Source organism: Struthio camelus, chromosome 3, assembly GCF_040807025.1.
Source record: "Struthio camelus isolate bStrCam1 chromosome 3, bStrCam1.hap1, whole genome shotgun sequence".
Lineage (NCBI taxonomy): Eukaryota > Metazoa > Chordata > Aves > Struthioniformes > Struthionidae > Struthio > Struthio camelus.
In genome coordinates, this window is record NC_090944.1 from 147,476,819 (window position 1) to 147,720,611 (window position 243,793).

The 243,793-nt window shown below is 46.5% G+C and overlaps 5 protein-coding genes and 1 long non-coding RNA gene across 11 annotated transcripts; 4 read left to right on the forward strand and 2 right to left on the reverse strand.

Annotated features, from left to right (window-relative positions):
* Window positions 1-6,278: 6,278 nt before the first annotated feature.
* On the forward strand, window positions 6,279-12,013 carry CST7 (cystatin F). The gene is made up of 4 exons (XM_009673135.2): window positions 6,279-6,493; window positions 10,412-10,584; window positions 10,910-11,026; window positions 11,528-12,013. Exons 1-4 carry the CDS (start codon window positions 6,418-6,420, stop codon window positions 11,603-11,605), a joined length of 444 nt encoding a protein of 147 aa, XP_009671430.1. The 5' UTR covers window positions 6,279-6,417; the 3' UTR covers window positions 11,606-12,013.
* Window positions 12,014-20,008: 7,995 nt separating this feature from the next.
* On the reverse strand, window positions 20,009-35,597 carry APMAP (adipocyte plasma membrane associated protein). 3 transcript variants are annotated; one of them, XM_068940831.1, is made up of 10 exons: window positions 35,484-35,542; window positions 34,125-34,187; window positions 32,242-32,358; window positions 28,708-28,823; window positions 26,373-26,465; window positions 24,380-24,496; window positions 22,845-23,019; window positions 22,308-22,442; window positions 21,923-22,115; window positions 20,009-20,849 (listed from the first exon to the last, which is right to left on the reverse strand). In XM_068940831.1, the coding sequence occupies exons 1-10, from the start codon at window positions 35,525-35,527 to the stop codon at window positions 20,640-20,642; spliced, it is 1,263 nt and encodes a 420-aa protein (XP_068796932.1). In that variant the 5' UTR covers window positions 35,528-35,542; the 3' UTR covers window positions 20,009-20,639. The 3 variants fall into 3 exon arrangements, with proteins under 3 accessions (XP_068796932.1, XP_068796934.1, XP_068796933.1); XM_068940833.1 differs by lacking the exon at window positions 34,125-34,187 and having other exon boundaries at window positions 35,484-35,597; XM_068940832.1 differs by lacking the exon at window positions 34,125-34,187 and having other exon boundaries at window positions 35,440-35,595.
* Window positions 35,598-43,810: 8,213 nt separating this feature from the next.
* On the reverse strand, window positions 43,811-86,614 carry ACSS1 (acyl-CoA synthetase short chain family member 1). The gene is made up of 14 exons (XM_068940837.1): window positions 86,317-86,614; window positions 82,041-82,137; window positions 70,927-71,126; window positions 69,273-69,448; window positions 65,628-65,780; window positions 63,706-63,853; window positions 63,267-63,404; window positions 62,592-62,684; window positions 57,931-58,043; window positions 56,877-57,003; window positions 54,621-54,748; window positions 53,036-53,099; window positions 52,413-52,531; window positions 43,811-45,504 (listed from the first exon to the last, which is right to left on the reverse strand). Exons 1-14 carry the CDS (start codon window positions 86,612-86,614, stop codon window positions 45,328-45,330), a joined length of 2,031 nt encoding a protein of 676 aa, XP_068796938.1. The 3' UTR covers window positions 43,811-45,327.
* LOC138066918 (uncharacterized) lies at window positions 82,672-86,158 on the forward strand. The gene is made up of 3 exons (XR_011140621.1): window positions 82,672-85,075; window positions 85,239-85,390; window positions 85,562-86,158. It is a non-coding gene; the product is annotated as an uncharacterized lncRNA (long non-coding RNA).
* A 16,271-nt stretch (window positions 86,615-102,885) lies between the features above and the next one.
* TTBK1 (tau tubulin kinase 1) lies at window positions 102,886-214,682 on the forward strand. 4 transcript variants are annotated; one of them, XR_011140622.1, is made up of 21 exons: window positions 102,886-103,050; window positions 104,545-104,640; window positions 106,458-106,597; window positions 116,679-116,750; window positions 116,883-117,041; window positions 123,927-124,074; window positions 134,914-134,987; window positions 138,188-138,328; window positions 140,110-140,214; window positions 157,729-157,794; window positions 159,453-159,545; window positions 160,287-160,412; window positions 164,623-164,703; window positions 170,149-170,303; window positions 171,275-171,494; window positions 175,117-175,292; window positions 177,128-177,686; window positions 185,352-185,606; window positions 203,687-205,272; window positions 206,575-207,996; window positions 209,206-209,320. XR_011140622.1 is itself a non-coding variant. In XM_068940838.1 (20 exons), the coding sequence occupies exons 4-20, from the start codon at window positions 116,700-116,702 to the stop codon at window positions 209,391-209,393; spliced, it is 4,509 nt and encodes a 1,502-aa protein (XP_068796939.1). In that variant the 5' UTR covers window positions 102,886-103,050; window positions 104,545-104,640; window positions 106,458-106,597; window positions 116,679-116,699; the 3' UTR covers window positions 209,394-214,682. The 4 variants fall into 4 exon arrangements, 3 of the variants coding, with proteins under 3 accessions (XP_068796939.1, XP_068796940.1, XP_068796941.1); XM_068940838.1 differs by lacking the exon at window positions 164,623-164,703 and having other exon boundaries at window positions 206,575-206,981; window positions 209,206-214,682; XM_068940839.1 differs by lacking the exons at window positions 164,623-164,703; window positions 185,352-185,606 and having other exon boundaries at window positions 206,575-206,981; window positions 209,206-214,682.
* An 8,728-nt stretch (window positions 214,683-223,410) lies between these two features.
* On the forward strand, window positions 223,411-241,033 carry SLC22A7 (solute carrier family 22 member 7). Its single transcript, XM_009673139.2, has 10 exons — window positions 223,411-223,893; window positions 226,529-226,632; window positions 232,151-232,305; window positions 233,765-233,933; window positions 237,030-237,147; window positions 238,209-238,318; window positions 238,406-238,620; window positions 239,124-239,232; window positions 240,541-240,747; window positions 240,925-241,033. The coding sequence occupies exons 1-10, from the start codon at window positions 223,513-223,515 to the stop codon at window positions 240,986-240,988; spliced, it is 1,632 nt and encodes a 543-aa protein (XP_009671434.2). The 5' UTR covers window positions 223,411-223,512; the 3' UTR covers window positions 240,989-241,033.
* The last annotated feature ends 2,760 nt before the right edge of the window (window positions 241,034-243,793 follow it).

The window sequence follows — 243,793 nt, forward strand, 5'->3', positions numbered from 1 at the left end:
TGAAACTCAGCTCCCCAAATGGGACTGAGAACAAGGTGCTTCCCTGCGTTTGAAATATTTTTGGGGTGGCTTAGGGGAGCAGTAATTCTCCCCTCAGGGCTGCTCGCAGAAAGGAGGTTCAGGGCTAGAGGGACCTCTGCTCTAGGCATCTGTATATCACGTTCCTGTTAGAAACGGAGCGTTTGTTCTTATTGAGGCAATCAGACTCCAGCTGATTTAAAATTCAAGTAGCAAACCCAGGATGCTGCAGCGGGAACAGTGCTAGAGCACCTAGAACCAGTGAAACGTACTTCTCCTTCCTTGTTGCCCTGGCTGCATGGAGGGGCCGGCTTGCGTTCAAGGTGTAGCACTTGAACTCTTTAGATGGTGAGGGAGGGGGTGGGAAGTACGCTTATCTCAAAATGAGTAAAACTGCAGCCCCAAGGTAAAATATGGAGAAGCCTTTACATGCACCGATTCCTTATAAACACCCCACTGCACAATCTGTAGGGCGTCTCTGTACGCTGGCTAACATTGCCATTGGAGATAGACTGGATAATTGCAGAGCTGTGCTCCCCTTCCCCTCATCCTGGGCGCTCATTTGGGTCTCTCCCTTCCGCAGATCACTGCTTCTCTAGTTACACATAGCAACCAGATTATCCTCAAGACTTCCAGCCTGCTTTTGTGTTTCGTTGAAAGTCAGTCCAAAAGTTATTGCTTGGAGGAAAACGGATGCAATCACATGAGTCTTGATCCCTTTGCAAAAATCACAGCTACTTCGGCAGTGGAGACACAGGCAGGGTGTTGGTGAGGTGCGGAGCATCTGCTGGAAGAAACAAGGATGCTGCTCTGAAGGGAATCTATCCTCTGGCTTGCTCATGTGGCTCCTGCTATGTGAGCCGCACGTCTTTTCACTTACGAAAGAAGGGCCAGCGGGATGTTCCTGTTATGGGAAGGAAGAGGAGCAGTTGGGTCCTGACCCAAGTTCTTCACCCTGGTCCTTATTCCTTGGGCTGTCCTGTCTCTGCAGCATGACACATTTCAGCATCTGCACCAAAGAGTAGGTCTCCAGTGTGGAAGAAGACATCATGCTCACCTCATTCTCTTCTAAGGCCTGCAGTCTGTTGTTGGCACTCTGCCAAAGTAACACATTTTCTCATGAAGTAGTCTCCCAAAAACTGAAATGTGGTGATTTCTATGTTCCAGCTGACAGCCAAAAAAGCATCTTCCTGCTCAGATCCTTCATTAAAGCAAATTCAACTAAATTAGCTGCCTTGGGGATCAGATGAAGGCCTGGAAAATGTAAGAAAAATTAAAGGAAAAAGAAAACAACTATTGACACTGGTAAATCTGTCTTAATTAAAACTTTTGAAAGTGCAGTTCAAGCACATTCTACCTCCAGTCATTCTCCAAACCCCTGCAAAAGTTTATGACATGATTTTCTTACAGTCCCGCATTGATCCATGAAGTGCAAAGAGGGAGTCAGAATTGCAAATGAAAAAAAAAGTGGGTGCAGGGCCAGATGCTGATTGCATTTACAGAAGCGTAACTCAGGAGTGACTCCATGCAGCCCCCCGCCGGTGTTATTCCAGGAAGCCGTGCAGGCTATCATCAGGCTGTGTTGTACAGCCAAAGGTCTGCCTTGAATGAAGGAAACAAAGTGATGCTGAAAAATCCACTGAGTGCACCGAACGTCATGAAAGTGAGACTTCATGTACTGTGGTTTTGCTTCTTCAACAGAAAAGGAAACGATAACTGCATCTTTGATGAAGTCTGCATGGGTAATAAAAGTAGGGGGTGTTATTTAATTAAAAAATCCCAATGGTTGCAAAGTTTCCAAGCCTCTACTAACCCAGTCCAACAGTGAGAGAATGAACAGGCTTTGCAAACTTGCAGAAAAGAGAGCAGACTCGGTCTCCCATGACTTGCATTAAACATCCCCTCTTCGCACAAAAACAAACAAGAGTATTCTTCAGGAGTGCAAGTCTTTTAAGATCTGTTTAACCCAGCTTAACACAGAAGGGTCACGAGTTTGATTTAGACCGGGTCGGGGCTAGCTGCTGGATTAAAGCAGATGTGCTGCTTACCCTGGGATAATCAGCTAGCCTTCCTCTGCCCACTCACTCTCATCTTCTCCCTGCTCAGGATTTCTGCTTACACAGAAACAACCACATTATGGGAAATTTAGGGAGTGGAAACCACCACACAGACTGCAGCACATGCCCTGTGCTGATCTGGAGGAGAGGTTTGGACCCGTATGCCAGGCAAAGCAAGTCAAATTCACATCAGTGTTGCCGAGGGAGCTGAAACAAGAAGAGGGTCTGCCTCATTTTCCTGGGGTGGATGCCAGAGTGGACACCACATTGCTGCGCTCCTCCTGGGGAAAGATTTGGGGCACACAGCAGTAGCCTTCTGCGTCCCGAGACATGGCACCTGGCTGGGAGGAGACAATGCAAAGTTGGAGACAGCAAGACACCATTCCCATGTACTTCCTTTGCCTAAGAGTGGGGCAATCTTAGGGAAAAAGCCAACGGAGACACCTAATTCCCAGTTGAACGCAAACACTTTTCAAGAGCCGGGCCCTCCAAGGTTAACCCAGGGCAGTTTATGGGCCATTCTCCAGTCACAGCTTCCTCCTCTCTCCATTGCACAGAAATTGCCTTGTCAAAGAGAAATAACTAGTATTTATATATTGTGGGCTTAGAGGAGGAGTTTCCTCTCATTTGTGGTTATTTAGGGGGTTGGGTTTTTGGTTTTTCTGGGGTTTTTTCAGGCTTTTTTGCATAGTAGTACTGACCACATTTAAAACTACTGCTTATTAGTGAGAGGTCTGTTACTTCCTAGGAGAAAAGAACTGGAGAAATTTGATCAGCAGAGTAATAGAGGGATCCTTAGGGAAAGGAAAGGTTGATTTGGAAGCATTGTAAATGAGTATTTTTTAACGGAAAGAAGGGGAGAGGGCAGAAAGCAGGAAAAAAAAATCTGTTCTCTGCAGACACACGCTGCTTTCTTTAAGTCTGATTGGCTTTATAAACCCTGCTAACAGTGAAAGAGTGCTCTTCAGGAAAGGGCAGGTCCTGAGTTTCCCAGGACAAAGTTAGGTACTGCAGCAGAGATGCCACGGCAGGACAGCAGAAGGGAGCACAAGTGAGGTTTGCCTCAGACCATCAGCAGAGGTGGCCCGACAGCCAGAGCATGCTCCCTTCTGCCACAGGGCACTAACCATTAGCCGTCCAAGAGCTGGTCCATCAAAGCCACAGGCAATCTCCCAGCAAGGAGAGAGCCCAAGGGCTGAAGAGTAAGGGGTTGCTAGTTCTGGACAAGGTTGAAACAGAGGGCCACTGCCCCTGGGGTCTGTCCCTGCTCCGTTGGGGACAGCTCTGCTCTGCATGAGGTTTGTGCTCAACTTTGACCTCTGTGCAGAGGAAAGAGCTCTGAACAAGAGCGGCCCCATCTCCCCAGCACTGAGGTCAGAGGTAATGCAGCATCAGCTGCCCAGGATGCTTTGCATGTGCCAGGACTAGGCAAGTTTGGGCTCTGGCACAGTGAATTACATTCTGGTGCCCTCTGGTGCCAACAGCTAAGAAAGGTGGCCTTGCAGCTCTGGCACCCACCTTGCTCTGCTTATCTCTCCACCCTCTCTGCCTTCCCTTAGTCATCACTCCCACTCAGGCCCACACCAAACCTGGTCAATGGGCTCCTGGTGGCATCCCAAGGCACTTGTTTTAAGCAAGGAAAGAATCTATGCTCTAGAAAAGCCACCTCATCCCTGAGCAGAACCATCTCTGGGTCCCTCACACTGGCTCAAATCAAAAGACCACAAGCTCAATAGGAAGCAAAGAGGGAAGGAAAGGGACAGGGGTCTTTGCAGATAGCCTGAACTAGGCGTCATGCAGCAGGGCGGCAAAGGGGATCTCACGCCAGTACAGCTACACACAGGAGATGTCTTGCAATCTCATGACCAGGGCCCCAAGGACCCCTCTCTCTAGCACATCACTGAAGGACTCCACTACAGGCTTATAAAGACACTCCCCCAGAGTCTCTCTGTGAGACAGAAACTGTGGAGCACAGTTTTTGAAGAGAAAGGGAGGTCCTGAAGATACTCAATTCAGCCACGTAAAGGAGGGTCTTTACCTGTGCCCCAGTTGAGGGATAGCCTAGTAGATAAGCTCTGCCTTTGCTAGACACCAGATAACCCATTGGAGAAGGTGTTCTCAGTCATATGTGTCTGTGTTCCAGACTCAGCTCCTACTTTCTGAGACAACATCAGCAAACATAGAGGTTTGTAGCCAGAGGAATGAAAGCTGGATGGGATTTGGGGCCCAGGGAAACCACTTCTTTTCTTGCGATGGCATGCCTGCCTGCTTAGTACCTGAAACACATACTTTCATTAGGAGATTCAACATACCTGGTATCTTATTGCAGTGTGCAGTCTGGGGATTTTTCCTGGACAGCTCACCCTGCCTTCCCAAAAATCAGGTTAAAAAAAAAAAAAGTCTCAGGAATCATTGGGAAACAGTGGAAACACCGAGGGAATGGATTTTACTCATGTGTCGTCTTCTTGCGTACTCCCTACAGAGTTATTTTTGCTTCCAGAACTGACCTGAACCCTATCAGAAGGCAAAAGGCAAATCCTCATGGTGTTCATCCAGCATTTTGCAGGAGCTACATGATCCAGGAGAAACACTGTGCTTTGGAAAGGCAAACACTATCTTTCCCAAACTGAACACTTGCCTGCACTTGAAGCAGGATGTGCATTAGTGACATCCAATGAGTCTGCCACTGCAGGCAGGCTCAGTCCCAGTTGTTATCCGCTCTCCAGCCCAGACTGGAGTCAGTCCTGCCATAAAACTTTAGTTTTCCGCCTAAGTGTATCCTTTACTCTGATCCTCTGCCTGTCCCCCAGACTCATCTTTCAGGACTTCTGCTGTAGGTAGAGTGAGCTCTTCCAGGAGCCAGAGAGGCTTTAGAGGTGGAAGAACAAGCTCCCTGTGTCTTGGCAACTCTATTGCACACGGGGCTACAGCAGAGAATTAGCATGCTGGATCATAACGCATAACCACAGTTGTGGGACAAAAAGAGATTCAAAAAAAAGGAAAACAATATAGCCCCTCTCATTTTCTCTCACCATTTTCCATGGACTTTGGGGCCTGATTCAGAAGTTCTGTACAAGTAGGACTGATGATAAGCATGACTCACCATGCTTGTCCCATTCATTTTTAGTAGGACATTTCAACAGGGCGTTGACTTAATCTCTTCCTACAGGGAAATACTAAGATGATTCTTCACTAGCTGCTTTTGTGCCACCCACACTGGCCTGCATTAGGGCTTTCCTTCAGGCAGTAAGATGATTTTGCTCAGATCGGAGCTCAGCTCGTTTGCTGGGGCAAGTGAAAGGCGACCACCTTCCAGCTCACCTGAAACAAATACACACACAGACTGAGGTTCGCCATGCCCAGCCTTTCAGTGAGGTCTTAGTTCATCTGCCAGTCTCCTAAATCTGGCAGCTAGCGATTCCAGCTACATGATGAAAACTACAAGGCCTGGCAACCAAGCCCTTTTCCCAGACTTGCAAGCTCCTCAGCATGGGTCATCGCTGTCTGGAGACCATCTCTCTGGAAATCAAACATTGACCACTGGGAGCTCTACATGCCACAGTCAAACTACTCCTTTCCCTAGCTTTTACTCTCTTCCACATGTGGAGAAAACGTTCCCTCCTTTGAGCATAACACAGCCCATTCCTTTTCTCAAAACACCTTTTGTAAACATGGGGCAGCCTTCTCCCCAGCCAGTGAAGCCAAAATGCTCTTCCTCCTTACTTGATGGAGCCCCTCACAACGGTACACCTGGCACTTTCTTGTCTCCCTCCACCCCCAACTGATGTTCCCCCTTGCTCCAACTCCACATCCTCATGTCAGAGGAAGCAGGATTGTGAGCCCATCTTTGCTGTTGGGCTTCCCCACACACCCTGCATAGACACCCACCCACAAGTCAGGAGCTACATTCCCCCCTGGGTTCACAGCTCATTTCTTCAGGAAATTTCCCCATGAACCTTGAAGCTCATGACTGTTACTCTCCTCACCCTCACCGCACTTCTCAGAACAAGGGAAGGGTATCACATTGCACGTACCACCCATATTTCTTCACAAACCTTGAGGATCACGAAGCAAAGGTCCCTTTCCTCTGCAGAACAGGAACCGTTACCACCATTTCCGAGCAACAGCTTTGTGGCAGAGTTTAGAGGTGTGTAGTCATCAGCAGGAGACAAAGTCGGTGTCAGAGCTGTGACCGTGGCAGGGAGAGGCTGGGGTTTTTTTGCCCCTCTTCCTTCCCTCCTCAGCCAATAAGAACATTTCAAAGAGGCACATCTTCACCTACAGGAAGCAAGCAAGGCAGGCACTTTTCTATCTCAAAGGCTCCTCTTCTGGAGTGGTGGAGATGGCAGCAAACTTTGCCTACAGCTTTGCTACACTTTGCTGTTTTGCACTCTGGGGCTTCACCAAGACTTCAGATGGTAAGACGGGAAAATAACTTCTGTTTTCCTTGCGCTTCAGGTCCTGAGAGTGCAGCGCTTTCACACTTTGGTAAATAACAACTCTTTTCTGACCCATGCCTATGCTGGCTCAGCACCGTGGGTTCAAATTGCAGCTGAAACTTGAACTGCTTAAAAGATTTTCTCCCTCTGTAGCAAATCCTGATATCCAGGGACATCTAAGGATTTAAAGGAAACTTATGGTTTTAATTTATTTATATGTTTAAACTCTGCATGACCTTGATTATTAAATCTAAAGATAGTGTGTAACAATTTGACTGCTAAGTACAGATGGGCACTTGAGGGCCGATTAGCTGACTTTAATGAAACATTACTCCATATCATCTCTTACTTTGCTGAGGAAGGAAACTCTCTTAATTGCAGCTGGTCTTAAATCATTAGAATGGAGGCTTCAGACAGTTTTCTTTCTGAAGGCTTTAATTTCACTTTAGTTTTACTTTGGCTCCCACGCACAGAAAGTGCTAATGGGCTCCAGGATGTCGTTTGATTAGCCAATAGCTTTTTGTTTCGGCCGTGGTTTCCTTTGGGGGTTGCAGAGGCATGCCGGAACTGTGCTGCTTCTTAAGTGTAAAGATAAAACCTAGCCTTACTCCTAGTAGTAACAGAGAGGAGGTTTCTAAAGCACCCCGGAAAAGAAGAAAGCAGCCTGTTGCACAAATATTCCTATTTGCTTCCCTGCAGGCTAGGACAGCAAGGAGCCAATGTCTAGTCAGAGCATCCACAGGATGCTCTCTCACGCTGCAGGAACAGGGAGGAAAATCATAACTATAGGTGCTTCACACCATAGCATTTCTGGGCTTTGGAAGTACAGCAGGGCAAAGTAATCCAAACAGCTAACATGACATTATTTCAGACCAGTCGGTGCACCATGTGGTGAACACCTTGAACCAGAATCAAACTGCATCTAGGAGGAAGGAAGGGGAAAAAAACAAACAAAAAATTAAAAAAAAAAAAGGAGTCATAGTAACAAGGGCACTTTGGACATCGACTCCTGCTTTAAACACCCATTCGTGAAATTTTAAACACATTCATTACATTTCATTGGCTCCTTGCCATATATCCAGTGTAACTTCAGCTAGCCTCACCCTGCCATCCCGTGCCTCATAGGGACATCACCACGACTCAAGAGGTGATGAGGGCTATTAAGCCACAGAGGGGTCTTGTGCTAAGACTGGGGTTATCTCCTCCTACTACAATATCTGCTTTAACAGCCCCAACGCTGTCACATTTGACTTTCCAGCAGGCACAGGAGCAAAGATGCAAGCAGAGCTCTGACCAGCAGCCAGAAGAGCCCAAGCTGGTGAGCTACTCTCAGCCTGGCAGACTTGCAGTTGCTGGGCCACTTGGGCCAAGCCACTGGGAAGGAATACATGGGTTAAGGCCCACTCAGATTTGTCACATGCCTTTGAACACTTTGAGGCAACTTTTGATCTTCAAATATCCAAACGTCGGGCTGAGCCACATATACACTTCCTGGTTGGGTCCATTAATTAGCCAGCGCTCACAGACCTAATACTTTTCCACTCACAGAACAAATTGTTTTGATAAAACACTTCCAAAGTTGCCAACATGCACAAAGGATCAGTTTATTTTGCAGATATTGGGCTGGGTAGGGCAGGGGGCCTCAGCTCTCCACTGCTACTAAAATGAACCAGTTTTGTGACCTTGCACGTAACTACTGTTTTTTAAAAGTACAATTTGAAAGTTGTACTCTTGAATTTTCTGCAATTCAAATATTGAATTGAAAAGTTGAGCTGGAAAAAATTAATTTTCAATAGTACAACAAGAACACAACTCCCTTCTTCACACGAGCTCAGAGTGTGAGGGGTCATTGAGGTCTTGTGAACAAGGCCCAAACTAAGGCCCTGCTCTACTCCAAACTTCCTCTGCGACCTCAGGCAAGCCCCATACAGTCTGACCCATAATTTCCTATAGGTCCCACAACTTTAACCTCTGGGCAGAGTCCTTACTTAGTACAAAGTGACAAACATATTTTGGAAAGTCTTATCCCATGAGCTCGGTGCTGCCTGAGGAAAACACTCAGTACCAGTCTCTGCAACTCTTTAATCCCACTTTTGCTGCAGTGGAGGAGGAATATCTTCTAGAGAATAGTCTCAGGACCTACAAGTGGATTCTGAGTTGGTAGGAAAGCCAACAGTGCCAGGTCCTATCCCAGAACAGAGGTGTGAGACAGGAAAGTTTGTCACCCCATGCCACTTGCCAAACATCCACTCAGACATATGGCCTGTATTTCACAGATCCCAATTGCATGAAAACATAGGCCTCATTAAGTTGAGGAGCTTGGCCATTCATGGCAGCTGGGGATTAGCCAGGAAGAAGAAGGGATGTGCCTTTAAACCTCCTTCAGTTGAAGAGGGAAGGGGAGCTCGTCAAGATGTCAAGTGCTGTAATCATCAAGCAGTGTTACAAGGGGATGTAGCCAACACAATCTGCAGGGGAGGACATGATGATGTAAACTAGGATGTACATAACCAACTTGAAAGCTGAATGTTTTCAACTTTGTATGTTCATGGTGGCATGCATGCTCTTTTTTTTTTTTTTAAATATAGACTCTGGGTCACCAGGTAAACTCTTCTACTGTGGAGCAAGATGAGCTAAATATTTTTCTCAGTAGGAAGTGGCTTAAAGACAGAGGTTATGCTCTGCTGTTGGCTGTTAGTGAGAGATCTGGGTGTGAAAAAGAGCTGGAGGTGACAAAGAGCTTGACTTTCAGCGAGTGAATTAATATAAGCCCTGTATGCAAGCATGTGTGCAAATGCCCATATGCATTTCCAGCATACATAGTGAACTCCAAGGGCCATCTCCTGAGCTGGTAGATCCTGCCATAAGAAGTGGTTCTGTGACAACTTGCACAGGTTGAGGATTTCTCCCTCTTGTTTCTATTACAAAAGTGGGTATGGCAGAGCGTAAAGGGGAAGGAATACCTGCATCAACTGTTAACTTCAGGCATCTTTCAAATTATTGAAAAGACAAGTGGGGGCAGGGGGTAAGGAGAGAAGAAAATTAGCTACCCAGCTAAGTCTAAAGACACTAAGTGCTGAGTGGAGAGAAGTGCTCATGAATTGTCATGAATTGTTTTTTTCCCCCTCCATCTCTATTTCCTTTGCATCTTGTCCCTCTGCTTCATGGCTGTGATAAGGTGATGGTCCTTGGCACTTGCTCAGTGCAACAGCTGCCCAAAACTGTCCACCGCCAGGGCAGTGAAGAGCTAGAACCAGCTATGCCCCAGGGCCTTCCCTGCCCAGCTGCAGGACAAAAGCACCCTCTCCATCGTTGGCATGTTGAGGGAGAGTGTCTTCCCCCCACCCTCAACTCTGTCACCACACGATCCCTCCGAGATAAGAGTCTCGAGATGCTACCAAAGCATCGCATGGAGGAGGGAAGCACACGCCTGGCAAGTTCATCTTGGTGTGCCAAATAAGAGCAGTAGGGCTCTGCCAGCCAGTGTTTGACAAGCTATCAAAATTATACTATACCCTGAGCAACAGGATCTAGCTTTATAACTAGCTTCAAAGTTGGTCCTGCTTTGAGCAGGTAGCTGGACCAGAAATATCCTAAATAATATTTATTACATCCTGGTTTCTCTAAGCCAACCTGAGCCCTGTTACCACTTCCAGCAGAGGCAATGGTCTTTTTCCTGTCACGTTATCCCACAGGTTTGTTTCCCCGTTTCAAGCATTACAAAAAATAATAGTAAAATTACTTTCTAACGGAGGGGAGCAGAGCTTTCCTGAAGCACAGGTGCACAGGACAAGTATGAAGGCTTAGCTTCAGTTCAGAGGCCTGAACAAACCCCAACCTTCCACCATTTTAGGCACCAGGAGACCCATTCTGTGCTCATGTTCTGTGTTGTTCCAGCTGTGCTCATACCACCACCTCATTCAACCACAAAACCTGGCTTCCCCGTCTCCATGAACACCAACAATCCCGGCGTTCGCAAGGCAGCTCGCTTTGGGGTTTACCAATACAACAACAGTTCCAACGACCTCTTTCTGTTTAAAGAACTGCAAATAAACAAAGCCATGGTGCAGGTAAGAAAAGCCCACAATGTTATTGCTCCTCCAAACCCTTTAGCAACTGACCCTGCCACAGAACACCCCAAACGTGGGAAGGCTGATCGCCCTCAGGACTGCTAAGCATGCCTACCAAAAATAAACAGCACATGTCCCTCCATCTCATTCAATTGTTCTGCAGGAGAGTTTTATTTCCCACGACAACTCAACGCAAGACACCTCTAACCATGACATCACACACAATTCACAGACGTAGCGCTTGATCCTTAGCCAAAATTCTATTTTAGCATCCCTTTCTCCACTTCTTCCCACTGCCATTAGAGTAAGAAACTACTTTCTCTAGATCGTCAGAGGACTGAAATACATGCTGCAGGTGGAAATTGGACGCACAGTGTGTGAGAAGAGGGAGCACTCCAGCCTGGACAGCTGCAAATTCCAGAGGAAGAAAAAGCTCCAACAAGTATGTGCCTGCTTCCTTTGGGGTACCCAGTAACCGCATGTGATTCTTGGTGATCCCTAGCTGCGTAGTCACCATATAGACTAGCTCTGCCGCGTCCCCATAGATATATAAGCCTCCTCTATGCAGAGCCAGGTGGGGCTAGCCAGGTTTACCAGTATAAGCAGCATAGCACCTCTCCTGCATCCAGGGTCAGGTCCTGGCCAAAAGGAGCTGAGTGAGTCTGGCACAGCTATTTGGCCCAGGCTCCCTGTTCCTGGAGAGCAGGGTGAAATTGCATAGAAATAGCAGCTGCAAAATCTTGAGACTTCCTGGGCAGCAGGGCAGTGGAAATCCTTATTGGGCCCTCCCCAGTAAGATACGGTTACTTGGCAAATAGTACTTTTCCTGGGAGAAAAGGAGTGGAAAAAAGGATGCAGTTCTCTCCTGCCCCAACACGGCCCCCAAGGCTGAGAACTGGCACAGTCAGTTGAACCTAGTCACCAATTCCCCTTCTATTTGCAGGTGCTGAGGTGCTATTTTGAGGTCTGGATGATGCCTTGGTTACATCAAGTACAAGTTCCCATTGCTCTCTGCCACTGACCCACCTTTCACCTGTAAGAATGTGACTCACAGGGAGAATTTTCACCGAGAGCTTTTCCTTGCCTGGATTGCCAAGGTCAAAACTGAGCTAGACAACAGCTGTACAGAATTGCCACAGAGCTTTTGTTTCAAAGCACGTGACTCTTTTCCTGAGGGAGATGCTCAAGATCTGGGTGGCCAGAGAGACCTGCCTTGACTGAATTCACCGCTATCTAGTTGTATTTTTTTTTTCCTAAAACTAAACTGCAGATGAGAACTTGTTGTCACTCGTTCACTAGAAAACTATCTGCCCTCTTTGGCTGAATCATCTCCAAGCAGCATGAACAGACTCAGGAAGCTTTGCTGGACTTAACTTTGTTCTGTGATAGATATTCATGCAGCCATGAAGTAAATAAGCCTAAACCACAGCACACATGACTTCAACACTGAGGAGAGCTTTATAACAGTGGGATAATTTGTTTGGGGATATACATACACACAAAATTAAAATAAAGTCTGAAGAGTCTTCAGTGTTAGAGAAAAGATCAGATACATCTGTCAGGAACGAGTGAGGTAGAGTTGATCTTGCCTCAAGAGAAGAGAATGGAAGAAGCTGTTCTGAGACCCACCCACAGCCCAGAAATGACTGGCAAGTACTTCTACTTTAATCAAAGGCTAATCTGTTCTGTGGAAGGGCATCATGACAAACACTGTGAGGAATAAACCCAATCGTATTCCCAAAGCACATTTTTGCTGATGTTAAGCAACATGGTTTCATTCAGGTTAAGAGAAGATGCTCAATTTCTGGCTGCCCACAGCTTATATTAGCATTTAGGTGAACGATGGCCTGGTCTCAGCAGGTATCTATTGTTGCTTCAGCCATCACTCTTCATGCATGGACAGATTACTGCTTACACATCACTAGGTACTAGTAACACAGGTAACTGCTCCCTTAAAGCAGCAACAAAGCCTGGACCTGTGATCAGTAATACACAGACCAGCACTTATAAGTGGATTGGGCCCTGACAAGCTATAAAGAACACCTCCTTTCCACAAACATGCCCTTTCTCCTGACAATTGTTGCCTTGCTGGAGCTGTCTTGCACCTCTTATTAGCAGCAGCATCTCCACTTTCAACGTTTAGAACTACCTTTCCATCCAAAAAGGCCAGTGAGGGCTCCAGGCGAGGTTCAGGACCCTTCAGACAGGTAGATCTATTCACAGCACAGCTGAAGTCTCTACTCCAAGCAATCCCACAGCATGCCTTTGCAGGCTGGGCAAGTCTCAAGCTCTGCTTGAGAAACCTCACTTGTGAGGCATGGGTGGCACAGGTGATGCACAGCAGTGGCTCAAATTTAGCCTCCAGTTCTGGAAAGGCAGCTGTGCTATATCATATCTTTGTGGGAGGGACAGTCTCAGCTAGAGAAAAGTAGTGCCCAGAAGAAACCTCCAAAAGGGCCATGGATGGACGTAGTGTGGCACTACGTTCATCCATCACATAAGCCACCGTTGACTGCCTGAAAGAAGACAAGGAAGAACAGAGCCAGCTTTGGTAAGGTGGCCACAGACACGGGAGCTGCTCTGTGCATCTCAAAGGGGTTACAATGGTCTCATCCCTCTTCCATTTCAGCTGAGTGCTTCACATAGCAGCAACGCCAAAGGCTTGCTACCAAGCTGTCAGCTCTAGCCAGCACTGGCCCAGGACAGACCAGACAGATTCCCCGTTTCTTCCTTCAGCCAACACAATAGCATGGTACACAGTAACAGATGAAGTCAGCCTTTCCACGTGCCACAGTGGGGGAAGAGGAATGCACACAACCAGCTTTGGGCAGTGCAGAGATTCAAACAAGTAGATAAGCACAACCCAGAACAGTCTCACTTTACAAGCCCCTTGCACAAGGGGCTTCATCTCTTAATCCCCTCACTGAGTCAATTCCCCATGCGTTAAAGAAGCAAAAGTTATAGCCAGACACACCTGGCCTCAGGCAGGCTGACAAACCCAACATGCTCTTGCAGTTCTTTTGAGGAAAATGCAGTACTGTTTGGATCTCTCTATCTAAACAGGCTTCTTTGGAAGCCAAGGACAGCTACACGTTTTACATAAAACTACTGCACAGTATGAACTGCAACACAGTTGAGCTCATTGTAATTAACCCGGGAGCAGGCAAGCACCTTCTGAGAAAGAAAGACAGGTCAGCCTCATGTTTACAGCTGCAGCAAAGTGTTTACTGTAACACTGTGATAAACAAGGAACACTGAAAGAGCAGCGTCCATCATATGTCTTTGCCAAGAGCTTGGCCAGCCTGGTAAGGAGGGCTTTAAACTAGGAAAGATGGGGGAAAGGGAATGTTATAGAGACAGGGTAGTCAGCAAAACGCATCTCAAGTCGGGATGCCTCCAGCGGGTGCATGCAGCTGGGGACATGGCTATGGAGGATCTTCCTGCACCCCTCCTGAGAAGCCTGCATGCTCGATTGGCTCTCCGAAATGCCTGTACACCAATGCATGCAGCATGGGGAATAAGCAGGAAGAATTAAAGATCTGTGTGCAGTTGCAGGGCCATGATCTCATTGCAGTTACAGAGACACAGTGGGATTCCCATCACTGGAAAGCTGTCATGGGGGGCTATGTGCTTTTTGGGAAAGACAGGCCACAAACAGTCAAAGAGGTTCCTGCAGAGGATTGAGGATAACTTCTTGACCCAGGTGGTGGAGAAGCCAACAAGGAGAGGTGTGCTGCTAGACCTTGTGCTAACAAACAAAGAAGGTCTAGTTGGAGATGTGAAGGTTGGGGGCAGCCTTGGCTGCAGTGACCACGAGATGGAGGAGTCCAGGATCCTGTGAGGAAGAAGCAGGGCAATGAGTAGGATTGCAACCCTGGACTTCAGGAGAGCTAACTTTGGCCTCTTCAGGGACCTACTTGGAGGAATCCCATGTGTTAGGGCCCTGGAAGGAAGGGAGGTCCAAGAGAGGTTGTGGAGTCTCCATCCTTGGAGATCTTCAAAAGTCATCTGGACACGATCCTGGGCAACATGCTCTAGAGGCCCCTGCTTGAGTAGGGGGGTTGGACTAGATGATCTCCAGAGGTCCCCTCCAACCTCAGCCATTCTGGGATTCTGTGATGCAGGTAGATAACAGAGTTACCATAAGCACAAAAGAAAGGAGCAGAGCTAAAAGGTGACTAAGCTCTCAGCACCACTCCAGAGCACTTTAATTGCCCAAATCCTTCTCTAGCAAAGTATCACATCAGAAGGATGGCTCTAGCACTGACCTAAAGAGCTGCAGCTAAAAAACATTTAGTCAATGACATGCAGCATTCAAGCCCATGTCTCTGCACAGGAGACATCTTTATTAGAATTTACACCAAGGTTAACTGTTCACCAATTGACTCCAGGGAGCTGGAGAGCTCCCTTGCAGAGCTTGCTGAGGATCTGACATCTATTCCAAGGTACCAGGACACACACTTTTCTCCAGGTTTAATCAACTACCTGAAAACAAACACATCTAGTGAACATTCATGGCCTCAGGAGAGAAGGGAAAGCTGCTTCTACCAGTTCCAGAAGCTGGATAAAAAAAAAGAACAGCCTCAGCAGTGGCATTAAGAGCTTCTAGGACAACCAAAGGTGGTACTTCACAGGGATCAGGTGGTGCAGGAATATTAAGAACAAGTTGAAGGAGCAGCTTTCTTTGGCTTCAGATCTCTCTCCAGCATACTAGAAGCACCACATGCTCAGTGCCTACAGTACTTCTTGGCTTATCTACTCAAGAGGATTCTTGGCCTTGTATAGACAAGCATTCTGCTGCTGGAAGGGACTGACTGCACGCTGAGGAGCCCTACGCACACAAAAAAGCGAGCTAGGCTGAATTTCACCGGAGCTTCAGAGTTCCGAGTGATCTCCAGACCCTTAGACTGGGATCTGTATTTGCTCACAAGCTTTGCTGAGCAGCAGCTTCCCCAGGGACAGGCTGGACACCAGAGCAGCTGCTCACACCCCTATTTTTCAGTTGCATAGGAAACAACCTGCCTGCCATCAAAATAAAGCATCTCTGACCAACAGACTCACCACTTGGCAGTCTTCAAATCAACATCTTCACATTAGGGACTTGGAAGGCCTTCATACACCAGTTGTACCTGACTTCACAATCTGACCGTCTTCCAGGACCTTAGACAGCTGGAGGAGTCATGCATACAGCTGCACAGAAGCAAGGCAAGGTTTAACTTTGGGGCAACTAGATGAAGAGGCATGACTTCTGCTGACCAGAGGGAAGTAACTGTTGCATTTAGGTCACTACAGCCACTTACTGCTAAATTTTTCAGTCTCTGCCCTAAAAGGGCTCGCATATGAATTGCGCTCAGTGTAGTTTTTCTTTTACAGCACTTGCTTCATTTATATAAGTTTCATGAGGAGGTCAAAGGGTGAGGCCCGTAAGATCTCCATTGTGACCACTGAGCAAACAGATCCAGAAGTTTACACAGAATGGTTGAGGTTGGAAGGGACCTCTGGAGATCATCTAGTACAACCCCCTCCTCCCCCCCCCCCCCCCCCAAGCAGGGTCACCTAGAGCCCATTGCACAGGATCATGTCCTTTTGAAGATCTTTGAAGATCTCCAAGGATCGAGACTCCACAACCTCTCGGGGCAATTTGTTCCGGTGCTCAGTCATCTTCAAAGGGTGGAGGTCACCACCTCATCTCTGCAAGGGTAATTGACCCAAAGCACGCTCATATTTAAAGGAGTTGATTGTAAAGCCTTAGCACAAGTCCACTTTCATCAGCCATTTACACTGCGATATCAACTTTTGCACAGGAGTGTTGGGTGCACTTGAGTCATCTTCCAGTGGCTCTGCTATAGGTAGGGGCAGGGCAGTCAGCTGGGGAACTGTTTTAAACAGTTCCAGCAAAATCTTCTAGATACTTACACCCCGCAGAAACATCTGTTCCACAACAAAACATCATTCTTCCCCTTCCCTCCCAGCACAGTTACAAAACATACCTTTAAAATGCACAGCCATTTTGTATTCCAGCTCAGTCCCTTTTCCATAGGCTGTTTTACTGCAGGGTTGTGTGCTGATGCACAGATTTCTTCAAACTCTTCAGCAGACTGGGCACTGCTCTTGAATCCCACACCCCATTTGTTCTGCACAGGCTGTCCCAAGAGAAGCTTGGGAAAAGCATAGGAAGCATCCTCAGTCTCCTTTGGGAGTTGTGCAGAGAGGCTTTCCTCCCTTCTTAGGGAGCTACAGCTCCCTTCTCCTGCCACCCAAAACCATCTTGCCCTGGCAAGCTCTTTAGACACTACTGTAACTGATCTTCCAGAATGGTCAATGCGTCCACACTAGAGAACAGCCTCCAAGCTGAAAAGGTGTTATGTTCCTGCACTGCTACTATCAAGCAAAAGAAGATGGAGCTGGCTTTCTCCCAGCCTTCTCTATTGCTAAAAGTAAATGCATCAACAACTATTTGAAACTATAACATATCACTGCCTCATGCTGCTGTGAAAGCAGAATGAGCCCATAAAAGCAGTCCTCATGCTAGTGCCAAGAGGAGCTTGTGCTGGTGTTTGTTCTACAGGCATTTTAACACTGCTGCTATTCCTCTGTGAGGATTGTATTTGAGGAAATATCAGGGATTAAAAGTACCTGAGCCTCCATGAAAATACTGGTGATCCTGCCCCTCTACTCAGCCCTGGCGAGGCCAATCCTGGAGTACTGTGTCCAATTCTGGGCTCCCCAATGTAAGAGAGACATGGCACTACTGGAGAGAGTCCAGCGGAGGGCTACAAAGATGATGAGGGGACTGGAGCATCTCTCCTCTGAAGAAAGGCTGAGAGAGCTGGGCCTGTTTAGCCTGGAGAAGACTGAGAGGCGATCTCATCAATGTGTAGAAGTATCTGAAGGGAAGGTGTCAATAAACATCTGAAGGGGCCAGACTCTTCTCACTGGTGCCCTGCAATAGGACAAGAGGCAATAGGCACAAACTGAAACACAGAAAGTTCCATCTGAACATGAGAAAAGACTTCTCTAGCGTGAGGATCCAGATTGAGCACTGGCACAGGTTGCCCAGAGAGGTTGTGGAGTCTCCTTCACTGGAGATATTCAAAACTTGTCTGGACACAATCCTGGGCAATGTGCTCTAGGTGACCCTGCTTGAGCAGGGGGGTTGGACTAGATGATCTCCAGAGGTCCCTTCCAACCTTAACCAGTCTGTGATTCTGTGTTGCTGTTCCACTCTGCTTCAGGTTGAGCTCTAACTTCCAGGGCCAAGTATAACACTGGAAAATCTTGTAAACAGTTTCAGGACGCTGCCAAAACACAGGAGACGGCCAGATCTCTCCGCTCTTTATGATCATTTTAGCTGGAGCCCTAAGGCACTTGGGAGAAACAAAATACCAATGGCCTGGTTAAAGCAGCCTGTCACCATGCAAAATCTGTTGCTTAGAATGACATTAAGATGTGTCACCAACCACAGTTTACATTCAGTGCTTTACAGAGTTCAATGGTCTTTCTATTTTTATAAGGGAACTGCAGAGTGGACCCGTAACCTATGAACTCTCTCTATTTGCAGAGCCTGGGCAGACAGTCTTTATTCGTTCTGAGAAATTAAATTGAGAAAAATTGCACTCTCATGCACTTTGTCGAAAGGCTGACCCTCTAGACAAGCTACGTTTAGACTGAAAGCTACTCAGCTACTTTACAACTAAGTACAGATTGGATCAATTTAAAAAAAAAAAAAAATTCCTCACCCTGCCACCCCCATCTTATCAGGTACTCTATGCAGGATCTTTTATGTGCATGAATTCCTGCTTACCTCTGAGCCCTGATCCCAGACATTTACCTCCTGCCCAACGGTCAATGCAGAGCCTCCTCTTCATGAGTCCACAGTTGCTTAAGTGACAACAAGGGTCCAGAAGAGCCCAAAACAGAGAGGAAAGCTCTGTGTGACAACAAGCAAAGCTGTCTTTGCATCAATGCTACTAGACCACTAACATGCAAACAAGCCCAGGACAGACTAGCGTTCACACCCTTGATTTAAGATCACTTCAAGTTCACCTCTGCTTAATACCTTAGATAAGGAGCCTGCCCCATTTGCAGCTGTGAGAGTTAAAGCAGAACATAAACACCTGGCCAATGAGAACAGGACAAAAAGCAGTAATTGTTGGGAAGGGACAAGCTGCTGCTTTAATAGCCTGTTCTGTGCAATAGTGTCCCATCCTGGGCCTTCCTCCTAGCTTTTGTAGTCTGTCCCCTCCAGGGGAATCACACTTCTTTAGCCTTTTGGGCGACGCAAAAGAAAAAAAATAATAATAATAAAATATCACTCAGTCCCTGTCCACAAACTATTAAGATAGGGCTCAGCTGCATCCAAGGTCAGAGCTTGCAGCAACCTTTCCACTAGGCTTCCTCCTCCTCTCAGATAGCTTCCTTCTAAGTCCAGGAACTGCTAGATGAAGCAAGCGGGCTTGAGAGCAAGTGACCAGCCCCTAGCCTGTTACAGGGCAAGACAGCCTGATAAAGCAAGCATCACTTATGCACCACAGGGCTGCTGCAGTGCTGGTAGTAGTACAAACTTTACAGCACAAGGAGACAGGAGCATCAGCAGAAAATAATCACTTTCATTTGCATATCCCTCCCATTAAGAAAGACAAACACAGAAAGCCAGTAAAAGCACTGGTGCTTTTCATTGTGTATCAAAAATAAGTCTTGATTATTTCCTTCTTACAGGAGAGGAAGTTGAGGAATAGAGCACATCTATCTTTGACTATCACCCAGTGGCAGAAAAAGGGAGAGCAGTGAAGTCTTCAGTCCTAGAGCAGGACTCAATTCACTAAGTCAACCAGCTTTCAAACAACCGCACATCATAACCCCTTTCATCTTCATTATCTTCAGCTCTTATACAAGATGAAAATACACTTATTCAAGATGTGAACAAAAAAAAGTCTTTTCTTTGTGACAGTAGAGAGAAAAGCATCTCTGGATTTATTTCACTTACAGAACATATCTGTAACTTTCTATTAGTCAATATAGGAAGTAAACTATTTCCTCTGGAGATGACAGGAAGCATCCACCAGCTATTTTTGCACACCAAGATTTTTACCAAGGCCGTCCTCATCCACTATCACACTAGAATTTGCAGGAGCTCTTTCACTTCACACCCGTCCTGAGACACCATCCTTCCCCAAAAACTCTGCCATTTCTCCATAAAGAGCATACTGAAGAGGATTCCTAGGGCTGACCCTCTTCCCTCCCCTGCCTCTGTGGACAGGCCACCCACATAACCAATAGGAGACTTACAGGACCTGGGAACCATGGAAGAAACAGTTATGCAAGTGAACCATTTTAAACTCACTGGTCTTTGATACCATATAAAAAAAATCAACTTCAACACACCATCTGTCTATAATGCTATAAAGAAACACAGGACTCCACAGACAATGATCAAATTAGATTTTGCACATTGATTAACAGTCAAGTGTAGTTTCAGATGTTGATTACACAGGCTGGGATTGAAGAAACTCAGGTGGTACAACTAGATTTCTAGCCATGTTCTGGATGTTGCTGCCTCTACCACAGCACCACAGTATGACATTAGAACATGCACTGTAATCACTCCTACAGAGTAGGTTCTAAAACAGAAAGAAACAAATGCAAAACATCTCCTCAATCCAAATGATACATCATTAATCCAATGATCTTTCCAGTGTAAGAAGATACACAGTTGCATTAAAGGTGACTTATGATGTCTGTTTAAGATAGCTCCAAACAGGACTGGGGGAGGCTTTAAATTAAGGAGCATTTAACCATATGAAGATCCTCAACATACTTCTCAGGCATTAATATTAGGCATGCCAATTCCAAAGCAGGAGCAGCCAAACCAAACCAAGGAAGATTACAGATAACAGCGAGCTGTTCATGTTTTGCCATGGCAACAGAACAGTCCTACTGCATATATTAACTGATCGTCTTCTTTTTCCTCCTTGGCCATACATTGTCTCAAGCACAAGCTTCCTTCATACCTCTGCAGTATTAAAGGACTGTGGCACTTCGTCATAGCTGGACAATTAAACATGCTGAAGATTAAGTCTACAAATAAACGGAGACCAGAAGGAGCCCAGGTAGAGATATCCCTTGTGTTCATGTGCCTCGCTAACGTAAGGTACCGTCACTCCGTTGGGATCATGGAAGCTTCTTCTGTAGGATCCTGTCTCACTAAGTTCAACAACAAGGCTATACTTGGGCACAAACTTAGTCACAGTTTCCTGACTCAGCAGCTAAAAAAAAAGGAAAAGAAAAAAGAAAAAGAAAAAGAAAAGGAAGTTAACAGATTGTTCTATACAATTGTTCTATTGGATCTTGGACACTTACAAAGTCAAAGATCATTCCACATTCCCTGGAGGAAGTGGATAAGAAGACATGCCTGTGTAATAGTGTGACTCAAAATGTGTACTTAAACATCTAAAAAGCCAACTTTAAAGGAATCATCAATAGACGTGTACTCTAGGACTAGGCTGAAAGGATGTCCACACTGATGCAGGAGACATCAACTTTTTCTGGCACAGCTGGTGCCAAACTGCAGACATTATGCTCAGCTCTCCATAGCATCACTCTTAAGGCTCCCTTGCTGCACCAGGGGAAACAACAGGTTTTAAAGAGACATCACAGAACAGCTGAGATTTCATTGAGCTGAACTGGGACTTTGATTCTAAATGCTTCTTTTGACTTTTTGAGAACAAATCTATCAGATTAAAGTATTTTCAAGTCTTTGCATTGCTTAAAAAGCGCCATCCAATTTCTTGAGGATCAGATAACCCTTACAAAATTATTCGTGCTCCTCCTTATCTTAAAGGGGCTGTGATATAAGAACAGGCACACTGGATCAGAAGACAAGTTTCACCTAGCACTATATATAACATACACATCGTCTCCAACATTGGCTAAAAAGGATGCCTAGGGTGGCCATATGAACAGGTCAGACTTCCCAAACACCTAGCAATAAGTAGCTTAGGCATTTCACATACAAAGGTGGAGTCTTCATACATTCAAAAGACGACCCTCTGTTGCAGCACAACTAGGGCAAAAATAACCCCTCTTTCTTTTTTAAGACCATGATGGAAAGCAGCTTAAGAGATGGCTACCTGCTAAACAGAGAAATTAGTGTTATTTGTACTATCTTTGAACATATGGAGATTGTTCGAACTGGAGACAATAGAAGTTTTAATCATAGCATACAAAAAAAACCCACCTTCCTGTGAAGAGGAGAAAAAAGGATAAAGATTTATGATTTCTACTCCTAAACTAAACGTGAAGGTTTTTTGTTTGGAGGAGAGACAGGGAGAGGGGTTACCTTAAATATTATCCTTTTAATCCATGGTTTTTCAGACAAGAAATCCAACACAGAAAATCCAGGATTGGGTCGGATAGCTGACATAGCTACCCAATATCCTCCAGAGCTGCTTAATCTGATATTATCTGGAAAACCAGGCATGTTCTCAACAAACATGTCTGCTCCGCCTTTCATCAGCCCAGATACATAATACCTGAAAGTTATAAATAGCAGTATTAAGACATCTTCACTCAAACAGTCTAAGTGACAAACACAAGTCCCAAAAGGGATTCATTGGGGAAAAACAAAGAATAGTAGTAATAGGAGGAAAAAAATTTTTTTTAAGTAGAAAAAGCAAGGGGAAGCAGCAGGGAGAGAGGAGTAATAGTTTCAAAGTCACACTCACCTCCTGATTCTAGCCATGGTTGTTTCCTGCACCAGGACAAAATCTTCCGCTGGAGAGAGCTGGACTCCGTTGGGAAACTGCAGCCCCACCATTAAAACTTTCACTTCTTTCGTTACTGTGTCATATTCGAGCAGGCTAACAAAAGAACATTATACACGTTTGTGAGTGAAGAAAAATATTTACTCATCTTGGTTTCATTCTCCAGGTATTTTCCCTCCTCTCACACCAGCTTGACCTAAGTTAAAAAGGCAGAATAGCCATGAAACATTTATGAACACAGGAAAAAAAATATTGGGCAAGTTAAGATAGGCAGCATTCATGAGGGATTCAGGCCAATTATAATGCCAACACCTTTACTTTTAAAAAGAGATTCCATGAAAGTCCTCTTAAAGGAAAAAGAGGAATCTCAGTTATTTCATGGGCAGTACAGTGTTTGCACAAGTGGTTTTTAAAAAGAAGAACTTGGAGACCAAGCAAGTGGCCAAGTCATTCCTATTGCTGAGCTTACAATAAGCGTCTTTAGGAAGAGATACTTGCCGTCCATCATCTGTGCCTTCCATAATCAAGAATAAGTAGTCCCGCCTCTGCCATTTACTGCTGGAGTCAGTAAAGTAGATTTTCCTCCCGTCCTGGGTCACTGTAAGGTCATTCACAAAAGACAACTTCTGACCTTCAATTAGTGTTTTGGTTGAGACAAGCATTTTTGTTTCACCTGGTTACAAAGAGAAGAAAAAAAAAAAAGGAAAGAAAAAAAATCCACCAGACAAGCTTTCGTGCTCTGCTTTGGAAGTTAAATACTTTAAAGTTAAATACTAACACAAAATTAGCAAGCACTTCACAATTTTTCCATTTTTGTATCTGTTATGTAATAAGGATTTGGGTTGTGGGGGAAGTACTCAACACTGGTAGAAAACGACCATGAGAAAATATTCTACAGAAGAACTGAAACAGTAGAAGTTGTCTCCTATTGAGAAGTGCCACGCTAAGTTTCCATAGCTCATTTTAAACCAAGTACAAACTCAGGCCCCAACCTTATAGAAGAAATCAGGCAAGCCAATCACTACTCAATCCTTTCCCATCAGTTTACAGGAGCAAAGAAGAATACTTTCTAAATATTAAACCATTGGCAAGAACTCAACACCAGCAAGTTCACTGAACTGCACTATCACATTCTGCATACCACCAGATATTTAATTGTCAGAGCCAGGGGCCTTCGAAGATAACTTAAAAACTATTAAAGTCATTCTTGTGCACAAGGTTTGTTTTTTTTCTTGACATGACTGAGCTGATCTGATAGCAGCTTACTGTTAAAAGGGGAGACCTTGATCACATCCTTCCAAAGCTGCAGAGTCTAAGCCTTTCCATTAAATGCAAACTGGAATTCTGGCCAGCTTCTCCCTCCCCACATGGAGCAATTTGGAGATCAAAACTTTTAGGAAAGTTAACTCTACAAGGAAGAGGAGAAAAAAAATAAAAAGGAGAGAGAGTGAGAGGAAAAAAAGCAATAGTTTTCTAACGCCACAGCTCCTGAAGCTGATAGCTGGCTCAGAAACAATGAAAGGCAGGAAGCAACAGTGCCTTTCTCATCAGGAGAAAACCATTTGATCACTTTAGCCACATCAAAATACACCCTCAATTTCCCTGCAACCTCAATCCATAGGTGAATAAAAGCTCTTTACTACCACATAGCAAGATCAAGGCAGAAACAGAAGTACAGCAAACTTTGCAAAAAGCTTATGTATTAGCAATATTATTTTTCCCCCCTTTAAGAGAACTAAAACAGCTACACAGAGCTTAATTTATGGATCCTGAGGTACCAACTTCAAAAATCGAAAGCATACGCCACCAGAAGATAAGCAACAGGTAATTCTGATCCAGATAAACAGATACAGGGAGGAAGTGATTGCTACAAGAAAATAAATATAAAGTTCCTGCATGGCATATTTCATCTTGACAGCTCCAAACCACTTTAAGGAGAAGGCAAGCTTTCTTATGCCTGCAGCATCTGGCAGAACTCCAAACGGAGCACAGATTGGTCAGTGGACGACAACTGCTGAACAGTAAAGTCATACCTGTGTCAGGATTAATTTCATACAGTCCATAATAAGCATCTGCCACAAAAAGGGTGTTATTTGGCCCCACTCTGATGCCAAGTGGTCTTCCACAAGTTGGCTCATTTTCCCGGGTTCCTTAGAAAACAATTTTAAAATTATTTTCCAAATATGAATAAATACAAGGCATTCAGGCCATCCACAAACGTTAAACTTTAGCTTAACAAGAGTACAGCCAGCAGTGCACACACACACATATTAAAGACACCATTCTTATTTTCCTAGGCATAAACGAAATAGATGTCTCTAGACTGGTCAAAAGATGGAGACTATTCTACCGTTTGTCAGGCTGATAAACAGCTAACAACTGCCCTAAACAGGGCTGAATAAAAGATAATTCGATTTGTGATACTTCTTCACAGAAAGAAGTTTTTCTTTAAAAGTCTGGATTTTTTTTTTTTTTTTTAAAAACACACACTTTCCCTTCTCAGAAAGGTCTAATGCTCTGATGAAACAGTCTTCAAGACAGGCACTGAACACTTCTGCATGAGATTACAACAAGGAAGTGGATTACTGCAAAATCTGCAATATTTATGTCCTATTGAATCTTGGAAAAAAAAATCAAGAACTTCAGAACACCTGTAGACTGCAACACTAGCAAGAGACAGAGCCTTCTGGGGAAGGTGGTCAGGTACAGCCTTTCTGCTTCTCCCCCAAGAGAGGGGGGCAAGATTGAAGCTGGGGCTCTCCACTATCTCTCTGGCCCTAGAGAAGCACTACAGCATGATCTCCCCATCTCTCTCAGGAACAAGCTATACAAGTCCAGTGGAAATGAGCTCTTTAAAGGTGATACACTGCCTTCACCCCACCCACACGGGTGCCCAAGCAGCCCCTGGAAGTTCAGCTTTTTAATCAGGTGGCAGCAGACTTGATTTGCAGTCAGGGCCAAGGCTCTCCTACCTGTTAGGCAGCCAAGAGGCTTTAGGCTTCCAAATCAATTTAAGCTGAAATCATGTGAACAGCCACATAAAGTTACGTAGCTAAAATGCTAAACATGTTAATACAAGCTAAATAAAGACAGCAACAGCCCCAACTTACAGTCTGTTTAACATGCCACCAGCACAGGGCTACAGTTCTGTCACCAAAACACAGGCTTCTACATCTCACACACACAAAAACACACACACCTACACACACACAGTCACAACAAACACCAGCCAGACATCTCAGACTGAGGTTGCCAACCTTAAGCTTCTCCATGTAAACTGTTCCATTAATAAACATGCCACTAGCAGTTGTTCTCACTCACTTCCACAAAGCGTATTAAATGAAGCAATAAGTTGCTCGTGAAGAGGTGTGGACTTTAGCAGGAAACAACTGCAATTTAGCAGTAAAAATATGGAAATGCCACGACCAGTGGAAGGTCTCTGCAAAAGCAAGTGCAGCCACCACAAGACCTCACAGTACTTACAGGTAGAGGTAAAGTGAAACTAGCATAACAAAATTCAATGTAAATTTTTTTTTTTTTTTTTTTATAGAAGGGGAGGATGATATTTATTTACAAAAAAAAATCTCTAAATAGGTTGATTTTACCCACTCACTGCCCATTTTTCCTTACTCAGAATATGTGTTTGCTCTGGATAGGCTAACAGGAAAAGGAACGTTACTTGCGATATACTGCAACTTTGTCCTCATCCTGGTGTTAGGATTGCATCCTGTTTCCTATCAGGACATGCAGTCGTGACAGACACATCCCTCAATTTCATTTCTGGGAATAGTGTCCCTCATTATCAATGCCAGCCATTCTTTTAACCCTTTGTTCAGCTGTTCTTGCTGGTGCTTACACACATTTCTATTCACACCCAATTCATATAAATCTTTATATTTCTGTTACAAATCTCTACAGAGTAATACATGGACTTGCATAAGCAATCCAGACAGAACAATAACTTTATCAATACAAGTCCTGATCCAAACATTTTCAGGTATGACATGTTCAGGAGATGTCACTTACCACAGGGACCGTGGCCAATTCTGGCTATGGTCTGTATTTCCCCATCTTCAATTTTTAAAATCTTTCCATCAGCTGTCCCAGTAAATAGCACATCTGCAAAGAAAATTAGCGAGATCAGCTTGATCACAAAACTGCAATGGAAAACATCCTTTTACATGATACAAACATTAGCATGAAGTAGAATTCTTGTTTAAGATACAGTAGAGTAACAAAGTCTTCCTCTTCAGTTATACCAGAAGAATAAGTACAGGGGAAGAGAATCAAGGCAAAAAAAACATTTAGTTAGATTTCCACCAACACAAAAAAAGGAATGATTCAAACCTTAAGAGTTAGCAGAGGAACACAAAGCTTTTTACCCATATATAAGTGGCGCCGATCTACAGATGATGATAACTATTTAATGGCTAGTAATTGGATTGAACCTTGCAGGCACACAAAGTGTGATCAGGCCCTGTGTCCATCTTATCACTTTTGGAGAGAACAGCTGCAGAAGATCTGATGAGGAGTCAGGTGATTGGCAGAGCGTGCAATAGCAGCCTGGAGTGCACTCACTACACACTGACTGAAACCAGTCAGGGCCAGATAGGCTTATTCAGTTTTCTCAGCAGCGTCTAACTGCTTCGCAGCCAGTAACTACTCAAGCTTAGCATAGTCGAGATAAGGAAATGGCTACAGTAGATAAAAGGGGCCCTTAGGATACACCAAGGGAGTCCTGCCTGGGCAACCAACCTGTCCATCCAGCAGCCTCCCATCAGCGACCCCTCCGCAGAGTTTCCAGGACTCCCTGCGCAGTTTGGAGTGCAAGCCCTTCATTAAACCTACTTTATTCAACCCCTCACATACCTTGAGTGTCTCTCTATGCTGGTATCCGACCCTCCCTTCCCCACCTGGTAGCCACACCATTCTTCAGAGAGACTCACTAAATAAAACTTCATTCTTGTCCAGGTTCCCAAAGGTTGCTGAATACTACTGAGGAGATTTAAACTGCTGCTGTCCGTACTGTATCTGTTCTGCAGAAGAGTTACATAAACCAAAGCAATCTAAAAGTCATCCAAACCAAAAGCATTGCTCAATTAACGTATTTATGTCAACTCATATAATAGCATGGGACAGATTCCCGGAATACAAACAGCACCTGGAAACTTCCACACATCCAAATTGAATGGCAAATGAAGGGCTATTGGATTAGCAGAGCTTGTTGCCTGGACTTTCCCATCTCCAATGTAACTGTTTAAAATTTCAAGTCTGCTAATAACACTTTTAAAAGAGGATGAGAAGACTTCAACATTCAAAAAGGTTTCTACCTCCTACAAAAGTATTTCCAATCACATTGACTATTTCACCCAGAGGGGAGCTGAGCCTCATAGGAAGGTTTCCTTAAAGAGTTTCTGACAAGACTGACAACATTAGAGAACAGCAAAGAACCAGTGGTTCCAAGTAATCACTTTAGCACAATGTTAGCAGAGAGAGGCAGCAAAAAAAACGTAATCTGAGGAAGGAAGGAATTTACAGAGCATTTCCTTGCTGGGGTAATATAAAATCAGGGTTTTAAACATTTTACTGGTCCATTAAGAGATACAGCAGAAGGAAATTAAAGGGTACGGCTACTGTGCAACTCTTGTACTGAAAGATGTTACAATGAGGGCCTCTCTTGCAACTCCCACACTCTTTCCTTTCCCCTTTAAAACAATACAGGACTCGCATCAAGGGTAGTTCCTAACCATTTCCCTTCAGGGGCACAGGGAACCACACCTGCACAAAGCTGGTTTCCTACTGAGTGGGTGTCATGCCATTACAAGTCTATCCACCTCATCAGGATATGGCTCCAAGGACGCATGGGTTTGTGATTTGGTGAGAAAACATGTGTGCCCTAAGAGAGCTGTATACAATGCCATTCGTAATGCACAAACGAGAATTTTTGCTATCACATAAATAAAAGTGAACACCATAAAAACTCAGCTCCTTCAGTGGCAGGAGGCATTAGAAGAGCAGGTAATCATTAATTCCCAGTTAAGAGCTAGCCAAATGAAAAAAAGGGATATATTCTTCCACATGCAAAACTCTGACTCCACTATTAGTGCCCTCCCTCCCCGCCTTCTCCCTGAAAGATATAGATTTTTAATCTTGAAGAATCTTCACGAAAAATTTACACTTGGGAAAGGGGAGGAAAAACAGTATATAGCAGCAAGTATGCACAATCCAATTATTTTTCTATGTACATATTGAAAAAAAGCTTCCAGAGTTTGTTATCCAAGGAATATACTGCTGATCAAACCCTTATCAACATAGCAACATTTAAAGACCCTTTCTAAAAGCTTATTTTGTCAGTACTTACCATCAATATTGACAATGGATTCTGGTCCAACAAGCTGACCTTCCCATAATCGCTCGGCTTTTCGTAACTCGATATTGGGCTCTAGCACACCCGTCAGAATGGGAGGTTCTTTCAAACTGCAGAGCAGAACACAGATCTCATGACTTTTCACAAATTCGCCAACACTATTGAGAAACAAGTTGGACAATCACTTTTTCCTAGTTTGCCAACTCCTGCAAGCCTGATCTATGCTTTCCACACAGCATACTTAAAAGAGAAACCACAGGTGACAAACCGAAAATTTGACTTTCTTCATCAAGGATCATAAATTCCTGGGTCTGCTGCTCAGAAAAGAAAAGTTGCAATCACATATTCCTGCGACATGTCTGGAAGCCTATACCTTTAAGTCCAACAACACATTCTCAGTTCTTTGCCCTTACACAAAGGCAGAGGATTTCAGCATTGTCATTACACAAAAATAACTGCTTTTAACTCAGTGGAATGAGCTGTTTGTATTGGAATGTTTTTCCTAGATATATATTTACAAGTTTCTAAACAAATAGTTTTGAAATTTAAAAGTCCGTAATTTTACAATACGGCAAAATCTGACACCATATACACTTTCATCAAGGAAAATGTTATTTTTAAGTACTAGATAACGTACAATTACACAATTAGTGAAAAAAGTGTTACAATAGTGTTTGAGCACTGGGACACACACGCTTTCATACCATCTCAAAATATGTATTCTTGTGGCTTAAATGCATTCCCATAGAGAAAAACCAACTCAAAGAAATAAGTTGTACATAACCATAAAGAGACTTGAAATGAAATCTAAAAATGACAAAATAACGCTCAGTCTCGCAAGCCCTTATTCACATAAATAGCCAGGTTCTAGTCAACTGGATTTCTAACCGACTACAGACTTAAAAAGCAGGGAAGATGATGCCTACAGAGCTTCTACATTTGGAAGTACTGTGAGTACTGGAGTACTCTGTCCAGTTCCGGGCTCCCCAGGACAAGAGAGAGATAGAGCTACTGGAGCGAGTCCAGTGAAGGGCTACGAAGATGATTAAGGGACTGGAGCATTTCTCCTATGAAAAAAGGCTGAGAGAGCTGCACTTGTTTAGCCTCGAGAAGAGAAGACTGAAAAGAGAGGATCTTATCAACGTGTACAGGTATGTGAAGGGAGGGTGTCAAGAGGATGGGGCCAGACTATTCTCACTAGTGCTCAGCAATAGGATGAGAGGCAACAGGCACAAACTGAAACACAGGAGGTTCCATCTGAACATGAGGACAAACTTCTTTCCTTTGAGGGTGACTGAGCACTGGAACAGGTTGCCTAGAGAGGCTGTGGAGTCTCCGTCCTTGGAGATATTCAAAACCCCTCTGGACACAATCCTGGGCAACGTTCTCTAGGTGACCCTGTCTGAGCAGGCTGGTTGGACTAGACAATCTCCAGAGGCCCCTTCCAACCTCAACCGTTCTGGGATTCTGTAAAGACGGGCTTCTACAGAAGAAGTCTGGAATAAATCAGAGCTTCAGGAATTTCATGTGGAGTTTCACAGTCTTATTCTTCATTTCCTTTATTTTAGTAGGACATCAATATTTCCGGAGGTGCAGAGGATCAGCAATAGCTAATAGGTGTAGATATAGCTAGTAGGGGTATAGGATTAGCAATTGGTGAATGAAATCTCTGTATGTTCTTAAACAGCATCTATCTCCTTGAATTGTTTCAAAACACTTTCTAAACATCATGTAGATTTATCCTATCTATCATACAGATTGGAAGCATTTCTGGCAGTGAAGCTAACAAACTGCTTACGAACATACAGCAAGAAAAGGCAGTGATTTGGACAGGAAGAATAATTCTCCTGACCTTGTAAAAGGGACTTAAACTAAGAAACGTAGGCATGCAGAATACCGTTACTCTGGATCATATATTAGGAAAAGCTTTTTGAAAATATCTTGTTTGCTTTCAGAATTTCTATTCAGGCTGCAATATATTCCAGGGAATGTCTTTTTAAACAAAATCACAGTAGAAAGCATTTCATTAAGACTTGCAGCCAGGCAGCTTATGTCTAATAGCCTGCTGGCAAGACTTCTAACTACCACTCTACCACATTAAGAGTTTCTTTCAATTCTAGAGATATTTACTGTGCTCTTCCTTTTCATTAAAGAATTATTGAACTGGTCATAAACATTAGGAGACTGAGCATTTTCACTTTCCCCAAAATGCCTGATGCCTTAGGCAGCCTGACTACACCCTAGGCTAGCAGAGAATGCTTCACACACAGCTTCTCCCAACGCAGGTCACTTCTCGTCAAGTAGCTGATTCACTGTTATATTCCACATATGATTGTTAGAGAAGGAAATCATAACTGATTTAGCACTGTTAGAGAAGGAAATTGTAGCTGACTTAGCTTCAGCTTAGCATAAGTCTGATTCTTACTTAGCATAAGTGCCTAAAGTAGATGAAGCCCGCAGGCCTCAAGGCCAAACTGTCAGTGAACTCGAGAAACATTGCTGACGATGTGACATTGTCGATGATGTAACTGCAAAACCAATTAAAATCAGCTAAGAAAGATACAAAACTAGCTAATGAGGATACAAAGTAGAATGCAGGAGAGAAGATGGGATGCACCTGGGTTGCGGTTGACCTTTGAGAAGATAAGGGACTGTGGGAAACAAGGACATGGTAATCAGCCTGGGATGTAGACCAGGACCTGTCAGAAGGAGAGAGACCCCAATCAGAAGGGGAGAGACCACTGACTCAGTAAAAAAGATTGGATTGCTACCTTCACTGGCAGGCAGGGAAATAAAACTGTAAAGGGTATCATTACCCCAGAATTTCTTTGTTCCGGGTCCCTCCCCAGAGGCACCAACTCAAGCTGTTACTTTGTTGTAGTAAATAAGTTATTTAAATAATTAATTTCACTGCTAGGCATATGTGAGACTCTGTTGCTCGGAAACCTGGGGTTAAACTGTTTCCATAACAATGATACAGACCTTGATTCGGATGTTTAAGAACTAAGACAGGGCAGAAATTACCTGGTTGCATTTGCTTGAAGAGATCTGCATTTAAATATAACATCTCCATAAGGTTCTGCTAGTCAAATCAACCTAGTCAGGTTATTTTTTTCAATTTCAAGCTTCAAATGAAGTCTCTCTTGGACAGAAATATAACAGCAAGGGTACAGCTGGGTCCCTAGTGCAAAGGCAGTTCTTGTCTCACAGAAAGCAAGAGCATATGCAAGTAAACCGCAAACTCCACTGACAGCTTGGACATCAGAAAATCATTTTCTAAATTAACGATCAAAGAAAGTAATTCAGCCCCTTCATTGATCAACACAAACAACTGCACAAGAAACTCAGACACTGTGTATGCAAAGCAAACCACAGTGATGGCTAATATTACAATCACTCCCTGATTTCCTCAATACAATTAGAATCACTGTACACAGTTGACTTAAGTCTTGTTTGCTGGAAAAAGCAGAAAACATTCAAGAAGTTACACTTCAATAACATTTACTTCAAAATAAATTAACGCTTTACCTTATAGGCTGAGGGTCTATAGGACAATCCAGCAGAACAATTGCTCCAAGCAGGGGAATAATTAGGGACACAGCCAAAGTCAAGAAGGTCACGCGAAACACCTTGCCACTGTAAGTACTGCCAAACAAAAAAATAAATAGAATTATATCTTAAAACAGCCTAACATGTTAATATTTTTTTAAATCCTTTATATCCTGTTCTCTTTACAAAAGAAACCAGAAACACTTTTGCCCAGTCACCATCTCATATGACTTTCAAGATCTAGTCTAACGTATAGTTAGCATAAGAGAAAGGGATATTTATTCAGTCTCAGCATAACAGTATCATATGAGGCAGCACACTGTGTAAGTGCTGGTTTCATGCAGATTACAAGTAACAGCTAACTGAAAAACAAGAATTTGGGGTTTTTTACTTCAACTTAAGTTTTGACAGTGGTTTCCAGGTCAGCACAAAATTAAACCGAGATCTTTCAGAATTTCTCAAAAAGCAAAAATAAACTAGGCATGGATTTTGGATCAAGAACAAAGACGTTCAAGCAACTAAAACAAACACTACAGTAAATTTAACAAATACAAATACTTCCTTAATTTAATGAACATCGGCTTGAAACTCAAGGCCCAGCATGCAAAAGAAGTGAAGAATATTTTTTAACCCATCAAAGCACACAACAAAAAAGTAAAAATTGCTCTTTCATAGGAGATAAACAGATTTTGTTCTCAGCAAGTTTGGAGGTATCAGTCAGGCTTCTATAGAAGAGAGTACGGTGCCAAGCTCAACAACTCCTGGTCTTGAACTGGAAAAGCAGCTCCCACAATTTCAGCTACTCTGAAACATCCATTAGCACAACCAGCCAGTCTCCTTGTAGTATCAGTCAAATCAAGGCAAACAGTGCCTGATGATTCTGCATTAATCCTTGCTTCATTTCCACTGTGCTGTCCTTGAACAGCCACTCATCCAGATAGTGGGAAACATGTACTACATTTGTGCTCTGTGCCCAGAGCACAAATATCACAACAACTGATTACACTGATTACCCACCTCAGGGTAACCTTTGGGATTAGCAACTGGAACAGGAAGGATGGACCTAGGCTTGGATTTGATCTCTATTTCCATGTAGAGCATAAGAGTTGGAGTATTCCTAAACCATCACAGCTCTTTCCCAATGGCATAACTGCTGTCAGCCCCTACGTTCTGGTAACAGGTGGAGACTCTTAGGGGTGGAGGGCATTAGGGCAGGGGCCTGCTCCAGTTTCCCCAAGTCAGCTCTGCATGGCGTCCTGTGGGCGATCACAAGCTGCAGCGCAGAGCTCCAAGCCGTGGCAAGGTGACTGCTAGGATGCCGACTGTAAACTGCAAGACCTATTTAGGATACTGCTGAAACCAAGGTGGGGGCGGAGAGCACCGCTCAGAAATCTGATAACAAGCAAACAAACAAGACATATCCAAAACACAATACAGACAACTATAGGTTACTGACTCTGGTCAGTAGAAGGAATCACCAGAGTTATAGTTTACCAACACTGATAAACAAAACAGAAATCCTTAGGTAATTGTGTCTCTGACTTCCAGGCCCAAATGGACTCCAGCCACAAATCTCAGGATACAATTTACCAGCTATTAGAACCTTAACTTAGCTGTCACTAAGAACTAAAAAGAGGTTTTTGCACCAGCTCTTGCAGACAGATAGTATGCTGGGAAAACACGCTATGGCTCACCACAGCAAGTAGTCAACACCCTCTTTCCCTCCAAAATGCCTATTTGGAAATGAATATGGGTGGCAAAAGGGAGGGGCTGGTTCCTCCCTCAGCACCTAGCCAGAAAAGGGGCAGCCTCCAGAACCACCGCCCCTGGTCTCATGCAGAACAATCTTAAGAGAACAGGACCTGTGGATACTCTGGATCATTGCTGGAGTCCAAGCAATAGAACTGATTCTTGTTGCCACACCCCTGGTCAGGAAGCGTTAAGGAAGGACAAGGGAGATTATCAAAGTAAAAAAAAAAAAAAAAATCTTTTTTTAGCAGGGTCGCATTGAGCGGTCACCAAGGGAAGGGGAAGCACTTCACACGGACAAAAGGGAGAGGAAACAGAGGTGCTGGTGCCCTCCTCCAAAAGGAGAGCTATGCATGCAAAAGCAGATTACCGTACAGGGCACCATACACAGTCAAAAGCAGCTCTCTCCTTCTGATGACCCTGAAGGGCAGGGAGGAGAATCTGCAGGGTACTCACATACAAACAGATGCACTTCTTTGGTTCACCATCTATTGCAAGTCATCAACCACTTTATGCAGTGGAAAGCAAAGCAAACAACAACAACACATCACAGTTATTGCCTGAAGTTCTAGCGAAGCCAATTTTTCATGAAACTCCTAGACAGAGAACTGGAAATGCAATCTTCTTTGGCCTAGCTACATATTAAGTTAATTTTGTTTTAGACAGGTGCCAACTGCTCTTTGAACCACAGCCAAATATAAACAGACTACCCAGAGTTATACAGCACTTCATCACATCCACAGTGTGTCTGTGCAGGCCACAATAAGATAACTGATTTTTTTTGACTAGCAGCAGATAAACTGCATTTAAACAGACCAACTACAAAAACCCCAGACACAGGTTAAACCATTGCTCAGTTATAAGCTCTTCCTGCAGAAAGGCAGAACCAGCTGTGCAGGCCATGCAGCAGGTTTAAAGCAAAATGCCATGCCCCGTTAACCACCCTGCCCCAAGACAAGGACACTGTGGAGAGAAACACCCAGTGAGGAGCCAGGCAGTCACAAAACACGAGACAAACGACCAGCCTCGCTCTCACCAGGCCCGGCAAAAGCCAGCTCAGCCCCGGGACAGCCAACTAGCCACTTCCACCCTCACTAACCCAGAACATTTCCCCCCCCCCCCCCCCAGCACACTGGTGCCAGACCAAAGCCTCCCTCAGGCAAGGCCAGGCCAAACGAGCCGCTTCCAAGCCCAAAACACAGTTCACAGCCAGATTTCCCTCAGGGCCAGGCCAAGTCATCACCTCACAGCGCCGGGCCAGGCCCTCTCCACTAACCCCCACCAACCACTACTGCGTGGGTTCCCAAGCAGGTCGGTCTCCTCCCTCAGGCCTCTCCCCCCCCCCAGCTCAGCCCCACAACCCACCCCATCTCTCAGGCCAGCCCTCTCCTTCCCCCCCCCCCCCCGAGCAGCCTGGCCGGGGCCCACCTGCCCTCTTTAGCCTCCTGCGCCGGACTGTCCTCAGTGATCACCTGCGGCCGGAGCGGCCGGCGCTGCCGCAGGCCCTCGGCCTCATTCATGCTGCTCCAACCGGCCGCCGCCGCCGCGCACCCGCCCCGCCCCAACCGCCGCCACCGCCCCCTCGCGCCCGGCCACGCCCCAACCGCCCAACCGCCGCCACCGCCCCCTCGCGCCCGGCCCCGCCCCAACCGCCGGCCCCGCCCCCTCGCGCCCGGCCACGCCCCAACCGCCCAACCGCCGCCACCGCCCCCTCGCGCCCGGCCCCGCCCCAACCGCCGGCCCCGCCCCCTCGCGCCCGGCCACGCCCCAACCGCCCAACCGCCGCCACCGCCCCCTCGCGCCCGGCCCCGCCCCAACCTCCGGCCCCGCCCCCTCGCGCCCGGCCCCGCCCCAACCGCCGGCCCCGCCCCCTCGCGCCCGGCCCCGCCCCAGCCGCCGGCCCCGCCCCCTCGCGCCCGGCCCCGCCCCAACCGCCGCGCGCCCCCCGCGTCGCCGCCGCCGCCGCCATTTCGTGCTGCGGCGGCCGCCTCCCTCCCGCCGTGGCCTGGCCCCGCGGCTGTCACTGACGCCCGCGGCAAGGCCCGTGCGGTGGCCGCGCTCACGCGGGCCCGTGGTCGCCCTTGCCCTGAGGTGACGGGCCGACGGCCGCCCTCAGATGAGGCGTGCCGGGTGGCTGCCTCCGAAGCGCTTGGGTTGGTGCTTAGCCAACCCCCGTGGCAGGGGTCGTAAAGCCGGTGGTGACCCTGGATGTCTTCTGCCCTTCCCACCCAGGGTATGTCCTAGATTTAACCGGTGGGGTCAAGCCGCTGCCTTAGCATGCGCTGCTCATACCCTACCATCACGTCATCGTCACGGCAAGGGCACACGGCTGGGCAGAGGCTGCACAGCAGCCTGGGCCCGTGCCTGCTGCGCTGAAGTCGGCGAGGGGAACGGCGGCTGTGAACCCAAGGTGTGCTAAGGGGCCCTTCCACAAACACCAGCACGGATCGCCCCAGACCCAGCCCTGAGGGCAAGCCTGCAGGCAAGAAGCCTGGGCTGATCTCATAGCTGACGCCGTCTTGAGCAGGAGGCTGGACTAGAGGCTTCCGGAAGGTCCTTCCGATCGGAATTAACCAGTGATCCGGAACAGCCTTGGGTCTGCCCTTTGGGTCAGGCCCATGTAGCTGCGCAGACACAATAGCAGGCCAGCAAGAAACTCGCGACAACATTCGTCCTACTGACCTTTTCCCTTCGCAGGATGGCCTTAAAACTGGGGAAGGCAGGTCACTAAAGCCTCATCCAGCTACGTCCCCAGAGCACTGTCCTGTTTCTGGAAGCACCTTCTACCTTATTAAAATCCTCTGGGAAATCAGTCCTCAATGGTCTGGAGCCATAGGACACACCTGGTTCCTTCATCAGCAATGAGCAGCAGTAACACGACATGGAGGCTCTTGCAGTGCCCCATCAGACAAACAATGCGTATTAGTAGTTATCATCCTGACACAGAGAGCTCTGTGAACTTCACCGCTGCCTCCTTGAGGGCTTCGGTACCTACTCCTGATCCTAGGTCAGCTCTGCTGCACTTGGTAACCGTGATGGCAATGTCTGTGCTCCCATGGACAGCTCCATTGCTGCACTCGTATCTTTGTGGTGTATTGATCTGCTGTCTTTAGTAAGTAGCTTTAGCATAATGATCCTATTCTTGGGACCAAATGATCGGCATATCACTGCCAGTTTTTCAGTAACAATCCCCAGGGCTCTTGAAAGGGCTGTTTTATCCACAAGATGGCACTAGGAAACTGCACAGAAGGGATTAAATGATTTTTCTCAGATATGCCTCAGTAATTGCCTGTGATGGAACAGGAAGGCAGCGTGAAGTATAAAGAGCTCTGGGATCTTAATAGCAAAACCCCACAGGCTCCAAGGAGGCTGGAGTTAAAGGCATGGAAGTTGGCAAAGCTCAATGTTTCTCTCTTACATTTTGACTGTAACGTCAAAGCTTTTGAAAGCCTTTGTAAGGGCTGCAGGAAGAGAGCACTGGCTGCCAAAAGCAGGGCACAGGCTGGCTTCTTGTTTGGAAACCAAAGTTATGCCAGGCCCCTTTCTGTGTGTGCCTACCACCCTCAGCAACTACCAAACTCACAGGATTATTTAATCCAGATGTGAGAGGGGGATCCAGCTCTCCAAAGACACCCAAGCCTCCCATCACTAAGGGGCTTTGTTAGCCTTGGAGCACCCAAAACAGCACCTTTGTCCCTCTCCTTTTCCCTTCTCTTTGTCTTTTAAAAATGCCTGGGTGATAGGAAGTGCTGATACTTTCCAGCTTCTTTGCCTTGCTCAAAAGCAGCCTCATCACTGCAGGAAGGACCCTGTGTGCCAGAGTCAGTATCAGGGCCACAGCTTTAGCATCACAAACACAGCGTTTAACAAGTGCAGATCAACAGGCAAGGGCTGGAAAAGGGGGCTGCCCCTAGCTGCATGTTCCCAGGGAATGCAGAAGGCCATTTGGCAACATGGTTAGTAGCCAAACATGCAGGTATTGCACATAAAGGGGATGTGGCTGGAAAAAGTGTGTTGTTGGGGGAGCGCTTCCCTCTGTTTGGGTTGAATTCAGGCTACGGGCCCAGTAGCTGCAAGAGAGCTAGCTCAGTGGCACTGTTCCCCAGAGGCATCCGCCTGCTTGAACAAATGTCTCACCTCAGGATCCTGCTAATGGTATTCCACAACCTGTGAAACTTTTCTCTCCCCAACTGCTCTGTCAGGCTGTTGCCATTCCCCGGCGTGGGGAGGGACTGAGGCCCAGAAGAGTCAAGTAGCAGCCCCAATGTCACGCAGACAGAAAAAGAAATTGATTTCAGTCTTCCACATCCCCGGTGGGCTCTAAAAGCCCTGGGCTCTCCACTCTCTCTTAGCCTCAGCAGAGACCAAAACGCCATAGTAAGCTCGTCACTGCACAGAAAGGGAGTCCAGGCAGAAACACACCAGGTGCAGAGGAACAGAAGCAAGCATGAAAAAGCTACTGCTGCAGATCATTCATTACCAGTGCTCTCAGGCTGGTAATTTTGTGTGTCTGTGATCAGTTCCACCCCAGAAAATGCTTACATCCCCAAATCCATCCATCCAGGACAGATCAGGGCTAGGGTCACTGCCATGAGAGACATGCACCTCTAGACTCAGTCGAAAGACAATTCCCTGTCCAGAATTATCAGTTTTCAAGCTGAAAAATAATGATCTGTTCAGGCTTAGCTTAAAACCAGAAACTTGTTACTGAAATTAGTTATTGTGGCTGAAACTAGTAACAGAGAGGCCCTGAATGTACTTGGGTTAGGTGGGAAAACCGAGTCTCCATTTTACCAAGAAATTCTGTTAGTAAATACATCATTAGGGCAGCTGCAGCAGCAAAATGCAGAGTGAGGAGATGGGGAACTGCCTTTCTAGCCCTTTCATGGCTTGTAGTTCCAGGCGACCCTTGCCAGAAGGTTGCAGGAGCTGAGTGGCGTTGGAAGCTTCCCAGAAGCAGCCGCTGAACGTAACTGGAGTAGCAGCTAATGAGGATGCTCAATATCCGTCCCTGAATTACAGCCATAGTGTTATCCATATGGGATATGCAGGGGGTAAAACACAATCTTCCTCACTCCTTAATGGACAAGGCCCCTGCAGATGTTACTGGCATTTACAAATAACGCCCGGCACTTGGAAACGAATTCCTTCTCACTCTAATCTGCTAAGCTCTGGGACAGCTACATGCTCGCTTGCTGCATAACACCGTGTCTCATCTTCCCCCTGGACATCCCGTTTGCACCCCTCTTCCATTAGGGCTGGATGTGCACCCAAATGGGACAAAATAGAGAGCTTAGTAGCTGTACAAATCAATTAGTGATAATTAATTGTTCCCATTAATTGTTCTCTGTCTTTATCACACAGGTCAATGAGAGTAGAGCCCTGGGACCTCAGGATTCAAACTAGACTTGCAGCTGCAGCAGAAGTTTTCTGGCAGCAACTCGTTCCCTCTGAGTTACTGTTTAGAGAAAAGTAGCAAAGTAACACTGAGCAATTTTAGCACAGGCATTTGGACCACCAGCCGGCTCATCTTATTCTCATAAACTTGTTTGGTCTGTATTGACAAACCAAAATAATCAGGAAAGGCAGAAGCAAGTCTGAGAAACTGAAAAAAAACCAAACCTTTAAGGGATGGAGGATGAGGTACCTATGATGCAAAGCCAACCCATCATACAGAGATTTCTTTTAATAAAAATCTAAATACATAAATCATTGAAGAAACTGATTTTGGTAAAGGACAATAAATGTGTTTAAAGCATGGTTACAAGAAAGCACAATGAAATTAAGCACTTAGCATTAATATGTACAGCACAACCCTTATCTCTACAAAGAGGGACTTTCCTTTCCTAAAATTAAGAAAAGGCAGAGGAAGAAAAGGCACCGTGGCCGGGTCTCACTAGCATAACCAAGTGGGAGAACAAAACAAGCCCCGGTTGCAGAGGGATGTTAAGGTTTTATAACAACTAGCCTCTGCCACAACAGATAGACACACCATTATTCCTGGCAGGGATTACTTCCTTTACTAAGTATTTCTGTTTGCCCTTTATAACAAATTGCAGCATGTAAAACCAACTCTGGATCTCTTCTGATGAAGCTACAAATGCAATCTGGCAAATTATCCACACATGAATCTTGGACACAGAAAGGTTTAGCAGAGACCAGCAGTTCTGCTTTTCAAATTGAAGCAGCCATCCCCAAATTCATTCCACAGTGCCAGTGTAAACTCTTCCACATTACTTCCTCGCTGATTAGTGAAGATCAGCTCAAAAGGCAGCAGGCCCAGGGTCTTTTACAAACTACCTCCTTCCGAACCTTTCAAGAACTAAGGACAATCAGTCCCAGTCCTGCAGTCTGAACCACTCTCTGAGTGACCCTTTCACAACCCCCAAACCTGGGGGGACATGAGACAGCTGCACGCAAAGCAGAAAGCGCTGTCACATGCAGCAGTGCTGGCGGTCATGACGCCCAGGAGAAAACTCACCTCAGGCTCACACTGAAGATGCAATCACTGCAGTTAGCAGAGGTCACAGGGGAAAAGAAGAAAGGGGGAGTTCTCAGGCAAATTTTCTCCGGGAAATTTCATGTTTGGCAAAGTCGTCTACGAGCACCCTACGCAGTAAAGCGCAATCCTCTTCCTTTTGCGAGAAGTACCTGTTCCAAGCCTCTGCCTAGCTCTGTTTTCACCAGCAGCAGGGTGCTATTAGAGGAACCGAGCGGTGCGGGTACACTCACAAAAGTGCTGTTTTATGAGGCGAGCTGGGGGGCTGAGTCTGCCCAGCAGGAGCTGTGCACTGCAGACCACCACGTGCCAGAGGCAACGTGCTCTCCCTGAGCACCCCGGGAGGACTCTGAGCAGGCAGGCACCCCCAGGACCACATCTCAGCCTGGGAAACTCACAAGGAAGAACCAGAGAGCGACGCGTGGTGTTTGGATGGCACATGGCACTCTTGCACATGCTGGTGACAGGCAATTTTAGCAGAGGTGCTTGTGAGGCTTCACAAGTTCAGTTTGAGGCTTGTTCGTAGCTGCAGTCTGTCCACACCATAGCCGGCACAGCTGTGAGTTTGGCTGGGAGGCTGCAGTAAAACGGCCGGTCTGTAACCTCCTGGGCAGCTGCGGTCCCTAAGGCCGTGCAAGATGAGACAACACAGGTGCAGACATGGGAGCGCAGCAATCTCCCTTGTTCCCTGAGCAGATGAATTATATGGTGAACGTCTCAGTACAACAAACAACAAAGCTGCACGTTATTCCTCCCATGGGAGTCTCCAGGCAGTTCAGGGGAATTTGACCACGGGTCCGTGACAGCGTTTACAGGGTCATGACTTAGCATGGGAAACTTGAGGTTAACGGGAGAGTGAAATTCTATAAACGTAATACAGCAAATGCTTTCTTGACTAAAAGGAAACTGTGTAGTCTTGTTCAAAGGTCATCTTTTCTTTTCCACACTGTATTTCCAACCGTGTAGAGACAACTTGTTTAAACAAAGGAGTCTATTTTTTCTGTCAAAAGCATAAGCTCTTGGCTGCTTCCCTCTTGAAAAATCACTTAAGGGAGAGGGCCTTTTCTTTTGTAATGGCAATAGAGGATATATGTCGTGGCTGTCTCCTGAAATATTAACTTCCTGTCAACTCTATCAAATCTTGATCTGGGACTTCCCACAAAGGTCCACAGGGTCTCTACTCTTAAGCAGAACGGGCTACAATCAGAAGGATGGGAATGTTAAGGAAACATGATCTTCCCTACTGCATTACCCGGTCCCTAGAGAAAATGTAAATAAATAAATGCATTAAAAACCCCAACAAAAGCAGCTAGCGTACGCATAGGAATTCTGGGGTCTGAGACAACATACCTGTCTTTGAGAGCACACTGTACCACGAGCAGCTCGCTTCCCCGTTCAGCACCAGGATCTCTGCTGGCCAAAAAGCTCACCACTCCCCTCCCAGTCCTGCAGGGTCAATTAGCCAGCTCCTTCCCCTGTCTCCAGTTAGGGATATAGATCGTCCTTCCAGTACAGAGTCTCACTGGAAAAGCAGTGCTGCTCCACTTGAATTTAGCAGTAAGCCACCCCTCTAAAAGTACAGCAGAAGTTGGCTGTTCTGCCAATTACTCGGGTTTTGTGGGCCAAGTCACGCAGCTCCATGGAACTAAGCTGAGATAATAGTAAGACAGAGGCAGAACTGCAGAGCGGGACTCAGTGATTCCAGTCACAGTGCTGGAGCAGCGGTTAGCAGTCACCTGGCTTAGGCAGGTCAAGATGAAGTTCTGTCTTAGCCCTTGCAGCACGCATGCCCAGGATCAGTACCACACCCATGCTGGTGTATACCTTGAGCTTTTACATCCCCAAAGAGGAGAGGAATCCTCTACCTGTTAGGTTACGTGATAAAAAAACTCATCTGCGCACACACAAAGGAGCGTGGAAGAATACTGGCAAGTGGAAGGGATTACAGTAATACCCTGAGCCCCACGGGCTACGGTGGCACCCGTCACAGTGAGTCACCAGGAGCGTCTCCCCATCGCCTCCCAGACTGAGGGGGCGTCACTGCCTGGGGGTATGGGATACACTATAGGGTGGAGGGGAAGAGCATTTCAGGATTGCACAGAACTTACTATGGGATGTTTAGGAGAGAAATCAAAAGTAGGGGAAAGAGAGGGATCAACACAGCTTGGGGAGGAATAAGCACAGAAAAATTGAGGGATAAGGGGATAAAAGAGACCCACTGGCCATAAAACAGGTTGCTGGTGAGTATCTTGGTCTGGCCCATGCTCTGCATTTGATCAGTGCAGTTTGTCCTATTTTCTCATTAAACTCCACTTATATGTATTTTCCTGGGCGAGGGCGTCTCTCTTCTGTGTGCATGTGTGTGTGTGGAGGTCTAAGTGCCAGCAGCTGGAGTGGGACCACAAGTCACAGGGCACCTGCGTCTGTGATGCCAGTAACTGGAGTGCGTGAGGGTAAGTCAGCATGTGATTGCTACTAAATGCCCAGCCACAGGAGTTGGTTACGGGAGGGACCTGGGGAGTCAAGTAGGATCCATTTGCATGTGTGTTTGTCTGTCTGTCTCTAGGGGTGAAGCATCCGGGAAGAGCGAGGCTCAAAGCCCAGCTACTGGGGTATCCCAACATATGTGTGTATCTCTGCATGCACCTGTGGGCAAGGAGGTCTGTAGCAGCAGCTGGAGTGGGGCTGAGAGCCTCAGGGGCTCATATGTCCAGGTGCCAGCAACTGCGGAGAGAGGGGACCCAGAGGCCAGCTATAACTAGCCTGAATGTCTACGCCCAGCTATTCAAGAGATCCACATTGTACATACGTATATATTTCTTACTAACGGACCTTCATCCTGATCAGCCAGAGGGGGGGACATTGGCACCACAGCCATTGGTGCTGTGTGTGCCTGTCTGTGTTGATCAGTGTGGCCAACCGTGTTTATATGTATATATGTGTTGTATACATGTGTTTGTGTGTATGCCTACTGGGAATTCATACTCAGCCTCGTTACTGGCTGGCCCTAGGGGCATCGAGCTGCTGCAGCCTTGCCCGTATCAGACTGCTGGACTCAGCCGCCTCCTAACACTACCCTGCCTTCCTGGCATGCTCTTTGTGGCCTCTTCAACTGCTCAACCAACTTTAACCCAATTTGACAGAGGTGCAAAAGTCTGAAAGGCACTTAGTAACTACAGGTCTTCTCATGACCATCAGTGACCTAACAGAGGAGATCTACTAGTGAACTCTTAACAGCCCAACAATAAATAGTGCTTCAATCGAAATTTGTCCATGATAAAACACAAAAGAGTCCGGAAGTGAAACATTGAATATATTTGTTGCAATTCTGAAAGCAGCTGAAAGATGAGGACTATTTTGTTACAACAGTTCCTTGTTATCCTGAGGTTGCTGGTCAGAAATACTACCATCACCTTCCAGAAGGCACCTAAAAGGATTTGCTTTCTCCTTTTTTTCTGTGAATTGTGGGATTTGCACGTATCCCCGACAGTTAGCTCTTTAGAACATCAGCATGGTGGCATATGAAAGGGGCAGACATGGTAGGGCACAACTTGAAATAACAGCATTAGGACAGAACTTCTGACAGAAGAACCAACCTGTCTCCACACCAGGGTGCCTATCTCTGTTGGGGCAAACAAGACTACAAGTCATTTGGAAGTAGGCTAAAATAACCATTGCTTTAACCATTGTTTGGTCACAAATAACACAGTTCAGACAGTCACCGTGAACCCTCCAGCACTGCAGCAAGAGGGAGACAGATCCCCCCCCTGCTCCAAATCTCTCTCTCAGCTTTAAAACCCTCTTGAGCACTTCAGGATTCTGCTCCCCAAAGCTCCTCTGAGAGACAGCAAAGCAAACATCGTCCCCTTTCACAGGGGCTCCGAGAAACAAAGGCACCCATGTAAACCATCAACCAATAACAGAGATCTACTAGTTGTAGGTCACCTCGCCTGATCTGCGAAAGTGAACCACAATGGGACAGCAGTGACCCAAATGGCACCACCAGTGGGGAAGAGGAAGGTCACTTTAAAAACCCAGCTGATGATCTGTTTCTCAAGGCGGAATAAAAGCACTTAGGACCAAACCGCTCCTACACTACTGGCAATGCGCTGGGGACATGGAGGACTCTAGGGAAAGGCTCAGTCTTGTAGCACCAACTGCTAGTACCGCGTTGGCCCAGGAGGGACATGAAGGGACACAGACTCACCATCTTGGGCAAACAAGTCCTTGCAAGAAAAGCCCAAGGAGGTATCAGAACAAATGGGTAACAAAAAGAGAAAATTATCAAATCAGATTAGCCATGCCCTTCTCATTCCCCTATTAACACATGGGAAATATCTACTAGAATGCCCACCGTTGCTGAAAAGGCACCAGAGTTGCAGGTAAGTACAACTACTTGAACTTGGATATCCAAGCTGATGTAAACATTGAAGAAGTGAATTCCAGGGCTACTTTTAAAACAGCAAAAGTATGGTATAAAACCTTTCCCTATACAAGAACGTTAAAATGAGAAATATTAATATCTTCACTTTGCTTCAGCTACTCTTAATTTCATCATAGCCAATAGAAACCCCAACAGCTGTTCTAGATCAGGCCTAAAAGCAACGAAAGGGAGCTCAGGTACAGCAAATTGATTAGGCAAGACTGCAGATTGCTCCTAGCTCAGGACATCTCGAGTGATGTTGTGCAGGAGGAAATCTTGTTCTTCTAGAAGGAAACAGAGTTTTGCAAAAAACAGCAAGAAAAAAACCATGCTGTTTGCCCGGTTATTTGAGACCCTCTGCATTGCCAGAGGACAGAAACTCCAAAGCTGCCTGCTAGGAAGAACTCTTCTCCTTTTTGTATTTCTGGTAAGCATCCAGTATCTCTGTGATGACGCTTGGATCATCGAGCGTGGTGGTATCTCCCATGTCGCTTGACTGTTCGACTACCACTTTCCTGAGCAGCCTTCTCATGATCTTCCCTGATCGAGTTTTGGGAAGGCGTTTCACCACCTGCAGAAAGAGGAAGGAAACACCTGTATTAGAACCAGGATCCTGCTGGATATCAGGGCCCAGGGCACATCCTCCTTTTAGGCTTTACCACTGGCCCCCTGCCTGTGCCTCATGGCAGCCGTGCAGCAGCTAGGTCTGCGCCAAGCCTTCTGCCTCCACAAGTCTGACCCAGACCCGAATCCGCCAGCTCGGCTTCCTGGCCTGACCTTGGACCTACCCCATCACTACGGACTTGCCAGGTGATCACTGGCATGTGTCTGATCCTGACCCAACCTGCCACTCTGCATCCTGGCTCCTCGCTGGTGAGGCCACCGCTCACATCTGCCTTGTTATCACGCTCTGCTCACACCTCACCTTCCCTCGCGGAGCAGCCAGCCCTCGCTGTTTCCGGACAGGTAGCTCAGGCCATCTTGAGCCCCGAGCTGAGCGCTATGGGGCCAGGCCCTCGGGCTACGCGGGGGGCTGCCCCGCGGCTCCCCCTGAGCCAAGCACCAGGCCTCAGGCTGTGTCAGGGGCTGCCCCGGAGCCTCCCCACAGCTTCAAAATAACTTCCAAATTCTGCAGGAAGCTGCTGTTAACACGCAGGCGCAGGTCGCAGCCCTGCAGGCATCTGGAATGTTCCCTGTCACCAGAGCGACCACTGCCCCCCTGCTTCCTGAGCCGTCTGATGATGGAGATCGAGCGAGGTTATGAGGATTTAGTAGTCAGATGCAGCTAACGTGCACTGCCTACCCAGGGGCCTGCCCAAGATACCAGCCGCTCAGAAGTAGTAATATCGCAACTCTCATGGCCGACCCTAGATTGGGTCAGTCCCTATATGAAGCACAATGACCCTGCTGGCCAGGACCTGATGCTATCCTCTGCTGTGGAGCTTTGTTTGGGGGACCTCAACCATACCGTTGCAGCTGAGACAGCCTTGCTGCAGCTTCAGCTACACAGCTCACGTTCATGACATTGGCCGCAGACTGACTCGGGCGGGGGGGAAATAAGTCCTTATGGCCACTACAGGTTAGGGCTGACTGAGGCTTTCAGAGATGGGATGGCCAGGGCGGACTCTCCTAGAGCCTGGGGCAGCTCTCCGACCTGGCTCGCGTTCTGGAAAGGTGCCCAGCAGTGTGCCAGTGAGAGCGAACCTGCACCCTCAGCGGTGCTGGGCCATGCTCTGCACCCCGTCCCTTGCTATCCCAAGCAGAGGAGCCCATGGAGGTGGGGGCCACTGGCCTGCGCTCCTTGCCCCAAAAGCAAGGAGAGAGAGAAAGGAGGCGTGTTTTTATCGTGGCAAGAAAGGTCATCACACTGCCACCTGCCCAAGCAAACCTCTTGCTTCCTCAGTGCTGGACACTCATTTACCCCAACTGCAGCCAAGTGGGCATAGAGAGGGGCTGTGCTTATTCAAGTTTCACCTCACAATATCCCTTATCCTTACCCTGCAAGGTGGGCATACCTTCCCAGTGGATCTCTGGCGGACTCTGGGGCCTTCTACAGTTTTGTGGTCTCTGAATTTGCCTGGGGCACCCCATTCTGCACCCAACCCCAGCCCACTCAGCCACTGTCACTGTTACAGACAGGAGGAAAAGCCAGGGAGTCCATCACCCATGAGACTGTTGCCCTCAGGGTAACTGCAGCATCCAGGCACTCAGAGAGTCTGTCCTTCCCCACTCTGCTCATCTCCCTCTTTCCCACCATCCTTGGGCTGCTCTGGTTACAGAAGCACAACCCTGTCACTGACCAGCAGCTGGGATCTTTGGCTTCCCTGCGGGAAGGGAAAACCAGGGTCCGAGGGCAGCAGCCTGTCCCAAGCGCTGCCGAGGGACTGCTCCCTCTGTGACAGGGCTCTGCATGGGCTAGTCCCGAGATTCCTGCGTTTCTGGCTACACACCGTTTGAGCAGTTGTCTGGCCAAATGACTGCCACAGCCTTGTCCGCTGCTGAGAGCCCTACCCCAGCCTCTGGGAGGACTGCAGTGGAGGATCATGCTCATGCCATAGCCATGCTCCGTATGACAACCCAGATCATGACTGTGCCTCTGCTGTGGCCACTGGACCACTGCAAACACCACTGGCAGACGAATACAGTGACTCTGCTGACGACTTTGAGAAAATGAACACTGCTGCCCCATTGCTTCTATGGCTGCTCCACTGAATTGATCCCAGGAAAAAAGGTGCCTTTTGGGCGCATCTATACCTTGTCACGCCTTGAATTAGCAGCCCTCGGGAAGTATATTAAGGATAACTTGGCATGTGGATTCATCCACCCCTCCACACACCCCTATATTTTTCATCAAAAATAAGGATGAGGATCTCCAGACCTGCAGAGTTTATATAAGACAAAGCAACATCATGGGTGAAGAACTGGCACCCCCTGCTTCTCATGCCAGAAGTCTTTAAACGACCGCAGGAGGCTCACTGGCTCAACAAAGCTGGACCTGTGGGGGGCATACAGTTTGCTCCAAATCTAGCAGTGGGATGAGTGGAAAACTTTTTTCTGCACCAGATACAGCCACTATGAGCATCTGATGATGTCTTCTGATGTCCGCAATGCACCTGCCACCTTGCAACATTTTGTGAATGATGTCCTAAGGTACTTGCCTGATAACTATGTTGTGGCACACCTGGATGACATCTTGATATTTTCCGCCACTCAAGACATGCATTCAGACCATGTCTGGGAGGTCTTGAGCTGACTGCAATGGCATCAGCTCTATACTAAATGAGAGAAGTGCTCCTTCCACCAGTAGAGGATGCAGTTCTCTGGTTACCTGGTGGGCACCAATGGCTGGCATATGGATCCTAAGAAGATCGAAGATGTCGTAAGCTGACAATCCCCTTCTACCGTGCGGCGAGGTGTAGAGGTTCATAGGACTTGCCAGTTTCTATTGATGGCTTATAAAAGGCTTTCCAGTATTGTAGCTCCTGTAACAGTGCTCACCAGGAAGGGTGGTTCATTTCCAGCGGACACCCAAAGCACAAGTGGGTTTTGAGAAACTGAATTGGGCATTCACCTCACCCGCATCAAGTCCATCTAGACTCCAGATGGCCTTTCATTGTGGAAGCAGATGGCTCAGACAGAGCCACAGGGGCCATCCTCTCCCAGAAGGCTGGCCCTAAGCAGGAGCAAGACCCCTGTGCCTTTTTCTCTCATCAGCTCGGTCCCACTGAGAAGAATTACAGTATCTGAGACAAGCAGTCAAGGCTGCATTTAAAGAGTAGTGGCACCTCCTTGAAGGAGCAGAAGTGACAGTGGTGGGGTGCTGACTCACCCCCATAGCCTGGAACACTATTGAGGGACAAAGTGCCTCTCTCCCCAACTCACCCACTGGGCCTCCTCCTTTTCACGCTTCCCCTTCACATACCAGCCAGAGAAGCAGAATGGAAAGGCAGGTACCTTTTCATGGAAGGACAGCCCCAACTTAGATGCAGACCTCGGGCATGAACCCCCTGCTGTTATCTGTTGTTTGTTCAAGACTTTATTGCGGCCACAGCAGAGAATGAGCTCATTAGTGAAGTCTGTCAGGCCACTGCAAATGACCCACTCTTGGCATGGCACCCCTCAGCATGCAGGAACAGGACGGCTGCCGATACCCAGGGAAGGCTGCTGTACATCCTGCGGGGTCCATTGTGAACACAGGTTCTTCATCAATGCCATACTACACCTGCACGAAAACTGGGGGCCACTGGAAGACACGGTACCTAGCGGTGGCCCACAGGATGAACAGATGTGACCAGCTATTGCCGGGTCTGTGAAACATGCGCTTACACCGAAAGACCTTGACAGAGATCACAGGGTCTCTTGCAGCCCCTCCCCACCCCTAACTGGCCATGGCAGTTCATGTCCATCAGTTTCATAGCAGAACTGTCCCCACCTTGCAGGGGAACACAGCCATGCTGGTGCCTTTGGACCTGTTCACTAAAATAGCTCACAAACCTGCCTCTTCTTTCACCAACTCCAGACCAACAGTGAATGAGTCAGATCCTGGAACAGGATTGCATTGCAGCAACTTCCTCCAAGAGGACTGGGTTGCCCTTCTCCCATTGGCAGTTTGCTTAAAGCAGTAACACGGATGTATTCACACTGCATATGCCATTCTTCACTAACTTTGGTATCCACCCCATAATCATCCAGCCACACTGGCTGCCTCGCGTGTACCTGCAGCTGGTGATCTCTTTGCATAGCTCCAACAAGTCCACACCCACCTTATAACACAGTTGGACAAGGCCAAAAGAGCCTATAAGAGGCAAGCGGACCAAGGGCATCACCTAATTACAGTCTCTTCTATTGGTGACCAGGTTGGGCTATCAAGTGAGCAAATCCAGACCATCTGCCAGTCTGGACCACAGTTACGTGGGGCCTTTCACCACTGTGGAGCAAGTCAATGCAGTTACCTATCATCTGGAGCTTCCAGGATCCATGAAGCTCCAATCCATCCAGTCTTTCACATATCCCTCTTAAAGCCTCCTCATCAGGACCCTTTCCATCGCCAGCCCATCCCCGCCCACAGTCATGGTGAGAGGGCGGCCAGAGTATCACCTAAAGCAGATTTTGGACTTTAAACCCATTTAGGGAAAGCTTCACTATATCTCATTGATTGGCAGGGACACAAACCTGAGGAGCTCTCCTGAAAACTGGCAGACAATATGCATGTGCCATTTCACAACAAGTACCCCTCCAAACAAAGACCTTTGTAAGATGGGGGGGACACACTTTCTTGAGAGGTGGGGCTGCTGTCAGGGCCTGAAGCACTTCCTCTTTCTATAAGTTTAGTTGGCTAAGTTAAAGACCTTGGCTGAGTCCAAGGTCAGCTTCTTTGCTGATAAGAGCTGTTATGAAGAAAGCTAGAAGCAAGGGCCTGCCCCTCCTTTCCCTTAGGAACTGCTTTTAAGCTGAGGCTGTAATGCTGGCCCCTACAGACTTGCCAGGTGATCACTGGCATGTGTCTGACCCTCACCTCTGTCTCTGGCCCTGATCCTGACCCAACTTGCCACTCTGCATCCTGGCTCCTTGCTGGTGAGGCTACTGCTTGCACCCGCCTTATTATCACACTCTGTTCACACCTCACCTTCCTTTGCAAAGCAGCTGGAAACCACACTGCAATTTAGCTGAACTATCCTAAACCTGGTGCTATCTCATGGCCAGAGCTCCTTTAAGGGTCCTGGGAACTACTAGACCACTGAGCACATTAGCTTATGTCCAAGAGATGGAGTATTGCTAGCATTCCTTCTGTTATAAAGTTTATTCTTATTTAAGTAGATTTTTTTTCCCTCCTTTACTCATTGCTGTGTATCTCCAGGTTGGGTGCTGCAGGATGAGTAGCCCTCTGGAAAATCAGGCCATGATTATGCTGTTAACTACTGAACTGGAAACCTAGTTATAGCCCACCTATGCTTGAAAATTCAGGCACTGATGATGACACAGTTCTCAGCATACTTTACCAATACTAACATTCACATCCCCATTTATAGGGCAGGAATATAAAGCACACAATACTGCAGGCCAGCTACGAGGTCCCCTGCTCAAGGGATAACTCAAGTTTGCAGATGTCTCTCTGCCTGATCACATCTGTCATCCTACACTGTTTCCCTCATAGCCAGGTGAGCATTAAGTGTCTTTGATATGCTCCCTACAAAGGGCTTAGCAGCAGATTCAAAGGCATTAGTACACACTTGAGCCTGGCACTCCAAGGCATGGAGCAGAGGCACTACCAGGTCTCACGTCTTGCTGTACAACCAGGCCAACAAGCTAGAAAACTCCAAAGCATTAACTGCCAACATGCAGGGAAAGAGCTGTAGGACTTCTCCGTACGACCATCCCCCCAAATCCAGGGAAACAGGGTTGCTACTGCAGCGAACACCTGCAAGTTCTAGGAGCTGCCCCACTGCACCAAGGAGGTCCTAGGCTGTTCCAATTCAAATAAGCCACCCGTGCCCGCTACTCTTGTATTTCATAACCTGTATCTCAGGGTCCACTTTCCAGCACATGGGTAAAGCAGAGCCCCTCTAGTAAGTGGTCATGCCACTACTTCCAGGCAGGTAGTAGAGAGGGGGATGGATGCAGAAGGGCCTCAGTGGGATGGCTGAGGGGTAACTTTCTGCACTCACTCCAAACTGCTTGAAAAGGGAGGTGCTTGGAGGTGATCAGGCTGAATCAGAGCCCTGATTTCATCAGTGCTCTCACAATCAGGCTGAACAGCTCTCAGAGCTGTGCAACAGAAACAGCCAGTGCTCATCGACTTTGTATTGATGCTAAATATTGATGCAAAATAGGTAGGGGGTAGAAAGCATCACTCTGCCCTTCAGTGGCATCGGAGGTTGTGGTCTTTCTCTACAATTTGCAGGGTTTTATCTGATCCCTTGCCCAGGGCCATAGAGATCAGTGCTATGTTGCTTCAGCATGGGGTTAGCTGAGGGCAAGATCTGCATGGAGTAGCAATGCTGCAACGCCGTGAACAGGAACGGCAAGCACACCTTAAAGCACAGGGTGGGCCTGGGGCTCCCCTTTGCCAGAGCTCTTCCCAAGAAAGGTGCTCTCAAGCCCTCTCTGTGCAACCCATTTAAATGGTTGTTCAATATTTGGCTCAGACAGGCAGCCTCGGGGTTGCTCTAAAACACAGTCTGCCGCAGCCACATGGAGAAGCTACTCTGCAAGCTGGAGCAGCTGTAATATCCTAGCCACCCCTCCGGGTCCCTGCTGATCCCCAGGCACACAGGGGAAGCATAGTAAAACAACTGCATGTGGCTGTGCAGAGGGCAAAACGTGCCCTCTGCTACCCAAGGATCCCTCTAGTTAGTTCAGTTTTACTGTTCCTTTGCCCTCCCAGAGAGGGAAAAAAAGCAGCTCTGCAGACAAGAGGGCAAGACAAGAGTTAAATGTGGCTATTCCTGCTCCTGGTCCCAGTTACAGTCTCCTACTTACCAGAATGTGGTCAGGCACAGCATACTTTGCTATCTTGGAAGCCACTATGGTTTTGAGCTCTTCTTTGACACGATCTTTATGAGGTGTCTCTTCCTTTACCACTATGAAAGCAAAGGCACCTGGAGGAAAAACGAGCAAAAGCCATATACCTCATATTAGAACCTGACTGACCAAAGTCCCAAGAGCAGGGATGTTCACTTGAATGCGGAGGTATTCCTACGTTCCCAAGAGAACCAGAGATCCTGTCCACAAAGGAAGGGAGTAAGGTGCCAGCCCGCAAACGATGGCCTGGCCTTGTCCCAGCATCTGTGGACCAGACAGTAATCTCAGTGACAATGACAATTCAACGGAAAACACCAAAGTGTAATTGGGATTAAAACCTGGCCAGCAAAGATCAATTCAACAGCCATGAAAGTCACTGTGTGTCCCTAAGCTGGGTGCAGGTATTGCTCCCTAAACTCTTTTGGCACATTCTATTTACATACAGGGTCGAGCCATACCAGTCAACCTAACGAGATGGATAGTTGCCCTCCTGTTCCCTAGGCCACACCCAACAGACAGCCCAGGTGACAAATTAAGTAAAGCATACATATGTGTCGCATCAGATGCTGATTTTCACTTACCTTCTCCTTTGATCTCATGTGGATAGCCAATCACAGCTGTCTCAGGGACTTCTGGGTGATCAGCCTTCACAAAAAGGAAAACAAAAATATATGGAGCGTAAAAACTGGTTCAAGCCCTGCAAAATTTGTGCCAGCCGCTGTAGGAACAAAACACCTTGCCACATCTCTGAGGAGCTTGTCAATCTCCCCTTGGCCAGATCCTGCCCTAAACACAATAGGAACACTAGATCCCACCTTCATTCTGCATGGTCAGCTGATGTGACCACGGCCACGTCCCAAGAGTAGCATTTACTCACTGGAGTAGCCCTGTTTTTAAACACAGAAATACACACTCTTACGTACATAAGAGTGCTAACCCCAGTGCACACCAAGCTGAATTTGCAGCAGCTCCAAAACTGCTTTGTTTTTCTTTGTCTCTGCTCTTGTGTGTGCTTGGCTACAGTCTCATCAAGTGGTGGTTGGCCATGGCCAAATCCCAAGTAAAACCAGTCCTGCATTGCTCTGTGCCACAGGGAACTATCTCCAGCAGAGCAAGTGTGAAGCTGCCAGCAGTGCAGTCCACAGTTGACTGGCGTATCAGTGTCCAAAGCACAGAAGAAGGCAGGAAGAATCAGGCCTCTTTGTCTTCCTGCAAGAGGAGGAAAGGGTGTTCTGCTGAATGCTCCACAACAGTGATTTACTCTGCTACTCCTCAGAATTTAATTTGACACTCTTCTGCAGTAAGATGATGGTGTGGCTGTACAGACTGGGAGAAACAGCAGATCTGAATCAAACACCAAGACTGGATTATGCTGTTTTACATTAGATTAAAATATGAAAGAAAACATTGCAGAGCAACATAAATACATAAACACATATGTGCATACACACACATACGTATAGTGGGAGAGGAAGCGGATCCTATAGCCATGAATGGAACACAACACAGCCAAGAAATTCATTCACAGAGGAGACCATAGAATCCTATCTGCCATGTAAACACAGCTCAGGTTTATCAACCATGTGCCATTTGCAAGCAAGGCACATAATACAGAAATAAAAATTCAGGTCAAGCTTTGAAGGACTTTTTGTTTTCAGTTCCCTGAGCTAATATCATTTTCTCTCTAAATGATAGGCTAGTTCCGCAGCTGACGTAAATCAAGGCTGCTTCAGATTTAACACTGCTGAATTCTCAGGCATACTCAGCTACTACAGACGAGCACGAACCACAGATTTGGGAAAGAAAGGTTAGTTGTTAGCTCAGGGGATGGAACAAACAGGACAGGCTGTCCCATACAGAGACTCCACCAGCATCCACAATTACAACTGCAACAGTACAAAACCACTGAGGAGAAACACAGCTCTGATGGTTCGACTGCAGGGACTGCCCATGGTGTGACTCCTTTCTCCCTTGCTTATTTGTGATCTGCTTACTAAGAGGACCGTTTCTTTCTGCACATTCGCTATTCATTATTCATCAAGCTGTATGTGTGGAGGGGGAGGGGTTCAAAGGCAATGCTGTTACCCCAAACTACAGTTTCTTTCAAAGGGTCTACCCTGTCCTGCTGATCTGCCCTGTCATAGGACCTCTCTGCCTGCAACTTACCATAGCATCTTCTATCTCTGCCGTCCCAAGCCTGTGTCCACTGATGTTAATGACATCATCCATGCGCCCCGTTATCTGGTAATAGCCTTTCTCAGTCCTGTAAGCACCATCGCCAGTGAAGTAGTAACCTACAGCAAAGACACGTGGGTGATCAGCAGTGAGAAGCGAGCAACCTACTGCTTCAGGCTTGGATGCAGGACAGATCATGCTCCAGGACAGCTAGGAGGGCAGGTGAATCAGGCAGAGCGCTGGGTCTCCCAAGTTTGGGGTCCATATCCTGTCACATGTCATTACCCACTTCTCTCTGCCACCCCCAACTTTCATCTGCGCTGCCTCAGCAGTGGCTGGCTCCTAGTAAGTGCCTGGGCAGCACCGAGATAGCGGAGTTCAGATCCCGGCCAAGATGGGCAAGATCACTTTATGCAATCAGCAGCAATCACTAGCTGATGTCACTGTGGTAGATTCGAGCCCAGCAACGCAACTGTCATTACACAGTGACACAGTTGAATTTATACAACCAAGGAGAGCTCGCTCAGCTCCCTACGCTGTGCATGCCCGCAGCTGCACAGCAACTGTGTGCCCTGGCTTAGCGCATATAGCTCAAAGGTAAAACCATTCCAAATGCCATCTGCCATAGGCAGGTATTCAAACTCAGGTCTGCTAACTACACCTCGGTGCTCATGGCACACTGCAGCCGTTCAGCTGAAAAGACACGGTTCTACTAGATTTTATACATGGCAATATTTCCAACTTCTTTAATCATTTCTATTGGGACTGATGAAAAGTCATTTCCTCTTCTGGCTCTGAAGACACAGATCCCAGACAAAGGTCCCTTTCTAGCATACTAGCATGGCAGAACCACTGCTATCAGATTAGCTGAATTAAGATAGGGATAGGCATGGGGTTTGGAGAGTTTAAAAGTCTGATGAAAAATCTCAATTTGATGAGAGACTGCTGAATTCTGGATCATGGGGATTTGCTTCTAACACTGTAACTTGTAAACACTGGGTACTCGAGGAATCACGACTGGTTGTCTTACAGAGAGGCAGAGAGACAGGGAGACAGTGACAGATCTGGGAACAGAAACCGACTGCCTGACCTCCCTCTCCACGCTTTCTCTTCCGGGACACAGTCGCTTCTTATTACCGCTTATTAAGAGCACATTTACACTTCTGTACTAAGCTCTGCAATCTCTGTGGAAGCCTGACCACACAGCAGTATACACAAAGCTAGCTTACTGTCAACAGCCCAGCTGCCACAAGCTCGGGGGGACAGCTAGGAGAATCTCTTCCAAAAGACGCTCTGAAAAAATCTCTGTGGACCCAGAAAACTTGCAATCCCTCCACAAGAGAATGAAAAGGACCCAACCCAGTGGTTCCAACACACTGCAGAGTCACTGAGGGCATGCCTGGTGACACAGACTGCGGGCTCTTCACCAGAGCCATGTCCACCTCTGAACTGCTCCTGTGACACTTCTCAGCTGCAGATAGTAACAGTGCAAGCAACAGGCAGCTAGCGCTGTGACATCTGAAGGCAGCTCTTGCCAGGACCTATTACTGGTTAGTTCATGGACCTTCAGTCACGTTCCCCACCCTTCCAAATCAATTGAGGAACTATCAGCCCATCTTAAATTTATCACCAGCAATTCAGATGCAAACACGTAGTGAGTAATAAGGAAATAAGGGCTCATTCGATGTCTTCCATATTAGTTTCCCATTCTTACTCTCTGCCTCATTTTGTACAACTTGGAGGATTGTCTCTCTGATTCTTTCCTATCTTCAATGTTTCCCAAGCCCTTTCAGCTGCTCCTCTGAGGGAAGGCAGTGGTCTTGTCCAATCTCCCACAAGGATTTTCCCCTGCCACTTCTAATTACTTGCCAGATACAATTTGACCATGTTTAAAAAGGAAGGACAGAATACAAGCTGTGACAGCAAGCAGGAGATCCAATGACACAGGAGGTACTTTGCCACCCTATGATCCTATCTCCCAGTGAGACACTGAACGGCCCTAGAGAAAGGGTATCTGGGCTGGTATTCTAGACATTACAATTTTCCAAATAATACATTCCTTTTTGACAGCTAAAAGGGTCAACGCCATCTAGGATCATAGAGTGAATATTTGTAACATGTGACACACTAAATTTTAGCAACCCCCAAGAACTGGCTCCAGCACAGGAAAAATCACAAAGCACTGCTGAAAATACTTAGTCCACTTATACTGCAGGGCAAACTGTCTTCTCTTGACACACTCCTTACCTGGGTAGACTTTGAAATAGGCATCAACAAATTGCTGGTGATCTCCATAGATGGTTCTCGCCATGCCAGGCCACGGCTGGGCAATGCAGAGCGCACCAGACACATCATTGCCCTCTATAACCTTTCCCTGCAGGTTCAAGCACAAGAAGGATGATCAAGTGTACAAAGTAGAAAAAGCAAGTGCTTCTGAGTCATTAGCCTGGCAAGAATCACCCCACTGCTCAGTGCAGACTGCAAGTGGAGGGCCACGTGTGGATAAAGCAAATCCACTAGTGGAACTACTACACACCAGCTGCACCAAGCCTTCCCTCGCCCCCTGAGGCCAGTAGCACAGCAGATAGGACAGTTATCAGACTGAAAGAAAAGTGTGTCCTGCAAGTCTCCTGAGGGGAAGACCAGAAGAGATGACAGCAAATACGTGCCCACCAGCAAGAGGACGCCTGCGATGAGGCTAGCAGGAAAGTGCTTAGACCACTGTCTTCTCCTTTAGCTTTTGTGAACTGCCACATCCCCTTATTAAACAGTTTACTAAGGGGATTCCACATTATACTCTTTAACAGGGCACTGGAGTGCAGATGGGAATCGCTTAGCACAGCTTCACAGACCATCATCAGTTCTCCCACAGACATCCACAGCTGCAGGGACTTATGCCTAACATTTCCCTTGGAAAACTCCATCAGCCTTGTTGGCTGCTCTAGCCTTGCCACGTCACGGGACATCACATCTACAGCTCCCTGGTTTCCAAGGAGCTGTGTGACTTCTGACTGCTCTCACAAATGGAAGCAGCAGCTATCAGAAGCAGTGAAAGAAGATAAAAGTGGGGCCTAAAATCTAAACACACCTCCACAGTTTTACAGGCAGCTTGCAACACCCAGTTGGCAGTCTCTCTGGGGATTTGAGATATGCAGGCATATATAAATTTCTCATCTGTTGTACCATTTTAATGGAGAAACAAACATCCTCCTAGACCCTTTTCCTCTACCAACAGATAGGTGATTAAGACAGCAACATGCAGCAGCTTCTGTTCTGGGCACCAGGTAGAGGCCGAACTCACATTCTCATCCACGAGCACGGGCACAATCCCAAAGAAGGGTCTCATAGCCATAGCCGGAATGATCTCAGCTTTCTCCTCTGACGGCCGTGGGGCAATGCAGATGCCACCAGTTTCTGGAAGAGTAATGAAAAATAAAATGTCTGGTGCCCATCAGATGCTGGATGAAAGCAAGCACCAGCTTTAAAGAGGAAAGGGAAGTCCCTTGCAAGAAAAAGCTACTGGAAAGAAACTGTGCCACACCATTCAGCACAGCTATCTGAGAGCAGCACAGACTTGAGAAACTAAGAGCTCTCTGTGAAAAGGCTCCCGCATAGAAAAAAGCCTGGCAAGCCAGGCTGACCACCACCCAGGCCTATCCTGCCTACAAGACACATTTCAGCAGGTAAGGAGCAGGGAACTGCAGGCAGACTTTCGGTGAGTTTGACTGAAAGCTCTTCTTACTCCCTGCTTGGGTGGTGCCTCATTCAGTGCTGGCTGCACGGATCAGCTACCCTCTGTGCACCATGCTGACAAACCACAGAGCAGGGCTAAGCAGCTGTCTCAAGGGAAGCAGCTCCCCATGCCACAGAGCATCAAGACCACTGGCTTCCAGCTCAGCTCTTCAAGGGCTCGGAGAGGAACACTGCACAGGCTACAGCAGATGGCTTTGCACCAGGGGGGCTGTGGACCCTGCAGCAGCAGACACCATGTGGGTGTTCAACAGCCTTCCCGTGGTCTCGTTCATGGCAAATCAAACAGGCACAATGAAGAGCCCATTGATTCAGCCCACATGCTCTGTTCCCAAAATCTGTTCCTAAGTCACGCTCACAGATAAATCCATTCCTCCAGCTACCAACTGGCAATGAATACAGGGACCTCTAATGCATACTTACCCCCTTGTAGGTTCTTCTCAGGTCAGCAGGGCTGGGGGGGGGGGAGGGTGGTCCCTATCACCCCCATTTCCTATCCCCCTACCCCTATTCCTAGCACATCAAGGGGATTTATCTCCTTGGGCTGTTTTTACAGCACCCTGTGGGACAGTATGAAAAGCACTTCAGGAGTCTGAATTACTGTTATTACAGAGTATGAGAATAACCCATCCTTTACAGGCAGGCTGAGATTATCTTCTATTCAAAACTGAACCTTTTAATCATTCTTCGTCACTCTTGCTGCGATGTGCATTAAACCAGTTTCCAACCTTAATCAGATCTTTTCTATTCTAAAACGAATTCAGAGACACAGGAGAGAAACAAAAACACAGGAACATTAGGATTAAAAAATATATATCTCTATAAATAAAGATATGTTCTGCCACTGTTGAAGTGCATCGCTGCACTGGCTTTGCTGAGGTGGTGGAAACTGAAACCAGGAGCTGGAAGGGCTGAATTTGCCTCTCAGCTGCCCTGACGTGGCTGTGAGAAAGGGTCTCTGAGAAAACGTGCGTTTCAGACGTGCAGAAAACAGTTTCAGATGTGGCTTTCAGATCGCATGTAAAATACACGTTCCACTGATGGACAAGCATCTATATCACATGTTGCTATTCACTGTGAAAAGGTCATCTTGAATTTTTTCAGCCCAAACCCACTGTTCTGTGTTTGCACAGACAAAATGTGCGTCAGAGCAGGGAAACTGCTTAAAGTGATGGTTGTTCTTCCTAAGCAAGTACTCATTCTGAACACAGAAAGTACGCTATGCTTTGACAGGGGTTTTGTCACATCCTACACAACCCACAGCTGACTGCATATCAGCAAAGTCACATTCCAGAGGCAGCTACGTGGTGGCAGGGGTGCTTTAAAAACAATTTGAATATTAAGACCTATACAAACGTTGTGCGGATGCTGCTCAGCTGGCTTAAAAGTACCAATTTTAGCCACTGACAGATGACAGCCAGCAAGTCTTACAGTAGTAGGCTCTGTCCTGCCCTGCCAAAGACTGTCTCCTCAGAGGCAGAGCTGGCAGAAGGAAAGCTGTGCTTACCCTTTATTTGCTCCCACACTACCACCTTGGTGCAAATCCACCTCAAGTTTAAGCAAGGACAGCAGAGGCCGGGTAGGGCAGGTGATGCACCGAAACGGGTTCCCTTCTGTTGCAGGTAAGGTTGGAGTGTGAGCTTTCCACTACCGTTTTCTTAAACCACCACAGCTAGACTGGCTTGCCTGCCTTTGCCTACTTCAGGAGGGAATCCAGCAAAGCCGCACTGGCCCAGTTTAAAACACTGTAAGACAGGGTCCATGTAAGAACCCAACAACGAAATTTCCAGGGCCTATTCAGAGATGCCTCTCAAGAACAGCTCGTGTTCTTGATACATACTGTTGCTTGATACATACTACATACACACTGGTCTGCAAACAACAGCTGTATTTTTGTTATAAAAACAACAACAAAAGCAAAAGCACCTAGTGTCTCTTTTGCGTTGTGTAGAACTAGACTTGAAACTCAAACACAGCTTTGACCCTATTACTGTCAATCACAGAACAGATACTTGCTACCCAATATTTTAGCACTGAGAGTCACAGAAATTTTGTCTCTCTCGTCAGCACATACCACACCACTTAAATTGCTTTTCATAATCTCTGTCTCTCTCATCTGCTCATCCAGACTTTCAAATGGATTCTTAAATCATCATTTGCTGATCCTTATGCCTGCTGGGCTTTATTACCAGGCAACATGTTGCTGCTTTGGAGAACAACATACCGTAGAGGACACTGCCTACAACAGTACAATTAACATGCTGTACTGAAATTCTCTGAGAGAGGTGACACTGCAACACTATAAGCAGCATCCATCAAACTGTTTCTATGATCTCTTTCCAGGCTCTCTTTATGCCCAAATGGCATATATAATCTTTCCATGATTAATCTGGCTTCCTTTTTATTGGAAGCATCAGCTGTGGAGGAAGACTGATTCCACTTTCTAGTAAAATCAATTTCATAAATATTTATCTTTATATCATGCTTCCAGGAGCTGGTGACTGTTCGCCTGCAAATCTATGCCCAGTTCAAGGTAAACATCAAGCACTCTGCATTTACAGGCTGTCCAGTAAATGTTCTTCAATCTCTCCCCTAACAGTTGTTGCTCCCAAAAAACAGGAGAATTACAGTTTACTTTAAGATCTTAAAGGGAAAGGTCTTAGAGGGAAAATAAGTTTAGGAGACCTACCCCACTGCACACATCAGTAACTTCAGCTAAACCCAAAAATGTTGAGGGCAAAAGAGATCATGTCTCATCTCCATCACTGTACAGTAATCAACTGTTTTTCGACTGTCTTCTATCTCAGATCAGTGAGAGGAGGAAAGCATGCAGCTCATAGCCAGTCAGGTTTTCTTCTGTTCAGCACGTGCAAACCCAGATGGCTTAAGGGATTACTAACTGAAGTAGGTAGTATGTAGAATTGCTGCCCTGAATTCTGAGGCTGTTTTATTTTAAATCTGAAAATAAAAAGTCTGCACATCTGATCTGGATTAAACGGGACTTGGCTCTGTGCCAGAAACTAGCTCCTCACACTGAGTGCTGGGACTGGCCACAGGGATCCTGAAGAGAGAGTCTGGTAGCAGGAGCGGACTGTGTGGCTCGGCACTTGACAAGGACATATTTCCATCCAGATTTTGGGAAAGAGCGTTCAAGACGCCTTTAGCAACTCTCGATATCAGGGCCCAGAACAGCGGACTTGCTGCTGATGTGGCTGGGAAGGGGCTCCTCCAAGGGTAGGGCCCCACTAGGCAGCACGGTGACCTCTCTCTCAGACGAGAGCGAGCAGCTTTGTCTGATAGCCAAGTGAGTACGGAGCCAGAGGTCTGCACTCTGAGCAAGTCCAATATGTTGCTGGCTGGGAGATGAGGAAGCAGGAACCAGCTGTGAGTGATTTTCCTGCTCCAGCTTGACAGGGATCTGAGACCATGGCCAGTTACTCCAGTCACTCTGCCAAGCAGGCTGTAAATGGAAATCTGGCCTTAACTGACACTAAGTTCACTGAACGCGCAGAACCAGGCCGAGCGTGTTGCCAAAACAGAGGTGTACTCCTCCTTTTTGCGCCATCAAAGGCCCAGGACCAAAGCAATATGCTAACTCCCCTTTCCTCCTGAGCAAGGGTGAGCCCCATCATCCCTGCTGGATAACAGCCCTTGACTCCATGTCCGCTTGATGCACAGACAACAAGCTTTAACTGATTCCTTTTCAGTCAGCATAGTTAAAATAGTACTTTTGACTATACAGCTCAATTTTCAATGCCACTCTGATCTTTCTCAGCGAAAGCAAACAAAGTACATGTAAGTACAATTTATAGCACTATGGTACTATAAAAGCCTTTTCATGATAAGACCATATCAAGGTGAGGCCAGTTGTAGAAATAAATTCCATGAGGTTTCCAGTTCAAGCTGCCTTCTCCCAGCTCTGCTGAGGAATTCCATTTCTGCCTTCTGTTTCTAGAACCGCTTGAGATTTTCCATCATTCAAAATATCAAAGAAGGTTTCCGGGGGGGGGGGGGGAAAAAACCCACAAACATTGCTGTTGCTATTATATGTTATTATAGTGCTGTTACATGCTGAAACTTCCCAGTGGTTTTCAAAATCTGATCAAAATACCAGAAGGGGTTTATTTTGGTAGACTCTTCAGGTCAAGTTGAAATGCCACCAGCAACAAGACCTCTCTGTCAACAGTCACACTCCCCGAGGATGCCCTTTACCTGTCTGCCACCACGTGTCGACAAGGGTGCAGCGCCCATCTCCCACCACATGGTAGAACCACTGCCAAGCTTCATTGTTGATGGGCTCTCCCACTAGATCCAAAACAAGAAAGGAAAGAGATGGAGACACAAGGGGTTGCAGGCTCTTCATTCTCCCTTGCTGTGCACAACGTGCTGATTGCACGATCTCTAATCAGAATGCTCACAGCATTTTTGCTGAGAAGTGCAAAGACTGCAGTGCACTCATGTAACTGAGAACTTGGCTTTTCCAGAAAGGTCAAAAGGCAAGCAAGAACTCTCACTGAAAGCAATTAATCAATGCAGATCATGTACGAGAACCTCCAGAATCCAAAATAATACAGGAAAACGCTGCGAGGGCCACCTAGACCGGTAAAGTTCAAAACGATGCCATTTACTAGTAGGTACATCTTTTTAGCCGAGAACACAATCCTGCAAAAAGCTAGGAAACGGACAATCACACTGAAGTACAATGGGACCAACTTCAGTTTGTTTCTCTTTCTGCTGAAACTATGTCTGGTTCCCCTTAGATGGGGAACTTGCTTTATCATCTATTTTCAACCATATTCCATCTGGTCAGCCGAGCTCCTCTGGAATCTCTATTCTCATCTGCTAGAACCCTCTGTCTTTTTCAGAGGAAGACGTCCTGCCTCTCACCTGATCCCAGGGTCTTTAGGGAAGATCTGTCATATTTCTTCACCCACTCATCTCCATACTTCAGCAGCAAGCGTATAGCCGTAGGTGCTCCATAAAATTGATTAATTTTCAACCTTTGTACCATTTCCCAGTAACGACCTGCAACATCCCAAACAGCCCATTTATTTGTCTAGCAGTGGAACACATACTGCTACAAATGCTCAATGCAAAGGTTAACAGCTAAAGCGAAAGCTGTGACTACTGTGAGTACAGAGCAGAATCAATGGCACCTATTTTTACCCTGGATGCACAGATGTTCCTGAACGTTACAGTCACATGTTCCAAAGAAACAGAGCTTACATCCCCTGAGTAGGCAGCTGACACTGGACAGGTTTCCCAGACTCCTTTTCCCATGTCATACTGCCATGCCTAGCAAAACCTTTGCTCACCATTCCCTCACCTGGGTCAGGGTACACTGGAGTGCTTTCAAACAGGACAGAGGTGGCTCCGTTGCAGAGTGGTCCATATACAACATAGCTGTGTCCCGTGATCCAGCCAATGTCAGCCACACAGCCGAAAACATCACCTTGCTGGTAGTCAAATACATACTGCAAAGATAAACGTAAGGCCAGCTGACTTCCTGTCAGCAGGCACAAAGAGCTCAAAGGCGAGGTGCTCGTTTGGATATGGCCATTTGGGAGCAAGAGAGCTTGCGGGGTGAGTGGAGCCAGGCACACAGGACACAACAGCACAGATAAAGGCCAGCCCAAGGTGAGGAAGCAAGTCAGAGGGAGCAGGGCTTCCAGTCTCCTGACCGCTTTTGCAAACATACTGGCAGCAGGGAGGCTGGTTGTACCAGAAGCTGCCAAGACAGGAGCCTACAACCAGAGCCCAAAGCTCTGGATACCTGAGGTTGCCCACACAGGGCAGGCCTCACTGGTGAGTTGACCCTGAACTGTAGGGGAGCTGCAGGCCTTGGAGGCTCAGACACGTCATGAATCCAAGCAGGTTTCCAATCAGAAAGCTGGAGAAACTGACATGTTCCTGTGAAACGTTTTCTGAGAAACGTTCTCAGCTGCTGCTCAGCTCCTCTATCACTCCTCCTCTGTATTCTTTTCCAGATGCTCCCCTGTCCCCGTTCATCAAATTGAAAGTAAAAATATTCAGGGACTCATTATCTCGTCTCAGTTAGGGAAAATGCCCCCCACTGTAAATCTAATTCTTCTACCAGATGGGGAAAAGGTCCTGACTCATAAGGCAGAATTATTTTTATGCATGAAATCAAAGAAAGCAGATCGGAACTCAAAAAAACCCATGAGCGTATGACATACCCTCTCCCCTAAAATCTAAGTTAGAATATCAAAGACTACAGAGGCAGGAAGGCCACACAGGTCAGCTGATTCCTCTATCTAAAAGAGGTAATTCTCAGCTTACCTTTGCAAATATCTCTCCCTGCCAGGCAAGAGTACCTCTAAAGGGAATGCAGCTGCATACAATGCCTCCCTCAGTGTCTGCACCAGAATGCAAGATTTTCCTTCTGGACTGAGAAACAAATAGACACCTTGGCAATTACACTATCATTTGGAAAAGCTGACATATAACAATACTCTCAATGCAGAGAAGTCTGAAACTTGCAGGGATCACGTTCAAATCTTCTAAAAATTCAACTGTGCCAGCCTAAAGAAATAAAATGTCTGAAGGAATTGCGTGTGATTATAAACAGGGCAATACCAACGTGGTCAGATGGAGATCCCTCACAACAATCCTGTCTGCATTTCAGTACTAGCTTTTAACATGCAGAGCACAGACCAGAAGTCTCAGGAAGCAGAGACGTGATCATTTTTTACAAGAGAAAGGAAGGTAAAGCGTTTAGCAAGCTCACAAAGAAAATCAGTACAAATGTACAACCACTAAGCACAATATAATTTTTAATCTTCAGAAAACAAGTGTTATGCAACATGGTTGTTTCTAAGAGTCCAGATCCTCTCTGCAATAAAAGTGAAAAGGCCAGCACCCCACTGCAAAACTAATACGCTCATATCCACATTACCAATGCCAGTGACGTTACCTACCTGGATTTCCTCAGCTGCATCACTTTATTGTCTTTGCAAATTTTGGCCTACAAGGCTAACACACTTTAAATGCAAAAGTAGCAGCACAGCACAGTTTGTTTCTATTCATACCCCTAGGCTCTGTTTTTATAGGATTATATTCTCCAGCAACAAATCCTGAAGATTAATTATATGTTCTCAGGCATTCTTCTGCCTTATTACACCCACTAAGCCACTTAGGCAGTGAACACAGAATACAGCAGTCGGAGTTTCTCCCATTAATACTGACAGAAGGTAAGTGAACCTTTTCCAGAGGCTATATCTGAATTACCTTGTGCGTGAGAGCAGCATACAGCAGGTATCCAGCCTGGGTGTGAACAATTCCTTTGGGTTTCCCAGTGCTGCCTGAAGTATACAGCATGAAGAGCATGTCTTCACTGTCCATACACTCTGGAGTGCACACAGAAGCTGCCTTGGCCATCTCCTACGGGAAAAAAAAAAATTGGTAACGGGAGGAAGACTTTGGCTGCCTGGAGTCGATCAATACTCCATCTGTAAGCACTTCAGCAGTGTCCGAGGAGAAAAACTACCACAGAACTACCCCTCTCACAAACGCGCATGGATGTATCATAGGTTACATACCTGTCGGGAACTTCCTGAGGACACATAACATCTAGTCCCTCCACCAATACCTCTGCCACGCTCAGAAGTCAAGGGGAAGGAGCCAGACAAAATAACACTTAGGAAAAAAAGGGTAGGCACTAGCTTACATTTCAAGCCCTTGCAAGCTGCTGTTAGAAAACCAAAGTGCAGCTGCAAACATGAGCCAACCTTGACAGTAGCAGCAAGGCTGACTGGATCCTGTTGCGGATCTTTCTTTTTCTTTTAAAACTGCACTGCTACAGTTAAACTGCGCGGTCACCTCCCTTCTCTGGCCCCAGCAGCGGCTGACTGTCCTGTCCCATTAGCCTCTGCGCTTTACTCTCCTGCCTTTGCTGTTCTCCCTATACTCCATCTTTTGACCAGGTGGCTAAGAAGCCAAACTTGAATTCTTCTCCTCAACCCTCGGGTCAGAGCCACTGGAAGAGCAGAGGTAATTTCCTGCTAGTTCAGAGCAAATTTTTGGCCCAGCTTTTGCTCAGTCCAGCAGCAGAAAGTGCTTTAAGAGAGATGTGTGGGGTCACTGCATCTTGCAGCAGTGGTGCTTCCAGAGGGCCAACATCCAAAAAACGCTCACAAAAGCAGTAAGTGCCGCAGTCGCAAAGAACTGAGAAAGGATGTTGCCTCTCATGAGCACTTAGACCCTGCATGAAAGTGCATGAGAACCAGCCCCCGGTCCTGCCTCGTATGCTTGATCCAGACAGAGCAGAAGGCGGAGGTAAGATGTGGCAAAGAACTGCACTGCGAAAAACAACAGACCTAGCGATTTCAAGGAAAATCTTCAGATCAAAACAGACAGTGAAACTTTGGACATCACTATCAGAATGCCTACCACGTGCTTGCTCGCCGCTGCTTCTGAGCCTTTTACTTACCCTCTACATCTGAACAACCTGGGGGTGGCAAAGTGATAATGGCATTTACATTTTCCATCAGTGAAGCAAAGTGCTAGAATTAAGATATGCTGTGAACTGGAAGTATAACTCTAGCGCTAAAAAGTTTCCCTGTATGACACTTGGACCTGGAGAAAGCCTTCCTTCCAGGGCAAGATGAACAGCACAAAGGCGCTCTGCTCCCGGTGGAAGAGCACCCTTTCTATAGCCTGTCTGCCCAGACTGTAAATTTTTCAGGAAGATGTTGAACATTTCTCTTAGCTGCATGAAAACACACAGTAATCACTGTGTGTTCCACAGGCTCAACATATGGCTGCAAAAAGGCACAGTTGGCTTGCTTCTCTCAAACCCCATACTGTCCCAGATGAATAATGCATCCTGCAAGGGTTATTAGGTGGCTCTTTGAAGAGATTTCTAGCTACTGCCTTTTTTAAAAGTATACACTGTGAACATTCTGTATCTACAACTGAACACTACTAACAGCAGGTCTAATTGCTTAAAAGTTTCTGACAAATGAAGCGTAATAGTACAAGAGCAGCTGGCAGGGTCAGATGAAATTCTTATCCTGTGAGTTACAGCACTCCTGCTCATCTCAGGTATTTACTGTGACCCTTTAACATTGCCAGTTCAGGCTGACTTACCAGTTTTTGATACTGACATCAAGTTCTCATGTGCTTCAGCACAACACAAGCTTAAATTTTACTGTAAGCTTTTGCACAGTAGTTGCAGTTCAGCTAAGAAAGGGGATATGTGAGCGAATTAGAAAAAGTCAGCTAGCCAGTACAACATCACTGTCATTTTCCACCCTGCCCCACATTCTCATTGCTTCTCAGAAATTTGTATGAAGGACACAAAATTGCATACAGAGGGACAAACTGGAAGCCAGTGGTGAGTAGGGGATTGAAGAGATGGAACACGTAGGTCAAGACAGAAAGCACCCATGAGCTGGGAGGCAAGCACAACAGCTGGATGTTTCGGCTGTAAAGATCAGTGATGAAAGAGTTAATGGCACTAACAGTTGAATTCTTGTTACGTTTCAGAGTTAACTCTGCAATAGACAATGGTGTGAGCTCAGTTCTCTCAGAACAATAAATAGCCTCAGGCTGACTCCGGAAAAGAACTTACTGTGTGCTTAGCAGAGTAGGAAGGACTAAAACCTACCTTGTCCTGCTTAAGGTATCCTACTAATTGCCTGCCCTTCCTCCTATCTCATGTGACCAGCACAGGGACTCCCGAATAATTATCTTGTCTGCAGAGAGGTGATTTCCAGGAATTACTGTGATGGGTTCTTTCTGCTTATTGCTGCTGGCAAACTGATAAAACTACTTTCGCGTTAGGCTGCAGAGTCCCAGGCGTGACAGCTAAACACATTAAAATGACCACTGCTTTCTTCTCCAGGCAGTGTAGGCTGCAAATATTCCCAAGCCATCACTGTCCCCTCCACCATGGGGGAACCATTATACTGTCCTTTGACTGTATTAAGTCTCTCCTGGAACTTGACCATTTGGCAGTGACAGCATATATGGCAGCTCACAAACCGTAACAGCATGTCTGAACACAGTATAAAGTAATGGCAACAATATCAGTGCACTCCTGGTCTGAGGTAGCACTTCTTCCTTAAATCTCAGCTCTGTTTGCAAGACTACTAAAATGGAGCAACATAGCCCCTGCCCATCCTGGAATTAACCCGATGTAGACTAAGCTGCTTCAACTTACTGACCCAGCAGACCGTAAATAAAGGCAATGCATCTGAGGAGGAAAAGCCAGATACTATAAAGCATCTCCTTTTCATCTGCATCTCCAAAAGCCACAGATGGAGGGAAAGATGATCTGGCCAACACTTGGACCTACAGGAAGGAGTTAACCAGAGTGCCAATGGAAGTCTGCAGAGCTAGGTGACTGCAGAGAGGTACACATGCTGTCACTGTAACACAGCCATATCCATCAGCCCACTGGGATACTGTGGCAGCACAGGAAGAGCAGCCTGGTGCTCAGCACACACTGAAAACCTGCTACAGAAGCAGGGTAAAGACCAGTCATTGCTACCAGAAGCGAAGCTGGCAAGTCTTGGATGGCTACACTACCCAGCCAAGTTTGCAGTGCAGTAACTGCTTCATAGGCTTTTAACCCAGCACACGTGTAAAAGGAAAGTGCAGAGACCACCTGATCTTCCTTGGCTGCAGATTCTCAGTGTAGCCCACAGCAGACCAAAGACCAATGCCAAATATCAAGGTGTGCATGATCTACACATTCAGCTAGTCTCTCATGCGCTTGTTCTAAACAACCCTGCCTCAGTTCTTCCCAAGCTGTGCGAGCTGAGCCCTACAGTTCTCACAGTACCATGATCCTCTCCCCAAACACTATAAACACCACATATTTTGAGAAATGTCAGGGGAAACGGGCAAGGTTTACCAACATCAACGTACTTCTTCAAGAGGAACGTCGCAGTCACCCATCTGGACTTTGTTCTCTGTCCTCTGAGCCACAAAGACATGTTTGATGCTCGGACAGTTCTTTACAGCTTTATCCACAGTTGTCTTCAGCTCTATGATTCGGCCGCCCCTGACTCCCTGGTTGTAGGTGACGACTGCTTTGCATCCAGCTAAAAAAAAGAGGGAATTAGTGGACATACCAGCCTGTTTTCTGATGCACGCACCTTGCTTTCATTACACTGGGCAATAACGTATAGCACATCATGCATGATAAATACGCAGAACTTGCATCAATCGAAAATAGTCAGTGCCACTGGCAAAACCATTTTAAATCCTGGGAATTACAGAAATTAGAGGTGGCAGAGACCTCCAGAGGTTGTCCAGTCCATCCCTTCCACCCCCAGGCAGGGTCAGTTCCAGCTAAACCACTACTGACAGCTGTCAGTCCAATCTTCCTACAACACTCCAGCGTTAGCTATTCCAACGCTTCCCCACCAGTCTGCTCCAGTGTCTGACTACTATGAACATCAGAAAGTCTTTCACAACATCTAACATAAGCACTCCTCACTGCAATTTAAGTGCATCAGTTTCTGCCCTGTCAAAATCGACATGCAGAACCGTTTATTCCTAGCTGCATTTGTAATTGTGCGTATTGCTTCTCTAGGCTAACAGCTCATTTGCTGAAACCAGTAAAAGTCTTCCTACAACTTCAGCAGGCCTTGCTGAACAAGCATCTTCTTTACCTCCCTCTCATCCTCTCTTCGTGAGTGCATATAACTGTCCTTTCTGAACTTAACTGAACAGCACCAAACTCAGCACCCTCTTAGAGGCGCAGGGTTGTCTCATGTTCTGAGATGCCTGCAGCCTTCTAAACTCACAAGGACCTTGTGAGGAAACTTCCGGGAAGCCACAGCACATAACAGCGCTCTAGAGCTATGGCTGCAGAAAAGGGACTTTTTAGCCCATCATTTCCACACCAGTGGCCAGAAGCAAAAGAGAAACCAAAACATGCACTTGCTCTCTGTAGATTAACTCTACTAAAAAAAAGATTAAAACTGTTGTAAGATTCATTCTCTTGCACTAGCCCTACAAAAATGGATGCAACTGGTAAAGATGTGGGCCACTTGCTGTTTGTTTTGTTCCTCTGCTGTATTTTAGCACTACTTTTTATTTAATCACATTACAAGTGCTTTGGGTTAAAAAACAATTCTATACGTGGGTACAGTGGCTAGCAGAGTGGGGCCAGGCTACCAACACTTCACTGCTGTAGATATAGTATCAAAATATAGGCTGCAGAACTAGCATTGTGCATGAATATCAGAGAAACATTGCAACTATACTGCAAAAGAATAAATCGGGCTCCATTCCTAATCTCTTGTCTTCCCTCTAGCTTTACTGTTGTCTGGCAGGAACCCAGAGCAGACTGAACGTTAAGCAATTCATAAAGTATTTTAAGGCGAGAGGATACTGTGCCTGCCACTAAGGAAAAGGCTCTTCACAGTACTTTTCGTAAGTACTGAACTGTCCAACCAGCTGGGAATGTATCTTTTCTTTTCCATCAAGAAAACGTGGAATTTGGATAATGATACAACTTGGAGGGTGCTGAGCACTGTCTGAAGGGGTTTGTTCCCCAGTTGCGTCTACTTACAGTCCATGATTCTCGCAGCTAAGGACTCTGCGCTGAATCCAGCGAAGACCACAGTGTGAACGGCACCAATCCTGGCGCAAGCCAGCATGGCTGCCACAGACAAGGGAGACACAGACATATAGATTGCAACCTTGTCCCCTTTCTGTATCCCATATTTCTTCAGGGTGTTGGCGAGACGGCAAGTCATGTCCAGAAGTTCCCTGCAGCACAGAAGCAACGTTGTCATGTGACCGCACAACCTGTTTCACGTGGGGGAGCAAAAAAGGATGAACTCGGACCGAGTGAGGCATCGTGACTGCCTCTGGACGTTGTTGCCTCAGCAGCATAAGGCGCGCAGACTTTTGTGTCTTAAAGGACAGCGGGCCTACTCAGAGCATAAGAACGCTCCTGTCCTTGGGGAAGGAAGGAGGGGGGACAGAGAGCCACGCTAGCTGCAGAAGGACGAACAGGGGAGAGGAGCAGCCACTGCCCATGGGATGAACCTCTCATTCCCTCGCTCTGCAGGGCTGTGGCATGGGTAGAGCAGCCAGCGAGCTCGTGGCTGCCCTGCTGTCTCCGGAAGTTCGCGTCCACTCGTTTGACCTACGAGCTTATGAGGCTCAGTCAGAAGTTACTGGGAACACTTGTGAGACAAACATAAATGGAAGCCGTCATCAGAAAATGGCCAGTGCTGTTTCCTTTATGTCAGGCAACTGCTGGAAGTACTTCACGGCTAGTAGTTTTAAATTACAAGGGTAAGCAAAGTATTTGCATACATAGGGAAGAAAAGCCCTGAGACACTTGTGTGAATCATATGTTTACAAGATTCTCATCAACAGCTGGATCATGCACAGTTTGAATTCGTCAGTTTGGCCTTCCCTCTGTCATGCAACTAAGTGGTACAGTCCAGCAGAACTTAAGATACTGCTGCCACAAGAATAAAACCACAAGTACTTCCTCACAAAAAGAAACCAGAGAACACTTGAGAACAGGAACAAAGGTTCAATTCACAGTGGTAAACACTGTGACGTGCTGACTTAACAGCAGAAACGTTCCTCTAAGGAACAAAAATGCACTTCGTGGACAGGGACTCGTATGTGTATGTTTTCTGATGCCTGCACCAAGGACAACATGACTGCAGCCATGCCCGGGACGAAGATGCTGTCATATCTCCTGAACTGAACAACTCTGTGTTGGCAGCGGAAGGACCCCGAGAAGAAGACGGATAAGTCCAGGATGCAGCGTCAGGTGAGGAGTGGTCTCATAGCAAGGAAAGAGCTGATTCTCACCGAAGGCAGCAGAGCCTTCCACTTACTGATGCCAACTATCAGCTCAGACAAGAAGAGTCTCCGAGTCCTCTAGGAAAAAAAACTGTCATCTGGGTTCAGGAGCTCACTGAGTAGTGGGGCCTAGAGGAGAGAAATATCTTCTATTCCCTAGCACAGCCATCTTCAATCTGTGACCTGCGGATGCTTGGGGGTCTGCAAACTACTCCAGCGCAAAAACTAAGAAAAACAAACGCATTTTGGGGGTCTGCATATCAAAATAAGCTGTAAAGCACAAATCTACCAGTGTATCCTTATCTCCAGGGACTGGCCACAGCTCTGAAAAACAAAAAACCACCAACTTTTCATCTAGTGGCTAGGCCAAAAATAAAACGTTTCTGGTCAAACAAAACTTGTTTTGCTTGCTTTTTTTCAAGCGTGCGTTGGTTTAGAAAAAGAAAGCCCAAGTGTTCCACTTTGGAAATATCAGAACAAAACCGTGGGCTGAGAGTAACTTCACATCTAACTGGTTGAGGATAAAACCCCATCTGCACTGTGAGAGCAATGAAGCAACACAGACTCTCTTATAAAGAAAGATACAGTGATGACTCGAGGGATACTATCTCCCTTCCATTTTTTGAAGATAAGGAAAATCAGCCTCAAATCCCAGCCACACCGCTCTGTGTTATCTATTTTAAGAGTACTTCTGTAGCATTAACTAAATAGATCATTCTTGATGCACAGTAACTTAAGAGAGGTGGCCAGACATGCTCAGTGCCAAGGTTCACATGGCCCAGTGCCCAGTTTCTGGCAGTAGCCAGTAATAACTGCCATAATAGAGAGATTGCAACCTTGCAGGAGGTAGATATCGAGTGTCTTTCCCCTGCACTGAATTTCAGTCTTATCTCATGTAATTAGAGGTCAGCTTAAGCTCTAAAGCACAACATTTAATACCTCTTTCCAAGTGTTTCATAAACACAGTACTGCATATTCTTACTATCTACATAAATATGCAGTCTTTTAACCGTATTTTTGCTTACTTTTATGAAGTTCATTAACTGAACAACTCCCTACAATAATGAATTCCCACATTTGTTTTTGCTTCTTGTCCTAAAGGGTCGTATTCTCTTGTCCAGAATTCATTTGATGCTGCAAAAAGAAAAATCTCAGCCTGGATAAATATAAAAGAGAGAGAACAAAATCAAACTTTGCTGCTGCTCAACTGTAGAGAGCAGAAAGTGAATTAAGTCCCAGGTAGGCAGTTGTGAGAAAGCAAAATAAAAACTACTTATCTGCAAGGGAAAAACACGTGAATGCTTTTAAATCTGCAGTCACTTCTCTTGAACAGAAATGCCACGAGACCTCTGGCTAGTGTGTCCTTTCCGAACAACTCAGTGGTTCACTTGCTTAGTTAGGACTCAGTGATAGTGAGAGCAGAAGCCTCCATCAGTTTTTATGATTAACCCTGATTTAATACTTGCTTAATGAGAATGTGTGAGCATGCTGATAAACAATAAGGATTAGTTACATGTGCCCAAGTATTTGTCCCCAGATCTATTTGCTTTGCCTTCTCCCTTGTGCTCTGAAGGCCTTTCAGGCCTTCCCATCTGGGAAGGCCATGCTCTGCTCTGCTCCCTTGGAGGTGGAGCACAGGAGGGAACGGACACAAAGGTGACGGGGCCATAGGAAAGGTGAAGCCAAGATCTCTGTCAAAGAAATCCACAAATCCCTGAGCACCAGGCATGCATTCTGGCTCCCATTGCAGCAACACGCATTTCCTCTCCAGTTCCAGAAAGGGAGTTAGTAGAAATGCTGTGTCAGGAGTCCTATCCTTGACTCACTCACTTCTTTCCATACTGTTTGCTACCTAACAGACAGGTGATTAGTACACGCTAGCAGTTCAGCATTTCCAGGACTTCACCTAGATGCCTGTCTTCGGATGGCATAAGCATCCTGCAGGCATGCTGCCTCAGCCCGCAGGTTTGACCAAACACCTCACCATTACACAGAATTGGGTGAGACAGGCCCAACCTGCTCCTTGCTTGCTCCATAGAACTGCACCTTCCCCGTTCGCAACAGATGCTAAACCTGGCATTGCCATCGCTCCATCATGCAAGGTTAAAAGAGCAATGAGCAATTGGGATGGCCTGAAACCCTGTGCTGCCTGGCCCTTTGCCGAAAAGCTGTGGCAATACCATCTAACACAGGCAGCCTTTGCACAAGAAGGTATCTCCCTCCCACCCACACCCAAAAGCACGCTGCATCAGAACCAAGGCTCATCTACTGCAAACATACACCAAACACTGAACAGAGCTGGACGCCGTCCCCCTGGAGCCTGCAGGACAGTGATAACCAAAGCACCTTCATTTGGGTTCTGCCTGCGCTGAAGCACGGGGTACAAAGGAAGGTTAGAAGAAGCATTTTTAGAGTAAAAACCTCTACCCTGAAAGGCCTTAGCCTTTCCAGTAAAGGAGCGAGCTTGGCTGGCTAGAGGCTTGGAGCAGACATATACCGCTTCTTCAAACCACAAGAAGAGAGAGAAAGGCAAAATGCAAAGCAAGCCTCGAAGTCTTGCCACCTGCCTGCATTTGCAAACAATTTCAGTTCACTCACCGAAGCAGACTGTGCCGACCAGGGCATTATGTTCTGCAGAGATGGAGAAGAGAACCACCTGGGGCTGACGGAGGAACTGGGCATTCCCTCCGGGGACACCCAGGGACGGCTGGTTCCCTGAGTGCAAGCCTGACGGGAAACGGGAGGATCTCAGTGGAGCAGCTTCTGGAGAAAGAAACGTGCTGCAATAAAAGGAAGTGCCCAGCCTTTCTGATCACAGAAAGCTGAGAAACTGCAAAGCCAGTTAATGGCACAACAGATCACAGCTCCTCTGCCAAACAGTTTTTAAAGGGCAAGGGCAAACAGAATGAGCCGGCCAGTGGGACTGCATACAGGGACCACGTTCACGGATAAAGTATCAGGGTAGAACTGAGAAATGGGGAACCAGCAACCAACTGGACCCAAGAGGCACTTAATGCTTGCCTTACTACAAGCAAAGCGAAGCATAGCTATGGGACGTAGCAGCAAAGCCAGGGACATGGTAGATGCATTAATGCACAAAGGCAGGGAACGTAAAAATAACGACAAGTGGAAGAGACTCTGGACTTGCTTTCAGAAAAAAAGTATCTTTCAACTAAAAATATGGACAAGAAGTTTGACCCGTTCGTTGTACTGCAGGTGTGAAGGGAAATGGCTGCTGAATATGGATTTCATAGGAACGCAATGAAGCAAACAAAAAGCAAATAGCCAAAACGAACTAGGAAATGGCAGTACGTCAAACAGACGTACGTCTCTACCTCTGCAGAGATGCGCCTAATTTACCCGTTCCAACCAAGCACCTCCAGACTTGGAGGGAAACACTGTCTTAATCCAGCAACACACCTGCTACAGGTGTGGGAGACACGATGATAGGCCTTAAATGCCATGCACAAGAGCACTACAAATAGAGCCAGCCCTCCACAAGCACCATCAGGAACATGAGCAGGAAGAAGCTGGATTGCACATAACTCTCCCCCTTCACGCTTGTAATGACTACCCTGATGCAGAGCTAGTCTTGAGTTTGCTCTCTTGGGCCACTCCTGATCCACCGTGCACTCATTTCCACAAGCTTTGGAACAAGCCCGTAACATAGCCATTTCGTGTTACAAGCTGCGGAATAACAATCTTCTTCCATGAAAAGTACAGTCTGCTCCTGTTGTTACCCTGTAGCCCTATAATAGAGTATTGCCTTTCTTAGGAACAGGTCATCGGCTTTGTACTGAGTTTCCAAGGCCTCGGGAATGAATCTTGTTAGGCTTGCTCTATCTGAACTTTTCTTGACCTAACTACAGCTTTGTTTCAATTCCTTTAGCTGTAATAGCAATTTTTCTAATCAACCAGGTGGCTATGACTAATCTGTTTTATCTTTCTACAGTGCCATCACGGTTTTATGACTCTAATATAATAATGATGTAGTACAGAAAAACATAAGCCTGGTATGGCAACAGAGGCCCTGAGAACTGGAGATACAGGCATGGGGATGACAAGAGATGGGGCACAGCCTTAACACTGGAAGCCTCATGCTATAATCAGCTCACCTGAGGTCAGTGTAAGGAAATGAAGACCTGGAGCTAGACAAAATTGGTCTCAGGGGTAACAAAGAGAAAAAAGAAATAGGATCGAACACATGTAAAAGCTACCATATATAGTAAATTTGGGTGTAACATGGATCTGCAGACCAATGAAGAAAGAATAAGGTATAAAAGCATGGTAGCAAACACACAAAAATTACCCCAAGTGGGTCCTAGAGTGATGGAGAAGAAACCATCAGCATGAACATCATACTCCTACTGGCAAAGGACTCCAAATGCTGATGATGCAGCATAAAGCCCCACCAACATCAGAATGAAACAATCAGCCCTAGAACCCACAGGAGCAGCGGAAGGGTGAGCATAACTCCAGGAAAAGAGGTAGTAACCAAAAAGTGTGTGCATAACAATTTTCACTATTTATTATTCTTTCTTTTTCTGTAATAAGTAGATCTGGACTAATAACGATTAGACTGTTAGAGATTTAAACTGTACTAAGAATAAATTCTTGCTTTTATATATCTAAGTTGTGCTTTCTTTTTGCCCATAAACAAGAGTCGAAGTGTTAACACTGTTCCTTTCTAAGGACTGATCACATTTTATACAGGCTTTTCCTCAGCTACCACAGCATCACTTATAAGCACAAGGGCTGCAAGGCTGGCCCTTCAGCAAAACCAGTAAATCACTGTTCAGGTCAATATTTCTGCTTAAACCATAATCTAATGGATACAGTGCTTCTCTCCCTATCTTTATGACATGTCCATTCAGAAACTACCAGATCATATTTCTCCCAGCTCCCTCCCCAGATACAGTGGTGTCTGTGTTTCCAAAGCCCATCATTCAGTGTCTGGAACAAAGACTCCTGTAAAACCAACAAATGGCAGTTCTCTGATGCATTTTAGGGATGCCTGACAGAAACATTTCTTCTAAGAACTCTGATGTTATCTTTCACTACAAGATGACAGCTTGCAGTTTTCTAAACAAAGGAAGCCAGTTCTTTTCATATGACAAAAATGTATCACAACCTTCTTCAGCAAACAGCCTTTCGCATAGCGTTTCTAGATATAATTCTAATTCATCTAATGCCTTACATGGGCTTTAACAGTATGTTTTTAATTAAATAGCTTCAGCACAAACCATGTTTTCTGCTGTCTCAGCACTAAGACTGGTTGAGTATTTCTTGTAGTGAATGATGTATTTCCTGGAAATAAAGTCTGCATCAGGCTGAAACTATTTGACATTTCAGATCAAGTGCACCAACTAGTTTATTTAAAAAAAAAAAAAAAAAGATAAAGATCTGGGCATCTCTCAGCCTAGCACCTTCATCCCATTTCCTAGCTGTTGCTCTCTACATGAGTCACTATGGAACAGCTGAGATCAAAGCCTGTCTCCATACCTCATGACAACAGAGCCAAGGGCATCGTCACTCAGAACACGTGTTCATGTCCTCTGGAAGGCAGTAGGTATTCAGACCCCAACTCTCCTTCCTGCATCAGTGCTCCAGCCGCAAGGATAATGCGCAAATCTAGTCACCCCTCACTGCAGCTTCAATGAATAGTGCCTCAGTTTAACTCTCCATTGTCCTCACTTCTTGCTAAACGGAGAAAACATGCATTTCTTTTTCACCTCAACATTTTTCCATTTTAGTGAGAATAATTGAAAAATATAGGGTTCAGTATGATTTTTTTAACTATAGGTTCAATTGCTAAAACAAGAAATCCATTCCCACAATCCTCCAGCCTTTTTTCAGACATCCTGAACACAAGGTGAGGACAAGCCCTTGCAAACGCTTTCAGGTGAGGAAGTGAAAAGTCCCCAGGGCTGCCTTGGATGGGGTAAGCCTATAAGCCCTGGCAAGATTTACTTGTGAGTTTACCTTAGGAAGTCAACACTAGAACGGTTTGCTGTCACTGAGAAACGCTTTTCACATTACATAACCCACAAGTACCCACGTGGCTCCTAAACTGCCATCTCTGCTGCAATCTCCTACACAATCTCAACTGTTTCAGCTCTAGCTGAGAAACCATCACACTGGGGTTTCTCTGGAGGCAGCTGTGACACGGCTAACAAAGGTGCTCAACCATTACCCCTCTGCATATCTCACCCTCACATGCCGAAAAGCTACTCTGGACCCCAGTTCCTGGCCCCTTAGCTTCTGCTTTCCTTAACTTGTATTTCACGTTCTGAACGTTCCCTCTCCCCACAACCTTTCCTGCACCAGAAAACTCTTCTGCTGATACCCATCCTGAAACTTCTCAAAACCAGCTTAGCTCACGCCTACTGCTGCCCACTTCTTTGCGTGGCTCCCTCCGGCAATATCCCTTTCCATAAAACCGCATCTTGTTCAGACAACTAGTTCAGTCTGTATTCCCAGCCCAACTGTCCCTCTGAGAGGGACTCTCGCCCTCTTTCCATGCTGGGGCAATTCCTTTGCAACCTGATGTGCCGCACGCTCTTGAACAGTCTGACAAAGTTGTGACCCATCCTGACGGCTGACAGAGGGATTCAGCCAATTAGCAAGAGATTTACCACGCATGCACCATGCACCATTAGTTTGCTCCTCTGGGCTTGTGCACACAGGATTTTGCAGTGCTAGGTAACACGTGTTCACAGGTGGCCAAGTCATGCAGACTGTGGTAAACACGGGAATGCTGAAGAGAATAAATAACCCCACTGCAGTCGGGGGAGGTCTGCTGTAACTTCACCTGCTGTCTTTAACCTTCCCTACTGTTGGGTTTATGGAGCTTGCAACCCAACAGCTCCAGCCATGAACTGTCTGCTTATATACCCAACTGATAATAGATCACACTAAAACCTAGGCTCAGTAACGTCTCAGGAAATTCCCCTGCCAAGGTTTCAAGGCTTTTGGGCCCTGACAACATCCACAGAATGGGACAAAACACTCCCAGCTGGACACTTCCACCAACAAATTCAGCTAGCCACTGACAGCAGCACACTCCTTCAGGTTATCTGCTCTCCCACCCGTGCCCCGCCAATGATGATGATTTTACTGTGTTTTGGCCTCCAGAGAGCCAAAGGTTGGCATGATCTCTCCCCTCTTTGCAGATTGCAGCCAGCAAAGCTCAGGACAGTGGCATGACCTGTTGCTGCAGAGCACTAAAAACCAGTTCTCCCCCCTTCTCATTCAAAATTGGAGACAACTGGAAATTTAGCTGAATTTCTACTCGATGGAAAATGAAATTCTTAGGGGGAAAGAAAAGCACAAGAGGGGCCAGGCAACTTTTTTACATAAAAGGCTCAGTTGCATTGACTGGAGAGTCAGGACAAACCTCTGTAGTAAAAGAGATCTTTTGAGATAAGGGTGCGAACCAGTGACTTGAGCAGCCTGATGCTCTTGTGCCATTTAACCATGGCTCCAGCACCCGGGCTACATCAAACACAGGTGGTGAAAGCTGTTTACCCATCCTCCCTGCTGCAGGAGAGAGGTCCTGAGGCTGCTTTAGGAGCCAGGTGCCCTCCAGCAGGTTAGTGCCTCTCTCTTGGGCAACCCTGGGCTGCAGGAGCGGGCAGGACTTTCCAAATAGGCAATTCAGTTTTATAGCAGAGGCTTTTATAAAAAGATATGCACTCATTACAAGTGAGCTGCTAAGGGCAGCGATAACCATTCAAGCAAAGCTGAAAGATTCTGACCGTTGTTTTTTGTATCTTCGCCAATCAGGTGATGTTAGAATTCCCATCCTGGGAAGGAGCACTTAAACCCCGTCGTATGAACACAGCCTGCCTGGCTGACAGCCATGCATGACTGCAGCAGGACTCACAGCACGGCCCCAGCAGCTCTTTGCCCACTGCAAGCTGGGCAGTTAGTGGCACAGCAGAGGCAAACAAAGGCTCTTACTTCTCCCGAGAACGGGCAAGCTGGGGCAGCACTTTCCAACGCCGCTGCATTTCCAGCCAGTGCATGGAGGAGACTTTTCTGCCCAACTGATCAAGCACATATCCCTGAGGAAGAAGCCATTCCAGCCCTTTTCCTGCACAGCAGCTTGCTTCCTTTGCAGGCTGCGATGGGAACAGGGCCAACGCTCTGCTGTTTTCTTGCTGCTGACAGCTCCCCAAAGGAGTAGGGAGAGCGTCCACACCAGCAGCTTTATCTTTCCTCCTGCCTCACAAGGTTTATCAATAAGAAGAAAATGCTCTCGCTAGCCAGCTTTGCAAAGCAGATAACAGAGCAAATGGGTGCATTGTACTCCCTAGCGCTTAAGCCCTAGACACCTCCCAGCTGAGCTTCCAGGACCTTCCTCAAGGCTGGTCAGTGACAACAACAACCGAATTAAAGTGTTTACCTTCCTAGTGCACGAGCTTAAGGCTCTTGTCACACTATCAATGCACCCAAATCCTAAAGATAGGATCATGTTTTCTCTGCCACAGAAGCAGAGATCAGACACCAGAGTTTGGGTCCTCCTGATACCCAGCATCCCTTTCATCACTCCAGCCTTCACTCAGGGCCTGTCCTGCACTGAAGCTAACCTTCAGAGATTACCCTACTGCAGAAGGCTCGCTGAGGATTACTGAACTGTCACTACAGTTTCTGTGCCACTTCTTTTTCTAATATGCCTCCCCCAACAAAACTTCTAGACAAAACAAGATGTTACTGGAAAAAGTTTTCAGCTAAGCTCAGCTTCAAAGGGAGGTCAGTACAAACATGCCTTGGAAAACCCTGCTGCCCAGTTTAAAACCTTTAAAAATGCAGCCCAAAGCCCATCGAAGAGGCTGTATTTCAAGACAAAACACGGGATTCTCTCCTTGCATACACCCATATAATACCACTGCTTTCAGCACAGCTATTCCTGATTTAACCGTGAGATGTGGAGAGTTAGGCAATCTGTTTTTCCACCTTATAGGACCAAATTCTCTTGATAAAACGTGTCACCAGAATGCAGCCACATCTCACCACGGGTACCACTAGTATCAGGCAGAAACAGGAACATGGCTCTCAACATTTGAAAACCGAGGTTTCTAACTAGTCCTTCACCTAGATATTCTTCTTGGTTGCTATGTCTCATATCTTTGTGCAGCTGCACAAAGATGGGCTCAGTTTTCAGGGCGGACAAGTTGTCTTCAAGTCACTGCAATCCCAAGTCCACAGGCTGAAATATACTTTCCTTCGAACACATTTTTGGCACGCCGTGGGCCAAGAAAAAGCAGTTCTGCTGCTATTCAGAAAAGGCTTGTCATTTTTCCTGAGATCCCAAGAAGAGAGTCTGAGGGCTTATTTCAGCGTATCTCAGCATAGTTCAAGTAGCACAGCCTGAGGGGGAGGCTAGAGTTGCCCTGGGGGAGGCTGTGCTATCTGATGGGCTGCTCCTCCTCTCAGGTTAACCAGGCGCAAAGCACGCCAGCAAGCAACTACAGGCAGCCGTGATTAAAGCCATAACCAGAAGAAGCCGCCAGATCAGTACCTGCAATTTTCAGCTACTGTTGCTTATTTACATCCATTGTACCTCTTGCCCTGTAATATATTTATCACATAGGTGTCTAAGATCAGGAAGACCTCCCCATGAAGAACCCAAGGGAAGAGTACCATTTCTAGATGGGAACATGACTCCATTTTTCAGAAGCTACCTCATCATGATACAACAACCCAGCAGCAACGCTGTGGCTGCGTGTCCTCAGTGCTGGGGTACCTTGGAAGAAAGCAGAGTTTCACAGACGTCAGATTTGAGAGAGCAGCTCTCTTCCCAGTTCCACAATGTTGCCAGGCATTGTAAAGCTTCGTGAGAAGCTGGCATACCTGTACGTAATATGCACTGCAGATCCAGGCTCATCTCTCTCCCAAATCAAAGCCACTCTGTCCGGAGACTTCTGGACGTGTTGATCCAAGCAATTTACTGCAAGAAAACAGAGGTTTAAACAAAGCCTGATCATATGCAAGGTGTTCTCTAAAATTAGCTTGGTCAAGGCAAGTAAGCATAAGATGAAACATCAGCTGCCAGCTAGCTAGCCACACACTCACTTCTGACACTATGAGGACGTCGTAACATACTACATTAAATCAGTACAGCTGCCTTAGAGATGGCAACCCCACAAGAGGCCTTGGCCAGTTCAAGCCAGCTCAGCTCCACTGGCACCCAAAGGAGCTGTGTGTAAACCAGAAGAAAATCTCTTCCCGGCTCCCACCAGCACAAAGACAAGAAGAACTGTCTGTGATGCTCTTCCAGTGTTCCTCCTTCCCAGAAGAGCATTTCACTCTATAAATCTGACAGACTGTCTTTCCCAAGTTGTGTTCTTAGCACTGCAGCATTTGAATTTTCTAGTTAGAGCTCATGCAAAACCTTTTTTTCTGCTTTTTTTTTTCCCTTGAGCTGAATCTCTCCCCTAAATGAAAATGTCTAAAACGTTGGGATCGAGCATAAACTCACAGATTGCAGCGGAGGCCTAAGAAGTCAGAAGTGTACGCGGATAGCAACACAGGGTGTCAGTTTGGCTCATCTAGACATCTGAGAAGGGTCTCAAACTGTGTGCTTCACCTCCTAAAAAGCGAAGGCTGCATTACCTCCTGGAGGTACACCCTCCCTCCCACAGCTGTAGAGGAACCTCGGACAACTGTGTGAGATGGGATGGTCCAAATGAACCGAGAGAGCACCCACCTTAAAGGAACTTTTAAAGAATGCACTCAAACTTGCCTGCATGTTCAGCATTGCCCAACGGTTAGAGATTAACCGTGTAAGATATTAATTCCAAACCTAAGCCTACATTACACAGTGACGTATACACGAATGTGATGTATTTCATCACATTCTTCTAAAGGCAGTTACTTTATTTTAATAGGCTGTTATTAAAAAAGCAGTCAGGCATAATGCTGCATAACTCATAGAGAACCCTAAAAAAAAAATGCAGTGTTTCAGATCATATTTCCTAGAAATGCAAATACTGGTGAGGACGGATTTTATTTTTCCAGATAAATTAAGTGCAATGAAAGCTGCCTATCGGGCTGTCAGAATTTGTGATGTTTAAATAAGCTACAGCCTGCTGTAGTCTGCTTCTGCTATTCCACGATCAAATCTGAATTACAATACTACACATAAGGTGGGAATGAGTCCCTAAAAGTGGACAGGGGGTAGAATCCCCTCAGGTTTCAGTGTATTTCATTAGAGAACAACCACTGATCTCAAAAATATAATCTCACAAGAGAAAAAAAAAAAAAAAAGCTCTTTCATGGTTTAAAGTCTTTTACTTTTTAATTATAATTCCTGCAGAAATACTATAAAGGAGATAAAACAATTCCTCATGTCATCTTAGTATGACACAGGAGGTCAAATGCTCTCGTCAGGAATGCTTTAGACATTTATTATACAGTTTCCTGCAAGAACTCTTTCATCTATCCACAGGTAATTAGCTGCATTGCAATTTGGTCTGGGACCCCTAGCAATACCCTTATGTATTGCACCACACTACCAGTAGCTCACATTAACGTGGATTCGTTTCCCCAGCAACATTTCTTCCTCGTGAGCAGAAATACTAGCTTTCAGTGAGAACCTGTATTGCAGTAAGCCTCAGCTGAGCCAAGTGTGAGCTTTAGGTCCTTGCTCAGTAAGAACTGACAGGTGACTCAAGGCCAAAGGCTATTAATTCCTTCCTGCTCTTACAAGTGCCTTTTGCTCACTTTACAGAAGAGAAGGTAGTGACCTTCCCCTCATGGCTACACTGTAATGGGTTCTCCCTAAGCTTTCTTGCCTCCTGGACAGTGCCCGGAAAAGCACACAGAAATAGTTTATTTTGGCGAGACATGCTCCCGAGAACTTGGTGCCTTGGAAGTGCAGTAGGTTGTTGGGGTCTTACCCGGTAAGAAGCTATATTGCAATAAACCCCACAAGGCCCGAATCTCACGCTTCCTGCAAATGCTACTGCAAGGTCTCTCCAAGCAAAAAGCAGTAGTTTTTTTCAGTTGCCTACAATCCAGCTATGTCTGGAGAGGGGAATATAGGATGCTCTGGGACAGGGACCTGAAGAGTTTCCATGTTTTCATAGTCAGTGTTCAAATCAAGGTATCAAGGGACAAAATCAGAGCCTCTTGGGAGAAAACCAGCCATTCAGCTTTGGCCAAGTATCAAGCTCCTCATCTCTTGGTTGCTTTATAAGAAAAAAAAAAAAAAAAGGCAACAGGAAAACCTTTTAATTCTGTGCATCTGTCTTTCAGCAGTCTCTGTATTTTTTAACTATGCAAAGAAAACTGAGTGGCATTTAGCACCTGCAGAAGAAGAACCAGATATAAGAAACGAACTGAAAGTCAGTTCCAGCGATACCTAGATTTTAGACACTTGGTCCATGTGAGATCCAGAACAAGGCACTGGCCCCACTATCCGGAGGAAAGAAACAGATCCAAAAGTCTCTGTACTCAGCCAGGATCTTCCTCTCAGCAGGAATAACTGAAGTCTTGTTACAGAAGCCTAGCTAAAATCTCACTTCTCTCTGGATCCTGGAACAGGACTGGGCATACCCCTTCCTTCATTTGGGTTCCACAGCCGGGAACCCTCCCTTGAGGGCAGATGCTCAGCTGTGTTCCCTGGAAGACCTGAGGAGGGTTTGCTCTTTTGTTTTGAAACAAGGTGGTCAGAGATGTTAACAGGTTCTGCACTCCTGAACAACAGCCTAGCAAGCTCTCAAGCACTCTCCCAGGAAATGAGAGATGAAGTTTAAAACCATACCTCCCTGTTAAAGACTTCACCACCGAGTTACGCCCTGGACAGGCGCTGGGGCTTCATCCCACTGGATGAAGCTGGGCCACAGCGCAGAAAAGACTTTGCGGAAGACAGGGCCAGAAACAAGGTAAGAGGTATTTACTACTCTCAGAGGGAACTGCCTGGGCTCCCGTTCCCTTCGTGTTGAGCCTTTGTTTGAAATAGGTCTCGAGTCTTGCAGAAACTGAACTGTTTCTGCCTGGCAACTTCAGTTCTTTGTGTCACCTCATCTGCCTGTCCCTTGTCTACAGGAACTGCAACGTAGGCCGTGGTAACGGCATTACTGCGAATGCAGCAAAAGTCAGCCCGAACACCTAACGAAACGCTGCCTTTCCTAGATGCCCCCCGACGCAGGCTGAGCGGCACATTACACGACAGGCTCGGCTCACGCGCCCTCACGAAGGTAAGCGAGCAGGAGCAAGGCCTCTGAACGGGATGCTGGCACTTCACGCTCTAGGTGCGCGTAGCCGGTCCCAGCACACACAGGACATTTCTCCCTTATCTGCATTGCTCTTGTTTTGTTTACAAGGCAGCGCAAGGCAATCATAGCATATCTTCTGTTTCTTCCCATTAGTGATGAAGTTGGAAGATGCAACTCAAACCAGCTTCTCGTTTAAGAGAGAAAACAAAGACTGCGGCTGCCTCCGTAAAAGACGATCAGCGGGCTCTGCACCGCTCTCCCCCGGTTCACCTTTGCACGGGCGCTGCAGAGTCCTCGTCCTCGAGAGGCTGCAGCCGCATCTGGGGCGGGCAGTGACCGAGCAGCACCCCGCACCCCCCCGCGCCGGGTGGCCCGAGAGGCCCCCCAGGGCGAAGCCTGGCACAGGCGACTCAAGGGAGGGCGTGCGGCGTCTCGGCCCGCCGCCACCCCGCGCCTCAGAAGGGCCTCGCCAAGTCTTCACGCGGCGGTTTCCACGCGCGGGGCAAGCGCCCGCCGGGGACGGCACCGGAGCAGAGGGGGCGGCGCGGGCCGCCGGCCTGGGGCTCAGCAGGGTCTCTGGGGGCTTTGCCCGCAGCTTCGCGTTTCTTGCCCGTTTTGCAGCGTTTCACGGGGCGGCTGCGACCTGCCCCGGGGTGGGGGGGGCGCCCGGTTCCTCCTCCCTCGCCGGCGGAGGGGCCCGAGCAGAAAAAACACCGCGGGGCAGACCTGCCGGCGAGCCCCAAGGCCGACACCTGCCGCCAACGGCCGCCGCCAACGGCCCCAACGGCCGCCGCCAACGGCCGCCGCCAACGGCCGCCGCCAACGGCCGCCGCCAACGGCCCCAACGGCCGCCGCCAACGGCCGCCGCGCGGCGGGGCTGAGGGGATGCCCGGCGGCGCCGGCCTTACCGGAGACGTTGAGGCGGCCGCCGAGGAACCAGCGGGCGGCGCCGCCGCCGGCCGGGCCGGCCTCGCACGCCGTGTGGAAGGGGCTGTCCCAGCGCAGCGCCCCCCGCGCCACCTCCGACCAGAAGCCGCCGGGGTCGCGGGCCGCCCGCTCCCGCCAGGCCCCGTAGCCGCCGGGCGGGCTCACACCGGCCCCGCCGCCGCAGCAGCGGGCGGTCAGGGCGCCCCGGCCCCTCGGCAGCGGCAGCGGGCGGCCGAGGGCGCGCAGCCCCCGCGCGCGGGCCGCCGCCGCCAGCGCCATGGGGCACAGCCCTGCTCCGCCGCCCCCGGCCCCGGCCCCGCCCGCGGCGGCGGCGACACCCCTCGGCCGCGGAGCCGCAGGAACCTCCCGCGCGGGGAGGGACCGCGGGGGGGGGGGGGGGGGGAGCCGCTGCTGCCGCCGCCCGCCCGGCCCTGCGCTCAGCGCCGCCCGCCCGGCCCGCCGCACCCGGCGCCTGCGCGGGGGCTCCCCTGCACCCCCGGGCACCCCCGCACCCCCGGGCACCCCTGCACCCTCGGACAGGCACCCCTGCACCCCCGGGCACCCTTGCACCCCCTGACAGGCACCCTTGCACCCCCCAGACACCCCTGCACCCCCGGGCACCCTTGCACCCCCTGACAGGCACCCTTGCACCCCCCAGACACCCCTGCACCCCCGGGCACCCCTGCACCCCCGGGCACCCCTGCACCCTCGGACAGGCACCCCTGCACCCCCGGGCACCCTTGCACCCCCTGACAGGCACCCTTGCACCCCCCAGACACCCCTGCACCCCCGGACAGGCACCCCTGCACCCCCGGGCACCCCTGCACCCCCTGACAGGCACCCTTGCACCCCCCAGACACCCCTGCACCCCCGGACAGGCACCCCTGCACCCCCGGGCACCCCTGCACTCACAGACAGGCACCCTTGCACCCCCCAGACACCCCTGCACTCCCAGACAGGCACCCTTGCACCCCCGGACACCCCTGCACCCCCGGACAGGCACCCCTGCACCCCCGGGCTCCCCTGCACCCTCGGACAGGCACCCCTGCACCCCCGGGCACCCCTGCACCCTCGGACACCTCTGCACCCCCGGACAGGCTCCCCTGCACCCCCGGACACCCCTGCACCCTCGGACAGGCACCCCTGCACCCCCGGCCACCCCTGCACCCCCGGGCACCCCTGTACCCTCGGACAGACACCCCTGCACCCCTGGACAGGCACCCTTGCACCCCACAGACACCCCTGCAACCACAGACAGGCACCTCTGCACCTGCGGACAGACACCCCTGCACCCCCAAACACCCCTGCACCGCGGACAGACACCCCTGCACCCGCAGACGGACACTCCTGCACCTGCGGACCCACGGCACGCCACCTCCTGCCCGGGGGCGTCCCTGTGCCCACAGAGACATCCTGCCACCCACGCGGCGCCAGGAGCGGCCCGGGCACCCAGAGGGACCCCCCGCCACCCACGCAGCACCAGGAGCGCCCCGGGCACCCAGAGGGACCCCCCGCCACCCACGCGGCACCAGGAGCGCCCCGGGCACCCAGAGGGACCCCCCGCCACCCGCGCGGCGCCAGGAGCGCCCCGGGCACCCAGAGGGACCCCCCGCCACCCGCATGGTGCCAGGAGCGCCCCGGGCACCCAGAGGGACCCCCCTGCACCCGCGCGGCGCCAGGAGCGCCCCGGGCACCCAGAGGGACCCCCCTGCACCCGCGCGGCGCCAGGAGCGCCCCGGGCACCCAGAGGGACCCCCCTGCACCCGCGCGGCGCCAGGAGCGCCCCGGGTGCCCAGAGGGACCCCCCGCCACCCGCATGGCGCCAGGAGCGCCCCGGGCGCCCAGAGGGACCCCCCGCCACCCGCACGGCGCCAGGAGCGCCCCGGGCGCCCAGAGGGACCCCCCGCCACCCGCATGGTGCCAGGAGCGCCCCGGGCACCCAGAGGGACCCCCCGCCACCCGCGCGGCGCCAGGAGCGCCCCGGGCACCCAGAGGGACCCCCCGCCACCTGCATGGTGCCAGGAGCGCCCCGGGCACCCAGAGGGACCCCCCGCCACCCGCGCGGCGCCAGGAGCGCCCCGGGCACCCAGAGGGACCCCCCGCCACCCACATGGTGCCAGGAGCACCCCGGGCACCCAGAGGGACCCCCCGCCACCCACGCAGCACCAGGAGCGCCCCGGGCACCCAGAGGGACCCCCCGCCACCCGCGCGGCGCCAGGAGCACCCCGGGCACCCAGAGGGACCCCCCGCCACCCGCGCGGCGCCAGGAGCGCCCCGGGCACCCAGAGGGACCCCCCGCCACCCGCGCGGCGCCAGGAGCACCCCGGGCACCCAGAGGGACCCCCCGCCACCCACGCAGCACCAGGAGCGCCCCGGGCACCCAGAGGGACCCCCCGCCACCCACGCGGCACCAGGAGCGCCCCGGGCACCCAGAGGGACCCCCCTGCACCCGCGCGGCGCCAGGAGCACCCTGGGCACCCAGAGGGACCCCCCTGCACCCGCGCGGCGCCAGGAGCGCCCCTGGCACCCAGAGGGACCCCCCGCCACCCGCATGGTGCCAGGAGCGCCCCGGGCGCCCAGAGGGACCCCCCTGCACCCACGCGGCGCCAGGAGCGCCCCGGGCACCCAGAGGGACCCCCCTGCACCCGCACGGCGCCAGGAGCGCCCCGGGCACCCAGAGGGACCCCCCTGCACCCGCGCGGCGCCAGGAGCGCCCCGGGCACCCAGAGGGACCCCCCTGCACCCGCGCGGCGCCAGGAGCGCCCCGGGCGCCCAGAGGGACCCCCCTGCACCCGCGCGGCGCCAGGAGCGCCCCGGGCGCCCAGAGGGACCCCCCTGCACCCGCGCGGCGCCAGGAGCGCCCCGGGCGCCCAGAGGGACCCCCCGCCACCCGCGCGGCGCCAGGAGCGCCCCGGGCGCCCAGAGGGACCCCCCGCCACCCGCGCGGCGCCAGGAGCGCCCCGGGCGCCCAGAGGGACCCCCCTGCACCCGCGCGGCGCCAGGAGCGCCCCGGGCGCCCAGAGGGACCCCCCTGCACCCGCGCGGCGCCAGGAGCGCCCCGGGCGCCCAGAGGGACCCCCCGCCACCCGCGCGGCGCCAGGAGCGCCCCGGGCGCCCAGAGGGACCCCCCGCCACCCGCGCGGCGCCAGGAGTGCCCCAGGCACCCAGAGGGACCCCCTGCCACCCGCATGGTGCCAGGAGCGCCCCGGGCACCCAGAGGGACCCCCCGCCACCCGCGCGGCGCCAGGAGCGCCCCGGGCACCCAGAGGGACCCCCCTGCACCCGCGCGGCACCAGGAGCGCCCCGGGCACCCAGAGGGACCCCCCGCCACCCGCATGGTGCCAGGAGCGCCCCGGGCACCCAGAGGGACCCCCCGCCACCCGCATGGTGCCAGGAGCGCCCCGGACACCCAGAGGGACCCCCCGCCACCCGCATGGTGCCAGGAGCGCCCCGGGCACCCAGAGGGACCCCCCGCCACCCGCGCGGCGCCAGGAGCGCCCCGGGCACCCAGAGGGACCCCCCTGCACCCGCGCAGCACCAGGAGCGCCCCGGGCACCCAGAGGGACCCCCCGCCACCCACATGGTGCCAGGAGCGCCCCGGGCACCCAGAGGGACCCCCCGCCACCCGCGCGGCACCAGGAGCGCCCCGGGCACCCAGAGGGACCCCCCGCCACCCGCATGGTGCCAGGAGCGCCCCGGGCACCCAGAGGGACCCCCCGCCATCCGCCCGGTGCCAGGAGCACCCAGGGCACCCAGAGGGACCCCCCGCCACCCGCGCGGCCTTGGGGACGCCCACGGGGCCAGGGCGCAGCTCTTGCAGCCGGGCGGAGGCCTCCTGGGCCCGCGCGGCCCTGGGAAGGCCCCCGGGCCGGGGCAAAGGCGGCAGCACCCACCCAGGGCAGACCCCCCGCACGCGGCACCACCGTCGCGGCCACGGACAGCCGCGCGCGCTGGCCCGTTAACAACGCTCCCGTCACCCCGGGCCCCGCGCGGGCCCCTCCGAGAGGCACCCCCCTTGCCAGGGGCAGGGGGGCAGCTTGCCAGCGACGCCCCCGTCCCCGCGCGAGGCCGGCCCAGCAGCCACGCCGGTCCCCGACTTCGTCCGGCGACCTCCCCAGGGGGCGGCTGCTGCCCCCCGCCCAGGGCGGGCTCCTCCGCGGTCATCCAGCGCCCAGCCGCGAAGCCCTCGTTCCCGTAGCAAGTCTGGGGTGTCTTTAAGAAACGCCCAACTACCTGGGCTAACTCCACTCGCTCCGGAGCGCTCGTGCTCAAAGCACGTTTCACACACCAGCGTTAACGACTTGAACTTACCCTTTCGGGCAAGCTCAAGCCTTTTCCGGCAGTGGCAGCGTTTTATGTAAAATTTCCTGTCCTAGAAATATCAACAGACGTTTTATCTAGGTAAATAACAGGTTCTATCAGGATGTCTGGCACTTCTGATGTTTTCAGCTGTGTTTCATAGGTAGCGTATGGGGATAAACGTGCTCTAACCGCCTTGTAAAGTCAAAGATGTTGCTGCACTGCTAATACGGTTCTTTATTCCTTCCCCGGCTTGTGAATGCCAGTATTTCTTCTGGGGTATGTGCTGAGTTATAACCAAGAGCACGTGTGCCACCTCGTGCCAGACAGCAGTATGGAAAGGTGTTCTTCGTTCAGTTGATTTGCTTAAGAATTCCTCAACGTTCTTCCATCAAGATATTTTTATTTAAAAAAAAAAAAGTTTTCAGATGAATGCTTTCCATGAAAGAAACAAAAGCAGGTGTGTGGGGGGGGGGGGGTCAGTGTCCAAAAACTGAGCATGAAATTAAATTCTTTGGGTTGAAAACCTAGCTATTTAATTTGCCTAGATTGCTGCAGACCTTGAAATCTGGGAATGCTGCCATTCTCCGGTTTCTTTCTGTTTAAGACTGATTTTCCTTTCCTGCCACTGAGTTTTATTTCTCTCGGGCTTCCCCAAACCACCCACCACCCCCAAATTTTGACTTTTCCCTCAAAAACAAGCTATGACCATCCTCAACACAACTGTCACGATCCAGTCTCAGAGGTCACCTGGTCTCAGGTGAGAGATGGGGATTCAGCTGGGCTGCTTGGCAGGAAAGAACCACCCTCAATTTTCTTTCTGGCCTCTAAGAAAGTTGGGGAGAGGGGAGATGAGACTCTGACCTGGGACTCTGTGATACATACTTCTCCCAGGTATGACTTTCTGGTGATGAAGGCCAGCATCAGATCGTTGACTTTTGAGGAAAAATGGGAGTTAGAGCAATTCTCATAATAGTAAGTACAGCCTTTGAGATGGGTTCTCCCAGATCAGCTTATAAATTAGCCCTCTCTTCAGCACCAAAAAAGACCCAACGACACACCTCCTGTCCAGGTACGTCCTGGTCTCCATTATGCTCTTCATTGCCAGACGTGCGGGACGTCTGAAGGACTTTCATGCCCAAGGACTCCAAAAACAACAGGATCAAGGTAGTTCAAACAGCCTTGAGCTTCTCCCTGGGGTGTCCCTGTCTCAGCAGCTGGATTCACAGAGGATTTATAGGAGTGGGTGAGGAACAGGGATGTGGCAGATGAAAGGTCCTGGTAACTTCTGAAGGACAGACCTCATCTGCAGTTCTAGCGCCTTGCAGCCAGCGTCCTCCTCAATCCCTAGGCTGGTTTTGACAACCAACATCACCTCTCCGCTGCTTTCCTCCATCTCTGTACAAAGCGGGTCTTTCAAAGCCTTCACATTCACTGTATGAACTCCCAATCTAACAGTCTGACAAGCAGCTCAGGAGGAGAACACAAAATAAATTGCAAAGTAAAAACGTATGTTATCAAGCCATTCAGAAACGGCAGAATGCAGATCCTTCTACAAACACAAGAGCCTCCCCATTGGAAAGTCTGCCTTAGGCCAATTACTAGAAAACCCTGCAGTGCCTCCTCGTGCGCACCTGTGCGGCCTGCTCCACAGGCAGTCTCCCATACCAAAGGAAACAAAAAATGGAAGCAAAATGACCTGATTTTGCTCACTTTTACCTTTTCTCATCCTTTTCTTCTGTGACTGGTTTAGCAGATACTTCTAATCTGGGTTTACACAATACATATGGCACTGCAAAGAGATGCAAGTATGCCAGGAAAGGCTGTAGCTAGATAAAAGCTGTGGAAAAAAAGATGTGGACTTGCTTTCTGCATTCACTGTGTTTCCATTCAGAAGACTCTCTTTGGATTATGGAGACTCCCAAAGAGTCTGAACACAGGCAGAGATATTTGCAGTATCAGGACCTGAATATAAAAAGACTAGGAAACCTCTCTGATATCGTGCTCACTGGCACCACTGAGCCCTGTGCTTGGCACCAAGTCAGCTTCCTTCTCCTCTGAAGGCTCCTTGCCACCACCGGCATGGTATTGCACTGTGGCAGTCAGTGACAGAAGAGAAATCACTGTTTCCTCTGGGTTTCCTGTCTTGCCAGCACCTGTGCTCTCCCTCCCACTGTTGCTATTAGCCTGCCCAGGCAATCTGTTGTGCTGTCCCCAGGGTTTCCCTGCTCAAGGCTGGGTTTCAAACCAAGGGGATTTCTGAGCTTTTCTTGCTATTTGCCTCCTCTCCTGCACCAGCAGAGTCTGCATCAACTTTGCTATGCACTTTGTACTGGCAAGTTCTTGCTGATGAACCTGTCCATCATGCTAGCTTCCTCAAGGGCAGTGCTCAGGACTGGAGGACTGAAGGCTTCAGCACCAAGCCCTTCTGTCTCCTCCAGCTCAGTAGTTGTGCTCTGGGCTTGGACTCCACCTGCCTCGGGGTCACACACATGGGCAGAGAGTTGCCTAGCAGAAACTCAGCTGAGAAAGGTAGGAAGGCTCCAGCCTTTCACTTGACTTCCACTTTAGCTTGCAAAGTGATATTGTTGTCTTCTTTGGAAGAAGGTCAGAGAGACTAGTTGCAACATAATGGTGATTGCACATGGAAAGATTTTTTCCCCAGGAGAGTAACTAAGCATGGGGAGAGAGGCCCAGAGAAGGTGTGATCTCTCCATCCTTGAAGATCTTCCAGACTGACCTGAACAAGTCCCTGACCTAATTCTGAAGTTAGCCCTGCTTTGAGTGGGAGGCTGGATCGGAGGCATCCTCATCCAGCGATCATGGAAAGGGAGCCAGTGACCCAGTCATCAGGCCAAGGGCTCCACCAGCCAGGGCTCAGTACCCAAGCAAGACAGACACAGAGATGGTAGCCAGGTCCAACCAAGGGTCTACATCATCAGTCAAGGTCACGGTGATGAGGCAGGTAGAACGTCAAGCCAGGAAGTCAATCCACAGGTCAGGATCAGGTCCTGTGATAGTAACCAGGCTCAGATACAGACAAGTTATTGCTGGATAGGCCCATAGTGACAAGACAGGTCCAAGATCAAGCTTGTTCACAGGTCAGCATCCAGATCAGCAGGATCAAGAGCCAGGTATAGCTTTGGCTGAGCTAGAGCCCAACTCCGGCATGGGCTGTAACACCCAGTACTGAGCTGAAATAGAGCTCCTTGGCCCATGGGCAGAGGGTATGGTTGGAAGCCCCAGGTGAGGCTCCTCAGTGCACTCAGGGCCCTAGCAGTCCTTTTCCAACCCAACCATCCCACTGGGTCTGTTCTTGGTGTTCCATCAGCCCTCTTCTGCTGGATTGTGAGGACCCTGCTCTCCACCATGTGGGCTCCTTTTCCCCAGCAGGTGCCCACGTGGATGCTGGCAGCAGTATATGGCATGATGGGGCTGAAGAGGTCCTCTGGCTAGGTTGCACTCTGAGGTGCACCCCTCCATGAGGAAAGCTCTGCCAAGCCCTTGGACACATCTGGGAGGCAGCCTAGGAGAGCTGTGTGCCAGAGATGATGTTCCCCTTTTCAGGGGAAGACAGCTGCCCTGCCTTCTCCCTTCCTTTTGCCTGCTTCTCCCTGAGCCCCCTCAAACAGGGCCACGGAATCAGCACTTGAGGACCCTACTGATAGGGGCTTGACTTCCTGCATGGGGAGCTCAGGTAGCAACTGTCAATCATCTGTCAATCATAGGCCAAGAATGACACAGCCCTGGGCACAAGGATGCAACCTCCCTATGATGAGCTTTGTTACACCCTGGGAGCTGGGGGATAAGCTGCTGCAGGAATGGAGACACACTGGAGCCTCTACAGGATGTTTCCACTAAGCAAGTCCTCAATGCTGGGGGAGCATGGCCTCTTCGAACAAACGAAGGAGCATCATGGGAGTGTAGTAGCCCTGTTCTCTGTGGCCTGAGTGGCTGGAAGTGGCAACAGTTGTAGTGGGTCTCACTTTGCATAGTCATGTCTGCAGGAATGTCAGTCTTTGTAATACCTAGCCCTTGTTGCCACCCTGGCCTCAAAGGGACTGCTCTAGGAGGAGAGGAGTCCTGGCTAAGAGATATGTCACAGAATCACAGAATGGCCAAGGTTGGAAGGGACCTCTGGAGATCATCTAGTCCAACCCCCCTGCTCAAGCAGGGGCCTTTAGAGCACATTGCCCAGGCATCCAGGTGGCTTTTGAATATCTCAAAGGACAGAGACCTCTCTGGGCAACCTGTTCCAGTGCTCTGTCACCTTCACACTAACGAAGTTTGTCCTCATGTTCAGATGGAACCTCCTGTGTTTCCGTTTGTGCCCATTGCCTCTTGTCCTGTTGCTGGGCACCACTGAGAAGAGTCTGGCCCCATCCTCTTGACACCCTCCCTTCACATACTTGTACACGTTGATGAGATCGCCTCTGTCTTCTCTTCTCCAGACTGAACAGGCCCAGCTCTCGCAGCCTTTCCTCATAGGAGAGATGCTCCAGTCCCCTCATCATCTTCGTAGCCCTCTGCTGGACTCTCTCCAGTAGGGCCATGTCTCTTGTACTGGGGAGCCCAGAACTGGGCATAGAATTCCAGGATTGGCCTCACCAGGGCTGAGCAGCGGGGGAGGATCACCTCCCTCGACCTGCTGGCAACACCCTTCCTAACGCACCCCAGGATACTATTGACCCTCCTGGCCCTAAGGGCACATTGCTGCCTCATGCTTCACTTGCTGTCCACCAGCACGCCCAGGTCCTTCTCTGCAGAGCTGCTTTCCAGCAGGTCAACCCCCAGCCTGGACTGGTGTGCATAGGGTTATTCCTCCCTAGGGGCAGGACTCTGCATGTGCCTTTGTTGAACTCCAGGAGGTGGTTCTTGGCCCAACTCTCCAGCCTGCTCAGGTCCCTCGGAACGGCAGCACAGCCCTCTGGTGTGTCAGCCACTCCCCCCAGTTTAGTGTCATCAGCAAACTTGCTGAGGGTGCACTCTGTGCCTTCCTCCAGGTCATCGATGAATACTTTGAACAAGACTGGACCCTGGACTGACCCCTGGGGGACACCACTAGCTACAGGCCTCCAACTAGACTCTGCGTCACTGACCACAACCCTCGGAGCTCTGCCATCCAGCCAGTTCTCCATCCACCTCACTCTCCACTCACCCAGCCTGCGCTTCCTGAGTTTCCCTGTGAGGATGTGATGGGAGACAGTGTCCAAAGCCAAAGCCTTGCTCAAGTCCAGGGAGACAACATCCACTGCTCTGCCCTCATCTACCCAGCCACTCATTCCATCACAAAAGGCTATCACATTGCTCAAGCATGATTTCCCGCTGACTACTCCTGATCACCTTCTTGTCCTCCAGATGCTTAGTGATGACCTCCAGGAGGAGCTGTGCCATCACCTTTCCAGGGATGGAGGTGAGGCTGACAGGCCTGTAGATTCCTTGGTCCTCCTCCTTGCCCTTTTGGAAGACCGGGGTGACACTGGCTTTCTTCCAGTCCTCAGGCACCTCTCCTGTTTTCCAGGACCTTGCCAAGATGATGGAGAGTGGCCTAGCAATAACATCTGCCAGCTCCCTCAGCACTTGTGGGTGTCATTAGTGCCCACATGGAAGAGCAGCAGAGGGTAATAGTCCCCCGGCAGTCTTCCCGTGACATCTCTTCTTCCAGCCCCTGGCAGGCAGCAAACCTCTCTAGACAAGAGGTCAGGTCAGCAGATAGATGCCTCTGTCCCCCGCAGCAGGGAGTCACCCACAACAGTTACTCGCCACTTCTTCCAGGTGTTCCTGCATGGCACAGGGTCTATCAGGCCAGCAGCTTCCCTTGGAGCCATGCCCAGCTCCTCCTCAGCCTGCAGGGCACTAAACTTGTTCCTCAACGGCAAGCCTTGAGGAGGAGCAAGAGCCTTTCTCCTTCTACAACGAGCGACCAGTTTCCAGCCTTCTTCAACAGTGTTATGATGGACCACTTCACACAGCGCAGAGCCCTCCAGCAACTCCACTGCAGTGCAGGTGACTCCTTTACCTGGTGATACAACTCACCAGCCACAGCACACCTTCTGCAGGAGAGCTGACTGTCAGCCCAGGCCTCACAGAGAGGCCCTGGGCACCCCCTGCAGCCTGACCCCTCTACAGCTGCATCTGCTGTCAGAAGGTTTTGTCTGGGTCCAAGCTTCAGACACAGCTGATGCAGCAACTCCAGCAGCCACTGGCGAGTGTGCTCTGCAGCATGTCACGACCATACCTGAGGAAGCACACACTACCTCAAGAAATGAAGGTGCCTTCTGGCACCCTTCTGCACCAACTGCTGCCTCCTCTCACTGCACTCTGGGAGCTGCACTCTAGGCCTGGCTCTTACAGAGGCCTCTGCCTAGCAGTGACTCACAGGGTGCCTGACCCACCCTAATCAAGGGCCACCTGGATCAAAGGCCCCAACTCCCTCTCCTCAGGGGCAACCCAGAGAGCTCGCTAGCAGCAGCCGCACCTAGCTACAACTTCCCAGGAGAAGTCAAGGCCTCCTGCAGTTGTCCCTGCCTAGCTCTGCTTTCCTGCTAGCAGCAAGCACCGTCTAGTTCCTCGAGGGTCCCCAGAAAGCCTCCACAACTTCCAGTAAGTCCCCCAAGGGACTGTCAGGATATGTGGTCTTGCAGAAGCTGGTGGGACATGCTTCACATGAGAGCAGCTGGGAACCTCCAGCTAGGGCAAGGACAACAGGTTGGGTCACTCCAGTGTGGACAAGGAGAAGGCATGGGTATGTTGCATGTCTGCGGTGAAGGTCCAGGAGCAGTGCTGTGCTGCTTGCAATGCGTCACACGGAGGAGTGTGCAGCTACAGTATGGGCATGGGAGAATGCACATGCACGCTTTGGGGCACAGGTACAATGCACATCTGCAGATGTGGGAGATTTGCAGTGCACGTCTGGGATGGAAGGGAATGAGAAAGAGCACCACCACAGTGCACTGCACAGGAACGGGCAGGTCTGCAGCGTGGGAACACAGGAGAACATACATCTGGGATGCTGACTGCAGGAGTGGCATGTTTATCTGTGGTCTGAAGTGCAGGGTCACAAGTACAGCGCGAGCATCTGTGGGTTGGAGCACGCAGGATGGCACATCTCTGGTGCGGAGGCAGAGCTGCGCATGCCTGGGCGGCAACGGGGACCGCCGGGCTCTGTGGGATGGGCAGAAGCAGTGCCCCACCTGTTACACAGCACGCAGCTGCCGTGTCCCACTGCAGGTGCGCAGCGGAAGCTGCAGTGCACACCCCTGCGGTTCGAGGCGCGGGGGCAGTAGCCAGCTGCGCGCAGACATGGGAGTGCCCAGATGCGGGCAGGCAGGCGTGTGCTGGGCACACATCTGCAAAGACCGCAGTGTGTTTTACAGCTGCGTGCAAGGCAGAGGCGAGGCGTTCAGCTGCACACAGGAATACAGTCTGTTGTTCCTGTGCAGCACAATGCCCATTTCTTTGTGTGCAGTGCCAGTTTCAGCAGCACCGGTCCTAATGTGGTGCTGCACCCAGCCCTAGGCTGCTGGGCCCGTTTCCAGCCCTGGCAGTGCAAGATCCAGCCTGGGCAGACGAGACCAGCGCTAGCTGTGGAGGTGCAGTGTCCAACGCCATGCCGGCGGCGCTGATTCTGGCACCGGTGCGGCGCCCGGCCTAAGCAATGCTGGTGCTGAGGCTCACGGTGCAGTGTCTGGCCCCAGGCTGGTCCCGGAGCCAGAGCAACGGCGCAAAAAGGCCAGCAGAGCTGGCGTTGCTGGAGCCGGTTCCCCTGCCAAGCTCAGAGCAGCGCCCAGCCCCGCGCTGGGGACGCCGCCAGGCCCCGTGCCGTGTCCCAGGGCCAGGCGGGCCCAGTCCCGCTGCTGGTGCCAGTAGCGCAGCGCACCGTCCCCACGCCGCAGGCGCAGCACGCGAGCTCCAGTCAGAGCGCAGCGCCCACGGGCCTGCGAGGACGGGGCCGGCGCCGTGCGCCGCCCGCGGGCCCCGAGGCGGCGCGCTGCCCAGCCCGGGGCCGCCGGGACCGTCGCCGTGGCGGCGGGGCGGACCCGGCCCGGCCCGGCCCGGCCCGCAGGTGATGTCAGGCCCGATGCGCGGCGCGGTGCATTGTGGGCGGATCCCGCCGCGGCTCCGACGGGGAGGATGCGCCCGAGGCCGGCCCTCCCCCGCCCCGCAGCCGCAGCCGCAGCGCGCCGGGCCGGCGACACCGAGCCCGGCCAGCGGCCCTGAGGGCGCGGGGCATGCGCTGCCCACGCCGGCCTCAGCGGGAGGCGGCAGCGGCCGGGCAAGGTGAGCCGGGCCGGGCCGGGCCGGGCCGCACCGGCCGTTGGCGGCCGTTGGCGGGGGGAGGGGCGTCCCGCGGGCGGGCGCGGAGCTGGGGTGGGGGGGGCGGGTGTTGCGGGCCGCGCCGCGGCTGCGCGCGGGGCATTTCGGGAACTGTAGTTCGCCCCCGCCCGAAGCGCAGCGGCAAAAGGGGGATGGAGCGGACGCCCAGCGACTCGTGTTCCCAGGGTGCCCCGGGGGTTGGGCGGGCTGAAAGCGGAGCGACGGGTCGGCGGCGCCAATGAGAAGGCGGGCCGGGGTGGGGCCGAACCATCTGCCGAGAGGGGCGGGGGATGGCGTGCCGGCAGCTGCAGTGCAGGGGCGGACGCGGCCACCTCCTCGGCGGGGGAGGCGTGGGCGGCCCGAGGTGAGGGGCAGGGCCGCGGAGCCCGGCGGCGGCGGGGGCTGCCGGCGGCTCGGCGCCCCGTGGCCGGGCTGGCCGCGGGCGAGCAGGTGCCGGGCTGCAGGCGAGGCCCCGTGGAGGCGGCGGGGTGGGTGGGTGGGGAGGCGGCGGCCGCCGCCCCACTAGCGGCCGGGGCGGTGGGAGCGTGGCGAGGGGCCGGGCCCGCGGGGTCGGGGCCCGCGGGGTGACGCTGGCCCGGCGGCGGCCGCCGCCGCCTCAGGCGGGGTCCGGGTGGGCCGGCTCGGCGGGGCGCGGCGGGCAGCGTCGCCTCAGCCGGCCCCGACGGCGGGCGGCGGCTGGGCCGCGAGGCCGGGGCGCCTTGGCGAGGCCGGGGCGCCTTGGCGAGGCCCCGCGCCGCCCGGCGGGGCCGCGGGCCGCCGCGGAGCGTTACGCGGGTGAGCGTACAGGATGCCCCGGTTCTTGCAGCGGGGCCAGGCCCTCCGTGAGGTAGCGGGCGTCCGTCGGTGTATCCGCAGGTGCCCCCTTTATGCGTAGCTGAACGCTAGGGAAAGAGACCGTATTGCGGGGCCTCTGGGGGAGGGAGTTTTTTTCCTTGTGGTGTCTTGGGATGACTTTCTGATGCTTGGGTTTGAGAGAGTTTCTCACCCTTAGCATCCTTAGGGTAGGAGTTGTTACTGCTCCAAGCGTAGCGGTGTTTTCTGCAGGTTTTTAGGCTGAAGTCTCTTGCCGTTGTATCTTAATTGCCCAAATTTGTGTTGGCAGATGTGACTCCAGTTGTTATGCTTTCCCTACGTACAGGGAGAGAAGGTATCCAGTAATCTGGATCTAACTCACTGAGAACTGTCAAGATGAACACCATGACCTTGAAGTGGATCTGGTATTTAACAAGGAACTGGACTGCTACGTGAGGCCCTGGAGTGACAGTGTCAAACATCAGTGTTGCTGATTCAATTGGCTGCTGAGCTCGGGATCCCTGTTGTTTCCTGGGGTGATTTGCGTACTTGTTTGCTGGTGCGGTGTTTCTGAGCGGTCCAGACTAGCTGTATAGTAAATTGTTTGCTCCGTGGCTTTGAATTTCCTTAGACTTCCTAGGAGCAAGTGTAGGTAATTTGATTGACAGAAGAGAAGGTTTCTTACTTTTACTGTACACTGGAGTTTCTTTATATTTTACTTATTGTCACTGAAAATGCTGCCTTTTAACAATGAACTTCCTTAGCAAATCACAGTGGAGATTTTGAGCATAAGATAACTTTTATCTTTTTCTTTGTGTGACTGAAATTTAATCTCTTGTTGTACGTGAGATGAGGTATGCTACTTGCTATCTTCGCGCTAATGCTTAGGGGTGCTGTGCCCATATAGGTGCTGTGACTAAAGAGTAGGGTGCATCAGTACTGTTTCAGTGGTCACTAGCGCATTTCAGTCTACTAGCTTCTTTTGAGACTATTTCTCAGTATTATAGGGGATTTCTTTTAGGACTCTTATGTACCTGTGGTCATCCAGCTCGTAACAAGCGCTCTCATGCTGATGCATCTGAGATTCGAGATCAGAAACTTTTGAGATGTGATGTTTACTGGTTTATGTCATGTTCACCCAAGTTACTTTTGCGTTCTGCATGCTTTTGCATGCTTTGTGATAGATCGTATTCGTTCGGGGAAGGGTAGAGTTCATCTTCTCTGTCTGAAGAAAAAAATCCTGGGAGATTATCATCCCCTTGCAGGTCAGTTTTTATCAAGATCAGTCTCCGGCATACCTGCCTCATCTATTTTCTTGGGATAGTTAGCACGAGGAAAGTCAGATCTCTATCAGTGTTCTGGGGCCTCTCAAATAAAGTGTATTTGGTGTAAGAAATCTATTTCAACAGCTCCCAGGACTGATATCAGTGAAGTGTCCCCTTCCCCCCCCAGGCCATGTACTTATTCCCCTGTGCCATAACCCCAGCGTTTTTTTGGTGCCAGTGAAAGTCCAGTGGTGCAGCCAAGTGTATCTCTGCACTGCAACAGCTCTCCTCTAAAGGAGGCTCTTGGTACTCAAATGTTTTCCAGAGCAGGAGCGATCAAACGTATTCAGGAAGAGCTGTTCCCCTCTCTCTTATTTATCTTTGGCCTTGGAATCCCTTCATGCTGTTTCTTGCCTTCTCCTATAGAAAGATTGCCACATCACTTTGTAGCCCACTAGGTAGCCCGCTGCTCTCTGACAGGTCTTGCAGTGGGCTCTCCTTTCCAGTTGTCCTCTCAGTTTTCTACCTTGGTCTTGTGTATGTGTGTGTGAGGTCCAGATAAATTCTGCAGGAATGGCTGTCCTTCCTGGGAAGGACCTAGGTAAGGTTTATCTGCCAGAGCTCCGTGCTGACCTTCCAGTAACATTGGTTCACTTTTAAAACAGTCAATGGAGCAGAAGACAGAAAATAGGGCCTCACAGGGGAATATGTTTCTCCAGAATCTGCATGGGCTTTGTAAATTATTCCTTCATTTTTTAGGCTTTATTGTGTTTGTTGGCATCTCCTCCTCTGAATGTTGCAAGCCATAGCCCAAGATTTGCTGGTGTGATTGCAGAAGCATTAGCTGTTGAGCTGTCCATTGTACAAAACGAAGTTTAAGCTCGGCTGATTTACTGAAGAAAATAGAGAATAGGCACAGCTAGTGCTTCCCTCCTCTCCTCCTTCCAAAAAAAAAAACAAAAACAAAGAGTAGTTATTTACTTCCCCTGAAACCTCCTGAAACATCTTTTTGAGACACGATCCTATTGGAATAAATGTTAAGATTGCTTGGGGGAGGGAGAACTGAGAAAGGCCAGCTATGAGGCTTTCCTCCCTAGAGCTGAGGAAAAATATGAGAATCTATTGCATATTTATTGAGGCCTTATTTATTGAGGCCTTAGGAAAGAGAGGTGGGAGGTCAGAGAGACTGTGATTTGTGTTATGCCCTTGATCCCTCATTGAGACCCCCGTGACTGTAAGTCTCACCAGCTGCAACCTGGGCCATGGCAGTCCTCGTCCAGGTCATGCAAGACTAACTCTTGATGTTTTCCGCAACAGGGGCTGCAAATAGCCTATGTACCACCACACTGTTGAGACCCATGACTGTTAATCCAGAAAATGTGGGAAATCATCTAACATTAACAGTCCAATCTGGAACTCAATGTGTATTGAGTGTTGTTTGACAGATGAGCTATTCAGCTTCTTGGAGAACAGCAGATAAGTCAGTATATTGGGCTTAAAGGAAAAAAATCACTAGAGCAGCTTTTTTGATCAGACTTGCAATTCCTTTTTGCATTACCCAATTTCATATTGTTTTCCATTCAGTCGTCTTCACTCCTCAAGAACCATTTATGTGGGAAGGGGTCTTTTTTGTAGTTGAGAAAGGAGATGTTGGCAATCTGATGGGCTGTGGATGTGGTCAAGTAAGATGTGCTTGGAAACCCTTTCCTTTTTGTGTCAAGCTTGGTCATCTTTCATTTGCTGAATGATATGAAAGGAACAAACTGCAGATCATGGGCTGGCACATGACACTCCAGGCATATGGGTACAACAATGAGCAGAGATAATGCTTGTGATTGCAGATTTTTTTTCCTGCAGAGGAATTGGGCAGTCCAGCCATGAAAAGTGGTTCAGTTTCAGCCATGAGAGATGGAAGTACGGTGGGCTAGATTTCTTACCATCCATGGGACTAGAAGTGTTACCAGACTCACCATCAGTCCAGAAGCTATACGATCAGATATAGAAAGATAGTTAGCGAAACAGGTAAGTTGATCTCTAGTGAAAAGAGCTCGATTATAGGGCTGTAAACCTAACTGGTCAAGCCAAACGTCCATATTGCTCCAGTCCTTTTTCTAACAGTGACCAAGCAATGATGCTTAAGGAAAGATTAAGAGGACATACATAGCATAATTTCTTTAGTCATGCCCCTCTTGTTTTTGTAGTCTGAATCTTTTCAATCTTTTTATTTGTTGGCCTGAATAACTTTCTATGTATACGCAAGGTTTATCATTCCGTTGGCAATAGCACTCTTGCAAAACTTAACTATGTGTTCCTGTTCGTCTTCCCCTCTTTTAACTGGTTATTTGTCTGAGAGAAAGTTTGATTTTTATCTTGTGACCTATTAATATTTAAGGGCCTTTGCTCTGGTACGACACCAGAAGATTTTGGCTATCTAGATGCACTGTTTATTAGTGGGATGACCCTTATCTGCCTGCTTATTGAATCTTCCTAAAAACACTCAGTCCTTCCTAATAGGTCTATGAAGCATGACTTCTCCCATCTGTCTGCCGGTTTTATTTTTAATTTTCATATCTCTGCAAAAGTCTGGTGCAAAAGTAAGACTTTCCGATTTTTCCAGTTCATCTGCAGAGCTCTTTAAAATAGCAATAAGGAGAAAATCCTTTGCATCTTCCCTTATCTTTTCTCCGTGCAGTTGTTCTATTCCTTGTTCATCTGCCATCTAGTAGACTCTCTGACTGATCTAGTAATCTGGTATGTGTGAAAAAACATGTAGTTTTTCATCTTGAGCGATTTGCTCCATCTCTTTATTTTTTCTTGATGATTTTATATGTAAGTTGGAAGAACTTGTGCTGTTTTCTGTTTTCTTCTTTTGCGTGCATCTTCTATTTTAAAAATACTTTTGTTTGTACAAGAACTCAATTAGAATTAAAATCAAGCAATCTAAAAGGACCAAAGAGAAGTTGACCCGGCTAAAGATAGGTCTTTTTGATAGGTGGTGTACTTGTGCTCTGACTCGATGAAGTAGAGAGTCTAAGCAATAGCTTTGCCCCTGGCAAGCAGCTTGTTCTCGTGGCTGCTCTTTTTAATGTCTTTTATATAGTACTTAACTATCAGTGCTGTAGCAGATTTTTCTTGTCCCAAAAAAGATTCTGAGTTTGAGGATATTGTTGTTAATATTACAGAGTGCTTCTCAGTAATATTTTGAACCCGGTCCCGTGCACTCCTAAAGAAGTCAGGTATTGCTTTTTCTTTCAAAACTTTATGACTAGCTGCTTCTAGTTACTGTTTAAAATATCATCTTGGTCATGTGTCCTGATCTCCATGAGAAAACTGAAGTTACCCCCTGTTGCCCATTTTGTAACCTCACAGCCTCTCTGTTCTCTCTCAGTAAATCACGGTTGCTGTACTGTTCTGGTCAGATGGTCGATGGTGTAGCTCTGTTACTACGTTTTTCCACTTAGGTTGATACAATTCATTTATCTATCTTATTTGAGTCTTTTTTTTTTTTTTCTTCAGTATGTAGTGCTATTCCTCCACTTGTTTGAACTGGTCTTCTATGTACCTTGTACGCTGGAGTGCCAAAGAATGCAATCCTTCTATCAAGTTCCTGAGGTACCTATTGCTTAAATATTCTTATTGAATCTGTGTATTCTAGTTCACTCATCTTACTTCTGAGACTTATTTCTGTACAAACATGCAGGCATGTCTGCATTTTTTTTCATTTTGGGGGGTCCCATTTAAATACCACATACCACTGAAAGTGCTTTTGGCTTTTTTTTTTCCTTCTAAAATTCTGTCCAAATTTTTTTTTCCTATCCTGCATCAGAAATTACAGAATTTGGGATTTCATCCAGGTTATCATTCTTGGCCTTTAGATCACTGGAAACCATATGGAGCATGCTTACCAGCTGCTCCTTAGTTCAGTATAAAAATGGTTGGGCTGGATTAGACCACAAAGCGCGTTATCCCGTCTATGACTGTGACCACTGTTGGATGCCTGGGGGAAGCGTGAGATCAGAGCCAGTGGGGCGGTACCATTTTCCAGGAGTCCTTTCTCAGCTCCCAGCCATTTTCAGTTCAGTGATTGAATTGCCAGAGATTTTTGCCTTTGTAGTCAGTTGTCCTCCTTTGGTTGCTCCGGGGGGCGGGGGGATGTTTGGTTGTTTGTTTTTCTCCTATGAACTTGTGCAGTTGCTTTTTAACCCATTGTAAACCTCCATAGTGTCGAGGAGCAGGGCATTGCACAGCTGTACTGTGGTTTGCATTTGTTTCAAACCTGCCACCCACTAGAGTTCCCGGGTGCCATTTGTTTAATGCATTGGAAGAAGCAATGAGCAGTCATTTCTTGTTCGTCTTCTGCATGCTGAACTTAGTTGAGGTCTATGCAACCAGTTCTTCTTGAGAATCTGTCTTCCAGTATCCTCCATGCCACTTTCGTACCTGATTAGCAGGTCTCCATGCTGTCCTCTCACCTCACAAACTCGGCTTTCTAAATGTCTGTTTACTAAGCCGTCTCTGCAGCCTTCCTCTTCCTCCCTTCTCCCAAGTTGGTATTCTTGGTGCTAGAGTATGGCTTCCCACCCTCTGGTGAGATGGTTTCACCAACAGGACTATCGCTAGTCAGCTTAAAGGCCTATTGCCACATGATGTTTTCCCCTCCCTGGCATCACTGCTAGTAGGAATATAACTGAAATTCCTCTTCCTGACTCTCCAACCCCCTGAACTGTTGCAATCCACCCATCCCTAACCTGAAAAAGCAATGCTTTGTTTCTGAGGACTGAGGCGCATGTGTGCATGGATGTCTGTTCAGAGGTACGTAGCTGTACGTGCAGCATTTGAAGTAGACTGTAACTGTCTCACCTTTCTGCTGGACTGCTGCCTGCTTTTCAGCTTCACTCTAGACCTTTTTAGAGGTAATGGGGCCTGGAAGGGAAAAATAACGGGTAGTTAATTCTATTGTTTCCCTCTTTTCTTAGCATAACTTTTTTTTTTTTTATAGTTCACTTCTGGAGTTAGGGACTGGAAACTCCATAGTCTTGTTGACCTATAGGCAAACCATCCTTTAAATTCTTGGCGCTTGCTCTGCTCACTCAAATAAGGGGATTGTATAGCTGTATAGTTTTTAGCTTCATGTAGGTGTCAGGCCAATGTTCCTTCTACCTGGATGCTTCATTAAATTGCATGTTTTACTTCCCTCGTTTTATGAAGGGGAGAGAGTTGTTTGTCACTGTGTGAAATAACTCATTCAGAAAATAGGAGTCACCTGTGGGACAGCATTGTGTTATGAGATTTAGAACTCTCTAATTACATGTCTTTAATTATTTAAATAGCATCTAGGTGCTTTAGGTTCTAAAATTTACTAGTTTAGGGTTTATGAAGTAAGTTATCAAAACTAACTGATTCCTTTAAATTTTGCTTTCCTTGAAAAGAAAAGTTGGCTTCAGGCAGAGTTACTCCACTGCTTTGAAACAGAAGCGGCTGCATCCTGTGATCTCGTGGAAGGCTGAGGGCTTCCTGCTATCAAGAGAGACGTGGAGTGCAGCTTGACAGAAGCTGAAATGGATCTGAGGTACTGCTCCTTCATTATGCCGGCAGTTGCATTTAACTAATCCTACAATGGATCAGTTAAAGGAGCTTTAAGCCGAGGAGATAACCATAATGATAAGGAAGAGGAATAGACTTTCTACTGGGACAGGCCACTGAACTTGTTCATGGTGCAGTCGTGGGTGCAGGAGCTCATAAGTGGCAGGAGAGAGGCAAACCGTTTCTCTTCATTGCAAGTAGTTTTTAGATTGGCTAACCAGGAACCTGAAGGTGTGGATCCAGGATCAACATATGTTTGTAGACCTCATGGATGAGGGACTGTAGGTAATGCAGTGTACTGCTGTGCCACCGATTCTCAGCTGTCTTTCATTAGTATCTAAGAACCATCCTCCCCCTGCAAAAAAGTAGAATTTATAGCAGCTAAAGCACGTCTTTTGAAAGGTGTCCAGCCTTGATCTGGAAAGAACAAGAGATCTAGAATGCAGCCGTCTCCCTTGTTCTAGGTGTTTTCTGTAAGGAAAAGAAAACTGCTGTGAAAAACAAACTGGAATCGTCTAGCTTCAACTTCCAGCAGAAGATGAGCCAGACAGGGGGAGCCCTTTAGTTTCTTAAATTTTCGCCATAGGGAGCTACACTAAATTAATTTGCCTCCCATTTGCCTTTCAGATGAGATACATACACTTTAAAGAGTTAAGCTTTTTAAATGGCTAGAAAGTCATTTTTCAGCCTTTCAGTGACCATTAGATAGATGTGTATAATGCTGGCATTGTTCAGTATTTCCACTCTCTGTCTCACCAGCGGTAGGCAAGGGGCAAGGACAGAATCACCTTCCTTTTCTCTGCTTGAATCTGTAGCAATGCTGTGCCTGTAGGCATGACCTATATGCCTTGTTCCTAGATGTCTGAGCTTGAGTTTGGTTGTATTGAGAGGCGTTTTGGGTAAGATGCGCTTTTTGTTTTTTGCTTGACTCTTGTTTTTTCTTGACTCTGCTTCTTGTATCTAGAGAGACTGAGGATAGTGTACTTGTATTAAGCAAAGATGAAGCTTAAGGGCCTTTGTCTTTTGAGCTAACAGGAAAAAAGGGGTAAAAGGTGCAAATTCAAAGTGCAAGTAGTCAAGTGTTTTCTCACTCTTACGGTAGCTGGTACAAGGGAAATAACAGGAGGGATTTGGGTTCTAAGCCTCAGGGCTATCTGATTGCTTTGGTCTTTGCAGCCTATTTTCAAGTTTTCTGCCAACACAGAAGCTGCTATTTTTAGTGCAGTTGCTGTTTTTTGCCAAACTTTTTTTTTTTTTTTTTTTTGCTATTGCTCTGTGTTTCTCACTGTGATGAAATGATTTCTCTTCCCCCAGACCCCGACCTCCCCACCCTGACCAGCTGAGGCTGGATTTGAAGTAGCACTTGTTCTGTCTGTAGAGTGTCATTAAAAATGTTCTCTGGTAGCCAGCTTACTCTACACACTCTATGCTCAACATGCCAATTACCCTTTTCAGGTTGAGATCAGTGTGAAAAATTGTGAGCCCTTGCCAACTCAGGTACCTAATGTAGTTTTCCATAAGTTTAATACAGTTATGAACAGTATTGAAACTTTATGTCATATTTTCATGTAAAAAAAAAAAATCTCACTTTAGATAGCAATAGCATTTGATTTATGCTGCTTTTTTAATAGAAACAAATTCGGACCATCTGTGTTCTGTAATAGGAAATTCTCAGTAAAAGTTGTCTAGTACAGCTCTACAGCTCTAGCAAATTAAAGATCACAATAAATATATGCATTATAACAATGAGTTTGTCCTGAGAAAGACATTTTGGAGTGTTTTTTGCTAAGAATAATATTCAAGGGACTTTTCAGTCAAGAGCAGTGATCCAGTGTAATCTTTTGAAAGATTTAATGGCAGACTTAGAAGATGCATAAGTCATAGAACTTATGACTTATGTCAAACTCAGCAGATAGAAAGAACCTATTCCCATAGAGTATGGATAGGAAATATAATTATTTGTATGGGCTAGGAAAATGCAAACAGGTGCTGACAGTTGTGGACTAGATGGCATCATTGACACACGTGGAAATGGCTTATTTAGAGGCAACCAAGACAAGTTTGTAACACTCTTCCGTAGCCTTGTAGTGGCAGGACCACCATTTCTCTTCTGGAAACTGACTTACAAAGCAGTGCAGAAAGAATAAAACAAACCGTGCTTGCATATAAAAGAGTTTCATACGTCTCTTTAAGATGTTTGGGCGTAGAGAGAAACGGTTGTGGGCAGCAGCCATTACCTTTCTTGATGTTATTGTTTTTTGTTAATACTATCTTTAGATCAACTACAAAGGAAACAAATTCCTCTCAGATTGTAGACCCTTCAAATAAACATGAAATCTGAACTTCGAATCTCAAAACAAGTTTTACACCTCTGGGGAATTGAGTTTTGTCTTTGAGGAAAAAGCTCTGAGAACCACTGAGGTGGTTGAGAATGTGCAGGGAGTTCGGAAGGACAGAAGAAAAAGTGGGTCAGCTGTGAGGACATCACCTTGGGGCAAGTCAGCAGCTGTCAGCAAACTAAAAAATTGTAAGACTGCAGATCAAAGAAAGTAACTGTAGATTTGCCAAAAACAGGGGGCAGAGGAAAGTTGAGCGTTCTCAGCAGAGCATGCTTCAAGTATGTAAGAGTTTCTCAGAAAAACAGAAAAAAAGCTATAGAAGTGCTGGTGAGAGATGATTTTAAGTGACTAAGAGATGGCACGACAAAACATTTCTGTCAGTCCCAGGAAACTTCTTCTGTGTAATTATAAACAGAATCCCTACTGTGATCAGCAGTGGGCTTGAAAACTAGAAGAATTTTCATGTCCCATTTAGTCTTACTTAGTTTGATATGACATGTCAGTGCAACAAGTGGCAGTTGCCAGTTATCCTAATTTTTATTAAATTTCAGAAAGCTCTTGGCAGCAAAGTCTATGTAGCTGATCTATAAAAACATGGATTTCCCTGCAAAATAGTCCAACTCCCAGAATTTTACTCGAAATATCGAATACAAATGTCATCTCTGAGCAGGAACTAGCTGTTACGTTCCTATCCTCTGGATAGCTTTTTGATGAGTTTATTTAATCTTTTATAATTGCGGTGACATGCCTCTGTGATATAATGACTTGAATGGATAAGACAAGGACTGTTTTCCCTGGTATGGATGTTTAAATTGATTAGCCTCAAGTTGTGAACCTTTTAAGAACCCCCACGCTTGTTTACATACAAGAACATTAAGTAACAGATGTTATCAGCTTACCAAATGGCTATTTGAGTAGGTTATTCAAGGCAAAATAGTATTCTCCAAGAATAAGGTCTTAAGGAAGGTACTGTTGACCACAGCCCTAAAGAGAAGAGGGACTCAGAGTGGCCACCGTTGAAGGAAGATGAATAACAGGCTCCTGACAGAAGCCCTCTCCAGGCAGAAGGGAAAGGAGTTGCCTTAAAGGATTATACTAAGGATCAGTTAAACAGACTGATCCAGGATCAGATGTGCTGGTGAAAACATGCCTCTATGAGATGTTTGTGATGATGTCAGAAGCACTTTGGGATCAGTATTGGGTTTGACACTGTAAATATAACCACTACTTAGTTCTTGCTTTTATTCAGCTGTACTTATTTCAGCTGACTAACCAGCTGACTGCTCAAGCTTTGCAAAAAGGAATTATACTTAATTTGCAGGTAGATATGTTTAAATTGCAGGAAAATGTTTATTGTAAGCAGACCGCAATGCTTCTGTTCTACTAGTAGAAGTTATGCTGGTTGTGTTATGAGAGGGATTTCTTGGTGTTAGATTTTAATTTCCTGCTTGGATCAAAAAATGGAGCAGCTCTGTCAGGGAGACTGGAAGGTAGCAGACTTTTCTCTCAAATTCTGCTTCTCCCTTTTTTCCTAGCTTTACTACTGAGACAGATAATAGAGGCTTAGGTTCAGATAAACTGCCAAAAGTGCAGATATTCTTACCTGTTGTGCATGCCTAATGATTTGTTGTCATAAATTAACTATGTTGATTCTCCCTGCAGATAGGTGGTTTTGGCACAGAAATCACTCACTGCTTTGTAATGTTTGCTAATACAACCTCTGGCAATATGAAATTATGGGTTGGGATGGTTTTGGTTTTGTTTTGCTTAGGTCATACACTGATACTCTGCAGTCATTGTGGAGGCCAAGCTAAGTCCAACTGGCCGTGCAACCAGGTTGCGTAGTAGTGCTGTCAAGCAGCTTCTGCTATCATATTTAGTATATTTTTGTACGTTCTGTGTAGTGCAGCCTGGCGTTAGCAGAGAATCTGGATCTCTCTCTCTTGATTGCAGCATGCATGCTTTTTTTCCTTCAGTCACAGGCATATCACTCATTAACGGTAATGAAATAGAGACCTTTTAAGGGTGAAAAATAGTCCCGGTATCGTACAACCCCAGCTTTAGATTTTTTGTTTCATCTAGAAATGAGATGCTGTAAATGACAAATCCAGATTTTCTGAGATTGATGTGCTTGCATGCCTGTGAGAAGAATATGTTGTAGAGAAGGGACTTTAAGCCACACTTGCTAGGATTTGAGCCTGCTATCTAAGCAGGATTTGCTACAGTAGAAGCAGGCAATGAAGAAATATATGTGACTACAAGGAACAATTGAATACCTTTTGAGCTCCTGCTGTCAGAGCTACCCTAACGGTGTATGACTTACTGTGTGTAATTGCTGTTCCAAGTTCAGCAAGAGGTATGATGTATTCCAGGGCTGAAGCATGGTTAGCCCAGTGCACTGTATTTCTTAATCAACTTGTTTCCTGTATTGTCATGTGCATATCTACCATATTAATAGAATGCTGGTGCATGGTACAACTTATTTATGCAAAGACTTTTTTTTTTTTTAATGTGAGGGATATATTATAATTTTTATAATTGGAATTGTTCCTTGGAAGCAGGTGAGATTTGTAAAACCATGAGGGACACCGAGTGCCTGCAGTCAGTGCAGGCGTCAATGCTGGCATTGACTGAGCCCCACTTCTGCTACTCAGTTGCCCTTGGAAACCCCACTGTTTTTTCTCTCTTACTTTTAAGCACTCCCAGTCCTACTTGCTATATTCTCCTCTTATTCCCTGCCCTATCAGTTTCATTTCAGTTTAATGCTAGTAAACTTACTTCTTGATGGGCTATTTCAAACTGACGTTCATGGTGCCAGGTCATGCTTAAATTCTATTGACAGTTTTTTTGGTTTTTTTTTTTTTTTTTGTTCCTCCCATTCAAGTATCAGAAAGGGAGATTTAACTAGACTGCAGCTTGCTGGGGTTACTTCCTATATTTTTGCAGATATCCAGTTTTGTCTCACCTGATGAAAAGCTGTAGTTTGCATCAGCTTTCTAAAAACACTGTTGGGATCTGCTGTTAAGTGGATCTCTTGTTCATGGTGGGGGCAGCACTTGATCTGATCAAGTCAAGAGGGTCCTGGGCTTCAGCAGTCTAAATAAACTTCACTTGTTCTAATTGTTCTAATTTGTAGGCTTCCAGAGGTGAGAATGTGCCCTGAAATAAAGTGGGATATTGCAGTTCTTCAGCAGTGAGATTAAGACACTTAAGAATATCCAGGACCTTTAGTAAGATGGTGAGAGACAGACCTCCGTAGCTTTGATCTGCTGTTTAACCACCACCACCTTGCGTCTGAGTTGTCAAACTGATGTTTGCTTGGGTTTGGCTGCATTTTGAGCAATGCTACCACAGTATATTGGGATTGAAATATGTCTAACGTAGGGAACATCTCATATATGCATTAGAGATTTTCACAAGAAAAGCTCCAAATAAGTTTTATTTTAAGGATGCTAGGCTCCTGTAAAATTGTGTAAATATTTTTATTGGAAAAATATTTAAAATACTGCTTACATGAGAGAGAACCTTATAAGATAGGTAATTAGGTTGTAGATATGAGACTTTTTAATTGATTCTTTACTGCTTGATCTCTGGCCTTCTTGGAAGGATCAGCAAGGTTTATCAATTACTTTCAGAAGAGGGTTTTTAATTTTAAAATCACAAGTCTGGCCATATTGAGTCATATCACGGGCCTCTCTAGCCCAGTATCCTGTCCCGAACTGGCCAAGAGTGAATGTGCAGGGTAGAGGATGAGGGAAAGCATATAGCAATGACTCCTCAGAATACTCTTACCACCTTCAGAGATCTGTTAATTGGAGGCTTAGCTAAAGATGGGATCTTTGTGTGTGAGAGAGCTTGATGGATGGATTTTTTTTTTTATGAATTTGTCAAGACTCTTTTTGAATCCATTTAAGCTTTTAGCGTCTACAGCTCCTCAACAAGGAGCAGCTTAACAACTTGTATGAGTTACCACTTAATTTTGTTTGCTCTGAGTTTACCTCCTGATAAATATGTGAACAAGACAGAGACATTTGATATAAGAAAACTGTGCCAGATTAATAGGTTGCAAGATCAGGCCCTGCACTGAAATAATTCTCTTACAGACTTTCCTCCTAAGCTTATTTCAGTGCCTATTGCAGTCACGCTCCTCAGCTGGATTTTCATGTTAGCTGAATAATTACTACTACATTGCATCAGTTTTCTTGCTGGCTGCCTTAAAAACGAAGAAACCACGTAGCCATGTGTGTTATTGACTGGAGCTGCCTTGATGCCAAGTAGAAGGCGAAACTATCAGAGCAGTGTGTCAGAATGTTTAGTGTGGCATGTTAGCCTGCTTGAGCATGGTGTTTTTGTTGGTTTTTGTTTGTTTTTTTTTTTAAAAGGCCAAGACCAGATTTATAAAACTTCTAAGACTCTCCAGGATGCGCTGGAAGAGACAGCAGTGGGCAAGAGCTGATTTCACACTTCCTCACGCTGAGATTGGCCAAGGGACAGGGTTTGGTCCTGTTGTTGTCATTATTGTTTCTTTCTCACAGCTGCTTTCATCATGCTTCACATCCTTGTTCTAGGAAGCTAGTTTTAGAGTATCTTAGGCTTGCTCAGCTCTTTGTGCTTCTTGGGAGAGAGATACAATCTTTTCCTGTCAAATTGTCTTTTCCTATAGAAAATGTGCTCTCTGTAAGTTTTTTGTCTTCTTAGTCACTGTCTTCAAGTTACATACATTTATGTTGCACAGTCTGTATCTCTTAAAGCTAGTAGATAAGCAGATATTTCAGAGTTCATAACTTTTGATCGCCATTTGAGTCGAGAAGAGCTTTACTGACGATTAAGAGCACTATAATCCTGCCATCTCTCCTTCAGTCCCCCGTTAGCACAGCTTAACACTTAATGTGTAGAAAAGATGCCTGCTCTATGGTGTTTGTTGGGGAAGAGACCACAGTGCCTCTCCTCTCCCCCACTGACCCACCTTCGTCACCTCGCTTCTGTACCTGCAGTAGCAAGCAAAGTCAGCCCCCAGCTGGGGGCCGGCCACAGGCTTAGATGCTAGCCAAACCATCTTTAACCTCTATTTTAATAATTGAGGTGGAATTAAAGTAATGTATAAGTTGAAAGCATAATATAGTTGTTTGTTTCTTCCACAAAGGTAATTTTCACCCCTTCTTTTGCTGTTTCTCAGTGACACTTCCAGAGATCTTGGTTAGCGTGTGTTACATCTCGCTAAGGGTGTAGACATGCATCAGTGTTACTCTGGTAAACCATCACTGGCCTGAGCAGTAATAGTGCTGCCTCAGAACCAATTTTTCATATGTTACCACTGCTTTGTCTTGCTACTGTGATCTAGAACAGCTTGAAATTTGTCTCGGGCTGTAATTAAATTGGCTTTTGGTTTGGCTCCATCACTCTGGCTATACCAAGCAGAACGTATCAGTAAACTTTGTTCTGTAATTTCATATTGCCAACTGGCTGCTGTTTGTGGTTGTGCCCCAGGAGAATAATTTCCTTATCAGAATCTTAAATGCAAGAGATGACTCGTTTGTCCCACTGTAACTGAGATTTTGTTCTATTTCAAAGGCAGTGAAACTTCCTGTGATGACTTCTTTGAATGACAAACATTTTGTCTTTGAACAGAATAGAAAAGGGAAGTGGATTAGAGCACCAGAAAAAGCACTTCTATCTTGCCAAGGTTTGGACATCAGGTCTCATGCTCTACCCTTCCTCTAAAATTATTCCTTAGGATTACTTTTCCACCGCTAATCACTGCAATGAGATCTCATTATGTGGATGCATCACTAGTACATGCATCCCATCCAATACTCTTTAGATGTTTTGCTTCAAAGTGGAAATTAGAGCATAACTGACTCTTTCTGTGGAAAACTCCCAAACTTCTCTCTCTCTCTCTTTGTTGTTCCTAAAACCTCACCTTCTGGATTTTCAGCTGCCTTTGTATCCCCTGCAAGCCAGAGCCTGCATTGTGCTGTGATTGTCCTTATGGAGTAATGCCTAGCGAAGATTTGTAAGAGTAGGGAGGGCATCCCTGCCTCTGCTCCTGTAAATGCTGGGGTTTTTCATATTCTCATAGTGTTGAAGGTTTAGGACAGTCTGTGGATAAATGACTTCTCTTTAAATAACAGATGAAAAACCGAGCAAATCATTCTATGTAGTATGTGAATGCCGTGATTTTGGACTTAGAAGTAGTTTTGTTGGGCATGTCTCTCCTGTGCAGCGTGCCATGATGTGCGGGGAGGGTGCGCATACAATATGTGCAAGCTCACTGGTAGCTTGGGGTTGTTCAGGTCAGCTCTTCCGGCCATAGCATAAAGGAGCCTGGGAATGTCACTAGACTTGCTCTTTAGGAATAAGAAGCACATACGGTGTGCTGCCAAGCACAGCAAGTACTTTCTCGTTGGAGAGCTTTCCAGTTTGCTTATTGCCTTCAACACCTGGAGACGGAAAGAGTTGCTACCCCCCACAAATACTGGACTCTTTCTCTGAGAACTGAGAGCATTTTGAAGCATCTTTTCTTCTGAAATGTCTTTAAGAATCAGTTTCTTCTTCTCTCTGTTATCATTTTGATTGTACTCCAGCAGATCAGTTGGAGTGTGTGAACATTTCTCAGTAGCCCTCTTACAGCATTAGTCTGCTGCTAGATTCTTTCAGGTAGTTGTCCTCTGTTTTTTAGAATGAGATCTTCTTTTGAGATGTTAGTCGTGTTTTGTTTGATCGTCCTTTGTATGTCTTGCACTTTGTGGTGTATTTCTATCTACAGCTTCCTTGTGCACACTGCATGCTGGCCACTTTTTATCCTTCCTTTTCAGTCCTTTTATTATTAGGAAGTGGCCTCTTTTTTTTCCTCTCCATTCTATCTCATAATTTTCTGGTGATTTTTCTTTTTTGGCATGAAGAAGCGTGATGATTGAATGACTGGCTCTAGTCTTTTTCTCTAATTTGGTATGTATTTTTTTTAACCTGATTTTAACTTTGCAGTCAGAGCACTGCAGTGACAATCATTTTTAGGAAGGAAAATATGGAATATTCTTGGGAAAGGATGACAGAACTGCCAAGAAAACTTAATAAAAATTCATGCAGTCTGGACTATTTCCAAGGCCAAAAATTGTCTTACAGGAAGAGACAAAATGCCTAAGGAAGGTCTTTTATTAGTCCTGTTCCAATTTATTTGCTTCCAGGGAAGTGGAGTTAATGTGTATCTGAAAATTATTTCTGTGGCAGAATTAAATCAAAGAATAAAAACCCCAAATTAATGTCATATTAGGCTATCTGGAACTCCCTATAGAGGCAAGGGCCGAGGCAGAGTACAAACACCATAGGAATAAGGTATCTTTCTGTATTTTAACATGATAATTTTAGCAGTATGTGTTACACGAAGGACTAATCTGCATATGGCTGAAGCCCCTTCTAACCATCCCCATCATCTTTGCTTGGCTGTTCATTACGGTGGTAGTATCTGGCTCTCTAAAGGCCCTTCTACCCTATTCAGATGCTTTTAGGCTTATTGAATGCAATACCTGGCAAACCTGTCTGATTTGTGTTGGATGTCATCTGGTGAAAACCATAAAAACTGCCAATGCAGCAGCTGCTCTGTTAAAGCCTGGTTACAATTACAGCTCTTGCAGCATAATCTGGCATTAGAGTCTCTTTAACTCGTTGGCTGTGAGGCTCAAGAGCACTGGACTCCTGCATGGTATAGCCAGTAATTTGTCACCCTTTCAGTTTTTGCTGCTGACTTGAAGCATGGTTGCGTCCGCCAAGTCTATGCATGGAGTGAGCTCAGGTGTTTGCAAGGTGAGTTTGCCTTCTTGCCTAAGAGACTGTTTCTGATTAAGTCATGAGCAAGACCTGTGGAGATGTAGCATGCACTTCTGCCATAACCTGCACTAATTTTGTAATTCCTTCCTCCTTCCACGTTTTCCACAGATAAATGGCTCATTTAAACTGGGAGCTACTAAAATACTCTCTGGCTGGCAAATGCAGTGCCTAGCAGCGGTCATCAAGGACGAACCAAACATGAGTGGAGGAGGGGAACAGGTCGACATCCTGCCGGCCAATTATGTAGTCAAAGATCGTTGGAAAGTGGTGAGTAGCTCTGGCTTTATGCTTCCTTTGGTGCTCTAAACAGATCTCTTCCTCCTGTAGTCATACAAAAACTTGTCTATTTAACCCTGGGCTCCAGCAAGCAACAGGGGAGTGGTCTGGTTTAGCATGTTAGTCAGCTACTGCAAGAAGATGGTCAATATTGCTCTAGTGTTTTTTAGACTCTTTGGTATTTTTAGAAGACTCAGCCAGCCAGGGATTTTTAGGTAGGATTGAACTGTTGCAGCTGACTGAGTCATCTTTGAGTAGGAAACTTAGATTTAAAGCTACTGCAGCAAAGAATATTAGAGATGTGCCTATAAATAATTTACATTAAAATAAAACAAGTTTTAAGCAAATGTTTAAGGTTGTAACATCAGCCGCTCCAAAAGTCAGGATTTCCATGATTAAGATTGCTGATACAATTTCTATGTAAATTTATGGTGATACCTTTTTTAAATTACGTCATTATACGTTAAGAGTTTAAGTTCTTTACGGGACAACTGCCTCATTCAGTGTGCAGGCTGGATGGGGTCCTTGAATTAGTAACCGTTTCATCCTTGATGTATTCATTGTGTGGCTGAAGGTCTCACTGTCCATTTAAATTCATGGCATGAATTTGCCATTTAAAATCATTTTTCTGTTTTCATTGCTGTAGTATCTGTGTCAGAAATACTGATTTTTTTTTTTTTTTTTTTTTTTTTTACTCTTATTGATGCTTTTACCAGGGAATGTAAGAGAGAATGATCAACTTTCTTTTACAGATAGGATCTCAAATTAGTTAGGTCTTTTATTTCATTTTATTTTTTGGACTGCTTAATATTTATGACCAAAGCAGAACTCCACTGGACTTCATGAGTGTCTAAGCATGCTTGGAACTTCCACGGTTTGGGCCTGGCCTTTTGCCTCAGGCATCTAGCAGATGAGGAGCATGAGATTAACGACTGCTTGTGAGCAGCCAGAGTTCAGCTGCTTGACCAGAATCATGTAGGAACACTATGGTAGAGCCATGGGGAGAATCTGGTCCTCTAGACATGTTTCATTGCCACCAGATTTGTTCAGAGAGTGTGGTTCCCCTTATGTAGAAGATTGTTTCTTTATTCATAAAGTGAGGTTCCCTGGGAGGGGAGGAAAGTGGCATTATAGTATCACTTCAGTTAAAGACTCTAGAATATAATGTATAAAAGGATCACATTAAGTTTACAGTGTAAGTTATGTATATGCTTCTCTAAGTGTTATTGTTTTCTGATTTTTTTGGCTTTGCTTTAAAAAAAAAAAAAAAGGGAAAAAAATTATCTATTCCATTTTGTCTGTCTTTAATTTGGATTCCTAGCAGTGCCTGAATCATTAACTCGCAGCACAGACCTCTCCTGATTGAACTGCCAGTGATTTGTAGTAGTAGCAGTAGGTTGTCTTTCTGTACTGACTAGCTATAGTACAACTGCCCCATGAGTTCTGCAGTGGGCTGTGAAGAGCAGAGGACTAAAGAGACTCAGAACTTTAAACTCTCTTCAGTTTCCGGGTGGTAGATAGGATTATTTTCAACAGCCTGCTTCAGACAACGTATCATCCTTTCCCTTGACTTACCACATGCCTGTATCACTTTGATGCTCCAGGGCAGTGCACCTTGCTCTGTTTCTCCTCCTTTGTCCCCCATTGCTTGCCTCTCTTTAGCGTAGTGTTTTGCTCCTGCTTTCTCCATAGCCTTCACTTTTCTGCTTGGCCTATCCTTTTTTAAATTATTATTATTTTTTCCTTCCAGACTATTTATATGTAAGAATTCAAGCTGCTCCTCTTTCTCCATGCTTCCTGAGAGCAGATGGAGAATCTCTATTTTCTCTGTGATTAGACACCAAAGCTAAGACCCCCCCAGAAGCTGTCTGGAACAATTTCAGGGAAGTCTTGCTGTGCTCTTGCAGCTCTGGGCTGGACCACATATACTTGTTTTGGGAGGGTGATACATGTGCAATTTAATTGACGTACAGGACTCGAAATATGCTTTGTACTTATGGACTTCTAAAATCCTGCTTCCAGCTTTTAGCTGGTTCTCCCTGGGCACAAACTGAGATTTTTCTCACGCCTACAATTTGGTCAGATTGGTGCGCGTTCCTTACAAAGCTGAAGTTGGACACGTTCCTACTGCCAAGCCATTGCTTTAGATGCATGGGTGCAGATACTACCAGCCAGCCATGGGGAAGAGCCGGGAGGGAGAGAGAGCATTAGTCTTTGTTAATGCTAATTTGTATAGTGCACGCGCTTGTAGCGGTGCCACTGTGCAACTTCTCACATTCTTTCCCATCCCTCTGTATCCTAGTTAGATTTGGCCTGTACCTGTTCATGCTGTTCATCAAGCTTGAAGTTTCTCTTCCATAGGCAGGAGTGCTAAAACTTCTCCGTTAAAGGAGCGGGAATAGTTCTGGTTTATATTCTGGTGGAAGTAATTCTTTTAACACAGTCTAAACAAAGTAACTTTGTTCCTGGAAACACCAGAACTCTTAAAAGCCCTGAAAACCCCTAAAATTTGCTCAGTTATGCTCATGGGCAAATCTTTTGAAGTGATTTTAAATTTCATAAGGGCAGTGAACGTGGTGATTCAGTGATTCAGATTCAAGTGATTCGATTGTCATGCAGTTCTGATTCTGGGGGCTGCTAGAAACTCTACCCATTAACCCTCCCCCCCTTAGGAAATACAGAAATGCGTAGCTATATTGCTAGCAATAACTGACTCTAACTGGAGAAATAGCCTTCTATGTTTTCTAATGTTGGTTCACTGCAGTCTTCAATACTGCAGTGAGGTCATCTAATATTACCTCACTTGGAGGCCCTGAAAAATTGCAGGGGCCTAAATAGTGAGGAGAAATTCTGATTCCCAACTCTACTTATAACATCTATGCTAGCTGAATTGTGTGTTGAGAGCCATCACTGCAAGGTCACTTCTGCGCCCTGAAAAGTGCCCACCCTTTGGGCAGGCATTCTGTGCTGCTCCCTTGCTGTGCCAGTGCAGATGTTGGTGTGGCCATGAAACGGTCAAAATTGGGAACTGAACAGGGTTAAAAGTAATCTGGCAGAAATATAAAAATACTTATGCTGGCCAAAAGAAATGAATAATTAAGGAGCGCTCCCTCTTTCATCTGTCACTCGCTCCTACGAGCGAGCATAGCATTGTGGCATCAGTATTAGCAGGGAATCTGTCTCTTTTTTCTTTATCGTAGACCTTTTTGAATCTAACTGACAGCATGCAAGTTGGACGGCCTGAGCTTTGCTATGAGTTATGGGTCCTGCTCGAGCAGGTGTGTGGCATATTTAGATGGAGCTGGGGTTCAGTTGCCAGAAGGCTCTTTGTGTAGTTTGTCCTCCCATTGTAACAATCTGTGGCTGGGCTGGGCATCCACTTGAACCTTGTAGTTCTTAGGCCTGGCGTGCTTCCAATGTAGAGCCAATTTCTAATTTTAGATCAGTTTAATCTATTCCTTAGGCTCCTTTCCTCCTCTCCTTCCATATGCTGACTGACAGAGTTTTGACAAATGAAGATGTTGGTTATCTGCATTTAGCCTGGTGATAGTTCAATTTTCTGTCGCTCCCAAGGTGTGTGAAGTCTGGCTGACTGACAGCAATGTGGGGTATTTTTTTGTTTTGCTCTCTTTTTTAGAATGGCATGGACTGGGAGTGTTATGCTTTTTATCAAAGCTGTCAGACCTGAAAGAATAGTCTTTTGAGCCTCATTCTTTACTTGTAAGTGTTTTCGATGCTTTGACCAGATGAAATTTGGAACCATGCAACTTTTTTGGAGCCCCCAGGGATGACTTCATACACATCTGCTCTGGATGATATGGACTTCTTTCTTCAGGGAAGGGAACTAAGTCAAGCATAACTTGTACTTGCTTTGAACTGTGTATAGCTATTAATGCTGAACGGATGGCTCTCTTCATCTCTCCCAATCTCTCTGTGTTGGGGATTCACAACTGAGACTTGCTAGCAAGACAGAGTTGGCAGCCCCTGCATTGCACATGAATACAAGTGGTTACTTTTACACACATGTACATAGTGTGTCAGGAGCAGGTTCTCGTTCCTTCCAAATGACTGAAGTTCTTGAACTGAAGTTCTGGTTACACTTGTCCCTGTGCTATTTATTTTAGACACCTTGCTAGAAGCCCCACAAAGTCTTGTGGACTCTTCCTTTGCCTTGTCTTGGTCACAAAGGGCATTTATGGTTCCAAGAGGAGACTTGGGACAAGGGAGATACTTTGTCAGTCTTGGGGCTTGTTGCGATCTCTCCTTACTCTGTACAGAATTGCTCTGAGTGGACTTTTGCCAGGTCCTCAAATGATATGAGTTTGACTGGTTTACTTCTCCTTGATAGGCTTCCCAGTTCATGCCTGTTTTACGTTAGTTGTTCCTTGAGCGGAGTGGACTCTGAGAGTCTGGTGTAAATAGGTCCACTCTTCCTTAGCTTTTGTGAAGTTAGATGAGGCCTCCTAGCCAGCTGTGGATGAACTAGCCCATTGAGTTGGGCTGCAGGAGTTGCAGACTTGACTATACAAGTGCCTCTATAGCCGATCACAGTATTTACTCTTTGATATTGTCAGCATTTGAAGCCTGGAGATGACAGCTTTGATTCTGGCTGGATTCACTCGTAGGTCGCTGGCTCTCGGTTTGGTCCTTTCACTCTGAATTCAGGACACACGTTCTGGTTCCAGACCTTGCTGCCAGTCCTGGGACTGACTGAACCACTCATGCCTTGGTCCCAGAGAATTTTCTTGAGGAAAGTCTCATCTTTATGTAATGCCCTTGGATGGGCAGAGTCTGTGTTTAGAACAGCTGTGTCTTATATACTTCCTGAGTAAAAGATTTAATTTGTAGCGGAGGGATATTTTGGTTGGGGTTTGGGGGAAATTTGGCTTGGTTTTTTTGAACTGCTCCTGGGTGGAACAGTGCAATTTCCATTTTCTTGATGGACCTGCATTTTATCTTTTAGAGTAGCATTTCTTACTTGGTGGCTCTAAACTCTGGAATATTGTGCTGCAGGAACCAAATTATTTCCAGGATATTTGAGCAAACTAGAGACTTCAAAGGGCGCTGGCTGCGCCCTGCATAACTGCCAAAATGTCTGGAGGGGTTTTTGGTAGTGGCTTCCTCCATCAGGGCATGGTGGTTGTTTTGCATTGGTATCTGGTAGTCCTGAGGGACAGTCCAGTTTTCAGAGTTCCCAGAATCCCCTAGTCAGAGACTGCCACACCAAGGAATCAAGTAGAGTAACTTTTTAGTAACTGCTTGCTCCAAGGGACTGATGTGGCTGCCTAGGAGAAAGCGGAAGAAGAGCTGCAATGAGCTATAAGGTGGTGTGGCCACTGTTGAGGTGCTGGAAGGACTGAAAGCACTTTTGAGATGCAGCTTAATTTAGTTGCCTACATGGGAGTGGAAAGAGATACCTGTGTTTGATGAGATGGAAATGTTCTCCTGACTGTATGGACTGTAATGGAAACCTGGACACCCAGCTTGCATATAGACTCGTGTGTTTAAGTAGGATGAATCCTGACAGTGGCATCAGTCTGTATCTCAGTCTTAGCAGATTATGGACTGGTGGAAAGTGGGGAACGGGATGAGAAGAGAATAATTCCCTGAACAGTGCGACATAACATGCAATGGTGACTCCCAATTAGCACTTAGATAGTTTTCATTAGATTTTTCCCTTCTCTTTCTTGTCCCTGAATTTAAGTTTCCTTATTCGTTTTTTTCTCTTGAGTGATATATGCCCGTCTCTCCTTTGGGACCAGTGAAAGGCTGTGCTGAGTTCACCTTAGCAAACTCCCACAGAGTACCCAAGCAATGAGGACATGCCTGCATGGCAACTCAAGGCCTTGGCTGAGGTCAGGAGCTTACGAGTTAACTAACTTCTGTACTAAAGAAAAGAATATGGCTGCTGAGGACCTCTGGATGTTGCTGAAAGATGAAAAATTGCATCTGTCTATATGCATGTGTTGATATGTACATACGCTGTCAAGTCTTAGCTGAAGGAGAATCAAGGGATCATCTTCCAGGAAAGGCAGAGGATCTCAGCTTGCTCTGAGTGGGTAACTACTCTAGTACAGGCAAATGATCTCTGCAGTAGGTGCTTGTGTATGTTGAAACATAGAAGTCTTTAGCTTTGAGTTTATGTCAATTGCAATTGCTTCTGTTTCCAAGTAGTAGTATCCTCCTGTTCTGATAGAGCCTTATTTTTTTTCACAGACACAGAAAGCTTCATTTGGTGTTTTTTTTTTTTTCCTTTCTTTTTTATGCGAGAGAGAGAGAGCTGAGCTGTGCCCGTGGCTTTTAAACAAGTGTAGCTGGCAGCTCTCTGAAATGTGACACTGAACCAGCCTCACTAGCAAAGCAGATCAAGCATCTTGTAAAATATTCCAGCAGATATTTTGTTCTGTATTTAATAATCTGTGAATGAGACTTAAACTTCAGTGAACTCACTTTTTGCAGGCATTATTCCCCACTACCTTGATTATATTCTGCTGCAGAGATTGGAGGGTGAGGGAGGGTGGATGACAGTTTTTATCTATCTTCTTTTTTATTATCTTCTTGAAAGATCTTTTCTTGAATTTTGGCAACGTGATCATTAGTGTGGTAGGCATTGTCATTTTCTTTTACGTTTATCACATCGTCACTTGTTGGACTTGTTCTCTGTGGTACAGGAAAGAGTTTATACGTAGTACCGTCAAGTAGCAGCTGCACTTTTGCCTAATTGTGCAGTGAAGGGATTCAGGCACAGCACAGAAAAGACTTGAGAGCTGAGTTCTTCCTCCCCATGCAGCAAAGAATCTAGAGCCTGGCTCTCTGAGGACTAACTTGATGGCATCTCTCTCGTGCATTGTACCAAACTTCCTTGTACTATTCTAGTTGAAGAAGATTGGTGGCGGTGGCTTTGGGGAGATTTATGAGGCAATGGATCTGCTGACCCGTGAGAATGTGGCCTTGAAGGTGGAATCAGCCCAGCAGCCCAAGCAAGTTCTCAAGATGGAAGTGGCTGTCCTGAAAAAGCTGCAAGGTAAGGCAGAAAGGAACTAATAACCAGAGCTCTTTGTGGACTCTGAAATGGCATAGGTCACTGTGCATGTTAACTATGAGAATCCAAAGGTGCAAATGTGGGGGGGGGGGGGGAGGGTGGTTGTTATGACCTCTTCAGCTTCCATCTACTTGTGATGCTAATGTTAAATGGTTCAGCTCAGAATGTTAATAGTTCTACAGAGTGTCCTGCTCAAGTGAGCTCCTACGGTGGGGAATGTTTTTGTCTGCCAGCCTATGAGAACAGTGGCAGGACTTAACCTGAAAGACTGAACAGACTAGTGATGCTCATTAGATGGTAAGGAGTTGAGTGGGAGATGTCTAACTAAGAAATGCGGTTAGCTTATTGCCTCCCAAAGCACTAGGACAATGGTTGTGACTAAAGCACTGTGAGCACAAAGGAGTCTCCAAATAAAATGGTTGAGTAGTGAATAAAGACAAGTGGAAAAAGTGGATAACATGAAGGACAAGGGAACTGGCAATTAGCTCGTTTCTCATGTACCTGACTGCCTCGAGGTGTAAAGGGATTCTAGGTCTTTCAGGTTTGGGAGTGGTGGTATTGAATTATGTTAATCTGAATGGAACAGCTATCCTTAGTTTTACCTAAAACAGCTATGTATGGGTGCAGAAGTGAAAGTAGACTCAGGTACCATTAGTTTCTATAGATTCTGTTTTTCTCTGGCAAAGCTTTTAAGCAGACTTCAAGCTACCTGGGAAGCAGCAAAACGGGGGCCTTCCTTTAACGTGGGTCCCCTGCCTACTTCCACTGGAGAAACTACATTGAAGGGGGAGTTGCCTTATGCCATGGTTCTGTTTTCTGTTTGCTGTAATGAAACTATAAATGATGTTAAAGGTGAAGCTTTATGTGATGATCTTTAAAGTTTTTAAATTCACAGTCCTTCTCAGGAGTGAACCAGTAGAATAGGGTGAAAGGAGTCAGCCAGCATCTCAAAGGCTCTTGCAACATAACAGCATTTGTAGCAGTCCTTCGTGGTTGAAGCAGCAGTGTGGGGACTTCTGCTAAAAAACGATGGCTAAAGAGGATGGAAATGAGGAATTTCCAAATCTGCCATTGAGGAGCTGAGAACTGCCGTTTACTGAAGTGCATTCATTGTGCACTGATTTCCTTGTGAAAGCATGGCCAGCTCTGGGCAGATGCAGTTTACATATTTTAGTAGAATATGCTTTTGAAGGGATGTTCCCTTTTGCAGGATCCCACCAGAGCTGGGGAAACACCTCCTGAGGCAGTGGGTAGTATCCTTATCACCAGGGTTCATGCTTCAGAGGTGGCATCACGGCCCCATGTCCATGCCTCTACCTTGCCCTTGCATGACATCTCCAGAGGTGATTGAATTAAAGGGTGAAATAGTTGCAGGTCTTGGGAAAGCCATCTTTAGATGCTAAACCAAGCACTGCGTCTGCTGTAGATGCTAAACTGGGGCTGTGTGAGGTCCAGCGGTAGATGCTTTGAATTCAAAAAGATCCCCTTGTATTATGTTAGTCTGTCGTTTGGGGTTGAGGGGAGGAAGTGCTTCTACAATTAGAATTTGTTGGGGGTGTTTGCAGCTTGCAGGGATTGTGGATTTGGGATTGAGGGATTTCCTTTTCACACTGGAAGGTGTGTGAGTACGTACGTATGCGAGCGTGTGGGTGTGCGCTTATGGCATAATGGGCTGAGAACTCAGAGTCCATGTTTGCATTGCAGTGCAGATTCTGGAATGAAATCCCCTTGAGCTCAGATCCATGAACCATCTGCATTGTTGGCTTTGAATTCATCCTAAAAGTGCCATGATTGGAATGTAGGATGTTTAGGAGCCAAGACTTTGCAGCTGTGCATGAAACACCTGCTGATGCATTCTGGCTGATCTGCATTATGCAGTACTGTTGCCTGGAGTGACCCGTGCATGTTCCATGAATCCATGTGGTGTGACTGGCACAACTTGCTTTCTTACTTTGTCTCCAGTCCTAGCACCTCTGTGCATGGAGCATCCCTTTAAAAGCTATTGCAGAAGCAAGGAGTGTAGCTGTCATGTGCCATATGGCTCCCCAGGAACTGGGCCAACCCAGTCCAATAGATAGGTGTTAGATTTCTAAAGCTGTACAGTTTTATTCCTATGGCTGTGGACAGAGTTGCATATGATTCCTATGCATGTTTACAGGTCTGAGATTGCGAGGAAATGGTATTACTCATAATAAAAGGATGTGTCTGTTGAATGTTGTTATGGAAATACACGTTCTAGTTGTGGTTTTGGCACAGCTGGGCAAGCCAGTGACCCAGTAGTACAGTGGTGATTTGTGGGATGCTGCAAATGTTGACCAAGAAGGAGCAGTTGGATGGTATGTGGCCGTGTAGACTTTTCTAAGGGTGATGATTACGGCACACTTTGCTAAACTGCTCTGGCATGGATTGATATAAGTCTGATTTGGTCAAGACAACTCATTCCCTTCTGGACTGGGCAGGGGTCTGGGAATATTGTGCTGCTGCCTTCAAGTCTGCATGAGCTCGTGGCAATTCCTATGTTGGTCAGTCCATATCTGGAGCCCAGTGTGGTCTGAACACTCAGTAATGTAGACCTAGTCTCTTTTCTCCTTTCACTGTCAAGAAAGTCAGTTGCATTCAGTATGTTGGAGACGGGCTGGATGTGTCTTGTTGCTGCAGTTGTCCATGATATTGCAGCTCTGTGCATAGATCAGCTGACCGTGATAGTGATGTGGTGTAGTGATGTTTTTACTTCTGCCTTCAGCTAGGACTTAACGGAGTTTCCTGCTCCCCTCTCCTCCTCATGCAAAATATGGCTTAAGATTTTTGCAGCATATGGCTGCAGTGCAAGACCCAGGTGATCACACAAGGAGAGTAGCAGAAAGACACTCGTACGTAGGGCAGCGGGATATGTGGTACTGTGTGTGCAGCACAGATGATTTAGCATTATCCCTCTCCTTACCCTCTTCTTGATGACTCTTTATGGGAACGCTTGGAGGGCTTGTGAGATTAGGATGGGGCAAAAGGATCACTCACGAGGCACATGCTTTGGTTGTCCCTGTGGTAGTTTAAGGCCTGGTCTAAGGCTGCAATATGGATGTGGCCACAGTATTCAGATGCCTTTGCTGGGATCATCCTTGGGGCAGCCTGCCTGACCAGTTAGATTGTTAGATTGGCCAGACTGTTCTGGTGCTGAGCACTGTTTCTGTGGGCTCACCATGGCAGGTCTGGCCTAGTTTGAGGCTGGGCAGCCCTGTATACTTCCCCTTGGCCTCATTCGGCAGCCAGAGTGTTCCCACATTCTGCTCAGTATGACGTTTTCCTAGTAAACACCTTCTTCTCAGTGTAGCCAATCTTATTGCATAGGACTAATTTTATTCTGCAGTGCAGAGATGTTCTGCATATTGAGTGGTTGTACGAGATGCAGCCTGGCTGCAAGCATTGTAGTTTTTGAGCACCTGATCTTATTATAGCAGATAGTGAGGCAGTTTAGTGTTGCCTGTTTCCCATTTACTGCCAGACGTAAGGCAGGTAAGATTTTCCTAATAAAATAAGGGAAGCTCATGTACAGAGATGGATCAGAAAATAATTCTAGAATAGCTTTTAAAGACTAAATTCTGGAAACTCCTTTTTGTAGGAGTAAGGTGGTTTTTTGTATTCTGGTGGTTTTTTGCAGGTTGAAAAGGAGGAAATACAGTATCTGCTATTTAAAAAAAAAAAACGCAATAATAATGTCATGTATTTGTTCCTTAGTATTCATTTGATTAGATTCATTGCTGTCTTGAAAATACAGTAGGAATATTTGAGGACCTAAATTATTGAAAGATTAGAATGAGTGTTGGTTTCTAGCAATTTGAAACTGATTAGCGCAGAAAAATACACCCTAAAAAAATCATCACTGAATTTTTAAGGGCCGTGTAATGCAAGTTTTTCATGTACTGAAAGTTTTCAAGTATTAACTCTATTTTTTAATTATATCTCCACAATGTGACAAATGTACATCCTATGGTAGAAGGATTTTCCAGCTCCTGGGTGTTATTTTTATACAGAGGTCATGGTTACTGAACGTAATTTTAAAGTTCCTTCAGAATAAGGATGGCGAAGGCCATTTCAATGGCTGAAGTATTTATGTTTGTTACCAGATATTATACAGGAAGTTGTTATCTTCCTTTTTAACTTAAAGGCAATGAAAAGAATATTTTTCTATGTGTGAACAGTGAAGCATTGCATCTAATTTATTAATTAAATGCTTGGAAGAATGAATGCATGTGAAAGAAAACAAATGTTCTTTGAAATTTTTCTCAGGTCAGTGTTTATTTAACATCAGGCTGACTTATTCCTCCAAGCTATCTTAAGAGGGAATAAGGCTGTTACCTTAGTTAACAGGCTAAAACACTTCACGAACTCTTGCTCCGTCTCACAGAACGGCCAAGGTTGGAAGGCACCTCTGGAGATCATCTAGTCCAGCCCCCCTGCTCAAGCAGGGGCCTCTAGAGCACACTGCTCTAGAGCAGTGTCCAGACGAGTTTTGAATATCTCCAGAGAAGGGGACTCCACAGCCTCTCTGGGCAACCTGTGCCAGTGCTCAGTCACCCTCACAGGAAAGAAGTTTGTCCTCCTGTTCAGATGGACCCTCCTGTGTTTCAGTTTATGCCTGTTGCCTCTTGTCCTGTTGCTGGGCACCACTGAGAAGAGTCTGGCCCCATCCTCTTGACACCCCCACCTTCAGATACTTGTACACATTGATGAGATCGCCTCTCAGTCTTCTCTTCTCCAGACTGAGCAGGCGCAGCTCTTGCAGCCTTTCTTCATAGATAATGAGGGGACTGGAGCATCTCTCCTTTCTAGCCATCCACTGAACTCTCTCCAGTAGTGCCATGTCCTGGGGAGCCCAGAACTGGACACAGAAGGGGAGGATCACCTCCCTCGACCTGCTGGCAACACCCTTCCTAACCCACCCCAGGATACTATTGACCCTCCTGGCCCTACGGGCACATTGCTGGCTTATGCTTCACTTGCTGTCCACCAGCACGCCCAGGTCCTTCTCTGCAGAGCTGCTTTCCAGCAGGTCAACCCCCAGCCTGGACTGGTGTGCATAGGGTTATTCCTCCCTAGGGGCAGGACTCTGCATGTGCCTTTGTTGAACTCCAGGAGGTGGTTCTTGGCCCAACTCTCCAGCCTGCTCAGGTCCCTCGGAACGGCAGCACAGCCCTCTGGTGTGTCAGCCACTCCCCCCAGTTTAGTGTCATCAGCAAACTTGCTGAGGGTGCACTCTGTGCCTTCCTCCAGGTCATCGATGAATACTTTGAACAAGACTGGACCCAGGACTGACCCCTGGGGGACACCACTAGCTACAGGCCTCCAACTAGACTCTGCGTCACTGACCACAACCCTCGGAGCTCTGCCATCCAGCCAGTTCTCCATCCACCTCACTCTCCACTCACCCAGCCTGCGCTTCCTGAGTTTCCCTGTGAGGACGTGATGGGAGACAGTGTCCAAAGCCTTGCTCAAGTCCAGGGAGACAACATCCACTGCTCTGCCCTCATCTACCCAGCCACTCATTCCATCACAAAAGGCTATCACATTGCTCAAGCATGAGTTCCCGCTGACTACTCCTGATCACCTTCTTGTCCTCCAGATGCTTAGTGATGACCTCCAGGAGGAGCTGTGCCATCACCTTTCCAGGGATGGAGGTGAGGCTGACAGGCCTGTAGATTCCTTGGTCCTCCTCCTTGCCCTTTTGGAAGACCGGGGTGACACTGGCTTTCTTCCAGTCCTCAGGCACCTCTCCTGTTTTCCAGGACCTTGCCAAGATGATGGAGAGTGGCCTAGCAATAACATCTGCCAGCTCCCTCAGCACTTGTGGGTGTCATTAGTGCCCACATGGAAGAGCAGCAGAGGGTAATAGTCCCCCGGCAGTCTTCCCGTGACATCTCTTCTTCCAGCCCCTGGCAGGCAGCAAACCTCTCTAGACAAGAGGTCAGGTCAGCAGATAGGTGCCTCTGTCCCCCGCAGCAGGGAGTCACCCACAACAGTTACTCGCCACTTCTTCCAGGTGTTCCTGCATGGCACAGGGTCTATCAGGCCAGCAGCTTCCCTTGGAGCCATGCCCAGCTCCTCCTCAGCCTGCAGGGCACTAAACTTGTTCCTCAACGGCAAGCCTTGAGGAGGAGCAAGAGCCTTTCTCCTTCTACAACGAGCGACCAGTTTCCAGCCTTCTTCAACAGTGTTATGATGGACCACTTCACACAGTGCAGAGCCCTCCAGCAACTCCACTGCAGTGCAGGTGACTCCTTTACCTGGTGATACAACTCACCAGCCACAGCACACCTTCTGCAGGAGAGCTGACTGTCAGCCCAGGCCTCACAGAGAGGCCCTGGGCACTCCCTGCAGCCTGACCCCTCTACAGCTGCATCTGCTGTCAGAAGGTTTTGTCTGGGTCCAAGCTTCAGACACAGCTGATGCAGCAACTCCAGCAGCCACTGGCGAGTGTGCTCTGCAGCATGTCACGACCATACCTGAGGAAGCACACACTACCTCAAGAAATGAAGGTGCCTTCTGGCACCCTTCTGCACCAACTGCTGCCTCCTCTCACTGCACTCTGGGAGCTGCACTCTAGGCCTGGCTCTTACAGAGGCCTCTGCCTAGCAGTGACTCACAGGGTGCCTGACCCACCCTAATCAAGGGCCACCTGGATCAAAGGCCCCAACTCCCTCTCCTCAGGGGCGGGCAACCCAGAGAGCTCGCTAGCAGCAGCCGCACCTAGCTACAACTTCCCAGGAGAAGTCAAGGCCTCCTGCAGTTGTCCCTGCCTAGCTCTGCTTTCCTGCTAGCAGCAAGCACCGTCTAGTTCCTCGAGGGTCCCCAGAAAGCCTCCACAACTTCCAGTAAGGTCCACACAAGGCCCAAGCAGAGTCCAGACATTGCTGCACAAACTGCTGCCTCTGTTCACTGCCTCTGTTAGTTGCGCTCCTTTACCTTGTTGGAAGAAAACTGCTTTGTTTTTGTAATAAAGGAATATTGATATTGGACTTATTTTCTAAAGTATGAACTTGTAAGCTTCTGTAATATCAGAATGACTGTTCAGTGGGACAAATCCAGCAAGGTAACAACTAATATAACAGGCCCTATGTCATGTGGCAATTAGCGCAGTAAAGTGATTGTGAGGGCATCCATACTAAGTACACCCTGAAAAAGCTTTTTTTTTCTTTTTTTTTCTTGTACCTGTACTTTTCTGGATCAATATATGCTTTGCTGCTTTCTGTGCAGTATGCCTGGGGAGGGCGTGAGTGAGCAAAGATGGCTTTTCCCTTCTGCCTTAGAGGAAGGTATGATTGTCTCGTTGTCTTGGCCACCCAAAAGTAGGTTGTTAGTGTGGATGTGTTAGTGTGCTTCATAATTCTGATCAGCTGCAGGGCAACTTAACTGCAGGAGTCCTAAAGCTATGCCTGACTGTCATCCTGCATCTGCTATTTCAGCATGACATCAACTCGTCCAAGAGCAAACAGCTGCATCCTGGTGCCTCCTTTAGCTGAAAAATGGGTAAAGCCTCAGAAACCCAGAGGGGTGGATGCTGTAAACATCTATCCCATCTATGTGACCAGCTGGCTCTACATAGCACAGCTCTAAATGTGCCCTGCTTTCTACACCCTGCAGTATTTGTTTTGTTTGATGCAGGAATTGGCACAGGCTGTATTTTAAGGGTGGGGGGGTGCATTGGTTTTTCCCGCACCTCTACTGCCACCTCTGCTGTTGCTTAGGGTGCAGACTAGTGCGTGGAAGAGCTGTTCCAGAGGTCACTCTCAATGACCCACGTCCCCCAATTGACTTGATTTCATACTGAATCTCCTTCTCCTTTCCAGTCTAGAATGGTCTCCTGCTGGATCTATTGGACTTGGACTTAGGCTAAGTCCATCTGATTAATCTCAGTGCAGATATGGTTTTTAACCTTTTTAAAACATCCTAGTAAGCAGAAATGTGTTAATATATCAGCCTAGATGCATAAAAATCTGAAACAGTAAAAAATGTAATGCTTAAGATGTAAATGCTTTTCCTTTCTGTAAAACTGTGTGATCCAGAAAGCAATGATATTATGGACAGACTGATAAAAGTCCTCGGGAATGTAGTCCAAATGTGGAGAGGCAGTACCAAATTATTAAGGATTTATCTTAAGTCAGTCAGATGTATCAAATGCTGGCACTTTTGGCACTTCCCTGAGATAATGAAGTGACTAGGTTCTTGCTATCAGAGGATATTTTTAAATGTTCTCATCTCTGGTTTTAGAGCAATAAAAAGCACATTATGTGCAGGCTGGGAGTGCTTTGCAATTATTTAAAACAATGAAAGCAAATAAAACTTTGAATCATTTACCCTCTCTGCCACTCAGTAGCTCTCGTTACCGGTAGATACACTCACTGTTTTGGCTGTCGCCTCACTGTCCGTTTTCTGCTGCTCTGCAGGGCAAAACAAAACCAAGTTAGGCTTGCAGCATGCCTGCAAGTCAACCAGGCTGATCTGTGTGAATCTGTATGGATTTAACAGGCTACTCCAGCATGAGTGTGAACACGCAGCAGCCTGTCCATAGACACTCTGCAGATTGCCGGTATGCTGAAGCACACGGGTATTAGAAACTCCCAAAGAAGCATAATGGCTCTGTCTGAAGTTAATCTGTTGTCTAAAAAGCCACGAATTTTGCATTGAAGGCAGCTGCAAGGCCACATCAGCAGGCAGTGTTGCCTGTTCCCTCTTGGTAGACCTGAGGCCAGGATGCGTGTTGCATTCAGGCAGTGTTTTAAGGAGCTCCTTCAGGAAAGCTTCAGCCAGTAGGAATCTATAGGTCAAAATCAACAGTGAATTTACAATGAATTTACAGATACTAAGAAACAGGTGGCACCCAGTACTCATGGACACAGACAGGGCATAGGCATGGTATGTGAGGGAAAAAGAAGGAAGGAAGAGCGTATATCCTACTAGTGATGCTGTGATGTGTACTGAAGAGGGTACTTTCCTCATCTCTGAAACTCTTCTCCTGAAATATGATAAATTTGCTGTTCCTTGAGGGTTTTCTGCCCTGTCTAGTTTTGTACTTTGTCCAGTTTTAGGTCTGAGTGTATTTAAGCAATCTTAAGTCTGTGCCAGAGGCATAAAGGATAGCAGTGATCTGCAGCCCCAGCACCCTCCTGTGCTTATCTAACCAGATATAGGTGGGCTACTATGGGGCGGGGAGGAGGCACGTCACAACGGCTGTTTGTGGGGTGGTGTGTGGTTTTGTTTTGTTTTGCTTAAACCTGTTCTTCCAAATGGAGTTGGAGTAGCCAGGGCCTCTGTCCGTCCAGTTCTGCTTGCAAGCAGCTGTGTTGTTTCTTTGCAGTAGGAGAGCAGAAGTGGGTGCTCCGCTGTGGGACACCGCTGGGCACTGGAGGGCAGGCTGCTGATGCTCTTACCGACGGCACGGAGATGGAGCCCAATCTTCCCTGCCTGTATGCAGTGTTCTGGTCAAAGCTCTGGTTCTCTGCTGTGAAAGCCGCTCTTCATCTCCTGCTGCCCTCCAGCTTCAACTCTGTTACGTCTTACTGTGCCAGCCCCTTTTTGGTGCCAGGGCCCTACGGAGTGCACAGAGAGAGCAGTAGCAGGGTCCTGAGGGCTTTACAGGCAGTGCAATTACTGATTACTGCATGTGTTCATGCTCTCATTTTTCATTTTTAACTGGGAACTATCGAACAAAAAGCTTTGGTAAAAACTAATTAAAGTAGCCAGTGCTCAAGCTCCACCAGAAAATACAGGGCAAAGCTGCGCAATGATACCTGCCCCCTTGCCTGCTTAGAAACCCCATCAGGAGCCCCAGTGTTCACCAGCATCGTGTGCATCAACCTTACCTTTTCATCAACAGTCTGCTGTTAGGGGAACACATATGCGTCTCTTTCCCCCTTTGCTAATACAGAGAGCCCGTTGTCACAAATACATCGTGGGTCAGGATCTGAAACCACAACCTCCAGGACTTACTGCATTTTTTTGAAGGTAGGTCCTGCCTGGTGCCATGTGATGAAATGAAGACATTGCAGCAGTGCTTTTGCACCAGAGAATGAACTTAAAAGGGCTGGCAGAGTGTTGGCTGGTGACTGATTGGGTTTGATTTTGCCTGGGTAGAGGTGGTTTGTGTTTGTAACTCAATGCAAGAACTTGACATGTAACGGCACAGATTTATGTGCCATTGTTTTAACAGAGTTTGTCATAACCATCTCTCTCGTCCAGATGTTTCTGGCAATCAAGCTTAGGGTTTGTCTGTGTATCAAAATATCGTTCAGTTTAGCTGTTTCAGGGTAGGAGGTGCTAATAGGGCAAGTGTGGTTAGTGGTGTGTAAAAGTGAGCACCTACTGAGTGAAGGTGATCTGGGGAGCTTAAGTGTGATGCAGGTGAAACTGTGAAACCATGCAGTAGTATGTGCTACCCGTGGTTTAGTTCAGGGTTGGTGGTGGTTCTGGTGGTGGTGTTGTACGCACGTGGCAGCTGTATAAACTGCAGTCTTTCACACTTCCACTCGTACTCTACAGCATCACTTTGAGGAGTCAAGGATCCTTGACACTGGTTTGCACTTGTGGCTATTTTCACAAGCTTTTTTCTTGTTGAGTGTCATGCCACTGTCCTGAGGTATAGGGTTATGGGAAGTGGAAACAAAATCAGTCTGCTCTGCAAAATTCTCTGCCTGATGTCATTTACAATTGCAAGCCCTTTATTAGAAACCCTTTATCTAAAAATCATGATCACTGAGTAGTTCTGTTTTCTTATGTTCCATTTTGTTTCTCTTCTTTTATTTGTTTTTTTTGTTTTGTTTTGTTTTGCAGGAAAGGATCATGTTTGCAGATTTATTGGCTGTGGAAGGAATGAAAAATTTAATTATGTGGTCATGCAGCTTCAGGTGAGTTCTGTGTCCCCCCAAATAGAGATGACATCCCAGGGAAGGATTTACAGCGAGCGAATAAGGCCAAGCATTGGAGCTAAGAGTTTTGTTGTACATCGAAAGTGGGTGGAATGGGAGACAGTGAGAAGGGATGATGTTGCTGTGATCCTTTTGGGTAGGTCAGTTCTCAAAATACGCTAGAGTGTTCAATTGCTCCACTTTGCTTTTTAAGATAGCTGTCTGTTTCCTGGGGAAAGCTCTTGATTCAGAATGCTTGCAGAAGCCACAGTATCTTGCAGCAGTGGCTGCTGGTTGAAATAGCTTCTGCTGAACTCTGAGATGTGGTGTTCAAAGTATCAGTCTTATATCAGAGCTCAGAACTTGGTGGGAATTGGTGGCATCTCACTAGGGGCATGGTCCTCTCTCTCTGAGAGAGAGTGGGCTCTGGCTCCTCATCTCTACCAACCTCAGCAGCAGTTGTGGAAGGAAATAGTTAACTGTTCTGCTAGACAGCCACCTACTCCTATGAGAGTTAGGCAGCTGAAGGCTGGCATGGTTCTGTTCACACAAGCCACACTAACAGCAGGAGCTGCAGGGACCCCTGCATGGTTCAGCATTAAACTCGGTACCAAGTTAACCTACATGAGTAGATCTTCATAGCCCAAATGCGGTGATACTGTCACAAAAGCAGCTGTCCTCTACAGCATAGTCACAGGAGAAAAAAACTGGCGAGGAACAAATGGGAATTTAAAACTGAGCCAAAACCACATGGAAGAAAGGCCTTTAAGGAGATGGGAACTGTCCCTGGCTCAGAGGGGAATACTTTCAAACTAAAGCTGCTGCTTTCTGACACTGTTGCCTTGGAAGCTGGCCTGTTTCAGCACCTGACATAGGACTTGACTTGTCCCTGTCTCTCTTGTAGTTTGTATGATCAGAGCTTCACTGTGCAAAGCGCTATATGGTTATACATTACAAACCTGACCTTCCCCTGAAGAGTTTACAGCATGTGTCATGTTTCTTTATGTATAATCTGAGTGACAGAACATGCTGAAGGAAAGTAAGGATGAAGTAGTAAGTAAAAGAAGTAAGCTGCTAGTATAAACTGGAGGGTTATTTTTAATTAGTGAAAGAAGTAAAATAGACACCAGCAGGCCCCATATACAGTTTCTAACATTAAACTCTTCCCTCTGGATGTCACAAGAGAGGAGCATGAAGGGGAGCTGAAGGACACGCAGTAGGTATGTGAATTGAGTTTTCTAGGCATGCGGAAGAACAGTTAGAAAGACGCAAAATTGCTCAGGGGAGAAGGTGATGGTGAGAGAGGAGGGAAATGAATTCTGTGCAGGGCATTGTTTAACACAGGATGTGGACAAGTGGGAAAATTTGAGTTTATTTTCATTAATATGTTGCGAAGATTCTGGGGGTTGCTTATTAACGATAAAAGTTAAGTGCTTAAGCAGGGGCTGAGTTTTCAAGTTGACAGCACTTTAAAATAAACTTGTAGTTCTTTTAAGCTGTAGTTCTACTCTGAAAAACGGGTATATGAAACTGGTATATTTCTGAACCGTGGGTTTGCCTTCTGTGCACTTTTGGCATCACAAATGCTGATGTTAGGGACAGGAGAAGTTTTTACTCTCTAGCTAATGCTAGCTGTAGCTGCAGTGTGAGCGTGAATAGGATTCTCAACAGGGAGCTCATGGCAAGATAAGATTTCTAACCCCCCAATCCTGTCCTTAACAAGCCTGTTAAAGATGATTATACCTTGGGAGAAAAATTTTTTTGCACAGAATCCCTTACTTTCTAGTCTGGTTTTGACAACATGACTGAGGTGGTAGAGCTGGGAGCTAAAATTGTTTCATTATTTGCAAATGAAGACTTTGTTGCTTAAAGCATAGCTAGTTTTGTACCATTGTGACTGACCAACCATCAGTCTTCAGGCTAAAAATTCCCTTTCCACTTCAAGATATGCTGAGATACTGTGGCTGTAGTGTACTGCAGTTCTCCCTTTCTGTGCAGGAATTGTCTTCAGTCACTGGAACTGTGGCTTCCCCTCTGAGCCTTGCAATTCATTGCATCTGCTCTTTCTCCGCCAGCACGGTGGTGTTTATTTGCAAAACACTGATTTTCTGCTAATTTTCTGTCTTTCCCTGAGGCAGTAGTGAACCATCATGACATTCCGATGTTTTTGGTTGCTTTTGAGACTGGAGAGCAGGTCTCTGGGACTGACTCCTAAACCCGCTAGGGGAAAACTGTGGCTTAATAAATAACTATTTCAATATGTAGCTCTGAAAAAAAATCTGCCTTTCCCTGTTACCATCAGTTAAGAGAATCTGTTTCCAAGAAACAGTGAAAAGAAAGATCTGCCATGTTTTGTCACCAAACGCGTTCATTGGTACTTCAGATTAGATCCTGAAAGTTAACTGGCCTATATTAAGTGTGTTTGATCAAGGGACCCAGAGCCTTGAAGTGAAACAGAAGCAAAACAACTTGAGAGACAGGTCAGATGCTAAAAGAGCCAGTTGCAGTTGGCCCCTTAATGTCTTTCCATAAGTTGGGAATTGGGAATGGGTGGAGGAATCGATTAGCATTTCACTGGTTTGGAGAGCAATCTTGGCTTTCTCATCACGTGTTTGGAATCTCTTCTATATATATTTGTCTTGTCATACATTTAGTTTGAATACATGTGGACTTGTATTATAAGTGTGTATATTTTTGCAGGAGCAGAAATGATAGGTTCTGTAGTATAATGTTAATCAGCATATCCCCATAACTCTTCTTTTGATGTATGTTCTGTGAACCTGTGGACTTTTATGCCTAGTCATTTTGATCAGTTGATACGTGCTTTAGTTTTGTAGAGTAGAGGGGCATTCTATCATAGAGGATATTCATTTTAAAACTCTCTTTTTCACAAATCAAAGAACTCTGATAGTGTGATAGCTCATAGTGAGAGGCATTGCTGCCCTTGCTGTGCCTATTTCCTAAGTAGAAGAGTCAACTGGTTTCCCAGGATATCAGTCTGGTATCTTCTTATGAGTATACATACAATTTAAAAGTTAAAATGAAGTATTGGACGTTTACATGCAAGAACTAAATCAGACACAAGGTGAGGCACCTGTCGGATTAGCGTTTCTGCTTTCACTGGGATGTGTCTTAGATCTTGCAACTATGAGATGCTATGCTTTGGTGTGCTGGTTTAAATGTTATATTGATTGTTTCAGGGCCGAAATCTTGCAGATCTCAGAAGAAGTCAGCCTCGAGGGACTTTCACGCTGAGCACAACACTGCGATTAGGCAAACAGATTCTGGAATCAATAGAAGCCATTCACTCTGTGGGATTCCTCCATCGTGACATCAAGCCTGTATGTTGTTTTGGAAATTCTCCTTTTGGTTGTATGCCTGTCTGTCATGCTTGAGTCAATAAAGACAACCTGGTGGCTTGAGCATGGGCTGATCTCAGTGGAGGCGTTTAGGCTTGCCTTATATTCCCACTGTCTGACACATTGGCTTTTTTATGTGAGTATACTATAGCAATATAGTATTGTCATTCCTTTAAGTACACAGCAAACTAATTTTTGTTGGCAGGGGACGCTCCATTGAGGATTAGTAGCTGTCAATCATACTTGTCCCACTCAAGATCACGTGATGAAGCTATCTAACCTTGAATATTGATCTGGAGTCCAACCAATTATTATTATAAAATGGGTTCAGAAAGGATGTTTTGCTGTGTACCCATCACTTGAGTAAATGCCATTTCATGTATTTGATTTAACTGAATAACCCTTTTCATTTTTTCTGAGCAATTGCCTAAAAAATTGGAGGACAATTTCCAAAGTATGTACCACTGCAAAGTGGTATGTGAATATCGCCTGAGCAGCTGACCTTTTCCTTCTGAATATGCATGTGTCTGGGAACAGCTGCCTCTTGTGATGACAATATGCTAGTGAAGTGTGTATTGGGGTATCAGTCTTAGTGTGTCTCCATGGTTTTTGGGTGGAACATCATATAAACATGCTAGAGATTCAGCAAAACCTCCCCTGTGCAAACTGCAGGGGAGTCATTATACTGAACTCAGACAGTAAACACAGTAGTACAATTTCAGGGTTTGCTGTCCTGTCCCTATAGCCTTTGAAAGATGTAGCACTACATCCAGAGTTTGGTCTGGGCCTCTTTTTTTTTCCTTTCTTTTTTTTTTTCCTCTCTTTTTTTTTTTTTTTAGAAAGGATTACACCTTTACATTTACATCAAAATTGATGTTTCACATTCCTCATTCGTCCTTTCCCTTGAACCTGGGGTGACCTAAGTTCCTAGTATGGTGAGTCACAGTATTGGTAACTGGCCTAGGTGAGGCACAGTACTTTCAAGTCTCACTGTAGGAGGCAATCTTTTTCCTGGAGCTCTTCACTGCTTGACCTGAACACTTCTTGCTACACCATCACTGTAACTGTCTTCTTTCTTATTCTATTTACTGCTTTAAAATCAGCTGCTCCTGGCTGATCAGATTCAGCTGAAAAAATAGCTGACTGGTCACTAATGAGGCTGAGGTCCAATCCTTTAGCAGCCATCCATCATGGTAAAGCACCCAACTTTAAGATGGGGCTTAAATGATGGCTGTTCCGTTTGCTTATTGTTAGTTTATTTACTAAGAACTAAACCCAGTGTTTTTAGGTGTCTGAATGTTCAGAGAAGTTCAGGTAATGTGTTGTAGTAAATGGAGATTTTTAGTTAATTTTTTGGAGTTAGGTCAGGATAATGCATGCTAGCAGCTGAACCATGAAGAGAAGCCAGGAAGCATTTTGTCTACAAGTAACTCCAGCTTGTTCTGCAAATGATGAAGATCTCACTGCAGAGCTGGTGGTGTGAAATGTAACTCTTTTTCATAGCAGCTGAAATTTAGCTAAGCCAATGTGAATTTTAGTTATTTTGAGACTCCGCAGTCACTTCTCTGCAAAGAGAACCTCTTAACATGGCAACGATTCTCCTCTCCACAAGATGTATCTTAAAATCCCCCTCTGTGACTCATGTTTCCACCAGAGGTGTGCGGGGCTGCATGGCAAAATTTCATATACAAATGGCTACGCTTACCCAAGTTGCTGTCATCCAACTGATTGTTGACTTGTTTTTTTGATTTCTTTTTGTCCAGTCCAATTTTGCCATGGGCCGCTTACCTTCAACGTACAGGAAATGCTACATGTTAGACTTTGGTCTAGCCCGTCAATACACCAACACCACTGGTGAAGTCCGACCAGTAAGTAAATTTTAAGTAATTTTTTTCCAGTTCTGGTCCTGATCGGGCAAAGAAAAGGTTTGGTTATTTTGTTTATTGTGATTGTTATGCTTGGTCATTATATTGAATTGCATTTTCTTCAAGGTGAGAAGCAAGAGGTGACTTCAACTAAGTTGGGAATCAGAAGGGATGTTTGCTTTTGTCTCATAAGATATAAATGGATTGATCGATCTCTTCCCCCCCGCCCCATCCCAGGCTAACCATGTTTTCCACAGGCTTAGAGGGCTTACAGAACGCATGCTCACCAAGCAAGAGGGCAAGCCTAATGCTGCCTGTGTATCTTCTGTAGCTCCAGAGGACTGTCCTGCTTCAGTTCTCTGAGGGCACAATCTGGGGAGCTGAGTTGGTGCATTCTTAAAGTTCTTCATGAAAAAAAAAAAAAAAACAGCAAGAAAGTAGACACTGATCTGATCTCTGGGATTGAGCTTACTGTGAACTGAAGCGTGTAACCTACCCTGCAACCTACCCTTGTCTGGCTGCGTTCTTGTGTCTTGTTGCCCCCTTTGTGGATTTCTTAGCAGCCACACAGAAATATTCCTGCTAGGACAGGAGGAAAGAGCAGGAGAGCATAACTTGCCCCACCTGGCTTTTGTGCCAGCTTCCGTCCGCCACGTTATTTGGAGTCACCCTTAAGGATGCCACAGGCTTCAGATGCTGTAGGCTGTACCATGTTGCTCCAGAAAACTGTTGACAATGTAAGGGCTAAATGCAGAGACTCTCTGCAATGCAGGAAGTGGTTGGGGAGTGCAGGGGGGGAAACAAAAGTTAGTGAGCGGATTTTGTCTTGGGCAGATGAACACAGCTGGGGGACATTTTTTTCTTCATCTTCTTTTTTAAGTGTTTTCAGATTGCCCTTTTCAAAATGCAGCCTCTCCCTTCCTTCCCTTTTCTGTAGTCAGAATTCAGCCCCATCATGGACTGAAACTTGACTTCTGAAACTTGGTGTTTGTTTTCTGCTAAATATATTCTTCATTGTTTCAGTGAAGCAACTATGTTTTATGCCTGTATTTCATGTCCCATTATTTGAACTATATTCTTTCTTTACAACTAAGACCGTTTTTTGCAGTTGCTTCTTCTTTTGGGTTCCCCTCTTTCCTCATTTCTCCCACTAATTTAAAATGACTTCATTTTTATTTTGCTATATATTTAGGGAGTATTCTCAGGCCCTGTTTGTGCAAACAGCACTACGTTAAGTCTTGCCATTTTTAAGAGCAAAAGATTCTTCAGCTGTATCTCATGCGGGGCTTGTTCCTGCTTGGGTTGGTGTGGGTGTGCATTAGAGCGTAAGACTTTATGAGAGAGTGAATCTTAATTCTGGTCCCTCTGCCGGTTGGTAGCTTGCTGCAGCTGGATCTCTCAGAAAGAATGATGCACAATCTCTTCTAGGAAGAGAAAAGGGGATTTCTGCAGGGAGGGTGTGTGCTCTGTTGAACGTGGTATAAAGACCTAATTTGTTCTGAGTGTGGGAGTTTAATATGTACTACAGTCCCATGTACCTGTTCTCCTATACCACACTTTGGGTGATGAGGTTTTTTTGCAAAAATAAAACAATGAGATTTCATGAGTATTTACTTTGATTCCTTTTAACTTATTCCTTTATTCCTTATTCCTTTATCCTTCCATTATGCTGTAGTTATTGGGCTATCTGATCCCTTTTTGTGCCTGGTACCTGGTGCCACCGAGTCCAGCTTACTGGACTGAGACGTTTATCTAGAGAAGCATGGTGCCCAAAATTATTGCCCAAAAGAGTACTGTCCAGAAGGTGCACTAAGAATTAGGGAAGAGATGGGGTGAACAGGGATATGAAGACAAGTGAAATGAAATTTCATCAGATGGAACAGTTATTTGGTCGGTGTGTATCATAGCTTAGCTAGATCCGAGTATCTGAAGATTAAAAGCTCTGTGGATTTAGCTCCTTGTGTGCATATAGAATGAATGACAGAAGAGTGTGGTGAACTTGCAGGGTTTCTTTTGTGTCTTGAGGAAAAGGTGTATATGCAACCTACTATGCTCCTTTGTAGTAGGCCTGACCTAGCCTAGTTGTTCCACTATGAGAGTTTTTTGGTTTGGTCTTTTTCAGGTGTGCTTTTGAATGTCTCTTAACTTGATTTTAGGCTCAAAATGCTCTCCATGGCAACCAGCTAGTTCTGGGGAGGGCAAAGTAAGGGATGCCCACGATGGTGTTAACAGTCATAGAACTGAGGAAGTGAGCTCTCTGGCGCTGGGCCTTAGCGACTGAGCTCAGGTGCCTTGAAGAAATCCTGAATGCTAGCTTAGGAAAAAAGGTACTTTTCAGATGTATTCAGGTTGTGTTTTCTTATATTTTTCTTTTTTTTTTTTTTATTGCAAACTTAATCTTTTATTATACCAAAGAGAGACCATTTTAAGCTGTGTTAAGATGGATTCTTCTTTCTATATTCTTTCAGTTCCTTTATCTATGAGGAATAAAGTTCCTAGATTTATGACGTGACCATGCTGTGATTGTCCTATTTTTCTGTGCTTTGGCTCTGCGGTATAGTACAAAAGATGGGGAGGGGAAGGAGTTCACCTTCTCCTTTTCTGGAAACATGTGAATTTTGCTGTCAGTCATATTCATTTATTAACAGATTTTTTTTCTGTTTGAGTAGCTTCTCTGCAGTTTTCTACAGTTTCAAGAGCATTGCCATAGTTTATGGATATTACCATAAAAGGTATTTGCTATTTTCACATCCTCTGAAATTCATAATTTCAGTCTTGTTTGTCAGCTTTTCAGAGACCCTGCATGACTTGTTAATGATACAGATGAAGATTTTGCCTTCCTCTTTTTTTGTTCAGTTTTCTATTTTGAAAACATCTCTTGATTTTGGAAAATGGGAAAAGCCAGCAATTCCATACAGTAAAATGCAGTAGAAAATTGTTGGTACTGATTGGTGTGCAGTTCACCAATGCCTAACAGCATGAAAAATTTTGATATCCAAAGGCAAGGAGCCCCTTAGTAGACAAATTGGCATAGGCTGCCTCTAAGAAGGTCTAATTCTTATTTCTTAGAGATTGATTGAAGCTTTGAAGTGTGTTTCTGCTTTCCATGATCTTTGTTGAGCATTAATTCCTCTGTCTTCACACTCTGGCTTTCCAGACCCTCTTTGAAGGGTTAGCACAGTAGCTGTTAGCTAGGGAGCTGGTACCCTGCTGAGCCTCTGATGAGTATTAACAAACTATTTTGCTGATATGTTTTTACAGAGGGCTGCTACGTGACAATTCAACTTGATTCCTCAGTATTTGTAATGTTAGGGGTCATTTGGCACAGTTGAATCCAAATTTATTCTGTGCTTCTAGGGAAAAAAAAACTGGTATACCTTTTATGTAGGATGCCACCATTAGCACAAATACTACTCTTTGGAGAAAAGCTGTTGCACAGATTTGCTTTCATGGGAATGATATTACCCCTCTAGTACTTGGCCCTTGCCAGATCTTGCAAAATTCTGAAAAACAGTCTGTAGAAACTTGCAATGCACTCTAGCAGCACAAGACTTGAAGCTGGGAGGTGCATACAGGAGCATCAGCAACAACCTTGTCCTCTGTTAGCAACTAGAGGAACTTAGCTGCTCTCAACAGTCAGATTACTTAAGTATTTCTTCGAGGGCTGTAGAAGTCACTGTTTGATAATTACTCATTTGAACGGGTAGAGCAGATGTGCGTCAGTCATGTGGCCATTTGACGTCCATTGTGTGCTGAGAGCTTTTTGGGGCCTGGCTGAATGCAGTTCCTTTGGCTACCATCAGCAACTCCACCATTTGGGTCGGAGTCAACATCCCGGCTAGCGAGAGGACTCTGGCTGTTATGATGAACAGGACAGACTGGCAGTGGAAAAATCTTTAATCTTTCTAAGGGGCTTTGCTGATTTCCTTACTACTCCTCTCTGCTTCCCCTTTCCTGCCCATTCCAGTATTCTCTCCTGCCAGAAAGGTGGCAAATATTGGTTAAGATCTGTGGTCTGTATTCAACAGGATATATTTGACTTGAGATTTTCCATTTCTTAGTGGTAATTCACGAAGTATTTTGGTCCATTATCCTTAGTAACATTTTCTGGTGCTGAATGTGTACACATTTACTGAAATAGAGTGGAAAAATGACTTTCTGCCAGTGAATATGGACATCTCCTGAGATCCCTATTCTGGGGAGTAGATCAGTGTTTTGTACAAAGTTGTGAAGCTTCAGTGAGAGTGATTGCAGTATGTCTGCTTTCTTTCTACCCATAGCTAATGTTTGTGGCACTGTTCTGTCAAGTGAGAGATGCAAGAACTCCTGTAGCAGAAGGTATTGAACCTGAGACTTCCAACTTTTGGGTGAAGGCACTAAGGCTGGAGAGAAGCAACTGTGCTCCTGTTCATAGTTGTCCTCTTTTGCAACTCTGGGCATTGTTTTCAGTGCTCTCCAGAAACTCCTGCGGTTTTCATCCTGCCACGTTGCCTCTTCAGCAGGTATCAGTGATGCAAGCTACTGTGAGTACCAGGGCTTGCAATTGCAAGGCTTCCTTCAACTGCCTAAAGAAGGTTTCATCTACTTTCTTTTCTTGATCAGGAGGTCTGTAGCAGATGCTTACCATTATGTTACCTGTGTTATTTTGTGCTGATCACTCAACCCGTCCATGATGACTGTTTCATTATCTGTTCCAAGGAAAACTGTACTTTCAAGCCACTCCTTGGCAACCCGTCCTCCTCGCCTTCCCAGCCTGCCCCTCCGAAAAAGGCTTTGTCCGTTCATTGCAGCATTCCAGCCGTGCAAGCTATCCCACCAAGTCTGTGTAATCCCAATGTGGTCATAGTTCTGCAATGGCACATGGACCTCTGAGTGCTCATGTTTATTTCACATGTGAGGATTTGTGGACAGGTACTTGAGATGGGCTACCAGTTGTGCTGCTTTCCCAGGGGAGGCACGGGAGCCTCCATCATCCTCTCCCCTGGGCACTTCCTCACAGCCTCTGTCTTTTCATTTCTCTTCAGGTTATGGTGTTACGGAAACCTCTTCCATGTACCTCGTTTAAAGCCCTCTTCGGTAGGTTAGCAGGCCTATTGGCAAAAATGCTCTTGCTGGTCTTTGTCAGATGGAGCCCTTCTTTCTCTAGCAGTCCTTTTTCCTCAGAGGGGGGACCCGTGGTCATAGAAGCCAAAGCCCTGCCTGCACCATCTAGGTGTTGACCTGCAGGGTGCATCCACTCCTACCTATGCCTTTCCCACTCACTGGCAGGATTTAGGAGGACACCATCTGGGACCTAAGCCCTTTGCCCATGCCCCCAGAATCATATAGTCTCTCTTTATATACTTAAGGTCACCCCTGACAGTGCTGTTGGTGCTCCCATGAGTGAGCAGTAAGGGGTTAATAGTCAAGAGGGCCACACAAGCTTTGGCAGTATGTCCTTAACATCCCAGATCCAGGCCCCCTAACAAGCCACAAACCTCCTGAGACATCAAGTCAGGCCAGATGAGTGCCTCTGTTTCTCTTAGGAGCAAGTCTTCAGCAGCCATCACCCACCTTTGCCTCTTGGCATGGACATTTGGTTCAGGCTTAGCTGTCTCTGAGGCCTCCTCGACAGGTCTTGTTCCTCCTTACCTATTCCCAGGGTACTATGTCTGTTCTGTAATTGCAGATCTGCCTGAGGAGTAGGAGCCTTCCTTCTGTTGCCAGAAGTCAGTTACCCTGTTCTTGGGAGTCTTTGTCTGTTGCTCCTTTGAGTGTTACTGCTCGTTGTCCCTTCTTCCTTGCATTGCAGGGATCAGAATCTCCCCTTTCAGGGGCTCTGTGAATGCCCTGTTATCTCTTGTTCATCCTCCTTGATGCTACACCATCTGCTCACCTCTTCCCACAGCTCCTTCACCTGGCTACTCACCAGAGCACTCCTCCTACAGGTGAGGCTACTGTCAATCTAAGCCCCAGCCTCAGGGAGAGGCAGCAGGTGCTCTCTGCTGTCCAGTGTGGATAGCTGCATCCTCCCTTAGGGGCTCTATCTGGGTTGAGGTCTCTGATATACCAAGGATAGTTGCTCCAGCTGGTGATGAGGACCATGTCCCATGGCACGTCAGCACCATCACTGCAGCCTCAATCAGGCCCATGCTCTCCTGAGCAGAGGTTCTGGGCCCCTTTGCACCCTTGTTGTGCTAACTGCTGTCACAACTGCTACCCCCCTGTTAGTTCTCTATTTGCCGTGCTTATTTTAAATACTACAAGTAAAGCAAAAATTTAAATCAAAGTTTTTGAGCCTTGTTAAACACTAAAGAATCCCACAGTGAAACTTTGATCTACAGGAAATCAGACATTGAATTTTGTTGATGACAGCTTTCTTATCTCATGATATGACAAGTAATTTAAGAACCGGGGGAGCACGTCTTTAAAGGGCAAATGTAATAGTCACCACTCAAATCGGAGAGATTGAAGAGAGATTCTTTTGCAGTGTAATTTCTTTAAGTGTAGACTTGCTCAGTGGCTGGTATTTTTGAAAATCCAGATGTACTGTATGTCTACAGTTGCCCTTGTCTACATACGTGAATGCTTCATAAAATGCTGTTGGTGATATGTTGCTTTCCCTTACAACAGCTGTACAGACTTTTCTTAACTACATCCTAACTAGGCGTATGGGGTCTGAACCAACATTCTCTCTTTTAAAAATTAGCATTGCACATGCCAGACTCCACAGAACGCGAGGGGGATTATACCTGCCCAATTACATGTACCCTTTCTGTAGGTGTCCAGAAGCAACTTTTTTTTTTTTTTTTTTTAGGAGTGGAGGCAGGATACCAGACAAGATGCATCCAGCCAGTGAAGCAGTTGCTATGATCCATGTGGAATACAATGGTGAATGCTGCAGAAGGCACTTTTAGTAGTGCCTTTATACATATCTAGATGAGATAGCGTAGTTGATAATGCGTAAGGTACCCTATATACCAGTTTCAAACAGGGTATTGCAGATGTAAGCAGTATTCAGAAGAGCAATGCTAAACTTACATGAAGCAAAATCCGAAAGACTGTGATTGACCTGAGTGGGAAGATGCATAAAACTCTGTAAAATACTATAAAGTCTGTAAGGAAGAGCTTCTTTTCTTTCTTTGGTTACATGGGAACAAAATATTCAGTGAAATAGGTGGTAAATTTAAATGAGTAAAAGGATGCATTTATTCATGAGGTGGCACTTGCTGCCACAGGTTGTCAGTATGCGTAGAAAGAGTAATACAGAGTACACTTGCAGGGCAGAAACTGTAGTCTAAAGAGCAGTGATATCACAGAGTGTATTGCGGTAAAAATAAGGGCCAAAAAAAAATTGGAAAAAATTGCCAAAATGTGTTATAAAATGGAATGATAGGACTATAAATTGGCAAATGAAGTTCATTGTAGGTAAATGAAAGGGGATACTTATGGAGGCAGAAAGCTGGTTCTAATTTCACATATATGATGATAGCCTCTGAGGTGACAGGTACCACTGATGAGACCTTGATGTTATGAAATAGCTTCATGAAAACATTGGTGTGATACTCAACAGCATTCAAGAGGGTAATCAAATATTAGAAGTCATCAGGAAAGGAATACAGAACAAAACTGAGGTCAGTATTGTGACAGCTGATGAGATGGAGATGAGGATGGCTTTTCAGGCTTCTTACAGAGTACCTGAGGGAAAACCTTCGACCTTGGGATTGGTCTAAAGTAGAATGAGTATCTCTTGGCCTCATTTTTGCAAAGAGCCTTTCTCTTTGTGTTGGTTGTAGTGTGATGGTATAGGCCATCTCTGCCCATCCCCTAGATTAAAATTAAAAGAGCTTGCTCTAGAGTGCTTTACTTGTTAGCCACTGTCCTTTGAGATTTTTGCAGTTGCCTTTACTTTGTGATTGCAGGTGGAAAATTAGTCAGGCGGCAGGAAAACGGGTACGTATAAAAAGTGCTTAGAAACATAGAAAAGATTGAGTTAAAGAACACTGGTGTTGTTCTCTGTAGGGATGTGCTTCCTGCAGAAAGCTTATACCTCATATTTCCCTAGTTGGAGAAGAAAATGGGAAACGTAATTAGCTTGGGGGTAGTGTCATCTTGGGGCAATCTGGCCTTTGTCCTACCACTGCAGAAGAAGTGGTATTTCCTTCCCTTAATACTTGAAGCAATTGCATTTCATCCAAGGCCGCTGTCTTTGCTTCTCAAACTTACTTTTTTTCTCCACAGGATCTTCACAGGATTTATGCTATTATATGATTTCAGTGCACAGGGGATTTTAAATTGATAGGGTTGTGCTGATGTGTTTGTATACTCCACAACCAGCGAAAGGGTTCCCAACCAGATGGAATGGTCTGGTTTGAAGTGAACAGGACTTCAAGCCGTGTGTTTCTTAGTCATGGAAGGCTTGGAGACCTGCTTCAGAAGAGGTGGCCTACTGAAGATATCTGTTACCTCAGCTGTAATTGATAGCTGCTTTCAGATGTACAGGATATTCTACAGAGCCTTCTCTCTTCTGTGAAATAGGTCTCATTTCTCTCCCCTCTCTCTCCTCTCTCTTCTCTCTCTCCCCCCTCTTTCCCCCTCCGATGAAAACATGCATTTTCAGCTGAATCCCAAGAACTTTCATCACAAATTGGATATTTCAGGATACAGAGAGCTTTTTAATAATCTAATCATTATTACTGCTAGATGCAGCCTTCTGCCATTGTTCAGATAGGGAAAGGAGTAATTTTATTCCTGTTGGTGTCTCAGTTATACAACCCACCTTTGTCATGCAGCAGTGTGCTGTAGGCATTCGGTGTTGGTGCGTGTTATAGGACAGCAGAGCTAAGCCACTGGAGAATGGGTTGAAAAACTGGATTTTTAAATTCTTGGAAGTATCCGGTACAGAAAGGGCGCAAGAAAAAACTTCCATCTTGCAAGTTTGCAAGCTTTGCATAGCTGAGAGCTGGACTAGCGGAATGTGTTTGATATGGAGAACTAAGGGCTGACTGAAAAATTTGAACCTGGAGGGGAATATAGACATGAATGTTGCTATACAGATAATATGGTGAACAGCATATGCTTATATAATGGAGATGTTTTGTTCTTCTGAGCCATGACGGTCTTCTCTGCTAATGTGGGTCAGCTTTTGGGTAATTAACTCTTTGGTCTTTGTTAAAGTCTGCTAGGCTTGTCACTAATACGCATTACAGACAGCGCTGTAGTCTTGTTCTGCCTGTGACACCTTACCTACAGAAATGTATTCCCTGTGGTTTCAAAAATATTATTTGGAAGTGATCAAAATTTCAGCGACTTGGTCTTAATTATTTATTTGAAACTAGAGGCGGGGTTATGCTTTTCCAGGAATCTCTCTCCTGCTTGCAGTATCTGACACAGTGCTGTTATGCTCAGCAAAGTGCTTTTTTTAGCTTAGTCAGCTGCCGCCCATTGATTAGATCTCCATCTCATGTGCTTCAGACTGCACTGCAGTAGTTTGCAGTGCTTTGCTGGAGAATACTGTACACGTGCAAAGGGCGGCTGTGCCATACACTGGGCAGAAGGAAGCTGAAGGCAGGGCAGTGCATAGGCTGTTTCAGCAAACACAATGAAGGCTGCAGAAATGCATTAACTAATTGAGAAATATTTTTATTTTCTGCATGTCTGGGCACAGTGTTAAAAATAAACTTTGCTGCAGTGGGCAAGATATTTGGAGGAGAGAGTATAGTATTTCTTTTCTACTAAGTAGTTTTTCCCCACTGGAAAATGAGCTATAAGATAAGAAAAAGTATATGAACTCCTGCATGCTAAGACCCGAAATACTCCAACTTAGAAGCCCAGTTGCTTTTACACTTACTTTGTACTTGAACTGTGCGTGCGATGTTACTGATAAGATTAACATTTTTTACAATAGAATAAACAGATTTGTGGAGCTGTAGTACTCGGAGTACTGTATTAACTCAGGAAAGAATATAATTGTTGTCTTGAACTTTGTATTTTAAAAAAGTTATCACAGAAGAGGCTGGCAGAACACAACATAGTTGCATCGATTCATATAGCGATGGAGAAAAGGGAAAAAGATGGGACTTATGTCTTTAAATAAAATCACACATTGGTTATATTACAGGAATGCCATTTCTGTGGGGGTACATTAGGTATAAAACACATCACTGTGAAGATGATTTAAAGATTCTGGTTCTTACTCCACTAATGCCTTGTGGAGCAGCAAGCTTGGACTTGAGAAGAGAGTTGACATTCTGTTTTAAAACATTACAACTCCCAAAAATCAGTGCAGTTAAAATTGAATGTATTGAAAGTAGGCTAGCTGATAGATCTGAGAATCTATTAGCAAGTAGGGACTCTTGTATTTGAAATATGTTGTGTTATATTGTTGTCCTGTTCTTGACAAAGTACTATTTGATAGCATGAACAAGGAAAAAGCAAACTCTTATATGGGAAGGCATGTGGATACCACCATACTGGTGAACTGATGGTCTGGATAGCGTAATAAATAAAGTTCAAATGAGCTTAAGTTTAAGACAGTCCGCTAGGCAAATGTGAACATCCAGGAAACGACAGTTTATAGGATGGTCAGGCAAATCCTGCAAGGTGGTGGCTCTGAAGATGCCTTAGGAATTATGGCAGAAAACAAGCTGAACATGCGTTCCCTGTGTGACTTGACAGCAGCTGTCTCAAAAGGCCAGCATTTTCATTGTATGCATTAGCAGGAGCATGTAGAAAAGTGCAGAGAAGTCACTAGTAAGATTACTTCTGAATACTGTATCCATATTCTGTGGTAGGTTTGGAGTCTGTATATCGTTGATGACTTAAAAGTGCGTATGTGTTGTTCGTGCTGTGATCCAAAGATTTACTCACTGTTCCTTGAACTCTGCTGGTCCTTGAGCACCAGCATGAGCTCAAAACAACCTGCTGGCCTCAGGTTTCTCTTCTAAATTACGCGGCTTTGAACAGTGTTGGATGGTCTCATCAGACATCTTGCAAAGGCTGGGGTTGCTGTGTCAGACCTTCAGAGCCTTTGTTCAGTCACCACTTAGTAGAGAAATACCTCATGTTCTTGGGTGCCAACTTTTCCATAGTAAGGTTCCTCATGTCCCCTAAACGTCTTCTCTGAGCATGGCTTAAGCTACCTAGTTATGACGATAACTAGTGTGCATGACAATAAGATTCTCCCCGGGAAGGCACAAGAATTCACAAACTAGGTGTTTCTCTGCTTTCCTCACCTGGAAGTCCTGGTGCAGTGAGGGTGACCTCAGATAACCTCTATCGGGTGGTTGGTGGTTTTCTTTTATGTAGCTACTCTCTGGTTAGAACCCTTACGCTACAGGGGAAAGGAAGGGAAGGAAGATCCAGGCTAAAATCTCATACATGCTTGAAAGGAATTGAGAATTAAGATTCCATTTTCTATTTCTGACTGCCTTTATTGCCAAGATGCAGCAGGGATAGGCTACATCTGAATGCGTCATTCCTTCTGGTTGAAGCTGTTCAACTTGAAGCTCTGATTATTTTTCCTGCTGGGCTACGCAGAGAGGAACAGAATTATTACCCTGTCCGGTGGTGAGGGAACAGGGGCTTCAGTTCCTGGGCAAGGGAATGTTGAATTGAATTGGAAGTCAAGTCTCCCCTCCATCAGGCAAGTGCCCTTGCTGTCAGGTTGCAGCGTAATTGTCATGCGTTTTCTCTCTCTTGTTAATAAATATTCAATTATTCTATTGAATATTTATTCAACATGTATCCTTTCCAAATGGATATTCTTAAAGCTTCATCTTAAAACACTGTAGTTCAGGAGTGAGGGTGTACTCTGGAAGGAGAGAGATGTGGTTTCCAGGTCTATCCAGACAGTGGAGGAATGTGAACTTAGCTCTCCTGCATCTGAGTGATTGCCACTGCTGTCTCTTGTCCTCTGCCTCTTGGTAGGAAAGGATCATCTTCTCCACCTGGCTCGAAAGAGGAAAAAAAACATATACATATATACATATATAAGCTGTAAATCCCAAATGAGATGTGACTAACTCTCTCTACAACTCTCTCCAAAGCATTTCCTACTGGCTATATTCCATGTCTCCCCCAGTCTGTGTAATAGCTTGTGGAAAATCTATCCTTATTTACTTAGCACTCCCTGTGCTTTCTGTGGAGATCTTTTGTGCTACTTGTTCCTCTAGGGGACTGTGTACCTAAGAGAGGAGTGCAGTGACAAAATGCTTTGAGGCTGAAATTTTCTTGTTTGTCCAAGAATTGAATGGTATGTGAACAATAAAGGATTGCTGCTGGAATAAGCTTTTGATTAAAAAAAAAATTTGCTTATTCTTAGACCTATTTGTAATGTGTGAAATGCATCGGGTAAATCATAGTCACCCTCATCTGCAGCACAAGTCCTGGTGCTAGAATCACGCAGTTGGTCTGTTGGTGCATGTTCTTTAGAAACACGGGATATGATCATTCTGGTCTTTTCTGATGTTAAAGTCCGTTGGAAATTATGAATCCTCCTAGAGTAAAGAAGGAAAGATAGCATTTTAACTCATCTCCTTGGTGTTTGTTGCTTTGGAAAGACTAGTAGAGGACTGTTAAGTAATCTTCTCAAAACTGAATATAGTTGTAAAATCTGCAAATGTCTTAGAGTTTGCACATTTTAAGGTAAGAGGGATATTGAGATTCAAATAAGAACTTTGATTGGGTTGAATGCTTTTGATTAGTTGATTTCTGCTGGAATAGGTATGTCTGGGCCAAGGTCTTTCTTCAGTTTACTGAATTATATGTTGAAGTCCATTGTAACATTAGCTCTTGCCTCTGATTATGGTGGCCCTCACATTTTCAGAATATGTAGTTCACATCGTAAGGTACAATGACTGTTCACATGGCCTAAAAGCAACACTTTGTATATTCATTCTTCTCTCTTTCAAAATACCGTGCTGCATCCTGTCACAGACAGCAGAGACATTGCTATTTCTAGGTGGGATTTAGCTGCAAGCATCAGGGAAGAGAAAGCTGCCCGAAGTTGGCAGTTGTGAAGCTCATGAGGTGGTCAAGCTGGTGATTATAAGGAGATGGTGCTTTCGGAAAAAACCAGAAACGTTGGATGGAAGCCCCTGAAAAATCAAACCAGGAAGGGGACATCACTGCTTATTTTTAGAAACTAAGCACTGATGTTAGAAGTTGCCCTGGGTAAAAAGGGCGGGTTGTGTTTGGGAGAAGGAGTGAATCCATTCACTGTTCTTTTTAAGGTTTAAGTATCAGGTATTTTTACGAAGGAAAACTACAGTAGAACCACAAGAGTAGCCTGTAGTTGGGCTGTACCTATCTCCACTCTCAACTTTTATTTTTGTATTTTGTATTAGGGGCAAGTGATAGGTGAGCAAGGGGAAGCTGGGCTCTAGAGGGACCCCTCTCACCACTTTACAGAGCATTCGCAAACCACAGGGGCTTACTTAGGCTGTGTGTCTAAATAAAACAAAGTACAGCATGCACAACAGTAATCCCAGGCCTAAGAAATATGCTGGGAGATGACAGCACCTGAACAAGAGGCTCAGGTTTCAGAAGGGGTACAATATTGAATTGTTTCTTTTAATTAATTTCTGTTTTTTTCTTTTTCCATTTTGTTGTTTTTTTATCATGTTTTTCTTTGGGTTTTTCTCTGTTTTACAGTTCTTTTGGGCTCTTCTTTTGAGGCTGTGTTTGATGCGTTGGCTTCCCATCCGCTGCTCGTAACCATCTCTGCTATGAGTTGTGAGTGAGCCATCATCATGCTTCTGGGTTTTCATTTTGTTTTGTGCTTTTGTTGTATATGGGATTCCAAATTACACCTGTTTTTCTTTTTTTTCCCCCCCATGATATGTTTATTTTTCAGCAGGATCGTGACAGCTACCTAAATGTGATGCAGAGGCCAAGAACACTTGGGATTCTGCCTGAAGGGCTGGGAGATATTTGGGAGGGTGCCGGAGACTGTGGTTTCTTTACCACTTTTGTGGTTGCGGTGTCAAGGAGAGGGGAGGTCTCCCACATTATGCTTTTGACTCCAGCTTCCGGTATTTATTAATTTCTGACTCCCTATTGGGATAAAATATGCTGCTGTCATGAATGATTCTGGGAAGTACTGCTGTTAACAACTCAAAATGCATGCACAAAGTGCAGAAATTTGTCTGCGATGTGACAACAGCACTACAGAAGAGGTGGAGACATGTGTCCCCTCATATCCCTCCTATAAGCCTAACTGGTGGAAGCAGGAAATGCCTAGAAGTGAGTCACTTAAATACAGATCATCATGAGTGTTTGAACTGGAGAGTGGGGAGAAGCTGATGGGTGCAAAAGAGCACACAGCTTGGAACAATGCATCCACCATGTACAGTATTTTAACTAATTAACTAATTCTGCCCTGTCTGGAGATAATGCATATGGCCAATATATTGAAAGGAACACAGAGTATAATTTTTTGCTCTGTGGTGCTGATCCAACACTTTCTCCAAAGCTAAAACTCATTTTAAACCTAGCTTCTAACACAAGGAAATATACTTCATATCTCTGTAGTCTCCCTGACAGCTCTGTGTAATATAGTCCTTAGCTTGTGCACTAGATGCACTCCAAATGCAGGAAGAAACATTCTTTACCCTGACTAGCATTTTTGATAGTAATGCTGATGTGGAAAAATGAAGAATTAAATCATATATGTTTTTAAAATTGTATTTCAGCTTTCTAGCTCTTTACCTTCTTATCATTTTAGGGATTCAAATCAGTTGGATTTTATCTGATTCCATAGTTTGAAGTTCATAACGGTTAGAATTTCAGTTCTTACACAAAATTTTTCCATCAGGCATGAAGATATAACATCTTTTTTTTTTAATATATATAGCCCATACTGTGTTGAATGTGGATGTGTCTGGAAAGCTGGAATATTTTATCCAAACTCTCCTCCACTATTGGAGCTATGCAGTGGTGGATTGAAATTTATTAAGAAGAAGAAATGTGTAAAGAAAATATCTGGAAAATGAGTGTTGATGAATTCAGAAGAAAAGTTGGTAACGGATGGATATGCAGTGTGAGCTGCAGCAAGTGCTGAGGCAGGGCTGTTTGTCTGGATGAAAAGTATATCATCTCCTGCTCTCCACAGTCATGCAAGCATTTGACTGCAGTGATTAGTGACACAATCAAAAGGCATGAGTAATTGCCTTGTGACTGGCAGGGCAGCCACATATGGTTAAAAGGAGGAGAAGTCTTTCTGAGGAAAAGATGCTGTTAATGCAGCTAGCATCTGCCTGTTTTGTTTAAAGCTCTAAACATGCTGTCAAAATAATTGGAAAGCTAGAATATCAAGTCCTGTGCTATGTCAGGATTTCAGGGTAAAGTGTTTCAGCCTTGCTCAGCTGCACTGCTCTCCCTTCACTGGGGTAGCACATCACAGAAAATTGGAGAGAGCCATTTGGATTCAGCTGCAGAGCTGGGGTGATGAACTCTTTCACGACAGCCATGGGTCAGAGGCACACTAAAAGATGGCTAGGCATTTCTTTCTCTTCGGAAGGAGGAACAGAACACATGTGCAAACTGCCTAGAAGTTGTTTTCAGAATGGATCTAATTTAGAGTCTAGAAATACTGTCTGCCAGTAATTGATATTGAGCTAAAGATTTTCAGAGAGGTTGTTACCCGTACTGAAACCAGCACTTGCAGCACTGGATTCAGTACATACAAATTCACGTTTGACAGCTGAAGCCACTGAGGTGGGTAAAGAACCCGAAAGACATGCTCCCCTGAACTGCAAGCGCTGAGCAGTATTTGTTCTGAAAGCATTAGGGATTGCACACCACTGAAATTATTCATAATATGCTGTTATTTTCCGTCTCATGGAAAGTTTCCAAACACACTAGTTTCCACTGGAATGGAAAAGCGGCTTATTCTCTTGCCTTTGAAAATGTAGAGGAGGTCTACACTGATGGTTGATTGCAACAGATACATTCCCGTGGCTAGGCATTTCTGCTTTTCAGAAACTCATCCTGCGGGGAAATGCTGAAGAATATTTTTGCAGTCATTTGCCAGTGGGAATCCTCAGTGCATGCTCTGGGAAGAAACAGATACGTGATCTTGAGAATACCTTGGCTATTATGTGCTGCGAAATAAGTAGCTCATAGCTCAAGCTGTTGGACTGCAAGATGCTGCATTAAGTGCTTGGCATATGCATATGGGTTCTCTTTGGGGATAGTTTGAGTAACATAATGGAGTTACAACATGGACTTGTGACTTTTTTGCTTGGAGTCACTATAATTGAAGAGCTGCATTATATACCATTTAGGTGTGTGTGTTAGTGACAAAGTGTTGATGAACTCGTTTATAAAATGTTCAAAGCTCTATGCTTTGAGTGTTTTGAAACTCACAGCAACTTCCCTGCACCCAAAAGGAAGCGACTGATTTGTATGTACTTGAACTGACAGAAGAATGCCTTAGAATGAAGCTGCAGAGTTTTAGGCTTAGCTCTGAAAGCATAGGCACAGCTGAAAGAATAGAAATGAATCAGCTGACCTTAGTGACAAGTCACTTAAGCAGAGTTATTATTAATGCGCTTAAATTTCTGTAAGTGAGTGTAGGATCTTAATAATCAGTGTATTTAGTTCTGCCCAAACTTAGCCTTATGATGAAAGATGCCTGGGCCTGACTCTAGTTTTGCCGCGTGAATTTGGAAAGCGCTTCTATTAACTCTGGCCCTTTTAGCTAATCTGAAAGGATTGGCTGGATTTCATTATTTAAATCCTTGCTCAGAGAAATGACATCTTCAGTAAGTGAACTTACATAGTCTAACGCCCTTGTGGAGGCAGCAGAGTTGGAAGCGTTGCTCAACAACCCCTATAGCAGAAGAAGCCTCCGGCTGTCGAGGGATAGTCACAGGACTACCTTCTTCCCAAGGCAGCTGTATCAAGCCTTCACTTCCTGGAATCACAAATATCAAGGGAATTGGAAGAAGAGAGTCTGAAGATATGTGGTTTAGGATAATATATGGTCTAGGATATGCTAGGAAGAATCTAGAAAAAGCAAGGATGCAAAAAGTCAGAAGTTGCTAATTTGTTTTAAGTTTTACAGAGGACGTTCACAAGCAGTATCAGCAAATACATATGTTCATCTGCCCCACGTGAGAGTAGGGAATCCCCGTTCTTGTCCTGAGCAGGCTATTCTCAGGCTTTGCTTAGCTCATGTTATTCATGACTCAGTTTTGCACCAATGCTTCTTTATTAACTTTCTCCTTGACCTGGAATTTAAAAAGGAAGGAGTGTTCCTGGAAAATGTTCTCATCTCTTTGCCTAAACTATTACTATTCTAACTGTAATCATCTTGCCTGTTGTGTAAAATGAGCTTTTTATGGAACTCCAGGATTAGCAAATGCAGTTTATTATGTGGCTGCTAGAACAGGTGAAAGTATCAAGAAGAGTTTTGTATCCCTCGCATACGTATGCGATAACGTAGACATAGACAAGAAGTCCTCAGGGTTATCTGCACATGAGATTTTGTAGTATCCTGCTCTGTGTCTGAGATTATCTGTTGTCTTCCTTCAGCCTCGCAATGTTGCTGGTTTTCGGGGAACAGTCCGCTACGCTTCGGTGAATGCACACAAAAACCGAGTGAGTATTTCTGGGTTATAAGGGGTTAACAGCAAGGTTATTTCTCCCCAGAAAGCTGTGCTCCGGAGCAGAGGTGTAAGCCCGCGAGTTCTGGGTTACTGCCTACAGAAATTAACATAGCAACTGAATCGTTTTAGAAGGTCAAGGCTATTGACTTGTGGGATCATAATCATGATTCAGTTACTGGGTCCTTTCTAGTGGGCAGTCTTAGTAACTGTAATTATTGCATCATCAGATACTGTTTGGGGAGGAGGAAAAAATCCCATTAAAGCAGTAATCGGTGTGAAGCAGCAGGCTGCTTGCTGCTACTTTCCGTAGAACTTAGCTGTGAATTAGCGAGTGCCAGGTTCCAAAATCCATTCTCCACCTGGAATTTTTTAATATTAACAGCATTCCCCCAGCTGAAGAGCCACCTACCTAAATTAAGATTTCTTTTCCCCCCGAAAAGAGCCATTATCTCCATATAGAGTCCATCCTGTTTCGTTCTAAATGCTTACAGAAGTCTTTTCTTCCATTTTCCTCAAAACACTCGTTTGTCCTATTTAAGTAATGCTTCCCATATAAGCAATAACACACAAGTCCTCTGATTCTGCTGCTAAGTTCTTGCCTGATGAAGAATTATCAGCCCTCCCACATTACCTCCAGGTTTCCAGTATCCGAAGTGCTGTCACTTTTTAAGACAAGTTATTTGTAATTGTAAATTGTTACTGTTTATGTTAATATTCAGCACTGATATTGTAGTTTTAATCATTGCAGTGTTTTATATGTAGCAAAAGCATTCCTGGGGTTTTTGCTTGCAGTCTTCTCTGAGCGTTTGAGAAGGTGGCTCAGGTATTCGTAGACCCATAACGTGTCTAATGAATGGAGTTCTGTTGCCTAAAGAGGGAAAGATTGCTCATCTCACCTCCTGTCCCTGGCATCAGCACCACAGTCCCATCCTTTTTCCTACACTGGTCCTGGCACTTGTTGGACCCTTCCATGAGCTAATTTAATTCAGTCATCTGATAAAATACTATTGACAATTTTAGCCTTAACCCCCAGGTTCCGCTTTCCCATTCGTTAGAGCAGGAGAAGAATGGCATGTGGAGATATTACAGATTTGTAAACTGTTGTACTGCTTGATGATGAGTGTTTTACAAAAGCCCATGTAAATTAATGCTGTCTTGAGAAAAGAGTTTGAATGATATTTAGCTTAAAAAATAATAATAGCTAAAAGACTTGCTACACATAGGGTTTTTGGTATGTTTTGGGTTTTCTTGGGTCTTTTTTTTGTTTTAGGGGGGATGTTTTGTCCTGTTTCGGTTTTTTAATCCATGTTGTTCCACATCCCATTAATAAATATCCGACTCCTGTACACTGAGTGAGGGAGAGTCCTATGGAGAACTTGTGTTTTATTGTTTAGATTAAAAATTCTTTCCTAGTATATATGCAATAAGGAAAACAAATGAAGTTATTCAAGTGAATGTATGGCTATCGCCTAATTTAGTAGATGCTTGATTTTGCATCCTTGGTCTTTGATCTAGGTTCTCTAATGATATGATGGGATGTGTGACTTCTCTTCCTGCTTTTTAAAATGAGGTAGTTCATCTGGAGAGCACATCTGGTCCACTGAGCAGTGTGGAACTTTGCTGCTCAGTCTTTGTCTCTCTTTTCTCCAGGAGATGGGTAGACATGATGATCTGTGGTCCCTCTTTTACATGTTGGTGGAATTTGCAGTTGGTCAGCTTCCATGGCGAAAGATCAAAGATAAGGTAGGAAACCTAATGTCCCTACTTAAGGCAGGGTGCTATATTATTATTAGGGCTCTTATTGTTCCTCTTTCTGCAGCTTAGAGCAGTTTTTTCCTGAAGTAAAGCCAAAGACTGCTTTTCCTCAGGACTTGCTGCAAGATCCTAACCTGCTTTTATGCGCTCTGATGCGCAGTGTGGAGCTTGCCTTATTTGGAATAGCTAGGTGTTTTCTTATGCATGTTGTTAATCATATTTGGTCAAGTGACTTTGACTTTGTTCGTACAACTCAAACAGCAAAAGTGGGAAGTCTAGACCTGAGCTGTCATTTCACAAAGCAGAGTCTTTAAAAGGGAGGGAGGATAGAACTCCCTCACCCCATACCAAAACAAGCCAAACAGAAAGTGCAATTAGGAAGTTAAATGGAATAAAGTGAACTGTTAATGTTATTTTGAAAGAATGTTGTGCTACAGAACAACAGTCCCTGGAAGCAAACAGGGCAGATATGCGGAAGGCTCTGCTAAAGGGACAGCTTCTGAAGTGAGTTTCTGATTCAGAATTCACCTGCAGTAATCAACCTCAGTTTGCTAGGGACACCAAAACAGGAGAAAGTGTAACCACAATGCTGGATCTGAAGAGGGGCTGTGCTCCAGGAATGATAAGGTTGGATGGCAGCTGGATGGTACTCTCGGAATGATAAGACTGAGGAAGTATGAATAAGAAGAGATAAAAGATTCTTGACTCCAAGGGTATTCTCTTTTCCAGGAGCAAGTTGGCATGATAAAAGAGAAATATGAACACCGGATGCTGCTAAAACACATGCCTTCAGAGTTTCACCTTTTTCTGGATCATATTGCAAGCCTAGACTACTTCACCAAGCCAGACTATCAGGTAGGAGCTTCTCTTTGTTACCAAGGTAATGCATGGCACTCTGGACTGGCATTTGGATTTTCTGATTTCTTCCATGCATGCTGAGGAAGCAGGAGAAAAAAGGTTGGACTGTACAGTTCTTCAGCATCTCAGTGTTTCTTCTTCCTCTCCCTGCCCCTGCCCAAATTAATCCTCTTCTCCAAACCAGAAAGCTCTTCCCAACAATGCAGAATACTTTTTAGCTTTCATTAAAAAACCAAATGTGACAGAGTTTTAGCCAAGGTCTGCAAAGAGCCTGCGCCAACAGCTCAACAGCGCACACTAGCACTTTTGGTTTCTTGCAGACTAATGTGGGCCTCAGGTATATTATCTCTTTCATTAATATTCACCTTAATTTTTTTTTTTTAATTCACTCCCATTTGCTCTTTACTATCAGCATATATATGATCAGTTACAGTACCTCAACTAACACAATTTAACTGTGGTAACTTGATTCTGTGTCCCTCTTTTATCACAGTGGTTTTCACTGTACATTAAAGCCAAAGAGATGAAAACAACATCTGTGCAGTCTGATTTTAGTGCCTGCTCCTGTTGATAATGCATCAAATGAGTGGGAGGATGGTAGGAGGGTGTACCAACAAACCTAGCCCAAAGCTTTCCAGCAGCACTTTTGTGTATTAGCCACTTATGAGTTGCTGCATAGCAACCACAACCCTTAAATAAATGAATAAAAATTAGCCAAATACTTTCCAGATAGTAGCATATATTATAACATGTGCCACTAAGGTGGAGGGGTGGAGAAAGTGACTGAGGAGAGGCTGCAGGAGCTGGGTTTGTTTAGCCTAGAGAAGGCAAAAGGGGATCTAATAGCTATCTTCCACTGCATCAAGGAAGGCTGTGGGGAGAATAGAGCCAGACACTTCTCAGAGTTGTGCAGCAAAAGGCGGTGAGCACAAGTGCAACAAGGAAAATTGTGACTAGATGTAGGGGAAAAAAAAAAATCACAATGAGGGTTTGTTAAGTAAAAACCTAGAGAAGCTGTGAGATCTTCGGCCTCATCTCAGGCACTGCAAACATGAGGGAACAATGAATCTGGTAAAAAAATTTCCAGGCGCATGAAGGGCAAGAAGTTGACTGGGAGTAGTCAGCATGGATTCACAAAGGAGAAATCAAGCTTAACCAACCTGATAGCCTTCTATGATGAGATGACTAATTTGGTAGATGAGGGAGAGCAGTGTCTACCTTGACTTGAGCAAGGCTTTTTTGACTCTGTCTCCCATAACATCCTCATAGACAAGCTGCTGAAGTGTAGGCCAGATGAGCAGACAGTGAGGTAGATTGAAAACTAGCTAAACAGCCAACCTCAGAGGGTTGTGATCAGCGGCTCAAAGTCTAGTTGGAGGCCAGTAACAAACGATGTACCCCAGGGGTCAATACTGGGTCCAATACTGCTTAACATCTTCATTAATGATCTGGGTGATGGGGCAGAGTGTACCCACAGAAAGTTGGCTGATGATACAAAACTGGGAAGAATGGCTGATACACCGGGGGCTTGGGCTGCCATTCAGAGGGACCTTGACAGGCTGGAGGAGGTTCAACAAAGGGAAGCGCAAAGTCTTGCAGCTAGAGGAAATAACCCCGTGCACAAGTACACGCTGGGGGCCAACCAGCTGGAAAGGACCTGGGGATCCTGATCGACAGCAAGCTGGACGGGAGCCAGCAATGCGCTCTTTCAGCAGAGTCCAACGGCATCCTGGGCTGAATTACCAGCAGGTCGAGGGAAGTGATCCTTCCCCTCTCTTCAGCACCGGTGAGGCCATGCCAGGAGTACTGTGTCCAGATCTAGGCTCCACAGTACAAGGGAGATACGGAGCTACTGGAGCAAGTCAGCCAAGGACCATTACACATCTCCCATATGAGGAAAGGCTGAGAGCTGGGACTGTTTAGCCTAGAGAAGAGAAGACTGGGGGGGGATCTTATCAGTGTGCATAAGTATCTTATGGGAGGGTGTAAAGAAGACAGAGACAGACTCTTCTCAGTGGTGCTCAGTGACAGGAGGCCATGGGCACAAACTGAAACACAGGAAGTTACATCTGAATCTAAGGAAAAGTTTTGTTGGTGGGTTGTTGGGTTTTTTTGTTTGTTTGTTTGTTTGTTTTTACTGTGAGGGTGATGGAGCACTAGAACAGGCTGCCCAGGGAGGTTGTGGAGGCTCCATTCTTAGAGATTTGAAAAGCTGTCTGGACACAGTCCTGGGCAACCTGCACTAGGTGATTCTGCTTCAACAGAGGTGTTGGACTAGATGATCTCCAGAGGTCCCTTCCAACTTCAACCATTCTGTGATTCTGATTCCATCCTTGGAAATTTCAAAAACTCCCCTGGACAAGATCCTGAGCAACCTGATCTGACTTTGAAATTAGCCCTGCTTTGAGCAGAAAGTTGGATTAGAGATCTCCAAAGGTCCCTCTGACCCTATATCCCCCTATGATTCCCTTCCAGTATTAAATAATTTTGACCTAACTATACTGAAAAGCCTTTGAGATGGAAATGGAAGGAGATATTTCCAGACAAATTTGGTGTAGTAACAAATCATGAACAGCTCTTTGACAGTTGAGGGTTTGCCTGAAGCTATGAATTGCTTCTTTGCCATCAGTTCCTTACCAGTGCAGCTTTGGGAAGAAGCATCCAAAAGGGGACTCCCCGCAAAAGTCTGACACCTGCAGCTCGGCTCTCAACACTGATTCTTCTAGCTTGACTGAAGGCATATTCCAGCCAGCAAATTCTCATAGCACATCTCAGCCCCAGGGATGTCCTGCAGATAAACTTATTTGGATTTATTACCATGAAAGAGATTAAAAAGTGCATGATATGGCATCTAAATTTGCCACCAGCACCAGATCCTCAAGGAAATTAAGGAAATTGGGGAAATCTGTCTACCCAGATAAAAAGTCACCGTTTGTTCCAAAATTGGAATGACAAGATTAAAAACAAGGCAACAGAATAAAATGTACGTAAACATAATTTTAAGTTACAGTTTATGGTTCCCTTCTTAGCTCTTTAATGTATTTCAATTTAAGATGTATGCTAATCACCAGGCTAAGACTATGGCTCTCAGTGCTGCCCTGTAGCTGGACAGGCTTAGTGCTTCATGAAGCTACTCAGCTCTGGTCAGCCTCTGCATTCTCCTCTTTGTTTGAAAGAAATTATTATGAAAGGGATGCTGCACTGGGGTAGAGCAAAGGTTTGTCTGGCCTAGTAGCAATGCTCCAGCAATGCTGCCTGTGGGAAGAATATAAAAGAATGAGCATCTGATGAAGTTTCCCCAGAAAACTCTGAAAGATCCTTATAGATCAAGGATCTCCTAAACCAAAAACATCTCTGTAATTTGTAGCCATCACTGAATTTGTCTTCCACAACCTTGTCCAATCTCTTCATGTTCATCCACCGTGTTCTCTGACAAGAGGCTCCACAGCTTAAATGCTTGCTGTGTGAAGAATCACCTTCTTGTGTTTGTTCTGAACTTGCCACCTGCCAGCTTCATTTAATTCTTCTTAGGTCTTGTCCTGAATGTAACAGTGAATGCTGGATCCCTACCCTCTCCCCCTTCTCAGCCATGCAGAATCTTACAGACTTCCGTGATGTTGCTCCTTGGTTATGTTTTTGCCCAGGCGGAAGGATCGTAGACTACTGAATTGCTTTTTGCCTAGAATGAAGCCTTTTCAGACCTTTGATGTGAGTCCTCCTCTGAACCTTTTCCAGTTTTAAAATATCTTTTTGAGGTGAGGAAACGTCAGTCTTGCAGGTTTAAGATGCATACAGCCCCTGGAGTGACATACTGCAATTATGATGTTCTGTTCCATTCCTAAAGCTTCCTAACACTGTTTCTTTTCTCCAGTGGCAGTGCAGTTTTGCTGGCTCACATCTCTATGAACAAAATAAAGTGTTTGCTTCTTTTGCAGTCGTATGCAGTTTTGGTAAATACCTTCTTCTGCCCCCATCATTCTGAAGGGGGCAGTGATGCATAAATGCTGCATGTGAGCCTCTGATAACAGATCATCCTGACTGCTTTGTCCTCCCTCACTGTCTAAAGTCTGATGGTTTGGGGTTTTTTTCTGCCCTCTCCAGATATGTCTTCTGGCTTTGCAGGGTGCTTTTGGCTTTGTAGGGGAGCCAAACGTGAATTTAAGAGCCATAATGAGTCAATCTCTGCTTCTTGTTCCCTTGTAAATAGGGACAGACAGTCGGGGACTGGCCACTACTGGGCCCCCAGTCTGGGATTGTCTCACTTTATCCACCGTTACCGTCTAAGCAGGTATGTCAGTGTGAAGGATGGGAAGGGCGAAGGGCTGAGATACAACTACAGACCTCGCCACCACCATGCAGCACAGCTCATCTATTGCATGAAGGAAAAGACAAGTGCATCTGCTGTCTTCAGACTTGTTTTATCATTAGCACAGGAAAGAACTTTTAGGGGTGGAGGGCAATGCAGGCACTTTACCTCAGTGACTCCTTGCCTTTTTTCTGTCCTTCCCAGTCCCATCTTGCTGTTTAAGAAAACCAGAAACCTCTTCCAACAGTAACAGCTGTATTCCTCCTTCTATCCCAGCAGCAGCACTATGGCTTTTTCTGTCTTTGTGTGAATTCTCTCCTCTCTTTCCCCTAGTTGTACAGCTCTCCTCTCCACACCGTTGTCCGTGTGTGATTTTTTTTTTTTTCCATGTTAGCCATCATGCTCATTTCTCTTTGTCTGGATTTAGTAATCACACTGCTGCCTTTTCCCCTACTATCTCTGAGTATTGTTCTGGTCAACTCCAGACCCTATGCTTAGGTGACTGTGGTCCCTCATATAGCTATTCTGTTTTTATCTTATGGCCTCTCCCAACACTACAGTTCTCTCCACTTTAACTCTTAGCATGGAGCCAGGGCTGCTTCCTCTCCCTGAGAAGAAACCATGACATCTTTGAGCTTTTTCCGGGGAGGCTCTGCCCTACTTTGGCTGGGCCTGGGTGGAGAGAGGAGCCCAGGAAGAAGGGGTCTATCCTCTGAGGAGTATGAAGAGCAATGTGCCCTGCCCAGCTGTCCGTGTTTGTGATACAACCTAAGAAAACCCAACGGCACCCAGCTGAGCAGGTGGACTCTGCTGCTAAGGACAGCAACTCTGCAGTGTGTTTCAAGGAGGAAACAACTGCCCAGGTCAAGGAAGAAAGCTAGCCTCAGAGGGAGGCGTCTCCTCTTTCCCCTCCCCTTGTCCTTTTCTGCTTCCTTTTTACCATCCCTTTGACCCAGTGGCCTCAGTCCTGCAGTCTGATCCTCTTCCTTTGTCAGGAGTGAGGATTGAGCTTTTGTCTTAGAACAAACACGGCAAATATAAAGTGCAAGCTAAGACCATCAGCTCAGAAGAAGACCCTGGAGAAAGCCACCATCAAACTCACTACTGTCCCACTGGGAAAACCCAGGGTGGGGCGATGGTCTGACTGTGAAGGTGGAGGCAGCCAGGAAGGGATACTGCTGTTGTTGCTTTCTCTCTGGAGTCCCTTAGGGGAATAGCTTTGTTACTAGAGCAGCTGGGGGAATACAACATGTACTGTCCCAGTCTGCTGGCAATAAAGAACAGATTTGTTGTGGTACGGGAAGAAGGTATCACTAAATCTAGATCTCATCATCCCTTCCATAGAGCACTACAGAAGGGAGTCTATGTGGCCCTTGGCAGGAAGGGGTGCGCCTAATTTTTTTTACATGGTGCAAGGTTGACAGTCATTTTATATTATTCTCAAGCAGTAGAGAGAAATTAGAGTATCTTCCTCTATCAAGGGAGTCTTATGAGAAGATGTTACTTGCTCACCTAACACGTTTCCCTCTCTTCCCCCCACCCTGAGCTCAGCTTTCCCTGAAGTCTCCTTATCTACCTGCAGCAAACCACATCAACAGTCACTCACAAAGTTTCTGAAAGAAACAATGATGTTTTCTGTGTATGCGCATGCTTCATACTCACTTTCCTTGCTTTTGTGTCCTGTCCAGGTACCAAATAGCCAGGCATGTTACTACCAAGAAAATCTGGCAGGTCAGCCTCTGACTGCCCTTAATTCCATGGTTTTCTGGGCATGCAAACTATAAAATCCTTAATGGAGTGGTGAATACAGGCACAATTGCGGTGGACATTGTATTTTTGCTGAAGAGGGATGCTCTGCCTACATCTATATTGATTGCACAGTTATGCACATTATGGAATAAATACTTTAGAAAACACGTCCAGGCATACGAAAGATAAGAAGGTGACTGAAAAGAGTCAGCGTGAAGTTATCAGGGATAAATCATGCTTGACCAACATGATTGCCTTCTGTGAGGAGATGACTGGTTCTATGGATGCAGAGAAAGCAGTGGATGTGATTTACCTTGACTTTATACAGTCACCCATAATGTCTTTGTAGCCACGTTGGAGAGGGATGGTTTGAATAGGTGGACCACAAGATTGGTGGAAAGTTGGCAGGACTGCTGGGTCTCGGAGGGTTGTGGTGAGCAATGCGACGTCCGTTTGATGGTTAACTACTAGTTGTGTCCCTCAGAGAACAATACTGGGGTCAAGGGCACTCAGTATCTTCATAAAAGACCTGCATGATGGGACGGAGCACACTCTCAGCCGGTTGCAAATGATACCAATTTGTGGGAAGCAGCTGATGTGCTGAAGGGTAGTGCCGATGCTCAGAAAGACCTTGGCAAGCTGACAGGAACTTCATGAAGTTCATCAAAGGCAAGTGCAAAGTCCTGTGCCTGGGAAGGAATAAACCTATGCAACAGGACAAGTTGTGGACCAGCTGGCTAGGGAGAAGCTCTGCAGAAAAGGACCTGTAGGACCTGTAGGTGACCATGAGACAGCAGCGTGTCATTGTGGCAAAGCAAGCCAACCGCATCTTGGACTGTATTAGGAAGAGCATAGCCAGCAGTGGAAGGGAAATGATTAGTGCCCTCTATTAGGCACTTCTTAGATTGCATCGAGTGCTGTGCCCAGTACAAGAAAGACTGATAAACTGCAATGAGCCCAGTGGGAGGTCAGCAAGATGGCCAGGGGCTAGAGCACGTGGCATCAGTGGAGAGGCTGAGAGAATGGGGTTTCTCTGGCCCTAGGAAGAGAAGGATCAGAGGGGATCCTATTTTTGCCCTCAGCTACCTATGGAGAAGAGTAGACTCTTCTTAGCTAGAAGCTTCTCAGCTAGAAGCTAGACTCTTCTCAGAGGCGCACAGTGAAAGGGCAAGATGCAACAGGCACAAGCTGCAACAAAGGAAATTATGATTAGATATACGGAAAAAAAATATTACTCTGAGAATGGCTGAACAGAGGAAGAGGGCCCAGAAAGGTAGTGGGATCTCCATCCCTGGAAATACTCAGAATGTAACCTTGAACAAGCTGATCTGACTTTGAAACTGGATCTGACTTCAAGCTCAGCCCTGCTTTGAGTAGGGGATAGACTAGGTGATCTCCAGGAATCCTTTGCAACTTAAAGATCTTGGAGTTCCAGCTCTTTGTCTCTCTACCTTGTCCTGGCTCTGGCCAAGCTGATTCTTCTTGGGCCCAGCAGAAGGAAACTCGGCACTGGAGGCTGACCAGTGACTGTGGAAACTGTTCTAGTCCCTAATGTCTGTAGGCAGAGGATCCCTGGACAGGGTCCAGTAACTCCTTGCATGACTTCTGGCAGCAGTGGATGGTGTCGGGACTGTTCTGTGCGGTTTCTCACCCCGCTTTCCTCCTTATAAAGCTTTGACCTTCCATCAGAAATAGAAAGGGTTCAGAGAAGGCTGAAAAGGATGAAAAAACCCCATCACTTTAGAATAATGACAACGGGGGAGACTGGGATCCTTCAGCCCGTGAGAAGAACAAGCAATGGGGAATATGATAGAGGTCTGCAAAACCCTGTATGGCCTGCAAAGTAAAATGCAAGTGTTAACAGAAGAAGTTGTAGAAGAAACTAACAAAAGTTTTTTTGGCTGAGTGGGGCCTTGGGAGCATGAAGGGATGCTAAGAATAAGACAGCTGAACTGCCAATTTTAGCATGCAGTTTCTTACTTCAGACTGCTTCCATATGAGTAGCCATGATTAACCAGGTGGGTTTTCTGAATTGGTTTACCACCTTGGTGCAGCTCAGTTTTAGGAGCGCCTGTAAAACAAAGATTTCTGCTGCTGTAGTACAGGTAAAATATGATCTCCATTGCCTTCATTTTCTTGGCTTTCTAGTTTGGGAAGTGATGCTCTAAGGAAGGGACAGTGTAGCTTTGCAATTCTGGAGAGCTGCTAGGAACTTTCAAAGGAGGAAATAGAAGAACGAGAAGTGCCTTTACCGAAAGACTGTGACGTTACTCACATTCAGTTGTGAACCAGAAACTCCTTGCCAACAGCAGCAACACTACTCCTGTTTCCATCAGAAGTGGAAGGGAGCGTCATGAAATGAGGCTAACAAGCAGAAACACAATTCCATCGTATTCAAATGTCAAGACTGTACCGGCCCTTCTCTGCCCTCTCAGTGCAGAGAAGCTGGTACCACTGCCATGTCATGTCTGCTCCATCTCCGCTCTCTGGAGATATGTTACCTGTCCCTTGGTCTGATTTCTCTGAGTTCTCTCGACTCAGGGAATTCTCTTTTCTTAGTCAAACGTTGTGCCATTGCAAGAGTGGAGCTACTGAAAACATTTTGATTCTAGGCCACGAATTGGGGAAAGAGGAAGGCCGAGCTGAAAGCTGCGAATAGGAATTTTATTGCAGTTTTGGTAGAAGGTAGTAGAAAGGGGTGGGGTGGGCTCTCCTGGCCTTTGTAGAGAATTTTTTCTGATCATGCTAATAAACAGAACTGGAATGTAAATGCAAAGAACATAAGGGGTTTTATCCAGGGTAGTTTTTATTCACAACCTAGTGCTAATTCTATGCTATAAGCCAAATCTGTTTGTCATCATATTTTGCCTTCACGTTGACGGTAGCCAAATCCTCTCAATTCTGCATTATTTAGCTGAATAATGTTATTACAAATGCAGGACCTCACATATTGCTGTATCGGCCTAGAACATCTAGGATATTTCCCTCTGACAGTAGAATGTCAGATTTCCCTGGGTAGTGCATTGATGCATAGAGCAATGTTGGCAGGAGTTTCATTCTCTCTAATGGTTATCTGTTCTTAGAAAGCAGCAAGCGTAAACCACTGGCAGTTTGAGAAGTGGATGAAAGGTACCTGCCATCTTTTAAAAGGAAATTATATCATCCCTTGTACTGTTTTTTCTGCAGCCAAATATGGCAGGCTAGATTGTGCATAGGCCTATTGTTGAGCTCCTGACCAAGCTGTATTGGAGCCAGACAGTGCAATGAGTCTGCTTCCTACGACTGCTTCTTTTCTGCTGTGTCTGTATCCCCTGGAGACCCTTGAACTATGCGCCTCAAATGTACTATTCTGCCTATGTCTAATCTGCAGGACTAAGCTGAGCTGAACTTCAAGCTTTAGAGTTGCAGAAAGAAACCAACTGCATGATTTAATCAAATCAGTGTCAAAATGTTGCATGCACTTCCTCTGTAGTTTTAAAGAAATTTCAGTTACCAAGCCAAAACCAGCCCGGGAAACAACTGATATGATTTTATGACATTTACTTTTCATTTGTTGGTACCTTTCATAGACAAGATGGAGATTATAAATTGCCGTTGGCACTAGCGCTCATACTTTAGCTTTTTGTGAAGGCTGGTCTCAGTTATTTAACGTAACTTGTTGTTGTAAATTTATTCTAGCTAATCATGTCCGTGTTTGAGAACAGCATGAAAGAAAGAGGCATTACTGAAAATGAAGCCTTTGATTGGGAGAAGGCTGGTACAGATATCTTGCTGTCCACTAGCACCTCTACTCCACCACAGCAAAACACTAGGCAAACAGCAGCCATGTTTGGGTGAGTATTGCTGTCATGCTGGTCACGCTATGGACACACTCAGTAACAAGCTCAGTGACCAGCTAGTTTTTGAAAGGTTCAAAGGCCGTTATGGTCCTGATCAGCAAGATCTGCATGGCAGCCACAACTTGATTTGACTTTATGCATATTAACATATACCTAAGTAATGGAACCTGATTTCCTGACCCGTGCTGTCCTGACAGTGCATTTTCTACTGGGGATGAGTGTGGGGGTTATTTGTCTCGTGACAGCATCACATTAAGAGATGTCTGGAAGCCTTTGGTCAGGATTGATAAAGCCTGTATTTTTCTGTTTTGCATATTACATGGCTGGAGCTTCCCTGAGGGTGCCTGCTGCAATGCATTTGTTGCCTTGCTGTGGGGTGAGTTAGCGATCTTGAGCTCAGGAGAGTGTATGTGCTGGTCACACCTAGAATACATCCCAGACCTTCACAGTGTTTCATGTGCTGGTGCAAAGGTACACTAAGTTCAATGGTCAGAGATGGAAACAAGTCCAGTGAAAAACTGAGGAGGTTTAGCCCCGTGGTCGATTTTGGTGCTTTTGTCAAGGCTGACATTAAGGAATAAGAATAATCCTTCATAATATTACAGAAAATAAAAGCTATAAAACCTGTTAAGCCTCATTGCCTCATGCAAAGAGGGGAAGGTTCTTTTAAGCTAAGTGTTGTGTAATAGGCATTCCTGGGGAGTTCTTCTAAAGAAGTTTGCAGCCTGAGCGTTGAGGGTCCCAAGATTCTTTACTGATCCATCTCACTATCTTTGTGCCAGGATGTTATTGCGATACTCTCATGCTTCTGTTTAAGGTTATGCTACCCTGGATAACACTGGATTGCCTGTTTTGTTCAATGTGGAAATATGCTAAAAGCTGTTGAGGAATTTCTGTGGGACAGTGTAATAGAGCTGGTTCTTTAAATACTAACAATTTTACCTTTCTTCTCATGTCTTCTGTAGGGTGGTTAATGTCACCCCGGTACCTGGGGACTTGCTTCGTGAGAACACTGAGGATGTCCTGCAGGGTGAACATCTGAGTGATCAAGAGAATGCTCCTCCCATCCTGTCGGGCCGGCCAGCAGAAGGTCTTGGCCAGGTTCCAAACACTGCTTTCAATGAGGCTGAAGTTTGGGAAGAGACAGATGTGAATCGCAACAAACTCAGGATCAGCATCAGCAAAGTAAAGAACGTTTATTTACCTCCTGTGGCTGCCGGACTTAGGGCAGTGGATTCATACACTACTAAAAGTCACCTAGAAGCACTACTGTAGTATCCTGCATAGTGCAGACCGCAGAGCCTCTGCCTGTGGAAATGGAGAATGCCCAAAAATTTTTGCTAGAGTGAAAGGCATTGGGAATAATTTGGGTTTCTTATTACACAAATGATGTTTTGGACCCAATAATGCTAGAGTGAATCTTTCATACAGTCTTTATGTCATTATATAGGATCTTGATGCTCTAAGCAATGGAATCCTCGATCTTGAGGAGCTGATATTATGTCAGAAATGTTCCAGTATTGGAGATTATAAACCAAAATCTTATTGTGTCCTAAACTCTCAGGCAAGTAAATTCAGCCTGAGATGTCTTCAGAGCCACATTTTTCTAGACTTTGCCTCATCAGCGCTCTGATCTTTCTCTTCCAGTGTTTTAACTTTCCTTTGTCAGGGTAGCACAGTCTATAAACTGCATCTCATTTCACCCTTGTGAAATTAGAAATCAGATCAGCTGGTGCATCTAGTGCCAGCAATTTAGTTTTGCCTTTGTGAAGACGGAGAAAAGTATCACTTAATCTTCTTGTATTTCTTTACTCTAAGATTATGTTAGACTTTTTAGCCTGTCATAATTTTCCTCATAATCCCTAAGCTTTTCCTCAGTCCTTTCTTGTAAATGTGATGTAATTTCAGAGGCACCCCAGTTGAATGATGATTCCAAATTAAATGTTAAAGTTTGAGAATCTCCCAGTCTGATTATTTGTTAGCTCAATTACATGTTGTAAGTAATTTAGTGTTTGTTGCATTGATCTCAATTCTGACTTCAAAATCAGAATGTCATGTAGCATGACATCAGATACCTTACAGAATCTCTCTGTTAGCAGAGAAATCTGTATAAAACTGACTTATCAGATTTGCCTCACAAACCCATCTAACGGACCTTTGTGGACTAGCATTAATCATATACTAAATCTACCAGCCTTCTGGGCCTGACCAGAATTCACATCAGTCTATAATGGCACAAAATTAGCCCTTCTTTCAGTCCTACGGATCTCTCCATCATCTTTATTCTTATTAGAAAAGATTACTAGTGGACAAGAGGCCATCTCAACTTATCCTGCGCAAATACTGTGGATCAGCCTGTTACCTGTATGGAACTAATACATTTCCAGAAGGATTCTCCCAATATTGAGAACTATAAACCAAATTCAATAACTTCTTCGCATCTCTTTGTGCACTAAGTATATGCAGTCCCAGAAGTTCTCATTTGAAGGCATATGAAATAAGAAAATTCTACTAGAGTGGGACAGTTTCATTTCCACAGCATACAAAGAAAAAAGAGGATTAAACAAAAAATCCGGGTAACTCATATCTGGTTTTCTGTTCCTGAGAACCACTAGGTACCTTAATGCTTTTCAGTCAGGTTGAGACGTGTGCAAGGGAGTCCTAATGTCCTTTCCGCATGCTAGTTGTACATCATGTCTAGGTACTCGGCACTGTCTCTCCCAAGCGCTGTTGTAACAGTAGCTAGAGGCAGGAGAGGTTTCTACAAGAACCGCAGTGTGGACAGGTGACTTTTCTGCCAGGGGGTATGCTTTTTTTTGACAGTTTTCTGCCAAAGGAATTTACAGCCAGCAGTCTGCATGGCAATGAGCACTCCAGTTCTGACAAGAGCGAGTAGAGCATCATGCTCTCCAAAGCAAAGGAAGCCTGTCCTTTCTCTCTGCTAAGGTTGTTATCTCTAGTCTGACTGTTTCCTGAGAAGGAACCAGTTTTCATTGAAGTCACAATCACCACAAGGAGAAAAAGGGGTGCTGCAGGTTTGATCTGCAAGGACAGAGCTTCACCACTGCTTGTAATCTCAGGTATCCCTTGTGTCTTTTGGAAGACGCAGGCAGCTGGTGTGTAATACACCCTTCTGCGCTCGTGCTGTTCACAGATTTGCCATCCTTAGCCTTTCAGTCTCCTAGCACTAGCAGGAACTGATTCTCCCTGTCTTGCTCGGTGTATTTAGGTGAACAGATCTTGCCACGCTTTTCTCCCCAGTACATCTCTAAGGGAATTATTTTTCTCTGTTCACACAGTTTAGACCTCCTTCTGGCCCACTTCTCCCATTGCTGTGCTAAGGGCAGTTTCCTTGTTTACTGTCACTGACCTTTCTGAATCCTCCTTCCGGTTCACCTTTTTCTGCTGGATCAAGGTTCTCAATCTGTGTTTTTTTTGTAAGCCTCTTCCTTCTCTCCCGTGCCCTCCCCCAGTTCTCTGCTCTTACAAGTTGCCTGTTGCCCTACAGGTACAACATTAGCATTCTGCTTCTCTCCCAAACCCATTTTTCCTCTCTTTATCACCACCCTTCTTGCATATTTTGGCCTGCATGGATTACACGCTAAATCGCTGCCATCTGTTCTGCTGTTGCAGTAACGCCTGAAAGATCTCTTCCACTCCCCCTAGCTGCAAAGGCTGCTTAGTTATGCAGTCCAAACCCAGCCTGAATGGTTTAGACGTGCTAAATTATGGACACTATCTTGCTGTATGTACAGTACTGACACAAAGGCAACGCTGTTGATCAGCAATGTTTTACTGGAAAGCCTACTTACATTCAGAGCCTCTGGGCATTAGCAGAGATCAGCTGAATGTAGGGCAAGCTGCAGCGACAGATAAATGCTCTCCGTACTAGGAACCTGCACTGGCACCTTGCTGTACACCTCTGCATGGAGGCGACACGTAGTAGCTGAAGTTTCATGGCTGGCAGCTCAAAAGAGTTGAGCACAAGCCCTAGACTACTACTGGACATTGGACCATTCTACCTTGGTGCTTTTGCCTAAGCAAGGTCTCCTCTCTCAGGAGGAAGTATCACTGTGGGAAGCAGAGGAAGGCTGTGTTGCAGTCGCCTACTTCTCCTCCTTTGGCTGCTGCCAAATTAAAAAATCAAATTCACCCAGGTCATATGAAAATAGAAAACACATAGAGAATGAACTCTCACTGTCCAGGATTGGGTTCAGGTCCATGCTTCTCTAAATTGCTGACCCTGGGTCTGTGGAAAGCTTACAGGTGTTCCAGGTTGTGGCTGAGTACATGTCCTGGAGGCTTTTGCTTAAAGGACCAAGATTTTTTTAAAAGCCCTAGTAATTAAGAGTTGGCTTAGTTATCTTATGTTCATCAGAAGTAAAAGTATGTACATTGCAACATAAAGCATGCACCTTGCATAGACAAATATAGATAAGGGATTTTTCATGCAGATTGGCTCTGGCTCTTAGCAGATCTTGGATAAGCAGTTGTGTGCGTGAGGGTGTGTGTGTATGAGGTTAGTCCATGATAACTCTTTCAGATCAACTATTCAGCATAACTGGAATGCAAAGATCACCTGGCAGAGGTGCTTAAAGATTCGAATTGATTTGAAATCCATACATTGCTTTAATACCAAGTAATTACCAGGGCATATGGGCCCTTCCGTTTCTCCACTCACTGCTTGTGTAGATTGTGGAAATGCAGCTACGGCTCTATCCTGGAAGAAAGCACAGAGCAATGGTGAAGGATGGGAAATAAATGCCTGTGATCAGATTTTGAGATTCTCTGTGTTTATCCCCTACAGACTCAGTGCATGGTAGAAGAGGAGCAGAGAAATGGTGTCTGCCCCAGCTCCCCTGTCCGAGTGCCTCCAGAGTCCCCTACTGCACAAGTGCGCTCCCTAAGATACCGCCGTGTGAACAGCCCTGAGTCAGAACGACTCTCCACTGCTGATGGCAAAGCAGATCTACACGAAAGAAGGTTTGCTCACCCTCCGTAGCCTCCTTTTTTCTGATACTGCTTTGAATAGTGTCTTGAGGACTGACAGTTGAGACCAAGCCCGTCATTAAATCAGTGGGCACTGAAAGTCTATTCATGAGTCAGTACTCATGGGCTTGGCCTATGACCTTTGTGATGAGGCACTCATCTCACAGAGCAGCTAGATGTCTGATAATAAGGAGAGAGTTAGTTGGAAGGATTCCCATCCTGTCCCTGAATGGGAAGGACTCCATGGATGGAGGAGGGGACATTTGTCAAGGGGAAGACAAAGAGATGGATCAGAGGTAGTTTAAGTAGTCCCAGAGCTTTTGGCTGGCCTTGTCAGTGACCAAAGTCATTTAGGTGGGAGAGAAGAATGTATCTTCTTAGGATGCATATTGGGATGCAGATATTCTGGGAGCTGGCTGGCAGACCCTGATATGGTGGGTTTCGTTATTTTATTATTTTTCATTAACATTCATTTTTCAGCGTAAAGTATTGCACTTGTTTGCATGCACAAAGTATACATTACATCTAAAAGGCAAACCCTGATTTTGAGGGTTATAGGAATATCTTGTCTCAAATTCACAGCAAGGACACGAACAAGAAACCAAAAAGAGAAATGAAAAGAAAGCTGTTTAAAGTTGTGTGTGCCGGGAAATGCAGGTGTTACAAGACACAGGGCAACTGGTCTCCTGGTCACCCCCTTCACAGCCTTTTTTCCTCTCTCTTCCTCTTCCCAATGAAAATAAGGGCATGGACTGCAATTGTAGTATTTAGTGGTGAAACGGCCTCTCTAAATGAGGTAGAGAAGATACAAGCCTTCTTCTGAGAGAAGATGTGACAAAGAGGGACAGTCGCAAGGAAACACTATTTGGAAATGAAAGAGGATCAAAAAGAGAGATGGATGAGCCCCTCTATTAATAAATTAGGGAATAAATAACACATCTGGGGTCTGGCTACGATCATCTTTCCTTTTTCTTGTTGAGACAGCAGCAGCTGTCTTTTTCTGGGCAGCAGGCATTCCTACTTTGCCCAGCAAGCTGCCAGTCTCTGTGACAGACAGGACTCAAGAGAGAAGCAGAGCAAGCCGCAGGTGCAGGCAAAATGAGGAGCACGGATCATAACACTGTGGAGCGCAGAGATAGAAGTGCCACTGGCTTTTCCAGCTGAGAGGCTATCCTGGCCATTATGGCTTAGAGAGCTGTCAGGGAGTGTTTGAAAAGTATTTCTGCATGGCTCTGGAAGTTGTTGCTATTTAGACTGTGCGCTGTGTGTCACTGAACATTACGCTACCTTGATACCCTTTGTCAGAGGTTATTTGCGGTATTTCCTTCCTGCTCCCTAAATTCTCCCGGGATCACATACGCCTGTTGAGCATTTCGATGAAATTCCTGCTGCGCAGTGGAGATCAAATATTCTTGCTGTCTTCAAAGAACACAGATTGCCACCATAGCGGCCTTAGTGGCCGCCTTAGAGGTAGGCACAGCACAGCTGAAGAGGCTATAGGAAGCCAGTAAAGAAACTGATAAGTCAGGGAGTAGATTTAGGGTTTTTTCACAAAACAATAGACCTTTCCAAAGGGGTAGGGTGTATTGGTATTGTGGGGTGGAATTGGTTTGTACCCGGTCATTTACAAGGAAGAAAGGTGCTGAAATTGAAGTATTTTAGGGGGAATGTCTTTATGTAGGTTCTAGAGAAATGTTTTAATTTAAGCCTGTCTTTCTGAAGCATACCAAGAAATGAGTGCGAAGAACTATAGAGGTTTTCTCTCTCATGATCCCTAATTTTAACCGCAAACCTGATGCGCTTTTAATGGTGTCTTATTCTGGCTGTAGATCTCGAATGGATTTACCTGGCTCTCCATCACGGCTTGTATGTTCCTCCCAGCCAGCCCAGATGCTGTCCATTGATACTGGCCAAGCGGACCGGCAGGCAAGTGGTAGGATGGATGTTTCTGCTTCAGTGGAACATGAAGCCCTCAGCAATGCTTTCCGCTCGGTACCGCTGGCAGAGGAAGAGGACTTTGATAGCAAGGAGTGGGTTATCATCGATAAGGAGACAGAGCTGAAGGACTTTCACCCAGGTGCTGAGCCAAGCACCTCTGGGACCACAGATGAGGAACCTGAGGAACTAAGACCTATTGAAGAGGGTGAGGAGAGAAGGCGCTTGGGGGCAGATGTTGCAGTCAGGCCGAAGATACATGATGGGCGAAGTCGAGGTATGCAGCCTGTGACTGAGGAGGATAGTTCCCACAGACATGAAGGACCTTCTCAAACAGTATCTGACAGTAAACATGAACAGCAGACAGGAAGTCCAGCCCACTCCCCCCTGCACTCAGCACCAGCTATCCGACAAAGGAGACGAGAGTCTGAACCTACTGGTCCTCAGAGACAGGTAAGATCCTCAACAGAATCTCCTTTGCTCTGATCTGTATCTCACTGCCTAGCATAGCACAGTCATTATCTTGGGAAACCTCAGCTATGCTGGAGAAGGCTGTGTTTTCCAGCATGGATGCTCTTGTGAAACTCTTTCTGCCAGGGCTTGCAAACGTTGTGAACACCTCAGAGGTGCTCCCTACAACTAGTAATGTTGTTCCCTACTAAGGATATACTGTTCTCAAGATTTTTCAGCCATTTTGGTACAGGGACAGGAGGAGAGCATGGGTCTGGTTGTGGATATCTTTGATTAGTTCTCTTACTGCTGTCCCGCAGTGATTTGTTAGTAAACTGCTTAGCTGTATGGAGATGTTGCTACCAAATCTTCTCCACCTAGTTTCTCAGCGAGCAACAGCAGAATATGGCAAGAGAGCGCCCTCTAATCAACCTTACTTCGGGGACTGGCGTTGTTACCAGGTATTTACTCACGGAAATGTGCATTAGCTACTTTGATTTTCCGGGGAGTCACAGAGGGTTTTTTTGATCTTGCTTTTGCTGAGGGCTGAGGTTGGTTTGTTAGTGAAGATCTCCTATGCACATGTGATCCATAAACTCAGCAGAGTCGGGCCTTGGGTCACATGCATGTTAGGGACAGCGCACAGTGATACCCTCCTACTGCAGGAGCCTTTGCAGTCTGCTTGTTCCCCTCTGGAAGAGGGTAGCTCAATCTCCCCTTCATAAGCTTATTCTGCAGCGGAGCATTTGTTGGGCTGGGGAGAGGACATGGGCAGTAACAAAGCTGTATGGACCATAGTAAAAGAACATCCTCTCTTCCCATCCTTGCTTTGACTTTTCTCTCCTCTGGATCCCAGAGAGATGTAAGAAAACAAGGACTGTTAGTTTCAGCAGCAAAGCATGAATGATACAAGAAACTGTATAAAAAGAATCAAACCAAATCCTTGCCTGTCAGCAGATGTTCCCTGCTAAGGTCTATGAGGCTGCAGCATCTGCAGGAAGGATAGAAGTACTGACAACACAATGTGAATTTGCTCTGTCTGTCCACTTATTAGGCTGGTCAATGCAAGACGCACTGACCCTCTGTAAGAACCAGCAGGGACGCTTCGCTGATACATGTAGCATGTAGCAAAGAAGGTTGGAGCAGCCTTCTCGGCCATAAGAAGTAATGCAGTCACATGGAGGGACTGGGGAAATTGCATATGATGCAGTACGAAGGATGCTTATTCACAGTGATACTTAAAAAACCCCTCATCTTAGCAGGCAAAACAGTACATTCATTTCCTGTCATTAAACAAAGATAGCGGGTGATTGCTGCTAATGTATTGGACAGCCTCAGTTCTCCAGCAGACTGTCTATTTCTTTGCTCTTGTGTTCTGAAATACCCTCTAGTTACTCCTGTGCCTAGCTTTGTGCTTAGTTGGGTCAACACTGGACTTGTCTGACTGGCTAGGATTTGCTTGTGCTTCCTTTGAGTCTGGATCTTTCAGTTGTCTCTGTATACATAGCTTTGAAATGACATTCAGATGTTTCCATTTGCTGTCACAAAATCAACCGCTGACTCTCAAAGTTAAAATAACTTGGTACAGAAGAGAAAGCAAAAACCTGTTCTCCTTCAGCACAGCAGAGGTGGAGGGGCAGTTGGTTAGGACCAGCATTTTGATGAGGGTAATGAGCAGTTGTCTAAGGGCCTAATGAAAATATTGAAAGCCTCGGTATCTACTGGCAATGACAGATGTTTCCTGCAGCCCAGGCTGGGCAACCTCTGGGTCTGTGTGAAACTGTGACTAGATAGCGTGCGCATGAGTAAATCTTTCTCTTCTTTGAATCTGAACTGAGCTTTTAAGATAGGTAAAAATGCCACTAAGTGCAGAACTACTGTGGCTAAGGCCGTAGGCCTTCTTGTATGGATTTGGGGTCTCATTCTGGCCTCCGTAAAATTGGTGGACAGGCTTTGGTGTCAGCGGAATACTAACTCAGAGCAAATGGGTAATCCCTGCTCTGATGCTTTCCTCTGTTCCTGCAGTATATGAGCCATTACTTGTTACTCGGAAAAAAACAGCGACCTCTGGATTATCGCAGAATCCCATGGCTGAGGTTGGCAGGAATGTCAGTCCCACCCCCTTGCTCAAAGCAGGGTCAACTATAGCAGGTTGCTCAGTACCACGTGCAGCTGGATTTTGAATGTCTCCAAAGATGGAGACTCCACAATGTCTCTGGGCAACCTGTTCCAGTGTTTGATCACCCTTATGGTAAAAAAGCTTTTCCTTATGTCTAAATAGAATTTCCTGTGTTTCAATTTGTGTCCATTGCCTCTTATCCTTTCACTGGGCACCGCTGAGAGGAGTCTGACTCCATCATCTTGTTTACTCTCTCCCATCAGGTATTTATACCCATTAATGAGATCCCCACTGAGCCTTCTCCAGGCTGAACAGTCCCAGCTCTCTCATCCTCTCGTCATGTCAGACACAACAGTCCCTTAATCATCCTTGTGGCTCTTTACTGGACTCACTCCAGGATGTCCATGTTTTTCTTGTAGCCCAGAACTGGACACAGTACTCCAGGTGTGGCCTCATCAGTGCTGAGCAGAGGGGATGGATCACCTCCCTCGACCTGCTGACAATGCTGTTCCTAATACAGCCCAGGATGCTCTTGGCCTTCTTTGCTGCAATGCACTTTGATGGCTCATGTTCAACTTTTTGTCCATCATGACCCCCAGGTCCTTCTCTGCCAAGCTGCTTTTCAGCTGCTCAGTGCCCAGCCTGTACTGGTGCACAGGCTTGTTCCTCACTGGGGCAGGACTTTGCACTTTCTTTTGCTGGACTTCATGAGGTGCCTGTTGGCCCATTTCTACAGCCTCTCCAGGTCCCTCTGAATGGCAGCCCTCTAGTATATCAACCACACTTTCCAGTTTTGTATCATCAGCAAACTTGCTGAGGGTTGCACTCTGTCCCATCATCTAGGTCAGTAATGAAGATGTTAAAAGTACTAGCCCCAGTATTGACTCCTGGGAGACACCGCTAGTGACTGGTCTCCAGCGGGACTTCATACCACTGATGATAACCCTCTGAGCCTGGCTGCTCAGCTAGTTTTCAGTTCACCTCACTGTTTATCTAGTCCTTACTTCTTCAGTTTATCTGTGAGGATGTTATGGGAGACAGAGTTGAAAGCCTTACTAAAGTCAAGATAAACAACATCAACATGAGTTTTTATAGTTTGTATAGCTCTCCTCTCATCCACTGAGCCAGTCATCTCATTGTTGAAGACTATCAGATTGGTCAGGCATTATTTCCCCTTTATACATCCATGCTGACTGCTCCCAGTCACCTTCTTGTCGTTAATATATTTGGAAATGGCTTTCAGGAGGATTTGCCTCACGTCCTTCGCAGGGATTGAGGGGAGGCTGACAGGTCTGTAGTTCCCCAGATTATCCTCAGATAGAGGTCAGCTGTTTGTTCAAATGCCTGAATCTGTTGGGTTCAGACAGAATACAGAAAGATGCTGTAGTGCAGGGGTGACAGAAGGTGGTGTCCTGGTGAAATTGTGGGGGTGCTGCTGTAGGGAAAGTGAAGTATAGCGGTAGTTTATGCAGAGCTTTGAATGGCCTGGGGAAATTTCTGTCTGAAATATTCTCACATGTTAGCTATCTTCCAGTTTCAGCTGACAATAAGGCAACTGCAGTGGAACGTAGATCTCATGGGAAGCCCTGGTACAGAAGACAAACAGGACTGTCGTGAAACTATGTCCAGTACAAGCCCTTCCATCTGTGCACTGCTCAGCGAAGGCAGCACACTGAGCATACTCAACCAGTATGTTTCTGATCACCGGTCAGTCCTGCTGGGGCCTGACCTGCTCCATCCTAGGCAGAGAGGGTTACAGCTGGCTCAAGCCGATGGGACGCTGACTGGCTCAACATGCAGCAAAGCTGTTTAACAGAGCTCTTAAAGTTTACTTTAATGTTTGTACGTATTTGCTAATGTAGTAACCAATCTCTGCTTATGTTTCTGCAGTAACATGCAGATGAAGCTGTATAAATAGTTAAAAATAAGTTTAAAAAATCTTGAATCAGTACTTCTTGTTTACATATTAATCCTGGCATAGGATTTCTGTTACTGTTGAAAAGCATTTATATCTACACCTAGCAATAGGATTCAAACATTTATCAAGTTCTCAAATATGCTGAGCAAATTTATCAACACTTGACAGTGATGGCAACTTAAATCTAGCTTCTGTGTTGTAAAGAAACACAAATGCTCATGCATTTATGAATTTCAGCCACTACTTCCTACTGTAGGTCTGTGCATGTGGGTATTTCTTGGCTCTGATTCTCCCTTACTGCTAGTGCAATTGGCAGTGTAGAAAACTTTCTTTAAAACTTGCCTGCCTAAAACTTGACTACTGAAACAACGTTCCATGTAAAAAAAAAACACGGAAAGGTGAAGCAGCCCTGGGAGATCATATCTTCCTTACCTGTCCTTGAATATATTCCATAGTTTTGTTTCCATAGTGTCTTGCAGTCCCATCTCCCAGAATCAAGAACAGAAAGGACTCAGTGTGGAGAGGTACTGGTGTATCTCCTCACCATCTTTGACTCATTCTTAAAAAATCCCCCTTAGTGCTATATTAGGCCTCTTTCTTTAGAGAACGATCGCTTCAGTGGCCCCAGTATGCCGCTTCCTTCTTCCATTGATTTGAGTCGGTGATGATGGGTCCTCAGGCCAGGACACAGAGACACAGGAAAAGTATGTCTCACAGCAAGGACAGGGCTCTAACTTTTGGGGTGATCCGTACTGCCTTTTTGATTTATGTGGCTTAGAGCTCTGTGATTGCCCCGGGTCTGTTACCCGAAGGAATTTTGTTTGATTTGCACTGAAAACTGAAAGCTGAGCAGGACTTCTCTGGGTGATATTTTGGGTCCTGTGGCCCCAGACCCTGGAGCAGTGATGAGTAAAATGCTTGGCACTCCCAGAGTACTCCCAAGGTACAGAGCAGGAGGAGAAGGCAGAAACCACCACTTTACTGGCTCTGAGATAGAAAGAGAAAAATGGGCTGAAGCAATCAAGCCACAGATAGAAGCGGAGGATGGTAGGCCAGCAGTTTTACAGCACTGGACAGAATAGGTCAGTTGGGGGAAGAAGGCAGGAGGGGAGATGAGATTAAAAAGGTGCTAAGTGTCTTGGTTTCCTTTCCCTTCTACAGCATCTTCTGTGAGCTAATCCAGAGGGGCCTGAGGGATCATTTCTCAGTGGTGAGCAATGGGCATTTGCAGAAAAGGAGATAGACTCAAATTGCCCCTCGCTCTAGTTTAATTCCTATTGAACTGCACTTCTTACCTGTTGGAGATGAGGCGATTCTTTGACATATACCTCCTCCTGCTTCCCTCCCAGTGAGAAAAGTTTGCCAAATGATGGTGAAGGGTGTATGTAGATTTGGCCTTCTGTCCGTACGCTCTTTCGATTTTGGGTTTTAATCCATTCGTGTATTAAGAATATAGGATCAGCAAAAGGATGATGCTGTGAGAGAAATAAAGCTCATGTGTGCATGTTAAATGCACAGGACACAAAAGTCAAAACCTTAAGCTCAATAGTAATTCTTAATTACATTGAATATATTCTTTAAAACATATTGAGTCCTGTCAATGTCACATGTCTCTGGGACACTACATGAGATACATCATACAGTTCCTGTCCAACCAGAGCAGGATAGATCTGACGGAGGGCAGTCCAGTCTTGTAGGTGCCAATGGCGAGGGATTAAAAGGAGGCAGCAGGGCAGCACCTCCAGCTTTGACTGTGTAATTTAAGCATTAGAACATCAGTTAATGAACGTGGCGTGTCTGTAACGTCGACTGAAGCCTGGAGGCAGCATTACCTGAATGTGCTTGCTGGTGGGGCATTGCCCCTTTATGGCGTCGTTAAGGTTTATGGCATGGTTAAAGTCCCTGGCCCTGTGCTGTACAAGAGGTCCATCTATGTAGTTGGAACGATCCTTTTTGGTCTGAGAAGCCTTTACCATGTTGGGATGCTGTATGCACTGGAAATCATAATTACCATGTGCTGCAGCCCAAACATAAAGCAAAATCTAATAATATGAAAGCCATTATACTTAGTTGTGCAGCTTACAAATAATACACCCAGGACCTAATTTCTACACCATGTACACAAAGAAGAGACGCTTGCCTTTATGAGAAATTACATTTGCTCTCTAGAATTTTTCTCTCAGATACTCTGAGTCACAGTGTTACATTATTATTATCTGTGAATCTGTTCTGTGCAGTGAGACGCAGTGCATTTAGGACTATGTGAATAATTGCTTTTCGCATTTAATGTCCATTGCAAGCTAAATAGTTCTCAGACGCTTAGGAAGATAAGGTACCTGCCTCAAAGTGCTGCAGAGATACTGATGGTTGTAGACAAGCGATGAGGCTGGATGAAGTTCAGCTCTTTTCCTCATATCATTTGTTTACAAGGATGACCTTTCTAGTAAGCTAAGCAGAGCGGTATTGATGTAAGAAAATACAGTATTGCCCTTTCACATTTCCCAAGTACATCTTGAAATCTAACAGAGACTTCTTAAAAAGAAATGCATCCCAAGGAAGGGGATGGATTTGAGAGGAAAATATTTAATTCCAGGAAAGATGATCTGTTTTGGAGTTTAAGGTTTGTGCATCCTTGTGAAAGCGCTTTTTTCATAGCACAGGTAGAAAGCTGTAGAAGGGTGAAGAGGGGCTTGGCATTTTCAGGGTAAAGAATCTGAAATTCCTGCACTGCCTCTCTCTTTCGTTCACTGTGTAGAGGGAAGCTAGGCACCGGGATCTCAGCACAATACAAACTCAGACGTTGACCTCTGTGAGTACGCTTTCCCTTCCCTGGTCATGCCAGGATCCCAGAAGCAGAAAGGGGATCTAAGAATTTATCTTCTCCTCATGCCCGCCTGTGGCTCTGTGTTTTGGATTTGTCACTGAAAGGATAATTACACACTGCCTGCCTTTCCAGGTATTGCCTATCCTCCACTTCCCCAAAACTGGAAGATTAACACTCCCCCTGCAGGTACTGAATATGAAAGTGTATTGGGAAGCCAGCAGTGTAAGCATGAGAAAAGGAAAGTCCACTAACAGCCCCAAAAGCTGCTTTTGCAAACCCCTGGGGCAACTTTTAGTAAGATTCATGAAAGAGCCCCTGAGAATCCCTCCCTATTAAATAAACATGACTATTTTAGCAGCAGTTTTTTCATGTCTTCTTGTACACATGGTTTCCAAGTATGTTCAGAGTTTGACTGTTATCTATATGAAAGAGGTGTGAGTAGCCTAGTGACATGTCAAGATAAGTGATGCCAGAGGAACAGAGAGGTGAAGGCACGTGGCCTGAAGAGACGTTTCCCAATAGCCAGAGGAGGGGACTGATGTGAAGGAGTCTGACGCTCCTCGTGTCGTTCACACGTTCGCATGCGGCTGGGGAAAGCAAGGCAGGCCCACTGTAATTGCAGGCTCCGGTGGTGTCCGTAGGATCTTTGGGAATATATAGACCCAGAACAGTAAGTAAGCCCAGCATAGAGCAAAAGCATTTTCCATCCGCCAGCGAAGAGATGTCTGCAGCATGCACATCGCAAACCAGGGGCGAGTCAAGTCTTTGCCTGACACCTTTTCCTCCACTCTTCTTGGTCTTTTTCAGTTGGAGGAGGACAGGCCTTCTCAGCACTCCCTCCCGAGGTACAGCCCCCTGAGAAGACTGGCGTCCTCCGTTTTCTCCTCCTCAACCCTGGAGACAGAACACTACCCTCACGTTGGTGGTACTTTCATACAGCGCAGCCGTTCGGCGGAGAGCAGCCCCGTGCGCATGCCCCACCGCAGGCACATGCCCCTCACGGCAGGAAACCACAGACTCATGCCTTCCGTCCTGCGCATTTCCAGGTCCCAGCTCCAGCAGGTGTGGGCCCGCTTCACACACAAAACATAGTCCGTTCAGGGAAGCAGCAGCCTCCATAATGCAATAATAGATCCCACCTGCCCACAATGTGTTACCACTTAATGCAATATTGAATCCCAGACAACACTGGTCTAAGGTACTGTAACTTCCAAAGCCCCTGCAACCAGACCCCACCGAGACTGAAAACATCTGCCTTTCTAATCCTCCCAGCAACTTGGGCAAGTGGTTGCAGCATGATCGAAGATGAGAATGCATGTGGTGAACATGTAACGTATTAAAAAGGTGGAGAGCAGGGCTCGTCTCAGAGTCTCGCTTGTGTACCCTGCAGCCTTGGGGTAGGGAGCGCAGGGCTGCCTCACTGAATGCTTGCACGCAAGTCCCAAACGCTGTCAGTTTGTGACTGGAGTGGAGAGGCCGTGGAGGTTTCAGCAAGCATCACCTTCCCCATGCAAATTGGTTCAAGCTTCTTTGTTGGTATCTTACACTGGGCCAAATCTATAGGCCGTTTTACTCCATCTAGCTGTAGGCAGACTCGCACTGGAAGCTCACCTGAGGCAGGACCTCAGGATTTGTCCCTCTTGTGGAGTTACATTCATGCATCTCTTTGTTGCTTTGGCTCTGGAGACCCCCATGCTTTTGTTGCAGTTTTGTTTCCATGCAGTGACCACATTTTTCTGTCTCTGGCTTTACCTCTACTATGTGACAGTGAACCAGGTTGTCTGTTCTCCATGCCTAAGCTGCTCCCAGTCTACCTGCCTTCCCCTAGAGGCCGAGACTGTCAAGAGTTTGGATGGCAAGGATTTTCTTACTGATCCAGCTGTATATTACGCTGTTTCTAAATTCCAGAAATTTTAGGCACCTCCAGCTTTTCAGTGGCAAAGCAGCCCTGCTTCTTGGCCTTGCTTGGAAATGCCTGTGATAACTGCTCTCACTTGAGAGATAAACTGGTAATTGTACTGAGCCCAGAACAACTGTTCTTAGCAGATGAACAAAAGAAGAAAGGAACTTTCAGGAATTTTAAGTATTATTCTGCCATTTCTCTAGAACCTCTGAAAGCTGGCAAAGCCTTATGTTGTCCCAGGATAACCAGTTTGGCCCAGAGGAGGATCCTGGTTTATACTGGAGCAACACCAACTGTCTTTTTTGTACTAATTATCACCCCCACTGAGGGACTTTGGCCTCAGCACTTTGTATACAGAGACCCTGGAGCCCGTGTCTAAAACTGCCTTGAATCTCAGAGGCAAAGGGAGATCAAATTTAATTTAAATTGTCATAAGTATCCTTATTTCACAGATTTGAAGGGCTATATTGCTCTTCTCAGTATAGTTGCTGTAAAGCACCAGACTGTATGGAGACCTTCTGTATTTAAGTGAATGTAGTAGCTGTCTTCTGTTGAACTGAGCCTTTGGTCTGGTCTTCTGGGAGAAGAGGCAGTATGGGTGCTACGCTTAAAGAAGAGAGTCCTGGTGCTTAGGGCTTTAGGAAAGTGTGAGTCAAAGGGAAAGATACTCTTCAGAAAGTAGGTAAGCCCAGGATACAGACAGCAAAACAGATGGAAAACTCAGTAGCTGTGAAAGCAACATGGGATAGGGTTGGGTGTTGAGAGAAAGCTGATGAGTTGTAACACAGAGGTAGTATTGAGTAGGTAGGATGTTTCCAGCAGAGTTGCAGTGAGTGCTTCCCTCTCTGTAGGTATAGTCCTGCCTGAGGCCTTTCTTACTATCAGATTGACCCTTGTGTAAGCAAGTCGACCCCGACCAGGTGAGATGATGCTTTCTGAAGCTCATAGGACCTGACCCAGTAGCTTAGCATGCCACAGGACACGTTCAGGCTGGGTGCTACATGGCATCCTAATGCCTGCAGGGATGGAGACGGATGAGGCAACACACCTCGCTTGAGAATGTCACAGCCAGCCTCTTCCCGCAGTCATTCTTGTGACGTTAATTCCTTTTGATTTGCTCCAAGAATATGAGTGAGCACGTTGTGGAAATGAACAGGACATTGTTTCCGTGTGCAGCAGAGTTGACTTTACTACAACAGCAGGTTCTGGAGAAAAGGGAGTTTATGAAAGAAGTAGATTTAAAATCAGTAGCTCTTACTAATTTTCAGCTTACAGTCTCCGAAACACTGATATTTACTTTCCAAGGTCAATTTTAGGAAGGAAGTTTTGTAGAAATAGAGGAAATTTTAGTTTTGCCAGAGAGAAAAGCAAGTAAAGAGGATAACTGGTTATTTATAAAATCTAACTTGCCAATTTCAGGCAAAGACAATGAATAGCTGACAAGTAGCTCTGTCCATAAAACCTAAAGGGCAGTAATCTATCTAATGCTACTCATCATGATTATATATAAAACTTCTCCTGCCAACTAAACTCAATACTGTTCTTCTGACAAGATCAAAAGTCTGACTGATAAAGATAGTTGTTTTACTCAGACATCAGTAAGGCTTTTGTCTCATCAAAATTATTAATAAATTGAAAACCAGCTAACCAGACAAAACATATTTAGATATTGATATCTCTTACCAATGGGGATGTTTCTTGATAGGTGTCCTTATTTCCTGACACTAGCTCAGCACTGGTCCATGTCTTTAGGGGTTATCAAGAAGAAAGAAAAAAAATTTTTTTTTTTGCTGTATCAGCAGGAGAATGAATACGTGAACAGAGGGGAGATCTTTTGTACAGGTGAGACCAATACTGCATACTATATGGACATTTTTAAAAAAGATTTTCATAACCTGAAAAGGGAAAAGAAACAGGAGATTCTGAAAACCTGCCTTGTGGAATGAGCTTGAAGTGCAGGCTGTCATTAAAGACAAAACCAGAAAGTGATATGATCACTGTGTAGAAGAACCGGCCTGAAGAGAACAGGAAGGCTTTTTGATCTACCAGCCAAAGGTATGGATCTAGTTGCTGGAAGATAAAATAGTAGATAAATTAGCAGAGTTCGGACTAGAAATAAGATGCTCATTTTAAAGACATAGGTGGGTGATGAATCACTGAAATACCTTAGTAGAAGATGCACTGAATACTCCCCCGTTTAGATTCTTTAAGATGGGATGTGTATTTCTAAACCAAACCTATTAAAACATCAAAGTTAGGCTCTCTGCTAGAATCATTGGACAAGTTGCTCTGGCCTGGGTTTTTTTTTTTTTGAAGTTTTATTTCATAATCAGAATGGTCCATTTGGCTTCTAAAAGTTAATTGTGAACAAAATAATTAGCGCTAATGAATGGAATCCTGCTGTTATATTAGTATGAAAAGGGTTTTAAAATAGTCAATTTGCAGGGTTTTTTTTTCTATTGCTGTAATCATTACTGTGGAATCCACATATTACTGAGCAACAGTTGGAAAATTAAATGTGAAAATAGCTCTCTTTTTATACTCACGAAAGTGTAATAAATTAATACTAAAAACAGTTACAGTGCAATTCTAGAAACCCTCTTCAGATTGCATTTATATGACATTTATTTATTGTATTACTTTTATAATGATTTCAATTATAATGTAAAAACATCCAAAAATCAATTGTCAGAAAAATGATCTAGAAAGCTCAAAGCAAGCGTTGTGCGGCCATTTTCCATTGAAGGCTCCAGGTTTGTGGTCAAGTGAAGGGGACAGAAGTGCCGATTCTCCCGGAGGCACCCTCCTGTCCCCACCCCACCCCACCCCACCCTTCTGCCCCTTCCCGCATGTCAGTGCTGGTGTTTGCATGCCTGCTCGGATCTCTGTGGGGAGCAGGGAAGTTGTTTTCAGCTGGATTCATTCCTTGCTTTGGTCTGCTGTCCATTTGCACAAGCGATAGCACGGGCAAGCTGGGGCAGCAGGAAAAACTGCGGTTGGAGGGCAGCCTTCACTAAAAGTGATCATGGGGCTACAGACGGAAAAGTTAATTACCATAGTTGAAATTCCCTTTACATTTGCTAAGGTCCCTTAAATTCCTCAACTGGGGTAAGTCAGTGAAGTCAATCAGTATCAGTGAAAGGAAATTTCTTTCAGCATCAGACTCGTATGCAAATTGTGTTCATCAGGAGACTCCATGCACAGGGTTTGCTTCCTGAAATAGATATTCTTCTTGGTTTTATTTCCGGTTGTGCATAGCACTTGTTCTCCATCAGGATTGAAATAAGCATTTGCCACTCCTTTACGATATAAAGTGCACTAGCATCAGAAGGACAGACAGTGGTTGCTAGGAACTCATGCTCTATTGCTGTGAGCAAGTGCACATCCTTTTTGCCACCTTTTTGCACGTTGGTCCCTCTCTGGCTCCTTTCTTTTTCCTTCTATGCAGAGCAGGAGATGTTTCCAAACTGCTCCTGGCAGAGCAAAAGGGAAAGTGTTTTGTGTCCTGCACCTCAAACCTTGGACATACCAGGCAGAGCAGACGTGAGGCTGTGGAGCAGTGTGTTTGGAAAGCGTATTTGGTGGCGTTTATATGACAAGGAATTAAAGAAATGCCATCAGTCGGGTTTAAAACGGAAAGAATATAACCCTTCCCTTGTAATACTGCAGGACCCCTTTTGCCAGCAGAGCTGTGTTAGTCATGGGCATGAAGAGCTTTGATTCTTGACTGGCCAGCCACAGTCCTTAGGGTAAATGTAGTTAGGCCAGCACAAATTCACTTTCAGTGTAAAAATTTTTTTTTGGGGGGGGGGGGGGTAGCTGAAAATAAACTATACTGACAAAAGTGCAATTTTACTGATACCAGTGCATCTGCATTAGGAGTATTCTGTCCGCATAACCATGTTGGCCAAGTCCCTGGTGTGAACCTGACTTTGTCCACCATTCCCATGCTTTTTTGCCAGTATTGAGGGGCAGGTAAGTGGAAGAGTTATATTGCATCGCCTCTTTCACTGTTTAAAAACCTTTTAGTTAAAGTGATGATAGCATGTGAAATAGAAGTGTCCTGTAAGACAGCCATAGGGGTGCTACAAACCCATCCCTACACTCCCTCTTCATCATAAAAAGTATCTCTTGCTCTTTCACTCCTCCTTTTTATAGTGGGTCTGAACCCGGACATATGACGGCCCGGGCTGCTGCAAGATTGTTGCTCTGAAAGGGACAAACTGATCCAAAAGTTGTATTTGTTGGGCTAATCGTCCCTGTGGAAGCCTAGAGACTTCCAACCTGGGCTGCTGCTTTCTTTCAGCATGAAAGATGTTGACTCCAAGGGAAAACTCTTCATTTAGCTGCTGCTATTCATGTTGTGACTTCAAGGGCCCCCAAGGCTAGAGGCAGATCAGCCCACATCTCCAAATCCTGTGTCCGAATGACTTTGGGGAGAGTTTGGGAAGCTGCTCTAGGTGCCTTTCCTTTACTGGGTACTCCGCTGAGGATGAGAGCTTCAGTGCATCTTCCCCCCTCTAGTCCTGGGAAGCAGCAGACAGTATCTGAGCTTTGAAGGGCTTTTGGTAGTTACCACCTCTGCAACACAGGGTGAGGAAGCGGTACTTGGACAGTTGGGTCCAGACTGGACTGAGATAAGGCGGCTGACCCCAGAGCTGACTGATGTTCTCCTCTGGGATCTCATCTTTTCCTGCATCAGCTGAGGGGCAGAGAGGCTGCTGCTTTGCTGCCACCAAATTAGCTTATGCTATATATGAATCTGAATGCAAGGACAGCAGTCAGCTGCAGCCCCAAGGTGTTGCTGGGCTTTACATACAATGTACACATGCTCACAGGCAGCACCTCCTTATCTTTGCCTCATTGCTTGAGAACTGACCCTCCAGCTCTCGCAGATTCAGCTGCCTCTTTCCTCCCCCTTGCCCAACCCACCTCTTCCACAAATGACAAACCTTTCTTCTTTCCCCTCCCTGGTTTCCAGTGTTAGTCCCACTCCACACATTCACCTTTGCCATTCATGGTATCTCATACTTCACCTTCTTCTTTGCTTTTCTGGGGTCCCTGCCTTTGCTGTTCCCAAATGTATGCCAGATTTGTCACCTGCACCAGTATCCTCCTCACTGCATATGTCATGTCACACCACACATTCCCTGTAGCACTGTGGTCAGCCCCTTGCATTCCATCTGTCTGATTTCCTTGGAGGAAACAGTGAAAAAATGGCACACGTCTTGACTTGGAGCAGCCTCAGTTCTACATGTAAACTATGTGAGGAATGATGCTCATGCCGGTTGAAGGCAGTTTGATTTCAAAGATAATAATGGAAGATATCCTCCACTTCCAGGACAAGAGCTTCATGAGTTTTGAAACCTGGAATCCTTGGGACTTAGCAAACTCCCTAAAGTTATTCAGCTGCATGGTTTCTGGGCTGAAAAAAAATGGCTGTCTCCATTCCCCAACCTGGGAGTGGGGAGGAGGATCCAAATGAAAACAGAAGTAGATAGGATATTTCAAGAGGCCGAGACAGGAGGATAACTTAAGTGCAACAGAGGTGACACTTGGTTCATTAATTCTAAACTTTAACTGACTAGGGTTTCCTCTCGTGCCCCATCTTATATGGAAATACCACCAAGTGATGGATTTTTTTTTTACCCAAGGATCGATATTTCTCAGTTTGGCACATATAATGACAGTTTTTCCCTTACCTAGACTGTACCACTGGCGTTAAGCCATCAAAGCATCTTGTTTTAAGTGTTTCTTCCTTTATCCAAATATTCCCTTTTTCGCAACTAGCTCCAAGAGATTGCTCTCCAGTAGCTTCTGCAGCAGTCAAAAACTGAGTTTTATATGAGAGGCCTTTTAAGAACCTGTCAATAGTTTTTTTCCTCTCCTTTTTGAGGTGAAAAATCTCAAATTTAAATGTAATTTTTGCACATAGGACTTCTGGAAAGAGGTATATTGTTTCAAATTGATTGGTGATAGCAAGTAATGCTCTCCTCAGCAGCTTTCTTATCCTCTTCCCAAGGCACAGAGGTTGAGTGATTCTTCAATGGATGGTATTTCTTTTCCAAAGATGACTCTAAAGCCAGTTAATATACACCTCCTTTTCTAAGTGCTCTAGTTCATGAGCACTTAGAGATGAGAAACAAAAATGCTGTTTGACAGATTGCTCTGCTCTGTGCTTCAGACATTTCTTCCAAAGAGTTCACTGCAGAGTGCTTAACTACCTCATTTGTCATTTCTTTTCATAGCATCAGGCTTTGGTAACATCTTTTTCACTGATTCCACTGCCTGAAAGTGTACAGCCTCTTCTGAGAGTTTTGATAATTTGTTTTGTAGTGGAAACCTTATGCAGTCAGATAAGAAACTAGAAAAGACTCATCATTTTAGCCTTCCCAGAGTTTATCGAGAAAGGATACTAATAGGTAGAGTACTCGTACCTTTCTGTAGCCTCTTAACCCAAAAGATCCCCAGGTACTATATTTTGCCTATGAGACACTTCTGCTGTTTGACACGCAGTGACCTGTGGAAGAGGAGACCAGCACATAAATCCTCTTCAGTACATGTTAGGATGAAGCCAGACATGAGAATTTGATTTCACAGGAAGAAATTCAGGAGACAGAACATTGTTTCTTGAACTGGAAATTGTCAGAATAGTGGGACGTATATTCCAAATATAACAAACATCATTGAGGTGTTTCTTTGACCACAAATACCAGAAACTCTACTTTGTCTCTCCTCTAAAAATGCACTATTTGAATCTGGCACTGTGATCCTGTGTAAATGAATGAATGAAAAAACCATAATCATTTCTAGTTTAGTCCTCTATTATCAAGTAGCTTAACAATAGGATATGCTGTCAGACTGAAGATCAGAAACCAGTGCTGAAAAGAGTGTTCTGTCCTTTTCCTGTTTTCTGATGTGCTTCCTTCTCATGCCTCCATCAATTAATGTTCAATGATACGTGTATTTGGAATTTAAGTGCTTGGTAGTGGTGCAAGATTAATCTTGGAAACAGAGGGAGATTTTCTACTACTCATGTGCAGGGCTTGGTGAGGGATATCCAGAATGTTTGTCAAGTGTGTCTAGCATCTCTTCATTTAGACTAGGTGGAGGTCTCCATGGTATCCAATCACATTAGCGTTATAGCCACATAATACTATGTGGACAACCTGATTTATTTTTACTACAGATAAACCGATGGGTTAGATGAATGACACATTTTATTAATGGTTGTCAGTGGAGATTTCTTCATGCCACCCTCAGAACTTCACCTTGAACTGAGATCATTTTGAGACTCTCCCACACAGAGTAAGAAAAGCTCCTAATATCCCAGAGTATTCAAAAGAGAACCTTTTCTTTTTCTTTTTTTCTTCTTTGTCTTTGATGGCAAATGGTTAAGGACTGTGTGGACGTAGCTGTTGTGTATTTATCTAGCTCTGCTTTGCAGTAGCAGATGGGCTTCAAGAGGCTGGCTGAAGAAAATAAAATTGCATTTCCTGAAAAGCGTGAATAATTTGCAAAACCCTAAACTCCTATTGGTGTATCTAGTGAATAAATTGCCCTAGTTATTTCTCAGCTTGAGAAGAAGGGTGTTTTTATTCCTGATCTGGTTACCCTGTATTTGCCTTCCCTCCCCAGACTGACTGGAGGAGATGACAGTTACTGTAGAGGCAGTCCAAAGAGAGCCAGGCGTGCTTCTTGCCCCATGGTGTTGGGATGCTTTTTGCTGGAGCTTCGATTTCTGATTGTATGAATGACCTATATGTGCTCCTGATCCACACGTGGAGTGTGAATGGCCGTGCATGGTCATGCCTTACAGAAGCATTTCTGAGCTAGCAGTGTAATGGGCCACCCTGCAAACATCCAAGTGCTCAAAGACCTGTTGCAAAGAAGGAACATGCAAACATCCAAGTGCTCAAAGACCTGTTGCAAAGAAGGAACCTCACGTGTCTGGTTTGGATGGCACAGCTGGCCTCCTTTGCATGTCAGAGATTTGAGCAAATGATTTCAGCAACCTGTCCCATCCCAGTTTTCTTAATACAGTGTCTTGTAGCATACATATCCCTCTATTTGCCATCAGCTGGTGGTGGAGTATTCTGGTCATAGAAACGGTGCTGCCACTTGGGACATAATTTATTAGTATGCAAACGTTTATTTTGGGTAACGTCAAAAAATTAAATAAAACGTGTAAAGGCTGCTCATTGCTATACTGCCTTCCTTCTGTTGCATTTTTATAACATATGCTTTGTGTCTGGGTCACTGTAACACAGATCTGCATTTGCAGTTCCACAGGACAACACAAAGATTAATTTATGAGGAATGTTTCTAAATATTATTTGATGTATTGCAACTCCTTTGTATTACACATACCACTGAGGAAATAATATTACAATGAATGTACAATTTGAACAAGCTGCTAACTATGTAACCTGGGGATTGTAAGCAATCCCCATTTTACATTCACTTGCATATCTTTTAGTGTTTAAAAAGAAAATGGCTTTATGTGTGGAGGTTTTATTTTTTCATATACAAAGTGTTTCAGGTTGGTTACCTCATCTAGTGCACTTGCCTCATAAGAATCCCCAGGGCTTCCTCCAACAACCCATAATCAGTTTAGTTATGAGTGCAGTTAGCTGATCTGGCAATGTGAAACACAGTAATGGCAAATCTCTTCTGAACTATGAGTCAAATAAGGATTTCTGTGAGACTCTTGCCCCTCCAGCCTGGTCCTTCCTAAGAAAAGCCAGATCAAGTTCCTGTTCAGCACTGCTGATGTACAGTTATTTTTATGACTAAGGAAGATATTTAGCTTTCAGAATTTTCCTTCTTTCTTGCTGCTATTAAGTTGCCTTTACAATTAGGGACTAGAACAATCTTTGGTTTATCATTTCCTTCCACTTTGCTTGCCATTTCCCGAGTCTCTTATGAGTGATAAAAATGAGGTGGTCCACCTGTCTCCTCAAACAAGTAGCTCTGTGTCGACTTGTTGGAGAGACGGGTAGGTGCAGATCTGGGAAGCTAAATGGCAGGTGTCGCGCCTTTACAGCGCTATCACTTCCATCCAAGATGCTAGGAAAACTGGCACAAGCCTAACAACATATGAAGAGCACAAATAGGGATGAACAGAGCACTTATCCAGCATAGGACTGGACTGTCATGTTCACCTAGGAAAAAAAGAAGAGAAAGCTTCTGAAGCATTTGAGGATAAGATGCTGGAAAGAAGAACATCTCTCTGACATTTATGGTGCTGATTCCTGGAACATGGAGATCCTGAAGGCAAGCCTGGCAGCTCTAAGACCCCTGCTACTTTTACCTCATCTGATGCTAGTTTGAAGAAAAGGCTACTTCAGAAGCTCAGATTCTAGTTTTTCCAGTCACTACTGTAAATCCTGCCAGATCTCCCAGTCCAAACAAGCTTCGTCTGTGTTGGCAGAGGATAATGTCACTTCCAGGATATGCTAAGGTCCTGATAGTATCCAAATCAAAGCTGTTACAGAGAAGACTGGACTACAGCTCTTGCAGTCTGTTTGCCATCTGCATCTCTCAGGACTAAGGCATCTTCCCATTCCTAATGGAGTGATTAAAGTCATGTTGGGAACTTGATTTCTGCTTCTTGGACTTTCCAGCTCCCATGAAGAATCTCAGGGACCAGCATATCCTTCCTTTGCATTACCTTGTGTCACCTGTTACACTTCCGTTGCTGCTAAGCAGGAGAGAGTCCAAACCATATTTAACCATCGGTATTCAATTAGAAAGTGAACGTGGGTTTCTTTAGTCATGTCTATGGAGAGGAGACCAAAGCGTAGGTAACTTGTTGTACTTTGTGGTTTGTCTGAGAAACGTCATCTGCTGGGACTGGAGTTTGCTTGAAGCAGTGGACCTCAGGAAGGTCCCCTACATGCAGGCCTCCAGCATTAGGAGGCACAGCAGAAGGACTTCCTCGAGTCACCTGGAAGTCCCCGTCAATTGCTAGGACAGAAGTTGTTGAAGAAGGTGTGGAAGCTCATCTCAGGGGGAGGGCAGCAGGGAGATGGAGGGGAAGCAGCCTGCTGTAGCTTTAAAGGTGGTACTGAGTAGGGAGTGGTTTGGAAGGACATAGTTCACTAACGGGGTCCAAAGCTTGTTTTCCCTGAGTCTTTTTATTCTTCCTGTATGTAATCCCTTTAGAGCCTAAGGTACACCCCTTTTTGTACTGCAATAACACTGTATTATATGCTTGCACTAGTTCTTCTGGCACACTGAGCATGCAAGACCAATTTAAAGCTTTTTTCAGAAGAAAAACACTGTATTATTGTGTATATAAAAATACTGAGAGAGAATTTGAATTCTATCTCCTGTATAAAAGCATGCACTGATTACCTGTATGTAGACCACGCTGTAAATGCTGCAGAGTACTGTAAAATCCTACACTTGAAATCACAATGAACAGGCAATGTCATCAAAAACAAACAAAACAGAAGCTGTGCAATGGATTTTGTGCCTTTTTTAAATCCATGTATGTTAATCCAGACAATCGGGGAAAAAGAAGAAAAGCTTGTATACTACCAAAACCTTATTAAAGAATCAAAGGCAGCACCTTGGTGATGGCTGGGTTTTTTGTTTCTTTTCTTGCTCTGTTTTATGTGCTCCCTTTGCTTTCCGGCTCTGGGAAGGTATGTCTTCTGTGGAGCCTGCTCATCCTTGGGTACATGGGAACCTACTGCAGGGAGATGGAGGAGCTCTGGTAGAACAGGGGGCAGTTAATTAGCATTTACTAATGAGATAAATGAGAATTGGCAGGTGATCAGTTAAGACTGGGCTGGGAATGGAAACAACGTACCGTGATGGTTAGAGATGCGTTTCACACACATTGGGTGGGCCACACTGTGAGTTCAGTTTATGTAAATTTAGGCCAGCACTGATTTCACTGACTTTAATCCTGTCATATCACAGCAACAGGTTACAGCTAACCCTAATTTTTGCAAGTTTTTGGAGCTCTGGCTTGATGGTTACCAGCATCCAAACTGGTTAGACCTAGGCTAGTACAATTAAGCATCCAGAAACACAGCAGAAACAGTTTCTCACATGGCTCTCAGCTTCAATGCTGGGCATCTTCCCCTGGCTGGCAGTGCAGCATGCATGGGCAGGATGGATGGCTTTCTCCCATCGGATATTTTAGAAGGCTCCTAAGAACAGCAGATAAACTTCCAGCCCCTCCACCCCCTGAAAGCCCAGGGAGATGTGTGCAAGGGCATGGCAGATCTGTAATAAAGTTCTTCTCTGTAAGCCTGGGCTGCACGATGGAGCAAACCATGCCGTTGCTCTCACTAGTGACTCCCGTTTGAAAGCAGTTTGTGCTGTAGAACGGCCTGCGGTTCAATCGTGGTCACTGTTACCGGTCTGGGATCAGGTTGTTAGAGAAAACGTGGTGATAGGCTCTGTCTGCTTTGGTATGAAGTGCACACTTATTAATCCAGTGTTTTTCTGAAGGTTACTGGAGAAGCAGGCTGCGGGGAGCGGGCTCATGTAAGTGCCCTGGTACCTGTGGAAAGAGTGATGAAAAATGTCCCCCTTGCAGGCCTTAACTCCTTGAAGGCAGAGTGTCATTGGTGCAGAAATGTGGCAGACGCGGAGAAATAGCTAGGATTAGGCTGTGGTCTCTGGCTTACCGGGTAGTACAGTGCGTGAGTCCTTTTTTTTCTCCTGGGAACTGTATGGTTATTGAGTCCTTCTGACACTGCCTCTAGCAGGGGCTGCAACTTTTCTGCTCTGTGATAAATGGCTCACAGTGGGTTCTTTTGGTCTGCCTTTATGAGCCTGTTGGTGTGTGGCTTTGCATGTGGCAGCGCGCTGCTCTGTCAAACATTGCGGAAGGCCACGCTGCTAGAGTGGTAACCATGATCTAGAACATAGTCTGGAACAGAACGGCTGCTGTAGATCCAGGAGATGCTGCACCTGCTGTTCTTAGGGGTTAGGACTAATTTAAGACAAATGTTGTGTTGTTTTTTCCCATACCTGTTGTTTTGGCAAATGATTGCACTTAAACCACTTAAAACCAAGAGATGGGAGGACAAAAAAGCCCCCAAAATCCTGCATGCTAAGGGAAAATTGATGATGCTCACACAGGGAACTGCTGCCTTTCCCCCCATGTCTCTGCAGTCCGGAGTGGTGCAGAGCTGTTCGGCACCCTGGGAGGGCCATGCCACAGATTGCTTTGTTGTGGGGACGTAAGCAGAGGGAAGCCATAGAGCCTTTTCTCTATGCCCTTATGATTCCTGTGATCACCAGAAAGCAATAGAGGCCAAACGGACACCGCCATCGCCCTTCGTTGTTGCAGAGACCTGGGCAGAGCGTGTTTGCCTTTGCACGGGGCAAGGACATATATGAGCACGTTAACAAACTGGGTATCAGTACTGCTTCTAAACCCACCAGGGCGAGTCTGCTCTCTACTGCTGGCCTGAGAAGAATGTCTCTGTCTATGTTTCCACTTAGGAAAGGACCTGGGAGCTTCTAATGCATGTTAGTAAATTTGCCATAGCCAAGTGAAGACTGCGTCTTTGCTGATTTTTGCAGGATTTGCAGTTCCTGAGCTGCAGGAAGTTAGCGCTGCTTGTATTTGGTGATGTAAGTCTCTCCGGAGGTATCCCAGTGCCAGTGATTCTGCTAATTTGAAACCTCACTGTTTTGCAATAAAGACAAAGGCTCACTCTCTGTTTAGCTGCAGGGGCAGAGATGGACTTGAAAGGGCTGATTTCTGCCTCTGCAAATAGGTGCAGGTAGATCTTTTTCTCTCCTGGTTCTCCCGCTCTGTATTTGAAACCCTGGCCTCTCTGCAAAGCAGGGGTATTTGTAACCCCCCCAGTGCATATTGTTACCCAAAATACTAACTAGCCAAATGCCATTTAAATGCCATAGAGTTTTATGGAGAGAGAGAGAGTTAAAGAGATTCTTTGGGAAATGCACACACTCAGCCACACGTGTATACTTATGCTGCCATACAGGTTCCTGGACAACTGGCTGACAAGTCAAAGTAGGATCAGGATTGAAGATCTGAGTCCAAGCAGGTGGGAGAAACGGTTCACTGTGACGGTGATGAGCAACGGGTCTTCTGAGAAAGAGAGCATCACAGGCAGAGATCAGAGCTTGCTGGAGGACAAGCAGGTCCTTTTGCCCTAGAGTCAGCCAGCTCCAGCACAGCTCTGCTCATTCACAGGCTTGATAGCTTTCTACAGTCGAGTGGCTGGCTCAGCTCATAGCAGAGTTCCTGCTTTTTCTCAAGCTGATGACACAGCCAGTTCTTTCAAGCCAGGCACCTGTGAAGAATAAAGACCAATGCAAAGCCCTGCAGCTCGGATGGATAGACCCCAATACAACAGGACAGTCCCTGCTCCAGCTAGCTGGCAGCAGCTCTGCAGAACCTCTGCAGGAGAGGACCTGGGGGGTCCTGAGGAACAGCAAGTGGAACGGGAGCCAGCAGTTTGCCCTGGCAGCAAAAAAGGCCAACCTCATCCTGGCCTGTATTAGCTAGAGTGCAAGCAGTAGGGTGAGGGAAGTGGTTATTTCCCTTTATTAGGCACTTGCAAGATGTCATTTAGAGTACTATCTAGTTTGGGGCTCCTCAGTACAAGATCTTGACATACTGGAGTGAGCCTGGTAGAGGGCCACCAAGACGATTAGGCGCCGGAAGCATAAGGCATAGTAGGAGAGGCTGAGAGCTGGGTTTGTTCAGCCTTAAAAAGAGAAGGATCGGAACAGGATCTTATTTCTTCCGTGAACTACCGGGGGAGAGGATGATGCCAGACTCTTCTCAGATGTGCACACTGAAAGGATGAGATGCAATGGATACAAGCTACTGAAAGGAAATTTAAATATAGGAATTAGATATAAAGAAAAACTTTTTCACCATGAAAATGGTCAGACACGAGGACAGGAGCCCAAAGAGCTTGTGGGATGTCCATCCTCGGAGATACTCAAACTGAGCTGGACAAGGTTCTGAGCATCCAGCTCTAAGTTGGTCCTGCTTTGAGTGGTGGTTGGATCAGAGACATCCAGCAGTTTCTCACACCTATGTTATTCTACAGTTTCATGGTTCTGAGATAAAGACTAAATCACTCTACTCCTGATCTTCCGGTATCTTCCCACAGTTCATCCCCATTGGTACAGCAGAGCAGAAAAGTTTTTCTATAGCCATTGTGGAAGAATCCTGGAGCAGCTGAGGGCACTGTGCTAAAAAAGACAAATGATGTGCCCCAAGAGAGTGGCATGGACACATACTTCTCTAGTCGGGGGGAGGAGGGGGCTAAACTGGAACGGCTTGTTGAGCAGTGTGGCTGCTTGCAGCTAGCTGCTGGCATATTAACTCAGCAGTGAAGATAGTCTCAGACTTTGATGCCCTGGGACTGTCTTTCTTGTTAATACTTTCAGGTGATGATGGCAGTGAAGGTAAGAAAATGTGTGTTAAAATAATATTTGACCTAAGTGTCTTTTCAGTAAAGTTTCTTTCAGTTGGGTTTGTGGATAACTTCTGCCTTCCTTTTTTGTTTTTGTTTTTTTGGCTATTTATGCTCTTTGTATTCTCTCCTTGGTGCATTTACAGTGGCAAAACATTCAGAGTCTCAGGCTGCTTTGAGGAATGTGTTATGCGAAATTTGGGGTAGTGCAGGCAGGAGGTTAAACAGTCCAAGTCTCCCATAGGTGGGTATAAGCCAAGCAACCACTGTTGTGCTTAGGGTGCAGTATCCGGACAGAGAAATAGCAAATCCACAGGGGAAACAGAGTGACAGACAGAAAGGCAGTTCATGTGCTAAATACCACAAGGAATTTGTACAGCCAGACATGGGATTACATGGAGGTTAGTGAGATGCCTGCAGCGTGGCTCAACAACGTCAAAGGGGAACTAGAGCAAAAGAGGGAGAAAACTGTAATTTATATTACAGCTGTTTAGGAAAGAGGGGTCTCTGGAGACAGGACTGAGGACACTAAAACAGTCTGCCAACTGTGTGCACACTGGATGTGCCGAGGTTGTGATGTTGCTGCAGAGCCGTTGGGATATATGCTACGAACAGAGGATGAGATGAACATCAAAAGATTCTAGACTGAAAAGATGTAAACGGAGTACTGTGGGTTACTGAGAAGAAATGGCAGCTAGAAAGGGAAGGAGACATGATCAGCAGCAGAGGCAAGGTCATCATGAAGCCAGACAAGATGCCAAGGCTGAGTCATTAGCATCTAGGTCTTACACCTGGTGGTTCCAGCCAACAGTGGAGCCCTGCTGGCAGGAGGGACTGCGGAGTACTGCAGCCATATCTCTGGCCTAAATAGGATGTACATTGCAGGACTGGATTCAGTTCTCCTTTTATCAGAAAGCAGGTGGGATGACAAAAGCTCCTAAGAGTGAAGGAGGAAATTTGAAGGTTTACATATGAGTTTGAGCAGCCTGGAAAAGAGAAAACAGTGGTCCTCTGACTGTACCACCAACTACAGCATCTAGGAAACGGAGTGAAGTAGAGCAGCAGGTGAAATGTTGTTGCCGATGGGGTATCTTTTCAGTGGGGAGCTCAGTGCAATGCAAAGTGTTGGTCAAGGCTTCTTTGTTAAGGTTCAGTCCCACAGCTAGGGAATTGCACCTGTTTGATCAGTGCTCCAGGGGCAGCGGTGTCGGTATTGTGGTATTTTTATTGGGAAAGCCAAATCCAGCCAAGAAGCTGTATATAATCTTGGGCTGCCAGATAGACTAATTTCCAAGAAATGCCTGAGGGAGGAAGCCAGGTGGGTAATTTCCTTTGCAAAGGGCAGTAAGTCCATGTTATCAGTCCAAACTGCAGGTCTGTCATCCTGATGCAAAAGGTAGAGTGGGTCAGCGGAAGCTCAGATGAGGCTGATATATGGCCATCCTCAGAGCCTGGTTCCGGCTTGATGAAAGAAGAAGCTAAGCTTTGGACTGCAGAGGTATTTTAATTTATACCGGAGAAAAATGAAGACAGTCACAGGCAGGCTTTATTAATGGGAAAGGAGAAATGAGGAATACGCTTTTCAAGAACAAAGCAATCAAAATACAGATGAGCCCAGGAGTCCTGAGAAAGGTGTGTCATCTGCAACACTGGAGGAAACCCGATCACTGTATGTTTAACAGCTTGGAACAAGTTCATTTGAAATTTCTCTGTTATATGTGAGCATGAAGAGCTTGTATTTTTCAGGCATACTTAGGGCAGATTTCCAGCAGAATTAGAAACTTGGTTGCTGGACGGAAAAGCTATGAGGGTTATTCTCCACTAGAGACAAAAATAACTCTTTGCCCATAGTCAGTTGAATGTACTAGCTATTGACGCTCGGTAGCACCCATGGTAAAATGGGTACTTGGTGGGTTGTATAATCTAAACATCCTCTGAGTCTGTAAAATGTCACTTGAAAAGCAGATATCTGGAGCCCTTCTCTTTGTAATTAGAACCTTCCAAAGGTGACACGTGATGCATTATCATCTGCTTGAGTTTGGGGAGAGGCTGGCATTTCCCAGCCTTCTTAACTGAAGGGTTGACCTACATGGTTTTTTTTTTTTTTTTAATTCATTCGGTGAAGTGTTTCTACTGTGGTTTTCATTTACAACCCATTGTGAATTAGGTTAACTGTGATGGTCATTTGCTATTTATTTTGCCCCTCTTTTGCTTGTTTGGTCAAATGTGTGCATACGTATGAACACATGGCTGCCTTTCTATCGCTGTTATTTGCAATCATTTCACAGCCTGCTTCTGAAGTCCTATGGGCAGCCTCTGTGCCACAGACCACTAGAGAAACACTGCTCCCAGCAGTAGTTCTGAAAGACCAGGAGTTCTTCTGTCCTTCCGTTGCTCTAATGGTTGGACACGCTAGAGGCTAATAAAGATACTTTCAATGTCAGCATTCGTGAGTTCCGTAATGATCATATTAGTGCAGGACCAGGGAAACAACAAGGAGTAAAACCCATAGAAAACAAAAAAAATAACCAAAGAAATGTTTGCAAACAGCTCTTTTAGGTCTAGGTTAAGAACTGCTAACAAAGAAACTCCTCTGGCAGGTTCTTTGCCTTTGTTGATAAGTGTCTTTGTGAATCTCTTCCTAAGATTGGTACTGATCAAGTGATTGAGTGATCGCTGCTCAGATGGGTGTTCTGGGGGAGTGATGGTCTAGATGTTTTCCACAGGTGCTTCCCACCGCTGTTCATATCTTTGCCAATGCTGTGTCTGAATACTAACTGTTTTCTTTTGTCATATCGTTCTTTTTACAGTCATATACACTGAAGTCATTTGAAATGAATGGTCTGCCCAAGGCAGTGCCTTTAAGTTTGCCTTATCAAGACTTCAAAAAAGATGTGTCAGACTACTGGGAAAAGCCTAAGGTACCCCAGCGGATAAAGAAAGTTGACTTCTCAAATGTTGTCTTGACTGCTCCTTGCAAACCCCTTGAACCTCAACTTGAAATGAATGGGAAAGACGAGGAAGAAGAAGAGGAGGAAGAAGAAGAAGAGGAAGAAGAGGAGGAGGAGGAGGCAGGGGACGAGATTGATATGCACAGCGGCTCCAGCAGTGACATGAGTCAAAAAAGCACAGAGCGCAGCCAGGAATGCGCGCCATCCACGCTCCTGGCCGATGACCAGAAGGGATCCAAGGGTCGAGCTTCCACTGCTGATGGGGATCTGGAACTGGAGGAGGGCTCAAAAACACTAGTGTTGTTTTCACCAGGTGATCTGAAAAAGTCTCCGGTGACCACAGACGTGGCTCCAGAGGTTGATCTGGGGACTCTTGCTGCCCTCACACCTCAGAGCGAGCGGCCACAGCCTATGGGTAGCCAGTTAGATGTATCCGAGCCAGGGACCTTGTCCTCTGTCCTTAAATCTGAACCAAAGCCTCCTATGGCAGTGGCTACAACTTCCTCCCCTTTCACCAAAGTTGAGCGCACATTTGTTCATATTGCTGAAAAGACCCACTTAAATGTCATGTCTTCCAGTGGGCAGCTGATGAGGCATGAGGAATACTGCCCTCCTGGTCCGTTTGAAGAGATCATTATTGAAGAAGAGATGGAGGAAAACCTGGTGCTGGTAGAGAATGGAAGCATGCATTCAGGGCTAGAAGGGGCAGAGACAGAAAGCTGTGCACTCTCAGCTAATCACATTGGAATCACCTCAGAGACAGTAGGGGAACAGGTAGCCCTTCCCAGTGGCGTTGCAAAGCCTCCTGAGGACAAGTTGGAGCTCTCTGACAAAGCAGCGCTCTCACTAGATTTGGAAGAGCCTGGCAAGATGGTTGCAAGAGAGCCTGACCTTGAGAAGACAATACCCATAACAGAACACCTTAAACAAGCAGAAACCCTCCTTGACACACCACAGCAGCGCCCCAGGAGACCTCTGGGATCCAGGTACAGGAGTCGGATACCCATTTTGTTCTCTGAGGAGGACACTGGCTCAGACCTTTCAACTTCACTCTCAGCCAAAGAGAGGCTTTATAAGAGGGCAAAGCAACCTGATTTGGCTCGCCTAGTGATGGAGAAGAGGCAAAACCGTCTCCTTAGGCTGGCCTCAGGGGCCTCCTCCTCAGCATCCTCCAGTGATGAGAGGCGGCGGGCTTCAGAAACCCTTTCAGCCACTGGTTCTGAGGAGGATACCCATGACTCTGATGACTCCATCCCAAGAAAGGCAGGGAAGGAGAAGGCTGCCCTCCTGAGAAAAGAAGAGAAACACATAAGCACAAAGAGCAGAATCCCTCGGCCCATCGCACCGGTGAAAACACCGCTAGAGACAATGAGGTCTGAGAGCTCCATGGCTGTTGCCATGCCAGTGCTCTGTAGCTCCCTGCAAGATGCAGCTGCTGCCTACAGGTAAGGCCAAAACTCTGAGCAACACAAAATGCTAGACTTGTTGAGGAATCATAGCGAAGGCTTTGCTCACCTGTCTTGTTTCCTGTAATCATTTCAGCTCACCTGTGTGTGAAATACATTTCTCCCCGACTTCTTTAGCTCGGTCTGGCCAAAGGGTCAAGTACCACTTCGTTTACCCTGCCTTTGGGGCCCTCTTCCTTCCATGATCTTTTGGTTTGAGGCTGCTAATAGCAGATCCTTCCTGTGTTCACTTGGAGTTCTGCAGCATGATTGGCGTGGCCCTGACTCTCTAGGGAGAGCTGGCCTGGCTATCGCAATTAGAGCTGCAAGGGCCAAGAGTTCACGAGTGACTCCTGAATTTCCAGTGAAGAGTACAGTCTGTTTTGAGGTCTGCTTCTGTGCACTTGTGAGAGATATCTTTCAGGAAGCAGAACCAGGAATGACAGATATGCCTCAACCTTCTCTGAGTTATGCAGCTGTGGCACCAAGAGGCCTCAGCAGAGCTGGTACCCCTGTGCTGACAGTCACACTGTGTATAATAGATGCTCTGAAATGCTGATTGCCTCAGAAGATGACCAGCCCGCAAAAAGCTCGAGAGAGGGAGATGCACACACAAACAGGCAGTGGCAGTGATCTGGGACAATGTGGGCCACCTTCAGATGGTTTAAATTCCATTCATGTCCCTGTGCCTGGCTCTTTTCAGAGGTGTCTGTCTCTCTGTTCGATAAGCATAGGGATGTAGGTGGAGCTGGGCCTTCTGAATTCAGCCTTTCCCTGTGCGCAGCAGGGTCTGACTTTCTGCCTGTCCTTGTGGCTGGACATTCAGTCCAGGAGCAGAATTGCTGCTGTGATCCTGCCACAGGTCCAGCAAATGCTGCTCTCTCGAGACATGAGGTAAAAGGAGGTGGCCTCTTTGGGTTGGTTTATTTACCAGCAGAGAGATAATCAGAGGCCAAGCGGTGCAACCTGGCTTGTGCCCACATATCCAGACTGTATCTCCTGCCTTGAAAGAGGCGAATGCACCCATACTGCATGTTGAGAAGAGTGTCAGATACGTGCTACCTGCCTAACCAGGCCTGGCATTTTCCCAGAGGGTGCTGGTTGTTAAACATTTGTTGTTTAACAGCAGTGATGATTACAGGATGGTGCCCAAGCTAGTGCATATGTTCCAAACATATCTCTTGCTGTCCTAGAGCTGGAGGCGCCTTGCGACTGCCCGGCAGCATTCACGCCAATGCTACCAGTAGCCCGTAGCCCAGTGCAGCAATTACTCTTTATCCTCCCTCTTCTCTTTCCCTGCAGGCTTCAGGCGCAGAGACCAGCTGGAAGTATCCCCAGTGACTCCCGAACAACACAGATACAAAGCCGGCTTCCTCCTTCACCGAGTTCCACTGCTCTTCCTCCACGAAGCAGCTCACGGAGGTCTAGTTGTGCACCCCCTCGAAGTCCTGTCCTTCCTCCAAGAAACCCCAGTGCTTCCCCTAGAAGCCAGTTACTGTCTAGGAGGGAAAGCCCTTCTCCCTGTCGACAACGTAAGCCAGGGACTGCAATTCAGCGAGTTCCACCTTCCCCCCGACCTCAGCCCCAAACTCAGGCCCTGGGGCCGACAGGAGACTCCCTGCCCTCACCCGGTGTGGCCAAAAAAGGACAAAGAGGGAAAACCCAGACTCAGAGTCCAGCAACCAAAGGAAAGCAGGTGTCCCTGGCAAGTAAGGCAGCTGCCAGATAATGATCTTCTTCTGCCAGCCCAATAGACTGGGTAACTTCTGCATATAGTATACACTTGAGATGCTGCAGCACAGCCTTCCATGCGGGAACCACAAGTGCATAGCAGTAGCTGTACTTCAATGCTTCACTCACTCTCACCCCACACTGTCGCGATCAGCTCCCACGGGCCTGAGAGCCTCTGAGCCACGGAGCCTTCTTCAAGGGAAACATCCTGTCCCTGGCTGACGCTTGCTAATGCACAGCACCAAGCAGTGACTCAGGCAGCCTGCCCAGTGCCTGACTCTCCTCCCTCCCTTGGCATTCCCCTCTCTCTGTTAGCAATACCAGTTGCCAATACCGCGCGCTGACCCTGGCTTTGGAAATGGGAGCAGAGATGATGAGAGTGAGGCCTGCTGGGAGGAAGGCTCCTGTCCTTCAGGCAGCTTCCTCTTCCCTCTTTGCTGGTAAAACGCCAACTTTGGCTGCCATGTTTTACCTGAGTGTTGGCTCACCTCCTGCCATCTGCGTGAGCAAGGGATCATCACTAGCTTAGCCAAGAGGAGTATACGTGACCTGAGAGGAGAGGAGCAGGGGAGGGATGGAGGGCGACTCTGCTCGCCCTTCCTGAGGTGTCCCTGCCAGCAGGTCCAGGGAGACAGACAGGCCTTGCTGGATGTTCTCAACTCCTACCTGCTCCAGTATGTCCCACAGAGGAGGGAGCTGGCATTGCTGCTCGGTGACACTGCTGCAGTTTCAGCAGATGCGTGGTATTTAGATGGAAGTAGGGGCTGTGCTGACAGCTTGCTGGAAAATCAAGAGCGCCGGCTTGCTGATGGGGACAGGAGCGCTCTGCAGCTGCTTCTGTCTCAAATAGTGAAGTGTGACCTGTAGAGCCTTCATCTTCCAACAGGGGGTGGGCCCTCTAGACTTGAGTGTGTTTGGTGCCGTGGTTCTGCAGTCCACCAGACGCAGCTCCAGCCTGAAGATGTGAATAGTCACTGGATGCCTTTAGCTCAGGTGCCCCTTGCACCTCAATTCCTTGTTTTATTGTCACGCTCTCGGTGTTTGTGAATTTTGGCACTGTGGCTGAAAGTTCCCCTACACAGCAGGGGGGGAAGTAATTATTCTGTAGTATGCTCAAAAGCTGCTGCTTTGCCAAGAGAAGTTTGCTGGCTCTCCATGAGTATCCTGTTCATCTCTGACCTAGCATACAGCTGGCTGAGTTGGGGAGGTCGAGTTTATTATGTCTTTCTCTTTTTGAGTGCTCAACTCTTCCACCCCCTGCTTGAGCACTAACGATGTGACCATAAGAGAAAGGGCTGTGCTCTTCAAATGACGTTATCAGAGCAGACGCTCAGGCCTCACTTAGAACTAAACACCAACTCTTTAGCTGCCAGACTAATAAGAAAGGCTTGAAAATGTGAAGCAGGAGGACTGACACAGAGATACTTGTCTGACTCTGATGAGCTCTTGAAGTAGTCACAAAATTTCCCCTGTATCTCACAAGGGAAAGCACTCCAGACCCAAATACTCTGGGCTTCACAGCAGTGTTGTGCCTAAAAAAGGCTTTGTAGGAGGCAGAATAAAAATACGGCTTCTCTGTCCACCCATTCCTGCAGCTGCAACTAGCAGCTTCCATAAATAATTGCAGATGATGGAGGAAAATGATGATGGAGGAATCTAGAGAGTAATATACTTGATTCATATGAACATATATATATAGACAGCCACAGTCATGGCCATGGAGTCTGAGGAATCCTGAAGCAGTTCGCATCTAAAGGAACTGTTCTGGAGAGGAGTATGAGAGCTGTGGTGGTGTGGCTAGGAGAACAGTGTATTCCTTGGACATCTGCACAGGGAAATATCTAGAAACAGATGATGGGAATTACCTCTCTCTATACGACAGTATCAGTGTTGTCAATGCTAATAGTTTGTTTCATGTAGGTCAAAGTGTTTTGCATAGAAGTTATTTCCCTTGGTAGAGCAAGAAGCACAGCTTCTAGTCTAAAAACACATCCCAGCCCTCGTCATGGCATAGAAGCACTGGGAACTCTGAGCTTGGGTTGCCGTTTGATGGATTGAGCTGACGTTTCCATCAAAAGAGGCAGTCCCTCCAAGCTCCATCTGCTTTGCTGCACTGTCCCACCTCCCTTGCATTGTGCCAGCTATTTGGTGAAGAGGTTGGAAACACTGATTCAGTGTGAAAACAAACGCTTTGTTTTGCAGGGTCAGTTTGTCAGGCTGGTTCAGCACAGTCTGGTTCAGTTCGTCAGTGTGGATCACACAAACGCTTGCGCCAGAAGTGGGGGAAGAAGAGGACAGATGGTGTGTCCACTTCTTCTGGGGACACCATGACTCCATGTGAGTTTAAAGCGTTGGTCAAAGTACACCCTAAATATGCCCTGCATGTGTAGAAATTAGAAACCAAACACAGATTCTTCCCACAAATAAGAACAGTAATAACAGCCCTATTAATTTGTTCATTTTAGAATGCTCAGTTGGTAAGACATGGTCAGTGAAGCTTTTACCAGGCCTTCCATCCAGGTCTTGTATGCACAAGCCAAAAAAAAGATATTGAAATAGCTTGAGAAGAGAGCTACAAGACTGTTTACACAATTGGCAAACCTGCCTCATCATGGGAGGCTAATGAAGCACAATCAAGGTATTTCTTCAAGGGAAGGTTTAGAAGAGAGTTGTCTGTGCTCCAGAAGAACCAGTATGGGGAAGGAAGCGCCCAGAACACGGTTCTTCAATCTAGCAGATGAAGCAGGGAAGACTGAGTAGCTGAGAACAACAGATGGAGAGGTTCAGGTTAAGGAACTGGGTAGATTTTTTTAGCTATGCAGCAAATAAGAAAGAGCCCTCACATTTCTTGTGAGAGGTTTCCCTGGATATTTGGTTTTCTGAGAAACCTGGTGTCTGCTTCTAAGACATCTTCCTGCCGTAACCCAACCAGATAGTAGGCAGGGTGCTGGTGACACCAAGGTACCTTCTCTCTGGTGTGATGTGGTAGATCCGAGTGTCTAAGATTCATGAGCCTGCAAGACACATGCCAAAGTTGTCACATGGTGGAAAGCCACCGCTCAGGTCCCACAGAGTTCAGAAAGCCAGTGAAAGATTTCCAGGGCAGAAAATACCAGCCTTTCCCCAGGTGCCCTGTTGTTTGATAGGGCTGGGCTGAGGCTGCAGCTGGTTCCACAGCGATCTGGGAGAGCTGCCATCAGCCATCCTTCCATGTGGTCATGCTGCCAGCTGCCCTGCGCCAGCACAGCCCTGTTTGCCAGCTGCATGAGACTGCCCTGACATGGAGGGGAGCAGGACAGTGTTTCAATGACATGGTACTTCCCCTGGTCATTTTGGATGAGAGGGCTGCACCGTCAGCTCTGAGGGCAGTAAAAGTTGTCTCACTGCAGCAATGCCTTCCCCCCAGATACCCTCAGCAGGAGCTGCTGGATGCTGTCACTGAAAGGTTTCAAAGGTTTCAAATTCCTGCAAGGCCTGCCTGTCCCTGCGTGTCCCACAGATTTGGAGCTCTGGACCTGTTCCCGGTGGCAGGTGATGCTGTGATCCTGGCTGAACATCACAGATGAAGTGTTTCACATTGCCTCTTTCATTCCTTCACCAAAATTATTTTTACAGGATCCCCAGCGCTGGGCTTTTCCAGTCAAGTGGATAAAAAGAATTTGCTACCCACAGGAGCATGCTGTCTAACAAGAGAAGATCCACATAGTCATGTTTTACTAGCAAAGCCAGTCACACTGTGTTGCATGACCTAGTATGTTCTCAAGCCCTCTGTTAGCAGCCGGAGTACTGCAGGAGGGCCAGTGGTGGCTTGCTCCATGGCACAAGCGTCAGGAGGGAGATTTGGTGAAGGCTCTGCGATGCAGATGCTGCTCTGGATCTCTTCCCTCGCTCTGATTTTCAAGGTTCTGTCCTTTGGTTGCTCAAGAGTGAGCGTAGTCCCAGGGGACACTCATCGCGGGGGTGCTCAGTGCACACTAGTTGCAGAAGCTCCTTGTCCTCTTGTGTGGCTATCTGTAGGGGTTTCTGGCATGCAGCTAGAGCTGGCAGTGACATTTCCTGCTAATGTCACTATAAAAACTGCCCTGCAAGAGGGTCAGCAGCTCATCCGTGTCCTGTCTTCTGCCCCATCCCACAAGGAGCCTGGGAGGGCACCTGTCATATCTGGGGCAAACATGGGAGACTGTGTTTAGCGGCAGGTCTGCCTTATTAGGGAGAAGTTAGGTCCTTGAGGGGTAGGGCAGAAGAGCCAGTCTTTCTCTGGCATGGCAGGACGTGAGGGGGGTGTCACATCCCAGAAAGGCAAGAGAAGCAAGCCCATGGTGCATGGCTCTGTCAAGCCCTGAGGACACACAGGGGTGCTCAGACACTGCTTTTGGAGAGGGGCATTGTTCTTGCAGTGAAGGTGGAGAAGATGGTTAGGAAGAATAAAGAAAAGTGTTGGGGTGGGGGTGGGGGTAGGAGATGCAGACTCCCGAGCAGCAGACCCTTTTCCATGTTAGCGAGGACTTCTGAGAACAGCCTGATACCATGTGATTCCCACTTGGTGAGTTTGCTGCAAGATCTGTCCTGGCCAGCTGCGCATGGTTGTGCTTTTGTGTATTTTGAGAGCAGACCTGGAACAGCCTGCCACTGTGCGTGTGTTTGAGTGTGTATATTTGCATGGGCAGTGGGAACGGATAGGATTTCTTCTGGGATATGCCCAGAGTCCAGCACTGTGGGGTCCTGTGCCTGTGTTGGAAGCAAGAGCGTCTTGGAGACTGTCTGACATCATGAGATTTAGTAAATGCTCTGCTAAGCGTTTTGCTTTGCTGGGGTCTTTGAAAATCCTGCCTGCTTTCTCATCTGCCAGCTGAGAAGATGGGATGCTGGCTGGTTGCCTGGCCAGGAGATGTTTGCAAAGAAACTGGGATATGGGAGAATGAGCGAAGTGGTGAACCAGGAAGACAGTTCTCAACACTAAGCCGGTGTGATGGACAGGTTATATGAGTGGAGGGAGCAAAAAGATTAATGGTGCTGGACAGGCTTATGCCATGGAGGGACCTGAACATATGGCAGGAGATGCTTTACTGATTCATCTGGTTGGCAGCGCATACACTCCTGCTTGTCTTGGTGCAAAAGGTGTCTCGGTAGCAGACATTTCTGAGTCAGTTGTGCTTGGAATTTGTGAGTGGCAGGAGGCTTTGCTTGGCCTTTATAGGTAAAGAATATTATAATATATATATTATTATAACATAATATAATATAAGTAGTGCCCATTATATGTAGTGGCTAAAGGTTGAAAAGGAGCCTGCTACCTTCAAAGTGCCCTGATGCTATGCGATGCCTGATCTGTGCAGGAATGACTGCCTTGTGCGGTGCATGTGAATGGAGGAACAGTACACCCGTCTACCAAAGTGCATGCCGACCGTGAGGCCGCACTCACCAGAGCATGAAACCGGGGCCAAAACAAGATGACTTGGATAACTGGCGGCAATTGTGCTTGCCTCCAGAGCTGTAATAACCAGTCGACTGGCACACATCTCCGCGTGGCATGTGTCTGGGTCGGAAGACTCTTTGCTCAGGTGGTTGCCCTTTACTGACACAAGTCTGGTTGTGTACTAGTGAAACGTTTTGATCCAAAGCAAGTTGGGTTAGGGGCAAGAAAATCTTTGATGATGTTTCTCCTTTCCAACACACAGGTATTTTCTCAGTGTAGATCCTCTATAAGAAGGTGGCTAAGTATCTATTTATAGCCTGACCAGCTCCGGTAGCAGCTCGTTGGTCCCTTAGCACATTTCTTTCCTCTCTGTATAGTTTCCTGATCCCTGGCATGATCCCGTCAGTGTTTCGTGTGCACAGACATCGATGCCTACCGAAGGTCTTGCCCCACACATCAGTCGACTGTGGTTAAGTTACTCTTGTTTCAGTGAACACAGTAAAAGTCCCTTTGTGGATGTGGTGAGTTTTGTTTCAAATGAGTTTCTTCTGGCTTCACTGAAAGGCGTCCGTGTTCGAACTGTGACGGGCTGGTGTTACAAAGCACACGGGCACCAGCCAAGAGTTTGCAACCAGCTTTGATTGCATCTGTTTGCCAGCTACGCCGACAGCTGCACGAGAGCGAGCGAGCTTGGGTTTCTGTTCAACTCCTGTTGCCTCGTGGTGTGTGTTGTACTAATTGTGTGGGGAGGGGGCATGTGGACTGACCATTTGCTGGCCCCCAAGGTTCTCTGCAGCACCCTGAGTGGGGTTTTTTTTTTTTTCTTTTCTCTTTTTCAGCCTGTTGCTGAGCTTTGTGGGGCTGGGATTATGCTGTTAGTAACGGCAGAGTCAGATGATGTAAAGATAGGTTGGCAGCATCTCCATGAGCTTTGGTGGTTGCATCTTTGTCAGGCCAGGGATTAGCTCACTTGTAGGCTGTGGTGAAGGGCACAGCCAGGATCCCATGAAACTGGCCCAGACAGGTCTAGCCACCAAAAGCAATTTACCATAACTCTCCAATCCCCTTGTTCTTAATTTCCCTCCTCTAGCAAATTCTCTCCAGAAGGTCGATGTTTATGCCCTGCGGGTTGGTCCCTCCTGGATTTCTGCCAAGGGTGAGGCAGACTTGGCCCCCAACGTATGCAGCAGCTGCATCATGCTGGCTAGCGCTCTGGGTTACAAGGGTCACACTTATTTCTGAACACACATTTTTCTGAAAACAGGTTTAAGGTATGCATTGGTGCCCTCTGCTAGAAGGAGGAAGGGAGCTACCACAGCAAAGCCACAGGTGGGTTCTCACTAGGAACCGAGGTGAGAACGCCTCCTATCCTTAGCTTTGAAACCAGAGGTGGCTCCAAAGGCAAGATCTCCACTTTGGTGAGGGTACTGTTTTGTTGGTATGCACACAGGGCTTGCCGGTACATGCTCTTGCTCTAGGTTGCCTTGTATTGCCACCGCCCTGAGTGCAAAGAGATCTGAAGCGTTGTCACTGAAGGAGGCAGGGGTTGATGTTTCCTCGGTGCTTAGGTTGACAGCTGCTGTGGGTGCTAAGGCAGTGGCTCATGTACTGGCGTGTGAAGAGCTCTGCAGGACATGGGGGGGTCAGGAGAGGAGTCCGAGCGTAACAGTACGTATGAAAGCCAGCGTCAATGACACGGCCGTGTTGCGGGACCTGGGCTGCTGCTTCTCCGGAAAGGTATTAGAGCTGGAAACGCAGATAGTTCTGTATATCTCCTTTTAACACAATAGCATGTGGCTCTACACTCAGACGTTGTACCTGGCACACCGGTATTTGTTTCCTGTGTCTCTGACTTGGTCCGACAAAGGTTTTAGGCCTGGAGACAGGACTCTCACTCCTTTGGTACTGCCTGCCTGGAAATGCGACTGGGTCCCAAGGCTAAATCTCTCTCCGTATCTTCTTTGCATTCTTTAGGAAAGCAGCTCTAGAATGTTTACACACTGCAAACCGAATGTACAACTCCGACCAAGGAACCAAAATCGGGTTCAACTGCATGGCAAATTTCTTGGCCATAAAGTCTGGCATGCATCACAGAGGCCCTGTCTGTGTACAGATCCACCTGGCATTTGTCATAATCTCAGATCATGTCTTAAAAAAATATATGATGATGCCATTTTTTGTTCATACCGGACACAGCTGTCATTAGATTTGTTATTAAAAGGGGATTCTTGATCATGCCATTAAAAGCCTGTCTACCTTTTCATTGGAGTCTTCTCCCGTTTATTGGTGTCGCCATGTGAGGCAGAAATACCACGTGAATTGTTGGTGAGGGGTCTTTGTTACAGTTGTGCCTGGTTTTCATTCCAGCTGTGTGGCAGCTATGGTCCCTCTTTTCTTCGCCCTCTGATGCCTCCTGCAGAGCTGCACTTGTGGCATCCCAGGTTGCAATAAAATCGTGTGGTTCTTTTCCTTCCAGTAAGCAGTGTCTCCCCAGATTTATCTTCTCCTGGGCACTCAGCATTACGCCATCTTCCCAGTCAGGGCCCTTTTTCCCTTGCCTATATTTTCATTCCTTAGCTGCCCGTTCACCCATGTTTTATTGATTCCTCCGAGCCTGCCTGCTCCCTTCCAGACTGATCTCTTCCCATAACGGAGGTGCCCTGCCTCTACCAATTCGTAACAGCCCAGTATGTCTTGCTCCCTGTTTTGACAACACTGTTAAACGGAGCAAGGCAGGGTAGTGGCATGGGAAGAAGGAGGGCATCAAGGACAACGATGAACCAGCAGGTAAGGACAGCGGGAAGAAACAGATGTGTGACTGCCAGGGGCCTTTGGCTTTCCATCTCAGATACATTCAGAAGCTGCAGTCAACTCTAGCAAAGACAGGCAAGAAGTCATGTGGGACTACAGAGCCAACCATAGAAAAAGTTTAGCTCTTACTCATTCCAGAACTGCAGATGAAGAAGGAGATAGTTCATCCACATTCCTTCCGAGGGATGCTTATCTATCCACACTCCTTCAGAGGCTGCCTATGGCAGCAAGTAAAATAGCAAAAAAGACTAGAAATGAAAGAAGCAAAGCAGCAGAGGAAAGGTGGAAGGATACCAATTCCTTCCTTCAGGAAGCCCCAAGAAAGACTTCCCTCAAATTTCTTCTCATTCTCTCAAACTCAGCAGTACCTGAGCTGACACTGTCCCTGCCCAGCCCTGAAGCAAAAGTGTAGCAAGGTGAGACCGGCGACCGGGGAGATGGGCAGGAGGTTGTACTGACCCATGGAAGGGGTCTCAGGAGGGAGCGGTAAGTGGTAGGGTTTTCGAAAAACAATTCAGGGTTCCAAGCCTTCAACTCGCACTCAAAGTCTTGCTATGTTTAAGGCCAGCCCTGCTGAACATGGAGCACGGGTCACAGGAACAACCAACCAGAAACGACTGCCTGGGTCTGCTACAGCCTCTTGAGCTGTAGAGGGTGTTCAGGGTGTCATGCACACCCTGGCCCGAGAAGGATCAAAAGCATCAGAAACCAGGCCTTTCCCTGGAGCAGGGCTAGATAGCAAACAGTGGCCAGGAACTGTCTGGGCTCCGGGTTGGGATCAGGAAGGGGAGCCACAGCTGGGGCGAAGATAAGGCTCAAAGGTAGTAGGCATCTTCTGTGAAACTAGGGTTGCTAGATATGTTGAGAAACAGCTGGAACTACCACAGCTCATGATGGGAACTAAGGTGAGAGCCCTGCAACGTGGGATTAATCAACTGTACATGATAGCGAGGCAGTTAATCCTAATACTTAGGCTACAGGTCAAGGATATAAAGGAATTAGGCTTTGTGCAGCTTTGGTACTGGCCTGTAAGTGAGCAGAAGCAAGCCTTGCCTGTCCCTGTACATTAGTGTGCCCACTTCTCAAATAGAGATGATACCAACAGCAGTGATTTTGATCCCTTTCAGCAAATACTTTGAGATAACAGCTAGAAGTCTTACAGGAGTTGGGGAAGCTGCAGTCTAAGAACTGGGGTAACTGGGGGACTAGTGGAGTTAAGGAGCACGGTGGTAGGGCCTTTTGGTGCTCTTTGTTGCCCACAGGACACAGCATAGCGGGGAGATCTGTGGGTGGCATGGATAGGTGCCATGTGCTCCCAGCTAGTAGCAGTGGGCGAAGCTGCAAGGTCTCAGAGACAGCCAGTGGCAGCGCTTTCATGTGATGCTATCCTGGAAATAGTAACTGGCTACTAGGCATGGTGAGATGTCTGATAAGGCCCAGAGCAGCCTGATCAAAAACGGCCCTACTTTGAGGGGATGGGCCACCAGGTGACTTCTAGAGAACCCTTCCAACCTCTATTTTTCTGAGAGTCTAAGATTTTATGTTGCTGAACAGACAGCTGAACGCGCAATGCACTGATTTCACTGCTGCTGGATGATTGAGTGGTTTGAACTATTGGTTTCTGTAAAAACATTATAATAATCTGTTCCCTATTTTGTTCCTTCTGGAAACAAGCATGTTGTTTGCCTTGTGACCACAGCTGTACACAGAGCAGAGGTCTCCCCACAGGGTACGTTATTTTTTCGTAGGTCATCATGAATCTTCAGTTTTTCTTACAGCCAACTATTTCTCCCCTGCAACGAGGTGAGTGTGTTGGACCTGCCTCTCTGCGGTGTGAGAGACTGGGACCAAGCCCAAGACAGGTGCTGACATTTATGCAACCTGTCCCCATGAAACGGGACGTGAACCTCTAACTTAATGCTACAATCATCTTTCCAGTCTTCTTTGATTGAGGCAGTCTGGCAGTTAAGGCGAGCTGGGCGTTAACTGAAGATCTCCGCCAAGCAGCTGTAATTTCCAGGTGCCCTTGAGCCCACGCACGCTCCAGCCACAAAGCGCTCAACCTCCCCCCATCACGTGTGCGATGTGTCCCTGTTTACACCACTCTTCTACTGCCCGTGGGAGCACCTTGCGTCTGGCTATGCCCATGTTCCTGTACATGTGATAATGTCAATATTATCAACTCTAGCATATTCCACGTTTAGCTCCATGTACTGGATTTCTCTGCCGAGCTACAGGAAATTCCCTTTCCAGCCTTAGCGAGTGACATTCATTTACAACTAACCACATGAGGGTTTCAAAGGGATGGAAATCAAGGGACGGCAGAGGAGGATAGTCTGGGGCAGAGCATATCCTGACAATTTCCAAATAATGACTGTGTGGCCATTATCCAAGCGCGTGGGAGACAGAAGTTCTAGTTAAAAAAAAAAATTGTGTTTGGAAGGCTTTCACAAATCCTGATGGTAAGGCAGGCTGCACATATTCCTGGATGTAACAGCTGACAGCGGTTACTCAGCTGCCCGAGGAGAGGCCGCCTCTGTGACTCCTCGCCCTGGAGGCTGGGCTGAAAGTGCAGGGCACGATAGTGGCGGAGGAGTTCGCCCTACCTTGAAAACAAACCAACCAAGCAACCCTGCTGGCAGTGAGGACACTGGCCAAGGTGGAGCCATCACCATGGGACCTGGCGCCACCACAAGTCCCATGAATGTGTGGACTGACAAGGCCCAAGCGAGTCTGTCTATGAGCGGGGAGAGGCCACCACGTTCTCTCTAATTTCAACAACAAATGATGAAAAAGGGCAGCTGGATGAGGCCCAGACTAAAGCACCAACTGTCTGTTCAGATAAAGGCTGATTATAGGCAGGAGTGCTGTCAGTGAGCGTGTCTGCAGATGGGTGGGCTGTGCATGGTACAATTTGCAATCTTCCCTGCCCAGGCACTGTCTCTACAACCCTAGTGACTGCTGAAGGGGACATCTTGTGAGCAGGAGGACACTGAGCTGGTGAAAAAAGACCACTTCCAAAACCTGTTGGAAGAAGAGGAAAAATCCCTGAGCAGTTTGCCAGATCCGGTCCAAAACGCTCCTGCTGAAGAGTTGCTCTGCGACAGTAACCATAAGGCCACTGATAGGAGGCACAGAACAAGTTCAGCTCAGCTGTTACAAACGCCTTCAAAAGGGCACAGAGCTTGCCTCTTGGTCCAAGCAGGAGGAGGAGGAAAGCGCCTTCAGGCTGCTCTCTTCCTCTTGACACCCTGCAGTTTTTCTTTCCCCCTTTTGGGGAGGAACTGGCTGGGAATGGTGGGGAAGGGGAAGGCTGGGCAGAGCAGAGCCGTGGAGGTGCTGGGATATGACATGGGAACAGCCAGGTGGGCAGAGAAACGCCGGCAGGTTGAACGTTAGACCTTGCTTTGCCCACCCAGTAGCTACAAATCACCCTCAGCAACCAGTCACTTCTAGCCCCTATTTCAGGAGAAGAAAGCGTAGGAGTGTAATGTACCTGCTTTCACACTCACACCTTTGCTATCTGTGCACACTTTCCAAAAATAGTGTTCCAGACAGTACGAAAGCCCCCTCGACCTGCCCCAAGCTTCCCAGGCAGTGTTATATGGCTTTTTGCTGTAAAAAAAACAAATCTGTTTTGTATGGTTTAAGCTGAGGGCACTAATGGCCCTTAACTGCCCTGAACAGCCTCACCTGGGCCCTCCACCCGTGCACCTCCCACCCACCCCACGGGCCAGGTGCCTATTTCAGCCCAGGCCTGGGGCCCTGCTCCTTATCTGAGTTGTGTGGTAGGGGCTGCTTGTTTCCAGCTCTGTCACCTGGATGGACCTTGGGTCTATGTTGTAGCCTTATCTCCTGCTGCAGCTGGGCTCCTTGGATGGACCCTGGGGCTGGTTTGTTCCTTGCCGGGGCTGTCAAAGGACCCTGCTGCCAGCACCCAGCTCTGCCCACTGTGTTTGGACCCTCTGGGACTGTGTCCATTGGTGAGAGCATGAGTATGGTGGGGTCCTCCTTAGCTCCTCACGCTGTGGAGCTGCCCTGCTTGTCTGCTCCTTGACTTAGTAGGTGAGTGTCTTAAACTCCAGCAATGTTCTGCTTTATGTAAGATTATCCTCTTCAAATGCCAATAATTTAACTGTGGAGTTTTTCACCCCTGAGAATGCTTGTTCTTGCCCGGACCTCCCTTTCCCTGGGTCAAGGGTGGTTTGGGTTTGCCCTTCTCTAACTAAAACCTGAGAAAAGAGATTTCTCCCTGTCTGATAGACTGGGCTGAATCTTTGCCCTGCTAGAGCAGCCCTTCCCAACAGCACTGGTGAGGATGAAAAGAGAGTAAAACGGTTCTATGAAATGACTCTAGAAAGGATCATGAAAGGGGTCTGCTGGGTCTGTCTAGGGAGGAGATGGCATGCTGGCTCTGGCTGCAGACCCACAGTCAAGCATGGCAGATGTGAAAGTGGCTTGCTTGTGTAGCCTCACGTTAAAGCAGGAGCAACGTTAGTATTTCTGATAGCTGGAAAAGATGCTTTGGCAAAAAAAAAAAAAAATTACTTGCAAACTAGCTGTTAATTGTTTGTGTAACTAGTTAAAGTGTCTGCCCAAGAGAACAGCAAATAATATAGAGTAATCTTGTTAATGTGACACCAAGGAAGAACGGTACAAAGTCTTTCTCCTAACACCAAAGATCTTCAGGACGATGAAGCTACTGAGTCACTGGAGCATTCTGGCCCCTCCTTGGCTTTCTCCAACTGACCTAGAAAACCTTGTGTGTATGTATCCTACTGAAAGTGTTTGGACACAATGCTGTGCTACAGCACACCCTAAACTGATCCCTTGAGCATGTTGAGGAGAGTTCATTGCATTTGACTTTGGTCAACTTCATAGGACCTCAGTGTCCAAACAGCCTTTGCGCAAAAGGACTCCTAGTGTGCGGTGCATCTGTCTTCCTGTAGGCAACTTTGCCTGCAATGACCTGGAATTAGAAGGGGACATATCTGCCCTCTGAGAGCAAGAGAAGTCCAGCTCTGAGGGAAACACTACCTTGCTGTCAATGTCTTGAATGTATTTGCATGGTAGTCAGGCACAACTGAAGGGAGAAGGAACTTCACAATCTGCAGCTTTCCCATAGGAGAAAAATGAAGTTTAAGCACCAACCTACAACACGCGGGTCTGACCTCCAGCTAGTCTGCAGTGACAGCTCTCTAGCTGAGTGGTTCCTGTTCCACCTCTAGATATAATGTTAGTTACCCCTTCTCTCCATAACTTCTGAGAAGCCAAATCTCTCTCCAGTCTGGAGCCATGTTGGTCAGGTTAAGGTGGTTACATTCGTCTCATCTCATGTCAGGTGTGTGATCCCTGGGTGACACAGGGCAGTCAGGATTTCTTAGTAGTGTTTTCCTAAAGTGGCTAGGAAAATTGGAGTGAAAGCTCTAATCTTTTCATGAAAGTTTTCCTTAAAACCAACCTTTGGTACTAGCAAAAGGGCTAACTTTTATGGGGAAAAGAGATGAAATAATCGCTGCAACTTCTGCAGCTGCTGTTTAGATAGTCTACACCAAGTAACAAAGGGAGTATGTTAAAGACAATAAAAAGGCTTCTCAAGAAACTATGGAGAATTAAGGATCAAACAGCAGTTGAAAGTCCAGAAGAACAGAACTCTTCCCAGGCAGGTTACTGATGTCAACTAGAAAAGGCAGTGAGGATCAGACAAGGTGCCTGTAGTGCAGCTCTACTTGCTATAGGAGCAAATCAAGTACTTTTGTCTATTACAGCTCTGTAAACGGATGTTACAAAACTACAGCTGGAAACAAGAGCCAACACATTAGTGGCTGGGTCATCTAATAATCTTCCTTAACAATAGTTGGCATTCTGAAAAGGGAAAGAAAGATTGTAGGAGAAAATTGTATGTATGTGAAGTAAAAAGCCAATTCTTTCCAGTTCTATATGTGAAAATAGCAGCCAGGGGGTCAGCCTGCTGTCACTGTAGCCAGGCAAGTCAAGGCAGTTAGTCAGGTCCTGAGTTTAATTAGTCAAGTGGAAGGGCATAGTGAGTCACACTGTTTGCACATGTTGGTCATTAACTAAATCTGGTAACTAGTTAAATGAAGTGTTAAATGAATTCCATTTAACTAGTTTAGTGAAATTAATACATCTGGGCTGGAGAAATATTGCAATCAACTAACAAACTTTGAGCTATTGCAGTATGAATCACAGCCCCAGGAGTGGCTGGGCATTGAACTAAACCACATTTCTGATGGGTAGGCTAGAGCTGCTTTGCAGCTTAAATATGTAAAGGAGAATCAGTTGGCATTTTTATTCCTTGCTCTTAGAGTAGTGGTGAAGAAAAGCAATTTGCCCTTTAGTTCAGCTTAAACTATAACTCTGGAGGCACTGTGTCTGATGGCTTCCTTCCCCGCCACTCATTCCGGGAAGAGCACCGGGAATTGTTCATTGCACAGACTGGGGTAATGTGTTAGTTAAACGTGGATGGCCAGGAATGCAGCTGAAAAGAGCAAAGACCTCCCAAGGTCACAGCATGGCTTCCGTTGCCTTGTAAGCATGAGCCCATGATGCTCTCCTGCTCAGAGCACTTTCCACCTTTGCAACACTTGATGTCTAGGTGATGCTCAGCCTGGCCATTCAGCTGCAACAAGAGGTCTTAAGAGCAGCTTTCTTGGTCATCCTCATCTCTACTGTGCTACTTGGCCTGCACCCTGCAAAGCGGTTATATAGTCTTGAGATGGAGAACAATGGGGTGCTGCCCCTGCTTGCTGCATGTTGCTCTGCTTCCCCGACAAAACCAGGATGTGATGGTCTGGGGAGCATTATCCCCAGGGACTGTCCAATGGGTCCAGCCTATCTAGAGCACTCGTTGCAGGAGGAGTTTGCCCATGTCTTGTATCTGGATGGGGTGAGAGGGTTCAGAAAGGGACCTCGAGTCCTGCAGTCTCCTGACAGGGGTCAGGGTAGAGCCTTTTATCCCACTGCTCCTGGTTTTGCCTGCCCTGATCTCATTCTTTTTCCTGAGCTTACCTAGTGTGGGGCAGGGAGTTGTCTATCTTGTTCTGAAGTGTTAGTGATCCTCCAGCCAGGTCTCTGCTGGCTATGAAAAGGGTTGTGCAGCTCCTGGCAATTTCAGCAGCTCCAAGTACCCCAGGACTGCTACTTCACTGATTTTTTTTTTTTTTGGTTGGTCTTTTGTTTCAGGCCCGTGGACTGGGGACTTCTTTGAACTGTATTTGTGTCAATCAAGCTGAGTCAGTTCTGATGCCATCTCTGGTTGTGTGACGTGTAAAACAACTGTCACATGTGGCAGATGCTGTTCATCAGCTTCCACCTTAGATGACAGGCTCTTCCAACTGCTAGTCGGTCTCGGATGCACAATCCAATCCTGTTCTGCAGTGGCCCTGGCTGAATAAAGAGCCCATTTGATCAGTTAAGAACACAAGATGAGTTGAAATTGAAATTAAAGACCTGTCTCCTGGAACCCCTTTACTGAAAAGGGCAGTGGAAGAATTGGAGTGCAAGGCCTGAGGGGCAGTGGTGGCAGCAGTGCCTGTGTCTCAGTCAGGGCTGCAGATCTCTCACTCCTTGGGCTCTCCTATTAGTTTGCAGAGCACATCTCCTTCCAGAGACTCGTCTCTCCCATCCACCTTCTCTTCTGGGCACTCTCTTGCCCTTGCCAGACTCCTTGCTCCCAGGTCATGATTTGACACAAGCCATCCTAAAACCTCAGGAAATGCATTTGATGCACAGCAACCAGGTTCTGGTGCCCTTGGGCATCCCGACGCAATGGTTTTCTGCCACTCTCCTGTGGACTCATTTCACCATCCAGCTCAGACAGCCAGTCATCAGCTCATATGAGACAAAGCTTGTCACAGCACCTGAGGCTGTAGGTGGTGTGTGGTAACCCCACACCAGAAATAATAGTGTTTTGACAGTACTCTTCCCATAGCCTTTTTTCCTAATGTGGGACTCCTTCTCAAAAACGAAAACAGGAAGTTTCTAAAAAAAGATCTCTTAAAAAAAAAAAAAAAAGGTGCCTTCTGCTGAGTCCACTTGAAATGGATGTGCTTTGTGCACTCAGGATGATTTCTTTGGCTCTACCCCAAATCAAGAGTGTCACTGTGGGGATATCAACCTTTCAGCAAGGTCTCAAAGTCCGAGGAAGTGGCTGTATGAAAAGCCATATGAAGTTGAGCTCCAAGAACAGAGACCACTTTTCAAGCTCATGTTGCTGCTCCTTGCTACTTAGCTGCTTTGAATAAGCAAACTCCACAGAAAAGATGAAATTTGAAGATCTCTTGCTGGAAACCGGTGGCTTTGGCAGATTCCAGATCTTGATTTTGTTTCTCCTCTGCTTCCCAAGAATCAACCTTCCCATGCATTTCCTGCTGCACAACTTTCTTGCTGCTACCCCCTCTCATCACTGTGCAATTCCACACCAGGAGGCATTTGTGAACCTCACCACAGAGGAGCTTCTACTCATCAGCATCCCCCGGGAGCCTGATGGCACCTTCAGGTCCTGTGAGATGTTCTCGCAGCCTCAGTTTTACCTGCTACTGCTCAATTCCTCTCTGCAACCAGAAAATGACTCTCTCATTGAGGACTGCAAGCATGGATGGGTCTATGACCACTCGCAGTTTACCTCCACCACAGCCACCCAGGTAATTCCTTGCCTGTGATCTAGCTGAAAATGAAATTAGCTCAGTGTTTTGGGGAGCAGGAGGAGAGCTATCTCCTAGATGCACAGAATCAGAGGGGAATCTTTGTATTTTATTTATCATTTGAAATGACCTCTTTAGAGAAGATGACCTGGGATGGGGAAGCTCTCCGAAGCTGAGAATTGGAACCCAATGTTTCTCATTATGAGCATCTCTATTTTCCCAGTGACTGAGAAAGAATGGGACAGAGGGTGCCATGGGATTTTCTGCAAATGCCACGTGGCCCAAGACACATGATTGTACCCCATAAGGATTTCATTTGAGCTCATGACTCTTCTGATTTTTTTTTTTCCTCAAAGACTTTTGTAACTCTTATTCCCTTGGCCACATCTCTTCCCCAATTCCCTCTCTTCTCCCTAGGATTGCCATGCCTCTTACCTTTTGTCTGCTTTAGCTCTGTCTCCTTGGTATAGCTTTGGTGTTCCCCATTTGTCTGGTTATGCCCATAGCTAGGAGGACAAGCAGGACAGAGGGGTAAGTGGCTTCCTCTGTGACAGGGGACAGCATCTGCTCACAGTGCTGTCCCATGGCTGCTTGGGGAGTGCTGGTTCTTGGAGGGGAGCCCTGGGGGTGAAGCAGCCAGTGAGCATGGGGCTGGCAGGGAGGGATGGGCAAAATGAAAAGGGACAAATGGCACCGAGTGCAGGAGGTGAGAAAGGGGGCATCAAGGAGGGTGGACAAAGTAGGATGCAGGGGGTCAAAAGACAAGATTTCTAGATCACAGACCAAAAGAAGTAGGTTTGGCCACTGATTATGGTGAGGTGAGGACAATGCTTCCAGAACAAGGAGGTAGGGAAGAAGCAGCTGCCAGAGGGTACCCCCCAGAGTGGGGACAAGCACCTGGAGACAATGAGGACATCACCCTGCCAAGTACCAGCTCTGTCCTTGTCCATTAGGACAGCCAGCAGAGGGGGGTCAGCAGCCATGTGGCAGGTCCCATGGTAGGAGTCTGGATGGAGCTGACATGGGTGAGAAAGCACGGACAGTGAAGCCTAGCAGCATGCAGACCCACCATGCAGATGTGGGCCAGACAGCATCAGGCCCACCAGATGCTGTTTAGGGAGCTGGAGCAGAGTGCAGGCTTTGCTACGTCAGGGCCATCTGTGCAAAGCCTCCAACTCACGGTTTCCTTGTCCTCCTGGAAGATGTTTCCCAGGTTTAGGAGACTATCACTCTAGTTACAAGAGATATCTTTACTGTCAGCCAAAAAACACTCTCTCCAGGGGCCTCCCTCTGAGACCCAGCATGCTGGCTAGCTGTAACCTTGAGCCTGCCCCAGGTGCCTGCCTGTCAAATGTTAACCACCAAGCTAGGGCTGTCTGACAGTGATACCTCTGGGTGTTAATACTCTTAATACTTCACCTGCAGTCTGTAAACTTCCCTTCCTTAGAAGGTGGCCAAAGCACAGGGGATCTTGACGAGGACAATTCAGTCAAAGGAGCATAGCTGGGTTGGAAATGAGAGCAGGAGTGCTGCTACTTTGAGATAGTTTCCTGTCTTAGTGAGACCAAGGCCAAACCTTAAGCTAGAGCTGGTGTCTCCTCTCTACCACCTGACCTTCCCCAGGTTTGACAGGCAGTGAGGTGTGGGTTAGATGTGCAGCAGGTCTGCATCCCATTTCTGCCCTGTATAAGGGAGAAAGGGGCAAAGTGCCCTCGCAGGGGAGAGGTGTTCAGTAGCACAGGTGCTTAGTGCAATGCCCCATGACACTGCACTCAGTGGCCTCAGGTGGGGTCCAAGGGGCTGAGGCTTCCTCTGGAGTCTTCTGCTTTTGCAGCAAAAAAGGTTGCTCAAATTCTGGCTGGCTTTGTCACAGAGACTAAGGCTGGGTGGATGGTTAGCTTAAGTTTTGCCAGATTAGGCACATAGAGAAAACCAGCTCTGCAGCTTGACCAGGGAGTACTGCAATGATTAATGACGCTTGCATCTCCAAGGAAGTAGGATGATGCTCATTAATCTATTGAAGAAAAATGTCTAGACCCTTCTCTCGGGGAGGAGGAGGTGGATGGGAATCAATAAGTGCATGTCAGGAACAACTATTTGGTGTGATTCCTCTGCCTTCTTCCCTCTCAGCACAGAGAACTTCAAAGGAAACTGGTAAAAACAGCGGTCACTGGGTATCAACAAGGCATCCCCTAACAGAGGCTGTGACACAGCTCACTGCAACATGTCACCCTACCAAAGCCCATCTCACCAGGGCAAGCCCTGGAGCATCCAGAGCATGAGAGAGGGAACCAGCAGAGAAGCGCAGCAGGGCAAGCTGAGAACAGCCCTCACAAGGGTCAGGAGAGGAAAAAGGGACCTCTTCATGATGAGTGGTACCTGGGAGAGCTTTCTGATACCCACAAGTGTCCGCAGAGACTCGTGACAGGGCTAAATAACTCAGACCTCTGAGTTTTGTGAGCTGCAGCTTTACATTTTTTCAGGACTCTGGCAGTGTCATATGTGCAGTTTAGTTCAGAGTCCTACCTTTCACACAGTCAAGTTTGGCTGATAAAAGCTGCAAGGCAGGTGATTGTTGAAGGGAAGGTGACAGAGGCTGAATTGGGCAGTAAGTCTTTTTGACCTTGTGTTTCAGTGGGACCTGGTGTGTGAGCAGCGTGGACTGAATCAAGCAACTGCAACCTTCTTCTTCATTGGTGTTACAGTGGGGGCTGTGATCTTCGGATACCTTTCAGACAGGTTTGACCCTTTTCAGGCTGTTCCCCTTCTGTCCCCAGCTCTGGACTTCAGTTTCACAAACTGGTGACCTGAGGAAGGCGATTGGAGAGGCAACGAAAGCAGAAAACAGTTGTGAAGGGAGGATTCAGTCCCTCCAGTGAAAACTGGATTAAAGGCATATTGAGAAGCAACACAGACTAAATGTTAGGTGCCATCCCTACCTGCTTTGTGGAGCAGCCCATTGGGAGCCCACTAGAGAAGCAACTCTGGCCTCAGCATGGAGTAAGATACTCTGCAGCAGTGATAACAAGGTTGTGGTCAGCATTGTTGCAAAAACAAAAAGCCACTGTCTTAGAGTTCAAAAAAGGAGACCTGCCTAAAATAGAGAAAGCAGTTAAAGCAAAGCCAAAACAAGCTGCTGAAAGAGTTAAGACTTTGAAAGTCATATGGAAATTCCTTAAGGACACCCAGATAAGGGGCTCGGAGCAAACATGTGCCATGTCTGAAAGTCTCAAAGCAAAAACTACCTCTTTCCTAGAGAAGCAGGGTCAGGGAGGGTGTCATAAGCAGGGTGGCATCCCTCTGGGAAGAGCTGGGGTAGCATCCCAGTGAGGAAAATGAGAGCAAATCTAATTGGTCTGATTGAATGTTAAAATGTGATAGGATAAAGAAGAGTCAAGCAACTCAAAGGGTATAAATTAAGAAACTAGTTGTTGTTTTGGGTTTTTTTTGATTTTGGAGTTATGTTTTCTCCAAACAGCAGAACTAGGAAAGGTACCAGAGAATATGTAGAGCAAATGTACAGTCAGGATGTGCTGTTCACTCCACAGTATTCATTATTTAGTGTCTGAGTTTCCTGCACAGGCAACCACCTAGTTCCTTAGAAGAACACTTGTGGGGGGCAGGCTGCAAGACCACCACGTCACAGAAGTGAACCAGCCTCATGACAGGGTGCACCAGAGACTTAGTGCTGAGGATGGAAGCTGTTACATCCATGTCTCTGCATATATCAGTACTCTTCTACAAGCACCTAAGACATCTGGCTGGTTTTCAAAGTACGTGCCTCAGCTTTGTATCTAAAAAGGCTTTATAGCACAGTAGGAGGGAAAGAAATTCAGAGTCAGGAAAAGCAGCAGGACAAAATAAGGCAGAAAAGTCTCTGCCAGAGCAAAAGGCATACAAATGAAGAATAAACTGTTTCTCAAATGGTTTATGAGGGGGAGTAAATGATCAAGTCTTAAAAGGAGCACCTGAGAAATAATAAGGCTATAGTAGAGGACACAAATTCCCTGAATTTGTGCTCAGTGGGAGAAGATGTAGAGGTGGGTGTTTGAGTTGGAGCCTTCTCATTAGAAGACCCATCTTAAAATGTACTGGTAGAAGAAGGCTTGGAGAAAATAGTGAATAATAGTAAACTGCTAGGCCCGGGGAGTAGTTGTCCTGGAGTCCTACAGAGCCTTCAGGATGAAAAAGCTGGCATAGTGGTAGCAGAGGACTGGGAATGCATCACATAGCCAGTTTTTATAATGGTCCCCAAGACAGATCTAGGGAGCTATCAGCCAAGTAGCCTGACATGTATCTGTACTGGGCAAATCAGTAAAACTGTTCTGGAAAACAAAATCAGTGGGCACATGGATAGATATGATATGCTGGTGAAGAATTGGTGGCTTTTTATGCAAAAGATTGATGTCTTAAAAATAAATTGGATTTCTTTGAAGCTTCAAACAGGTGTGTGAACAGAGGAGGTACATCTACTTGGATTTCAAGAAGTTTCCTTACCTTTAGCTTAAAGAAGCTAGGCTGTCCTAAGATGAGAAGGAAGGCCACTGCATGGCTAAATAATTGATTAAAAATCAGGAAAAAAGGGGGAGGTAGAAGTGCTCCATTCTTACAATGGAGAGAGGTCACTAGTGGCAAGTCCATGGGAACCCATGCTTGGGTTTATGTGCTGTTCAGCATATTCATAAATGATCTGGAAAAGGGGTGAGTGGGGAGATGGTGTGGTTTGGAGATGTTTGGAGTTATCCAGGCTTGCAAAGATGAGGTCTGAGTGTGGAGAACTGCAGAAAGACCTTACCAGGTTCTGTGACTAGGTGGGAAATAGAAGACAATTTCAAAGTAGGTTAGGGTAAAATAAAGAGAAATAATCCTAATCCATGTTTAAAACAAAGGTTCCTGAGCTGACCATAACTGCTCAGGATATGGGGTTTTAATAGACAGTTCCAGGCAACTATCAGCTCAGAAATGAGTAGTGGCTGGGCAAGCAAATAAAATTCAAGAATTGCTAGGAAAGGAATAGAAAATTGAAGAGAACATCACTGGTGACACAACATGTAAATCCAAGGTGGCCCCACATCATGAATACCGAGTGCAATTTTGATTCCCCTTCATCCTCATCCTGATCTCAAAAGGATATAGTAGAACTGGAGAAAATCTGCAGAAGGTAACAAAGCAGACCAAGTTATGCCTTGGCTTCCACTTAACCCTTCAGTCTGCTAAAGAGGGTTTCATAGGCATCTGTGCCCTCATGAGTGACCTGGAGCAGAGCTGACTGTGCACTGACTAGCCGAGCTACTTGGTCACAGTGCCCAAGGGAGAGCAGGTCACATCAGGAGAGACCTGCAGCCTCCTAATGGCAGCAGGAGCAGCGCACAAAGGATAAATCTGGCATTCCCCTTCCTGAATCAAGTGGGAAGGCTTTGTCTTGTTTACATTTGTTTTCTCCATGGACTCATGATTTGGGATTGAGGCCAAAACTCCTACAAGCCCCACATTTACGTATGTTTGTACCTTGATTTCCCCTCTCTCCCAATATGCTTTGCTGGGGCACTGGGTGGCAGGGCAAGCTCAGTATTTGTTTCAACAGTGGCAGGGAAGGTGTGTGGGGCTGACAGTGGTGGGAATGAGAAAGTCCTCAGAAAGAGAGAGAGCTAAAGAGCTGAGCAACATCAGGCAAACTAACAGGTTAAGCACATTGTTAGTTTGCCACAACACTCCAGAAACATCCAGCTATCGCTGCCACCCACCTCCTCCAGAACCCATGCAGACCTCACTTCTATTTTCTCTCCATGCTTGCTCTTCATAGTCTTCCCTCGCCTGCCTTTGATTTTGCCTGTGTTTGCTTCCTCCAGCCATACAGTACCCATTTGAGATGGAGGGCCAGAAATGGTTAGAGGGTTCTTCAACTGTCAATAGTGACCATTTAATCCTATGATCTAGCTTTTAATATATTATTTAGTCATGCAAAGGCCTCTCTTCTCCTGTGGCAGCTTAGTTTTTCCCCTGTGGTGTGGGAGATGACTTTGACTGTTTCTGGAAGTCTTGAGCATTCTGAATCAGTTGCATCTTGCTTGTCACATCCTTGACTTCTCCTTATGGGTATTCCCTGCAGAAGCCATGCTGACTCCTTTGCTATTTGCTTACCCATATATATATGAATTCTAATTCTTAACATAATTTTCACCCATTTTATCAGCATCAGTGCCAGATCTATTAAACCTCAGATGTGCCCCACATCTCTAAGACCTCTTATAAGCTGATGTCCCATTAGCAACCTTCCTTTTCTATATTAGAGAGGCACTCAGAGAGTCCACTTCATTGAAGGTAGTAATTCAGACAGTTTATCCTTTAATTTTCTAGTGCCCTGGGGTGAAAACCATCTGGTCGTGGCATTTTGTTACAGTTTTCTTTCTTATTTGTTCTAAACTTCTACAAACGCATGGATTTGGACATATCTGCTGACAAATTTTACCCTGGTAACCTCTCCAAGTATCCTTAGTGTGAACATATATCTCTGAAAAATAATAACTTCTGCTCTTGCCTTCTCTTTTCCAAACAGTCCTTTTGTAGCTTGTCTATTGGCTGTACAACTCTCTGGCAGACTTCCAGACTGATATTTATGAAAATAACTTCTTATTTATTGTTATACCTGTGTGATTTGCCTTTTTTTTTTTTTTTTTTACATTTAATCTTTCAGTGGATGGGCTCTTCCCTCTCTCTCTTTGAAGACTATTTCAGCTGCTTGCAGTTCAATCCTTCTACTTTCCCTCTGGTTTCCCTGCCAGGTGGCATACATCTGCCGAAAGACTCTAAAAATGAGTCCATAAATAGCTGCCTTGCACCTGTGGGGCATTTTATGTTTTGACATCCTCCTTAATGTATTTTTCAAAAAAAATCCATTTTAAAAAAAATGTAGCTACTTTTTCAGGTAGTTACCCTATTGGAAGCCAGATACGATGTTGGTGGGTTACCAAGTGTTTGCTGCTCCAACCCAGGAGCATTATGGTGACTTTTGTGAACCGACTCTGTGTATGTTTCAAAGTAGATCCAGCAAACTGCTCAGGCCCAATCCAAGAGCTGTTCCTTCTCCAGGAGACTGCTTAACTAGCTGCTGCATGAAGTAATCTGATTGTTTTTAACAATGTTATTGTGACATTATGTTCCACCATATCACTTACCCACATGGAGTACTGGTCCTCGCTACTGTACTTCTCCAGTGGCCATTGAGAGAGCCCTAAAGCCAGAACTGGGCCACAATTTCAGTCCCTGTGACTGAACACTACCTCTTGACAGGGTCATTTACTAGTCCGATTTGAACCTAAGCTTTCCTCATATGCAATGCTCATGTTCATCAGCAGATCCTCTCCTACTCTTGGATGATTTCTGGGTACGATGGCGTTCCTCTGATTGCCTTCTCACAAAGGCTCTGATGGCTTTAGTTTGTCACAATCTTCACTCAAACCTCAATGCTGTGCTCGGTTTTGGTTTTAGATTTTCATGGGTTGTGTAGAGCACATATATGCACATTCATGTGTGTATAAAAATAAATTTACAGTGAGTATTTGATTTTCTATATTTCTTCACACTACATCTGAAAGGGACTCTGCGTCAGGGGCCGGATGGTCGTATCACTTCTGAAACCCTTAGTAAATGACCTCCTGGAAGGTTCTTCATAGGTCCCTTGGGAGAGCAGGGCTATTTGCACAGCGGGGCTGACAAATGGTTTCCTTTTCTTTTCCTTCAGAGTCATTGTTTTCCCTTTTGGGACTAGGGCAAAAGTGTCATGTTTTTCTCCTCTCCCTCCTTGGGCACAAGGATAGTGATCCCTCCTGAAGGGACCCCAAGAGGAGGGGATGTTGAGCTGAGAAGCAGAGCTGGGTGTGGGGACAGCCGCTGGAGGGAGTGGGGTGTGCCAATGGCATGGGTTTTCAAGCTGACATTGTGCGTTTGACAGTGGCATTGCCAGGGGAGCCCAGTATGTCGGTTCTTTTGATCAATGCTGCTGCAGCTCCCTCGGGAGAGCCTCATGCCTGGTGCTCACGACAAGGCAGGTTGCCCCTCTGCACAGGGTTGCACCACTGTGGCACAGGCTGTATCCAGAGCAGCTTCCTCCTCTCCAGGCCATTGTGCTGCATCTTGTGCTCTTTGCAAAGCAGGTGATGTTTTTATCGGCCTCCCTGAGTCTCTGCTTTGCCCTGTTTCAAACCTTGCTCCTGGGACAGGTTTCCAGCCGCTGTAACCCAGTCCGTACTTGTGGCAGGTACGGCCGGAAAGCTATGCTCCTGGTGTCGCTGGTGTGCTCGGGCATGTTTGGGATGCTAAGTGCCGCCTCCACCTCCTATAGCATGCTGGCTATCACACGGACCCTCACTGGTGTGGCCCTGAGCGGCATCTCCCTTATCATATTGCCTTTGGGTAAGTAAGCATGGGGGTGCCTGATTGCACAGGGAGATGTTTGGTGGGTGGTGGATGGGTAGGTAGGGACAAAACAAGTAGGAACAGGAGTTTGGAGATTGTTACGTAGGTGATTTCACCACAAGCAACCAAAAGAACACCCCTACACGAGGATCCAAGAATTAGTATTTACTGTTACTCTAGTGCTTCGCAGTCTAATCAAGATATAATCAACTGCTTACTATTAGTTCTGCTGCAACATTAACACTTGTAATCTGTATTAGCCAATTTCTGTTAAGGATTATTAGTAATACAATAAAAACATAGACAAAAGTGCCCGCCCTTTGTCTCTGATACTGAGTTCTCACCCTTCAAGTACATTTTTGAGGCAACTCATCAGCATGCCCATGTCTTCAGCAGGAGGAGGGTGGTATGTTGCTTCTGGGGTGTTTTTTCCTTCCCAGTCTTGGCTTTGCTTGGAGTTGTTTTTGTGTGCTCCAAATCTGTACTTTTCAAAAGGGAGGGGAGAGAATCACAAAACTCATGCAAAGTTAAGCAAAACCAAAGCTAAAATAAGTTAGGTAATACTATAAACAAACTAAAAGAAGCTCCAAACCTCAGGGTGCCCAACAGGCACCAGACCACTGGATGACTTTGCTGATACAGTTAGAACATGCTAGGCAAGAATCATTGGATCCTAGAGCAGCTTACAGATGCAGCAAAAATTTCCAGAATTTTTGCAGATATAGCAAAAAATCAAGCTAAAATGGGCTCAAAACTGAACAAGTCCATGCAAGGTCTGACAAATCTCAAGGCCTGCTATGGCTGATTATTGTTCTAAAGGTTGAGGCCTATTTCTAGCAGGTGGCACTCTGGGCCACAGGGCTACAAGGCAAAGTGGAGCTTGGGAAGGATGTTTCTGATTGTTAGAGGTTGTAGCCAGATGATCAAACGTTTGGAGGAAAGCTAGCTTTTAGTTCATGCACGCAAACAAGGAGACCACCGTTTCTTCTGGCTTTACATGTGTATTAGTATCTTCTCTGGGTAGATTCCACAGGTAGGTCAGTTCATCTTAATGTATTTCTCTAATGCGGAATAACGAGTGAGCAGAGAAATGGGAAACTGTGCAGGCAAGATATAACTAAACAACGAGGGGGGAAATTGAATCTGCTGGAGAAGATACTTTATTCTGTTTAAAGCCATTCAAATTATCACATAAGGTGTTTTTAGCACTGTGATTCTTACTATTTTATCCAGTATTTCTTTGTTTAAGGCTGTATTTTAGTTGCTTACAGCTTTGCCAGAAGCTAACCATTTTGCATGGGCTTTTTAAATGCGGCAAACATCAGCCAAGCAGTGGAACTCTCCCGGAGAAAAAGACCAGGGAAATTGCCTTGCTTTGCCCATGTTACAAAGCCCTGTAGACCTTTTCCTGGAGAAATCCTATCTGTCCCAGCTGAACGCTGTCATGCTGTTGCAGGGATGGAGTGGGTGGACGTGCAGCATCGCACCCTCTCTGGGATCCTGACTAGCATCTTCTGGAGCATCGGGAACATGCTGCTGGCCATGTTAGCATACTTGGTGCGGGACTGGCGCTGGCTACTAGTTGCTGTAACTGGACCTTGTTTCCCGAGCATCATCTGCCTGTGGTGAGTGCAACTAGCTGCAGCCTGCTGGGCTGGTGGGGATGGGAGCGGGATGTGATTTTTTTTTTTCCAGGCACAGCACCTCTTGAAAGCTGGAGTGGCCCAGGTTTTTGTCCCTCCTGACCAGGAGCCATGGTCACACCATGGCTTTGGGGATGAGGAGGAGGATGCAGGAGTGGAGCTGAGACCAGGCATTTGGGGGACAGTGGGATGCTGCGTGAAAGAGCAGGATTTGGTACTGAAAGCACTGTCTGAGATGGCTCAGAGCAAGTGAGGAGATCCCTGGTGTGAGACCAGGCATCCCAGGCCAGGGGGACATCCCTGGGGGCATTAATCCCTGGGGGTTTCAAGGCAAATAATTTAGCTATCTCCCGTCCCCCACCTCAGGGTGGGGGGGGACACACCTTTGGTACCAATTTTTCCATGTGAGCCAGTGGCATTTGCAGGCCAGGTCAGGTGCATAGGCTGTGCAAGGTGCAGAGAGATTTCTCAGCTGTGTATCCATCCTTACTCATGAAATGTATTGGTTTTCTGCAGGGTGTTTCCTATCTGTAGCTTTATCTAAGAAATGCCTCCCATCTCTAAGGGGAGATGGTTCTTTTAATCAAAGAAACTCCTTTTCCTCCTCCTCTTTTTAATGAAATGACATGGACTAAAACAGAGAGTCAATTCACGGATAGTGTTATTGTTGTATGAAGTGTATTGGATTAACTTATTAGATGACCTAAAATGGTCCTTTGCATAAGCAGCCCCATTTCCTGGGTGGGTAAAAGTCCAGTGTTCAAATAAGCAAGCAGATATTCCCACAACTGTTCCACTGAGGACCTTAAGATTTGGGTCTCCAACCTCAGGGTTGCTGTTTAGTTCATCTTGGGCATCAGTGTGGTACTGGACCACATTGCAGAAGTCACAGACACGTCTCTTGGGGTGACATGGCATTGTAGCTGGAAACCAGGTGGAATAAATCCTGGTAGTTAGACATATAGACCCCCAGAATTTCATGCTTAATAGTTTAGTAGGAGGAGTGATATCCAAATGCCAAGATGCCTTTCAGCTGCTAGCAAAGGGACTTCTGGAGACTATGGTTTGCTTGTTTATATGGCCAATAGAATGAAGCAAAGGATGAAAGAGCGGCACAGATCTATTACTAACAACACAAACAATTTTTGTGATACAAAAATTTTGGGATACAAACTGATGCTGTTGTTACCTAATAGCTCAATAGGTGCATTTTTTTTCCCCTTGGTGATGAAGGTTTTCTGGCAGAGAATAACACCTGATATTTCACTGATCAAGTCCAACACAGCTAAAATGGGTGTTCTGCTAACTTTGAGGGGTGGAGTTGTTTTGTTTTTTCTAGGACAACCAACTGTAAAAAATTAAATCCTGGGAAATGCTGCAATTTGTAGATACATTTGGACCTACCCTTCCTATGATAGACTATGATATGACTTTTTTTTCTCATTTGTTAATGCCTTTTATGGAGAGCAATTATTCAAGAAGTTATACTGCAGTATGATCAAAATTCAAGTACCCAAAAGGGTAATGATTGCAGCAAAATTATAAGTCTCTGAAGTATGGATTCAAAATCTGATTTAGCACGTTCTGGGGATATTGTTGACACTGTTATAATGTGGTCGAGACGTTAGACAACCGCAGGACATAATATTATACTCTGGAGATCGTGGCAATGGGTGCAAAATGCTGTCTTGCATTCTTTGTATCTATCCAGGTGGATTTGGGGTATAAGTTATGCGACTGAAAACTTTGCAGCGGTCCCATACTGCAAATGACAGATTTTGACGACTATATGGCTTCAGGAGACCTCTCATATTCCTTCAAGGTTTAAAGTTCTGTCCTTAGAGACACCCATCTGTTTTCGCCTGGAAACTGCAAAGCAGCAACCAGGGGAGCAGCAGCAGCAGCTTAGGTTCCTTCACATTCCTCCTCTACCTTAAAAAACATCAGAAGTTGGATGTCTCCACTGCAAGCAATGTGTGGTCCACCTTATCAAAGATCTCTGACGGAGTGCCAGGAAAGATTAAGCCCTCACCATGTCTTGATATAACCAATGGACCTAGGTGTAGAGCCAAAAATATGAAGAGAGAGGAGAGGTAGAGCGAGGAGAGATACAGTCTTCCCACTGACTGTGCAGGTTGCTCAGCTGCAAGGCTCTGTGGGAACAGTGGTAGTACTTTTTTTTTTCCCCTTCTCTTGGGGCAGACTTTGGTGGTAGGAAGTAGGTGTGGGCTGCTCTAACAAGATGCATCCTGCTCACGGGGTATTCCCACTGTTACCTCTCTGAGACTCGCCACTATGTGGACACACAACACCATGCACCCCTCTAGGCTAGCTGGGCTGCACTTGTGACCTGGGAAGCTCTGGGACAAAGAGCACAGTGTAGCCACAAATTGCAGTCAGATGCAAGATCAGGAAGAAGTCCAAAGTTAATGAGCTGCAGGTGCTAATTGTGGCAATAGCTTGATCTTTTGCTGGAACAGCTAGAAAATTAAGAGGCACAGGTCCCCACCTAGCACAGGTCTGCTAAGGAGACCTCTCAGGACACTGACTAGCTTCGCAGCAACGCAGCGCTCCAAGTCCTTCGCTAACTAGCATGGCTACTTCCTTGGTGGTCCTAGCCACAATGATTTAGATCACAGTTGACTGTCTTGTGCAAAAGGCTTTAATTACGGCAAAAAAACAAATAATGATATTAATTAACAAAATGAATATGAAACATAACCTCAAAGAGCTCACTAAGTTCTTCCTGTGCAGTCATTTTTTTCTATCCTACAATTTTGAAGAGTCCCAAAAAGCATGCATCTCAAAATATAAACTCTTTGGGGCCAGTTTTAATTTATTAGAACTGGAAATTTTTATCAGTTCAGAAAATCCAAGCTTTGATCAAAGATCATATGATTCACATATATATATATATATATATACACACACACACATACATATATACATATGTATATAAAGTTGTTATTTCCAGCTGAAGTCCCACAGAGAAGACCTTCTCTGTTTGACAAGGGTCATGTATGTGGGTTGGAAAGTATGAAATGCCAACAGGAATATTGTCTTCTCTCCTCCCACCAGGTGGGTCCCAGAGTCTGCCCGGTGGCTCATAGCCAATGGCAAAGTGAAACAAGCTCACAGGCATCTGCTTAGGTGCGCAAGAATGAACGGAAGGAAAGACTTTGCTGTCTCACCAGAGGTGAGAACCTGAGGATCCAGACGTGTTCTTCTCCCATTTTCTCTTTCTCTCTATTTTACTTCTGTTTGATACCTGAAGCAACTCTCAGCCTACTGTGTGGTCTGTGGGGCGCTGTGATCCACAGCGAGCCATGCTGGAAAGGAGTTACAACCATCCCTAAAGAGGAAGCATCAGCTTAGCTCACGTAAGGCCAGAGACCCCCCCTTTGATAGGAGGAGTGTCTCTCCATTTACCACTGCCATGACAAGAAGCCTCGCTGTACTGGATGCTGGTCTAAATATCCAGTGAGAGAAGCACAGGCTGGAAGAACAAGGCAGAGGCATCGCTCCTATAACAGAGAACAAAACATGCAGGCTCACGAGCAACTTGCACAGCTTCGTGTTTGCTGTGTTGGTACAGTGCTAACAGGCAGCAGATGCACATTAATAGTGTTTCTCCTCATATTGCACTTGAGGAGATATTGTATGTAGCGTTATCCATCTGATAAAAATCTGAGGGCTAATCCATCTCTGGCTGGAGGAATGACTTTGCACATAGTGTACGTCTAACTGGAAGGTTGTCAGCCATAGCAACCCAGTGCTGAATTTGGGTGTCATGAACAGTTGGCATAATCAACTTTTTCACCTGGTTGAAGAACTGCTCTCAAGTCAGTCATGGCTCTGCCAGCAATTTTAAAGCAACGTGGCAAGGGTGAGGGGTCGGGCAAAGCAGGCAGGCACCTGCTGGTCTGGATCCATTTTTGCTTGACCTCAGAGGTATAAGGGTTGGAATGAAAATGTCCGGTTAGATGATTGGCTCCAATAAAGGGGAAGGAGCACCCTGAAAATAGCCATCTATCTTCAGTTCAAAAGCTCAAGAAGTAAGACTGGTTTGGAAATCTTTACCTTGTGCTAAGTTCTAAAAAAACGCAATTCTGCAATCAGACTCTCAAATGCTAAGACCTTGGTCCCCCAGATGCTGTGGGAGCAGGGTTGGGCATGAGCCCTAGCCTGTCTAGGGCTCCATGTCTGGATCCTAGACGTACAGCAGCTGAACTATTTCCTTCATTCCACCTCTCTCAGGCCCTCAGAAAGATGACAACAGAGAAAAAGTCAGGAGAGAATTACTCCTACATCAGCCTGTTCAGGACACCAGTCCTACAGAAGATCTCTCTCTGTTCTGGCGCTGTGTGGTAAGCAGTGTCGCTTTGCACAGAGGATTTGTCCTACAGTTCCCTGGCTGAATTTCCCTAATTCCCATCTCCGCATGCTCCTTGCAGGTTTGGTGTTGCCTTCTCTTATTATGGCATGAGCCTGAACCTAACTGGTTTTGGGCTCAATATGTATCTCTCCCAATTTGTTTTTGGCATCATTGAGATTCCAGCTAAGCTGATCATGTACGTGCTAGTGAATCGAGTTGGACGACGGCAGAGTCAGGCATGGACACTCATACTGGCCGGATTGTGCATAGGAGCCAACGTCATCATTCCCAAGTGTGAGACACTCCTCTGCTATATGCGGTACTTCCTAAAAAAGGAGACTTCCATTCAGTGCACTGCTAGAGAAGAAGAATGGGAGATCTTCCCTGCAGGAAACTCTGTTCAGAGATGCCTTCTACCTACAAGGGTAACAGTGGGACAAGGTTGCTAATGTGGGCCAGCTCTAATATCTGGTGGTGACAGATGCTCTCCACTCACTGTGAGGCAGCTAGTCAGGGTCCAGTGATGGCCAGATTAAGTGCCATCTTATTATAGACATTGTCCAGTGGAAAATGCTGGGACCATCCATCCTTTCACCAGTTCAACTCCCACTTGGGCTAATAGTTTGTCACCAAATTTACTCATCCAGGCTTCAGAGGCAGCAGCTCCAGGGCTACGTAGCTCCTGACTTTGTAGGACCTTCTAACCTTCTCCCCTACTTTACCTTGAGGCCACAACGAGCTTCTTTCTAGAGGCTACTTTTAGACCATTGGCATAAGTGTCTTTTCTTTCCTCCTAGCTTTCACCTCCATGCGCTCTGTAGTAGCCATTATGGGCAAAGGTTTCTCAGAATCTGCATTCACTACTGTCTTCTTGTACACCTCTGAGCTCTACCCCACCATACTGAGGTAAGAGATGCTGCTCGCCTGAGCGCGCAGCCCGACCCTCTGCAGGGTGTCACCCTCGGGTCTTTGACATCAGCACAGCAGGACATGCTGTTAGCTAGGCTGCAGAGCTGGTGCCTTAGCTCTAGAGGTAGCAAGGTCTAAGGACTACATATAGTCATGAAAAAGGGGCAGAGAGCTATTTTTGGCCTAGGTTATGTCAGGCAGGTTATACCTAAAGAGAAACATATTGAAAGGTGATGGGCATTCTGTGTGGGAAGATTTTTGAACTCAGTAAGGAATCTGTGCTTAGTGAAGTCGTAATTCCCTGGGAGAATCCGCCAGTAACTGTTATAAGACCTAGAGAAAAATCATTTGAAATGTCAAGTTTATAAGGGACACGTGCCACCATAAGTTGGACAGTCTTCTGGCTTACAGATGATATTAAAGCAGGGATTATCTAGCCTTTCATGGTGAAAAAGATAGCTTATTTAAAAGATCTTCAGATTTAGTAGCGGCATAGTTTGGGATATTTCTGAGGCTGGTAGATTGAATTATCTTTCACCAGTCTGTTGAATGTGGGGACTGATGCATATTTAAACCAGAGTGGGCACATTGGTCTGCTACTTTTCTTCTCAGATAGGTCTGCATTTCTATGCACTGAAAGACATTGACAGGTGAAGGCAACAGTCCTCTCTCTCTCTGCAATTCCTTTTCTGTATATGCACAAACAGGTCCTGCAATCCCTACTTCAGGTGTAAAATGCCATCCTTTCACTGCAAATTAATGAGTGGATTCGGTCCCAGGTTCTCTTTTTGGGCACCTCTCCAAGTTCTCCTAGGTTATAGCTACAGCAGGACCGAGGGTGCTCACAGGAATCCCTGTGCTGGCCGCCTGTCTGGAAGTGCCTGGGAGACAGCGGGACGTAGATTTGCTTTCGGCAGATGAGAGGATGTATTGGGGGGCAGGTAGAAAATATACACAGGGTTTTTGACATTCAAAGTGGAAACAGCTTTGGAGTGGATATTTTTAGTGCAGAACTTCAACTTCGGTCTCATAATCGTAAGTAAACCTGCTTCTCACAGCAGCTATTCTTGCTCTTTGGGAAGTATCATCACTGTATGAACATATGAAGAGGGGGGAAAAAAAGCCTAGAAAAAACCCCTAGCAGTGGAAAAGCCTGGGGGGGGTGGGGAGGGAAGCCTCGTCACGTATAGAAATACAGGGGGAAGGAGCAGAGGGCCTGTACTTTTTCCCCAAGATTTGATATAAAAAAAGTAGCCGTTTCTCTCTTGTAGTGGTCTACACCACCATGGTGCCCTCCCTTTCCAGGCAGAATGGGATGGGATACACCTCCTTCGTAGCACGCATCGGAGGAGCTCTGGCCCCACTCGTGTTTTTGCTGGACGACGTGTGGCGGTCTCTGCCTGAGGTGACATACTGTGGTGTCGCGGTGTGCTGTGGCTCCGTGGCCTTCCTGCTCCCAGAGACACTGAACGTGCACCTGCCTGAGGGCATCGAGGACGTCGAGAAGACACAGTGAGTCAGCTCCATCCTGCCCTGTGTGGGGTGTCTGCTGAGTGAGGCAGGGAGATGGCCCACTCTGCTTCTCTGTCCCTGGGTAGCAGCAGATTAAGGAGCAGCCCATGAGGGATGGAGACAGTTAGGCTTCCTGGTTTTGTGTCCATCAGTCCAACATGCCTTCTTTTCCTCCAGAGTGAGAGGGCCACTACAAATCGGTGCTCCTGAGGGTGTGCCATTACAGTCTCGTCTGAAGTGAATGCCTACGGGGGACAGCCATGGATGTACCACATGGGACTGCAAAACTGAGCCACGTTCTGACCTTTCAATAAAAGAGCTCTTGCTGTCCTCGTGGTCTCTTTCTGCAGAGGAGTGGGGCTGAGGACGTGCATAAAGCCAAGTTCCTTCACCTTTCGAGGTTGTGGTGGTGCTTCTATTTGGGTTGCGATCTTCAGTTCCGCAAGAGCCTATGTGGTGCTCAGTCTACCACAGTATCATGCACAGTTGTCTACCCAAGCCAGAACCTCCTTCAATTCCTGCTGCCCTCCTTCAACAGTCTCCAGGTTTCCACCCAAAGGACCTAGGCTGCCTGAAATCCCTTCTGCTTCTCCACCTCTCCATCACTGGGTTACTTTTACCTTGGCATCCATTGCTGCCTGCAGGGACTCTGCAAGCAGGTTTAGACACAGTTAATGAGTGAAAAGCCAATCTTCATTGGCTAACAGGTTTAGTTAATAGCTCAGACTTACACACTCCCCTTTCCTTCTGCTTTCATGCAGGCACCCAGCAAATTTTTGCTCATGGCAGCTGGGGGAAGAAGTGTTGATCTATCTCCCCAGGATAGGCTGATTCTCATGTTACTGCGCTGCTGTCTTCATAGTCCCTATTTGTTTTTCTTCTTTTTTATGAGCGTTTCACATGTTTTCATGGCATTATTTTTTCCTCTTGACTCCTTGTCCTTCTGAGTATAACCTTCTGTACATGTCACTTCTGTCTGTATTTCTGCTTTCCTTCTCTTGCATGGTTTTTCCTCATGGTGAGCATGAAGGTGGTATCTAGGGGTGGGAGACAGTGTTCAGGGCCTGGCAGACCTGAGCCTGTACTGTACTAGGAGGACCTAGAGGTGAACTCCTGAAGCACAAGAGGGTGTTTCAGGTATGGTTAATACAAAAAAATGTTCCTTGTCCGAGATACTCAGACATAGCTCCCTTGGTGGAGAAGGGTATCTGGGGCACAGCAGACTTTAAGCATTATCATTGCCCTCGAGCCTCGAGAGGGCCCCTGCGGTCAGGGAGGGAGTTTAGGCATGCGCGCAGATTGCACATGTGTGTGTGTAGCTGGTGTCCATGGGTCCATGGCAGACATGTGGGGCTCCACTTGCTTCATCTTGCTAGGCGTTGAAAGCAAGCAGTGGGGCACAGCGTGTGTGTGCTAGGGGTTGAGGCAGTGAGTTGCGAGTCTGGAGATGCAGGAGCTCAACTGAGGCTTAGCTGGAGGAGGGTGACTGTGGGGAGGTCTGGAAGCTAACAGGGTGGAGGAAATGGAGGTTCTCTCTCTGACGCTGGCTGTGGGCGTTCGGAGGGCGAGACAATTTGGCAGCTTTGATGATGAATGTTCACAATACAGTTAATAGCCTTTTTTTTGGGGGGGGGGGGGCTGTCTATTTTACAGCATAACAAAAAGAAAATCTCCCCTAGCTAGGCGGTTTTCTCCTCATCCTGACTACTCTGAAGCATTTTTCTTTTTCACGTCCTCATGATGGAGTGTACTGGTCTTAGGAAAAGAGCTTTTTAGTCAGTGTCAATGCCCGCCACATCTTCAGGGTTTAGGCTTTTATTGCTCAGGAGGTGCTACTGGTTATCCCAAACATTTCTTTTTCTCTCAGCAGGCAACGTTTTCCTTCAGAAAAGGAGGTTTGGAGCAATAGCTGTTATTGATGCCATATGCTTGTTTGCCCATGGAGCGAAGAAAAACAAGTGTAGTATCTTTGTCCACATTACAGCTGTGGTAGCGCACAGGTTACCAAACAGGTTGCTCCAGCGGAAGTACAATCTAGAACGCTCCTACGGCTATAAGCTTAAATACGGTCATGTTCGAATGGTGATAAAACTAAATGTATGAACAGGAGCTGGGGTGCATTTTTGTAGTCTCGTGTTCGTCTTTATCTTTGTTTAATCTCCAGATGGAAGAGAAACTTTTCTGGACCTGGGCAAAAATTTTTAAATTTCTACTTATTTCTACTGTTTTTAGATTTTCTACTTTCTACCTGGTCATACATGTGTTTTTGATTGCTTAGCACTGAGAGGTCAGGGTTTTTCACTGATGATTTGGAGACCAGGGCTTTTGTTGAGGCTTGAGAGTTCATGGTCTTTGACTTGGAGTCATCAGTTCAAAGAATATCATGGGAGCGTGGGTTTATCATTTCAGGGTTGTTGAAAGTTTTGCAAGGCTACTGCTGAAGGTTGAGGGCTCACGGTTTGTCACTCAGGGTTTATTGCTGAGAGCTTCTCAGTGAGAGTTTATGGTTTATCATTTAGTTTATTACTGAGGGCTCAATGTTCATTCAGGGTTTGTGGTTTCTTGTTTAGGGATTAGGGTTTAATGGGTTGTTGTCTAAAGGTTTACAACATACAGTTTAAAAACAAACTATAAACTGTAACTCCTAACAAAATAAACTGTTCACCCTTATTTAGGATTTGTATTAACTGAGGGGCAGGAGGAATTTGAACTTAAAGCTTAACCTATGCGTTCATTCAATCCCACTTATTATTGTGGGTATTAATCACGAAATAACTGTTTTATGCTCTTAGGTACGTGCCATTTGCAGTCTCTCTGTGCACAGTAAAAGTTGCCTGAAGAAAGCAACCCAGAGCGAAGGTTGCACCATCCCTCAGGGACTACTCAGGGTCACACTGGGCTATTCTCAAGGTCTCTTGGGCCATTTGCGGGGGGGGAGGTGTCCATGAACACCCTTCAGCTTTTGCAGTACTGTTCCTGTAATCTCTGAGGCTTTTCTCTTGGGTCTCCAGGGCTACTCTGGGATGTCTCTAGGACTTTCCCTAGA

What these genes read in the sequence shown, in the direction of transcription:
- CST7 (XM_009673135.2), top strand. Translation starts at nt 6,418, where the DNA reads ATGGCAGCAAACTTTGCCTACAGCTTTGCTACACTTTGCTGTTTTGCA. An exon ending in CTTCACCAAGACTTCAGATG is followed by an intron (nt 6,494 to 10,411) that starts GTAAGACGGGAA and finishes GTGTTGTTCCAG; the next exon opens with CTGTGCTCATACCACCACCT. An exon ending in TAAACAAAGCCATGGTGCAG is followed by an intron (nt 10,585 to 10,909) that starts GTAAGAAAAGCC and finishes TACTTTCTCTAG; the next exon opens with ATCGTCAGAGGACTGAAATA.
- APMAP (XM_068940831.1), bottom strand. Translation starts at nt 35,527, where the DNA reads ATGAGGCCGAGGGCCTGCGGCAGCGCCGGCCGCTCCGGCCGCAG. An exon ending in ATGATCCAGAGTATCCACAG is followed by an intron (nt 32,359 to 34,124) that starts GTCCTGTTCTCT and finishes TTTGTTTGGCAG; the next exon opens with TACTTACAGTGGCAAGGTGT. An exon ending in TTAAAAGGATAATATTTAAG is followed by an intron (nt 20,850 to 21,922) that starts GTAACCCCTCTC and finishes CTTTTTTTTTAG; the next exon opens with CTGCTGAGTCAGGAAACTGT.
- ACSS1 (XM_068940837.1), bottom strand. Translation starts at nt 86,614, where the DNA reads ATGGCGCTGGCGGCGGCGGCCCGCGCGCGGGGGCTGCGCGCCCTCGGC. An exon ending in CCTAAAGACCCTGGGATCAG is followed by an intron (nt 62,685 to 63,266) that starts GTGAGAGGCAGG and finishes TTTTGGATCTAG; the next exon opens with TGGGAGAGCCCATCAACAAT. An exon ending in ACATGAGATCAAAGGAGAAG is followed by an intron (nt 52,532 to 53,035) that starts GTAAGTGAAAAT and finishes TTTTTCCTCCAG; the next exon opens with GTGCCTTTGCTTTCATAGTG.
- TTBK1 (XM_068940838.1), top strand. Translation starts at nt 116,700, where the DNA reads ATGGTTGCGTCCGCCAAGTCTATGCATGGAGTGAGCTCAGGTGTTTGC. An exon ending in CCAGGTCCCAGCTCCAGCAG is followed by an intron (nt 185,607 to 203,686) that starts GTGTGGGCCCGC and finishes TTCTTTTTACAG; the next exon opens with TCATATACACTGAAGTCATT. An exon ending in AAAGCAGGTGTCCCTGGCAA is followed by an intron (nt 206,982 to 209,205) that starts GTAAGGCAGCTG and finishes TTTGTTTTGCAG; the next exon opens with GGTCAGTTTGTCAGGCTGGT.
- SLC22A7 (XM_009673139.2), top strand. Translation starts at nt 223,513, where the DNA reads ATGAAATTTGAAGATCTCTTGCTGGAAACCGGTGGCTTTGGCAGATTC. An exon ending in CAACGTCATCATTCCCAAGT is followed by an intron (nt 238,621 to 239,123) that starts GTGAGACACTCC and finishes CTTTCCTCCTAG; the next exon opens with CTTTCACCTCCATGCGCTCT. An exon ending in GAGGACGTCGAGAAGACACA is followed by an intron (nt 240,748 to 240,924) that starts GTGAGTCAGCTC and finishes CTTTTCCTCCAG; the next exon opens with AGTGAGAGGGCCACTACAAA.